Source organism: Perissodus microlepis, chromosome 11 (genome assembly GCF_051167445.1).
Source record: "Perissodus microlepis isolate ML-2025 ecotype Zambia chromosome 11, ASM5116744v1, whole genome shotgun sequence".
Taxonomy (NCBI): domain Eukaryota; kingdom Metazoa; phylum Chordata; class Actinopteri; order Cichliformes; family Cichlidae; genus Perissodus; species Perissodus microlepis.
In genome coordinates, this window is record NC_140471.1 from 25,785,805 (window position 1) to 26,059,463 (window position 273,659).

The 273,659-nt window shown below is 40.1% G+C and overlaps 8 protein-coding genes across 12 annotated transcripts; 3 read left to right on the plus strand and 5 right to left on the minus strand.

Annotated features, from left to right (window-relative positions):
* Positions 1–11,989: 11,989 nt before the first annotated feature.
* On the minus strand, positions 11,990–18,886 carry rps19 (ribosomal protein S19). The gene is made up of 6 exons (XM_084944274.1): positions 18,821–18,886; positions 18,033–18,103; positions 17,722–17,822; positions 17,210–17,393; positions 15,023–15,077; positions 11,990–12,043 (listed from the first exon to the last, which is right to left on the minus strand). Exons 1-6 carry the CDS (start codon positions 18,869–18,871, stop codon positions 12,014–12,016), a joined length of 492 nt encoding a protein of 163 aa, XP_084800400.1. The 5' UTR covers positions 18,872–18,886; the 3' UTR covers positions 11,990–12,013.
* Positions 18,887–20,671: 1,785 nt separating this feature from the next.
* LOC146378023 (adenosine receptor A1) lies at positions 20,672–23,882 on the plus strand. Its single transcript, XM_084943636.1, has 2 exons — positions 20,672–21,559; positions 22,288–23,882. Exons 1-2 carry the CDS (start codon positions 21,192–21,194, stop codon positions 23,135–23,137), a joined length of 1,218 nt encoding a protein of 405 aa, XP_084799762.1. The 5' UTR covers positions 20,672–21,191; the 3' UTR covers positions 23,138–23,882.
* A 1,827-nt stretch (positions 23,883–25,709) lies between these two features.
* On the minus strand, positions 25,710–178,128 carry cadm4 (cell adhesion molecule 4). 4 transcript variants are annotated; one of them, XM_084943640.1, is made up of 9 exons: positions 68,504–70,905; positions 61,195–61,341; positions 54,478–54,765; positions 51,626–51,787; positions 49,151–49,241; positions 44,233–44,405; positions 35,264–35,380; positions 28,875–29,003; positions 25,710–27,671 (listed from the first exon to the last, which is right to left on the minus strand). In XM_084943640.1, the coding sequence occupies exons 1-9, from the start codon at positions 68,598–68,600 to the stop codon at positions 27,562–27,564; spliced, it is 1,314 nt and encodes a 437-aa protein (XP_084799766.1). In that variant the 5' UTR covers positions 68,601–70,905; the 3' UTR covers positions 25,710–27,561. The 4 variants fall into 4 exon arrangements, with proteins under 4 accessions (XP_084799766.1, XP_084799764.1, XP_084799763.1 ...); XM_084943639.1 differs by lacking the exon at positions 35,264–35,380 and adding an exon at positions 27,825–27,903 and having other exon boundaries at positions 27,559–27,671; positions 68,504–70,901; XM_084943638.1 differs by lacking the exons at positions 35,264–35,380; positions 68,504–70,905 and adding an exon at positions 177,754–178,128.
* A 3,021-nt stretch (positions 178,129–181,149) lies between these two features.
* On the minus strand, positions 181,150–191,683 carry LOC146378025 (CD166 antigen). The gene is made up of 7 exons (XM_084943641.1): positions 191,333–191,683; positions 190,587–190,708; positions 189,818–190,016; positions 188,516–188,661; positions 186,367–186,511; positions 182,862–183,006; positions 181,150–181,878 (listed from the first exon to the last, which is right to left on the minus strand). Exons 1-7 carry the CDS (start codon positions 191,382–191,384, stop codon positions 181,791–181,793), a joined length of 897 nt encoding a protein of 298 aa, XP_084799767.1. The 5' UTR covers positions 191,385–191,683; the 3' UTR covers positions 181,150–181,790.
* Positions 191,684–193,993: 2,310 nt separating this feature from the next.
* On the plus strand, positions 193,994–198,717 carry taf12 (TAF12 RNA polymerase II, TATA box binding protein (TBP)-associated factor). Its single transcript, XM_084943680.1, has 6 exons — positions 193,994–194,156; positions 195,310–195,530; positions 195,901–195,978; positions 197,327–197,441; positions 198,153–198,241; positions 198,383–198,717. The coding sequence occupies exons 2-6, from the start codon at positions 195,453–195,455 to the stop codon at positions 198,416–198,418; spliced, it is 396 nt and encodes a 131-aa protein (XP_084799806.1). The 5' UTR covers positions 193,994–194,156; positions 195,310–195,452; the 3' UTR covers positions 198,419–198,717.
* Positions 198,718–199,041: 324 nt separating this feature from the next.
* Positions 199,042–202,979, minus strand: rab42b (RAB42, member RAS oncogene family). The gene is made up of 3 exons (XM_084943679.1): positions 202,178–202,979; positions 201,742–202,029; positions 199,042–201,018 (listed from the first exon to the last, which is right to left on the minus strand). The coding sequence occupies exons 2-3, from the start codon at positions 201,957–201,959 to the stop codon at positions 200,568–200,570; spliced, it is 669 nt and encodes a 222-aa protein (XP_084799805.1). The 5' UTR covers positions 201,960–202,029; positions 202,178–202,979; the 3' UTR covers positions 199,042–200,567.
* Positions 202,980–203,026: 47 nt separating this feature from the next.
* Positions 203,027–214,436, minus strand: LOC146378028 (CTP synthase 1-like). Of its 2 annotated transcripts, none has more exons than XM_084943677.1 (18): positions 214,298–214,436; positions 212,400–212,579; positions 211,170–211,340; positions 210,919–211,019; positions 209,868–209,984; positions 209,538–209,621; positions 208,894–208,974; positions 208,045–208,196; positions 207,278–207,410; positions 207,020–207,108; positions 206,355–206,449; positions 205,813–205,875; positions 205,631–205,674; positions 205,453–205,549; positions 205,317–205,372; positions 204,986–205,082; positions 204,645–204,789; positions 203,027–204,221 (listed from the first exon to the last, which is right to left on the minus strand). In XM_084943677.1, the coding sequence occupies exons 2-18, from the start codon at positions 212,563–212,565 to the stop codon at positions 204,146–204,148; spliced, it is 1,767 nt and encodes a 588-aa protein (XP_084799803.1). In that variant the 5' UTR covers positions 212,566–212,579; positions 214,298–214,436; the 3' UTR covers positions 203,027–204,145. The 2 variants fall into 2 exon arrangements, with proteins under 2 accessions (XP_084799803.1, XP_084799804.1); XM_084943678.1 differs by having other exon boundaries at positions 214,329–214,435.
* Positions 214,437–263,782: 49,346 nt separating this feature from the next.
* On the plus strand, positions 263,783–266,634 carry cited4b (Cbp/p300 interacting transactivator with ED-rich tail 4b). Its single transcript, XM_084943647.1, has 2 exons — positions 263,783–264,033; positions 264,972–266,634. The coding sequence occupies exons 1-2, from the start codon at positions 264,028–264,030 to the stop codon at positions 265,743–265,745; spliced, it is 780 nt and encodes a 259-aa protein (XP_084799773.1). The 5' UTR covers positions 263,783–264,027; the 3' UTR covers positions 265,746–266,634.
* Positions 266,635–273,659: the final 7,025 nt, after the last annotated feature.

A 273,659-nucleotide genomic window follows, 5' to 3' on the forward strand; every position in this document is an offset into this window, starting at 1 on the left:
CTGACAGTAACTCTGTGGGAGGGAAATCTGTTATGCTCACTTTAAACAGGGCCAAGTTCCAGGAAATGATGCCGAACAATATAGTGGTCACATACCCGCCTCTGTGCCTACTGAGCAGGAAACTGCATCATAAAGTTCATCTCTGTGGTCAACTGCTGGCAGCGTCTTTGACAATAAATTGGTCACACAAGAACAAGGAGCAAGGGACAAGGAACAAATGTCCTTTATGATAGCATTCTACAGTACTGTTTTAATGCACAAGGTTGGAATTATACCCCCTACTGCAGCAGCAGAGAGTGATGACGTAATGTACAGTCAAATGTTGGAGCCACTCCATATACAGTCCATCAATTTTCTTCCACTTTTCCCAAGTTGGGCCTGGCGGTATCAGGCTAAAAACTGTAATCCAAGCAGCTTTCTGCTTAGCAATGTTTTCCACTCCTCCCCCTTGTCTTGTCATGGCATGGATTAAACAAGGTGCTGGAAAAATCTCTCAGAGATTTTGGTACATATAGCATCGCAGTTATTGCAGCTTTGTCAGCCGCACAATGATGATCCAAATCTCCAGTTCTACCACATCCCAAATGTGCTCTATTAGAGGTTGTGGAGGCTATTTTCACTGTAATGTTTAAGAAATCAGTTTGAGATGATCTGAGCTTTGTCACATGGTGCATTGTCCTGCTGGAAGCAGCCATCAGAAGATGTCTACACTGTGGTTATAAATGGATGAGCAACAATAGTCAAATATTCTGTGGTGTTTAAATACTGCTCAGTTGCTACTTAGGGGCCTAAAGTATCCCAAGAAAATATCCCCCACTCCATTACACCAACACCACCAACAACAACCTGAGCCATTGATACAAAGCAGGATGGATGCATGCTGTCAAATTGTTTACACCAAATTGTCAAAACAACAACAACAAAAAAAATATAATTAAGACACAAACATCTGTTTTTCAGCTTTCACAGTTATTTTCAACAGAACAATGATAAACATAATGCAATGTATTTAATTCTATACATAATATCATATGAAATTAAACCAATACCTTTTGATCTCCCTGTTATAGCACACACTAATTAATGCACTGTATTTTTGCTCATCACAAAAAGGTTATAAAGCAATAAATAGAAGCTCAGGGTTTTGAAAAGAAATTAAGTCTGGGTGCAGAAAGGATGAACAACAGAATGAACCGAAAAGGTTTTACAAGCAAGACCATATAAATGTGGCTCTACAAAATAATATATTTTTAGGCTTTTCATGCAGCTTAATCTTTTATACTCTTGAACACCATCTTTTTCTGCAATGCATGTAAATGTAGCTTTCAGAGGGAAATTAATTAGGAATCAGCTCTTTTGCCTTCAAAGTCTCTGCATTGCACTTTAAGTTGCTTACAAATACACACTCATAATCCTCCATGCCTGCTGGGCAGCGTGAACTTTATCATGCCTACACCAACTCTGCGTTGGCGTTGTCTCTGCATTCAAACCCTGAAGCTTTGAACATGAATACATAAACCATTTTGAAGAATATTAATCATCCACTCAATGAATTGTGGGCAATTGCAATTTCTCTGTGTCCTCCCCGGGGTTACAACAGCAGTATGAAAGCCTTACCATCCCTGTCAAGCCTAAATGGTGTATTTATGAAGACACTTTATTTGCATCTTTAGCTGTTTTGGTGGTTTTTCCTGATAGGACCCAAAGCATTGTTATCTTGCAATTTAAATGCTATTTTGCTGTGTACATTCCCAAATGAACACACAAGTGTTTGTGCAAACATGCTGTGCTTTGAGCTCAAATCTAGGAGGTATCGCTATCCGAAGTAAGATGCTCAACACTGGAAAAATTTCACCATGACAGAAGTTGATGTTCTATCCATTATGTTATAACTGCCTCTACAGATAATATAAATTATATATATTTCAGCTGTGTTCTATAATTCAGCTGCTTATAAATTCTAAATCACCAAAAGAAGATGTTTGATCAGGGCAAGTTTTCTGATTTAGTATTTGGGGGTTTAGTAGGAACTAGGTGGAATATTGATGCTTTTAACTCCAGAACTTTTGTGTTTACATGGCCTTTTAATTGCAATCTGATGACGAGCTTATGATTAGAAAAAAACTATATCTGACTCCATGTTTCTCTTGTGCTCCTTGATTTTTTTTTTCCACCTACATGTCCATGTGTTTGTTTTCTGTGTTTAAAGGGAGTGGCCCATCTATGTGTGTCCAATGAAGCTTAAGATATTGCATCTCTACTAATGTCACTCTTCACAACAGGGGTGGGACTGTCCCCTGAGACACACCAGCTCCAAGACTGTGTCCATTGTGATTTATCTATTGACCACCATATTAATCCCCAAACGTCTTTCACTGTTTTTCTCACTATTTCTGACACACTCCAGCATTTTCACCCTCACTCATCCCTCCGTTCAGCCGATCTGTACCCCCACCTCCATCTCTCATCACATCGAACCCCCCGTCTCTCCCTGTATCTTTCACTTTGAACATACCTCTCTCTCCATCTCTGTTGCCCGTAATGGGGGGTAATTATGGCATTACTGCCACAAAGACTGTGCAGTGGGGTTGGAGAACCATGACACACGCTCACAGACTGTGGCCAAGTGTTGTCTTCAATACAGACTTCTGTGGCTCCACAGGAGGGCATTAAGGGAGAGGAGAGGTAGGCTAGAAAGGAAAGGAAGGGAAATGATGGTTTGTGGAGAGGTGTTGTAAAGAATTAATTAGTGCAAGGGAACAGGAAAGATGAAGGCAAAAAGAAGCGCGGGAGCAGGTCAGTTAGATCTTTTTAAGGGCAGAGATAGTATGAAAAAAGAGAGAAGATTCAAGACAGCCTGGATCATAAGATATCGACTGAATGAAGGGAAACAGTAGGGGAGAGTTATGTGCTTCAGACTGCATTAAATCAACTTGGGGCAGAAGATGTAGAGAGTGGAAAAGAAGAACAAGAATAGCTGAAAGAGGCTTCTGTCAATAAAAGAAACAGTGAGTGCTTTGCAGGCTGGTAGGTCCCCACTGATCAGCAGTGCAGTTTGTCTAACCTGACTTGCTGTGCTGGGCAGCCCGTTTGGCATGATGAGATTTAATGCAACTCTGTTGTGGGTTGCCAACAGGAATGAGGCTAGTAGCAAGGCTGTATATTACACTGCTGTGACAGAACAAGAGGAGGCAGAATGTATGTGTGTGTGTGTCTGTGTGTGGCAGGGTGTGGGGGTTACTTTCCATTACATTAATTTCTATTTGAATGATGTGCACAGAGAAACAGCATGTCTTTTACATTTTTCTGAATTTAGGAAGTTTTTTTTTTCAGAGATCTTGTAATTCAAGAATATTCAATATGACAATAAAGATTTAATAGCTATATTAAGTGGTCAGTATGTTTTGTCATACCTCATTGCCTTCTTATAACAAAATTACTTCTGCTGCTGAGGCTGCCTGTTCAAATCAATATTTGTTATTTTAATCAACTGACAGCAGATGGTTTTTTACCATAAGTGGGATTCAACTGACATCTGAGTGGCCCTCTGTAAAGCAATTGAGCAGAGTGCATTAGGGGCCCTGTTCCTCAACAATAACATCTATGAGTGTGTATGTGTTTGTATCTGAGCCCTCTACAGTGGGCGATGATGGAAGATCATATGACAGCCAAAAGTTCTCTGTGTGCAGTCAGCCAAAAACAATACTGCACATTCATCATTAATAACTTCACCAACATGACTCGTGTTGTTCTTCTGTTAATTAACCAAAGTCTGATGTCATGGACATGGTCCCGCTTGTTAAGACTCATGCTTAGTGGTGACCTAGTGGTCTTGTGTCATCATTGCCAGGATGTGAGGGATGGTGACACAGCACTCAACTATGCATAGAGATGAGCAAAATTCTCTGATCATGAGGTGTCATATGGTCATGAGGTGTCTATGGTCATAAGGCAGGGGGCATGAAAGTGTATCTTTGTGTTTGGTTTATTGAGTTTTGTGATGTAGTGTGTGAATCAGCTTTGTGTAAATTCTGTAAGAAATCGATTATTCAAAAGAAATCAGTTTGAAGGTTTCTATTCTTGCAGCCTTTCCAGTTACAAAAAACACAGGGAATAATTTAGATTTTCTAAGTCTTAGCTGAAGTAGCAGATCCATAATTAACACAAGGCCATATGGAAACTGTTTTTTTTTTCAATAAAACACAATCCCAGAGACCAACATGTTATTCAAATTTCAAGGTGCACTTTTCTCTTACCTCAAAATATACACCTCTGAATGGTGAATCCTCATTGCTGTTCTCAAAGTAAAAAGACAATCATCTTTTTTTTCTTGTTTTTTTTTTTTTTTTTTGATGGGCTTCACTATTTTGCTTTTTACATTTGATTTTATTCTAACCTAGAGTTTGATGGATGGACTTGATTTTCCTGTCACTTTGTTGTGTTGTTCTTATTTGGAGATGCTGTGACCTGCAAAAACATGTCATCTTCCTCTGTGCATTTCTCTAAGGCTGAATGACAATGAGTTTGAATTGAACGATTTTCCCCCCGTCAGTAACTGTTGCTTTTCTTTATGACTGAATCTTCTAACTTCAGTTGTCCCTCTCTCTCTCTTTATCCACCCCTCCTCCCCCTCATCTCCTGCCCATCTTGTGTCTGAATATACTTTCTGGAAAAAGTCAACTCTTACTCATCTGCATGCAGAGTGCCTTGGTTCCAGCTGTGAACGGAGGATTGAAATGGAAATGGGAATGAGAGAAAAAGCAGATTACGCTCCTCAAATGCATGCACAGCCTCCTGGCTGGCCCACCAGCTGAGTAGAGAGAGTGGGTGGGTGGATAATGGGGGTAAAGGAAACAGAGTTAAACAGCAACAAAGTGAAGGGTGAGGAAATGTTGGGAGAAAGGTGAAAGAGCAAATAAAGATGTTTTGGGGAAATGTAGAAAATTGAGATGGCAGACCTAAAATTGTGTAAAACTCAATCAAGACTATCTCAAAGACACCAAATGTTCCCACACAGACAGGAAAGTGCCCCCACACACAAACTCTAATGGGCGAGACAAGGTTCATGTGAATAAACTCAGACTGGCCTCAGAGATGGCCAGACCTTGAACCTTAGAAGCTGATTTGAAAAATGCAGACAGAGGCAGAAAGGGATGATCAGCTGTGTGTGTGAATGCATGTAAAACGATACACTGTGTTGCAAAGAGAAAAGACGCACGTCTTTCTCTTCTGATAAATATGCAACAACCAGGCTTGTCTAAATGATACACAAAATAAAAAGATGATTTAACTTTCATTTCCCAGATTGGAAAAGGCCAAAAATAAAAGAGAAGCATTCATTGGCAGACACTTTAAATTGCAATCAAAATCTTGAAATGATCTTTAGTTTAACACACACTTTTTAAATGTCAGGGTGCCTGTCAGTTTGATACATTGCTATTCATGAGATTTCCATGTGCCCTGTGTTACAGGACCTTCAGCTGGAACAGTCAGATGGGGGAAAGGGAGAGCAGCAGAGACCAGGAGGGTGAGAAAACCTGCATAATGGAGAGTGAAAAAAATATGAAATAATGAGAAGAGAAATGAGACAGAGAGAAACCAGGAGAACAGTTTCTCTATCAGGGCCCAGAGAAGCGTGACCCTGCCTGCCCATTTTGGGCAAGCCCAGAGGCTAGTGCACGATGTTAACTGAATGTTCTAGCAAACGTCTGCCACAGCAGGACCTGGCTGTCAAATTAAATTCTCTCTCAGAAGATGGGTCCCCGTGGTGTGCCTGAATTTCCACGGAGAAAGAGTACTATTTCGATGATTGTTGTGAGTAGTCTAATGCAGCTTTTGGTATCCGCTTCTTTCTCACCCCGTAGTCATGAATCCAACGGGTCCCAAACGGCACCCAATCTCGTCTCACAAACTAGCAGCTGCAAAAGACTCCCTTCCAGAGTCATTATGTGCTTTTGGAGAAGAATTCAATTTTGTGGAAATGTGCAGAAATATGCCCAATCTGCATCCACAGCTAGTTTCAAAAGAGTAAATGAAGTGCAGAGCCGAGGAGTTTCTCAGGAACTGTTTTGACGAATTAACGAGAGGGGCAGCTCGGTAGTTAATAAGATTTCTGCTAACACAATCGCATGTCTGTCAGTTTTTGCATGCACACATTTACGCAGGCGGTATCCACAGATTTTCACTCACACGGGACCTGCCTAGCCTCTCTTTGACATGCACTTGCACGCGCACAAGAGTCGGCAGCACAATCACAACACATATTTTACATATTTGTTTGTCTGGCCTGAGTTGCAAAAGCAGCCAGAATCAGGTAAGAAAAACCAACACAAAAAAATATGACTGCAAACTATATATTAGGGCACAAGTGCTTGATGGAAAACAATAATATTAGCAGAAAACAGTTTGGAGCAGATACAGGTATGAGGGGAAAAATGTGGGCATGTTGGGATTTGCACAAAGGGAGGCAGAGGACACTGAGACAAGGAGGTCACTGTGTGAAATCGACACACTGGGCATGCAGCAGTGTAACAAAAGTCTGAAACTACAGTTCTCTAACCTCTGCAACCCTCCCTGCACAATATATATTCTCCACTCACATGTGCCCACATAAAGCACACACACAGCACACTGTGTTGGGTGTTGTGAATACATCTGGCAAATGTGTCCATGGACAGTAAGTAAAGTCAGTCCTGGTTAAGGTATTATTGGAAAACTGGTTAATTTTTACAACTGTAGATCTACTTCCCTCACTAACATCACTGCATCATTATTTTCACATTTGAAAATAATGTAAAAGTAAAAGTGTTTCTTAAACAATAGTTTATAGATCTATATACTTGATAAACCACAAGTTTCATAGTAGGAAACACAGTTTTGATGTTCAATAATGTATGTTATTACCACATTTCATTGAACTTTAAACCATATAAAGTGATTTTTTAAAAACATATATATAAATAAATATTATACAACTAAACAAGGCAGTGGTGGAAGAATTATTTAAAACTTAGCTCTAACTAAAAATACTCTGTTACAAGTCAAACTCTTGCAGTATTATCAGAAAAAATGACTTGAAAATAGGAGAAGTAGAACCATGCAACTGGCACCACTAAAAATAAAAACAAAAACATAGCAACAACATAAAACAATGAAAGTACATTTAACAGCTAAAGCAATCTCATTCGCCACTTTCATGAATTCCCTTCTGAGAAACTGTAATTCAGTTTCAAGTTATGTACTCGCAAATTCCCTTAAATTGACAAAATAATTCTGATTCAGATGAAAATTATTTTTCATGATTATTTATTCATTTCTTTTGAAGAGGTGAAGAGACTTTTAGCAAACCTTTTTTTTTTTAAGAAGAGGTAAAGCATGGCACAATGGCAAATCATAAAGCTGGTGAGCTTTCAGTCCTGATAGGGAAGGGGGAACACTGGGGGAAGGGCTAATGGGGCGCTAATGGCACTGAGGGATAAAAGGGAGAAAAGGAAAGAGGATAGCAGAAGGGGAAAACAGCCAAACAATATAAAAAAAAAGTGGAAGATCATTAGAGCAATGAAGAGGTAGCTGGAAGGATTTGTTAAGATTTTAGAGGGAGTAGGAGAAAGGGTGATGATTAAGAGAAAAGAAAGGAAGGAATGAAGGCGAGAAGCCAGAAATGGACTTTGATAAAGTCTCAACTCTTAAATTATTTTAAGAGCTGTGCTTACAACTGATAATTTTTTATTTCTTTTATATAATTTGGATATTTAATACCCATTTATAATCTTTAACAGTTTGCCACAGCTGGGATGTTTCTCCCCATAATTTTCATTGGAAAAATCAGACTGTTTTTCAGTCTAGTCTTCATGTTCACAGTAAAACCAGCATGAAGTAAAAAAAAAAAAAAAAAAGTACAATGGGAGCTCAGCCAATCAGGAGGATCTCAGATATCATCTTATGCATGTCAAAATTCTAATAAACATTTCCACACAGACATATTTTTCAAAAAATATTAATAAATATCTTACAGAGCTGTGTGTGAGAGGAGTGTGGAGTTTTAGATACTGGCCCTGAGAAGCTAGTGGAAGCTGCAGTGTTGGTTGGGTTCTTACATGGTTTGGTCACTTTTGACACCTCTGCTTGGCATTTCTTTGGAGATTTTTCCCTCCCTGCTACACTTAGAAAGATAGTGAGGGAGATAGAGGGATGATGAAGCACAGGACTCCAAACACACACACACCTCGTCCTATCTCAGTCTGTCACTGTGTCAACTATCTCCACAGCCGTTCAGTGTCACACTGGTGTCTAGCTGTCTCCCTCTGTCAGTCTTTTGTTCTGTGCTGAAGAAAGCGCAGGGCCGCAGCATCAAAGTATGAATGACTTGAAAGCTCTGATCTCAATGTGAGCACACACAAGCATGGGCACAGCTTAGAAAATAATATGGTCTGCATACACACATGTACAGAGAGCACACTGTGCAATTCAGTCGGTTCGGCTGGCTTTGTAGACAGCATCTGTTCTGCACCCCGTCATCTTCCCTTTGCACCCCACCCTCTGTGACAGGTGGAAGCGATTCAGACTCAAAAGCTGAGGAGACACACACTAAACTCCACTGACACATGGTTAGTGTTTCGCCTACACACACACACTCATATATACACACCTGCTGTGGTGCAGAGCTACAGTGCCCCATGGTGCCAGGCAGGCTGAGCAGTGCGTCGCGTGTTTATACCACCTGCTCTTAGGCCAAACAGAGGATGAGGGATTAGACCTGACAGCCCACAGAAGAACAGCAACATACAGTAGACAGATGTAGGTCTATATACCACCCTTAAACTACCCAGGAAGTCAACCAGGTCAAACTAATTCTTTCTTCCATACGCACACACAACAAAACAGCAGGGCCATCCATCAATCAGCCGCTCACGCCCACTGGGAGATAAGTTTGTAAACCAGTCTTCTTATAGCTCAGGAGTTTTCTTACTCACGGATTTGTAACACACAGGGCAGCAGCTCATCTCTTCACCAAAACAACACTGACCTTTTGGCCTCAGACTAATTTCTATAAACAAGCTCTTGCAGACGAGGCCTGACCCTCACCACAGCACATGAACACACTCTGCACCCAACCTGCTGTGCTTCTTTAACCAGTGGAATTTATAGTAAGATATAAATCAATCAATAACACAGCATTAAAACATCAAGATGTAAGCAACGAGAATGAAAGAATATCTCAGCTCCCAGAAAATAAATAAATGAAAGTGAAACAACCTCAAACACGCATACAAAGCCTGCATGAGACTGTGAATTTTAACTCCATAAAAACGAATAAATCTGTGTGGTTTATGAGATAAATGGAAAAAAGTTGTTATCTTAACCAATCCAGCAGCATCTGGGTCAACTTTCCCAAGAAAACTATTATGGAGGAGATAGGAATGCTGGGAAAAATTCAGAGGAATGTCTTGTATTCTGGGGAAAACATGCCACAGGGCATAGAGCTGTGCGCTGACAATGTGTGTGTACATGTGTATGTGCAGGAGCTCTCCTGATAGCTGTTCTATTTTGGAAAGACTTGTGCAGAGGATTCATTTCTTAGTTATCGGCTGTTTCCAACCCCGCAGAGGTGAGAGGCAGGTCTGCATCCATTCTCAGTGTGATCAAGCCGAGCTGCCAAAGAATTGGGAGCGCAAGTAGGTGCAGCCACCTCCACACAAACACACACACAAGGCTCAAGAATCCACTTGGTTGTGCATTTGTTAAAATGGTAATTGTTCCACAGCAGTAATTGCCATAGTGAAGCCTGCTGATAATGACATTGCACACAATGAAAAATTGTTGCACAAACAAGTTGACTGACGGCAGCTGAAATTGTTTGGGGAGAGAGGCACACATCGCCAAATGTGGTTGCAGGCACTACACATACACGAACAAGCACGCACACACAGGAACAGTAACAAGTGAACAAACATAAGATGTCCTCAGATAGATTCCATACATTTCTCTCTACCACTCAAGGACATGTTGAGCCTCTCCCATCTTCTAAATTGCAGGGTAGAACAAAAAGCGGGATCATGAAAAGGGGAGGAAGAGATGATGGGTTCAGGTGTTCAGGAACAGCTGGTCTTCAAATAAAAACAGGAGGGAGGGGGTGGACAGGGGACAGGGAGATGGAGGGGATGACAGAGACAGTGGGATAGGTGTATGAAATGATTAATATTTCTCAAGAAAAGCACTGAGTAATTGATGGAGACTGCTTATTATGAATGGCATTATGAAAAGATGAGAAAAACACAGTCGGTTGGATGGAGCGACACACAATGCTTTGTGTGTGCTGCAGTGTGGACAGTACACACAGATACAGTGGATGATAGACTGGCAAACACAGCAGGCTTACTGTCCATGGATCAACAACAAGCTATCTTTCAAACACAGGGCCATCTATAAGCTCACTCAAACACACACAGCAGGCTGTGTACATGAGCTCAGCTGTGCGAGCACACAAAGCCTCCAGTATGTTTTTCCTCCTTTAAATACAGACATAATTGATATGAAATAAATCTATATTCTCAAAAAGAGGACATAGATGTGTACTGCGCTACACCGTGACTAACGACCCACACACTCTTCATTTGGTTGTGCTTGTAATTTTTTGTTGCCCCAAGCCTTGCGGAGACATGAAATGAGATTAAAGCATGAAAATTAAAATGCAGATGCGATGATTTTCAGTTACTTGCCTGAATATTACATCCTGAAGCTGTTGTAATAAACATTTGAGAAGTTTTGTATAACGTTCTAGTTTAATTACTTTGGGGAAACTCGTGGCTGCAGAAAATAACGAACACTAAAAACTAATAAACCAATTTCAAATTTAATAGGATACTGAAATGTAACTATATTACTGCACCTCTGGATCTGAATGAGGCCGTTTTTGTATTTATTTGAAAATAACTAATGCTTTAACACTTAATACTTATAAAAATCACCTCATGGCCTATTAATTCAAACTATATGTATAGACAGATTCTATTGACTTTGGCACCCTCTGCAGGATTTTAGTGTCACTGACAAATTACGCATGTGACCCAGGATGCTGCTGGTCTGCCTTCATTTTTATGCAACAGAACATTCAACTGCAGATGTATTTTGAATACATTTTTCATATATACACACTTATATAACTGCTTTAGATTGGGATTGAGACAATTTGCCTTTTAAAACATCAAGTTAAGCAAGCATGAATTGGTTTACTTAAAATATAGATCACATATCCTTCATATAAATACCTCATGGTTAGTTTTCCCAAGTTTTGCGTCTGGGGTGGCAGTCATATGAAAAACATGTCCGATATTTTCCCCATTCTGCTAAAATTGTCAAGCATTCTTATTAAATTTAGTTTTAATCTGTAGATGGCACTGTGGGCCCTGAATGAGGCTGTTAAACCATGACATCATTCTTTACAACTGAAATGTTAACTAGGTTCCTTATGGAAATGTAATCATCTGCCTTTGTTAAGTGAACCATTTCCAGCGGTTGTCATGGTATCAGTGATCAATTTGTACAAAGCACATCTGATAGATGAACAAAGTGGCAAAAACAAAAGATTAATACGGATGGGAAAAGGGGCAATGTGACAGCAGAGTGTCTGGCCAGTGATGAGAAGCTGTATTGGCTTAGTGATGGATCAGCTCCCCGGAAGCCTTTTCAAACTGCCTGATGAAACAGCACCCAGTCATCAAGCTTTTGGTAGCAAGAGGATATCAGGATCTGAACAGAGCCCACGACCAATGGTCATTCACTGCCCTTTAGACAAAATGGCATTTAGACCAGAGTGCCAGACATCAGCTAGGGATGAATTACTACAAAGACTTCCCTTCTTTTAGAAAGCGTGGTTCATAATATTCAGGGAAACGGGCTTATCAGCAGTTCTCATTCCAGTTCATTAGCTTGAAGACACTGAATGGGTTCAAACTAATTGTTCATGCAAGTCAAAAATCACAAGACACAATTTGACTTTTCCAAAAAAGATTTATTAAACAGATTTCTTGTTTGCAGCTGCAACCTGTGGAGAAAAGAGAGAGAAAACATGAGATATATCCAGGAGTGACATCCTGCATCAAATGAAAATCTCACACCTTTGAAAACATCCCTTCAATTCAGAATAAAATTACCAGCAGTGTTAGTGGGGGGTATTTAATCAATTCATTAGGCTGCCATGGATGAAGAAGATGATCTCAACTATTTAAATTTTATTCTACAGCAATCAAATGAAAATACACATTTAATTCATTTATTTTTAAATGTCACTCCAGTGCGTTAGTCAGTCCACAACTTGAGGGAGCAAGATGCTATCAAAAATGTAATTTCACAGGGACTTGAGAGCAAACACAGTCTGGAAGAGAAACTGTTACTGCTGCTGCCAAAACCCACCATGAATAGTCTGATAATACATGGCAGAAACCTCACTTGCCAGGGAAAAGCCTCTCTCACATAAAAAGTCATCAGAAAGTACAACACACACAAGAGATTCTAGAGGTGGTAGGGGAGCCACACCAACAAGCTTCCTGCCAGTTTTTGTGCAGCAGGCAGGGCCCAGCCCAGGTCTGCTCATCTGCATACTGCTCATTAGCATGGATAAACAAGGAGAAAACTGGTGCCATACGGCGGACTTGCCAAGCATGAAATTCCCTCCTCATGTTTACCCCTTTTACCCTTGGATTATCACAACATTGCTGACTCTCTCTTGATTTTTGACAAGGCCCAAGTGTGATTTGTTTTTTAGCGAAGGCTAACAAACAATTCCAGGAGTGTGCCACACAAGACACATAACTCAACTGGCTGGCAGAGGGAAAAAAAATTTGCCCAAGGACAAGTGCTTTAAAAAAAAAAACCTTGCATGCCAAAGTGATGGGGGCAATGTACTCCCACAACAGACAAGGTGTCGCATCAAAGCAGAGGATGATATTTCTGTGGTGATCACACACTCTTAAGGCACCACCCTGAGTCTGTCAGAACGTCACATAAAATGACAGAGAGCATCATACAATATCAGTCACAGGAAACAACCTTTGCCTGGCCAGCATGAGGTCGTGATGACATTTAACAGCTGGGGAGCCTGGTGGTGGTCCGCTTCTTTTCTACCAATTCCATCAGGCTGGAACTAGAGCTGGCTGACATATCATAGTGTAGCATGTTAGATACCATGTGATTTTAAGCATGGGCTTAATATTGAAGCTTGGTACATAACAGGTTACTATCAAAATGTGTTTTGTGACAAACATTTTACATCTGATTTCAGTACCTACAGATCACTTTCAGATTATACTTCAGTGGCTGCAGCTTTTTACATTTGCAGCTGAGACTCATTCCCTACAAGAGACACCAAAGTTGTCTCAAAGGGGTATGCTCACTAGGCACGCCATTTTCAGACTTGCACATGGTTGACATCTTTCATTATAAAATACACAGTTAAGTGAAATTGATCTCAAGAGTGCAGAATCGTACTTCTATAAATAGCTGCACCTTTGTTTACAAGTGGTCACCCGTAGGTACCTCCGCATAGTCGATTTGGATTTCCTTCCTGAATCAACTCCCAAAGGGATGCGTCTCCCCTCCTTGTCTCAAACTGGGGATTCTTTTGCATGTTACACAAATGTCTCTACAAATAATCAAAACCTACCCATCTCAATTTAGATGCTTTTCTTTGGTTTACTATGTGTAAACATTCTCAACCATTAATGATACTTACTTTCATTGTGTTAAGCCTATTTTACAGTACTACATTTATGTCAATCTGCACAGGTATTTGAAAACTACCTGCCATACTGCAAAAGCCCAATAGCATGGGCCTCAAAATGGATAATCCTCTGAGTAAGGCAAGTGCTGACTGGTTGAGAGTTGGACCAGAAAACGGAAAAGCCATACCACAAATATATATGTGAAAAATCAAAAAAGGAGGATAACAGCAGAAGGTGGCTATGAAAGTGGACACTGGTTCTTGACTCAGTTTCATTTTAACTCTTTATACGTTACAACTGCCCTTCTCTGCGGTTTGCTGCCGAACCAACAGCAGCACAAGAGAGTTGCCCAAAGACCCATTGGTTGTGACACTGCCCCCAGGTGACAGAAAACAGCTACAACAAAACAGCCTGCAAAGCTGTAGCTTCTGCACAAAAGTGTGGACATACAAAAAACAAAACAAAAAGCCATCAGGAGTTCAGCAGGATCTTCTTAAACTGAAAACATCAAGTCGAATACCTATAATAACTGCAGCATTTTAGCAATACTCTCTCACTAGCTGCTGCCACTTAATGTTCAACTTGCAGAGCACCTGAATATATTTAGTAAATGATTTCATCCAGCTGGAAGATGACAATTTGATACACATTCAAGCCAAAAAACACTACATGTATCGTAAAAAAATTAAATAAAAACAATTGAATGCCTGATACAACGCATACAACTGAGTTGAACAGTTTAACAAAACACAGCAAAAAGGTGGCAGAGAAAGGGAGACATGGTCATGGTGTTTAACAGCAGACAGCTTGTCATGTTAAAACATCACAAACACAATAATTGGTGTACTGATTAGTGACAGATACAGTGCAAATTATATTATCTGAGATCATTAAGGACCATTAGTCCATCTCCCAATCTATGTGTACGGTCTTAATTTATTGAGGGGAAATGCTGCACTGGACATTGTAACCAAGAGCATTAATATTACTTAACATTAGCAAATTAGTTTGTCCATTTTAGATACTTAATTGTCCTCAGAATATTTAGCTACAACCCATTTATGCCCCTCTCTAGGTTTTGTGCAGACCTAATGATTTTCCGTTTGCATAGGTTTTAGACCCCTTGAATATGTCAAGCCTCCACTGTACCATATAAGAAGGTAAAGACCACGACGCCATCTCTGAATAAAGTTTTATTAGGATCATTTAAATCAGTTGAGTTATTGTTAAGTGTATGCAAACTTCTTAGCATTTAGACAGTTTGGTGATTTATTTATTTATTTAAAACACAATGAGTTTCTCACCTGGCCAGCAATTCTGTCCAGATCTCTGGTTCCCTGGGAAGTCAGTCTGCGACCACTGATTTTAAAAAAAGAAAGCAAGAAAAAGCAGAAATTAGCTGATACAACAGAATACCATTCACCGCTAGAAAAAATGCTTAACACTACAATAATGAGTTTATGCCACACTAACCACAGCATTACAGTGAAGAAGCCACTGAACAATTTTTCTCCACAGAACTTAATTTTCTTGCTCACTTCTATCCCAAGCCAATCAATTAGCCCTGTTGTTACAGAGCGATTAAATCTTTACTGCAGTCTCAAAAAATGATTTCTACCTTATGCATTTACAGATTTCAGTTATCCACATCACATAAGCTGGCCCATTTCACATCAGCAAAAGCAATAAACAGAAATCTGAGACACTGTTACTAAGTTTTGCAAGAATGAGTAACAGCATGTGTAGAGGCATTGGCGTAGGTGTGTACCACTGTGCCCATGTTACCCATAACATAAAACAAGAAAAAAAAAATCTATTCAAAACAATATTGTGGCATTTTCTTGAGCTCACCAAGTATCAAAATATCAACTGTCAGTTAGCTGGCATCTCCATGTTTTATCAGCAATAGAAAGCTGTGCAAAAGTATGCTACTTGGGGGATTTAAGCTTCATACTCCAATGCTGCAGCCAATTGCTTACTGTGTGTGAGCTGAGGTTTTGTGTGGAGAGCCATGACTCATCTGGTAGCGTTGGTCATCTACCAATCCAAAGGTCATTAGATCAATCCCTGACTCCTCTAGCCATGTGCCAAAGTATACTTAGGCAAACTACTGAGCCCCGAGTTATCCTCAAAGGCATCCATCGCAGTGTGCATGTATCTGCGATGGTTACAAAGCAAATAAATAAAAAGACTGTATGACTGTGTGAATGAGTGCTACGAATAATCAATTAAAGGTGGCGTACAGCTTTGTAAGTCCATTTACCATGACGTCCACTAATATTGGTATGCAGAGTCTAGAGGTACAAATTAATATCTTTTTAATATCCCCAACTAAAGACCAAGTTTTTAGTGGAAATACACATTATGAAACTGTACTGTGGAGTTCAAGTAATGTACTGTGACTAAAAACAAGAAACAATTGTAGAGAATTTAAAAATGTTTAATGACCAAATTACGTTAATACTGAGTCAACATTTTAAATATTTGAACAGAGATGTAGTGTAATATTGGATAATGGTGCTGGGGGTGGGAGTTATTAACTAAAGCAGTTCACTTAAGGTTGGTCAGCATGCTCCATTCCAACCAAACCTTACTGCACAGCATTAAGGGGACACGCTTCATCAATAGCATTGCAGAACTTAACACTTAGGCTACCCAGCAACTCCAAGTAAACATACGTATAATGGACAACTAGAGACACATGCATTTTAAAGCTTTGACAGTTCAAGCTACACTTACACTCACTAACTGAATGCGAGTGCTCTTGAAACCCCTTCTGGACACAACAGAAAAAAGATGATTGACACGGGCACTGTTAGCCTTGCGACTCGATATCTCTTGTCCTGTATCACTAGGCTGAGAGCATGTTCAGGTAAGCCTTGAACTTCCATATTATGTGCATGAAAATAGATCCCTTTCCAAACTTGACTAAAATACTTGAATTTTATTAAGGTTAACTTTAATATCAATATGTATACTGTGTTCATTGACCTAGTGCTCCACCGTGCCCTGGCAGCCAAGTTGGGCCCTTTTCATTCCATCAAAAGCTGATTACAATTTGCAAATAAAATCAGATGTATAAAATATAAAAACTATTCCTCAGTGAGTCAATTATTTCACCCATCTCTAAGCATCATGCACATGCCAACTTATACATGCAATCAGCTTTCTTGACTGGCTCTAAACGTTAGGTGATTTCCACACATGAAAGAAGAGATGCCCCATACCATGCTTTCTTGGTAGGGCAACCAGGAGGCAGGCCATATTATGGTGACTTGCTCACCAAAGGATTCCTTGTGTCACATATATTCAGACATCACACGTACTGGTAAGTCTATCAGACAGCGTTTTTGCATTCACAGCTTTCTGTGTCTAATATTTAGAAAGGTCTGGGGCTGAAGTGTATGAAGAAAAACAAACAAACAAACAAACCAAAAAAAAAAACCGCTTTTAAGTTCCAACCAATAAAAACAGTAAGAACCGGCACTTACCCATTGGGATCCTTCTCAATCATCTTGAGCAACTCAAGAGCCTGCAGCACCTTGCGAGCCACATTCTTTGATCCAACACTATAGTGGGCAGGGCACACGCCGTTCCTCTTGCGACTGCCATAGATCTTGGTCATGGAGCCAACACCAGCACCACCACGGAGGTAAAGGTGGCGAACAGTGGATGCTGCGGAAGCATGAGAGATGACAGTGTTGTCATATAATATTTAAAACGTGAAACACTAAGCATTGTACAATGTGAATATTACGTTTTTGATAAAGTGGGCTTACTGTGTCAATGGTTATAAATTTGGAAACAATTTAAAATGATCAGCATGTATAGTCTGTTGCATTCAAAGACCTTTTACTAATTAAAAGCACATTTGCATGTAAAATTGTCCCATCTCAAAGCACCATTTAAACATGTAAATGGAAACATCTTGTGGTAATACAAGCCTGAAGCTGTAATAAGTCTCGGGAGAACTTTTGAAAACCTTAGTAATTAAAAAACTTACCAGCTCTGATGTAGAACCAGTTCTCATCACTGGGGGCCAGCTCCTTGTGCTTACCCAGCTTGACAAGGTCCACCCAGTCAGGCACCTTCAGTTTTCCTGACCTGGTAACAGAAAAGGTACATCAGTATGAAGTACATCAGAGGACTATATCAATAATTTGTTCGAGTGGGCCATTAGCATCTGTTAAGTTAAACAGCGTCACAAAATTTGATTAAAAATATGTTCAATGAAAAGTAAAGCTACTCAGTGGAGCATACTATATAAAATATATTAACAAGCTTTGAATATGTGAAGGAGAAAATAAAACTCACTTCTTCAGGAAGGCCGCCAGGGCACGGACAAACTCCTGCTGGTTAACGTCTTTCACTGTGACACCTGGCATCTGAATGCGATTAAAATATGAATAAATACACACAAACTAACGTTTATCTACCAAAAAAGCCACACACCAGACAAACATCTCTCATAATTGCTCTAAGAATTCGCTGCTCACCGCCTCAAACCAGGAGAACTCTTAAACATCAATCCCAATTAGCTTCAAAGAATACGGAGCTTAGGTTAATTATTAAAATGCATCAAGAAAACAAATACTAAATAATGCTATGCAGCAAGACAAATTGGACAGGATACATGTGCACGACTCTTGGTAAAATTGCACGTTTCACCCGGTGTTTTAGCTTCATGTGCGCTAACTGACCATACACTCAACCACACTTCGTTTTCAATTGTTATCCTTACGACCTAAAAATCGACAAATAAAAAACATCTGCCCAACCGATACACGATATCACTTCTCGTAATATGAATATTCATATATTATAGCACAGAACACAAAAGCAAATCAGTACAACTAGCCATTCTCAAGCAGGCCTCAACGAGGTAGCATGGGGGCAGCCATTACTAGCAGATATGATATGAGCGCAACATTCAAATAAAATTCTCGCAAAAACTTATTAACACGCCAAAATACCTCGTGTAAAGCCTAACCACTGTAATTATCTGTACTTTATACTTTAACAGACCACGTTTGAAGAACAATTGTTTGAATTTTGAATACATTTATTGCTAAATAAGCGAGGAGTGTAAAATGCGGCGTTACCTTGCTTGTGGACAGCGAAGGGAAGAGGGTGGAACGGGGTTTCCAACCCATGATAGAACGGGCACATCTCGTTTTTTAACGCGAGACCAGCGCGTTGTTTTTTCCAGCGATGCCGCTCATCACAAGTGTCGACCGTCCCAATCTAATCCATCTATCCGTTTTCGACTCTCTTTTGTTCGTCATTTAGGCTATTTTAGTATCATCTACATAAACAGATTAGGGTTAGGGAAATTGCATACTAGTGCTACAAGTTGTACTTTACATAGTATTTAATCGGTTTTTCGTAATTTATTTTCATCTGTTTCTATCAAAAAAAAATCCGCTTGTTTTCATTTTTCTCTCATAGAGATCTCCACTTTCACATTTAACGGCTGCATTTAAAATGGCAGCAGCCAATAGTTAGTATGTTTACATCAGTTATTGATTTGTCAGTAACTGCTCTTCCCGTAATGCTTGGCCCTTTTGAGACAGACAGTTGGAGGGTAAGGACCTAAATGTCAATCTTACAGTTTGATTTCTTGTATTTTGCTTGTTTGTTTGTTTCTAATTATATATATAGGGGCAAGAGAGACTTTCTTAAAGGTGCATATAGACATCAATACACTTCTGCCTGCATATTTGTTTTCGTGTCTATAGATAGATAGTGTAAACTGCTACATCAGAACAGCAAGCTGTTAAGAATTGCATAGTGTTTTACTCTTTATTTTAAAAAATCTGGAGAAAACTACATATATAACATAATAAATGTATATATATGTGTGTGTGTGTGTGTGTGTGTGTATGGGTACCTTATTTACATAGTTCCCTGGCTGGAAGAGAATGTGTTGCCCTTTGCACAAATCAGATGGAAAGGGCAGCCATGCTCCAACATTGACACAATTGATATGTTTGCAGAGACAAGGGAGAGATAGAAGGTAGGTTGATAAGCAGAGGTTTATGAATCAGGTTTATGCTGTCAGTGGGGGCAGACAGTTAGACTGAGAGGTGAGAGGGAGAGATAGAGATCCTTGAGCGGAATAAAAAAGCAAGCCAAGTCATAACCAAAGATAGGTTAGAGCTCATCATCGCAGGGGCTTCACAACAGGTAACTGTACCTTTTTAATCTAATTCACCTCTTTGGCACCCAATGATTTCTCAACTCTGTCAAATTGACTGTGGCCATGATGAAAAGTTTGGCCCTATGTACTTTCAAAGAGCTTAATTGATTAATTAAGGCAATTCATTACGCTGGGAGTGTCCAGCTACCAATTTGAATTGAAAACTCACACAAGGTGGATTTGAACTCCATTAATTACTTCAGTAAATCAATTTTGCTGAGCCCCTTCAAGTAGTAAGACAGGAGACAACTGTGTAAAGTGATTATGAAGTGTTATAAAGAGGTTATTTTAGCCAGTCATGATTATTATGGAAGTGAGGACTAACACCAAATGTTTCAGAAAGGTCAAACTAATTACATAGAATGGACAGGTGGCACATTGAGGCAGCAAATCTGCTATTTCAATATTCATTTACTCTGCTTTCTGGGAGACTATTGTTTGAAAATGCACTAAAATTAGCTGTCAATCATGTCTGAATACATTTGCTGAAAATTACTCATCAGGCACTGGCACTGCACACTTGTGTAACTGAGTGTTGCTGTCTATGTATTTACGCATAAATGTCTAGCACTGTTTGTGTTTCAAGAAGTGTGTGTCTGACTGTGAATGAAATATGGTGGGCCAGAGGGAGAAAAGAGGTGCTTTAAACATTGGAACAAGGTATGAGAAAACATAGCGTGTAACTGTATGTTGCCACCCAGCTTGGTGCTTGTTGTCATGTGTTTGCATGGTGCTCACATCCTACATGGAGAAGTTCTGTCAAGTCTGGTCTGGCCTGACCTTTTCACTCTCCAGACACGTTTACAGCTCTCCAATACCTATCAAAATATCTACTCCCTTTCTGCCTGCTTCTCTGCCCCCTAACACATTCTAAATCCTTCTACAACTGTACTTTTCTCCCTCTGCTGAGTGTTTTTTGTATTCTGACCCACAATCCACTGCTTAACCGTACAATTTCCTCCATCCGTTGTCACTCCTTTCTCATTTATTTTCCCTCTATTCTTTGTCTTTCTCTGTGTGTTTGACCATCACTTTGACAATTCAAGTCAAAGCGATGCTCCAGGAGCCGTCTTGGCTCCAAGAACCACATGGGAACACAGGGCAGAGGTGACAAGTAGAGTAGGAGGTTTTATTTGCATAGAAAGCATCAATATGTATTTTCTTGAATTTATGTTTGCCCACATCATTATCATCAGTGTTTTGTTTTGTTTTCAAAATTGTAAAAAGATAAATTTTTGTCTCTTTGTCTCTTTTCTTAAAAATTGTCCTCAGACATGGAGTTTACGTGGCTGTATTCCCTATGCCAGTGCATGTTATCTTTATCTATAATTGTGGTGAGCATGCGGCTTTGCATGGCAGTCACCAGCAAGGGCACGATGGCTGATGTCCAAGACGGATCCCAGATTGCCAGGCCCCAGCCTAGGAGTGTTTCGTGCTGTCTTCGACTGTGTCTGGGTTGCGTCGGAGCCATAGGAGGTGCAGCGGGAGTCCCTCTGAACGTGTTACTCAACCTGCGAAGCCCCCAGTGTTTGTACACCTGCATAACCCTTGTGTGTTGCCCTTTGATGGTCAGGCAGTTTACAATGTTCCTGTTGGTACTGCTTACCCTGGACACCCACCTATACCATCGTTTGGCAGACAGGTGAGCGTAACAGTTTGATCAGTAGAGGAAAATGGACACAAGTTTTCAATTTCAGTTTCAAAGTTTAAGCAGACACACACACACACACACACACACACACACACACACACACAATTACACAACAAAAAATAGACAAAAGGAGACACTTCTTATATAAGACTCCTTTTCAAAGTAAAATAAAACTTCAAAAATGAAAAGAGTGGTTTAATACATTTTTGTATATGTGTGGGAAAGGGTGAATATGTGGGTGGCAAGAGTCAACCAAGATTTGTAAGTATGCATTTAGCAAAAATGAAAGAAAGAAATCAATATAAGTGCAAAAGGAAAAAAAATAAGTCAAGGCACACCTTTGTATGTAGTAAAACAATCTGTTTGTTCAGTGCTCATAAAGATGTTCTTATTGCGAACTGCTTGTGATGCGATGTGAGTGATGGTGAGTAAATATCAATAGGCTCCAAGGCTCTTAGATGTTTGATTGACAGTGACCCACAAATTCGGACTTGAATGGAAAATCAGAAATTCCTTTTAGACTGAAAATACTTTCTTCAAAGATGTACGGCGTGCCATTTTGTATTTTTGGAGTTGGTGGTAGACAGGTGTCAGTTAGGAACAATCATCTTGGTGATGTCCTAATTTCTTATGATAGCTTCAAGTACTATTGAGTCTCAATATTAACTCCACGCTAATATGTTGTTGTTGTTGTTGTTTTTCATGTCTTTGGATGCCAGATACTCCACAGTGGTCACTCGTCAGCGAACTCTGGGTGTAGTTCTGTTGTGCTGGGTGGCCTCTGTTCTCTCCTCCTTTGCTCAGTTCATTGGCACAGATGTCCTCAACGCCAGCACGAGCAGTACGGACCCAGGCACAGTGGGTCTTGAGTTGGATGGTAACTGGACAACTTCTTTACCCCATCTTACCTCTTCCCCACCCCCTAAGTATGACGTCAAAGTCATTGGGAAGTACCTTCCATACGGAGGCTTCTTGTCAAAATTTTATGTGGAGGACATGAGCAACTTTACCTATGCTGAGATTCACAGCAGCCACTGGACACTCTGTGCTCCTGACACTATTCTCAGTCCCCAATTCTTGGTCTATGTTCACGGGATGACGGCATTTATCCTCCCCTTGCTTTGCCTCCTGGCCATTTACATTGACCTGCTATGCATGAAGCAGAGGAAGACTCCTTTTAGTCATGCAGATCCCCCAAAACATGACTCCTGCTTGGCCCGCTCCCTGGCCCTCTCCCTCTCCCTTTTAGTTCTGCTGTGCCTGCCACTCCACATTATCCACGCTCTCCTGCTTTTTACCCTGAGTACCTATGTTCCTGACTGGGTACGTATATTTGCCTTGTTCCTCTTCCAGCTCTACAGTCTTGTGCCCCAGATCCTTTTCACTCCTCCTAGGAAACACATGGGGGGAGAACAGGCATCATTCCCTCTCACTGTTACCAACCTTCCACCTGCAGTAGCCCAGTCCAGAGGGAAATCTGTATGTATGGCACTGTGTGAGGCGATGCAGGCAGCTCCATGGTCTTCAGCCAAACACTCCCTTAAAGCCAAAGTGTGCCCAGAGGTCTAAATTCTTGGAAGATCTGGGCTATTGTTCACAGCAGATAGAGCAACATTCCCTCCATGTTTCGTGTGCGTAAAAAATAGTTAGTATTGGAAACAAATGACCTGTGGACTGAAGAAATGTGGCATAGTTTGTTGCTGGCTTTTAAGCAATCTGCAACCTTGTACACACACACATAATGCATAACTAGCAAATGATCAGGCCAGTTAATTATCAGGTCCCACACCAAATGTCAGTGAGAAAATTAAGTCTCTAGGTGATAACTACTATCCTGATCACAGATGTCTGTTTTCTTTGACTGCTCTTCCTATGGGTCTTATTCTAAGCCTGCTTTAAATCTCTACTAAGCCAACCACCAGTAATGTAGATATATGAGTGACAGCATTTAATTAAACCTTCAGTAGTGGTCTAGAGAGAAGGTGGCATTGTAAGGAAAACATAATTAACCTGGTTATGACACAATTTTCATGGCTGCTTTGATTAAACTTGTAAATACAATACGATTCTCTCTTGTAATAAAAAGGTCCTTATTCACACTAATTGGATTGTTCATCTTGAAGCATGTTAGTATTAAGAAATCAGTGATGGAGAAAACAGTGGCAATCCATCTCCCTCTGCATAGGACATATGTATGACAATGAACATGCCATTTACATTAGGGTGACCAACCGTCCTCTTTTTTTGCACTTGTTGACTTGTAAAAACCTATATGACATTTTTTTTATTTTACCATTCATTATTAAAGTTCTTCATGGCTGGGCCAAGTGTTCTCTTTTTTGGAAATCAAAATATGGTCACCCTAATTTACATTTCTCCCCTCTTTCTCATGATCATAGACCTGCTCTGTCTCTCCAGCTTTCTATAGATCTTGTGCCTATTTTTTATTCATTTTCTCACTTTTCAAATCCTTCAGCACTTTCAGTTTTATCTCAATGCATTCAGAAAATACACAGACTGGTATGCTTCATATCATTGCAAAAAAAACCTTTTCCATGGAACACATTATTGACAAAGAAATGTAGTAAAGTCTGGGGTAAAAAATATCACTCAATGAAAAAGAAAATTTCTCCAGCTTCCCTGGCACAGGTGCATATTCAATTGTTTTGCCTGCTTGGAAGCTCCCTGCTTCCTGATTATACGCAGCTTGGAAACTTCAGTAACCTGCGCTTCAAGCTACTCTGTCACCTCTTTGCCATGCTAGGGTCGCTGGTGAAACCAAAGAGAAAGGACTGATAAAATCATGCATGTTGGCAGTAAAATAAAATTACTTTTTTTCCTTTTGAACTGAAGTCAAATATTGGCTGCAAATTGTAAAAATGAAATATGACTCTCACAAATGGGAAATTCTCTGATGTGAACCCGTTCCAGGAGATTAATTTGTGAAACCAACGTCAGAGAAAAGCTATATGAGTTATTCATACTTTTTCCTGTCATATTATTAGCCATATTTTGGTACATTCACTGCATGCCATAAATAGAAGAGGATTAAGGACTGATGGCTTGTTACTTTCCACTTTTTTCCTTATGTTTTTCGATTTGATAATCACCCTCCATGATCACAGTGGTGGTCGTATTGCTTTCAGAAATACCATATGAATTGTGTTATAAGTATGTCCAGCCTAGTTTCCCCTAAAGCCTACCCAGCCAACAGTCAATGCTGTGAATTTCAGTGTGATTATGAGGAATCTATAGGGGAACACAAACACAACTGTGAACTAAAAAGTTTACTTTTTGTAGAGTTTTATTTTTTTTTTCTCCCCTCTGTGAGGACGAGCAGAAATATCAGCATCAAACAACCAACAAAGACAACCAGACTGAGTGCTGTGTATCCCACAGGAAAACAAACAGATGAAACCTTTGTTTGAAGGACACACACTTCTGTTTTTAAGACATAAAAAAGGGGCAATATTCTCAGTTTTATTACTCATCGACCACAGTGAGTTTGATAGCAAGCGCTTCCAGTGGTACTGTTGCGTCATCATAAACTCAAGATATGTCTAGTTTCGACTGAATTGTTTGCTGGCCAGAGTGTCAACTCATGCTGGTAGCGCCTGGCAAGTCCATTACTTTGATTGCCGTTTGACAATCTGTCTTTATGACAGGCAACCAAGGAGCTTTGCCATCGATAGAAGAAAACACATCGATCTATCACCCTGCGACCTCCAGCAGCTTTCAAATCTAGCCCTGCACACAGATGGACATGTTGAGTGCTTCCCGACAGAATCGGGTATTGATTGCGTGGAAGTTAATGGCAGAGTCATATTTTTCTGCGTGCGTCTGAATCAACCCTCCTGTCACCTTTTCTTGCCTGCTATCTGCTCTCATGATTCATTAGCACTGCCACACAAGCATCTGTTTTGTTTATTCTGAAAGAGCTGCCAGTTTTAACCGGCTCCGCTGCCTTCATCTTTATCTTCCCACCTATAACGCCACTATTCCCCATTGATCTAATCATATGCTACATCTCCTGTTCTGTATTCACAGGATTTCAAAAACAGTACCAGCTAATTATGCAGTAAACACCCTTTGCCCCCAGCCTCCCCCAAAAAGAAAAAACAAAACAGTCTGATACCCGAGGTTATTTTTGGATTCTTTTTTTATTTTGTCGTGCTTTGTATCTTTCCCCTATAAAGAAATAGTTAGCTATATATCAACAATGACACATGGACGGTAAAATCAACAAGAGTGAAAGACAGGAGAAGAGACAACTAGGCACAGGAGACAAAGAGAGAGAAAGACTGGGAAAGAGAGGAAAGATAAGAGGAAAAGAGTGAAAAATGACAGCAATTTCTCTACAGTAGAACCAAAACAAACCATGGGAAGTGTACATTTCTTTAACATTTACAAGTATAATAATAACAACGGCAATAATAATAACAGTAACAACAATCATAATTGTTCAAATAATAATAATAATTAATAGAAAATCAATAAGACCTCTGGTTTCTCATAAAGACAAATGTTTTTTTTTTATTCTTTTCTTCATTTTCTTTAAAGATCACTGGACAGTAGTTTGTTCGGCTTTGCACCTCTATAGGCTAGTATTCTGTGTTAGTATAGTTGCTCATAATGCGTTTCAGTAGTAAACTGTTTTCTTGTTTCTTAAAAGTTTAATTTAATTTATGTCGAAGTTCTTTTTTATACAAACAAGGAATTCAGAGATATGTATACTGTCAACGTGTTTTACTGTACGTATGAATGTGTGCATGTATCTGCATATGTGTTTGAGCATTCAGGGAAAAAAAGCCTTCCATTTTACTCTCTCGTTCAGTCCTTTCACTCTGATTCTTCTTGGCCCTCTTATTAAGAGTTTTAAACCTTTTTATCCTCTTAATGACATTCTAAAATAATTATACTTTTCTTTAATGCTTTAGCAAGTCATATTCCTTTCTTCTTTCTCAGGAACGCAGCCCAATACTAATCCTTTCATTATTAGGAGCCAACAAAGAAGAAGTGATAGAGGGAGAGACATACAGAGACAAAGAGAGATATATGAGTAAGGGGAGAGGATTGTAACAGGTGAACGCAAATCAAATTAAAAGAGGACCACATTTCCTCCACTGTTGCAGTGAGAGGGGAAAAATAACACTAAAAGATGCTTTTTTTTTTCTTTTTACAAACTGGCAGGCCACCCAACAAGGATAGCAAAACAGGACAGTTAGTTTGTTCATAAAGTATGGATACTTCCTGGGACTCAGTTTAGCTTTGTTAGGGAATTATATATTAGCTAAGCTGTGTAGCCAAGATGGTTTGGCAATTAAAAAAAAAAAAAATCCATTTTCAAGCATCAAGCACTCAGAAGCTCCTGGTCAACGCTCTCTCTCCCCTTTGTCCTCTCTCCCTTCTCACACAGTGCTCCCACTGTCTCCGTCAGTTAAAAAATTTAGCTTTGTGAAATGGATTCTTCTATTCTCCAGGCGGGGAATTATAGCAGTCATCTGCCTCTAATTCCCTTTCCACTTTGGCGGCTGCACAGGCAGAGTGCCGGTTTTCTTTGTGCTCCCCATTTCCCTCTCAATCAAAATAATTATGGCATCATTTCGCTTTTGTCTACATTCACCTCACTCTGTGGCTTCACCCTCTCTCCCTTTCTCACTCCCTATATTTTCCCCAGTTTCTCCAGCTTACAGTATATGGCACAGTCGTTAATGGCTGGTGGGTCTAGAGGCTCTCTTTTCTCAGTCTGTCTCCTAGTTTATGTCTGTTTACAGGATGTATATGGAGTGGACTGGAACAGGATGGATTGGCTGTGTGCGGTATCTGTATACAGTCGTTTTCAGAAGGCTGCCTCTTATGGCGCATTGTATTTTGTGTTTGTGTGTGTGTGTGTGTGTGTGTGTGTGTGTATACTGTATATAAGGTGGGACACAAGGACAGGAAGGGGGAAAGGGTATGAGGTCAGAAGAAAAGGGAATAGGGAAGGAGAAGGGCTACAGTAGGTACTCCTTCTTGCCCTGGCTGGCGTCGTTCCCATTGAGGAAGGCCTCTTGCACTTCACCATGTTCATCCAACCCACTGGCCTCATGGGTAAGATAGGAACCTGAGTGAACAGAAAGAGAGCAGGGGACAGAGAGAGAGAGAGAGGACAAGAGGGAGATTGTAGGGGGAAGGTTAGGCGGCAAAGCGTCATGATCATTGTAGTGCCATGCAGCAAAATCAAACCAGTCAGTGCTAATATTACTCCGTATCATACCTTTGACTGATTAATTCATTAGTTAACTGATTGTTAGGTCAATACCAGGCAAGAATTGGCTCTCGTGTACGGTATGAGCCTACCAGCAGAAATCAGAGTTGGCGAATGGATGCGTGAATAGAAGAGTCACAAGGAGAGGAGGTAATAGAGGGAGGATAATAGAAGATAATAAAGAATAAAAGACAGGGAGGGAAGAGAGATTGGCAGAAAAGGGTGGAGGGAAAGTTAGGTGCAAGAGAACAATGGCACGTTTGCGTCACTCAGAAAACCCATTAAACTCATTTTACCACTCCTCAGGTCTGTATGATTAATGAATCTGTGTAGTACAACTTGTAGAGAGCAAGAACCACTCAAGTCATCTTCATGCTGGAGTGTCCCTTCACTCCACGGGTGACTGACATCCTTATTCGTTGCACCACAGAGGTTGACTGGCATGTTGACAGTCACAAGGGACCAAGACAAAGCCCTAATACCCTGTCTCAACACTGATTGGTTGTAATGGTCCTGTCTTCATGCTGATTGGCGGTCAAGCCATACTGACTGTTGACTGACGGTGTGTCTAGCCATAGGGTAAGTTACCCTGGTCGCAGCCTGCTGCACTATTCCTAGATCATTTCTTGGCAGTTTTAGTGCATAGTACGTGGCTGCCAACAAAGGGCACTTAAAAAGATAGGGAACGCGGCGACTCTGCTTTAATAGATGAGCCTTGATACACTAACATGTAGTCATAAAACACTGGGGACCACACCTACATTTCCCACCCAACCTTTTCTCTTCCAAGGTTGTTTATCACGGACAGTGCCTGGCTGGAGAGGAGCATCCTGTCCTGCATGCTTTCTGCTGACAATTTTACACAGAGTTTCACAGACTCTGAGTGTAACTAGAATCCAATAATATTTTCACAGTGCGTTAAGTCAGAAAGTTGAGAAATGAGAAAACATGCCTGTGGAAATTTGATAAAATACCCCGATTCCCAAAAATGTGAGGTATGCTTGTGAGAGTAACTTTTGTGTCACCTGATATGTGAATTTGAGTGTGTCTGTGGATTACCTTTCTGTCGGACAGAGCACCAAATGGTGACAATGAGGACACAGATGACAGTGAAAACCAGCAGCGCCAGAACACCACCTATCACTGCATAGGGTACTGCACTGTGAGTCTCTACCACTGCACCAGGATCTGAGGAAGAGCAAGAAAGACAAATAGTGTGTGTGGGTAGACTGCATAAAGGGAAATGTTGAGAAAAAGGAAAAGAAAAGTGCTGGCAAAGAAACTGAGGGAAAAAAAGAGAGAAATGGATCAAAAATGAAAGCAGGCGAGATAAAAGAGAAAGAAAGGCAGCACATTCCATCAGCTTGGAAGAGGGAGCAAGACACGAGAAAAGCGAAGTCGATATCTTCAGCCGAACTTGCATTATCACCTTTCATAACCCCCCCACTCACTCCACAGAATGCCAGACAGTCAAAATGAGTGAGAAAAGGGTGAAGAAATGAGGAGACTGAATAAAGGATTAAGTAGCCTATGTCAGCCACTGCAAAACCACTCCATTCAGGAACCTGTCAAGAGTACAATGCATTTTGAATGAGGGAAACTGTGTTTACACCTCAAGCAGTGCAGTCGTCAGAAATGAAACCAAACATTTCACCGCAAAATGAGTGAAGTGAGATCAAAACCTGGAAAAAGACAAATTATGTGAAAATTTGCAGTATAAAATTGCAGTTGTGGTAAGAAATAGTGACGGCTAAAATGAGAAATGATGAAAGTGCATGTTAGTATTGAAAAGATTTGTCATTTGATATCTGATCGGTCAATCAATCAAACAGTCAAATGACAGAAAATGAAAATAGAAGAATTTGTTAAATCACACACACTCTCTCTCTCTCTCTTACACACTCACACACACACACACACACACACACACGATTGGTGCTCTGAGATATAGGAGTCATACTCCCCTTTAAGCAGTTTGTCAAAATTAAGATTACTCAAAAGTCAAAAGCTTTATTGTTAGTTGCACCTGTTGCAGATCATTTAGCTAAACCCAAAGGAAATGATTGTGTTTATGTGTGTCTTTATACAATTTCAGTAGTACAACCTGGCAAAACAACAACAAAAAAAAGACACTCAGGTATTTACATGCACAGATGCAGAGATAGAGAGAATTAAGATAATTGGAATCAGCCTCGTTTCTCCTGAATTTACAGGACAGCTCTAATTATCCACCAGAGAGCTAACTTTAAATGTGTGCTTCTTGCAAGGATGTGAATTGTTCTTCACTGGATGGAGAAAAGGCCCCCTGACTCCCACATTGGCACAAAGAAACATTTTTTAGTTTTGAGCACTAATGAACCTATGTGCTGTTGCATTTTTACAGAACATAATAAAGCAAAATAAGCTAGGGGTGAATTTCAAATGGTGCCATATCAAAGTTCGTCCAGCAGAGCAATTCGAACTCCAGTGTTTACAACAGCATGGTACTGTGTGCAGCACATGTAGCATGCAGCAAAGCTGAGCTGGTCAAGCAATGTCGTCACAGTAAGTTATGTTTTTAAAATATATTGGTGGAAAGTTAATAACCACTTACTCTTTCATTTTTCCCTTTTTAGTACATACATTAATACACCCAACACTTTGTTAGGTACACCTTGCTAGTACTTGGTTGAATTGTTTTGCTTTAAGAACCGTCTTTAATTCTTATGGCATAGATTCAACTGGGTGCTAAAAACTTTCCTTAGAGATTTTGGGTTATGATCTATTGGATTAAGATCCCGTGACTGGGCAGGCTGTTTGAGTACAGTGAACTTAGGGAGATGATTTGAGCTTTGTGACATGGTATGGTGTACTGCTGGATGCATCAGAAACATCAGAAGGTGGTGACACCGTGGTCATAAAGGGATGGAGTTGGTCAGTAACAATACTCAGGTAGGCTTTGGTGTTTAAACATGTTCATTTGGTACTACTGGGCCCAAGTTGTTTTAAAGAAATATTCCACACCCCATTAAACCACTACACCAGGAGACTGAGCCACTGATACGAGACAGGTTGGATCCATGCTTACACCACATTCTGTCGCAGCAGAAATCAAGACTCCACAGACATGCCAAATTGTAGCTGGTAGGAATGGCACCCAGTGGGAACCACTTCTTCTGCTTTAGCCCATCTGCTTCAAGGTTGTATGTGTTGTGCATTCAGAGACGCTCTTCTGCACACCTTCGTTGTAACAGGTAGTTATTTGGGTTACTATTGAGTTCCTGTCCTCTTGATGCACTCTGGCCATTCTCCTTTGACCTCTGGCATCAATAAGGCATTTCCTCAGAAAGATATTTTCTCTTTTTTGGATGATTCTCTGTGAACCCTAGAGATGATTGTGTGTGAAAATCCCAGTCAGTGGTTTCTGAAATACTCAGACCAGCCTATTTGGCACCAGCAACCATGATCAAAGTCACTCAAATCACCTTTCTTCCCCATTTTCATGCTCTCTTTCATTCAGCAGGTTGTCTAGATCATGTCTAGAATGCCTAAATTAATTGTGCTACTGCTGTGTGATTGTCTGTTTAGATATTTGCTAAAACAAGGAGTTGGACAGGTGTACCTAACAAAGTCACCAGTGAATGTATGGATTGATGTCTATGATGAATATCCTCTCATGGGTATACTCTATTTAGTGGTATAAGACTTTTTTAGTTCATAAATATGTACTTGTGTCATATTACCACAACATACCATTACACCATCCACTGGACTCCAAATGCAACTTCTTTTAATCCTGCTGATGCTTTTAGTGGCATATTGCAAATGAATCACAGAAATAGTTTTTGTCTGCTCTTTGACATGGTATTACTAGCATGTATAAAATATAACTCATAAGTGTTGCAGATGAAGCCCATGCATCTCTGTCTGGCAGTGTCTGTGTTGTCTCGTTCTTTGTTGTTGTGACAAAATTAATAAAACATATGTCTTTGAGTCTGGACTTGTGTCTGAGTTGCGGGCGATAACAAAAGCCTTTTGATGGGCTGAGTCAGTGTAAGAGCTGGTAAAGCCAATAGAATGCAAGGACACAGAGTTATTGATGCAGCTCTTGAACCTTGATAGAGCGGAATTAAAACATGAATCATTAATACAGTACTAACAGATAGATCTCAGGAGAAGAAGAGAGACTTGTGGGAGAGGTGAAAGAAAAGAAGAGAAAGGAGAAAACTGAGGATCAATGACTTAAAAAAAAATCCTTTCTCTACATGCATCTCTTGGACAAATGTCTTACTGAGCAACTTGCATCACTTTTCTGGTTTTGTGGATGACAAAGGACTTGCATCTATATTTATTACTTAAATGAATATTAGTTATTTGAGGACACACAGTGAGAATAAGGAATATTTCTTAGGAGCCAAAGAAAAGCAAAACAAAAGAAAAAACAGGTATACTCAAGAGAGCTGTCTTTATCTCCAAAAATATGTTGTAAATCCTCAGTCGCCCAAAGCACCACAGGAAATGACTGACTAAAAAAATAGTTGTTTCCCTAAGGAGTCCTTATGATACACCACATTGACTAAACATCCACAAAACTGTCCAAATAGCAACTTTCTTAAGACCCTTTATGATATCTCCACACATGCCCAGCAGGTGAACAACCTCTACCTGTCACGGATAGTGACAGAGGCAACAGCAGAACAAGAAGAATGCTCCTGTTCTCTTTGCTTCATCTTTCCTTTAAAAAAAAACAAAAACAGAGCAGACAGAGAGGAGCTGAAGGTGTGGAAAGCAGGACGAAAACAGTGAGCATGTGCTTTTGTGAGTGAATGAGATAATTAGATTCTGTAGACGAAAAAAGATACGGCGTACTGAATGAGAGTGTGCAGTTATAAATATGCACACAGCAACCATGCTTATAGCTGCAGCGTAAAACTCATCTGAGCAAATATGATTACAAACACCTGGATCCCTGATCTTTTCTACTTTCATGCTCTCCTTCTCTCTTTTGATGTACATTTGTGAGTCTGTGTGTGTATAAGCAGATAAAGGTTTGTGTAGCACCTTCTGATCCTGCCATAGGCTAACATTAGTCAGCTTAAAACTAGGTGTGTTGCTAACTGTTAATGCAGATTCATTAACGGTTAAAAAACAGCACCATGAAATCCTGCTTAGGCCACACACACACACACATACATGTGTAAAAATGCTGACTGGGCAGTGAGCGTGTGTCGGGGGGGAGCATCAAACAGCTAGTGATGAGAGAAGAGAGAATAGATGGTTGCGCATGGTGTATACCCAAGCGTCTGCAGGCGGGTCGCTCATGTGGATGCAGGGCAAAGGAAGGTTGCAGCAGTAAAGTGTGTGCGACTGCATGTGTGAGTGGAGGGAGGTGGAGTATAGGTAGGGCAGTGGAGGACACCATTGGAGAGAAGGAAATGACAGGGCGAGAGATGCAGCGACTATGACCTGCAAGAGCTGGGTCACAAGAACAACTAGGGAGAAACCCAAGAGAGATTAGGCACTCTGTCTTCTATCTACATTTGTGAATACATTTTATATATATTTATAATGTGTGTACAAACACACACACACACACACACACACACACACACACACACACACACACACACACACATATATATTATATATTGATACACATATACACACATATATATATATATATATATATACACATATATATATATATATACATATATATACACATACATACATATATATACACACACACACACATACATACATATATATACACACACACACACATACATATATATATACACACACACACATACATATATATATACACACACACACACACATATATACACACACACACACACATATATACACACACATATATATATATATATATATATATATATATATATATATATATATACATATATTAGGGGTGCAACGATACTCGTATCGATATTGAACCGTTCGATACAGTGCTTTCAGTTCGGTACGCATATGCATCGAACAATACAAAATTTTTAATTTATTTTATCAACTTTCCTTCTGATGATGCTGTCTGTGTTGAGCGCTCAGTGGATCTGCGCTCGACAGTGCAGCCTAGGCGGAGTAGTCGAACGCCGATTCACTGAGCGCAGGGCAAGCTAGCAAGACAGAAGTTAAGCTCTCCTTGCAACATGGCAAATTGAACCTCCCCCACCGTAATTCAGATGTGGCGTTTGGAACTATTTTGGTTTTCATGTGAAGTATGACCCTGAAGGTAAGCGCGTCATGGACTAAAGTAAAACAGTATGTTGGATGTGCCACGCAATGCTCAATTACATTGGTGGGAACTAGTGTGTTAGCGCAGTTAGCTCGTTAACGTGTTGGCCGTCCAGCCCCACGCACGGGGCGATCCGCGGTAGCTCGTTAACGGAGATTTGCTGTGTTATGGCGTTAACGTCATTTCAACGAGATTAACGCTGACAGCACTAGTGGGAACACAAGGAATATGACTGCACATTTACTCCGACAGCATCCTAGTGCAAAGACAAGTGGAAGCAGACAAAAACAACAAGCACGCATGCTACAAACTTTACCCGAGTCATTTAGACAGCCGTTAGCACATGATTCTCCTTATGGGGACCTGATATGTTTAATATGCTGCTGAGAATATAGCCCAGAAGAAGCGTATAGTATAGCTTTTATTTTGGAAAGAGCCATTTCTCTGTAATAAACTCTTTTTTCCAAAGATGAGTGATTCCTCAATCAGATATATGTATTTTTTTTATTACTTTGTTGTTTCAGCAACATTAAATTTAAAAACTGTACTTTTGAGTTAAAATATATATTTATAATTTTGATAAATGACAAATTAAAAAGGCATGAACATTTTTTTTTTGTATCGAAAAAATATCGAACCGTGACACCAAAGTATCGAACCGAACCAAACCGTGAATTTTGTGTATCGTTGCACCCCTAATATATATATATATATAAAAAATTTATTTTTTGCAGTTTAGCTTAAATTATGGGACAAAAAGAATGGTAACCCGTAACTGTGAAAAGTCTTCAGTGTAATCCATGTAGCACTGCATCACAGTACTATGGGAAATGTGGAGGGACAATGAATAAGGCTGAAATCCTGCAATTAAATGACAATCCACTTGAACACCTTAGTAATGGCCACAATGAAAGACATAGAATGTATAGAAAGCATGAGGCTTTCAGTGGCAACAACAAGTACTGTTACTTTGTTGTGGACAACTGCTCAAAGGGATTATAGTCTACTAATTATGCTGTTCTTTGGCTCCATGTTTAAAAATACAAAAACTTTTCTGTAGTAAATCCATAATAAATTTTAAAAGGTAAGCTAGAAAAAAAACCCCTAAACTTAAGTATAGTGATGTGATCTCTTCCTTGCAGGTCATAGTTATCTGTTTTCCCATTGGGGTGCAGCAAAGCCAGAAAAGAAAGATATGCATGTGTGTTACCTTCTGGATCCAGGGCCAAGGTGGGTGGTAGGAGGGTTGGGGTGGTAGAATGGGAGGTGATTGGTGGGGTGGTAGGAGTAGGAGTGGAAGGGACCATGGTAGTGACAGACACATTATCTACAGGCAGACAGGGAATGGGATAAACACAGACATACAAATACAACACAGAGGGACATTTTAAAAGGTGTTTTGTAGTAAAGTTAGTACTGGATGTAAAACATGACACATGCTTCATTCGTTTCTGTGGCTGCAGTTGTTTCAAACACTAAAATATCAACATTAGTAATCATTTTCCCCCAAAATGTATGCAGATTTCAAAAAGAAATATATTCTGACCCATGAAAAGTGATAAACAAACACATTAGCAATGTTCTTTGGCAGGTTATATACCAGCTAAGGAGGTTAAAGATGCTCACAATGTGAAAAACATGCTTTAAAGTGGCAACTGATGAGAATTACACCTGGCAGACTGGCATTCATCTGTGAAGCAATTGGAATATATAGGAACACATTCTCTATCACTGACACATTTTCTATGGTACAATGGCAGGAGAGACAGAGACATTGTCTGTGACAGATGCATTCCCAATGGAACAGTGCCATGCAGGGACTGTCTCATTCAATGCTGAACAATAGCTTGGATCTTGACACATTCTCCAAATCAATGACTAAGACACAATGGTAGGTAGAGAGGTAGAAAAAGACAAGTTCAGTGCTGTTAAAGATAAAAATAATGGCTGACAAGAACTAAAAGGGAGATGGTGGCGTGAGTGTGTGCGCATCAGCGCTTTCAGAATGAATAATACGCCACTTCATCAGACAATTTATATAAAACTGCAACATGCAAGGAAGTCTATGTACTCAGTGTAGGGCACACACACACACACACACACACACACACACACACGCGCATACAGATGCACACACAGTGAAGTTATTTTGTAATAGAGGAAAATGCACTTGTGCATGAAAACACGCATACTCAGTGTACATGTCCTTACACACAAATGCCTAATTGCACACACACATGCACACATGCTGCCCTTTCTGTTCAGGAGTAATTTATTGGTAAGTATTCCTCTGTCTCTTCTCTCTTTCTCCCACCGGCCCTGAGATCATCAATCTCTTTTTGCACTCCTCTTATGTCAGCACAATACCTCCCCCACTACTGCCTTTTTTCCCTTTCTTCAAGACTAGCCTTGGTGTTCTCTTGTGTACATGACTTACATGATGCATAATGTATTTTGTGCAAAAGATGAAGAGTTATCTGCGGGAAAAATAAAGTAAAATGGAGAGTGGAACAAATCGAATTTGATAGAAAATAGAATTTACTTAAATCTCTCTTTAGTGTATGAGTGCATTGCTGTATGTTATATGCTTTTGTATGTGTGTGTGTGGATGCATGTAGATTTCATTTGAGCCTAAGAGTGGAAGATTAATTGCTGAGGTCACTGCACCAATTAACTGGTGGCTGATTAATTTCTTTTGACTATCATGAAAAAATAAATGTTCCCTGCTCAATATTTTAAACTTTTTTCAGTCTCACTCATCTTTTCTTCTTTCTTTATCAACAAAACTCTTTTTTTCCCTCACCCTCGCTCCCCAACCCATTTTGTCCACTTCTCCACTTCCCTTCATTTGGCTGCCTCAGCTGGCTCTCTGGTTTCATTCCTCTGTGACTGCGTTCCCTCACTGCCTCTCTTCAACTTAATTAAGGAGAATGCCATACAGCTGTCGTTCTCTTGGCCGATAGCGTCCTTTTTCCCCCACATCATATTGTTATTCATTAACACTATACGCCTGCCAATCAGGCACACAGCCCATGTTATTTCGAGGGATGGATGAGGCGGCACTTGCGATAATGACGTTTCTCCTCGTATCTCATTCTCACAGTAGTGCGCCTGAGGATACGGTGCCACCATTTTGGATGAGCCCTGTTATTCTTTCATGTTCAGTGTTCTTTATTTTAAGGGCTTAGCCCAAAGCACTGCTTGTCTAGCCAGTTATCTTTTAGTGCACTGAGTGCTTAGACATTGGTCGAAGGTCCACTACTGTGACCATAAAGGTCGACACCGATTACCTGAAAACTCATAGAAAATTTACTCGGATGTCAGGTGCATTGTCACAAGTGAAAGAAAATAGCACTGAAGCTTTTCTTTTTTAAAACTAAAACGACTCGGCTTTATCTCAGTCTAGCTTCTTCGGCCCCTTGCCTCTAACCTTTTTACACTTTCCTTCTCATTCTATTTTTTTTGAAAGTCTCACTTCATTAAGTGGAGGTCTGGTTTTTTTTTTTTTCATTCCAATTACCCTGACGGCTCATTACAACAGTCGAGGAGACAGACTAATCCCTGGTCACCTAATATCCTTCTCTATCTCACCGTGTACCCACCCTTTCATCTTTTTGTCCCTTGCTTTTGCTTTCCATGCAACTTTCTGTAAATCAGTTTCCAGTTTGCATCCTTCCCACTGTTCACTTCTTTCTTTATTTCACAGAAACGAGCACCCTCACATGCATACACGTGCATGCACATGTGTTAAGTATATGAAAACTATAATACTTATTTCCCCATCTCCATCTCTCTCTTTCTCTCTCTCTCTCTCCATCTTGCACACTCTCTCATGCAATTCAATTCTAATAGGTTTTATTGGCTTGGCGATTCATCTGAGTGCAGCAACTAAGTTCAATTACATAAGGAAGCCCTTTGGGCTTTCACCAGACAATCAACAACATTCTCCTCCCCGTCACAGGCACTCGCATGCTCATGCATCTTTGCGCATACACATAAAAAAAAAATCCAATTTCTACTTAACAATGGTGGCACAGAGATGAAACACCCAACAGAGGCCACATCCTTTTAGGATTTTGCAGATACTCGCTCTGAGACTGTGTGTTTGTGTGCGTGTGCCTTTGCTTTCTCATTCTTTCGAAATTTCTCACATTTACATCAATAGTGGCCTCCTGAATGCTGCAGAAAGTTAATTTCATTGTTTTAATTTGTTCACACACCTACATGCACAGCAACAGGAAATATCTCACTCTCTCTAAATCGAGGCTTCTTAAAGTGTGTCAATTAAGGAAATCAGCATGAATTAAGAGCCATAACAGAAAAATGCAGACATCACACACGGGTAGTTAACGTTTTAATGTGTCTGTTTAGAGGATAGTGGTTTATGTTGGTGATTAATTTCTTCATTTAATTTCAGTAAATCGTTTTTGTGCTGGTTTCTAGCTTTCAAACCAGCACCCTCTGTCCTATTAGGAAGACAGAAATGTGTTTGTGTGTTATGATCACTAGAATAAAAGAGTTAAAACCACCCACAAGCAACATGCTCTCTCAACATTAGCTCTAATACTTGAAATACTCAGTTTGTCTTGGGTAAGGTGCTTCCTTGATCACTGTGGACTCACATGAACTGAGATTTAGTACATATGTGTTCACACCTATTTTGGGTAATATCTATATAAGGTCAGAGATGAAGACCCTGTGTGAAAATAGTCATAAACTGTGGAGGAATGAATGTGCAGCCCATATAATGCTACCTAGCCCTCTGATTGGTCCCCGGGCACTCTGAGAAACCTTGCTCTTAAATCATAAACATGCATGTATACAGGAATAAAAATTCAATAACACACACAGAGTAATATGCGGTAGGAATGTGTGATTCGTCCAATAAAGCTCAGCTTCAATGCATCATGTCTTTGCACAACCAAGGCCCCTTGGAGAGTTTCCCACCTCTCACTCACGATTCTCCTTGGCTAGCATTAAACCTGCCTCTCTTTGTAAAGTGACAGCACTTAAAGCACCTGCGACAAATCTGAAGCCCCTTTTGCCTGAGTTTGAGCTCAGGCTGCAGACCCTGATGGCAGGTAATTCTCGCAGAGGGACGGTTGACACAAAATGAGACATAGAGATGAACAAGTTTCTTTGCACCTGTAACAGAATGGTTTCATTTCTGCTGACTCATACCTTATAACACACATCTTCCATCATCCCCTCTTTTCCTGCACTTCCTCCTCCAGTGCACCCAGGGATTCCCTGTGGGAAGGCTGGGAGCCAGCTAAACTGACAGTTCGTGTATTTGACAAGCCGTGGTACTGAATGTTAACCTGCATTCAACCTCCATCGTCCTTCATCTCCCCCTATTCATTTCTCCATCACACCCCCCCTACCCCCGTTCCCCCAATCCAACTTCTCACTACTTCACACCCAGTTTGCTCCGTGTCGCCTTCTCAGAGAGCAAGGCCTTCTTCTGTAAAGAGACTGAACTGCAGCTGAACCTAGAATAGGGGGCAGACCGGTGGCCAAGTGAGAAACAGTGATGGTGTTTGAAGAGTAGGGACAGGAAAAGGAAGCGGACAGGAGGTGCTAAAAAGGTGAGAACAGTTGAAAGCACAAGGAAAAAATGACATTGAGGAACGGAATACAGCAAGGTATAATGGGAAAAGGTGAATAACAAGAGTGTTTCAAACAGAAAAAAGAAAATAACCTCAGAGAGATTGAAAAGGTAAAGCATGCGACTACATCAATACACCAATAAAACTGCATTTCTTTTGATCTGCATAATGCTTTGGGAAGAAGTGAAGATCCTCGCTACAAAATAAGTTAATCATTATTTGAATGAAAGAAACAGATGATGACACCTACTTAAACAATGTGGGTGCTGGAATGAAAGAAAGCACATGCTACGTAAAATGTTGGAGTTATGATTCATCTTGTGTTTTATAGCATTAAATCCCATCAGTTTTATTATTGATTGGCGACTTTCATCTAGTTTTCAGAAGCTAGCATGTCACCAGCACTATGTTAAATCATCCTTGGTGGTTTATTTACATCCATACAAATGTATAGCAAGGCGTGCATTTAAGTTCTGCGGCATTTACAAAGACACACATATTACCGAAAACATTAGAGCTTGAATTCAATGGATACGTTTGACATTTCTCAAGAAATAATTTTCACCATATTAGCTGGATTATTAGTTATTATTAGGAAAATCAAGTGCGACTTTCAGTTGCCTACAGATTAATATGATGGTTGCATCAACAACTCTGAGCTCTTTGAGATAAGGTTTAAAACAATCTGCCCAGTGGGTGACTACATTTTTTTTTTTTTGAAGTACAGCAACCTACCACTGATACGGGGCACACCGAGAGGACTTAAGAAGCTGATTGCTGAAAATCTATGGTGCAGCACAAAGGAGCTGAAGCTAGGCTTATGTTGTTTATGAGGATTTCCTGTCTTTTATGGATTTTTATTGAGGCCAGATTCCTTGATCTGAAAGTATCATTTTTTTCACAAAACGAAAGGATAAGAAAAAAAAAGCGATATGTCAAATTAACAAGCAGCACAGAGCAACGACATTAAATAAAGAAGATAAATGATGAAATTTGAGGAAAAAATGCCACAGAGGAAAATAAATGGAGACGACTGCTAAGGAAATGGTGAAGTGGAAAAAGACAGAACATTTTCTACAGTGGTGGCAACACACATCAAAGCTCGACATGTCTAACCTTTTTGAATAGAGAAACAGAGAGAACGAAAGAAAGAATAAGTGCGAGAGAAAGGAGAGCTGGTGGTGATGTCATCTTTCATCTTGCCAGTGTTGCCACCCATGATGTCTGCGGAAAGCTGCCATTACGTGTGTCATCTGATTATTGTACAAAAGTGCACTTGGTGTGGAAAAGAAAGCGATGGCTAGTGCAACAGTGAGAAAGATAGATAGACGAGGGTGCGCTAACTAAAAGCAACCTAAGAATGTTACATAAGATATGATGTCTCAGCTCCCTTCATTCTTCCCACTGCTTCTGATCTTCAAACCAGGTGCTAGAATGACATGACAGGAGCTGCCAGTGGGGGAGTGGGGGGTTAGATCAAAAGGGCAAACCTACTGAGTGACAGTGGTGTGCATGTAATTAGGTCAAACCACAAATGCATTGGATATGAATCCATATAAGCCGTTAATGACGAGCTTGCTTTACAATTCAGCCCTACTGCTGCTGTCTTGTTAAAATTTCACAAATCTTGTTTTGTCCTTATTTGATTGCAAGTTTTACAGAGTTCTTACTCTCTTGGATCACACAACTTTAAACATATTCTTTTCAAATGTACTTCTAAGCCAGAGAGAAAGTTTAGCCAATTTGTCATATTTCCTGAAAAGAAGTGGTGCGAGATATTCATGTGATGTTGCAAGCGGCATCGCTAGCATCGCCTTTTATTAATAAGGGATAACTGCTGTGTTCATTTCCACAGTTGTATGATTGAACTCTGCTAGCAACATTTACACATGTAAAAAAAATATGCTTATTTATTTTGAGCCTTGGTGAAGCTGTTTTAATTCCTCTTCGCCACCCTCCCTTCAAGTCACCCTTTCATTTGATCAGCTGCCCCTCACAAACAGAGGTAGGAAAGTGATGTGCTTACACTCAGAGCTGTGGTTACAAATGACCCTAATAAGGATATCAGCTCTCACTGATATGATACAGAGCCACAAGTAGCTGAAACCAAACATTTAGAGCAATCTGATGCCTGAGGTTTCAGCTCAAAGGGATTAATTGGACTTATGCTTACCTCATTATCTGGAAATTTGGCCGTGCTGAACATCTAACAGTGTAATGTGATTTTATATATATATATATATATATATATATATATATATATATATATACATACATACACACATACACACAGTCCTTATTACTGAAAATAAGGACTAGCATAGCAAGTAAGTGGATAAGTAACAAATGTGTTTTTTATAAATTACTTTTCAGAGACAGAGTCACAAAGTGCTGTAAAACAAAATAGAATCAATTACATAAAAACTAGAAATAATCACAAAAAATAACAGAAGTTTTAAATATAGTAAAGAGCAACAAAAACACAGAATAAAACAGAAGAAACAAAAGCTGATAATTAAAGCAAGCATTATCAATAAGATCAAATAAAACAGAAACGCTACATAAACAAATAAGTCTTTAGCTGATTTTTTAAAAGAGTTCCAGTTTAAAAAAAATATAAAATCTTAATTTCATGGTTTTAGTATGTAGTATGTAGGCTTATCAAAGTCAAAGTCTCTTCATTTGTCTCACTTGGGAGACATTTGCTTTGGACATAGGGGTCACATCGCACTCCACAGTCTTCAATCTTGTGCGCAATAGCTAAGAAACTCTGAACCTGCAATCACAGAATGCTAACAGCGCTAACTGGTAAGTGAGCTGTGTTGAGTTTAAAATCAGAGTTTGGGTTTAAAATCTGTGAAAAGAGACGTTTTCACACTGATTCTTATATATACAGCATGTTTTAAGTGCAACATAGATTCTCTCTTTTTTTCATATGTGCAAGTTCTTAAGCCACGCCTTACTAACATCATACATGAAGCCCAGCTGTAAAGTTACAGCAACTCAGGTGCCGCATCGCTTTGTCGCTCGAATGTGCATATATTCAGCTGGTATGCATAAATGTATAAATGTTTGTATACTTGATTCTAATGTACTGTTAAGTCTGTTTTACACTGATGAAACTGCAGCTACCAGAACACAGAAAACACATCAATAGAATGAATTCCACTTTGACCTGTCGATAAACCAAAGCAATTTCCACATCTCCATTATTAGGCTGTGGAATGGTAACCTTTAATATTTTATTGCATCCAGTTTATATTTTCTTGAGCTCTAAAGCGTGGCTGTCACGTTAGAAACATTGAGAGCACACGTGGCGATAAAATAATTAACTTACTCTTTGTTTTTTCACTCTGTGCACTTAATTCCAAGCTTATTGATTTTTCTGCAGCATTAATCTCTTGTTTTATTTGTGACAGTGTTGCGATTGACTGTTAGATTTTTTTATATTGTTTATAGATTTATATCACTGTTTTATCATCATCACCTTATAATATCTCAACTGGAGTAGGAGGCATTCTCAAAGATCACGTTGTGTGGAAGTGGACTCTTGTGACGCGTGAAATGCCCACGCTGTTGTGATACCAGCTCCAACTGCGATTTGGGGTTTTGTTAAGCCAGCCTGGCTTTGTTGAACTTCCTAGTAGTATACATCTCAGCAGTGTGTTAGAGAAGCAGCTGAGATAAACAATCTGGATGTTCTCCATTTAGTGCTTAAAACAAAGTCTAAAATCTACTGGGGGCCATTGTAAGAGTATAGACGGGTATTGTGAGCTTGCTTACTAGAACAGGTTACTACATACACTTTGGGAATGTAGCACCAGTGAATTTATTTGCAGATCGTGATAACAAAAGCCATTTTACCAGCATCTTCCTCTCCTCTAAAACCTCTGTTCATGCAACAAGAAAAGAATTCCAACAGGTTTTTCACTGCACACTGTGTTTCAACTTCTGTCCTTGTCTTGTCCGTGTCATTACGCACTGTGAAATTCATTAGTTGTCAAAATATCTTGTATCTTTAGCTATTGGACTTGAAGATAAGTTATTTTGAATTCCTTGAGGAGAAGATTGGGTCACAGTGGAGATAATAAGCTGCTTCTTTACAAGCGATAGCCAGAATAATAATGTTGGTGACTAGTATCTGTGCATGCAAGTCTCCTCGTGGAATCAATAGCACTGTGAAATCAATTGCACAGCAGGCTTAGCAAAGGTTTCCTGCTGTGTCCGAATCAAAAAAACAAATAAAGCTGAAAGAAAAATGAGACAAGCATCATGCTGTAGTGGATCTGTTGCCCACTGCCAGTATAGCCAGACTCCAGATACTCAGGGAAGATAAAATAATTAATACAATTTAAAAGACTTCTCTAAAATATTATCAAAAAAATAAGAAAAGAAATAAGGAGCTTAACAAAGCAACCACTGAACATAAAATTATTCAGGACCGTTAACTACAGCCTCAGGTACTAAAACTTAAGGGACATAAAAAGAACCACTGGAGCAAACTTTGCAAGCACTTGTCTTAATACTAAGAAAATATACAGTAAATTCACTGTTAGTGATCTTTACTCACCATACACCAACAGCGTGTAATGATCAGCAGCACGACCATAGTCGTTCTGGGCCTGGCACAGGTATGTCCCGTTGTGTGATTGGCTAAGACGGGAAATCTGAAGAGTAGTGCCAGAAATCTCTGCCCTCTCAGGTAAGGTGTCATTAATCTTGGACCACTGAGTGTTTCTGGGCCTGTAAGAAATATGAAACCTTCAATCAGTTATCAAAAGTCAACCGTGTAACATCTAGATAGCAATGGTAGGAGATGACCCAGGGCTAACATATATAAAGAAAACAGAATTGGACCAAGCACTGAGCCCCGGGGGACCCACATGAGCGGTCCTGTTGAGGACATGCAGTTCTGAAGTGCTAGTTAGATACGTGTGATGAGAACCATTTGAGAGCCGTGCTACAGGTACCACCCAGTTCCATAATCTGTCAGTAAAATGACATAATCAGTGCTGTCAAAGACTGTTGATAGTTTAAGGAGAGGGTGGAACCCTGATTCGGGCCAGCATCTTCACATATATGGACATTTAAGAGTCACCAATTAACCTGACATACATGTCTTTGGCCCAGGAAACTGGACTGTCCAAAGGAAATTCATACATGTACTACAAATGCCCTAGCTGACCAGAATGCTGGAATCTTCTAACTTAAATATTATAGGTTTTAGCTTTAGATGTCTAATTTTTGCAGTTTGTTATTATACCTACAAGAAGCAGTGCTATTTGCTATCATGATGGGAGTTTGGTGGAGACCTGAGTGCTAAAGTGAAGCTCTCAATCTACCCTCACCTATGGTCACAAGCTCTGTATTGTGACCGAAAGCATGATATTGCAGATACGTGTGGAAGAAATGAGCTTCCAATGAATGAGGTTTGGGTTCTGCCTTAGAGATGTCATGAGGAGGTTAGTCATTTGAGAGGGGTTGAGGGTAGACCTCTCTCCTCCACATTGAAAGGAACCAGCTGAGGTGGTTCAGTGATCTTACTAGGACGCCTCCTGGGGCCTCCTAGGTGGGGTGTTTCAAGACCCTAGGGTAGACGCAGGACACTCTAGCCTGTGAATGCCCCTGTGTTTCCCCGGATGAACTGGACGAGGTGGCTGGGGAGAACGAGACCTCGGCTTGTCTACTTGCAGTCCCCGTGACACGTGACATGAGCATAGACATGCACGTTTTGAGTAGCTGCATGTCTTTTATCAGTTCAGAAACGTTCTACCTGCGTTCCCTGATCATTGCTCTGTATCTCTGCTGGTATGTGGTTTCAAAATGACAAAGCCAGCTGTATTGTTTGAAAAAAGAGATGTCTTGTGGAAAAAAGATATCTCAAGATAAGCTTACATGCAGTAATCACACACTTTAGTTCATGTTTTCTGAAGAGACGACTAACCCTTAAGTTTTGCCTTGACAGTAGAAGAACGAGGTAAAAGACTGGCCTTAGTTAGCTGTTAGTGGCCACTGTATCTCTAACATGTAACTTGTTGTTTGTCCAAATAAAAATAACTTTATTGTATAATTACTTTATGCTACTATGCTTGTCAAATAAAGAAGACAGGATATAAGGCTGTTCAGGATTTAGATCAGCTCAGAGGCACTTTTGACAGAACTGGTAGTTAGTTAATAAGTAATGTAATTTATAACTTCTTTAATAATCATTGTAGTCATGCTGTTATTAAATTCACAGGATAAAAATATGGGTTATTGAATCAAATATTTCCAAGGACATTGCTTAACACTGTCAGCGAGTACCTCACATAACAATGCAATAGATAGAATACGCATAGTCTGAAAGATATTTAATAAAGCCTGAAGAGCTAAATTATTTTAGAAGCAAAGGAAGTCAGTATCAGATTGACTTTGGCACTACCAGAAGTGGTGGCATGATAAAAAAAAGAGGTGAAGACGGAGGGTAAAGAAGCCCATAGGGTGAGGTTGACATGAGAATGAAAAAAGGGTCTTGGAGGAGAAATCGTGGCAAGTGAGGGATGCATCCCGATAAATAATCATGAGATATGTGGTTAGAGGGCAGCGAGTGCTTGAAAGAACTGGGTAAGAGTGACAAGGGGGCAGATGACAGAGTAAAGGGTTGTCAGGTGTTAAGAGTAGGAAAGAAAACGAGAAGAATGTATTACAGGTAGAGTGAGGGAAAAAATGTGTAGTAGGAGTTGAAGCGCAGAAGCAGGCAGACAAAATGCATTGGTCACGAGGCTGGGAAGGCAGAGCAGATGGGAGGTACAAGGATTACAGACCCCCAAATCTTTGTGTGTGTGTGTGTGTCTGGCAGGGTTTCATGGCTCTTGCCACCCTGGCCAGATTACAATCCTGACTCATCTGGGATCTAATCCCTCAGGAAGTCTAATTAAACCACCTTCTTGGTTCAGCATAGATGCATATACACAGTTTCTCCCTTTCCACACTGATGTTTTAAAACAAAATCTCCAGTTTTTCCTCTCTTGCAATAGCAAACTTGCACTCTTACTCTGAGTAATCCCTTACAAAGATAACACACAAATAATCAGGCTATCAAGCTAAATGAAAAGACATTGTCTGCCTTAATCTCCCCGCCTAGTAACAGACAGACAGTGAGTGTACCCTTCGCCACAAGGAAGTGACATATAATTAGTAATTAATGCTTAACAGGCAGTTAACAGGGCCAGGGAGCAAGCGCGAGGGTGACAAGGGTACTGTAATGTGTGTGTGACTGTGTGTGTGTCTATGAGTGTGCAGTCCAGCATGAGATGAGGGTCATAGTCCAGCGCTGCCTGAAGTCCCATCCCTCACTGTCACATACACACACGCATACACAGTGTCCCCAACCAGCCGTTACAAAGCTTTAGTGGGGCTATAGCCAATACACTTCTCAGCCAGTCCTAACTGTGGGATTTCACTAAATTCATCACACTGACACACACAAAAACACACATGCACACACTTTAGCTGCAATGGGCTTTACTAGGGAGCTTTAGCGGACCCAATGCCCACAGACAGACAGACAATCTAGGGGAGGGTTTAAGAGCTTAGGCCCCAATACCCTTCTAGAAAGTGCCCAAAGGGCTGCCAACACTCTAGAAAAAGGCTTCATTTCAAGGTCGGCTCTTAAAATTGTTGACTGCTGATTGGGTTTGGGTAACCTCACACACAGTGCATACCATGTCCACATTTAGACAGAATTCTTTGTATCCCCTTACACACTTCCAATATCCTATCAGGCACAGTCTAAAGCGCCTCTTCTCTTTGTCCTTCATGCAATAAAATATGGATCAGGTTTTTATCCATCTGTCAAATGGTAAATGTCGGGTGAAACCACTCTTCTGCTTTTCATCAAAGTCAGAAGTACACTGCTACGTTCACACGTCCTTACATAACAAGAAATATATTACGTGGTGTAATATTGTACATTTACACGTGTAATAGAAGATAAATATGGCTTACAGCTCATATTTCAAGTCCATTTCCCAATATTTTCAATAATAAGTATTGATATTTAGATAGTGTTGATTTCTGAGCACAGTACCAAGAAAGTACAACAAATACAAAGATAAGTCTATGCAATATAGTAATTTCACAGACACAAAAAAGATGGCTGAAATTAAAAGTACTTGATAATTGCACTCAGTTTCTGAAGTAGAATCCTGGAAATGAAGGATCACAATGAGAAATTATATAGAAAGAGACGAATGTGAAAAAAGTATTAGACAAAAACAATGAATCTGTTGTAGCTTTCTGGTTAAGAGTGCCTAAGGTCTCGCTGATTTTCTTCTTCCTTTAGAACCAGTAATGCTGGTTAAGCACACATGTTCTCCCTTCTGTGATAATTGCTTTATACTCACACATTTGGGAGCTGTCCAGGAAAACCTGTTTTCTGTTGTGAAAAGCTCCACTGGAGCAGGTAGAAGTTATTCAAGGATGTTTCCACAATAGCAATTAAGAAGGAGATTTTTCTTTAAACGAAAGTGGATAGTAATTACTTGGAAAATAAACAGTAATATATTTCAGAGACGCTCTCTGTTGGATAGTCACAGATCACCTACTGCACCCAATTTACCTCTATAGCCCATAAATGGCAAAAAGGTTTTGGTAGCACCCCTTATCACTTCATTGTTGACATTGTTGACAGCTAACACTTTCTCTGAACCTTCAACAAATCAAAATTTAAGTTTACTCTGTTAGATTTTTTCACATATTTTTGTTCTTTGAAACATATTAAAAGAAAACCAGTAAACAAACAAATACATTTAACTCTAGTGTTACTGGGGCCGCAGTAACTTCAGCTCTTTTGCAGTTCTTTAGGGTTGCTTGTTATTCAATTCCAGCTCGTTCTATATTTAGCTGGTGGGATTTAATTATGATCTATAATTAATGGTCTGGGTAAATGTGTAAAACAGAGTTCTGCTAACAGATTGGCAGAGATAAAGTCAAGCCTTACAAATCTTTAGCAATATTAGAAATGAAATGTCATTCTTGTAGCAGCAGCTCAAAACAATTCCACAAAACTGTGTTAGACACGATTCAATTTTGCTAAATTTTCTATTTGTAAGGATTGATACTGAACTCTGCAAACTCCTGCATGCCCTTGTCAGTCAAATGATGTTTGCGTACCCTTAAACTGATTTGTCAAAACCCGTTGCTTTGTCGAGGCAAACAATTTATAATTTATGATTACTTCATCTGGAATTCATTTTAAAAATTATGGAAAAATCTCTCTCTTATGATAGCCTGCAACACTTTCACAAGTAGCGCCTGAAACCAGATGGCAAACAGAACTTTTACATATCTTGTGAAAAGTAAAACTAAATTCATTTGTCATGAATGTGTTATCTTCGTAATGTGTCCTGGTAAATAATGTGGAAAGCAAGACAATAGCAGCACATTCTTAATGTAAAGCGCACCAATGCCAAGCTGTTTACCACACATACATATACACATAGACTTACAGAGGATTCCCAGTGACAGAGCAGGTGAGGGTGAGCGAGTCGCCCTCTCGCAAAATGCCAGCAGGAGGAACAATTCGAACTGTAGGTGCAACTGTAGAAAAGCAGAAAGGAGGAGGGTGACATGAGTAAGCATTTCAGAGAAAAAAAAAGAAAAAACATTTCTCGATCCGAATGATGCAAGAATCAGACAAGAACAGGAAAAAAAAATCAAGAAAGAAAAAAGAATCCGAAACAAAAGACAGGTAACAGAAAGGGAAAAGTTAGAACATGGAAGGAAAATTGTCTTTGACATCTGTTTCCAAGGCAACCGTGCGACAATCCTATGGTTTAGACACCTGTTATCATAAGCAGCCCACCGCTCCAGCAGCTGCTGTAGTGCACTTGCTTCAGTAACAGAACAATCAGGAGCCAAATCCACACCCGCGGTTGGTCATTATTGCCAGTTTTCTGGCTGGAGGAGCATTCAGGCAGAGATGTTAATGTTTGTTGATAGCTCACCAGTCTGATCTATCAACAAACATTAATATAGAAGTGGCAAATTAATTGAACTCACAAGGCCGATGTAAACATATTCGCTAAATATGAATCATCCATATCTATAAATATTTACATATGCCTGGGAAATGTTTGACTATTCAAAATGATATATTGTTGGATCAAGCAATCACATCAAGCTGTCAGGAACAGTGAAGATAGAACTAATGGAGTTACTGAATATGGTTGACTGCTGAAATTCATCAGATTAATATTGGGGGAGAAGAGAGACTACACTGTATGCACTTTTATCTTGTATTCTCATCACAGTTTATCTGCTTTAATAATGCCTTTTATCAATTGCTGCCCACAAGACAATTCCAGTATGGAAGGAAATAGGGATCCACATGAAAAAACAAAACAAAATGAACTTTGCACAATCTTTGTTTTTCTAAAATATATATATAAAATAAAATAAAATAAAAATGTGCCACGATTTTTGTGCTGGAACATGTTTTTTGTTTTGTTCTGTCCCTGTGTAGTATTTTCTGTGTCTTGTCACCTGTCTTATTAGCCTTTTCCCTGGTGTGTATAGCTTGTGCGTTTTCCCCACAGATTTTGTTATGTTGTTGTTCCCTTACCGTTCTTTTCCTGACCCCTGAAATACATGTGGTACATGCCTTTGATGTCTTGCCTCTGACACACTTTTGCTCCATTATCACAAGACTTCAAGGCGCACCAGTAGCATTTCAGAAATGGAGCGTTTAGTCTGCATGGGTTCTTATATTCTGAAAACTGACCAGATTCTCTATGCCGTCCCCATGTCTAACTTCCTGCCCTCCTCATCTGCTCTGCGCTGCTTGACGTGACTTCCATGAAAAAGTAGAAATTCTGAGGGGAGAGTAATTTTGGGAATTTTTCCAAAGTGTACTCTGGTGGGATTGGAAGCATTGTCATTTGCCTGAGTGGCTGCAATCAGCTCTGGTGGTTAGGTTAACAGAACCACACCCTGTATATTTGAGTGTCCCTTGTTTTGGTCCTGCTGGCACGCTGCTTTTGATTAGTCTCTGTCACTTCTGGATTTTGTTACTGAGACACATTTTCCTGTATTTTCCAAAAAGTGCCTTCTTTTTTTCTAAATTTTAACTATCTTCCAGTCCATTTCAGTTTTTGGTTTCACTTAGGCAGCATGCAAACACAGTAGTACAAATTAATATCTTCAAATCAAAACACTGAGCTGAAAGCAAATATTTGTTCCTCCTCACATCAAAAACAAACATCAAAAACTTGACAAGCTTACATCTGATTTTCTCATTTTATACACTGATTCTACTGAAACAGACTTCAAAAAGAACAAAAAAACCCCAAACAAATGCCGACAATTTAGTGTGGCATAAAATATATAATACAAAAACCCAGGGAGTTATCTCTTTCAGTAGTTTTCCCGCTTTGCCTCCTCTAAGAGGACATTACAATTTAGTGCACACAAATTTGTGCAAAGACACCAGCAACAAAAAGACAAAGTCAATGTAGGGCAGGGATTGTTTCACATACTAATATACTCCACATTTCTTTCACTTGATGTTGTTTAGCTGTTTAAACAACAGGCCAGGAGCCTAACCTGGCCGTGTTCCTATCTCTGGCAGCTCCCTGCATGACAAGATTTGTATGTATTAGGTTTTAATGAGTGCAGGTCTCATACAGGGCAGTTCTGAATATCACTCTGTTAAAATCCTGGACGGTGTATAAATGTAGATCATTCTAAAATGAGATATCACCGTTTGAAAAATGAGGCTGCTAACCTGACAAAATTATTGCTGGCATTAAAGTAAAACACTATAATGAAGAGGCCTGAAGTAGCAATTTCAGTGACAGCAATACAGATGAAATAATGTTTGTTTTGAAATATTTGGCAATGAACATTATGTTACTTAATTTGTCTGAAAGATGGATAGAAATTGTTTGGAAGCACACACACACAAAAGAAGAGAAGGGACTTACAATAGACATCCAGGCGATAATGCCGAATCCTCTTCTGCCCATTAAGTGCAGGGTGGAATGCCTCACAACTCAGAGCTGCCCCATCGTCTTTCCTTTCTACCGGGATGCGGATGGTGCTGGACACACTGAATGTCTTCCCATTGTCCTGCAGGGATACCACACCTGGAGACAGGCAGGAGAAGCAGGGGGGATTGAAAGAATGGAAGTAAATAATACAGGTGAGGTGGCCAAGAAACATTTTAGCAGCCAAAATATGCCTGTTCTTACTTGCTCCCTGCTGAGACATCACACCTATGTTAGGGGACTGTGAGCTGCAGAGAGAAGGCGAGATGGAGGAGAAGAAGGGATTTCACTTTCTTTTTTTGATGAGAAACCAAAGGGGGATAGAAAAGCTGAGCAGAAAGAGAGTAAGAAGTGAGGGATTGATGAATGAGCTTTTTAGAGCATCACCAGGTACCTGTAAAGGGGAGGATGAGTGGTGAGGGAGCAAATAAGAGATAGAGAGGATAGAAAGCAATTTGCATCTATATTTCATGGCAATTATGAGCAGCAGCACAGTTTGTTTTCCGATAGTAAATCAACTGAATGTTTTGTCTGCGTGCGAGTGAAAGAAAGAGAGAGAGATAGAGGAGAGAGAAGGATAAAAGAGAAAATATGCATAACCCAATTGAGATTTTAACTGAGCCAGACATGGAGAGAGAGAAGGATGTCAAAGGAACAGGGTGAGAGAATAAAAGGAAAGGAGAGAGGGACACACAGAGAGAGAACGAGGGCAGCAAAACAAGCATGATTGATGCGTGTGTGTGTGTGTCTGTGTGTGTGTGAGAGGGGTGGGGTGGTGGGGGCAGACATGAAAGAGGATGATAACAGCGCGAGGCAGATGCAGAGTGGAAGAAAGATGCAAGAAGAGAGGAGGAGGAGAGACAGACGGAGGGAGGAGGAATAGTAGCAGCAAACTAACGGGACTTGACATGGTCACGTATTGGGAGTTTGTGCTTGTTTAGGCAGAATACAATATACTTATATTGCACTGAATTTTCAATTATTGCTGGCAAGCAAATGAAAGTGAGCTTAATCGAGGCCTGAGAGGATGCCAGCGTGTGCAGATGAGCAAGAATAAGGGTGCGGCGGGAAGATAGCGTCTTAATTAAAGAGTACTTCTGATATCTGTTGGGATCTGCTTCTAACCTTTGGTGTCACAGTTTGTTTAACTCAGGGCCAAAAGAGATGGGTGGAAGAGAGGAGGCGAGAGAAAAGAAGGGAAGAGAAGAGAGGAGAGAGAAGCATTAGGAAACAAGATAAGACAACTGAGGTAAAAGGACAGTCCCTGTCTGTCTCTTGGACTCTTAAAGTGTTGTGTAGCCAACAACTACGCCGAGGAGCCTCACGTCTTTGTCAGCAGTGAAACTTACAGGAAAAAAGAGACTGCTTTAAAAGAAGGTGAAGAAGTTAAGCATAAGGACATGGAGAAAAAACACAGAATGACGGTGACAGGTGCATTCTGACAGAGAAAAAGAGAAGAGACTGGATGAAAGAGACACCCGGTGTCAGACAAAAATAGAAGGTAAAAGAGATAACAGCTGACATGAAGTTTAAAAGGGCAAAACGCTGCTCGTTGCATGTCCAATAAGCTGCTGACAACAGATTATCGCGCTTTATTTAATCTGGTCCGTGCAGAGCTATCTGAAGTTACAGATAAATGAATGAATTAATAACAATACAAAACACATCTGACACCAGTTTGTACTTTTGAACAATACCGTCTGCATTTATTAAAAACTGGAGATAAAACCAAATAAAAATAATAACAATAAGCCTCAGTCAGAAATGCTTTGCATGACTTAGTCCCCAAGAGCTGTTTTGTTGTTGCTCAGTCAACTGATAAAGTTTTGGAGCAATTTAAATCAAACACAAATGCTGATTTAACAGAAAATTAATAAAAAAAAAATGGATGGGTGTAAAAACAAACAAAAATGATTTCTCAGGGGTTAAATAGGTTGAAGGGCCATGGAAAGATAGTTCTCAGATGTATTATTGAGCGAAGTGCTCCTTTAACTGAGGGAACCCAAAGGAGACAGCGAGTTAGAGACGAAGGATAGATCAGGGTATCTGACTGATGGATGGCTCATAGATTTATCAGCAGCAAAGAAGTAGGGAAAGTCAGAAGATGTTGAATTAAAAACTGTCTTCACGAAGCTGTAAAAGAGATAGCATGGGAAAAGAAGAAAATCAGGAGTGCGTGAGGCTTCTGGCAGTTTAATATAATAGTGCACTTGTCAGATTACGTGCAAGTAAATTCAACTGAAATTAATTTTCATGAGAGATTAGCTTGAGAGAACAGACAAAGTCTATGTATATGTTTTCAGAATGAAAAGATGTTCACTGTAGTGGACACGGAGAGGCAAAAGTGTTACATTATTTAGCCGATGCTGATTTAATGAACACAGATTTACTTCTTCAATTAACTTGAAATAGAAGGAATACTACTGTTCCAGTCTCAAAAGAAGTGCTGTTAATCAGTTGGAACTTTACTGTTGCCTATAAATATTGCACAAAAAAAGTGGATCAAAATGTAGAAAGTGGTTTGGAGAGAAAAAAAACATGGCAGCCCCACAGCCCAGACGCACATTTCCCTGATCACTTATCATTCATCTATTTTTTACCTGCTTCTATCAACACATCCATCTGCTAATCTCCAATCAACCGATCAATCACTCATTCTTTTATTCAGCACTCAATCTGTGATATCACCCAACCATTCTACTTCACCTGCCCTTTATTACCCAATTAACTCCCTCATTTATCTCAAACAATCATTTGAGCATTCATCAGTCCATCTGTCAGCCATGTACCTGCTATCTCCCGTCCTTTACGCATCCATCGCAGGGTGGCGGCCGGCTTGCTGCGTGGTGACACACAGGTGAGTTCCGCCTCGCCGCCCTCCACAGCCTCCTGCTTCACCTCCACTGTGGGTGTCTCTGGGGGAACCAAGACCGAGAGTGTCGCCACCTGGTGGTGCGTGGAATCCGTGTAGAGCTGGCAGAAGTATCCGCCCTCATCGGACACGCTAACGTTGGTCAGTGTGATGCGAACCAGCCGTTGCGTGAAGAGCACCATCTGGAAACGGTCGTCCTTCAAGGCTGGAATTGGGCACAGACAAAGAAGAGAGTAGGAGAGGGAAGAGGGTGGCGCGGAAGTGAAACCGCATGAGTTGGCATTGTTGAGGATACGGAGAAGAGGACCGTGAAAAGGTGGGAAAGAAAGGGAGGGGTGATGAAAATGACATGGAACAAAAATGTGGAATTGGTGAGGAACTCAAGAACAAGATGATGGGTGGTGAGTTCAATAGTCAGCAAACAAATATAAAAAAAAAGACAGTCACAATTTATAATGAAATAAGAAACAAAGCTACTTTTGGCTGCTCCCTTAGTCATGTGGGATCACCACAACAGGTAGCGCTGCAGGTTTTCTTTGGCAGGTTTTAAACCGGATGCCCTTCTTGACACAAAGGAATTTGTGTCTCCTCCCAAGTCAGGCAGAATCAAGCAATCTTACGCTTGTTAAGCAAATGTGCAATCCACTACACTAATATGGAGCCACTGCTAGTTATAATGTAAAGCATTTATTTAAAATCTAACCACTGTGTCATTATTAATTAAAGCCAAAAAACGTATGTAGATCTTTTTACATTCACGCAGACACACAAGCTATGACTGCTAAGGATGCCATATTTTACAAATTTTCTGTTTTCATACATTTTACTTGGCAGGCTTTCATCTTGGTAAATCTGTCAATTTTACATTTTTAAAAGCATATCAGGAAGTCCCCACTAAAGGTAATTTATTCTGCAGGATGCAAATTCTCCACAAGAGGGAGCTAATCAGTTGGTGACAAAGTAGTCCCAACTGGTCAGTTATTAGGATCCTGTATTCTACTTTGATTGGCTACTTTGTTGTGATTGGGACAGCTGATAAAACCTGAAAAGACATTTGACTTCTGAAAGGTTGCGCAACAGGTAAAAGAGCTCGGTGTAGACTTGGCTAAATCAATAAACGGGTCTGGTGATGGGTAGCTTAAATGGCCACAATCTGGCCACAATCAACCTTCCAAAGCTATTAAATATCTAAATTAAAGAGATTTAGATAATTGGGTGCTTGAAAGGAAACACTAGATCAATGAAAAGCTCCATACTTTCTTCATTCTGTGTGTATAAACAATTTTGCCTAATATCTTGAAAAACACAAAAAACCTCTTCATACACTAAATATGGTAAAATCGTAACTTGAAAAATAAGCAACCAAGGGTGTCAGGGAGATGTGGTGAAGCAAAAACCACTGTTATTGTCTGTGAAATATACTGGGTAGAGTATAAAAACAAGTTAAAAAGAAAACTCACTAAAAGACTAGTCGGCTGGAGTTTTATTCAGCAAAATGCAGGTTTTTGCAATGAGAACCAGAGTGAATGAAATTGCAACATAAACTGCGCTTAAAGCGAAAAAATTCTTTTGACAGGACTTTTATGCAGTGACAGTGCTTTTGAGGATCTTCGCCTCGTCTGCTTCTGTACGCCTCAGGTGGTCAGGCAAGTGTTCAGTCAGACATGGCGAACAACATAACAACCTGCTTATTTGCGTCAGTCTTATCTAACCTTGATGCAAGTTTTGGGGTAACTTTCTGTTATTTTTTGGAGGGAGGGGTCAGCACAGACAAAGGACATTACTTTTGCTCAAGAAATAACCATCAGTTCAGGAACTCTACACGTATCTTCTATGTGGGCAGAGATTCAGAGGTCTTGAGACAGGCTAGGATGAACCTGTACAGCAATGCAAAATAAAAGCAATTAGGACGAGTAGTTGGAGGGCCATTGAGGCAGCCTGTTACTGACCAAGCAAGAACAGGTTGCTGGAACTGCATGTAATTTTGTTATAGCTAAGATTAAAATTATAGGTCCAAAGTTACAGGTTGGGGTGGACTTCTGATATGACTCTAGTTGAATCAAATTGGCCAAGTCTGGTTGAAAGTACTTTGCAAATAACACGATTTGCTTTTTTTGTGCATCTTTGAAAATTCAGTGCATTTACATTTTGTTTGCAGTATTTTGAAAGTATCTATCAAACAGCACAAGAGAACTGAAGGCTGCTTCAATAGAGGTACATGACATTTTGATCATTGGAATCAGTTGCTTCGTGGCCTCATGATAGTTTGCTCTGTAATAGCAAACAGTCAGTTATATCTCACCAACCCTGAAACAAGAGTCTTCACCCTCTATTTGCGATGTCACTCCCATGAACAGCTTTGCAGAGGAAAAAAAATGACAAAAGATGGGAGAAACTGTGGCTGCGACAGCACCCCTGTTGATTTGCCGCTCGGGAATTGATAGTGCTGTTAAATCCAAAGCTTGGTTTGATATAGAAAAGTTCATAAACAGTTTTGCAAAGTCAGTCTCGGTGGAGCAGCTCCAGGCTGCACATTGATACAACATAACAGATGTCTTGGTTCACTCATTTCCAGCTTAGATGGAGAGTGTCGTTCATTTCCCCAAGCAATGATTGGACTTTGGTTAACTAGAATGCATTCATTCGCTCTCTTTGTAAGTGCATGCTTTTTCCTCTCTAAGCCCATGCTTAATTAGCGTCTGGCATTTTTATTGTTTGTCTTATTAGATTTTAATCATTATTGTTTTTACTTTCTCTGAAGAACTGAAACACGCTATTTATTTCATTTTTGGAAAGATATTAAATTCAGAGGCGCAAACTTTTGAGTCAGAGATACGTGCTGAATACTACAGTTGTGGATAACATACTGTGTAGGTCAAACAATAGAAAATAACAAAAGGCATCAAAGGCAACAATTTTAAAGCCAATCCCGAATCTCAGACCAATAAGCTACAATTACTAACCATATAATCCAAAAAGGAGAAAAATAAGAAAGGACAGTGACATGAGGGATGAGGAGTAATGAAGATGTAACAACTTTCCCTTTGTTAGCAAAGAAAGAGTACAATCAATGGGGAGAAAAATGCTGATAATGACAAATAACACCAATAACAGTCTGTGGTTGACAGTAGTTTCATGTCCATAGATTCTCATAAATAACTTTGAGACTCACTTTGTATTGACTTGGCTGTGAAACCTCCCTCATGTTCCATCTCTATTTTATTCTGTCCCTCTCTTCTTTCCTTTGTGTTGGATTTGGCCTGGCCATCTCGCAGGACAATTTACAACACAGAACAGACACTACGGTATAGATATTAGCTTTGCGGGAGTGTGTGCATGCTTGTGTGTGTGTGAGTGTGTGAGCGAGAGAGAGCAAATAGGGATGTAGAAAAACTAGAAAAATAGACTACATAATGCAGCAGGCAGGGAAAAATAATATAAAGACAGAAATCCACAGGAGACTAAGAGAGCAGCCTGGGGCAATGGAGTTAGTCCACTTTTCTTGGAGGTACACCACACTAATCTGTCCACCCCACCCCTAAAATTTCCCCTCCATCGGATGGCAATGAGAGCATTGTTAGAGAGCCATTCCCTGCAGACAGGTAAATCTTTTTCCCCCTCTCTGCACTAAATGGCAACTAAATGTCAGACTTCTGTTCAAGTCCAAGTTCACCATGATTGTCCTATCTCATTTGCATGCTGAGGAGAGTTGGCAATAAGATGAGAAAGAGAGATATGGACCACTACGGAGAAAGGGCCCATTTAGTTAGTTCTACTGCTCTATTATAGCTCTCTGTCCCCACAATCTCATAAAAAACACCCCTGACTAGTTGCTCACTAGCAAAACAGGCAGTCTAATTCACTGCACTTAGTGTAGCAGCTCTGTCTGGCCAGCTAGTGTGGAATTCATCAGCAGAGAAAGGTCTTAGTTTCTTAGCCTGTAATCTGGGTGGCAGATGGGCAATAGAGTGGAAGTGATGGAGGAAATGGTGGAGGTGGCGAGAGCCAGAGTGAGGTGCAATTTACACTCCCAGAAAATGTCCACAATGAGGCTTTTTTTGTTCTTACAGGAGCCAAATTAGTTATGGGAAGCCATCAATGCTTTATAGTTTTGCTAGACTTTGGAGCACTTCCTAATGCTGTGTCTTTCTTCAGCAACTGATCCTCCCTTTCCTTATTCTCTCTGTGGCTGTTTTTTTTCTTAACCCTCAGCACCTTTTCTCATTTCCCTCACTCTTTTCTTTCTTTCTCATTTTCTCTTTCATTTGAGCCTTCAAACCGCTTCTTCTTCCTCGTTTTGATTAGACCTCATCATGCTTTCCAAAGGGTGCAAGTCCAAGCCTTGTGGGAGAGCAGACGGAGCGACTCTGTTTAAATACTTAATGGAACTTACCGGCAGCGTGCTGATCTGATAGAATTGGGGGGAGAAGGTTTCCCAAAGCAGCAACCTCAACTACCCAATTATGTCCGCTCCGTGATCGAGGTGACTAACAAGTGAAGGCTAAGTGTGTGGAACAAAAGCACTGGAGTGCTGCACCTGTGAACGGTGAAACTACGCCTGCAACTGTTTTTTGTTTTTACTGATTTTTCTCTCATCTTTGCATTCTGTTCAGAAAACTTTCATTGACTGCTATTTTGCAGACTGTTCCTGTGGGGAGTGTGGGAGTGTTGATTGTCGGATCAATGTAATTACAAGAACTGCAGGTTTTAATGATTAGAAAGTTGAAAATGTGTTCAAGTGCAAATTTTCGCATATATAAATATCACACTAGATGATTGCAATTACAACTTTGAGGTATAAGAGTCTCCTTTTTACTGTGGTCAAAAGCAAAGGGTTTTAAAAAGTCTGAGCATTGTACCTTGTACCACCTCACCAAGAAAATCAGCTCTTGATCTATTGGCCGTTCATTATTTTGACATTAAGCTCCTTTTAGCATTTTACAATTTCTACCTACTTACTGCACACTGAAAAACAAACTATTAAACCTTTAAAGCTGCATGAAACTGCCAGTGGCATTAAAATAACTATTAGGACCTTAGACTATCTAATGCACAAACACAATGTTTTGTAAAAGTCAAATTTTAAGATGCTCAGATAAGAATTCAGAATTATTGACTTAGCAAGAGTTGCAGATTGGAATTAAAATGTTAATGTGTACAATACTCAGGAGCTCAGAAACAGTCATCAAGAGCAGCTTGAATGAAGTTAGCTCAGCAAACAGATTATCTGTCTTATCACCTGTCACGCAATTACAGCAGCGAAAAAATCCTTTTCCAAATAACAAGTAATCAAAACATATTTCTTGGAGTAGCTAGGCACTAGAGAGATGAGTGTTCTGCCACTTGAAGGAAAGAATTGTATCTTGGTATGTAGCTCTTCAATAAAGTAGACACTGTTGAGAAGTTTTCACAATAGAAAGCTCCTTGGATGAAAGATGAGCAAGCGATTTTGCTGGGGGATTTGGGGTTTTCTAGTTGGCTGCTCTTCCAAACAGATAGAGATGATTTTTACGCTTGTTGCAGACTGTGCTTTTGATGTGATTTTGGCGGGGGTGGCGGTGGTGGCAGTGTGGAGACTCCTGTGCATAACAATATCATGTATGCTCAAAACCAAGCATCTGTGAACTAATTTGTGCTGGCCCTTCGTTATTGAGAGATTGCAGCAGCTAGCTGATTAGCTGGTTAATAGGATTTTGTTTTCAAAGTTTGTTTGGTTTTAATATTAAATCCAGCTCACTAAATAAGGGAGTTAAACAGATATTTTCCTCTTTACTGATCAGTGTCTATGTTTTTTGTCCTTGTTTTTTTTTCTCCTTGAGAACTTGTTTGCGTTTGACTTGAAGGAAAGGGGTTCAGCTCAGAGGAGACCAGGCTACTGGTGTCTTATATGCCTGAACTAAGCACATACACCATCCTCCCCTTTACTGTGAACATTTACAAGCCACAGTATGAAACTGTAGCCTTAAGCCCAAACTAATGTCTTATCACATAGATTATGTAGTGCATAAATAACACATTTTTTGGTTCAATTAAGCTGCTACACACAAAATTCAAAGCAATGTTTAATATCCTTGATCGCTGTTCTTTTGCTCAGAGGTTTCCTAGCAGCATTTCTGCTGCAAATCTGGCTAAGGTAGCAACTTCTGCCCTTAATTAGTAAGAAAAAAAAAACAGGTAGAGTTTGCCTACCCCGAGGCCCTCAGTGAATTCTGCCTTCATTAAAATATTGGTTACAATGATAATTTGCCATAAAGCTGTATTTAAAAAAACATGTGATTGTCAAGGCCATGCTCTAATGAGGACTTTAATAAGTTCTGATCTCATCACTGGGGTTAACAGCGGATTATGCAGAAAGCTTCGAACTGTGCTTTTAAAACAGATAAGAAGTCACACTGTTAGGGCACACAGTAAACCCATCTCCTAATTTCACGTGGTGGTTAGCTGACTTTCTAATGTGAAATCACTTCAAAGGCAAAATGAGGACATTTGCAAGAAGAAAAATGTAAAATGAAAGTGTTGGTGAGTCACTGCTAATGTGTCTAAAAGGCTCGCTTTAAATGTCACCAAAGGCAAATACATAGACAAGGATAAATTAGGTTTGTCTGCAGAGACCAGCGTGCACGCAGATACACACCTCGTGTGCCGTTGAAGAAGAGAGTCTGGCGGCGGGGATTCTGGATGACCACGATTGATCCATCGTAGTTCTGCAGGCGGCAGGAGATCTGAGCCGTACCCCCCTCCAAGACTGTTACATTCTCTGCTTGCACTGCCTGACAATGGGCTGAGGGAGAGAAAGAGACATAAACATAGTGATACAGAGGTTGGACAATCCAGAAGAAAGAAGGGGAAAAGAAAAGAAAACAGATTGAGGGAATAGAGAGTTGTTCAATTCTCTTGAGGTTGAATCTTATAAAATATAGTACTTAAAGGATGATTCATTTACTTGTTATTCATCACACAGACACAATAATGAAAAAAATGTTGAAGAGGAGGGGAAAAAAGAGAAAGAGATAAAGTGATAAAGCGATTGAGAGCAAAAGAGAAGCCACCGAAGGACTCAACAGGTAAAAGAAGGTTCTCGAGCACTGCATTCATACGATAATAAGATGGATGATTATAATTACTGCTATTCGTTTCTTTACATGCACAAACACACACATACAACATCCACATTGCTTTGGGCTAGTCTAACAGAATGCATCAACAAACACATTTGAACAGATAACGCTTAAAGTGGCTGTTTGTCTCTTGGGCTTTAGATACATGCTTGAATGGCCATGCATAAGCACAAACCTGGTGGCATACAGCCAAACACATGTGCACACAACTTAAATTCATTCAAACAGATGACCACACTGCTGCCCTCTCACTACTTGTGTATATATGAACAGTTTAAGTTGCAGCAGCATTACTGTACAAGTCTGTAATTGGCCAAAGTGCCGAGCTATGGGAGCTTTAATTGGACTTCACACATCCTTAATGCCATTTCTCTACCAGGTGCATTCTAAACCCACTGATTACACTCCATTATCCAAATGAAATGGTTCTCATAGGGACACTTTCATGTACACGTGGTTGGAAAAGCACGCAATAACAAATGAGCACAGACACAGAAGCACGTGTGCACGGAAAGTGACTTTCACAGTCCCAAAAACTGTCTTACATAGTCTTTCAAACAAACTTGTCTGGCTCCTCCAACTCAATATTTTTAGACAAGGGGGCTGAGAAATAGCAGGGAGCCTCTTTGATGTTGCTGACAGCTCAAGAGTCAGTAATGAGGACGTTGATTATGCTCTGATTGTTGCACCCTCCATGTTTGTGGGTCAGGCTGTTGACACGACTCGGCTGAGTCACACCTCCCGCTGAGCACAATGGACACTGAGAGCCGTCGTTTGAATTCAAATGATTTGCGGAGCAATTAGTCATATGGTTCCAGCCAGGAGTGGAATGTGATTGCCTTGAAGAGAGTACCAGCTTGCTGGGCCTCCAAAACTGGTATTTACCAATTTGCATCTCCATTTGCATTCCCTCTCTCCCTGGCAATGTGTTGGCTGCAGGGAGGATTTAGAGGAAGAACGACACCAATATTGAAACACAGTGATGAAGCAGGCAATGAGAAGAACTGATAAAGATGGCAGTGCTATATACATTTCACTGCTGTGTCTAGCAGTGTCTCTGAGCGTTGTAAAACACCTTCAGAAAGCAAGAAATGTTGTGAGACAAACAGATGGCAGCTGCTGTAGTAGGAGTTGCTGACTTGACTGCTTTGGGCCAAAATAAATGTCTATATCTGCAACAGAGTGTGTGTCCTGAGCAGGTTTTGCATGCATGTCTGTGTGTGCACTGGGTGTGCATATGCAGGTGTTAACATATTGCAATTAAGCTACTTTGACATCATCTGATCCCTGGAACTTCATCCAAATCTAATCCCCCTTTGATTATAATCTTTTTTAATGAAATACTCAAAGCCTACATATTCATCACGTCAGGGGAAACACAGAGACACAGTGGGTATTGAACTGAAGTCAGAAAGAAACCAAGGGGGAATAAAGACAAAGGAGACTCTAATACTTTATGGAATGGAGAAAAAAATCTTGACAATTACCACTAATTGTAGTCATTATTGCTCTCATTCTCTGCATCAATATTGTGATTCATATCGGGGGCCATCAGGGCCTGCCACTGCCATCCCAATTATTTTTCTAATGGCTGTTATTACTCATCACCATAGAAACTGGGCTTGGCCACCATTGTCTTAAACAGATGTAATTGCAAAAGCGCTGCTGCGCATCCTGACAAAAACAGTGCCGGGTCTGCACGTGACTAGTGACCCATCGGAACCAGCACAAAGCGTGCCCTTAAGAGCAAGACAGAAAGTGGTCAAAAGTTTGCTTCTGGGAGGAGGCCAGAGAAACTAATTAGCTGTCCATTTGTACACCCACTTCTCCTGACAGCTGTCACCTCTTCAAAGAAAATTAGCTGTGGTGGGATGGCGGTAAAGCACAAAGAAAAGCGGGAAAGAAAAATAAAAATTAAAACTCATTAGTGGCTTATGCATCAGTGATGACTGACATCCGCAGTTGCTTTCTGAGAGATGCCACCCAGAAACACCTGCTGCATGCTGGTGTATGATCAATCTTAGCAAAGAGAACGAAAGAGCAGAGGGATATAGAGATGGCGGGGAATGAGGGCTCTAACCAGGAAATGATAGCAGGGAGTTAGGAAGTGATGGTTCGGGTATAATAATGCAGCTGGTGGGGGCTGGACGAAATATGCGAGAGATGACGCATATTCTTCAACTCCCGCTCGTAACGCAGCTGGGTACAGCACTTTAGTTTGACTGTAGGTTTTATAGGCTGCCATTCACATCAAGGCCATGAGCCTGTGCCTCTGATCACCAGCATGGTACAATCCACAGAGGGAATGAGAAGGAGGGGGAGGGAATCAACCTCTGTGACAGAGGTATTAATCTCGGCCCCATTAAAATCTGTGCCCATAATAAAATACTCCACAAGCGTCGACTCGTATTAAGAGAGAATGGCGAGTGCAATCGATATCATGGTAGTGCACTGATGGTTATGGCAGTGGATAAATAAAACTGGATGGGGAGCAAAAACAATCACTTCTCTCTCCAACCAAGCGGGGGCAGTATTTTATAGCAGTGAAATTCCTATCATTTCCCATGCCACTGCCCCCGCTGTCACAGCCCTGGAAAAACAAAATAGAGGCCCTTATTTACTATGGCAGGAGACATCCAAGAAGGGCCATCATTTCAAAATACATAAACAAATAAATAAATAATAGGCAGGCAAATTCATAAGACAAGGGACCCGTCCTAATGGTCCCACAATAGGGTGAGTTATTAGCCAAGGGAGCCGGTGGGTAGTGGGACAGAGTGAGGGGATGAAAGGAGGTGTAGAGAGCTAAAAGAAGGGGATTTGGGAGGCAGCCAGGTGGACTGCTGGCTCACCCTTGGTCACGGTAAATTCTAGAAACTGTCTCACTGGTGCAGGGTTAGCAGGCTGAATTACGGCCTTGCTGCGTCTCTCTCACTTGGTATCACTCTCCCCTTAACTCACTCTCTCCATGTCTTTGAAGGTGGAGAAAGGTGAAGATTGAACAGAAAGACAAGCCACATAAGAGATGAACTGTCTCCATTTGCCCCAAACAAGCCCTCATGTATCCTTGAAGAAGTGCAGTCACTGTCTCCCTATTCATTATCTGTCATTATCTTTCAACTGGACGAGGGCCAAGTGCTTGTGTTTTCTTTGCATGCTGGTCACGGATTTACAAGGGAACTGGTGCTGTAGACTACAATGCATAACCCCTGATGTTGTTACTGCTTTAATTAAAACAATAACAGCATCTCATAGTTTCCACTCATAAGGGCTCGTCCTTTGGCAACTTCTCCATCACTTCCCATCTGGATGTACATATTTTTATCTTGCGTTATCCCGTGAGTCTGCGAGGCAAGTCGGTTTCTACGGTATGTATGCAAATGAAGTGTGCAGTGTTTATATGCGTGAGTGTATATTTATGAGCATGTGTGTACGAACACTTGCTCTAGGTTAATCACAGAGTTTTGCAGCGTTCCGACTCTATGAAAAAGCTGACTTTGACGTTCTTCCACTCCAAACCTCCCACTGCAGACCCGCAACTCTCTCCCGTTCCCTCTCCCCTCTTTCTCTTCCCTGTCTAAAATTATCGCTTTATCTCACAGGGAGGCAGAACTCTGCCAATCAAATCCAGTTCCAAGAAAAAAAAGTCTCCCTGTACATAAATAATACATAATCCTTTACAAATCTTGCTGTCGTCTCTCTCATTACCTTTGTTCAGTCCCTTTCTGAAGTCCTCTTTTCCCCTCCTAAGCTCACATTTTCTTCTCAGTTTTTGAGTGTACTACCCTGTCCCCGATTTTTTACTTCGTCCACAGCTCATAATTCTCTCCTCCCGCTGTCTTCTTGTCTAATCTCATTCTCACATCTCCCTCTTTCCTCTTTTTATTTAAACCCAGAGTCTCTCCATCCATCTCCTCCCCACCTTTTGCCTTATCTAATCCCTGATTCCTCGTCATTCAGCGTTCCTTCTCCTTTCGGCCCATCTTCTTTCTCCTTCTCATCTCCCTTATCTTTTATTGCATCGTTCATCATGCATCTTCTTCATTAATGCTGTCCTAAAGGTCCCCTTTCCGCTTCTCTCCTGGGCCTCAGGAGAATTTTTGCAACTTTTTTCTCTTTAAATCTTCCCTGTTATCTCTGGTCTCTAAACTCTTTCTCCCTCTCTCTTTTTCTTTCTTCATGTAGTTTTTTTCCTGGCTTTGCAATAGTTTCATTCTGAACTCCAATATGCTTTCATTCCCCTTGCAATCTCTCTCATTCTTTCTCTTTTTGTGACTCAGTGGGAATCTTTTCCTGCCTCTCTGCTGGTTCCATCTCCACACTCTCCTTCCCTAAATGTGATTTGTTCTGCAGCTCAAGTCTGCAGCATAATCATGCTGTTTTTATAGTGTGCGGGGAGAGGGGAAAAGAAGGAGCAAGGGGAAGACAGAAAAAAGTGAGAGGAGTGAATGGGACAAGAGGGCAAAACAAAAATAAGTGAAGCAAGAGACCGAATGTTTCAGTTTCCCCTCTTTCATCTTCTCTACTTTCTCTTCTCTTAATTACTTGTCATATAGCTCAGCCCTGTCCCTCTATCCTACCCTCTTTTTTCTCTGTGTTTTTCTTAATCTCTCTCTCTTTCTCTCTCTCCAGCAGAAACTTTAGACCTCATTTCATCCATCAACCAATGGTGTACTATTAGAACTGCACTGCTAATCAGCAAATCAGCATAAAATTGTCTCTTTTCACTCTTGACCTCTCATTAGAAACATTTACTTTAATTTATTTACATATTTCAAATCCCGTTTTTAGCATTCTGATTTTGCTCCCTAGTCACACTGCCTCCATCCTCCATTGCACTGAAATCTTATTATTTTACTGCTCTCATCCCCCTTTTTTTCCTCACACCTCCTCTCCTCCTTTCAACACATTTCTCATTTTGACCTTTGCATCTTTAGGTCTCTCTAGCCCTTTAGCGTATTTCAATCATCTCATCCCTGCCTTGCCCCATACCTTCTTCATTCCTCCCCCACTGAATTGTATCTGTCTGAGCCCTCTCTGCTCCCCTTGTCCACCCATCCCATTACTCTTTTTGCTCCCTTATTCACCTCCTCTTATGCTTCACAAATTACCATCTCTTTCTCTCTTTTCTTTCCCCTCCTTTTCCCCACATTTTCTGACAGCCAAAGCTGGTTAGCTCTATCTACTCTGCAGCGTTTTACGGCCCGAGTCTGTCACAGTCCCAACAACCCTGCAACAATGGCCACCACACATACCCCAACAGCAGCTTAAAGGAAATTTACAAGGCTATTACAACCACGGCAACTACACTGGAGATTCAACACAGCCAAAAGCACTGGTTTTAACACCCCTTCAAAATTTTCCTTTGGTGTGTGTATATTGTGCATATCATATGTGTGAAACTCATGGATGTGTATGTGTGGGAAATAGAATGCAATGATATGTGCATGTATTTAAAATCATGTGTGCATACTCCTTTGAAACGGCGCATGCGAGAGAGTGTATGTGAATGCTCATTGAAGGCACAACTCGAAACTGCTTTGCTGGCTTGAAATTTAAACCCCGACTGCCAAAAGCTGACTGCCAACACAAAAACTCCTTCTCCATATAGATTATTCCCCACTTGTTACCCCAACCCAAGACCCCCTCTACATTCCATCATAGTACCATCACTATTAATGTCACTTCAAAAATAATAGAATTTTTAAATGAAGGGAAAAGGATATTGTTTACTAGTGAGTAGCAGGGAAACAACATCTCCTCTGCTTTAAATTCATAATAATAATGACAGGAGGTATTAATAGCACAGCAGCAACTCTACTGCTGATCTCACTCCACTTCATCTACTGCTCTGGTTTGTGTTCAATCAATCATCTCTTGGCTTCAAATCTCGATCTCATGCAACTCTTTTTGAGGTCTTTTAGTGTCTTGTTTCATCTCTGTACCATCCGCTCCATCTCTGTCTTTCTTCCATACACACACAGAGTGCACTGTTCTCCATCTCTGTCTTTCCATTTCACTTTTTCTGCCTCTGCGGCTCCCTGCCTCCCTCACATACAGTACAAGTGTCTGTCTGGCCAAATCGTGTTTTCCTTGTGTCAGTCTGGCTCTCTCTCAATATTTGTCTCTTGCACTTCACTCTTGCACCATTCTCTCATACTCTGTGGGTCTAACGTTCTCACATTAGGTTCTCGAACCACACTCTTGCTTTCTCTACGTTTCATTTGCTTTCCTTAAGTCCTCAAGTTATTCCCTAGTCTCGTCATCTCATGGGGATACATGCTTGTCTTCATTTTGTCTCTCTTTAACCTTAGATGTAATTACCAAACTTAAATTAGGCTGAGCAGCAACATAATCAAAAGCACTGAGAAACCCCGACCCGCAAGACCCAAAGGATCCAATGCTAACACCCACATGACACCTTCTCCATGTCCCAGTGGGTCAGAGTTGTTCTGGAAGCACAATGGGGTCGTACACAATATAGCTGCAATGTTGCATCTGATCAGTATAATTACCAGTACACTGAAAAATGATTTCATTGTGTGTTACTGTCCCTTGGTCAAATCTTGGAATTTTTAGTTTTTTGCACATTTGGACACCAATTACTTATGACTTATTCTTTTTATACAACATTTGGATGAATATCTGCAGGGAGTTAAAATGTAAATTACACTGATGTATACTGTCTATACTAAGAGTGTTTACACGTGAAAATGAAATGCTTGCTTCCTTGACTTACTTAGTGAGTAGCAGTAGAAACAACTGTGCGCATTTCATTTAACCAGTATGTGGGTGTGAGTTCATGTGAATAAGTGCAGGACTTACGAGTGATGCAGAGCAGGACCAGAACTAGGCTGCGCAGAGCAAGAGAGTAAGGAGCAGGAAGGAGGCGGCAGAGGACAGAGCTTCGGACAGGCCTCATTGTGTATTGAGAACTTGTGTTTGTATGTATAAATGCGCGTGTGTGTGTGTGTGTGGCTGTGACTGTTTGATCAATGGCTCCTTTGTGACCCTGCCTGCACTGCTACTGACAAACCAGTCCACACACACACATATATGCACTTGGATTTGTTCTCAAAAACAATGCCAACTAATGCACATGCTAACTGTTGTTGTATGAGGACAAACTGTGCTATACAGCATCCAAGCACATGCAAAGAAACTGCCTTAGCAACAAAGCCACACAAGACTGACTTCTAGCCAGCGTTTGCACGCAACACACAAACGTTTTGCCAGAGCTCAGAGCAATTATAGAGCAAGCGATTTACACACTATATCACAATGCACACAGAGAAAAGCTTACAGCAACAAAGTTCATTTGTTGACTATAGCTCCTTGTGTTCCTTAGACAGAATTTAGAATATGCATTGTTTTAATTCCATGTAATGTGGGAGATTTGCCACTGCAAAGTCATACAGAGGCTCAGTTCAATTTAAAGAAAATGTAATTTTTTATTGTAGCGCTTTAAGTCTCCTGAGACCAAAGTCTGAGATTCTCAAAATCAATAAACTGAGAAAAACAATGCCAAACAGTACCAAACAGACCGTATACTAACAAGAGTATTCAGTAATGGCAGCTATGCAATTAACTGAATGAGGTACAGGTTAATTAATTCTTCAGCTGTATACTACAGCGTCACACTTGGAGCTTATAGCAGGGTCTGAGCAATAATGAGCCACACAGTTAACCACAACAACAAATAGGCAACCTGTCTCCATTGGGTCAAACCACACTTATTTAGGGGAAATAAACCATCAGTATTACAATATTTCAGTCAAATAAAACACAAGAAACTGACATCCAAAGCAGGTCTGATTTTCTCTGCTGGTGTTGACAATATTACAACTTTCAAAATAGAACCATCTCCATTGCTATGCCCTTAAGGACGGAAGAATCTAGGGCAACAACGTTCATCCTCAAACAGATTGTATTTTAATGAGTTAGACAAGGTTTGCAGCACTTCTCACCCAACAAATCAGTAGGCAGAGAAGTCAATGTTCCTTAGAGCTAATACCAAACCATCCAGACCTCTTGAGAGACTGAGACACTATCTTACTGCAACTCATCTAGAGATAGCCAAGGTTAAATAAAATCCATTGAGTTCGAGTGCAGCGCTGAAAAGACAGAGTGAAAGTGCTTGCCCTGTGTAGAAGAACGAACTTGCAAAGCACTGAACAAAACTGTTGTAAGATACTTTACATTCAGATGCTACATATTTTGGTATGCTATATTACCCCGGAGACTTGCACGTGATCCTCACAAGAATTCTACCATTATTCGCTTGGATGCTAGAACTTTGCAGATGAGCTATCATGTACACACTGCAGTGCAAATGGACAGAGATTTTACATGGTAATTTTAGACTTCTCTGAATAATCACAGGCTATCGGACAGTTTAATCATGCAGCATCGGCTTTCCTAACGCTTCCTTTCTAACGTGTTCCACTGGCTGCAGTCGGCGCCTGGGTGCACTCCAGTTACACTCTCGCTCAAACACACTGATCTCAAACCCTGCTGTGTTCAAGGTCTAGACACAGTTTCGCTGATTGTCAGGACCTGATGCCTTGTTGGTCTGTGTAAGTGTGTGGCTCTGGTGTGTTTGTGTGTGTGTAGTTGTGAGTGCTTAATGTGTGTGTGTTTGTAGTGTAGAGACAAAGCGCAGCGAGCTGCACCGCACACCTCACTGAGCACTATCTGATGGAATAAAGTGCGGGTGTCATCCTTAGATTACTACACACTGTCTGCTTTCTCTCTCACTCTCTGTGCTACTGCAAACACAATGAGCTCTAACGGCGATTGCTCTGACACTCCTGGCAAAGCTGAAAGCGGATCATCGCCAATCTTCCCTACAGCGCCGACTTCATTGGTCAACTGGCTGATGCTGAGAAAATTACTCTGTGTTGGTGTACACCAGCAGCTCGGGTCTGGCAGGTCTAAGGCCTGGCAGCACTCAGATGGAAACAAAGTCTATCGACTTGTTAAAACTGATCTCAAATTGTGCTTAGTTTATCCATTCTAGCGCCTGTTCTCTGTCCTCTTCTTTTAATCCTCTGGTCCGCAGAAGCTAGTTAGTTCCCACAACTTGTCCTCGTTTTGCTTCTTTCCTGTTGATCTATGAAAACTGTCATAATCCCAGCGTGCTATCACTGCTGATCAAATCCATCTGTCTGTTTTCTGTCGTTCACTTGCTTATATAAGCCTGGCCTCCCTCTCCTTGCTTAGACTCTGTGTGCGTGTGTCAGTGTGGGATCAGTGTCTGCATATTTGGCATTCTATTTTGTGAAGGTTAGAGATGTCTGTGTGTGGATGGAAGCAGTGACAATGGATGCCTTTCAGGTCAACAAACAGTGGCAGTGTGTGTGCGTGTGTGAACTGTGCTTGACTGTTCAGTGTTGACTGAAGAAGAGTGTACATTTGGTTGACTGTTTAGCCCTTTCACTATCTACTAGCCATTAATTTATCCATGCAGCCACGAACAGAGGCATCATAGTGCCTCTTTATGTTAAATGGGCGTTTTTTATGGCTGCAGCGATGCACATGGCTGTCTGCTGACAAGAAGTGGGTACGTGTTTTTTGTCTTTGTAATTCAAACTGGATGCGGAGAAAGGAAAAATGAACATGACTATGAGTATATATGAGTTACGCTGATGCGAGTTTGGCCCATCAAAAAGTATCGGCTCCATATTTTTATACTGATGAAACAGAAATCATTGCTAACAGCTAGACCAACCTGACAGTAAATTTTGTTTCACCACATCGTGTATAATGAAATTCCTTTGTTCAAGCTCATGTACTATCATTACTGCTATTGGCAATAAAACCTGCAATACAAAGCCAATAGTGGAAGCTAACTGCAGCAGACTCCGCATTTTTGACATTCATTGTCCTGTAAAATGCGAAAGGCAACACAGCTTTGCTTTTATAATAGCACCTCTACTTGTTCTTAATCAACTAATCATAAACTATCAGTCCTAATGTGCCACAAGCTGTATTTACAAACATCTTAATGCATTTAATTTGAAACACGCTGTTCCCTATCATCAAGTCAAATAAAGTCAAATTTATTTATCAAGAGCTTTTATCAAAATAGGGTCATGGCAATGTACTTTATAGATTAACTAAGGACATAATTACAGACAAAAAGAACACATTGCAAATCATACCCACAACTGGTGAGTATGTGCGTATTTGTTAGTCTGCAAAGTCCCTGTGTGGGCAACCCCCTGATGGGTGTATTTGTTTTTGTCGCAGTGTGTGCGGAAGTAATGGCAAATTGTGTCCCCTATCCCCCTTCCTCTTTTTTTCCCTTTTTCCCCCTCTCTCTCATCCAAATCAAATTTTTAATGGGCTTCATTGGTGCCACCGTGGAATAAGTGTTGCCAAAGCACTTAAGGGGCTTAAGTCAGCAGCGTGCTGAAAATATTAAGCACTCAAACAGCCTTACAACTGCCTGCTTAAGTATGCCGAGGAGGTCGTGCCAGCATTTAATACCAATGGTATTAAAGCTCTCCGACAAGGGAGAGGAACAGAAATATAGATATATACAGTATGTACCACACCTGAGAACAGATACAGCCTCACCGGAAGAATGGGAAGAGACTGTGAAGGCATGAGATGGACAAGTCATGAGGAGACAAGAGGGACGTAAAAGGGGAAAGATTAGCAGTGAGGTGAAGAAAACTGAATTTAATGACAAAGCAGGAAGCAGGTAAGTGAAAAGAAGTGGTGAGAAAAGGAAGGGAGAGAAGGAGAGGAAATAAAAAAAAAATCAGTGTAGAGGAGGAGGGATGCAGGGGAATTGTGCCAAGGTGTGGGAGGTAAGGGTTGATGGGATAGCTGTGAACCAGCAGCAGAGGGCTAATGCAGAGATTCTATCGGGAGGCTTATCCAAGATTAAATTTCTCTTTGTCCTTAAGGCGCTTCTTGGGTAAGCGGAAGTGTCGAATTTATTTCTTATGTCTCCCTTGAGGTTGAGGCGAGTGGGTTTGGAACATATGAGTGTATGTGTGCGCCTAAGCACGAGGTGGTGATGTCTTCGTAGAGGTGGAGCATATGTATATGTGTCTATGTAGGCATGAAATTTGTAGGTTTATTAACTGTCAAAGTGAGGAGGAGGGGGTGTATTCCTGAAAGGTAAAATAAGTCAAATTAAGATTCAAGTAGGCTGTTAGTGTGGCAACAACACAGGCACGTGAAGTTGTATGTTAAATTTGCATATTCAGAAACGTGTGAGTTTTCTTTCTTTATAGATTTTGTTTTATGAGCTGCTACAAAGCCCTACACTACGAGAAAGTCACAAAAACAAAATGTTATCTGAACTGTCCTGATTGAGTAATATCCTCTGGGTTTTATTCAGTGTACGCAAAAAAATAAAAAATAAATAAAAAAATCAATTTGCAGCTGCTGTTTGAGATACTACAAAATGAATAGGAATTTACAAGGAGAACATCAGAAATTCTAAATTGCAGGTCATGTATCTGATTTATAAAAAAAGAAAAAAAAAAAACTATTTTGACCGAGCTCTGAGTACATTCATATCGGGCCTGACAAGCTCAATCAGCCTCTCCCTGGCCCTCTGCTCTCTTTCTCCTCTCATCTTTCTGATTTCTTGTTTGGTTGACTTGGTGTTAATAGCTACCCTAGAGCCATGCACTAGCTAATCCAGCTGGGTTTGCTCTGAACTCTAATTAGAAAAGTCACAGCTCCTCAATCTATTTGACACTATCAGTGACTGCATTTTCTGGAGGCACAGCTCAGGTTACTTCCAGCTCACCTCACACTCCTGGGCAAAGGGATCAATATGGCCCGATCATTGGGGTGGCTTTCGAATGACACCAACAGCCTTTCTTTACACAATTTAGGATTACAAAGTTTTGATTTTCTTTATTTTCACTGTTTGTTGACGTTGGTGGCTGGCGAATAAATACAAGTCAATGCTGCTCACAACACGACAGGCTCATAAGAATGCAAAACTGATACTGGGGCTTGAATCACTGGCTGTCTGAAATGACGTAGTTTGCATGGAAATAGGTTATGTGTAAAGACTGTGCATTTTAGTAGATATTTTCTACCTAAAATGATAAATCTCTCTACTTTTAAAAGCATTTATAGAGGCAGTATTCCTTAGGAGCCAATTTCACTGATGTTTCTAAGCACATTTATAGAGGAAGTAGCTTATTCAGATACTTCCTACTTGACACATTTGTCTATTCCGAGTAAATAAATAAAACACTGCTTTGTCGTAGCTTTCTGCTTTGTGTATGTATAGTTAACCCTGAGATTAAACTCACTTTATGGTCGATAACAGTACTGGCAGTCTCTTTTCACTGATTTTATGAGTTGAGGGAAAGACATAACAGGGCTGAGGTAGACATATATAGACATCCTATTGTTATTTCTAGTCCCATTAAGCATTTACAATGCATCAACCGCGCATAAAAAGGGGCAATTTTAACGTACTTTTTTTCCACCACGGCAAATTTTAAGCCACAACACTCTCAAGTGTCACACTGCAAGAAATGAAGATAAAGAATTGTGTTGATGGCCCGGTGCTATTGTAGTGGAACAAGCCAGCTGAATGTTTGATTAGAAATATGCAGCCTTTGGTTAATTCACTGCAATTTATCTCCACAAAAAACTCTGGGGAATCTTGCATTTTAATTCATATTGTGAAGCTTTGCTTTATCATGATCACTGAAAAAATGCATCTTTCCAAGCTTCAAGTTGCTTTTCCACGGTCCTGTTTTGTTGACTTGAATAGTTTGTCAATGTGTTTTTTTAAGTGACAATTCTTTTCCAAACATTTTTCAAGGAAGCATTCCCAGATGACTCTGTAAAACAAATGATGTGGCACATTAGGATACTCTTAAATGATTTGGACAAAAGCTAGAAAACACCTCTCACATCAAGCACTCATACAAATGCTAAAAACTCACTTCTGTTATGACTCACTTCTCAAGGGGTGTCTATACAATAATAATAATAAAAAATGTGTAAAGAAGTGAATGAATTTGCTCTTCCAATTCAAGCACAGGATCAAGTTGAACATCTGAACATCCCCAGAGTCATCAAATGTCTCAGTACAAACAGTATAGTTCTTTCAAGTACTTTTCACATTTTGCAAAGTTACATAGCCTACATGCAAACTTATGTTGCAATAATTAAGTCAATTTATAAAAAGAAGTAAAGAAAATGCACATTCTGAACAAAGCTAAACTGCAAATGCAAAATATTTATATGGCATCATTCAGACCTATACTGTATGTATAAAGTATCACTCTGTTCCTTCTCCTTGTGCCCTATTCATTTTTACATAACAACTAAATCAGTGGTTCTTAACCTGGGTTCGATCGAGCCCTAGGGGTTCGGTGAGTCGGTCTGAGGGGTTTGGCAGAGCCTCTGCCGTGACATGCACGGCTCACCGAGCCCTAGGGGTTTGGTGAGTCGGTCTGAGGGGTTTGGCAGAGCCTCTGCCGTGACATGCACGGCTCATTTTGTGCACCAGTAAAAAACATATCTATGTCTTGAATTTGAAAAAAATCACATTTTATTTTTCGCTAGAGAGGGGTTCAGTGAATGTGCATATGAAACTGGTGGGGTTCGGTACCTCCAACAAGGTTAAGAACCACTGAACTAAATGCTGTTTAAAAACTATTTTATGTTTGTTTTAGACACAAAAAGCACACGAGTAACGGCAGCGTAAAGGCCTTGTTGAAAAAGAATGCAAACCTGCTTCAGATCTATTCTCATTTCTGAAAATATTCAGTTAGTAGTATTCAGTTTAGCAAGCGTGCAGCATAGTTAGAGTTTGCAGGTTTGCTGAAGTGAATTTGGCAAAAATCGTGTATACTGGTGTCCAAGTCCTGTGCTTTGGATAAGAAAAACTTTCTTACACTGAGCTGTAAAAGAAAGTTGGATTTCATCAACTTGAAAGACTGCCAGTAAGCATAATTTCAGCTTCAGTTACTTCTCCTATTAAACATAGCTGGCAAACCAATAATCAGTCCAAATGGTATATTTTAGAAGACCGCATTGCATTGTACCAAAGCATCCCAGTATTTGACAAGACTCTGGATGCCAGGAGTTACAGTGCCTGTAAGTAATGTCTGCAAACCCAATGACATTTAGTAAAGATTAGCTTTAGTTGCACACTTGCAAGTTGTTAACCTGGAATCATGCAGGTCATGTAAGAAGAGCCCATAGACCTTGTTAGTGCAGATAAAATATGTAACACTAGCAGTCAGAAAAAAAAGCATGAGAAATCAAGGTAGCTGCGGGGTTTCTCATTTGCTCAGATAAAGAGAAGGTGTAGAGCAAAGTGTAAAGCATGTTGACCAGGAAGGTTGGGATCTTTTTAATACAAGCCTGACACTTTCTGTAAATCTCCTCCAGACCCTTGCCATCGTCATGCATGTAAAAAGATACACAGTTTAAGTTTAACAAGTCATTACACGCACATTTTATGCATGGCCATAGGAGCCCTACTGTGGCGCTACAGAATGCTAAGCTCAGTTATCTCTCATTGAGTAAGATAAATGCAAACATTGTTACCTGCCAACTCTAAAACGTACTCTCTGAGCTGTTCTCTGAACAAGTGTCGCTATGAGTCACATGCTACGCTGCTACCTGCTGGGAGTAACACTCATTATCCATGTGGCATTGTACCTCCCAGTGACAGGGTACAACTCCCCGCTCACTGTTTTCTCTGCTGCATTGCATGTGTCAGTCTCTTTTCTTTGTGTCCCCACTGCATGTGCTAACATTTGTGCGTTATGTATTTGGAACCCTCCTTTGTTCCCTGATATGTACACGTGTGACATATGGCTGTCAGTGACTGCATGTGCATGCACCAGCTCACTATCTTGCCCTTTACTTTGCAGGTATGTTCATATGATGTGTTACTGATGTTGATATCAGCCTGTCAAGGCTGTTTCATTTTTATGCACTCTGCAGAGGCTTTGTATATATCAGTGTGAATGTGTAGCTGTAAACAGGGTCTGGTACAGGTTAGCTGTGTGCTGTCGTGGCATAGTGTATGTGATTAGAATTGAGCAGCGATGGGCCAGCTCGCTGGGGAGTGCCCTGCCAACAGCTTTGCCCCCATTCCGCCAATTCACTAACGCCTAACAAAGGGATAATTTCTCCCTTGCATGATATAATCTTTCCTTTCACCGCTGCCTCAGTGGAACCATTTGTGGCTTTTTGTCACATTTCTCTTTCTATCCCTTCATTTTCTCGGTGTCTCTTACTGTTGTGTCTGTTGCTTTTTCCACCCGCTCCTCACTCGTATGTCTCTCGCTCCCTCCTTGCTTGCCCTCTCTTCCTCTGTTACGTTTTCCCAATCCTTTTCTTGCTCGACTCTTCTCTCACTATGACCTTACAGCAGGTCTTTGCACTGGAGTCACTCTTACTCTTTCCCCCTTTCGCTCGCTCTCCCTCTTTCTCTTCGTCTCTCTGGAGGAAAATCACAAACTCATCAGTTTGCCGGCTCTGTTCCTGACGAGCAGGCTCGCAAGGAGAATATTAACGAAGCTCCGCAGCCAATTAACACCTAAAGCACATAACAACCTTTTATGCCAGCAGATGCACATGCACGCATGTCCGCACAAACGTACCCACATGCGTGCACACACAAACACATATATTCACGATGCAAGAAGCACACAGTGCTGCATGCAAACAGTAGCAGGAAAATGCATACTCTGGATGCCACACACAATTCTGCCTAAATACAATCATTGCTACCTAAGAGATGCACACAAACACAAAATCAAACCAAGACTTCAAGTCAAAGATACACATGCTCATGCACGCAAACATGCAAGACACTAATAGATTGCGCTGATGAGCGTGGATGTAGACGGAGAGAGACATTTATAGCAGCAAGGGTGAGTAATGCAGTCAGAAAGGATATACAAAAACAAAAACAGAGGGGAAAGAAAGCAGAGAAGGAAATGTGTGTGAGGGAGGAGAAAGACAGAACTGTGGAGTGTGAAAAGAAGGCATAAAAAAGAGGGAAAAATCAGTCATAGAAGGTTAACGTGGCTTGGCTGCTCCTGACATAGTTCATTTGAAGGGTTTAATATTGGGTTGGTGCACAACGCGATGCATAAAACATGGTAGTAGAAGGGGCATTAGCAGTGAACCTTTGCACACACACACAGACTTTCGGACACATGTGGGGCAGTATCCTAGTATGCATAAAACATGGTGAGAGACAGTGGGAGCAGGGGGCGTGTGGGAGATAGGAAGAACAAGTGCGAATGGACAAAAAGCGTATGTTAATGACCCGGATAACGAAAGGCGGCCGCGAGGGGTGGAGAGTCAGAGGGAGAGAGGGCTGAGAGCGAGTTTGATAAAAGTAATGGTGAAGGGAATGGGAGAGCGAGAGAGAGACTTTCCTCACGGCCTGCTGCTTTTGGATCGAACAGCGTGCAAATGAAAAATGGAGATGAAATAATTAGACAGGCTGACTAGAAGCGCTCATCTAAATATGTAAATGCACTTAATTTTACTTTGATTTGCTCTAGTGCTTCCCTATCACTCTCCCACTTTCTTCTTTCCATTCTTTCCCCATCATGCATTTTCATTCCACTCCTTCATGATTTTGCATCTTCTTTCCCAGCCTATCTCTGTCTTTCTGTCACGTTTCCTCTTCTTCCTGGTTTTTCCTTCTTCTCTGTTTTATCTCCCTGCATTAAAGTTATAATATATACAAGTACACACACTGAAACATTCACAGTTTTAGGAACATTCAGCATTGTATTTGTCAGCAAAATTGTCTTTAATTAGTTAATTTATGCCTCTATGCTTCTTTGATGGGGTGTGGATGTGTGTGCATGCTTGTACTTGCAGCATGTTTAATTGTGTCCAAGCATCACTCCTCCAGGGCCATGCTGATATTCCAGATTTTAAGTTTAAAAATTTTTAGTTCACATTTGCACATTTGCCTCTGTCTGGGTTCCCTGTTTGAACTCGGATTTCATCCAGTAATTGTGCTACCTCCAAAATTGAAGTTCTGTCTGACTACAACTTCAGCCAGGAGTGTACTGTTTCACAGTTGCTCAGGAGAGAAGGGATGATTACAGAGATTAACTCCTTCAGCTTACAATATGGGTATCATGTTAAGTCAACCTGAGTGTCTGTATTACAGGAGATTTAAGTCACAATATGGGAGCAAAACGAGCAGCCTAAGAGGCAGATTGCATTTCATTATATCTATTGTATGTTGTTTTGAACCTTCTTTTAAAGCTAGCTATGCAGTTCACATCTGTGTTTTTTGAAGTCCAATAAATACGGCAACATTTCACAGATGCTGTTATAATTAAATACATTGTGCATAATTTCCAATTTGCTTGTAAACAAAAACTTGATAAAAAAAACCCCACAGTAGAATAAAAAAAATCGTCTTTCCTTTCGTATTTGCCAAGAAGTTTAATAATTGCCTTTTTATGTGTATTTTGACTGAGCGCATTATTAAATTAGCATACACTGCTTTTGTGCTGTCACTTGTATTTGCTGAAGTTTGTCTTGAAACAAAGATCTCAGATTAAATGAGACCATGGTACCTGAAAGAAGAAAGGAAAAATTAAAATGTGAGCAAGTTTGTATGTGTGTGTATCTGATGTGTGGATTAAAGATGATAAGAGTCACTACGGAAAAAGCCAGCTGTCCTTCTTAATGACAATCTGTCAGAGCTCTGTCCCAAGTACTCCTCCTCCTTCATCACTCTGTAGTGTATTCCTCCAACCCCTTTCCTCTCCTCTTTGAGCAGGCTTGTACCAAACATCCCTCACTGGGACACTCACTTACTGTTCCTACAAGGTGACTCTGACAGCAGTCCTTCTGGTTTCACTTCTAAGAGTTTCCTTTCCTTCACATTTCTCTCCCTCATACTAATTTTCTTCACACACACTTCTCAAAGTTAGAAAAATGGCATTTGTCATGTTGTGAGATTTGATTTCTGCAAATCAGAATATCTGGTTTGATCTATTATACATAGTGTACGTGTTATAAACAATTAAGAACTGGTGCCACACTGTTGTTTTCTAAAGACTTTTTATGTTTTTGAGAGCCTAAAAATAGGTTTAAATGCAGAAAATTGAATTGAATTGACTGACTCTTTCATGAAAATCACCAAATGACGATTAATGACTCAGTCACACACAAGCAAAAATAGGATGGCAACCTCCTTCTGAATGGGGAAAATTGATGGCTGCCTAGTCATTGCACTGAATTCTTTTGCAATTAGTAAATGATTGCAACTAGCTAGCAGCCTCAACTTTTGAGACCCCCAGAAGTGCAACACTCTGAGCCTCTGGGTGATTACAAGGTGACTGCACAGGTCACCTGCTGGGAATCAATAGTCTCCAAACAGGTCTGACTCAGACAGACTGGCAGAAGTTTTATTCTAATTTATAAATACAGACAGATTGCCCACACACTGCAATCAGTCTGAGTTAGTCTGCGCCAATAAACGAAACTCATCCACAACCTCCTGCAACAGGGGGACTCAACTCATCTCATTGCCAACTGGCTGTATTTTGGTTATATTCGTATGTAAAAGCAAGTTTTCCCAGCACCTTTGTCATTTTGCAGTTAAATTGTGCCCCAGCAGTAACTATGTCACTATTTGTGGAGAGATTTCTGAATTTCTGTTTGAAATCTATGAGGTTCTGGCTGGACTCTGAATGTGAGTAGTTAATGTGAACTTCTGACTATGTAGATGGCAACAGATTTGTAATTTTCACCAATTTATTACAGTTAATCGCTATATTATCACAAACAGATCAGATTTAATTGCCAACTTGAACCCATTCAATCACAAACTGATAGCAGACTGATAGCAGACTGACTCCATCTTAATGCAGTTTTATTGCCGTCTTGATGCACCAAAGTCACTTTGAAGATGGCAGCCCACTGCGAGTAGTCACCACTTGGAAACAGCGATTTCAAAGGCAATGAGATTGCAAGTTCATTGTAACTGCTGTTTTCCCTAGAGTGACAGTAACATAATAGATTTCAACCTGTTTATATGCATTTCATAACTTTTTTCTGCTTCTTTATTACCTTGAACAGCACTTTGGATTGCTTTTGTATGAGGTTTTACATCCTCCCACATTAAACTACCCACAGTTAAATGACTGTGTCAGACAAATGAAGATCAATGCAGACAAATTACTATCTCTCTAATTGTGACACATGACAAGGCTACTAATTGTGTTTTAAGAGCCAATGGTTGATAAATGGATTATAGTAATGATTACTGATGTAAAAATAAAGTATGATTTATTGGAACAGAAATTTATGATGTTTCGACAGACTATAACTTCTTTTCCATTTGCCCATCCACTGTCTGTCTATCTGTCACAGCTGACTCCAGTATAAAACTTGAAAGGCCTTATGGGTTTTGATTTGATTTTCTTTTGGCTTTATGGTTTTGGGTGTTTTTTTGCTTGCTAATATTTTCATGTTTTTGTTTTCTTTTGACGAGAAAATATGGATGGCATTCTTGGTGTTTTTGTCTTTTCTTTTTTTGCTGACATCAGATATCTAAAAGCATCGAATTCATTTTTCTCTTCTCTGTCCCTCCCTCACTAACACTTCACACACTGCCCACGTGCATCTGCGCTGCGTTAAATAGCTAGTTGGCAAGTTCAACAGTACCTATCACTGCCTCCACACAAGTGACCCTGACACAGCACTGTTTTTATTCATCACGCCCTATTCATCTATTCTGCTCTCTTCTTCACGTCCTTCAGCTCTAACTGCCCTCAGGCTCTGTTTATTCATTTATAACTCGCCACTGCTGTTTTTACCTACATAATAAGCTTTATTGCTGTCTTGCAGCCAACTGAGCAGTGAACATACATCTGCAAAAATCTGCACACACCACACACAGATCAACGTCACTGTGCGAGAACTATTAAGTAGACATATTTAAAGTTTATTAATCATACTTTTAATATGCAGAGAGGGCCATAGTAACACCCACACACATACTCACACACTTGCAAAACTTAAAAAGCCTCTCCAATATGCTAATTGTTTTCAAGCTGGACTGCTGACTGATTATTATCAGTTTCAGTTAAAAAAAGGAAATTAATGGAAAGAAATCTGTTAAATTTCCACTTCACCCTCTCTTTCATAAGGGCTGTCAATCACAGACGATGCTTAGTGACTCGCAGCTGGGGCTAAGAAGAGCAAAAGCTAGCTCATCTTCTATCTTTCTTACACCGAGTGGAACAAGAAAATATATCAGTTCATCTTAAGGGCTTTCTTTCCCTCATTTATTGTGCAGAGGGCTGCGAGATGCTGTTTGTCTTCAGCAATCAAATACCTGTTCACGGTCTTTCAGTGAGACGATAGCACCTGTCAGAATACAGGGCACAGTGAATTCAGGACACAAACGTGCACTTCCTTCATTTACTCCTGGACTACTCAAAGTGGAGGGAAAATCTGCCAAGGCTCAGCAGAGGGATCCATTAAATCGGCAGCTCGCAGCAATTAAGCAGACTAAATTTTATATACCTCTCGCCTCGTTTAAAAAAATTCAAGATTTCACTATAAATTCAGCTTGATCAACATCATGCTTGGTTACCTAGCTCAAGGGGACTTGGGGGATTTGAGGCTATTAAAGACTAACCACAGCAGCAGAACAAGAATTAGAGCCCGACTAGTATTACCAACACTTGTAGAACCGCCACTATCAGGCTGGGTTTTATTTGTAAGGCCCCAGTACACCTGTTGATAATTCTAATGAAGAGAATAACACCCCCAGCAGGGGACTAAATTAAGCTGCAGCAGTCACAAACAGGCCTAATAAGGCTCTATGTGGGGCCTGCGCAACAATACATACATTCTAAGCTGTGTGTTTGTGTGTGAAAGCATAACAGATGGAAGCCTTAGAGTTATGCCAAATGACCCTTCATAACTGAAAGCATGTCTGTATATTTATTCTATGTGCGTCCTTTCTAGCCAGCACACATTAAGGCTCACACACACGCACAGTTTTATGATTGCTATGGCTCTGGCAGCAGCTCTCCTTTAAATTCTTTTTAGACTTTAAATGAGGACTTAAGCCCATGGTTTGGTAATGACAGTTATTACACTCCTCTGCCTGCAGGAGGCTATCACACACACATAACCACACACACATACACTCACACACATACACCATTTAATTGATACATGTGCTGTTCAGTGTGAGTTATTTTGGAAAGACACCAACATAGTAAATGATGCAAATGCACAAAAACAGACACAACCCCCACAGAAACTCTGTCTCCTGTACATACACACACACACACACACACACACACGCACACACACACTGAGGCATAGTTACACACAATCATCCATTGCAGCTGGTCTGTTCTCCATACCTAACATCCATTGCCTAGCAACCACCTATCAGGAAACAAGCTCACCTCCGGACCAGAGTAGCCTGCCCCTGAAAGGCAGCCAATCAGGTGAGCTGCTCCCCTGGGACAAACTAGTGTGATCAAGAAAAAAGAGCGGGGAGTTAGTCAATATGGTTTCAATGTCGCCTGCAGAAATCTCCTTTCCTTTTCCACTCTCAAGCTTTTCACTCTGTTTTAATGTTCCTTTGACACAATTATCAATGTCAAAGCACTCGAACCTCATTCTCATCAGCCCTGCGCCTCTCTTTCGCCCGCTCACTGTGTGTAGGCGGCACTTTTTGACTTTAAAACTCAAACCTATTTTGCAAATATACTGCCTCAGACAAAATCATTCTAGACTTCCAGTGCATTTATGTTTTTCTATCAGTATCCTGAAACACAGATCAGGAATAGAGAAACATGGAGTACCACTCACTCATCCAAACAGCACAAATAATGGTTGGATGACATTTGTGCCTCATATCTATTTTGAAATCTACAACCATCTTGGCCAACAAAGATGCCTCAAATACAAAAATATTGCTGTGAGAATATTTAGACTGTGACAGTGTAATGCAACATGTTTGGAGATGGATGATGTCCAAGCAGAGCATTTTTTTTCTAGAAGCTGTGAGGTGACTGACAGTAAGCAGAGCACACTGTAGCACAGTGATATGAAAACACTCATCCTGGGGACTCTGGCACAATGAGATAATGATAAACTAGAACTCTAACAGGACCAAATAACAGTTTCAGGTTTTTTTATTTTTTTGTTGTTGGATGGATTTTCTGTCTTAGGTAATTTTCCCAAGTGTGTGCTACTTGTTTTTCAAGTTGAATAAAAAAAACCAAAAAAACAGCAGAATATTGGCTTGTAGAGCTGGTGTGAAAATGAACGATTTTGTCTCCAACGCTGTTAAAACAACATTAGGAAAATAATGAAGACTATGAAGAAGCATAATATTTGTTTAAGTTTAGGCAAACTTAACTAAACCACAATATTATTTCGTTATTATAAAACCAAAACAATCCTACTTATGCAGACTTACCCCTTACAAAATAATCACAATGAACACAACAATGGAGGCAAAAGATCAGCCTCAGTATGCTCTTCCTCACACCACGCTTTAATAAACTCCGCTTGCCTGACTGGTAACGCACAGTCGTTGGATCAGCCATAACGATCTCTGTGCAGCACAGGATTTTGCCAGGATCTTTGCAAATGTTCAGCGATAATTATTGGACATGTTTGACATTATTGGAGTAGTTCAAATCAATCTACAAGTTCACGGGGTGGCTGAAATTGAATCTTAAAACCTCTCACTCTACCAGATAAATTTAGGTTGACCACTAGTCCTGATCAAGCCTTTGATCCAATTGTCCGTGTGGGCAAATCTGCAGCAAATCAGCCCGATAATCCTCGGGCATACTATCAGCCTCAGTCTTTCTCTGTCTGTGTCTTACACCTTTTTGACTCCCTCTCATTTCACGCTGGTCTCCTTTTTCCTTTATTCTTGCACAGTTTTTGGATCCAAAAGTCCTTTTTATTCTTTTAATATATGCAACCAACATTTTTAGCACTTTAAAAATTAGAGCATTACACTATGTAGGGAAAATCCTCAGAAAGCGGCCATAAAATATAGCTATACCCACTTTTTAAATACTTTTTAAAAATTCTACAGTTACTTGTAATATATGCAGTGAATTTCAGTGAACTCAGTTCAGGAACATTACGGATGCCATTAAAGTATTAAGAGCTTGAATTACTTTAAGGGCTCCATTATCACTCTGGCCACCTCATACTAATAAAAATGTACATGCATAAATCTGGCTGCAACTCTGTCATACTGTTGGTAAAGTACTGTGCCATCATTTCAGGCAGCAGGAAACACTGAAAACCTCCTGTTTTTTGTCTCACTCCATCCCTCCCCGTGCCTTTCTCTGTCACTGTGTCTCTATCTGTCTGTCCCTGTGCCTCAGCTGCGATCCTTCCATCATTTCTATCTCTCCCTGGTGTGCTGTACTTTTTCGCCTCATCGCTTCACCAGCCCCCATTTTCCTCTCGCCTTCTCTCCCTCTCTCCCTCTCCCCATGTTGTTGTTCTCTTGTACCTTACACCCCGTTCCTGCCCCACTACCTCCATCCTGCTACCTCTCCTTGACTCCATCCTTTTTCTTCCACTGCCACTCCCTCCATCACTCCGTCTGTCCTTCTTCCTGTCACCATGCATCATGCTGTTTCTTATCTACTTGTCACATTCTGTGTTTTGCTGGGTACTCAAAATTCGTTACTCTCTCTCTCTCTCATTCTTTATGTCCTGTGTTTCATCTCTTCTACATGATGCCATTATCTAGCTTTCATCGCTGTCCCCGTCTTTCTCTCCATGTGCTGATGCTACAATGTGCATTCGCCTTCAAAGCAATTTCCACATTTAACACATTGGCGTGTCCTACTTGTTGACCCACTCGTTTCCATTTTTAATTTTTGAAGAAAATATTTTTTCCAAAAAATGCAAAATAGTATCTTACAAAAACAAACAAAAAAAGATTCTTATTGTGTTATTGTTAATTACTTCTAAGGCCTCTACGAGGAGTGATCTCGAGTATAATCAGCAGCATAATTTGCATCTCTGTTTCATTTTGTGTCCATCTATTAGCAGAGACATATTTAGCATTATCTTTGCGACAGAAGGAGCACGATTTTCTGTGGCAAACTCAACAACTTTCTGGTGCACGTGAGCATGAAATTTAAGAGAAATCTGGCTTCTGTTGATGAACTATGAGTTTCTTTCTCTTTTTCTTGGTCTTTTTTTTTAAGTGAAAATCGTTAAGAAATTAAACGGATTAACCATATGTGTGTGTCCCTAGAATCTGATTGGAATGGTCTTTTTGTCCGGCAGTTATTGCGGTGAATGTTGGGGCAGAGTTCACAGAGAGGACGGGAGTGGGGTGGAGCTAGATGGGTTGCACACACATGCACACGCACACACAAGTTATGGCTCTCGCACAATACTGGAGAACAGGGGACACACATATTGCAGCCACACAGATTAAATGTGACGTATTGGGGAACATATTCCAGTACGGGGATGTACGGTCACACACGTGCAGGAAACAGTGATATAAATGAAGAGTTATGGCACAGTCACACACATACCCAAGGGTACTGGATTCAGGAGAGCACTTTGATAATGTCACAGCCCTTAGGCCAAACTTGTCCCTTAAGGTTTAACCCCTAGTTGCTCCCAAGGCAGTATCTTGCAATTTGTGCGCATACATGTGAATATGTGTGTTTGTCTATGCGTGTGTGTGCTCCTTTTAGTTCAATGGTGATAAAAGCTGCCTGCGGCGACAAGACAAGCCTCACCGTGACATCGAACACACCCTAGAGGACTCTAGACACCCTGCTAGGAATAGAGGGACAGATGCAGGGAAGAAGAAGAAAAACAAAAAGAGTAAGCTGATGGGACATGGCGACTGTGCTGAGAAGGAGAAACTGAGAGGAGAGGTAATTTGTGATGACAGAATGAGAAAGGGAAAACAAAGAGGTAGCAAAAGAGAGACAGAGAAGAAGGAAGCAACTGAGATATGCCCAGTGATAGATAGATAGATGGAAAACACAGAAACAAGAAAGCTCGAAAGACTTCAGAGAGAGAGATGGGGGGGGGGATCTTAATAAGAGAAGGGGAAGAGGTAAAAAGAGTATTTATCTAAGCCCTGAGGGGAGGAGGGGAGACAGAGTATACAAGAAAGCAAGCAAAAAGGGGAGCGAGGGATGAACATGAGCAATAGCAAAAGCTGAAAAGAAGCTGCCTTTTGAAAGCTATTTGGTCCTGAGCCCCCATTAATTCAGCCCGCATTTAGCTCTCTCTGTGAAGTGCTTTGGTAACAATGGATTCATCAAGCAGACTGCACAATTTGAATTTAACTCCAGGAAGGGAGATGGGGAAAAGGGCTTGAGGGGGGTGGGGTGGGGGGGAGTATGAGAAGTGGCAAAGAAACAGTAAGGAGAAGCAGAGGTGGGACAGGCTGAGTGTGTGATGTTCCTTCACTGTGCTGAGAGCCATTCATTGTGAAGAGATGCTCATGGGAAGGGTGGAATGTCAACTTTTATTGTCACAAAGATGACTTATTGTTTATTCATCAGGGCAGACAAAGGGAGGCAGAGAGGATAGGGGTGGCTTTGTGTGTATGTGCGCACAAGTACATGAGTTTAGATGGTGAGCGTGCGCAAGTGTCAGCATCTATTCCCGCATGTATGCCTATGTGGGCTGAATGAAAGGAGATAAAGTCAAATTCGGTGTGATTACCAGACATGGAAAATCCAAATAATTGCTTGGAATTCATTTGCGAAAGGATCATGCTTAAATGTCATCCCCTGACATATATCTGTGTTCACATGGAGACCAGGCTACCATGGTGCATTTTCAGGAGGCCACACATTTCTGACTTTCCCTATTCCCCGCATAATTATCTGTCCTCCACTCTTCTCCCCATGTCTTCCGTTATTCCCAACTCCCTTGCTTCGCTTGTCTCCCTCTGCTGGGATTGTTTATCATTTACAGAAATCTCTGGCATCATCTGCCACTTCAGTCGCTAGCTCATCTCGCTCACCCTTCCTCCCATCTTGTCTGTCAAACACTGAGGTCATTGTGAGCCGTAAAATAAAAGCAAAGAAAGAAACTTTTCCTTCCTCTGTCGAATTTGTTTTTTTCCAGATACCACATTGTATCCCCTAAAATTCAAAAATTGGTCCTTTGCAATGAAGAGCAAACACTATGGGCCGTATTGAGCCCCCAAAGGGTGAGAAAATAGCACTCAGCTAATATGGTGACCAGTAAACAATGAAGTAAACACTCTGCTGAGGAGTTTGTCCGTATTTACACACAGCGTGTCTATAAACTCACACAGTTTATCCCCTCTGCATTCACACCTAGATGAGAAAGCTGATAAGTCTCATTTTCTTTTGCTTCTACCAGTTTTGTAATATAAATTTCTACAATTTCTCAAAGAAACAGATACTTTTCCATCTAATTTCACCCGTTTTTTATCCTCGCTCATTCAGAAGCATTTTTGTGATCAGTGCTGTTTACAGCCATTTAGACACGTTTGCAAAGAGAAAGCTCAGATAATGATTTAGAGACATAATGACATGAGCTAAATGGGGACAAAATTCAAATGAGCTGCTAATTAAACCCCTTTAAGCTGTAGATGGATTTTGATGATCCCCTGTGTGTTTAAAGATGAAGCTGTCTCTTTCCTCTTTCTAACTCTGCTGGTCAAGCGGCCACACAGGTAGAAACATTTTTTTCTTCTTCTTTCTGTAGCTCATGTTGTGAACCTGCAGAGCAAAAGACCTAACCATCCTACAGGAAATCCGAGGGGACAAATGCATACTAACCCTTTGAAGGTTTCACAATGGTTTCACTCTTTCTCAGACTTCAAAGAGAATATTTGGGGTACTTTTTTCACTTTGTCAAAAGTACTTTCTTGGCATTTCATTTTGCAATTTAAAATCTTGATATCACTTCTCACAGAAGCTTATATGGTTCCCCTGCTCCAACAAGTCTAAAACCGGTCAGCCACAGTCACCCATGCTTCGTCTAAAAAACTTAAAAGAGCAGCTGAGAACAAGAGCAGCAGATTTTATTCTTTCATTTTGAATTTTTTTATTAGCAATTTTTTAATTAGTTTTCACTCTGTTTCTTAATCATCTAAATTGCAGACTCAAAAACACACTAATTCAGAGTCGGTTTTTAATGAACCGAGCAGTAGTGACACATAAAATAAAGGATTTGAAAGGAAAAGTAAGGCAGTGAAAATTACTTAAAATGAAACTGAGGTGGGTGCAGAAAATGACACAAAGCAAAACCAGGTGAGTACGCATGCATATGCAAAAGAATCAGTAGAGCTTTTATCTATTAATTTTACAGTCAGGACGCCCTACTGTTATTCCTTCTTACGTCAGGATGTCATCAGTCTTTGTTGACCCTTACAAACACCAGCAGTGCATGTCTCTGTGACAAACGGAATTCAGAAGACCCAAGAGACAGTGCATGAAAAGGCTCTTCTGCAAATGGCTCTTGTATTCAGTCCATTCCCCCAGTGGATCTGCCCCATATTGACAGAGCAGAATGGTGAAGGCCTTTGTAAAAGTATGAGACAGAACAGTGTGACACAGTTCTCACACTACCTGAATGGCACACCAAATAACGCTACACCATAACCTCCTCTTTAAGGCACAATTTCACTCAGTGGTGGAAATGATCTCATTGCGTACGGGCACAATATGATGCTACATTTGAAACTCTCTGAAGGTGAATATATGGCAGGAAGGAAAGAAACGTCTAGAATATGGATGGAATTTAAAAATAAAATCAATACAGATAACACGGCAAAGCAGAAGAAGCGTGAGGTGTTATTCTTACCTAAACCTTTTATCTAACTTGTCAGCCTTGAGAGGTAGGTATGTAAAATGTGTGTGCATTCTTGTGTGTATTCTCAAATAAATAAAAGTTTGTTTTGTTTGCCTTAGCTATTGGTAAAACCATAATTCAGCAAAATATATTTCATAAAGATGTTTTACATTTACTGTTCTAAGAACAACATAAGGTAAAATGTATTTGTGGAGACTTTTATATAGCTAGAGTCACAAAGTGCCTCAAACCACCTCTTGAGTCAATAAAGTGAAACAAATTACAGACACAGGCATTCTCATACAATAAAACACAGACATCAATAAAGTACTCTTTGTACAACCAGGTACTCAGACATACTTGAAAACAGTATAACCCAACCTACAGGCAATATGACAGATCTGAAACTCCAAATACAGCATAAGCAACGATTCACTCTCTCCTTGTTCTCCCTGTTCCAGACTAACGAAGAGCCAGAAAACAAACAAACAAACAAACAAAAAACTCTTTTCTTATATGTGAGACGAGGGCTAAAAAGTACCAAAATATATGCAGGTGTTTGATTGCAAAGAGACATACAGGTTTTCCAGAAAGAATATTGAAATTGCATTTTACTTGCACTCTGTGACACAAAATCAAAAAAAAACGAGGTGATACGCACCCTGTGGCTAATTCTTCACAAAAAAGCTTTGGCTCTGTGAACCAGCTCTAAATTCTCCGGCACTAACAGCCTGAAGCCTATAGTTCTAGCAGTTATTTTGAAGCACAATAGGCAATCATTTGGAAATATTTCTAGGATAGAAAAAGCAAAAGCAGGACAAAAAAGTAAGTTAGGTTAACTTGTGTGTGTGTTTTTTGTCCCCAGAATCATTTCTTTATTATCAGCTACACTGTTCTCACTGAATATTATAAATAGTACAGCATATAGTCTGATCTGAATATTATTTGTGTGAAAACACTACCAGTTGGTGCCACTTACAAAAACAAAACAATAATAGAATTTTTAGGTGGCTGCGTGAACCATGAAGTTATTATAGTGCATACGACACATATCACTCAAAATAAAGAAACACATGCCACTTTTCATTTATTAAGATATGTTGTTACAGAACTGCTTATGTTTTAATTAAAAATAACAAAGATAAACAAATAAAAGTCAGATTAGATTACATCAAATAGAGTATTTGTTAAGTGTCTTATTATTTCTGTAACGCTAACTTAATCACACTATCTATAATCTATCTATAAACTCTACCATCAACGGATCCATCCATCCATCCATCCATCCAATATATACAGAGGACATCAGGAGAGAGGAAAAATAGTGAGTGGCCACAGCTCCTTCGTGGTTTGGGGGCTGGATTTCAGCCAGTGGTGTTGGAGATCTTGTGAAAACTGATGGAATTATGAGTGTAAAAAAGTAGTCAGATTTTAGTCCACCTTGCTATATCATCTAGAAAGTGTCCGATTTGCAGTGGCTTCATTTAGCTTCAGCTTGACAGTGATCCCAAACAAACTGCCAATGCAGTAAAAGCATACCCTGAGAGAAAAACATTTAAAAATGAACATTATCAGTCATGGATTGGCTTCCGCAAAGCTGGACCTCAACATTATTGAAGCAGTGAGGGATCTTTTTGACTGAGATTGAAACAAAAGGCAGCCAACAGCCAAAGAAGAGCTCTGAATGTCCTTCAAGAAGCCTGGAGAATGATTCCAGAAGACTACTTAAAGAAATTACAAGAAATCTTGCCTAAGACAATAGAAGTTTTATTGGAGTAAATGTGCTCAATTAGAGTTGCACAAACTCTGTTTTTGCCTCATATACTGCATTTGCATACAGTATATGAGGCAGTGACTGAGTTTAATAAATCACTGCTTCTACTTCCCATTTTCCTGTATCAAAATTATAACGAAGACCTTTTTTTTTTCTTTTGGGTGTTTACAGACCACTGTGTCTACACTGTTTATGTCAATAAACACATCCCAGTTTTCAGTTCTGAGTGTTTATTTCTGTGATTTCTCTCTTCGCTATGCCTTCTCATGTCTTAGAACCTCCTACATGGGAGGTAGGCAGGGAAGACAAGGAAGTAAAATGCGAAGAGAGGAGTCGAGGCAACGTGCATGTAACAAAACAAGACAGCCTCGCTTCACAGTGGTCACTTTAAAAAGATTAATTAAATCGGACGCATGGCACAGCTGCATCATCTCCCCACTGTTTTGTTATAGCCTGGATTTTGTGATCTCTGTCAGATGAGCCTAACAGTGTTCATGACAATTGTTAGATTTATATATTTAAATAGCGTGGTTATATTTCATACTGTGGGATAATGTGACAACCATGATGTGGCAGTGTTTGATGAACTTTAATAAAGTATACAAACTTATTTTCATGACTATTTGTTGTTTTTATAGTCCATCTTTATGTCATTCCTATATAATATTAAGCAAGTGCTGAAAAGACCCCTCCTCCTATCCACTCGCATTCTCATAGCTTCTACAAATAGCCTACTTTTTTCTCGCTCTTCTATCCTTGCAATGTGTTTTAGGAATTGAGACATCCTTCAAGATGCCACACAGATATTGACCTTTGGATCACAAACAGGAGAAAGGAGGACAGAGTAGGTGGCACAAAACTGAGAAGGAAGAAAATCAGTTGCCAATCAAACAGTTGCCTAAAATGATCGGCTCTGGTAATAGGCAAATGTTAATGTAGAGATGTATGAGTGAATATAAAGAGGGAGGCCAAAAAATGTTAAAAATACCAATAAAAGCTGCCTAGGAGGGGGACATTTCTCTCATGTTCGGTCTCCTTCCTCGTTTGCTGTTGATGGTCAGAGTGCACAAGAGGAGGGCAGTCAGTCTGTGATATGGGAGGCTGGAAGGACAGTTGTTGGGTATGAAAGGTGGTGCTGTGCTGATGGGACTTTTATGACATCCTGTGTCATTGGAGCGTAGAGTTGGAGGAGACGGGATAACGGCCAATAGAGAAGAATGTCAGCAGGGCCTCTGGAAAGACATGCTCCAGAGAGAGCGCCTGATGGTTATGGAGGGCTTAGAGTGGGGAAGAGACAGAGGCTCTGCCACTTTGTGTGTCTGTTGCTTTTCTCCACTCTGCTGTTATTTCCACAAGACGTACAGAGTGAAAACCTCTGAATTATTTCTTTAAAAGTTTCACTAGTGTTTTGTTTTTGGGTTAAAGTCAAACAAGAACACATAAAGAATTCAGTAAAGTTCTACCTTGAACAGAGGCTGAATATAAGGCAGAATTTTTTTTTTGATTGTTATGTATATTTCTCCTTTAAGAGTCTGGAGATTGTATTTTTTTCAGGAAAACTGTTTACAGACAGAAAAATCTTTTTTATGTAGAGGAGTCACTTAAGTAATGATAGTTTCTCATGTCTTTCTCCTTTAAGGAAGCGGCCATTATTACAATGGTGATAAATTATCTAATCGCACCGTGCAGCAGTCCCTGACACTGCAGCACATTATAAAATTCTGCAAGAGAAGCGCCATCACATATTGGCAACACATTTCTAGAAAGCGACATCATATTGTTACTTTATTTCTTCTCTTCTCTGGTTTAAAAATGATGATGTTTCACTTCAAATGATGTAGTAGACAGTTTAAAAAAAGGTAAGGCATATATCTGATTTACTACAGTACAGTTTCAGGGGATTGGTTTAGATATAATTTGATTTTGAGGTTATGTTTTGGCTAAAATAAGGAGAAAAAATATTTCCATGTGACTTAAAACTAGGCTTACGGTTAAAGGTGTGCTAAGAATTGGAGCTATAAAAGAAATGTCTCTCAGTCACAGCAGTCTGGTGTACGAGAGCTTAGATAGTATGTTTAAGGGGTCACTGAATAAGGGTAATAAATGAGAAGTGCGGATGAGTTCACAGCTACAAAGACGAGCATCTTCTCCAATTTTCCATCAAATCATGTAATCATGTATCTGCAATTTCTGTCTACCTGTATCTGAATCATTGTGTTTGAGTGTGTGTTTGTGTGTGCGTGTGTGTTCATCTGTGCATGCATGATGAAGTGTTTGGAGGTGCCTGAGTACATCTCTCGCTGTGTGCAATCTGCAGCCGCTCTACAGTTGTTGTATCCCCCCCCTCCGCTGGCTCATCTCAAATGGCAATTTGTTAAACATGGCCCTCCGTTAGCCCTCTTCCTCTCCTCAAAGCCATTCCCTGCACGACTGCTCCCCTCCCTCATCTGTCCATCCGCTCTCCCCTTCGCATCACTCGTTTTACTTCCTTTCCTCCCTTTCCCTTCTTTCTCCCTCTCTCTTCTCTCGTTTCCATCATTTTCATACCTCCTGTGCACCCTGCATCTTTTGCTATCTCCACCTCTCTGCCTGTTTATTTCTCCCTCCCTTTCCTCCCCCTCTCTGTTTTTCTCTCATTTAGCCTCACTAGTCCATGTCAGATTTCTTCTTCATTATATCTTTTTTTTCTTTCTGTCCTTCGTTACTCTTGCTCCCTCATTACCTCTGCCATCTCACCATCCTGTACTTAATTTAGGATTTTATAATTTTTTAGGGATCTCAATCAGCGTCCTACACATACAGTAATGAAGAGTTTGTTTCACTGCATATATCACGTATCACATTGATTTACACATAAAGATGCAGTCACTCTTGAAACCCAATTTTAAACGGCATACTTTATGTACTGCTGCTCACTCTGGCTTCATTCCCAAGAGCAAGTGCCTGAGAATGATAAAAGTTTTTGCTGTTACTCGGAGTTAGAGCAACAATCTGCAGGCTGGCTGGTTGACTTATTGTGGTTATAATAGCTTGTCCTCGTTTAAAGAGAACACTCAAAGGAAAAATACTGCTTGTGGGACAGCTGTAAAAGTAACCTGGGACCAAAAAATATCTATGATCTGAGCTGAAAATGAACATCAGCAGGCAGGTGTGTGTTTTACTTAATAGTTACATTAAACAACTGCTATCAAAGAGAATACGCCTTGAAAATTCAGAGGAAAGGTTGATGGGTAACTATGAAAGAAAAAAAATGTAGTATAATGACTGATGCATAAATTTAGAAGAGGATGAAAAACCTGAAGGAAAGAGAAGAAGGAAGTGATGAATAGACGACACAGACAGGCTTTCTTATCTCTGCCTTCCCTCCTCTCCACTTGCCTTGTTCCATTTACCACCAATAACATCAATTGTTTACCTTAGCCTATTATTTACTTCACTTCTATTAAGTTTGTTCTTGGATTCTCCAGTATTTTGCATTAATGGCCAGATCCAGTTTACTGTCCTCTTCTCCAAATTCTCCCCTTTTTAGCTCTGAGGTAAACAGCCTCTCTTTCACCTTCATTACCCGTCAGCCTCCTCCTCTTTTATATCCACCTCTCATCCTTCGATCAATCCATCTATCCAGCCATGTTCCAGCATACAAACACACGCACACACACGTGCTCTTGTGCGTTTGTTTGTGCGTGTGTGTCAGTGTGCATTTCCATGGAAACATCAACATGAAAACTACCCCTCCTCCAGAGGTTCCGCTCATTTACATTTCATTTGTATGTTTCCTCAGAGACCCACGGCATTTGACTTTGACAATGGCGAGGAAACTGGCATGACCCTGTCCGTTTCTCTCTCTCGCTCTTTCTCTCTTTTAGCATGTATGCTTCTCTCGTGTTTTACCCTCTCGCCCAGTGTTTCATCAACTCAACTACTGCTCAACCCTCCTTTTCCCTTTCCTCCATCCCTCCATTCCCATATTAGTCACTTAGAATGGCATTGCTCCTTTTTTCTGTCCTGCTTATTTAGCGGCTGTTTTGGAAACAGATCACTTTCATTCTGCCATAATGTGCTTTTTACCTCCTCCTTTTTGTTTCTCTCATTTGTAAACACTTTTCTTCTATCGTTTTCCATCCGTCTCTATTCCTAACAATCATTTGAAAGAAGCTGCAACTGTAAGTCTTTCACTCCTTCTCTGAATAAGAGTCACACATTACAGCCTATTTGTAATTGGACAAAGAGCTTTCCACCCATTTCCTTTGCAGACAAACACAGCTGCTGGTAAACACGTGTGCACACACACGCGTTGCTGCTGCGTTACACAACACAGGCATACACTTTTATTGACAATCTATAACAAGAAACATACTGTACTAGTCCAAGTGTGGACAAACAGAAACATACATGGACGCACACCCAATAACAATCCACATACAAACACAGACATATACTGTGCATCGGGCGCTGTAAACAGACAAAGAAAAACAGTGAAACACACAACTTGTTCTGTTTGCACTTTTGCACAAACACACACACAAATTCAGAAACACGTTCCCAAGTAGCTGTGAAATTAAACTTCTTTTTTATATCTGACTTGTTGAAAAATCTTTCAAATGGTTAACCAGACACAAAAGCACATGTTTTTCCCCTCCTTTTCTTTTCTTTCCCCCATCATGAGGATTTCCAATTAAACAAATTCTCTTTTACTGAGATTATCATCATCAATTTGTTTTTCACACTCCACAACATACTACTTGCCAGCATATGACAGAGTCACGTCCTATTCCTTGTGCTCCATTGGAGAAATGGTAAAGTTATAATGATGTGAGAGTGTGACAGAACATGGCAGTTGCACGACACTGTTCACATCCTTCACAGTAGAGGATTTAAAAGCCTTGCTCGGGATGCCTGCTGTAATTGGCTGTACCGCTGAAGAGTAGAACTCTTCACAGGCTTCATTACTGGCAAGCCTACATGTGGCAGGGTAAAATTAGACAGAACCAGCAGACACTACACCGTGTATATATGTATATATTGTTTGAGTGTGTTGCTCGGTTTTTGTGAGAGCCAAATGTGTGCATGTGCGCACAAAAAAAGACAGTACTACCTATTAATGTGAGTCACCAAATGTATGTGTGCGGAGGATGTGACAAAGTGCATGCACGTAACTGTGTGTGTCTGTATGCGGAGAAGTGGAGGAAGCATTCATTAATGTTTGAGTGTGGGTGTGTGTCATTACTTGCTTGCATTTGTGTGTTTGTGAAAGACACTGTGTATGTCAAAGGAAAAAAAAAACACTGCTCTTTGGCTCTCATCTGACATTTTAAAAGCCGGCAAGCCGAGGACAGAGAAATTTTTATGAAAACAGACTAAATGTCCAACAGGGATGACAGACAGAGAGACAGCTAGAGAAAGAGTGACAGGGAGATGAAGAAGAAAGTATTGAAAGAGTGAAAGCGAGAGGGAGAAGACACAGCAGGAAGGAAAAGTATTCAGAGGACGGGAGAGAACAGTATTCATCGAGCCAGGGGGAGAGGAAGGGCCTGTGCAGTTTCATTGATTTGAAGCTGTAGGAGGGGACAGAACGGGTAAAGAGGGGAGGCAAGGAGACAGAGTGGCTACTGTAAGAAAATGGCTTTATAATACAGTTAAAAAGCTGCACAGAAGACAGTCGGACAGAAAGGGGGTAAAAGAGGAAAGCATGGAAGACACAGTGTAGAAGAAACAGGCTAAACAGATGGAGAACTTTTTTTTTAACTTGTACAAATACTGAACTTGCACTTGTAACTGTAGTTTTCATCATACTTTACACCTCCCACTCACAACATATATTTAATGTTGTGATTTTCAAGAGCATAATTATTTTATATGCTTGGAATAATCAATAAATCATCACCTCACTGAAGCTCAGTGAACTTAGCTACATAATTGGGTAAACATATGAAAATAATACAGCTCTATAAATACATTTTTTAGATGTGTGTATAAATATTCATATATTTAATATAAAATGCACGTATATTGTATTTGTACTTTGGCAGTGTGTAGATGATATATCACACCAATGAAGGTTTTAAATTGCTTTGAAACAAGGTGTGATGCATAGGACAGAGTAACAAGAGAAAAATGAGATAAGAGAATGTTTTTATAGAGATAAACAAAGTGTTGATTATTTACAGTAATTACTTTCTGCACATGTGTGTGAATGAGAGAGAGAGAGAGCGGCAAGGAACAGAGGTAGTGAAGGTAGATGTTTACAATGCCTGGGGTCAGCCATCCAAAGCAATGGACAGTGTTCAAGAAGAGGGTGCAGGCAGGGTGGAGCGGGTGGAGATGAGTGTCAGGGGTGATTTGTGACAGAAGGAAACCAGCAAGAGCAAAAGACAAGGTTTACAAGGTGGCAGTGAGACCAGCTATGATAAATAGTTTGGAGACGCCGACACTAATGAAAACACAGGAGGCCAAGCTGGAGGTTGCAGAGTTGCAGATGTTAAGATTTTCATTGCGAGCGACCAGTGATGGACAAGATCAGAAATGGGTATATCAGAGGGACAGCTTGAGCGGTTTGGAGACAAAGTCAGAGAGGTAAGGTTGAAATGGTTTGAACATGTGCAGAGGAGGGATGGTGTATATACTGAACAAATAATATTGAAAATGGAGCTGTCGGGCAGGAGGAAAAGAGGAAGACCTCAGAAGAGGTTAATCGATGTAGTGAAGAAAGACTCGCAGGAGGTTTGTATTACAGGGGACGATGCTAAGGACATGGTGACATGAAAGAAGAAGAAGACATTCACTTAACTACAATGAAAAGCACACCAATAGTTATTTCATTCCACTTATTCTTACTCCCTAAGGCAAATAATGCTTTCTCCTGTGTTGCCTATTTTGAATCAAAACTACATATTCTGTTACAGAAATAATCAGTAAAGCTTTTTTTTAGATTCCTTTCCAAATTTTTAAATCCCTTACTGTCCACTGTAAACCATGTGCCTAACCTCAGTAATTACTTTTCATCCCCATCAGTGGCTCCACCTTTAACTCAAGAATATGGAACAAATTAGATGGAAAATTTGAAATATAACTTTAAAACTAAGAAGCATAAACACACATTTGGATTACAAAATGAAGTGACCTTAACTTTCAGTGTATAACATGAATGCAAGTACTGGCCAGTGGATTGACTTTATTTTCCTAATCTAACTGGCCAGTCAATGAATGACGTGCGGTAAAGATGCTGTCTATGACCTAATGCTTTTGTTTCCAATGAAAGAAAGTGTTTCCCCTCATGCTCCTTTATGGGTTAAAAAATGTTCATACTCATACTCTCAAAATTACTTTTGTTAGGTGGAAAAACTAAATTAAACTACTCAAGAGTAACATATTTAAAAAATGAGCTAATTGGAAAAATGAACAAATTAACTTTTTTTTTTTTTAATTAGAGCTTCTTTATTTTTAAAGTGAAGGACTTAAAGTACAGTGTAAGACTTTTACTGGTAGAAGAATATTTGAATGGTGTTGTCACTTTTAATTATGTAAAGGATCTGAATATATCTAGCAGCACTGAATGGAGTAATACAGTCAGAGTGCACAGCTGTTTAAGTTTTCCAAAAAATAAACAATACATGTCCAGCATATTTATACTCAGTAGTAAAGTGGTATAGTAACTATGTGGGAGTGCAAATGAGTGTTCTTTGGAAATGTTTAATCACTGATTAGTTTAATCTAAACTGAGATGCACTTTTCATCTCATTTCCATTTGCATTTTGCTACAGAGTAAAATGTCATCATGCCAATTAATCAGGTGATTGATAAACATTTTGCTGATTGCCTTACTTTGTTGATTTACATGATTTGTATGTACATATTCATCCATGGATGGATGGATAGATGGATTGATATGTAGAGTGTAGAAGAAGGTCATCACACATCCAAATAGAAAGACAGAGCTATAAAGGAATGAGACAGAAAAGTGGAGGGAGAAACAGAAAGGCAGACCGAAAGATGAACAGATGAGCCCAGAGAACCAAGGTGTAAACAAGCCCAAGCTGCACTCTGTCATGACCTATGGACCTTGTGACAATGTGACTAATGGCCTTGAAACATACAAGGACCAGAAGAGCAACCACTGATGGAAACAAACCTTTAGAAAAAAATGTCACACTGTACGTAAGACCGGTGCAATTTGAAAAGAAAACCGAGACAGCCATGGAAGGAGTCGGGGAGAGATGGGGCAGACAGAAGCACTGCAGTGCTAGAAGTTAGATCTACTGCTGAAATCCTGCAGAAGAAAAATGACCAGAAACCTGCCTTTTAATCCATGTTTAGTGTAGTTACATATTTACAACAGACACAAATAACAGGAAAATTAATAGACAGAAAATACGGTAAATCGTTAAGCTTTATATGTATCACATGACTCACATGTCTAATACAATAGTATGATTCACTAATGTGAGTGTTCTCTGCAGAAAATGACAAAGAGGCAACTTTCAAGAGTAAATTACAGAAAGAGGCATACATTACATACGACCATAAGTCCTAGTCCTCTTCTACAGGAGTCTTCCATCACCTTAAATCAGTTATACTCAGAGCCATCAGCCATGATTTTGAAAATCTGCTGCATTTAAGAACATTAGAGAGAACGTGCTTTATAGCACAAAGAGGTATCTGTTGATCCTGAGCAAACTGAGATAAAGCTTTCTGTAATTTTTTACTGTGGCAGGTGGCAGATCACTGCGGTGTACTGAAGAACATAATCCACTTGTATTTTGTTAAATCATATCTAAACATGACAGGTACACCGTATACTTTTATTGTCATTACAAGATATTGTGTAGGAGAGAAGTGGGAGGACGAGAGAGCACAACAACATCTGCAGTCCAAGATTGAACAGAATACAATCAAATACAATAGAACCATTTTTGACCAGCTGCCTTTACCTTTTGCTGTCACTGTGACTTCTTCTAAGGTGTGTTTTTTTTTTCAAGTAAAGTGAAGTATGCTAAGCTACAAACTAAGTAAACTACTAGTCTACTATTAAGTAAACTGAACTGACAGCTACACTGATCAGTTATTTAGTCTTTTCATCCTGAAATAATTGAGAAATCTGTCAGGGAGGTATTCATTTATGGTTTAAGATCCCGTGGTAGCTTCTGCATGCTAAAAGAGGCAGAATAAGCTTTCCTGCAACTTCAAAGCTGTCTTGTTACCTGTACATGTTTAATCATAGTATGTTTGCCATGAGGACTTGACTTCTAAAGTGTAATGTGGAGTTGCAGGGGCAGGACTAGCTGTCGGTAGATGCCACCAACCTTGCATCCACACTCATATATATATATTGCATTTGTTAGCAGAGATAATCAGGGGATAATGTGTATCAATCTTTTTAGCTAAATTTTACAACATTATGCAAACTCAGATGACTAAGAAAAATCAACTTAAATAACTTTGCAGTTCTGTAGTGAGCAGGTTCGTTGGTCTAAGAAATCTCTCTAGGCCTTTGAGCACTTTGAGATCAGGGTGGGTTATGCTCCATTTACAGGGTTGGCAATTTGATCCCTCACTTGATTTGTGATGTGGAAAGTTGTCCTTGACCAAGACAAGACACGTAGTTAACCAGATGCACTTATACATCAACTATGGTATTACCCTGCAGTAAAAAACAAAACAAAACAAAACAATAGCTGGGGCTTAGTGAATATGCCTTTTCTAGTAATTTGTATTCTATAAATATCCCATTATGCCCTATGTGTCTTTTGGGCTTCAAGGCAGACTGAATCACATCACGGTAAAGAGCACCCTACTCACTCAGTGGAATCTAAGAAAACAGAACTCTTTCGACATGGAGAGCTGCCTGTAATGGGTTTGATATCAAAGGCACAAACAACAACAGCTGGAGTGCAGTAGCAGTTTTACAGACACTTGGTTTCATTTTTGGCTTTTATTTTTGTGGCTGATCTTTGTTTCCACTTGTTTTTGTCTATTTGCTTTTTGTTTGTTTTGTTTACTTATCTGCAGAACGGTATGAAGTTGATATCTTGGATGCATTACATCAAAATAATGTGTCTTGTTGATTTGCCGGCTGTTGCGTTCTTATAAATAAGTAATTATCCTATTATGTTGTCGTTAAGGTCAAGCCAATGTATTCTTCCAATAACACACTATTATGTTTTTTTAAACAGTGTGGGAACTAGGAGAGACATCAAACAAAAATGTTGTGTGTTGGGGAGCAGAAGGCAGTGAGTCAAGATTAAATTCATAGAAAGTTGGGTTAAGGTCTGCGATTAACAGAATGACTGATTGCTTTGGCTCAAAGGGGAAAAAAATCCCTCAGAAGTGCCCTTCTTTTCATCATTTTTATTTTTCTCTTGCAATAAATTTCAGGCCTTGTTCTTGTAACCTATATTTCAATCCCTCCATCATTTTGCCACTGGGTCTTCTTGTGTCTTTCTTTGTTTTCTAACTTTGTCACTGTGTCTTTCTGCCTCTCTTCCTGTCTTACTGTAAATCCCTCTTAGTCTTTAAACAGCTTTTCCTCTCTGCACCTCTCTTGGCATCTCTGTCTCTGCCTGTCTTTGTCACGTTGCTCACTCTCTTTGTCACTCAAATTATACAGTATTGCCACTGTCAGTTAGGGATGTTGTGCTTACCGCCCACGCTTGCAAACACACCATTAGCGGATGCAAACCTGTGCGTGCACACACACGCACAAAGGTGATGTCTCGGAGAAGACACTGTGTCAATCACCATCAATACTGATCCGTCACGCTGTCTTGATACACTCTCAAAGACACCTGCATATGCAGAGGGGCACACTGCAAAATAGTCATGTCAAAACATGCCTTTTGAACATGCTCAAGCTGCCAGTAATGCTCCACCCAGTCCACAACTTTTTCCTCTCTGTCTTTCTCACACTTCTCTTTCTTTCCCTCCTCCCCCTTTCCCTTTGTCATCCACCTTTACTCCTGGGAGGCAATTAATGTTTTCCCCTGGACTCAAACTAATTAGCTTAAAAACTCCCACAAATAAATAAAGCATTTGGGGTGTGTGTGTTTGTTTGTGTGTGTGCAGACTGTGCACCTATGTGCTTGCATTTGCGTGTAAATGAGTGGAAAATGAAGCTGAATATATAAATACTAATATGGCACAGATTTAGCCGAGGCTAAAGCCTGTTAGAGTGTGCATCCAAAAAGATGTGGCACTGAAGTAAAAGCCGAAGCACACACATGACCTCAAATGTCAACACACACTTGCAGTGAATCTTGATATTGATCAAGAGTGCGCACAAGGCACACGTGTAAATCTCTGACAGCCTAATTTTGATCAAATGAGAAATATGAAAACAGAGACAAATGTATGCACAGAGAAGTCTGTCTGGCAGCTTATTTTGCTCCAGTTACACGGATGGTAAAATACCAAACCTGCAATGGGAGCCAGCTGTGTTGCAAAGATATTTCTTCTTCCTTCCTTTCAATCTACACTCAAGAAAAAATAATAGAATAAATGGGTATGTAATAGCATTTGCAAATAGCCACACACAAGCACAGGTGCAGGTTGGTCTCTCCAGTAGCAAGCCTAACTTATCATTCAGGAGGCTTTTGTACAAGCTGGTAAATCAAACGCATGTAAGCAGGTAATCACCGTACTTATCTGGGCTGAGGTATGAAAAATTCACAAGAAAAAAATGCAATAAAAAAAGAGTGAATTTCAGACCTGACATACACCAATGAGAGAAAACAAGATTTTCATGGGTTATAATTCTCCTGCAGTTTGAGCTTTTTTCAGAATTCAGCCCACGCATAGGAATAACACATACCACACATTTACACAGACACACACACACACACACACACTGAGAGCAATGCATGTGTGAATAAGCACACCTACAGTTTTAAAGACCCACTTACACACAGGTATACACGTACACACAAAGCGATAGACAAATAATCCCTGATTCATTGATTCCTCCAGAGGAATATGGGGTTACTCTTAGTAATAGCACTGCCAAAATGAACATCAACACAAGCACTTGCACACAAAAATACATGGCACCCTGGTTTAGGGGAGAGCATGTCCCAATTTTTAATAACAAAAAAAGCTCTAGGGAGCCATGTGTGTTGATAGCTAAATGACACTTACAGGTTGATGTGCTGCGGATATGGCAGGAAAAAATAACAGGCTGCCAGGCACAAGGGGAGGGAGGCCAGGCCTACACTGGGAATTCATGCAGCAATGAGGAGCTGATTAAAGTGCCTGGCAGAAAAACTGGCAGAGCTGCAACTAGACACAGTAGATCAGAGCTAGCCAGGGAGCCTCAGTTCACAGAGTAACAATACTAATCCCTGCAGGCACAAATATTGGGTCCTAACAGCCTGCACTTCCCCTGAGGAACAAAAATAACATTTTAACTTCAACAGTTATGGCGCAGTTTGAAATATTACCCATTTAAATATGTGGAAAAGACTTGTTTAACTACCTGATCGTCCTCATCAAAGGCACCACACCTGCTGGAAAAACTACAGTAACTTGCCCACTTCAGGCAATTCCGACTCTAACTGCATATTACTTTTTCAGGAAACATTTACAGGTAAAACCATTATTAGCGGCTGGAAAGGAAAAGTTTTGTGAAGCATAAGAATACATAACTTTAAGAGAATTACCTAATTTTAACTTTGTTATATTATATTATATTATATTATATTATATTATATTATATTATATTATATTCATACTTCACTGAATTATCAACAATCATAGTTATCTAGTTAAGAGTTTATTTTAACCCTGGGCAAGTTCCCACAACATACCCAGCATATTTAATGAGTGATACTATTGTTTAGAGCTCTTACTGTATCTAAATTGATCACAGCAACACGATTCCATCAGATTTCACTCAGCAGATGACAGAGACTGATGACGTTTGAACATGATACACATGCCTTCACATAAGTATTAATAGTGACACATAATAAAAAAAAACAGAACACTGGATTTTTCCTCAGCTAGGAAATGTTGAAGCAGAAACTGTTGAATTTGGTGCACTTGCAAAAGAACACATGCAACCCCTAAGCCAAATACCACACTGACGTTAGTACAGAGCTGAAAGACATTGAGTTTATAACTGCTGGCAATTCACGAGTGGGGTGATCATTTGTTAAGCCTTACTTTATAATAGGACTACATTTCTGCAGGGTAAAAGGCACTTATTAGCTATTAAGTGTATGTGCACGTCCATTATATTCAGTTTCAGTTCATATTTTTGTGTTGTGCAGTAGAACACTTGATAAAAGACCAGTGCAGGATAATCTGCACAATGCTGGTTAAATACATTTTATTGGTGCAGAGAGTAGGATGTGTTACCTATAGAAATGTAGACAGTGTGTACATGTAGACTTTGCCCATGTGTGCAAACACAGTGTATGTGTTGTGACTGTAAAAAGGAAAAAAGGGGGGTGGAGTGTCTTTGCTCAGCAGCGACAATATGTATTACTCACATCTGATTACAAGATGCTGAGGTGGAAGTTAGAGAGATGGGGGGTGAAATGAAGCAGGAAAGAGGGAATACAATGAAAGAATACAGTAAAAAAACACACACACAAGTCAGTGTGTGTGTGTGTGTGTGTGTGTGTGTGCGTGTGTGTGTGTGAAGCCTCTTAGCTCCCTTTTCATTTTCTCCCTTTCCCTCTCCCACTTTCACCCTCACCCCACCATATACATCTCCATGGAGACTGCCGCCTGGCAACAGCTGGAGGAGAGCCAGTTGCCGCGGCGACACTAACGCCCAACAGTAAGGAGCAGTGATGTCACCGGGTGGCCAGAATGGGTAGCCTGATACAGGCAGACAAGGGAATGAGCATTGTGAGAGTTAAACCCTCGTCTTCTTCTTTATCGCTGCCATCTATCAACCATCGCTCCTCTTCAGTGACAGTTTCTCTCTGTTGTTCGTCTTCATTAGAGGTGTTTCTGTGCTGTCTTTGTTCATCTCTCTTTCTCTGCTTCACATTCAGTATCTCTAACTTTGTTTTGCTCGCTTCATTTTTTTTATCATGCTATTCTTCTCTCTACTTTTGTGCAATCCTTCTTTTTTCAGCTAATGGTCTTTTAACATAGATAAAAATGCAAATGCACTGCCAGTGTATATATCTCTATTTACATTAAAACAGACAGGACTACATAAGCCACAGTCAGCATTATGCTAACACATGCAAGTATGATCATCTTTCCTTAACTCTCTCTCTTCATGATGTACTAGCAGATCAGAGCTTAACTACTTTATGCATACTTGCAGCATCCTATGTACTATGCCTAATGCTATATAAGTCAGTAACAATCTTTTTGTATGTAATTCAGCACTAAAAAACAGTCGAGCCAATTTTCCTTTTTTCAATTTCAAATTCAGTTCAGCTCAATTAACTCAATTCAGTTGTATTTATATGGCATCAAATCACAAGAAGCAGGTTTTATGGAGTGATGAAGCCAAATCTGAAATTTTGGGTTCAAATCATCATCAGTCTGTACAGAGGAAGTCTGGAGAAAGGTTCAACAGTGAGTGTCTATGGTCATTTGCAAAACATGATGGAGGCTCTGTCTTGGTTTGCAGCTGCATTTCAGCCAATAGTTCTGGGGTCTTTCAAAAACTGATGGACTCATGAATGCAAAAAGATGCTGTTCCACCAATTCAATTAAATTCAACTTTATTTATAAAGCTCCAAATCACACCAGTTGCCTCAAGATGCTTTATATTGTAAGGTAGACCCTACAATAATACATGCAGAGAAACACCCAACAATGATATGACCCCATGTGCGCAAGCATTTTGACGACAGTAAGAAGGAAAAACTGCTCTAATGGGATGATGATATGGTACTATTTTGTCACCAGACAAAACCATCTGGAAAGCAACTGATTGGTGATGGCTTTATAGCTGAGGATGGCAAGGATCATTAACAAACTGCTAATGCAGTATAAACATACCTACATAGAAAAACACTTGATGGAACACTTGATTGCTCCCCTCCAGAGCAGGGACATTATTGAAGTAGTATAGAAAAACAAGAGGCAAAGAAAGCTTTGAATTTCCTTTAAGAAGCCTGGAGAACTATTCCTGAAAACCACTTAAAGAAATTACACGAAAGCTTGCCTAGAAGAGTCACAACAAATATTGATTTAAAACTCATTAGAACTGTATAAACTGATTTTGCCAAATATACTGTATTTCCATATATGTTTGCACATTTCAGTAAATCGCAACACCTGTTTACCATTTTCTTAGAATATAATCATATTTTTGAAAACATTTTTAAAAAGTATACACAACACATCTGGAAACAAGGCTTTATATGTATTTAAAAAACTAGCTATTTTTTTTTATTTTTTATTTTTAAAGGTAATGGTACTATTTCCCTCTGTAATGTTGTGGTAGTTTGTCTTGCCACTTGTGAATTTTGCATTCAGGAGTGTATTTATCCTGGCAGCTTCCTGGAGCTGTGTGCCACTCTTGTATGTGAAAAGTTGCAGTGACTGTGTCTGTGTGCATTTCATTTCTGAAATGCTCATTTAAATTCAATAATCTGCCACTCTACTTGTTGCAAAGTGGCACTTTATCATGCCACAGAACTTCACTCTAATGCAGTTGTAAATAAAGAGGCACAAGCTTAAAGGAGTTTTCAAGTTATGTACGATTTTTTCCTTGAGTCACAAGTGACACTAAATCAACTACATGGACTCTGTTGTCTTGTATTTCTGACCAATTACGATCACCACTAACAACTCTTGTTTACACCTGTAGAAGACAGTCCTCACACTGCTGTCATCACTGAAGAATACTGAATCCAGTAAGCATTATTTGGAAGTTGTTTCCTTCTTTTTACTGTCTATTCACTTGTTTTTTTTCTTACCACCATCACCTCCAATCTCCTTCCTAAGTTGGACAGGTGTCCTACACTTCTGCCTCAATTTCCCAGCTTCTGCTTTATCATGTTATTCACTCCTCATCTCCTTTCCTCCATTTATCCTCTGCTCTTCCGTAACTTCAATCTAAATTGTGCCATCAGCCAAACAAGATACTTTTCCATTCACATAAGACTACACACACACACACACACACACACACACACACACACACAAAGGAGTAGATAGATAAACCCAACTTGCAGAGGTAAACACTGCAGATAATGGAAGAACCACTATGTGAGCTGTATCCTTACTATTTAACCTTCACTGTTACATGTCTAATCCTAACCAAAAAACAAAACAAAACAAAGAATAAGAGAATAAAGAACAAAATTTGTAACAAAATTGTAAAATCTCAGTTCTCACAAGGATTAAAACATTGCATACATTCAAGATAAAAACACACAGATTTTATTATTATTTATTTCCATTTGGTGTTATGGTTGGTCAGTGACCCCAGGAGAAAATGAAGGCAGAGAAGGCAAGGCTTCAAAAACAGAAAGCTTCAGAAGAGAAACAGGCATGTGATGAGGGAGGTAACAAGGCAAGACAGAGTGGTCCTGCTTCAGTTAGCATGTTAACGTGATCTGAAATGCTCCACACTCAAAACAGACTTAATTAATAGGGCAGTGCATTGCCTATAGCTAAGCTAATGCTAAACACAATGAGGAAAGGAACATGAAGGCTAATGCTAGTGGAAGCATGCAGACAGTGGAATCTGGTTACTGGGGTGGAAGAGATCAGTGCTAAATGGCTTGTGAATTAAGTAATTTGCTCTGGAGTAACTAATGCCCTTGTCTTGGTGCAGCAGTGAAGCTGCTGGGGGATATATCAAGAGATACATTAGTACTACAGAGTAAATAGAAACCAACTCAAATCAACTTGAAAAATGTTTTCCAAGCAAAAATATTCAAATTAATTAAAGGAATATTCTTTATTGCATGAACTGGATGGTTAGATTATTCATATGGTGTAGAATTGGTATGCATAGACATACATAGGCTTATTTTCTGACCTTTACATAAAAGTTAAAAGTAAGTCTTTCATGGATGGACAGAAAATTGGTGCATAGGCATTCTTGCAAAATATTTTAATGTCAAAAATTCCTACCTTCATGCCTTAGGGTTACATTGTTGCATTCACAGGTAATCTATATTTCTGTTCAATTTTGGCCATTGGTATAACAGCAAGCTCCTCCAAAACCCTACAGCATTGCCTACATCTTAACATACCCTGCAACTGTTGTGATTGGTCTGTTCAGTAATGTCGATTCTTCCTGTGCATTTCCATCTATTTTGTCGACTGTTTTCAGTTTTTAAAATATGGGAGAAGAATCTTTTCCTTCAAAACAAAACAAAGCAAAAATAAATAAATAAATAAATAACAACAAATGGTGAAGATCTTGAAGAAGTCAGAAAAATGTATTTGTGTCTGTATGGTTGGCACCACATATGACACACTGGGACATGACAACAAGGTAATTATCACGTAAAACCCCAGGCACAAGAATGAATCTGGTGACGACGTCAGCCACTTACGTAGGTTATGTCGTAGAGCTCTACACAGAAGTCTAAATTAGCTGTTAGCATTACACAACAGCCAGTTGGCTTTAACATTTGTTGCAGTTCAAAAAAGGAATAACTATTGGAGACCCTCTTGTTGCCTGGTGAGGAATATTATTTTTAATTGGTCAGTAGGCAGTGGTTTGTACATGTGGTTTGTACATGCTGATCTCTCATCTCAAAAATGAGAGATGTCAATATCTCAGAGATGAATGGATCCGTCATTCTTCTTCACTCACATTTTTCACATTAATGCATTTAATCATTAGTTATTATTAACCTCCCCTCACCCCCAACCAGGCGCAGCAGATGGCCACTTCTCAATGTGCCTGGTTCTGCCAGAGGTTTCTTCCAGTTAAAAGGGAGTTTTTCTTTCCCACTGTCTCCAGTCTCCAGTCATAGTCAAATAATTGTTGGGGTTTTCTCTGATGTCTCTGTATTATTCTAGGGTCTCTACCATACAGTGTAAAGTGCCTTGAGGCAACTGTTGCTGTAATTTGTTGCTATATAAATAAAATGAAATTGAATGGAATTGAATTGTAGAAACACTACTTGTACTGTATGTGATGGGTAACTTCTAGTGAAGTCAATTTCTGCCTTATCCACCTGTAAGCAGCCTAAGGGTTTAAACACTGACTCATTTTCTTAGGCCTTCTCTGACACTTTCCTCATTTTGTCTTGTCCTCTACCATCTAATCTGTCCCTCTTTCTCTCTGCCACGGGTCTTGTTTTTCCTTCCACTCCATTTGTTTCCTGTCCCTTTCAGTCGGTTCTCCTGTTCGTCTCTCTCTCTCTCTCTCTCTCCTTCTGTCCTCTTCTAGCTGTGTTGTGAATGCAAATAGCCTGACACAAATTAACAGAGAGGACCGCCTACACCCACACCATCACCACCAACACACACATACCCTTTCTCGAGCTTCTGCTCCTAATGGGATAGTTGGACGATTGATTGCTTCCCATCACCAACGTTGTTATATGTAGATAAGAGCGCCCGCATTCAGGTGCAAATACACACAGAAAGGGACACAAACAGGCCTCCCACAGGCACAAATTTCTCCTATTTGTTATAATGCAGAAGACACAAACAGAGAAATCCCACAAATGGCATAAATTTTTGCTTTCTCCTTCTTGTCTTTTCTTCCTGCACTGCCCTTAGACTACATCAATACTAAGCCCACTAAAAAATGAAAATGCATTTTAAATGCGAGCAACAGAACAAAAACTAAATGTTTTCTTCCTCTGCAAATAAAACAGCTGAACCGATTCACCCTGTTTCTTCTGGGCGGTGGCCACCTTAGACACTGTTCTCTGCAGACAAAATTACAATTTAGCCATTTTTATTTATATATTTATCAATTTCTGCTGTCAAATATCTGACAAGCAAAAAAGCAGGCCCATTCTGTGTCGCTCAGAATTGTCAATCAGATCACTATTGTGTGAAGGAGATGGCTTTCAAATAAATACAGTATGTACTTTGTGAGATAGACTTGACATTTAAAGTGAGTGATCACAGAGTGGAATCGGGGGTGACAGAAAGTTTCCTTCCTTACTTTACTGCCACAGAACAAGAGAAAAACTGTCGATTTGATTTTCGCTGTCCAAACCAAAACTTGATGCCAGCAGTGTTTCATTTATCCACTGAAAAACTTTTATTAAAACTTATTTTTGGGTTTTAAACTGCCAGCTTATGATGGAACAAGGCCATAATTTAAGCTGTGTGAGGAAGATTTCCCACAGAGAACGATACTGAGGACCTGAGAGATCAGGGCCAAAGCATCCATCGAGGGTGGCCAAATACAGCGACAGCTAACGGAGGACGAACATAGAGCTCAGCATAAAAAACACATACGCACACAGACTTGGTTATAAAATCGTACATGCAGCCATCAGATTCAAGCCCAATTAAAGTGTAGTTGACACTTCATTGGAGATACAGGGGCATGCTTATCAGACCTGTTGTTAATGTGTGTGTGTTTGTCTGTGTGGGTGAGAGAAGGAGAAAGCGAGAGTCGGGAGGTTTATGTGTGTCGTGTAAGTGTGTGCGTGTCTGCACTTAATCTTTTACCTTGTTAATGTTTGAGTTGGGTGAATACACATGGGAGAGCCAGCCTGTGTGTAGGCAAAGCTTGAAGAGCTCATTACTGCATTTGTGTGAATCCAACTATCTCTAAAAAGGATGTTTGACTCCTGTCTGGCTGGGATTTCTGTGTTTGCGTCAGTGTCTTTGTGTGTCTGCGTTTCATTATTAATAAAGTAATGAATTCTTGTGCCCTCGCACAAGCCCTTGTCTCTCTTTAGGTGTGGATGCGTATCCCATAATTGGGAAATTGATCATGAGTTGGGTTTTTTTTCTCTATCATTGTAAGGACTCCTTCTCATTCCATAAGTGTAGATTGTGTTCATTGTCATGTGGAACAGCACGGGACTAAACATAACGTGTAGCGCCTGAAACAATTCTTTAATTCTCTCCCGGCAACTGCCTTGCTGTCTCTCATTCTCTCTTGTTCTCATCCGTCCTGCTCTCCAGCGCTTTTCACACTCCTCCCTCCTTGGCTTTGCTCTCTGATGGTCTTGACAGGAAGACTGACAGACGAACAATGACAACCCCCTCTGCACATTTCAAAGGACACACGCAGACAGCCTCACACAGACATGACATGTGCATTGACAAATATAGACATGTAAATGCAATATACACACGGGACATTATAAACAAACGAAAAACCAGTTTATGCACTTAAAGGGCACACAGAGGCACACAAGCAGAAAATATAGACGCGAGCATCAGCTCTCACAGACACCATACATAGACACATACCGTGTGGACAGACTGAACAAGAGAAATAAATCTTAGTATTCAGTGTGTGGGCTGGTTGGAGCATCAGAATGTAACAGATTGTAACACATTTATAAACTGACCAACACTTGCTAAAAGCAACCAAATGCTGACCGTCTGTGTGGTTTCACAAGCCCTCTCCTCGCCTGCGTGTCAGACCGCTAAAGGCAAAGACGAAACATAAGAAGGCCCGCTGCAATTATTCATGCTACATTTGTAAAGGTTTTAAGCTTTTACACACATTCCCATGGCTCCACCAATTCTGAAAGCTCAACATCAGCAGTACCAGAGTTAAATGAACACTGATCTGACACCGTGTCGATACAGATTAAACATTACAGGTTGCACAAAAGTAGCATGTTACATGGCCATTGCACCGGGTTACTTATTTTTCAGAGTTTCCATTATAGTTTTTTTTTTTTTTTCACTTGCAGCTCACTTTCCCTGACTTCTCAACACCTCAGCAATCTGTGGTGCATAATATTGCTTTGTATATCACTACTGGCCACCCATCACTCAAATTGTCACATGTAGGGACCTATTGTTTTCTGTTCTGCTTGGTGCATTTGCTGTAGTAAGCGAATGCTACTTTTGGTTCAAATTCAACCCTTGTATTGTGCGTTACACAGTAAACTTTCAGTGCAATTCAGTGTGCTAACATCGCTATAAAGTTTTGCCATGAAGTAACGTCCAGGTAAAATGGAAAACTGGAGTGAAGTAGGGAAGCTGCTTCCAGTTAAATCTCAAAACTTTCAACACATAAAGTTCTGTCTCGTGGACATGTTGCAGAGAGGGCAGAGTTGATCCGGAATCGACTTGTATCATGGGTTCTCACAACAACTCGGCGCTGTTTTTAAGGTCTCTGCATAATACCAGTATGCTAGCAAAAGGAAGTCTATATGTTACATTGATTACCTAACTTGGACATCTCTGCCCTTAGCTCAGTAAAAATTTATGTGGTGATTTATCTGCTGCCTGTTTCTGCAAACACCAACAATGAAATCTGTGGTGGAAATATTGTTTTACAGGTGTTTATGTGGCTGTGTATAACCACGCGAGTGCTACCCCACCATATCTCACCCGTTATATCAACTGCACTGTCTCCTGAATAAGCATAGGTTGTGCTCAAAATATTTCAAGCACTGGCAACATGTTTATTATTCACGTCCCTGACTCTTATATTCATATCAGTGAGACAAAAACTGAGACATACGTTACAAAAAACACAGAACATCTTTTGTGAGTTTTAATTTAATTTAACTGCACTACATGGCCTCCAAACTTAATGCATGCAGTGAGCTCACAGTGTCATTATTGGTCCATGTTGTATTATGTAAGAATCTCATTTACTGTTGTACTTGAGTCTGCCAGTAGTTATTGAGTAGCAAGGTAATTAATGAGGCAGTGCCAGGAGAATCCTTGAGGACACTGACAGCTTCAAGCTATGGCTAATGTTAAGCAGTATGCAAAGTGAAACTGCATATATTTTAATGCCATTGCCATTACCGCAACCATTACCGGCCCTATATTTTATTGAAACGATTCAAAGTGCAGGTGGGGAAAAAAAAGGAAGGCTTTCGTAAAAATAATCTAAAGCTACTCATGTGGAATCACTGCAAACACAGAGTAATCTCCAAACTATTAACACGAGTGATCTAATCAAATTTAGTGTAAAGCTGGGTTTACATAAGTAAACACGACGCTAAATTAGAAAAAAAAAAATCTTGTCAGGAAATGGAAAATGCCCTATTTTCATTTGAGAGCACGATAAGATCAAGGTAGGAGCAATGAGGGCTTAGTCTCCATAATGAGTGGTACATCAGGTGCTCACACGCTCACGCCGTCAATGCTGGGATTGTCAGTGTGTGCCTACATCGAGCTTTATTTGTGAGCTACTCAGTGCTACCTCCCCTCAGAGAAGCACAACGATACTGCAGTCTCTTATTCCCACCAGGACACACGCTGACATGAAAGAAGTGCATGGAAGCAATTGCACACGGGGGCCCACAAACTTATCACAAAAAAGCATATAGCCTCTCTCTCACACACAACAGTGTTGAATCCACCTATATCCTTAGTTTCCCATCGAGATAGAGTAACGCTACAGTAGCCTCAAATTCCATTTACTGTGCTGGCTCTCACTCGACCCCTCCCTCGCTACCTTCCTCCCTGTCCCCGTCTCGCACTCGTTGCCACTTTCTCTCCTCTCCCTCTCTGCGTCTTTTCCTCCACCTTTGTATTCCCCTCTCTCTCTCATCTCATATACGCTACCTCTTATTTTCTTTCTTCGCTCTCAATCTCAGTCTGTTAACAGCTCCCTCGTTGCATTTACTCCCTTTCTCGCTCTCTCCTTTTGTCTTTTTTTCTTTTCCCGTATGGTCCAGTGGGGCCTCTGACAGTAACCACAGTACAGTAGGTTGCAATTAATCTTTTAAATAATTGTCTCTCACCACAGATAGTGGACACGCTTGCGGAGGGGGAGAGAATGAGAGCTAAATGAGAGACGGTGGAAAGCACAGCAGAGATGGAGTGAGACAGAGAGGAAAACAAAAAGAGACACAAGAGACTATTTTATTTTTATGTTACAAATATGATGGAAAAATAAACTTGATGCTCATGTATAACTGCAAGCTCATTCATTCCATTCTCCTTCTGTAACACTCAGACCCCTCCTCGGTGAGGAGGGGTAGAGATGGTGCAGTCCCCGGCTGCCAAATCAGTTTCAACACGTCACACTCTCAGAAAGGATAATTAATCAGATTGATGCATAAAACATGAAGTCCACATTTTTAATATACACTACGCCTTCATTTTGACATTCATTGTTTAATACAGTGGCAGCCAATATATTTTGTTGAGCTGTTGGTGAAATAAGACATTCAAAAATACTTAAGTCTGAAAAGCGATTTCCTGCAGTTGAGACAGGAGTGGCTGATTGACACTGACTCAAGATTTAAAGGAACAAAAGTTCTTCCCTGCCGTAGCTCTCTTTTCAGCACTTTGTATTTTTGAGAGGGAAGTGATCAAAGGTTATTCTACTGTTACACACAATCTACGTTTCTGTGACAGATGTCTAAAGTCGTCTACTTGTACAGCGAGTGAGGCATTTATGCGACACTGCACTTTGCGTGTCAGCTCACAACATTACAGTTTGGAAATATCTATGCAGTGTTACGGAGTAAGACGAGTTCACGCGGGTTACATTTGCATTCCAACTCATTTAAAATAACATGATCCTAAAAGTATGAAATCTGTAATGTTCAAAGTCATTATCGCTCACTCATCACTCACCACAAAGTTCATCTAATTGCTGTTCTGGAGAATACAATCATTTAATGTCAGTGTCAGCAGAAGAATCTATATGGGTAATAACGAAATTCAAACCATCATTTTAATGTCTGCAGGGGGAGAAAAAAGTGAATAGCTGCAAATTCATGACAATTTATCAGAGTCATCTGCTATTGAAGACCGAGCTTTAGTGATCTAATGGAGAAGTTGTTGTTCACCCAAGGCTTTTTTGATAACAAGAAAATGAAAAACACAACACACACTATCACAAACTATACCTGCTTGTAAAATAGCCGTTTTTTAGATATGCTACTCACTAGGAAATTCTATAGATTTTTGTCTTATACTGAACTTGAACCATTAACTAAAATTTGTCAGTGTTGGAAAAAATAAAAAGCTACGTATCAACGTCAATCATACAAACTGCAAACGAACCTGTCAAATGGGTTTTGTGGCGTAGCAAGCTGTGCTAAATTGTGCATGACCTTCTTTCCGTCTTTGCACTGTCTTTTAATTACACTATTTAATTAGTGTTTATCCAGTTAGACATATCGCCCGAGTGTCTTGCAGTTTTGTTATACAAGTGAAGTATGCCCTTGTAACATTAAGTCATTTTCCATGCTTGCCAGTATAGGAAGAGTAATTAGGGCTAATTTTGATTCATTTAAATTTAATTCAAATGGAGAGGTAAACAGACAGCCCAAAATAGATTTGGCAAAGGACAGCATGAGATGAAAGGAAATGAAAGGATCGTGGGACAGCGCCAGGGTCAATAGTGATCAAGCTAACAGGTCAAGATGATCGGATGGTGGGATGAGAGCTCAGAGCTTAGTTTGCTGAAAAACCAGAGATAAAACAATATTGTTTTTTGTATTTTTAAGAGGAGAGATCAAACTGAAACTTAAGGGGATGCAGAATGGAGGAAGAAAGAAAAATATTAGCAAAGACAAGGGTGTGAACAAAGAAAACAACTGTAAGGAATGAGCAGCGCAAGGAGGACTGTGAAGAGAAGCAGGTGTAGATGAGGACAGGGACAGATGAGGGATTACAGAGTGATAGTGTGAGACACAGGGATGCTGCAAGAGGTCACACTTGGCTCTCATTGTCTGTAGAAGACAATCATGGCTCACAGTGAGTCTGTATGTGTGATGGTGTAATGTGCACACATCTGTGTGAATGTGTATGTGTTTGTTGACAGCTCTGTTCTCACCACAAGGAACAGTAGGCATGAAGGGAAAGGCTAAGAAAGCATGACAACAGCCAAGGAAAGGAACAATATGGTGTTGTGCAGCAGCTATAAATCAGAGAAAGAGACATTGTACAGAAGCTGACATTTACATTTTAGGCATCTGATCAAGGCTCTCGTACAGCGTAACTTACAGTGAATATGCCTAGACTGCTAAAAAAGACACATATAATCTGATGGAAGGAAGCCAGCAGAGCGAGGCAGGCACATTGTTTGCTCTTGGCACAACAATTTTTGAAAAAAAAAAAGGGCAAATTTCTTTCACATCAAGTAGGATTTTTGTATGGTGCAATAAAGTGAAAGGGAAGGCAGTGAGTGCCAAGCAGAAAACTTTCCAAGCATCCATAAATTCATCCCTCCAGTTTTTAATACAAAGCAGTAGTTTTCAAACTAGCTTGGCTCGCCAGCAGGGAAGGGGAGAACTGACGTGGGAGAGGGAGAGCTGAGATGGAGAGACGTGAGGAAAAGATGCGGACAGTCGGTGTTCAAAGAACAACAGGAAGTTAGCTCTGATTTGGTCTGCTTATCAATGCTGTCAGCAGTTGGGGCTGCAACTGTAGCTGCGACATAGAGGCAGCTGAATTTCTTTTTGGAGATAAATTATCTGAATTTCAGGAGCAGGACCATACCTCCGAACACGCCCCTTCTGGGTCTTATCTATATATGACCTCCCAGTTCTACAAGCTGTTCATTCTCATTTTCGTGTCCCACACTTCGTCCCCTTTTTTCAATTCTTTCACTTCTTCACAACTACTACTACTACTCTCATTAGTACATGGGGATCTGCCAGGCCCGGGAGTCACCACCAGTCCCCTTTGAGGCCTTTCCCAAACCGCAGCTCAATTCTTGATTAAGCCATTTGCCTTTATCTACCAAAAAATGCTGCCAAAAATAAAATGAGGATGTTGGCCCATCTAGCGAAAAGATCCTCGGAGTGAACTGCAATTTGCATCAAAATTGCTTTCATTCTAGGTGTCATAAGTCAGTCAAATCAGAATACACAGATGCATATGATCAGATTCAGTACACATCAAAAGTTAATATAAGGGTGTTTCACACTGCAGTGCATAAGATGGAAAAAAGCACATCCATACCAAAAAAGGGCAGGCGTTCGACCCAAAAACACATTTACAAAAATCGCTTCCATGCTGCAAAAATCCAGTTTTACCTCTTTATTGCATCTTGGTAGCTGTAACATTTCTAGCACACCTGCTCTTCGTCAAAACTTTCCCATTGTCTGACTTGACAACCTGGTATACACCAGTTGCCAGCTTGGGGCTAATTACTGATTAGGCTTGCAGGACAAAGGCACCAAGAATGAACGAGATAAAGGGGCCCTTACAATACAAGTTGCGTTTTGCGGGTTTTTTTTACCTAGCCACGAGGACCCATTCATTTTGACACTGAGTTAATTTTACCGAGTTGAATTTCCTGGAAAAAGAAGAGTTTTAATGGTTGCTTCTCAAACTGACATGAAAAAAAAGAAATGCGCAATAGACCAAAAATACTAAAGCTGAATTTGAAGTACTTGTACTTAAACTGTCATACAAAAAGACATCATAAAAAAGACATCAACTATTTTCTTATACTTCAGGTTAAAAATTAAGGAAAACTTTCATCATAATTCCTGTGCAGAATCTCATCCAGGTGCGAAAGGGTCAGACCTTGGAAAGTATCAGAAAAAAAAAAAATAATACTGCTGTATTCTTAGAGGAAAGATGAATTATAGAAAAGGTTAAAAAAGGGCATTTTTTTTACAGCGGCAGAGCCACAGACATAGGACTGCGAGACACTGTCGGCAACAGTATGTGGATTGATTAATTAAAGATCTTTATCTTTCATTCTACTGACAAAAACAGAAAGAGCAGGCTGCGCCTCAGAAAAAAGGAAGGGAGAGTGAGAGATGAGGGAAGCTAGAAGGTAAAACCAACAGCGTAATAGAGAGGAAAAAAGATGGCGAGATGGCTATTCTGGAGGGGTAGATAGATGGAAAGATAGAGGCAAAAAAAAGGAATGTGACAATAATGTTGGAGCGAGGAAGGCAGATGTAAGTGGAGGGAGGGGGTAATGTGGCAAGATGAAAGAATGAGGGTGACTGTTTAAAGATGGGATGAAGGTGTTGGTGGGGAGTGGGGTGGGGGCGACATTGGTAAGGAGGTCTTATGGTGTGATATTTTTACCCCTTTCCAATGATGGAGTGATGAGAGGTGGGAGGTGGAGAGGAGAACGGAAGCTGTAATTAATGGAGGAGACATGGAGGCAGGAGGTGGTTTGACGGCTTGCATCGCTAAAAAAAGAAAGTTCAGCTCCTCTTAATGGATTTGTATGGCTTTCTACTTTGTTTGAATTTTAAAAAAATAATACCGCCTTTTTAAGCACCCTACATGTTTGCTTGCATTTACATCATCGTGTAGCAAGGGGTTACAAATTATCCTTAATTTGCACGGCACTTTAATGCAAACAGAATTACAGTGAACACTTAAAGTAAGCCGGTGTTCAGTATGCAGTCAGGTAAACAGCTTCATGGGCACAAACACACCGTATCATTACTACAATTATCCCCTTCATTACACTGTGATATTATTTTATTCTTTTGCTTTGTAGTGTGTACATCTCTCTCAGCTTATTCATAGAAACACATTTTAACTGATGGCTTCTTGTTTTGGCTCACGATCCACAGAGCTTTTATCAGCACTTTACATTTTTGTGTAATAGTAGCATTCTGCTAATTAGTGTATATGAGCTGTAATTTGGCCTAACACCTCCTAATGTCATTATCTAATCCAAGAGATCTGATGACAAAAGTTGAACCGTGCTGGCTTTTGTGCTGCCATCACTCATTACAGATTTTTCTTCACAAATTCTGCACAAACAATTCACAGAGGAATTAGACTGTGAATATGCTTTACCCAGTCTCAGTCAGCATATTTACACGTATATGCATCTCGAGCCCACTGGATTGCCAGACATTTCTAAGCATGAACTTCTTGGATCTCTACAACCACTGGCTGACTGTGCTGGCTCAGGAACGCTCACTCAGCAAATGAAAAAGCACAATTGTACCAACAATCAATGTCTAAACTGATGTTTGACCCCGCTTGCTTGAAAGCGCTCATTCATCAACTCTGTGATTTACAGTAACTCTGCAAACTATAACATCTTTCAACAACTGCTTTGTGTTTTCAGAATGACTTGGCACTGCAATTCTGTATGCTCTACACTAAAGCTCAAAAAATAGAGCTCAGGAAATCAACCGACTCGCCATCACCCCTGAGCTCTCGTCGTGGTTGTTAATGAATGACTTAGAGAGATGGGTCTGAGGTGCTACAAGGTACTTAGGATTCAGGTCAACATCACTTGACCCATGTGGGCAGGCCGGCTGAATAGCACCGATAATAAGACTGGAGGTTGAATGAGAAAAGTCATTATAAAGAAATATAGTAGCAGGCGGAGGGAGATGTTTTGATACTAAGACTCTGAACTTGTTCTCCTCTCACTTTCCCATCTTCCAGCTCCTCCTTCCTTTTTTCCAAAGTCCCGTTCTCTGCCACTTCAGGCATCGCTCAAATCTCTTTCGTTATTTAATCCTTCTTTTCCTTCCCGGCTCTTGTGTCTTTGCTCCAGATCTGTTTAAGCCTTGAAGACAATACTTGTTTACATGCCTCTTCATCTGTATTTTTTTTCTCTCTCTTCATTTAATTTTTTTCCTCATCTGTCTCAATCAGCATCTTGCCTTTAGCCATTTTTTTCCTTCATCTCCCTCATCTGTAACTAGCCTACTGACTTCTTCTCTCCTTTTCTTGTTCCCTCCCTTGCTACTCGTTCCCTGTGATCATAACAGATGAGGATGTTCACACACACAATTGTAAATCAATTTATTTTCATGCCATCACACAGAAAATTAATGCAAAAAAGAGAGAATAATATAACAAAGGTGATTATGGAAAATAACCTTCTTCACATCTCCCTCCGTAATTAACCCCTTTTCCCCACCATCCTACCTCATTTCTATGCCTGCCAAGCTCCTTGCTGCAGGGCAGGTTCCAAGTCTCATTAGAAAGTGCTGGCCAGCATAGCTTTCTAACTGACCTCACCTGCTGTTTCTCTCTCTCTTCTTTGTTGTTCTGTCCTATCCAGACCTCTCACCAGTCACAGCAAGAGAAAACACTGCACACATGACACACGGTACATTGCCCACAAGATAGAACACACAACATCCCCATACCCATGTGTAAAAATCTACACGGTGGTCCCCAAACTCACCAAAACCGCTCATTATTCATCTAAAACTGCTGCTTGAACCTTCAGTTTCACATAACACGCCACATAACCCCGCAGCAGCACCTGCACACACACAAACAATAAACTGCACATCAACTCACCCAAAATCACATGAACACATGTGCAATCTGCTTTGGCACAAACACACACAAAATCTCTCAATAAAACCCCATGAACGCAGGTAATGGTCGACCCCGCAGGCTCAGACAGTGCACCACCAGCAAGCTCATTCTGAAATAGACTCTAGTTCTGTTGCTGCTTCGCTCCTAATACACCTTCACTGTAGGCCACCAACTCAAATTGGAAGCATGCCATTAGCAAGGTCAAGCCGAGTGTAATATACTGTAGCTGTTTTCACACATGCACTGCAACCCTGAACTTTTCTAGACATTACCCTGCGGCGCTATATAAGAACGCAAATGTCTGAATCAGCCGTGCTGGTAATTTTAACCTGCTGTTTCCCTGGTTGAAATCAATATAATTGAGCCCATGTGAGAACAGAACAGATAATCATCCAAAATATTCAGTGAGTGAGGTGTCGTGCTTCCTGCTTCCTCCATGCTCCACCTAGGCACCATCCTTCAGCGAAAATATGAAGGTTAAACAGTGGTGGGAATGCATTTGACATAGATGAGACTCTGCTGACAGCTTCAGGTTTATCTTCACTTTAGGTCTTACTTGTCTTACTTGACAGAGCAGGATTTGTGTTGACACACCAACAGTTTGAAGCCCTTAGGTTGTTTCATTTATGCAGAGAAAGCTGTTGACTTAATTCCCCACATAGACATAGCCCTATTGATATTTGTATGAGCTAAAACCAATTGGAAAGAAAAAAATCACCTTCTATTCACTGCAAATGCAGATTTTATTTTCACAGTCAACACTGACTTCAATACAATGGAAAAATAAACATTTAGATGCTGATATAGTTTCCACAGACTGGAGTGGCCCAGTCAGACCATCCATCCATCCATCCATCCATCCATCCATCCATCCATCCGTCCGTACACCCTCTTCCACTTGTCTGTTCAGTGTTGCGATATAGGAAGACATAAATGTATATATGATATGATTGGCTCACTATTGCATTGTGAACTTACTTGTCTAGACTCCAATCAGCACCATCAACTCACATCAGCATTGTGGCTCTGCACCCTTATCTCAGTAATCTCAGTAGGATAAAAAAGGCCTCCAGAGTGAGAGGTCACAAGTTTTCCTGATGGTGTATTTGAACTCTTTGTGAGTTTTTTACTATTTTCACAAGCAAGATTGTTTCTTTCATTTTGTCTAACTGATAAAAGGGTAATATGTAAGGGTAATACATAATAGTAATAAATAACTATTTGAACGACGTCTTGTTAAACCTCATTTCTAACCAAAACAAGATTTACAAAGTTAGTGTAAAGTTTTGCAGGTACAATTTGTGAACGCCGACCCCACCTGCTCGTTTCAGTAATGACAAGCACAATCTAACAAGCGCAGCACAAATCAGCGCTCTGTCGCAAAGAACCAGACATGATGATTATGAGGCCAATCAACTAACACATAGGCACAGATTGTTACTTGTACTGTGACAAACATATTACAGTGCAGCATATGTTTTATGCAGTGGAGTGTAGACTGAGGACGGGCAAGGGAGAAAAGCAACTTTCCAATAAGTGATGAGGAGACATGTAACAAATACAGTAAAATACTTTGAATGTTCAATCTATATGAATCTGGAGCAATATTGTGAGAAAAATTAATGCGGGGGGGGGGGGGGGTCGTGTTAAACAGATGGAAACGATGACATAATTTAATGACATGTCCAAAAGAAAATGTTTCATTTAATAAAGCCTTGGAGAAGATGCGTCGGGACCCTGCTGAGCAAATATTCTTTTGACGCAGCAGCCTTTCAGTGCAAAGCTCAATGACGCCAGCGTTTCAGGAGAGTTCTGCACAAGGTAAATGATAATGTTGTGCGTAATGGGAAATGCAGCATAAATTGAAGTACACAACAATGCACCTGTTAAGCTCTTAAAGACTCAGATTATTGTTTTAACACCCTCAACAGCTGTCTATTCTCAGAACCAGAGTTTATGCCAGTGATTAACTGGGTCTTGTTGTTTTTCGTGGTTCAAGCCCAAGACTGGAACACACTGTCTCATCCCAGCAACTACTTGTCTGTGACATAGACTTGCAGTGACTTGAAGAACACAATATGCAAACTGTTACAATCACAGCGGCACTGACAAGCCTAGTGTGTGAGCTTGGGCTGATATCAGAATCTGGCAACTTTTTATTTTTTATTTTTGAAGGTTGTATTTTCATAATCTTGTGCACAATTTGGATTAATTGATTCTAACCTGATACTTGGGTTTCATTTGTCTAAATGACACCAGCATGTGCAACTGCACACCAAAAACATTCTTATTTCTGCGTAGCCTCCTTTTATAAATCATTAATCTGCTATATTTGGTTAGTAAAAAAAAATGTTTCAGTTGATTCTTTCTTGCAGAAAGCTTCACATCAGGCAGTAACTCGACTCACCCGTGTTCATTTCATTACCACTGCAAGGATTTTTTTTTCTCCCACGCTAACTTGCCTAACTTCCCGGAAGCAGTTTGGCAGAAAACAGAGGCTAATTTACCCCACTGACATCTCTGTGGGAAATATAACTTCGCTGTCCATGGTACTGAAGCATTCAACATTATCTGAAAACTGAATGTCATTAAGTTAAATCACATGTAGCTTTCTGTATGCTCGACAGAAACAGCAATATGAAAATTTTACCAAAAAAATAAATAATAATCATCATTAATATTCAGTTCCCATGTCTTTTATCCATCTACAGCCTGCATGAGATCAGAAGTGGTTCAAGGGCTAAATCCATCATTGGGCTCTTCCACCATCATAACAGGCATCCCATTGCACAGTGCAATGTGGCAGGCCTTATTGAGGCTGTGGAGAAGTGCCCATCCGGTTCGATTTAGAACAGGGAAACAGACTGAATACATTGATTATGGACTTAATTTCAGTTTGAGGACTGATGTCAGCCTATCATAGCACTCCTCTGATGGTGACGTCGGAGGAGTGACCTCTGGACTGATGTGACTATCAAACCTTAGAAGTGGCTGGCATGGTTACTTCTAAAATAGAGACAGCGAGGCAGTTATCGATGCATTAAAGTTTACCAGCTGTAAGAAAACAAATCGTGAAAATATAAACTTAATCTTCATTCTTTACTTTTTTGAAAAAGGCAGCTATTACAGACAGTAAATGAATCATCGATGGATCATGGGTGTTTAGCCACGACACTGGCAATAAGCGTGGTGGGGTTATGCACTACCCGGATATTTATGCAGTGTGTGTTTGCCTTCTCATGCAGAACACATGCTTGGCTTCAAATGGGGAAATCAACTAAACATGAGTTTCCTAATTGCTCATAGGACATTTGGGAAATCTTCTGTGGCTAAAAACCTCTGCTTCACATTTTGAAGAGCCTCTTGGCTGTTTGGAAATATTATATGTGCTCTTGACATCAGCAACCTGAGGGCCAGGGACAAAAATGTGCACTACACAAACCACAGCAGATAGAAAAGCTTGTCTGGTTGTGGCTTATTTTGTGATTTCGTCTAGTTGAGGTTTCAAGATGATTTTTGATTTTCTCCATAAAATTAAGAAAAACCTGACTGACCAACTGATACGTTGCGATGTCTTTCTCTGGCCTGCCAAATAGATTAACACGAATGGAGAAAACTCTCTCTTTTCTACTTCACACAGTGTTCTCCTCCTAGCTGCTATTATCACAGGCAGGTGAAGTGCAAAACAAGAGATGCTTTTTTTTCCTGTGTTAAATAATGACAGGATTTGAAGCAAATTTCCTTCTGCAAACTTTAGTAAATCACACTGTGTGAGTTATTTAAATACCTTCCTCCCCAAATTCAGCACTCTACAAAGGAAATGCCTGCAAATACTCCTCCAAATATGCAATACACGCACCAAAAATAAATGTCTAAGCATTTCATTCCCAAACTTATCACTTCACCTCCTTTGTAAATCCTCAGTAAATCATTTTTTAATGCCAAAAGAGGGTTTTGCGCTGGCCCAAACCAGAGTAAATGTGACCAGGTGTGTACAACACAGACAGCGTTATAGAATAGGATTTTCATCTAGGGGTGCCACAGTGGTTAGCACTGGTCACTTCACAGCAGGAAGGTCCTGGGTTTAGAGCCAACACCCATTTGGGACTTTTTGTGTGTGTGTGTGTGTGTGTGTGTGTGTGTGTGTGTGTGTGTGTGTGTGTGTGTGTGTGTGTGTGTGTGTGTGTGTGTGTGTGTGGTTCACTCTGGATTTCTCCCACAATTCAAAAACAGGCATGTTAGGTAAATTAGTCAAATTGTAAGTGTGAGTGTGAATGGTCGCCTCCCTCCCAGTGTTAGCCCCTGTGACAGGCTAGTAACCTGTCCTGGGTGCACCCTGCCTGGGATGGGATCCAGCCACTCCCTGTGAACCATAATTGGATAAGTAGAGGGAAATATATGGATATAATTTAATTTTCAAATCCTACAGCTTTTCTATTTTTTATTTCACTTAATTTAATTTATATAGCTTCCAGCATATTTCATTTTATTTAATCTTTATGTAGCAAAGCTTCTGAATCTATATTCTGTGTACGTATCAAAAAAATGGTTTAGATTTCTTTGAAAGATTTATCGCAAAGACCAATAACTCAACAAATGTCAGTGTTTTAGAACGGCTCTAAAAAAATGCATGTGGGACTGGGGTATGAGATCAATAAAAAAAAGTCCTGCTATCAAACAAATGGTGTGACATCATGTGAGATTTTTAGTAATGATAAATACAATTACTTCACAGGATAAATGTTTCCAAAACTACATATTTTTAAATGTTTTCACTGCTTCTCCTTAGGTTCAACCCGGACTGGAATCAAGTGTGTGTGTTTTGTATGTGAACTGTAATGAAATGAAATGAAAAATGTATACATTTATTTCATATGTAAGTGTATTTAATCTAAATGAAATATGAATACCTCAGTCATAAGACAGCCATCAACACAATTAGGATTTATGTTTTAGCCTGCTGACAAGGTCAGTGAAAGAAATTATGAGTGCAATACGTGTTTTTAACCTCCTAACATTTTTTCCTTTCCTTCGTTTTAAGAGGCTTTTGTCATGGACCAAAAAATTCTACATATATTTATTTTTTTAATATTTTAGTTTGTTTTTAACTTTAGGTTTTTCAGTTTTCCATTGTTTTTTTCCTTACTGAGATAACCTTGGTTTGATGATAACATCAGAACTTTTTTTTCCATTTCTAATTACCACCTTTCATGCATTCTTGGTTTTTGACTATGCATAACTTCTCCATTCCAGAAAACAGATTACAGTCCCTGAGCCTTGTGAATGTTGAAAAGAAAAATAAATGAATATTTTTTTCAAAGTAGCAGCGTTGGAGCAGGAGTGATTTCTAGTGTTAATGATAATTACATCTGAAGAAGGAGAAAAAAAGGCCCGAGGCATCAGTGTTAGACTTTTGGGACTTGGTTATAATGTGATCCGGTGCTGGTTAAGCAGATAGGCTGGGTTTGGGTATATGAGCTTGTCTCAGTTCGAGGACTGGGTGGCAGTTCTTTCATGCCGTCCTCTAGCTGTCATCGTTATGCACCCACTCACGCGGAATCCAAATTATAACAGCATGAAGCCATGTGAATGCATGGATTTGTGCTGTGTGTGTTAAAGAGAGAGAGAAACACAGGGTAGGAGAGAGAGAGAGAGTGCCTTTTCAACGAGTGTTTCTATGTACGAGAGAGAGAAAAGTGAGAGAGATGACGAAAGGTTAGGGCTAAACCACATCTCTAAATTTGGCATGAGCTCAGATCAAAGGACTGCAATGTTGGGGGAAAGAAAAGGGAGAAGGCTCTAGAGTCCTCTTCTCCCCTATCTATCTTTACTATCATTTTCTCTCCTTTAAAATTACTTGCCTCCCTCTTTTAGAGTAACCGCTCACTAGACCAAATTTATAAATGCACATTTTCTTTGTTTTGGCCCTGGATCCACAAAAGATTTTTTGAAGAAAAAAAAAGCTAAAAAAATGGACAATCTGACTTTGTTTTCGAAGGGTTCTCTGTGTTCCACATAAGGTAATATACACAAGTCATTTTGCATCCCTGACTTTTGGTCTAGGTTATAAATTTATGAAGAAGAAGAATTTGTGCTTCACTGTGTGTAAGTGGGATTTTTGAGTGGATGAGGATTTTTGTCACAATGACCTAATACATCATTCAAATTTAGCTGGCTCACTTGTTACAGATTATTATTTTTCCTCTTTTTCCCCCCAAATGGTTATGTAATTCATCCCGCTCCTTCTATCTCTCCGTACCCCTTTTTTCTCTCCCTTACTCTCTATCTCTCTCCCTGCCTCTCTCTATAAGAGTGGAACAAATGGAGATCAGTCGGACTAATGCTGAGTTAGGCCCCGTGTTGCTCTCACAAAGCTATAGCATTACCCCTCTCATTTAACCAGCACTCTGAACTACACACACACACACACACACACACACACACACAAACTTGACAGGCTACACTTTATCAAAATTTCTTTCTTTCTCAACACAAAGCGTAGACATCCGCACAATGTTCATGTGCACACATGTCCAGAGCTTTTCATGCATTCTTTTCAAGCATAAGTGACATTTCAGCTTCAGAATAACATCGCCCACAGAGAATCCAGCGCTCGGGTCAGCTTAGGTACTCTTTAACAAATGGCCCTCAGAGTAATTGTGTTAAAAGTCTGTCTGCTGTTTGTCAGCTTTCAGTAAGTCTTGGATCATGTTTTTACAAAACACAAAAACTTGCTCCTTATTTTATATGTTTATTATGGTGTTCTGGTAGTATCTTGGTTTGAAAAAGCTCAGGAAATAAATATTTTAAGCTCTAGCGAACAAAAAAAAAAGATCCAAATATTAAATATAATCTCACGCCAGGCATTGGTTTGTGGACAGGATTTGCTAAAGAGATCAGTTTTCTGCTGCCTTTTGTATGTTTTTTTTTAAACATGAAGTGACTATACTTGAGGCGAGAGCTCTTATGTAAGCATCAAGTAACACTTGCACTGACTGCCTAGCTTCATAAGGCACCAGTCTAATTTAGTGTCATACTGTAAGATGTGCTAATATTGGCTACCAAACAGCAGGCTTAAAACTACATTTCTATCATCCTTAGGATCCATTTTTGTGCAACTTAGAACAAGACAAATTTGCACCCACCTGTAGCTCAAAGTGCCCAACTGTGCATAACTTAAATCTTGAATACAATTTAAACGAATGAGTTATATAAAATTTCATCACCCATTCAGCTGTCAGAAAGAGGTACATTAGCTTTAGAGACCACAGCCATGTTTTGTACTAGGCTGTCAAAATAGTATATTTCTGCTTCAAACGTGTGTATTTTAAGATGAGGTCTCTGTGGACTGAATCACTTTTCGAGCTATTAAATAAAACTGAGTTTTGGGCATTTCCATTTTGGCATCATTTTTTCTCTCTTTAAGGTTGCTGCTTGTTACAGACCTATTTCCCAGTCCTTTTTTCTCTCTTGGACATGGTTTACTCCTCAGCTGGCACACTTGTTTCACATCAACTACAACACCAGCCTACAGTATATAAACACCTTAGCTTTTACGCCCATTCTTTGCCAGATTGTCCATCAACTATTGTGGTAGACAAACCAGGCTCCCCGAGCATTTTCTCTAGCTCTTGTATTTTTGACCTGCCTCTGTTTACCACATTTTCCTCTCTCTGTGCTTCAGACCTCCTTCGTGTGCCAGCTAGACTTTGTGAGACCCTGCCTGCCTGCTTTTTTTTTGCCTACCAGCCCACTCACCAATTCCAGCGTCTCACTCTGACCTGACACACCATCTAGTCCACGTCTCCAGATTCTCTTTGTGTTTTGTTTTCCATGCTGCATTTGAGTTCACTAATTCTTTATTAAACCATAACATTACACCACTTTAGTTATTTGCAGCATCACACCTCATTTTTGCATAGACCCGGATCTCAGATGGTAATTTTGTTGAGAATAATGTCAACATAACCAGCAGAAACTATGACAATAACAGGATTTATCCTTATCATTGCCTCCTGCACTGCTTGTCTTGGTTTAAGCATAAAAACTTGTTCTTTTCTAATAAACACAGGGGGAGGCACCGTCACACGGATAAAAACGTACATTCTCTCACACAGATTACAGCACAATAAAGCATTAGTGGGAGTCTTGTACTTCAATCAGCCAATTAACCTGGAGCAGAGCAGAACAAAACATTTGGCATTTGCCAATAGGGCAGCAACCTTCCAGTGATAATTAGTCTTTGAGAGAGCAAACATACACACAAATACACACACAAACAACAACACCCCCACCCCCCCCCCCACCCCCACCCCCAGTACAGCATCTATCACATGTCAGGTTAGTGACAATAGTGGCTGCACTTCCAGCGTAATCAATTATTAATCCTTGTCCACGTATGAACAATCCCAAATTCATGCTTCCGCATGTAAACACACACAGATATAGAAATGGAGACATTCACGCGACAACAGAATGACTGTTGTTAAAAGTTCACAACAGAGCACAGACGATATGAATGGTGTGCGTCTGAGCGACGCCTCAGGGCATCAGAATACTTCATGAAATAGATGACCTACACACATTCTTCAATAAAGGCAGGGTAACAAACACACACACACACAGTCGAGCACATGAATGAGCCCAACATCATGTGTACAATTGAGACATTTTTCCTGGAGAGAGAGCGCCTTGGTTTTGAAATGTCAAGATAAAATGCTGTGACAGTGGTGGAAGAAAACATCAGAGAATGTTTGAAAGAGAGAGAAAAGAGAGAAAGACAGGGCGTCCTGCAAAAGCCCATGTATATTTGATTGAGAAAGGAAATGCAGGGAGATGAAAAAGGAAAATGAGGAAAAGGGAAAAAAGATGATGGAGAGTTACAGTAAATTGGCAAGGCCGCTTCTGAAAGCACGCTCTAGGGGAGAGAGAGGGAGAAAAATAGGGTGAAAGACAGAATAACACACAGAAGGACTCAGAGAAGTGCAGTAGCAAGAATGGATTGTTAGCTGGTAAACGACTGTCACTTTCTTTAGGGAGATAAACAGATCTGACACCTCCGCATTCTTCCTCTCTCCTCATGTCCCTTCTTTTCTCTCACTCGACATGGCCTGACAACCCTTCAAAAAAAAAATCACTTTCTGACTCTCTCTCTCCTGTTTTTGTTCCCTGCTGTTCTGTACCATCTCTCACTCCTCCGCTGAGCTTTTTTCCCCGACTCTTTTTCTCTCAGATATGTGCGACAAACTCACCCTTCCGGCAAAAGAGGCGGCATATACGAAGAAGAAAGGGTGGAACAACATGAATAAAGACCCCATTTTTCACACGCGCCTTTTCTTTTCCTCACTTGCCAGCGCCTTGTGACGAGATTAGATGAGGAAGGAAGGGGGAAATAAAAATCAAATGAAAGAGATTTCTTTCCCGACATGTAGAAGAGGTACAAAGGGAAAGAGAATAGAGAGGAGAAGAGGAAATGGAGAGTGTAAACGACACAAAGAGGAGGATCAGAGAGAAGGTACGCATGGAGACTCAGAAAAGGGAAATCAGCAGAGAGATAAAGAACAGAAGACTTAAAGGACGACATGCGTTGATGGATCAGTTGTCACTTGGAATTTGTGGGGTGAACATGCATGTGCACCTTGGTACATACATGCTGTTCACAAAAAATATAGACCATAAACATAAAGCTTTGACAGTTTTCACAACTAATCAGCATCAGCACCTTTAGAGCAAAAGATCAGTGTTATGACTGTCAATGACTGGGACAAGCATATGAACATCAATAAGAGGAATAAAGAGGCACTTGTTCTACCAGGAGAAATGAAAGGCAACATGGGACAACGGGGAAGGATAGGCGATATAGAAACAGCTGGTTGAAAAGATGGAACAGCACCAATCATTCGAATAAATGAGAAGGCAAGGGAAGATGGAACAAAGAGGTCTGAATGCATTAGAGCGGTTCGGTTTCTGTGTTTTTTCTCTGTGATGAAGGAAGTTGTTCTGCTGTGATAGTGAGGCCTCTGGAGGAAAGATGGAAAAATCTAAACAATGTGAAAATTAGGCCATGCAAACACTCACACACAGACGCACGAGTACAAGCACATGCACATGTGCTCTTTCACTCTGCACAACACATGTTACCCACTCAAAAGGGGATTGCAAGAAGCACAAAGCAAGCCTCCACTTGTCTCCATGTGTCTGCACTCCCCACAAATAGCCTCACAAACATATGCACATACGCACACACACACACATGCACACACACACACTCTCATTCCGGCTGTTTATGTACGCAGTGGCAGGAATAAATAAAAGGCAAGCATCTAACAAATAAAATGAATTTTTAATCATTGGAGGCATTTGAATTAGCTGTGTCATTAAATAAACAGAAACAAGGCACTGTTTGAAATATTCATGTTGGGTCCTGAATATATTAGACTGCTGGGAGGTGTGCTCCCCACAGGCCCCATTTAGATTTGGGACAAGCCCTAGGGCACAATGATATATTTTTTATATATACACACACAGTATACATACAGTTATAATGGGGAAAGGGTTAGGGTAGAAGTCAGGCAAGAATGAGAAAATAGAAAAAAGAAGCAAAAACTAGTTCTGATAAACTCAGAGGCCTTTTTATGGATTTTTGGGAGAGTGGGTGGTTAACAGGAAGATGAAGGGAAAGCGTAGAAGAAGCCTGAAGAAACTAGAAGAATGACAGAGTGGATAGTGAGGAATTTAAACAGGAAAAGAAACCAGGGGAGGGAAAAAGGGGATTCAAAGATGACAAGAAACAAAGTTAGTTGAAAGGGAGGGGGATGCACAGATGAGGGACAGAGTAAAGCAGAACATGACGATGAGTGCAAAAAAAAAAAATCAAAGTAACAGGTATAAGGGGTAAAAATGAGAAGACAGACAGCCCGAGAAAGAGGGAATTCATAGTGAGATCAAAGGAGGTATGGAAAACCGTGGGAATGCTGCGTTGCGGATTAATCTGTGGAGAATAGTAAAGGATTTACATGTAGCATCCCATGTTATGAAGGCAAGCTGTGTGTCAGCAGGAAAAGGTAGATAACAGAGAAAATAGAGAGATTATAATGTGAGGAGAGGAGCAAAAGAGAGAGAGACAGAAGCATCAGAGAAATAAAAAGTGAAGGTAGACGGAGAGTGAGTGATAGATGCTAGTAAGATCAACCAGATACACCATAGCAATAACAGGGAAGGAGCAAAATATATTAATCTCCTGTATTTCTTACAGCATGTGACAGACAGTAGTGAGGAAGAGTATAGAGAGAAGGAAGGAGGGAGAAGCCACTGGAAAGGAAAAATAAAATGATTCGGAAAAAGGGGGAGCATGGGCGATTGCATAATGACTTTAATGAAAGCGCTCTATCCCCAGCGGACACTTTAGATATGACTACTGGGAACAGACGACGAAAAGAAGAAAAAAAGATGACGACATCAGGAAGGGTAGGAAGAGGAAATGAGGATGATTACAGTTGTGGTAATTCTACTAAATGAACTGTTTTTATATATTTGGTTAACAGTATAAACCATAATCACCTATTTACGCTCACTTTTATGACATCCAAACAGATTCATTTCATCTCTAATCTACACAGCAAAATCTCCAGTGTTAAATTAACACTTTTGACAGTGTTATATGTTTAAAAGTAACCTAGTCAGTTTTGAAGATTAACAATGGCTAACACTGAGCAGTGCTGATTTTCTAACACTGGAATATTTCTAACATTTTGAGTTATTTTCCAGTGTTAGAAAATCAGCACTGCTCAGTGTTAGCCATTGTTAATCTTCAAAACTGACTAGGTTACTTTTAAACATATAACACTGTCAAAAGTGTTAATTTAACACTCAACAGTGTTGTATTTAACACTCAGAGGTGTGGACCCATATAGACACTCTCTAGTGTTAATTTAACACTGGAGATTTTGCTGTGTACGTTCATCAGTTTTCATCATCAGTGGGATACCATCGCAGACTTTGCTGGGGAGTGGATGACCTGCTCTACCTGCCCGCAAAGTAAGGAAGAAGAAAGAAAGAAAGTGTTGTGAAAATCAGGGAAAAATCTGATTCTTTTATGGAATGCAAAACGGAGTGTGTCCGTGTGTGTGTGTGTGTGTGTGTGTGTGTGTGTGTGTGTGTGTGTGGGACTGGTGAATACAACAATTTTAATACGATGAAAGCTCCAGGGGGTTTGGCACTGTGTCTTACAAATAAATCTTCCATCGCTTCAGGCATTTATGGGAGCGTATAGAGTATTTTATTTCGCCTCTGCTTTCATTTCCGAAAAGCAAAAAAAGAAGAAAAAAAAACCTTTGTGTTCCTGTATGTATTTCTATGAGTGCATTTTAGTATTGGAGGGGTGCACAAAAACATCTTGTCATCTTATTTTTAAATATACGACAGCCTGTCCGCTGATTGTTCCATCACCCACAACTATTAAGACTCATTCATAACCATTTCTAGCATCACTTGGCTTCAGCTAAAGCCATGCTAGACACATACTAAGCACTTCATGCAACTTTGTTGAGCTAATAACGACCTCTTACATAAAACTTCATTGTAAAACTAAAGTTAGTGTTTTCTGTATTCTTTGTCAAATCTCGGTACTCACAAAGCAAAATAACCAGTGAGCCTGCTGAGCCACTAATCCTGAGCAAAAGGTAAGAGCGGGCTATAGAAATCTGGAAAGATGACTGGTTTCTGGCACTGCAATGCAAGGTTTTTTGATATTTTTTTGTAGCATTCAGCCTCAATCGCCATCAGCTTCTCTTTGCACACGCAGTACTACTTCTCAAGACTTGTTAACAGGCTCTGATTAGTAACTCTGTGGAGTTGCCCTCTGAAAGAGCAACTCACCAAAATTAGAAAGACATATTTTCTCACTTCTCCTGGTGGCAGACATCCTCAGGTTTACTGGGTTTATGTTGTGAAATATCCATCTGGAAAATTTCTGCCTCAAACCCTTTACGGTGGAGGAGAATTGGATTTCATATGATGTTCACGTCATTGAAATATGACATTTAAAAAATTCAGAAGGTAGAGTGGGCCATCTATTAATCAGTGGATCGGTGCTCCTCTTGGCCATGTTTTGACACTGTAGCTCAGTTGCTTCCAGTCGATGAGTTTCAGGCATTACATGAATGCTCCACGCCGTACATGGGTGGAAAAAAAACAAGAAATATCACAGGGTTCACCTGAGTGTAGAAAAAACACTTTATAATATCTAATTGTATCGATTCATTATTCACAGAACACTCTTTTTTTTTTAACGTAACTTTTACATTTTCAGTACTTCATCACAAAGCGTCCCTGTATTGAAGTGGAGAGCTGAAAATTGACTTTGTATGAAACCATTTTCACTTGCCAGAGACGTCCTTGCTTCCAAGGTTTCGAGCTCAGACTGGTTCACACAAGGATAGCAGCACTGGAACACATACACATTCACACTTGTGCTCAAACCCTTCTGCAACACAATAACTTTGTTTGAAATGGTGTGTCTGTCCCCATCTCTGTCTCTTCTCCCTCCCTTCCCAGCACTGCTTGAGGGAATAAGACAGACCGAGGAAGACAGAAGAAGACTGGGGGTAAGACGGGGGTTAATTTAGTCCTTTAAACAGGGCAACCTATTGGATTACCGGTCCTGCAGACCAGGCAGCCACTCTAAGAATTAAAAAGGACACACCTTAAAAACATGACCAACCTGAATTAGAGTCCCACCGTCTTAGGAGCCAATCACTATGCAGATCATGGAGCCAAGTGTTCGGAGGGGCGCACAGAGAGGCCAAACTGGGTTTGCTTTGTTTTATCAGCCCCCTCCACCTTAAGCAAATACCAAGTGATTTGTTTTTTAAATGGATGGGATTGAGCCTCCCAAAAAGAACAAGGGAAGCACAAAAGAAGGTTGAAAGAACCCCCCACACCACCCCCGAAACACACACACACACACATCACGACAAGATGAAAGGGGGGTGGACGGGACACTGGGAGTGATTGATTTTCATGCAGCTCTAAAGTGGATCCCTCTGGAGGCCTGGATAACGTGAGAGAGAGAGGGAGAGAGACAGAGAGAATAGAGGTAACTGAGAAAGAAAGAAAGAGTAAAAGAATGGCAGCGAACACGAACAAGACAGTTTGCCCTACTCAAGTTTCCAACAAGCCTTTTTTTTTCCTCTTTCACTCATTCAGCCTGCTTGCCTTTCATTTTTCTATTATTCCACTTTTGAATTACACACGGATATCTTTATTTTGACAGGAATCCAAATGGAATCTGAGCACATGCTGAGAGAAAGTAGAGAGCGTAAGAGGAGATAACAGAGACAGACAGGGATTTAAAAGTGGAGGCCATGGATGAAGAGTAAGAGAAGGGGTGCAGAAAAAAATTAAAGGTGAGTTGAGAGCCAAAAGAAAAGTTGGATCTTTATTATCTGAATTAGAGGTATTACAGGTGCTTGGCTTTACCCCTTTGTCAGTGCAATATGTGCGGTGAAGATTTGAGAGGGTGTGCATACAGAGGAGAGACTGGATGCAAGCAAGAGGTAGGAGTAGACGTGGTGCTGTGATAAAAGGCTTTGATGCCATGAATGTCATACTAAAAAAAAATAAATCCAATAGGATATTGAGGTTCACCCTCTGAGGCAAAGAATTACAAGGAAGAAAGAATAAAAGAAAGATAAATAAGAGATAGGGTGAAATCAAAGGGATGCAGAAAGACAGAGGGAGAAAGGAAAAGGCCATCGCTCAGGCTGACACATTCGTGCAGTCACTAAAACTTAGGGCTATTACAGACGACATGGGATGGAGGGCTGCAGAGCAACAAGAAAGGTGTGAGGAATGAATAGAGGAGAAAGGTAAGAAAGAGAAAGCACATGTGGGTGGCCAAGGGGTATAGCGGAGGATAGATGTGGGAAGGGGGTGGTGAAGGAAGCAAAAGAGAAATGAGAGCAAGGCAGAATGTTTGCTGATATCCCATTTTCCACAGAGGAGATGAAAGAGGGAAAGAGGGGATTAGAAAAGAGTGGGCAGAGAAGAGGAATGAGCTGGTGATATGGAAAAAGAGTGGGGGAGAACACCAAAAAGAAAAAGGTGACCAAACGCGAGAACAAGTGAAGGTTAGGGTTGACTCTGAAAGCTACCGTGCAGGAAATGTTTGTGACGTGACAGAGTTATCACTACTGCCATCTAAAAATAACATTGGCAATACCACTGGGATTGGGCGGCTGTGGTCTGAGAAATGGGAAGAAAGGAGAGGGAGACGTAATTACAGCAGCCCTATTAGCATGCAGGCTGCCCTTATTAAACATTCACATAGGAAACTGGGACTGAGAAGTAATGTTTCTGGGCAAATGCCAGACAGACAGCCTGCCAGCAAGCCCTGAAAACTATTTGGACATGCAGACGGCCACAAAGACAGGAAGAGGCTATCTATTCATCTGTCCATCCATCTATTCATCCCCTCAGACCAAACATATACAGAGAGGGAAACGGAGACATGCAATCAAGGTTGCATGAATTTGTTTCTTCCCATCTATCTGCGAACGTATTTAATGCCACTCTTTTTTACATTATTCCAATCAAAGATAACAAAAAACTGCCTATTTTCTTATAGCACAGCTAAATTATAATTTGGAAATGCACATTAGCAATATAAACAAAAGGGCACCAGGGAATTGTTAGGGAACATTAAGTGCAATCAGCTTTAGTAATGCCGTTACAATTATAAAGATGTTGACTGCACTACTGGTCTTTTTCTCTTTTACTCTTTCTGCATTAAGGAACTCCATAGGGAAAATGGAGTCTCTTAACTGTATTGAGGACATTTTCACTTAGACAATTTAAAGCATTCTCAGGCTTTCAAGCACCCACAGATAGTGTGATCCAAGCAAGCATAAAGCCTATTAGCCAAGCAGGGAGACACACAGCCAGACGGAGAGACAGTCTTATGAACAGCAGGGAGACGCATGGCTCTGAGCCTGCTAAAGCAGCCTCATGTCCTACTCTACAGTGTGCATACATGCAACAAGTGAATGACTTAACTTCATGAAAAAAGCCACAAGGCTTAATATAACATTGTTGCCTTACGTACGCACTATAAAATATACTATAAAGGCATTAATCCAAGCAGACATTTGATAAAGCATATCTCTGACACTCAAGACCTAACTTAGTCACCCCAGACATTTGCAAATTTAGTGACATTAATCCTGTTTGACATTTTGACACAAATGTAGAGCAATATAAATAAACACATGTCCACAAGAACTCTCACACGAAAGAGATCACCTCTGGCACTGATACAAGTAGACAGTCTGATACAGAAACCCAAAATTCACTCTTTCATTCACTCCACAAGGAGCACACTTACACACACACACACTGAGCAAGCATGCATACAGCACTGCAAATAAACAGCACTGTCAGGTGTCATGATGTGTTTTCACACTTTCTGTGTAAAAACATAAAGACAATTGGGATTTTATTATTCCAGTGTCCACAGCAAGTCTACTGCTCATTATTATTTAGCCTAGATTTACAATTAACCTCAAATTATCCTTTAAATAATCAGTGAATACATCATTTTGAATCAATGACATGGCAGAAAGATAATAAAAGAAGAAAGAAAAATGAATTCCAGCCACAATTGAGTATGTAATTTCTTTTAAATGGTTTACACCGCTCTGGGTCATTTTCCACCTATCTAAAACAATAATTCAATATATTGTTTGTTAAGCACTATGAACAGAGTTGCAGTGGTTCCCTCCAACACTTTCATGTAAATAAAAACAATAATTGTATAGTTTTATATTAATCATGGAAAAATGGATTATGCTTAATCTATGAAGGGTTGCTCATAGGTGCAATTACACAATATAAGTAACGAGCATTTTTGAGCAGTTTAGCATTTTAGCTCAAAGCGTTTCAGTGTTAAGGTCTGCAGGATTATTGTTTTGGTGCAGTCTTACAGCTAATCATTGTCATTTTCAGACACAACAGGCAAACACTGGCATTCAGTGGAAGCATTTTAGCATTGGTGAGAGCCAATATTTCCTTTGTAAGTTGGTGGAGACTAAAAGCTAAAAAAAAAAAGATCTAAAAATTATGACTATTAAAAGCTTCTTCTCAGATGACCAGTTATATCATGTTGAATATGTGCCACAGCACCAGATTACTAAAGAGGTTTTTCAACTTGTTTCTCTGCACACATCCCCTTTGGGTTAGACTCTGTGGGAGGTATTACCTGTGTGACCTGAGTTCTGCTTCCAATAAGCCCGCTTTTTCTTCAGCTGACATAGAAGTAGCTCATGGGGCATGCGGCTTGGTGGAGTCATACAACTGCTCAGCTTTTTTACCCTGGAGGAAAATGTTTTGTGTCTTGGAAGAATTCAGCAAGAATAATAATTTTTTTTAAAAAAAAAAAAAGAAAAAAAACTGATAAGGAAAAATTACCCCAGCTGTAAACAGTGTTAATTCAACCTCTAAGATGTTCAAAAAATATTAAGCTTTATTAAAGAAACTTTCAAAAAGAAAAAAACCTCTAAAACCAAAAGTAAGTAAAAAAAATTTAATTACTAAGACTGTGTTGTGGATGGAGAAGCAGAGTATGTGGAGTCAACAGCTGTGTGACAACTTGGAGTGGGCGACTGCAGTGCTGCTGAGAGACAGAGGACACCAACAGCCAAGAGAACAGAGGTAACATGAAGCCAGTAACGTCTCTAGCGATCAGTTTGGGGAGTTAATCAGTCATTTGAAATAAGTTTTACTTCATTTATTTATTTGTTTATTTATTGAATATTTATGCATTTATTGGATAGGGATAGTCACAGAGAGACAGGAAGATGGGGAGATTGGGGGGGATGGGGGGGGGGGTCTGACAGGCAGCAGTTGAGCACTAACAGATGGAATTCATTAAAGAAGTGTGTCAAAAAGAAAACAAGAAAATTCATGTTAAAACTTACAGAAACTTAGTGGTATGAGAAGCACATTCCAATTACTGCATCACCCACTTTACTTTATCTCACTGAAACTCTGAGACTTCAATTTCCAACAGCAATTTTCTTTCTAAACGTTTTAGAAAATGGTATTGTTTGTTAAGCACTATGAACAGAGTTGCAGTGGTTCCCTTCAACACTGAAGTGCAGGACACGTGACTCAGAATAACTGACATCCTTTCTTCTGTTCTTTGCCTATTGTCATCTACTCAAAAACGGGGTCGCTAACACAGATAAACACTGGATTTCAGAGCCCATCTAAAATTTTTGTTGATGTGATTTGCTGGTAGCTTCCTTGCAGTCTGCATCACTAAACAGCTAACCCCTGGCTCACCAGGACAATACCTAAACCAATACCACAAAGTAAAGCTGTTTTTTCCCCCTTTTATTAACTAATATCAATAAATCAGTCACTAGAGGCACTATTGGCCTGTGTGGATCTTGGCCTTTATCTCTCCGTCTCTTTCTCTTTATTACAGTTGCACTCCATCCACTGCTTCATAAATGACAGCCACCTTATAACTTCAGCACCATCCTGGTAGTGTATTTAAGCTTTTCATTCGGCCCTCCTCCCTGATCCCTTTAAATGGAACGGTGCAATTATTAATTACTCTACAATAACACGTTAAAAATCCTCCTGTGAAAAAGGCCTACAAAGTATACAGGAATGAGTTACAACATGCTCATTTACCACATCAGTTAGTGTGCGGCAAAAAGCAGAATGAAAATTAGACCCACAGCTAACCTGTCATACCAGGCGAGTGAGGTGTTACATCTTATGATTCTCATTAACCCATGATGAGATTTCAAGCATGTGCAGAAAAGTGCCAGATCTGACAATAAATCATAGACTGTCTTGAATTGTTAAAACTGGGTTAGTCTCCAAAGACTCAGACAGATTGCAAAGACAAGAAAGAATAAAAGGGCACAGTGAGGCCCATGATGTGCAGTTCTGCCAATGCCTCCTCCAACTGCCTCCTTTGAGGAGGCCTGTGGTTGAGATTAAGGCACCTCCATCCTGCAGAGGCTCTACTCCCACAGTCATGAAGGCGTGTGTGATAGCATCATCTAGCCAGTGAGTACAATGCTGTTTTGACAGGACCAAACCTTGTGAATATCTTCTGTAGTGTGCGGACATTTGCTGTATGTGGCTGATATTTAGCCACATACAGCAAAGCATGATGAAACAGAACATACAGTGCGAGGATTCCTCCTACTTCACCGTTACGAAACAAGGGGAAAGGGGTCTCCAGAGAGAGAAGCCTCGGTCTGAAAGAGCTGATCTTACTCTTAGATGTAAAAGAGCAATTTGCCTGTAAAGTAGAAAAAGTCCTGTCTCCCTTGACAGAAAAACAAGATAACGAAAGTGATAACACACAAAAGTCACTCACTCCCTGAAATCGGTTCTAAAGGAGCACTGTTTTTTAGAGACAGCATCTTGGGAAAGATTTCTGCTATCAGCTTGAACAATTGTTTTACCACAGTGTGCAGCATCAGGAGTGAATCCCACTGAGGCGCCAAAGAGCACACAACAGGTCTTATTCGTCTGACTCCTTAAAAAAAAGCACTTAAACAAGGGATATGCAAAAAAGGATATCTTGCCGAAAAACTTGATAACAGATTAGATGGTAGTGACATTCAACATAATGCTAGGCAGAGCTAGTTTCTTATCTACCAATATCAGGAAAAAAGGTAGAGGACACAGTGTGGTATATCCACGCCCATTTGAAGAGACTTGAAAATGCTGTCTATATTAGAAAAATAATCTTGCTCTTTGGATAGTGCATACCAGCCAGGGGAGCAGGTTTAACCTTTTTGGAGCCAGACCCAAAGCCACTGGCCTATCACCAAAGGCTGGACAATAGCACCTTCCAGATGTGACAGTGCATATTTGCACCAAGAAGAGCTGCCAGTGCTTCCCTCCCTTTAGCTCCATAACGGTTGAGAATCATGATGTGCTTGTGTCTTCTCCAGAACTGCTAGATTCTCCTTCTTAATGCGCATGAGTATACATCAGGGGATGTCCAGATGCATATTCACTCCCACTGGAGGGTCATCTCATCTGTTAATGCAATAACACAGCGTAGCTTCTAACGTGAGTGGAACAGATTCACTTCTCCGTTCCCAAATTATTCTCACTACATCTACAATTTCCACTTGTTGTGGACAGAAAATAAAAGTCCCTAGGTATGCCAGGATGATCGTTCTGGTCTGGATGTCTAGCAACTACTTGGGAACACATTTATTGTAATTTTTTGTTTTTACTTGATTGAATTCATATAATACTTCATCTTACACAGCGGGTACTGAGTCAGAAAAACATCAGTTATTGCAGATTTGAATACATGCCAGAGCGACCTACAATATGAGCCCATAAGGCTGTTTGTCAGACACCGAAGGACTGATTGGACTCCTCTGTTGACAGTGTTGCACCTCGTTTAAATCAATCTTTTACACTGTTTCAGCTCAGCGTCTAAACAAAATATATGTGCATCTCTAAGCTTTTTCATCAAGTCAGATACTGCAATTTCACTCCTTAACATTCAGCAGTGGCATACGGAACAATCAAAAGCGTTACACTGCTGCCAAAAGCACACAAGACGTGTTGAAATATATAATTAGGAACAACAGGAATTTATTTGGTAGCCTATGACTGATCACATCATGATCAGTGATGGCGGATGATTTAAATTTCACCCATATTTATTAAATCGTTTTCAAATACAACCAGCTGTGGCATAAACGGAGACAAACATACAGTGCGTAATGACAGAGAAACAGAAACAGGTTGTCAATAACAGAGACAGGCTCACATGCTAAATTACCCAGAGTCACACCTTGGCACACACTCACAGCCTGCTACCCGAAACTAACAAGTACAAACATGACCTAGCCTTGTCCCCAGGAAAAATCACAGTGGCGAGCTGGCATATAGAGAAAGAGCTCTGTGCCAAACATAGACACCCACACACAGTGTACCTGCAGCACAGTGTTACGGACATGCAAATACGTGATTCTGGGAAATGGTGAATCATGGATGTGAATTAGGAAACACTGACAGCAGTTCAGAGTTGAGATAGTAGGTGTGCCTTATCCCATAAAAACATTAAGGCCTCTCAAACACACCCACATGCGGCAGTCATTAGGTGACTGTCTTTTATTGTCATCTCTGTTACAACATCCTTTTGATTTCTTTTTCACCCTCGAGCACTATCCCTGACCTCTAAATGCTTCAGCCAAGCCCTTTCTATTACACTATGTGCACATGCAAGTGGTTTATTCATATGGCTTTATTTGCTTTGATCCGTTTGTGTAGGTTACAGGCAAGCTATACAACTTCAGTCTGACTGAATAACTGCTGTCAGTGCTGTTGAATCTACTGTTACAGAGTGTGCTTTAGTGATACGTTTTTCTTATTCATTACAAGTGCTCAAATTAAACATGTATCATTTCACACATTTGTGGCTTTCACAGCAAGACTTTTAAATGTCATGGTCAGTCATAATATGTGAAGGACTTGGGTAACTCAACACTATGTCAGTTATTGTCATTATCAAAAGATCCTTTTTTTTCTTGTAGTATTTATGTGACTTTTCCTGTTGTCACATACTGAAGGTGAGGCGTAGAGGACCACAGAAATATATAGACTGAGAAAAAAGTTTAATAAATAGGATTTTTGTATGGAAAAGACTTTTATTTTACTAAAATTATGCTAGTTTTGTTTTGGGGGGTTTTTTAGCTCGGGGAGCTAGGGGATTTCTGGCTTCTAAAACAGGATATGCCAGGAAATGTCTGGCACTGATTTAAAAAAAACAACAAAAAAAAACATGAAAGGACATGAAACCTATAAACGACTTTTTCACTCTGCATGGTCCAAAGAAAACAAAAGTGAAAAGAAAGTGAAAACTTAACCTCAAGTACAAAAGGGGACTTTTTCTGATAGAAGCTCAGGAAAAGACAATGGCACATGATATCACTTATGCTCACACTTTCAACCAAGATCAGTCCAATTAGGCTAAAGGAGGTCAGGTCCCACTTCTCACTGCCTTTTCAAAGCTACAATGCAGCTGCAATTCCCAGCGCTGTCGATCCACAGACCGGACAAAGACGGACAGTAGAGCCACAGTCTCAGACTTTGATTACGTAAATCTCCTTACATAAGAATTCTACAAGGATAAGTGTTTATTTGTGTGCCGCTTGAAACTGCAAATGTGTGTTCGCTTGCATTAGGGTCACATTGTGTGAGTTTGTGGGTGTACATTTGGCCACATGTGTTTATGAGTCCATGTGTGGGCATGCATTACAATTTCTTTACAATGTACGGGTCTTGTGGTGCATGTCTGCAGTCTATAAATTCCCACCGATAGACGACATCACTGCCTTGTAACAGAATGACACAAGTATTAAACTGAAGGAATGGGAAAGGTCCCTCGGAATATTTGGAAAATGTTGAAAACAAACAACAAAAGAAGCTCTAAATGAATTTTCATTCTTTGTAGTTCATGAAATCCCATTAAGGAAAAAAAATGCAGTATGTTCTTTCAGTCTACAGAACAACACTCTGGTTTGTTCCCCCAGTTCGTGCAGATGCACGCAATCCCTGACTGATGGTTTGGAAGGACAATGTAATTGGGTTTTGGAATCGTTGCTCTCCTGAGGAATGACTCCATGTTTGCCTCTTTGATATTTGTGACACAGAAAGAGCATCCTGTTGCAAAACCGCTGACATTTAAGATGAGACAAACTACACATACAGCAGATATTCCTAATCAGTGCTGTAGGGTCTTTGTTGACATCTGTAAAGCTAGAGGAGTATTTTACAAAAGAAATTCACAATTTGTTTTTAGGCTTATCTGTGTTTATATTGGCTTTAATTAAAGCCAGTAGAAAACCACAACATAAAATCAGTTATTTTAGGAAAAGGCATACTGGCAAGTGCAGCAGATATGTAACAGGAAAACTAGCTGCATGTGTTTCTAAACATAACTTGTAAAAACTATGGAGCCATGGATTTTCTTTCTCAGTGAAACTCATATTCATTCACATTCACTGTTACACTCAGCCACAGCAGGAAGCTCCCCAGTGAAAACGCGGTCTTCTGGTATTGAACTGCAAGTAGCTCCACTGGTGCGGTTGACACACTGTAACCTTGGAGATGATTTCAGCAGGTCGGGGCAGAATTGTATTGTTTCCCACCTACATTTTCCCTAAAGGTCAGAGTAAAACACGCCACATTGTAAGAAAAGCTGTCAAATGAGCTCAGATTAATGCATAATGTCCCATTAGAGGAAAAATGAATTCGAAATTTGTGGTAACTATTGAAGCAGTACTGCAAATCCTCAACTGCTTGCTCATTTATCCTCTTTGTATACATGAAATATGCCATTTTACAGCCTTAGGTTGAAGAAATCAAAAACTCAAAGCCGCAGGGCTTTTTTAATGGCACAAGAAAGTTCATAAAGCCAGCTACCTGCTGCTCATTAGATAAAGGTTGAACTGCTGTCTATACTAGTGTAATGACAAAATGCTAAAGTTATCATATCTAGTCATACAAAACGCATGGTTGTCGCTTTTAACATTATTTCGATAAAGCTGTGGGGCGTTGCAATGGCCAGAGGTGTGGGCGGAAAGAGAGAACCACGCAAGAGGGGGAAAGAAAAAAAAAGCAGGCAAAGAAAGAGAGAGAAGCCTCCAGATACAGTGAGAAGTGGTTGTGTTTGCACGAGATAAGGCCAAGGAGCTAAATCACATAGTGAGCGAGGTGGTATGCTATTAAGCAGGACAAATATGCCTATTCAAACAGCAACTTTCACAGCCCAAATGAAAATACTTTAGGGCAAGAGACAGAGGAAAGGAAGAGGGAAGAAGGAAGTGACTAGGAAGGAGGGGGAGAGAAACAAGGGGGAGAAGACAGGGAAGGGTAAAAGGGGCGACGAAAGAAGGAGCCAGAGATGGATTATGCCCACCAGAGGGAGAGCAAAGGGAGATAAAACAGGGAAGACGCTATTTCATTTGTCTAATTATATTTATCTATCTCTAGCTCACAAACAAACAAAAGAGACAAATGGTGCTGACTGAATAAACTAAAGCTGAATGGGTACAAACAGGCGCCCAGACACACGAGCACAAACACACATTAACCAAAGGCATGCGGCAAAAACAAGAAAACAAATCCGGAGGAACAAAATACTGAGGCAGAGAAGGCAAAAATATGGGAACTGAGAAAAAAATGGCAAAGAAATGAGAAAAGCTGAGAGTGAGAAAGATAGTACAGAGCTAAGGGCACAAGCCAGATTGACACTGAAAAATTAATGCGCAATTGCAAAGAAGGATGCGTGCAAGCCTGAGATGGAAAGGGAATGTGTGAGTGACACAAGGACAGAGGAAGAGAATATTGGTCTCAGCGCTGACAGATTTAAGGTTATGGTATATACGCGCCTTCTCAGCCACACACCTTTGCTTCTTGCTCTGCTCTCATTTCCTTTTTCAGCTATGACTGCTGTCTGTCTTTTTCTACTTTTCTATTCCCATTTCTCACATCATCTTCTCCTGTCTGCCCAGCGCCCACTTTCTTTATCTGTCCATGTGTGTGGTGATTTGGCTATTTGTCTGCTATATGTCCCACACACATACATGCACATGCTCGCGCACATGGACACACACACATACGCTCCAATGACTGTTCATCTTCGTAGATCTGATTGCGTCAATTTGTCTCAGTGTCACGCCACTCTCCAATTTGCCATCTTCCTGACAGGATCTTATTGATTGGCCCACACACTTGTCATTCTTCCGGTCTCTCACCCTCCTGTCCAATCTCCACATCTCCATTTGAGAATAGTTTTCAGATACCCCTTCCTTCCACCTCCATATATCCATGCTTCCATTCTTTCATTATCACACCTACTCTAACACTTATATCTCTCTGTCTTTCCACCCTTCTCAACACCATTCCCACATCCCACTTCACTTTCTCTTTCATTTCACTCCCCGAGTTTTATAGTATGCACAAATCAGAGCTATGGGCTTTTATGCTGTGATCAGTAACTCAAATGGAAACGCGCGAGTAATAGTGATTACCTGTCATAGCCAGGCTTTGCTTATAAGCAGTGCAGGAGCATCTATCGCCAACTTGAAACAGGAGACTAACAGTCTTAACAGCCTCTGTAATTCAGCTAAGGTTCACGGCAGTCAGAAACCGCGTCGTGTGTGTGTGCGCGTGTCTCTTGTGTGGCTTCGAATGCCCGCAGACAACTTTGGAGTCATTGAAAAGTTTTAAATTCAAAAGATGAACACGAGAGGAAAATGCAACCTGAAGGAAAACAGAGGGGTTATTGAGTTTTCGTTTTCTGTTTATCGCCACCATTTTTCTCGCTGTTGTTTGACCCAACAACGCTGTAATTTGATGCGGTGCAGTTTTAAACTATTCTTTATGTTTTGAAGCATGTTTGTGCAAATCTGTGTGATTCACAGTCTCCTGGGAATACAGAGGAGCTGGAACGCCATCAAACATCCTGCTGACAGACAATCTTGTCAATCTGCAGCTGCAATCCATCAATGGAAATGCGGTGTATTCATTTTATCCAGAGGGATAAAGCTTCCTTTTTCAAATGTTCATTTTGGGCAATAACTCTGATAACTGACAGCACTGAGTTTCCAGATAAGTACAGATTTGAAGAACCGTACAGTTTCTGTTCTTTAAGTCAGACTATCACACTTTATCAATTAAAAAAAAACAAAACAAATTAACACATTTTTAGAATCCATTTAATATTGACGCAATGTTTATCGATGGTGATGATCTATTGATTAGAGAGACTATGTCCTTTAGCAATAATGTACTCTTTCGGTTCAGGCAGCTTTATAGGTGTCGATCAACTGCTGTGTGTATTATTGCTGAATTTTTCCAGTGAGAATCTGAATCAATTATTCAAAAGGGTGTTTTGTAAACATAACAGAGGGTCTGTAAAAAACTGTTTGTTCTCGGTCAGATTTTGTTGTTATTTAGTTTCTCCCTCCCACATTGATAGTGGCTTTGTCTTTTGGCTCTTTTGGTCCATTACTTTTGAAGTTTGTTGTTTTATAAGCCCCTTAACTTTTATTACTTTCCTTTCTTAGTAATGTTACAGCCACAGTTCTGTTACTGCTTTATACAGTGTGCTTTTTATTTGCTGAAATAAAGCATATCTCACTTAAGGTATTTCAAAGAATACTTGGTTTTTAGAACAAAAATCTCCTGACACTTTGCAAGCTCGCGCCTTTTGACTCAGAAAGCACAATGCAGCCACACAGAGGAGACACGGAGTAGGAAATGTGTCTTCATGATCAGTCAGAGCTGAATAAAGCATGCAGGAGGGGAAAAAAATGATGTAGGGCCACATAAGTCTGTGAGTATGGTGTCAGATGCTCTGTTTGCAGTCAGCTCTGAAGCTGTCTCGGGACTTGCACTGACTCATTAACCAACATTTTTTTTTGCCTTCATTTTGACGAGTAATAACTGCTACTGATGAAATCTCTGATATTTGATAATTACATGCTGACATCATGTTTATAATTAAAAAAAGATATTATCTAAAATAATTATATATTTGTTCGTTTTGTAAACTTTCTGCAGTTCTGTTTACAGAGTCTGTCTTCTCTAAATCTGTATTTTGAGAGTAATTCACTTGCAGGAAAACAAAGTGTAAGATTACAGTTACTGACATTAACATTAAAATGCATCATGAAAACAGTGTATTGAAAGTCTGACATTATGAAAACACTAATTCTAATTCTGACAAACTATGTTCTCTCAATTTTCTGTATAAGGAGAAATTCTTTGAATGGATACAAAAGAATATCGAATTATAGGTATTGAAACTGAACGGTTTCAATGAAATAACTAGTTCCTGTTACTTCTACGTACCCTTTGCAAAAAAAAAAAATAAAAATCCTTCCTACATAATGCATTATTTGCCTGTGGATATTACAAGATTGCACCACAGATAGGTTGTCTTTGAACACAGGCTAGACCACCAACTTATACACAGAGTGAATATATGATTTTCTGTCAGTTGGAGCTCCATCTGTAGAACCTGCACTTCGTATGTCAAGTGTGAACTGCATTATGCTGTCTATAGTCTGCCATCCCCTGGTTGTAAATCTTCTTCGCTCAATAGCCGGAGTTTAAAGGCTGAAAAAATTCAGTAAGTCTTTAGATAATAAGTATAATAAAATCATAACATATATTTCTGCAGGGCTTCATAATGGGGTTATTGATCGATACAAAATTTTCAATATTTACCTGACCATTTAGTGAGATGTTTCATTCTCAGAACTCATTTTCTCTGTTTTTAATAATAAATCTCAGCTTTTAATTCCAAAGAAACTACACCAGTAGTTTCTCCTTTCAGTTAAGCAGTTTTTCTGAAAATGTGCTTTTCACTTATGCTTGCTTTTTGGGGTATAACGGGAGCAACGCTGATTTGGGGCTAAAAGGAAAAGATACAGCTGTGCATCTCTGTGCCGATCAGCTGCACATGGTGAACTGCACTTGATTTGAAGTGCAGCGATTGGAGATAATCACACATCCTTCTGTGAAATTAGTGTTAAAAAAAAAGAAAGAAAAAAGCTTCAAACATTTGTGTGGGTGTTGAGGTCAGCAAAGGGGGGAACTTATTTGAAAATGGGAGGGGTGGGGGAGAGTGGGAGGGAAATAAAGATTAACTTCATCATATAATCAATCACACTTGTTCCCTACCATTAATCAGCTCTTCTCCACTCCTCAAGTGCCTCATTTTCCTCCTTCTAAATTCATTTCACAGGCTTTGTTGTGCATGAGCTACTCTGCTTTTTGGTTCGCGCAGATCAAACCTTTTCATTATATTTCATGATCTGCTATATTTCATCACATCCCATAAAAGTAAAAGCTGAAACTAAGAATAGGTAGAAATATAATGAATTGTTTTCTCACAACTGCTGCCAGGATGGATCGGCTGCTTCAATATAGGAACATAGTGAATACACCTGGCAATAATCAAAGCCACTTAACTCAAATGCAGCTCACTGCAGTAACTGCACCTGAAATGCCAGTCTTTGAACTGGATGTCACCCTTTTTGCTAAAAGCAACTATTTAGAAATCATATTTACATGAATGTCCAGCAGCACTGCGATAGCCTTTCACACGATTCCACCTGAAAAAAGTAAGGCTACAATCTAGACCTGCAATTTAAGTACAATAAAGAGTGTGAAGAAGTCTTAGGTAGCACCAAAATATAACATCCACATCAGATATTCAACTTAACTAAACTTTTCTTTTTTCCAGCCTTAGTTATCAATATTAAAATCAAGAAATCTGTAAAACCACCTCTCCTATGAGACCCCTAAAGGTACCTGTTGTCAGATCTGCTGCTTCTTGTTTCTCACAAGACAAACAGGACTTGGCTTGGATAAAATTGGCTTTGAGCTGTTTGCGGCAGAATTCATCTCACCGTTAGTGGAGGGGTTGTTGCCCAAGGCAGGGCAAGTGATCAATATTATCAAGGTGTATCTTCCAATGGAATCAATCACATCTGACGGCTTTCCAATAGAAAGGAAAAAATGAAATGTGCCCTTCTCCTGTGAGGAAGTGATGAGAATCGCAGCGGTCACCACTGAGGCTATGTCCGTTGGTTTTTTCCACCTGAACCATGGTTTTGTTTGACATTATTCACAAAAATAATGGTATATGTCAAAAACTGAAGGTATCACATTGTTTTAGCTGCAGCTGGGTGACGAGGGACAATTAAATACAATCAGACACTCAAGCGAGGAGAAAGGAAAACAAAACACCAGACACAAAAGACAACTCACTACTAAAGCAAAACAGGAAATGAAAGAAACAAAAATGAGAACTTAAGAGAGAGAAAACACTAAATATATGCATACTAAGAACCAATCCAAAAGATGACCTGACGTGCAGAACTCAGATGACAGAATGACATATCCGGAGGACATAAGGGGAGGAGCAATAAATAAAAGGGAACCAAATAATAACTGGGAATCAAAAGTAACAAGAACAAAACTCTATAAAACTTAAAACAAGACAAAGTCTTTAAAAAAATGTGACCAAAAGCTTTATGTGTTTATACACCACGTTGCAGTGTCTTTTTTTTCCTGCCTTCCTGCCCTCACCTCCAACGTCTATGAGCCTGGTGTCACCAGAGGCGTTTTTCCTTCCCACTGTCGCCATGTACTTGCTCATGTGGGGTTGTCTGTTTGTTGGGGTTTTGACTACAATACAAAGTACCTTAAGGCGGCACTATCTAAATAAAATTCAATTAAAATCTAGAACTCTTCATTTGTATGTTGTGCAACACAAAAAGTCATCATTTAGCTTTTAGTATTTACAAGTAAAAATTGTGATTATACTCAACCCACAGTTATTTAAAGCTAATCTTATTCTCCCTGTCGTTTTCTAAACTGCTTTTTGAGTCTTTCAGTACAAAATGTAGATGGAGATCTTTCATTTCATTTCATTTCATTTATTTATTTGGCCACAAAAATATGTTTTGAAAATGAAGGTTCATTGAATGTAATTCACAATTCTATTTTTAAATCTGTGTAAAATGTAAAATGAATGGTGGTTCTATAGAAATAAGGACACAACAGGAGATCTAGCCCACGATCAAGCAAATCACTGCTGCAGCCGTCTCCTTCAAAATATAACCATAGCAACCGTAAACTAAATAAAATGTCATATGAAAAGCTGGATAGCTTAGAAGAAAAACACACTGGTATTTTCTTAAAGAAACAGAAAATAATGATAGTCAGTGGTTATCAACAAACTGACAATGCAAAGAAAGTTGGAATAATAGAGTAAAGTGCTTGTTAGACAGAACCTCAGAGATCTGCAGGTATGTCAAACTAACTATGCAATTCATCTACAGCTTTACTCTGTAGGAATATTTCAGACAAGAAACATAAATTATCATTTAAGATTGTCATGCCTCTTTAACACCCTGAAAAGAATCACCTAAGGGCTTTGATTTTTGTCTGTAATCAGGCCCAATTTTTCTTCATTACTGAGCAAACGTCACACTTGCAGGCTTCTGATGAAACAACAGGCCTTCTAATTTGGCATTTAATGTGCCAGCAGGTGGCAAATGAGTCTCAAAGCCCGGGATGGCAGCTCCACCAGCATGACCACCCACTCTGAAAGAATGACCATCTTTGATTTAGGCTGCCAGAGCCATTGCTATTGACCTGTGCTGTGTGTGGGGTTGCCAAGACTGGCTGGCTCTTGATGGGAGCTTTTTTTGATGACAGCAGCGCCACTAAAAAGGTGCGGCTCCAAATTATGCCTTAACTACTTCTTTTATCATTACCCAACCATCTTTATCCCACTCTTCTCACTTCCCACAGGGTTTTGCAGTGATGAGAAAAGAGCTTGCCCAACTGGGAGACTCAAGCCTGTCTGAACTGCATGTTTTTTTGTGTGTGCACGTGTGTGTGTGTTTGAATGAATGCAGGTGTGCATTTGCACTGAGGATGTTTCCATTCATCACTGAGCTCTGCTCTCAGGGTACTGCTGTAGACACAAGTTGTCTCAGAGGACATTGATTGGGCTCAGCGGGGCACGATGAGCTTGAGGTAGATGAGGTGGAAATGAACTTAAACTGACCTGCCAAGCAAGTTTCACAAGCACACTTACACATAAATATTTGTGTAGATAAAAAGCTTCTTGTATGATATGTTTTGAAATAGCATTTTATTTCAGACACATTAAACGCACAGACATGCTTCATGAGTACATAAATGTAGCTCTGTTTGAAAGCACCATGATTGCTCATCGTGCTCCTGTTTGCGTTCCCTCTGGCCGTATCTGTACCTTTGCCTGTGATGTTCTTACATTCTTTTCTTAATTTTATGCATCCCACTGTGTACATACACATCATCTTCAAAATTTTCTGTGAATTTTCTACTACAGTGGTTTCATGTATATTTGTGCTCAGGAAGTGTTTTATCTTTACATGTCCCACTGTGTGTGTTACCTATTTTAATGCATCAGTGTTTGGGTTGCAGACAGCGGATACCTTTGATGTAAATATATGCACGGACAATATCCATGCAAAAAATAATCCCAACTATGCTTCAGTGTGTTGTACTGTTGTTTTTGTTTGTCTGTTTTTCACCTTGGTATGAAAAATACTTGCAACTTATTTATATTAATTAAATCACCAGGACTAATTATCTGCATGCACAGAATAAATTTGGAAACCTCACAATCACCTCAGAAATGCATAAAAGTCTTATGGCATCAATTTGCTGTGAAACACATATAAACTACATGACAGTTGTAAGTATTTGGAAGTTAAAGCTTGATCATCTGTAGCAGTTACTAAGAGGAGTGGGGGTGAGGGTGAACAGCAAACCACACATTCAAGTCTGAAATCCCTCAGCTTCATATTTCTCATATTTTTGGAAAGCCACTCTTTTCCTGGGAATATAGTTGACAAACGTATTGCATGACATTGGCAAATCCAAACTGTCAAAACATTTTGTCATACTGACTGAAATACACTGTACAGTTTAATAGTTTACCTTTAGGATTGGCAAACTGTGACACTGTCTTACTGTTTTAACTTGCCTTTGTTGCAGAACTTGAATGCAAACCCATCCTTCTTGTTTGGGAAGTACAAATGATACTTCATGTTGACCCCTGCATGACACAGTGAACTCATCCCATGCTTTATGCTGCTACTGCTTAATGTCAGTTATTACAGTCACCCTGCCATCCAGCAACATCAATTATGTCAATAAGACGCCCGTCTGCCAAGAATTCACATGCATTACGAAGTGTTGACACATCAGTTTACACCCTATTGTGACTGTAGCAGGAAAACTGTAGCACTGCTCATTGCACAATGAAGAAATAAAGCAACAAAATGAAGTGAGCACAAGAAGAAGTGATGACAGCTTCATTATTAGTTTTTTTATGATCTGTAATTTGGCATTTTAAAAATAACAATGTGCTTTCCTATTTTTTTCTCCTTTTTTGTAAAACAGTAAATTCTCAGTATCACCAATACACCATAAAACTGTTAATTTAGGGCAGATGTGGCACAAACTTCACACTGGGTGGTTGTCTAAAATTTTTAGACCACAGAACAGGAAAAAATACATCCATCCCGCCCTGCAACAACAGTTCAGGCTGGTAGTGGTGTAATTGTGTGAAAGATATTTCATACCAACTGAACATTGTTGCTGACCATGTCCATTCCGTTATGACCACAGCATTCACTCTACTCGGATAGCCTCCATAGCCATTCAATCTGGTACCAGCAAGATGTACCTATCAAAATGGCCATTTCTCAGTCTGTGACCACAAGTGTGCAGCACTGTAAAAACAGTTTCAAGATAGACAAAGAACTGGACTGTGCAAGTTGAAAAACCAACAACCATCTGTCACTATCAACAACAATGGCCGCCATTGCCTCACACCAATGGCTGTACTGAAGTGCAGAGAAGAAGAGAAGTGCAGTCTAGGTGAAGGTTAAGAGTCAGCTGAAGTACAAACAGTTAGGAGACAGGTGAAAGAAAAGGTACAGTCATTGAAAAGAAAAAGGCAGGGATGGCATGGAAGAAGCAGGTAGTTAACCAACAGAAAGATTTATTTTAATCATTTTAAAGACCAAGACACCACAAGAGGAATGGCGCCACTGTATGAAGGAAGGGTTGAAAAATGATGGGTTGAGACAATGTTCCTCATACCGCAGGCTTAGAAAGGCAGAGAAGAGAGACGCCGTCAGGCACTGAAGGAGAGAGCAATTAGATTTATCTGCTCATTAACAGAAGGGATAATTGACTACAAGAGTCTGCAGCGATACACTAAGAGACAGGGGGAGAAGGAGAAAATGAGCCAGGGAGTGAAATGAGAGCAGGTGGAAGGAGAAAAGACAGGAGGCAGGCAGGGAGGGATTGAGAAGAAAAGGGAACAAGTCAGGAGAAATAAACAGGGGAAAAGAGAAAAATGAAAAGAATGGGGAGAAAGGAGAAAAAGCGATGGAAGTAGAGGGAAAATCAGCCCACAGAGAATGCTGAAAAAAGGATTAGTGACTGGAGAGGCAGTAGGAGGGAAGGCAAGAGGAGTAAATGAGGATAAATGTACGGTGTTTGTGCGGGTGCGTGCTTCACACACATTTTACGTTTCTGTTTTTAGTCACCTGGGAGAGTTCTCACATTTCCTCGTTTATGTCTTATGAGAGTTTGTGATGACACAGAACTGGTTTTAAAGAACTTTTAAGATTGTGGAAAGCCAGACTCACCTTAACATGTGCAAAGGCTTTAAAAAAACCCACTGCAAATCAGAGCCAGCTAAAGCCACCTTATTATCCACCTGCTGATACCATTTTAACAACAGTTGCAATCAAACCCTTGCACACTGCTCAGAAAAGGGGTAGTAGGCTGTGAGTGACATGTGTGTCATTAATGCTTTGTATTTGCCAATCAGTGTCTCACACAGGCATGTATTAGTCACTGAGGTTGGAAGCGAAACTTTGATGATGGATAACACCTCCATTACCCTGTCCAGAAGAACCTTAAACCTTTTTCTTACACACTAAAATATTGACAGATTAAAATGCCATAGCTTTTATTTGCATTTGATTAACTGGACATACTTCGAGCAGTTCAATCACGCAACCTTGAAGAACTCATTTTCTTTGCCGAATGCTTTTTCAAAGTCTGCAAAATTGCCGCGTGGATTACATTCACTGATATTCTAATTTTGTAGGTGTGATGGAGGTCAGGACAGGATTCGGGGTACTGGGTGTACAAGTACAAGCCTTTCATGTTGGGAACCAGACATCACATTGAATTTTTCACCAAGACACAAGACATTACATTAATTTTCTTGAGCAAATTCTTTGAGTTGCAATCACCGGTAACACTTGGTTTTCACTCGCTTGTTTCCAGGAACAGAACACGAACAGATGTAACGATAAATAATCTGATCCCCTTTGATCTAAAACCATACATGCTAATTACTCACAAATATAGTGAATTCTTTAAAGCACAGTTTAATCTTCAATCCTTCTGTGTTTGTCTCTACATTACAACGCACCCTTCAAATTCTACTCCAGCATAAAGCCACCCATGTTCTACTCAAAGCTCAGAAGGATTTAGGATTTAAGAGGCAAAAGCTTCGAACATTTGACTCCGTGAGGCAGCAGCCTGACTCTGAGCCAAACACGCAAGTGTTTCTCGGATCGCAAGCCATGAGATAACCTGTGACGTTCCACTAATGCAACATCATGCCTTTGATCCTACAGAAGTGGACTCAATCTACACAAGGCAGGAGGTAGAGACAAAGCAAGAAAGGGAAGTAAAAAAAATTGTGAGTGGGAGCCAAAGCCACCCTTCGTCACCTCCTTCATCAGACCTTTTTTTTTTTTTCTGTTGATGATTCAATGAATCTCCAAGCAGCTATTGCCCTCAGTTGCATCACAGATACATTAAAGATGAGAAAGAAATAAAACACATGGGAGAAGGTAAAAGCAAGTGAAAGAAAACTCTTCACCACTCCTCAACTTGCACAGCTTAACCCTCCACTTCCACCTGTTGTTTTCACCTCCTTCTTCTGCCTCCTCTCATCCCTCCGGGATTAAAACTGCATTGCACTGTTCTCTATTGTTCGTATGTTCACTCTGAATTTGAAATTTCAACGATGCATTGTTCCACGGCAGAATAAATGTGCTGGGATATCAGTGTTACATGACATTGATTTATTAATGTTACCAATGCAGTTATGCACAATGGTAATCAAGTGTCATGGATGGGGGAATATATCTAGAATTTAATGAAATACATATGGTATTACATTTATGTGTGACCCCCACTTGTACAGATAAATAAACTCCAAAAATCAAATTCAAACCAGCTTCTGTGTTTGGGGCTTTTAAAGCTCACTTGCTGGAAAATAGTTTTTGCATTTTCTTTTCTTTTCTTATTATTGTTATTAAGTTTGTTGAGTATGGTTTTGTAATTCACTCCCATCCATAATAAACAACAAGTCTGGTAACATATTATTCAGTCTATGCAGACAGTCCATTACTTGGCAAGAGACCAGCAATCATGTTTTGCAGAGTTGAATAAAGTATGAGGTTTTAACCTTTTAGAATTTTAACAAGTTACAGCCCACAGATTTGTATTAAAGTGAGCAGTCATGCAGTGTTTAAAAATTGCAAACATTTTCAACTTCCATTTTTCATTTCTCTTTTTGATCCCCCCCCCCCTCCCCCTTTGATGGGACATTTCCGCATTTCCCCAGTTCTTCCAGCAATTTGCGGGTTTTATGGGAGGTGCGATTTTAAAAGTGTAAGTAAGGTCGAGCTTCCAACACTTGGTCTGCTCTCAGCCAATAACATTGTGAAACTGCTTGACAACGTTGCTTTTCATCCAAACACAAGTGCACATCTTAGACGTGCATGCACAAACACATACTAGCACAAACTAGTCTACCTCCATGCTTGACAGGAAAAGGAAATGGCTTTTCTCCATTTGGAGAGCCACAAACAAGAGGTGCTGCTGGCCCATTTCAGATAGCGGTCGTCTTAAAGAGCCCCTCTGTCTATAAATATGGAGATGAGGATTTAGGAAGGAGGGAGAGAAGGAAAAAGAGAAAAATTGAGGGAGGGAGAGATCAGAGGGTGAAAAAAGAGGGAGGAAGAGAGAAATTCTGTGTCTCTGAGGTGCTTTTCCTGCCTGTCCTGTGGCCCTTGGCTGGATTTATGCACTGGATTTAGAAGACTTGGTATGTGTGTGTTTGTGTATGTGTGCGGTGTAAATGACAGGGTCTATGTAAAAAACAAAGCCAGAGGCGACAGGTCAGAAAGTAATCACTCACAAACATGCCTACAGTTAATAGGACAAGGAAACACAAACACTCCTAATCAGGTTCTTCCTCCTCATCTAGTTTCTCTCCATTCAATCCCCTCGTCTTCTACTCACAGTTAAAGAGATCATACACTCACATGCACCGCGTACTGTACACGCATGCATTAGATGAGCGCACAATGCAACACTTCTCCACCTTTTTATCCTTGTGTTCATCGTTCCCTCCATTCACTGCAGAGCCACTATCCATTGCACATTAGATAAGCCTATATGGTTTTCCTTTCTGCCTGCATTCATTTATATGCAACTCTCCAGCAAAACAAACACTCGTCTGTGTGCGGCAGATAGCATCGCAGTATCAGCAGCCACTACACACCACATGAATTATGGATTGTTGTAAGTGTGAGAAGGAGGTCACACGAGAACAACAGAGGGCAATTCCTGAGGTCCTGTTAAATTATTGACGACAGCAAATGTAACAGTTCATTGTCACCATTATTACTGTAAACACTGTGGATCTTTAAAAAAACAAAAAAAAACAAAAAAAAAAACCACCCACCACTACCAGTATTTTAGAAACCTTTGTATATATATAGGTACTGACCCAAAATGCAAATGCACTGAATCTCTTCATGTCATTACAACTGCCCACACGAGTGTAATTCACAAAACTGTGACTGCTCATTACTACAACTATACTGTGGCTTTAAAGAGACTTTGTTTGTTGTTTACATCAAGGCTGTAACTGTAATTTAGCCAATTAGCACATGCATATGTTGTCATATGCGATAATTAATGCTTAAAAAATATTTATATGCTGATGGTTAGCTTGTATTAAATAGATTAATATTATTTTCTATACATATACAAGTGGCTGTGAAAATCTTCCATCATTAAAGAATAAGTGACATCGTAAAAGAAACATTACTGAACAGAAGTTTGAGTTACACAAATCATGTGGTCATCTTTCACAGTTACAGCCTCTTTACTGTAAATTTCCTTCTGGAGAACCCTGGAGGCTTATGGGGTTTAAGGCACTGACCATGAAGTGCAACATCCTTGATTTGAATCTCTCACTCTTCCAGCATCAGCTGCCTAATAAAGAAAAAAACCCGTAAAAATAGCTTCTTTGTCTTGCTATCGCTACACGGGAGAAGGAATGAAACACTGTCCAGTAAAACCCAACTAGCAAATGTACTAAAAAGACTGCAACTTGATTAGTCACTTGATTTGCTCAACTCCAACTGCTGAATCTCAGATTTATCTGAGATTAAGCATCCATTTTAGACAGAAATAGATTTTGTCCCTGTTTTCTTACACTTTAATCACATTATGAAGGGGTCCATTCATTCACAGCATGATAAGGACAAAGAGTGACCCCAACAAATAAGTCTTCCAACCCCCATAATAAAATTAAATTGAGAACAAATGCAACCCTAACCTTTAAAGTACGAGATATTTTTTAAAAATCAACATCCGATATAAAACCACTAAAATAATTTGTTAAATATTTGTTTGTCCCGGCATTTCATATGTGAACAAAATAAAATCAATAGCCCATTTAAGTACTCTATAAAACTACATAAATTGCTTCATCTCGGAGTAATGCACAGTTTGCAGCGAACATAAAGAGCAAGCTGAATTCTCAGACACGTTATAATGTGGAACAGCTATTTTAAATGTAGCTTTTAGCAGATCTAATTATCAGAGCACAGCAGCTCCAGCTCTCTCCAGAAATCCAGAGACTTCAGATGAAGTTAGCACTCTTAACGATCTTAATGTGAGTGTTTCTCTGTACTGTTAGTGTTTACACTGTGATATACCTCTCATCTCTAACCTAATGCATGCTTGGAGTAGCTCCAGCCCTTTTGTGCCCCTACACAGGATACGTGGGTATAGAAATTGGATGGATGGATAATTAGACAAACTGACAGCACTGGCAGCCATGCTACTGTCATCACATTTATCTTAAACCCCAATAATGTAATCACAGTTCCAACCACCATAATCATCATTATATGTGTATCTTATTCACCATCCGCCCAGAAATATGCCATCTTACAGTATCAGCATCATCGTCAGCATCTCAGCACAAGCTGACGTCACTACTGTACCACGTCTGCCCACAGCTTCATCATCCTCTAGTTTCACAGACCTTGTCAGGTCTCATTTCTTAACAGCGGCACCATATAATGAGAGCCATAACCATTATTGTCCAAAGGTCTCCTGTTCCAATCCTTTACTTTACCAAATGACTTTCCCTTGCCCCAACTCTCTCGCCTTCTCTATTTCCCATTCGCCTGCTCTAATTACACACTGTTTGTTTGGCCTTCTGGCTGCCCCCTAATGCAGAGGAGAGGAGTCATTAAAATGATTTACAGAAGTAAACCCAACACACACCCTTACCTCTCTTTCCTCTCCTCACCTCACCTCACTCCACTCCATCCCTGCCCCCCTCTCTCCCTAAATTCCCGACCCCTTGCACCCCTAACATATAACTCAGTCAAATATCGCCGGTGGGATTCAAATCAGATTCGATTAATCCTTTTTGCTCGCTGCCTCTCTCTTTTAGTCCTTTCTCGCTTGCTGCCCTTTCCACCTCTTCCACTTTCTCCAGCACTCCCCAATCACATAACTGCAAACTTCTTAGGTTAAAACTGTTTTTATGAGGTGGCACTTTGTCTCCTTCCTTTCTCCTCACCCTTAGCCTTCTCTCTCCTTCCCTTTTAGACACACAGACAAACATTATTCCCCTCTTGAATTATGTGATGGTAAGAGACCGTAATCATTTTGGTTGCCTGACTCAAATGTTATCTCCTTCCATTTACTCTGCTCCAGACATGAAAAAGCAGGGGATAGACTTTACTTCCTCTTCTTAATATGCCATCATAGGCCTGATGCATTTCACTTTTTCAACTTTTCTTTTTCACCTTACTTGACCTCCTGGAAAAAAGCACAAGAAGGTAAACACCAGCCCGTCCTTTAAAATTAAGTATAAAACGTATACAACAGGTGAACACAAACAACAGGATTAAAATCGCATTCAATTAATCCCTTATTCCCATTGCCACCTACTCAGCAATGCTCCCTTTCTTGCACTTTCCACATCACTAACTTGCTCATTTTATTCCTCAACCTCCATCTTCTTGGGTTAAAATGGGTTTGTGCGCGAGTGTGTGCATGTGTATGTGTAGGCAGGTAAATAATTTTTTATTCAACTCTTTGACTCCATGTTATCTCCAGTACCTGACTTTCCCACACCCTCACTCCGCTTTTAATTAACACTCTTTATTTCACAGCTCTCCCTGCTAATCTCTCCATCAGAGGCCTATAGCGCTAAAGGCTGAGCTTTCACTCCCGCTGTGGGCTCTTTGTACTCTTTCAAAACAGAAAGAGCAACAAACACAAGTCTAGCCATGCACACACAGATAATAAACCACATACACACCCACACACAGGCCTCTTGAAATACATTAATACGCTCAAATGAAAAAGCAAAAGTAAAGATGCACTGGCAGAAATATCTCATCTGATTTATTGCAAAAATCACATAATCTTCCTCCCTTTGTGCTGTGAACTTCAGGTGTCGCATAATGATGGTGTATTAACAGCTCTGTGTGATAACTGATGCATTTTAACTTCTAATAAAATGGGTAATTGGTGAGTCGAATCGTCAAAGTTTGAGATCCACACTGATAAGGACTAGTTTACCAAGAAAAAGGAAGTGGTTATTGTGTCTTCATTGCGTCACTGCGTCTCCATGTAAAATAAACTCTCAGATAGTCCAGTAAATTTAGATTCTTTTATACACATAAATGACAGCATGCTTGTCACAGATAGCAGCCTGTGGAACCACGTGCATAAGGGCTTGTGGGACTGTGGAGGAACTTTGTCAATTCTTAGAAAATTACTCCAGGTGATGCCATAGTGATGCCATAGTGATGCCATCAGGGTTATTGCAGCAAACAGACAGCCTCTGTTACAAACTTGAGTAATTGTCCGTTCATTTCTGCCTCTGTTGCTTTGATTTTTCTTTTATCAGTCTCTTGGGAGTCTTCCAACTTTACAGGAATGAAACACAGGACCACAGTGGTACGCCTATAAAAGTTTAATCAATATCTAAAATGAATGTTGATACATTTTCTATCCATTTCATTTCAACTGACTGTCTCAGTATCCCCCCACCACCACCACCACCACCACCACCCCCCTCACACACACATGCTTAACATCATGCTTGCAAAGACCTTCATGAGTGCATTGAGCTGAGTGTGAAAATGCAATCTAACAAGAGAAAGATAACATCAAAGAGAGAATCTGGGCTTTAGGCGACAATTTATTTGGAGCTCTAATCTTTCCAGCACTTCACGCAGTCGACTATAACAGATTCTCAACAAATCTCTAAGTACCATTAATAGGCGGTTGCACTAACCTGATGTTTTTAATCACTGGCTTACTGGATAGGTTAACTTGCATTATGTCCATGCAAATTATTCAGTAAAGTCACAATAGTATGCGTAAGAACATACAGGATATCATATGAAAGATTAAAATGTCTTTATCGCATTCTCTAGAATTTCAGAAACCCCGACCTCTGACCTTGACGTTGAGGTTGAGGTCACTGATATTCTGAACCATCCAAAATTTCTAGCAGCTACACCTATGGTATCAGTTTGAAACACCTACATCAACTCATTCTCAAGTTATTGCATTCACAAACTTGAGTGTCCAAACCACCCGTCCACCTGACAGGGTGGTGTCCAAAGCACCCTATCAGCTTTTATGGCTGAGGGTTAAAAATGGCTGCTGTAGAGCCGTCATCAGATTGAGAATCAAAATGTTCTGGTTTGAGTCCAAAAAGGAATTTGTTAACATTCATACTTGATAGACAGACATTACAGGTTTGTTTTTGCACCAAACCCCACACTCACTCAGGTTTTGCTTTTATTCAAAGACTTCTGGATTCGACATATCTAGGAAATTAACACTGTGCTCACCTACACCTGTAAACACCTAGAGGCTAATCTATCAGTTCTGACAGGGCTTGCGAGCTTTCTCTAGAAAAGAATACGTGTTTTTATATGGCCTGAGCTGACACTTACATGGGAACAAAAACTATCAAGATATGCTTGATAAAATACTTTTACAACACACTTTTGCATGTCATATGAGATGCTTGAAATGAAAGTTGGAGAACAAAGATTTGTTTTATTATTTTAATGAAACTAAAGTCCAAAAATCTGTCTTACAGAATAGCACCATTTCCCTAGTGTAATCTATCTCCAGCTTGAATGCGACTGTGCAGTGCAGGGTTTCTATTGTTTCAGTTAGCAAAATGGTTTTTAATCAAATGTGACTGAGCTTTTCTGCGAATGTAATGAACGTGTCTGCTGGCTAAAATCTTTTACTAATCACGACTGAGTGATAATTTCAAAACATTTGCGACCTTTTCTGTCGCAAAGCAGCAAATAGTACGTATGTAATTAGTCAAGAAGAATCACGCAAACAACAAAAGGAACAATCAATGAAAGTGTTTAGTTTGTGTTTCTAATTAAAAATTGGACAATAGAAGATTGGGAAAGCATTGCCTAGTCTGATGAGTCTCGATATCTCCATGCACTATTCTCATGCTAAGTTTTGAATTTGGCATAAACAACATAAAAGCATGGATCCATCCTGCCTTATATCAGTGTTTCAGTCTGGTGGGGCTGGTGTTATGGTCGGCTGGATTGTAGATATGCAGCTGGCATATCTACAATCCAGCTGGTGTGAAGCTATCATGTCAATATGGGCCAAAATCTCTGAGAAATGTTTATAGCACCTTGTTGAATCTATGTCAAATGGGAGTCTAACCTTGTACTAGCAAGGTGTAAATACTGAAATAGCTGTTTTTGTATGTGCCATCTCTATATTTTCCTGTCTGAGGAAACATTCACGGTTGTGAATATATCTGCAATAAGCTGTAGGCATATGTAATACCCTGGTCATTTTGCTGGTTTATAGAATAAATGTGCTTCTGTTAAGTCGTATATAAACATTGTAAACATCTTTGAGGAAGATCACCCAGAGTTACAGAGTATATTTTTCTCTGTGTGTAGGTATACAGCTGTTAAGTGAGAGCAGAGGAGAAAAAAATGAAAGAAAAGTTGGTAAGGATAACATGGGCTGAACACCATGCAAGTGATGTTCTTCGACTGCTTTGCTCCATCAATCTCCTTCATCCACCTTTGTCTTTAGATGTCTTTATTACAGTGAATCGCATTATACCGCTGAACCATGTTTACACATGGGAGGCAAATCACATAATTGAAGAGTGTCAGACACTGATCCAGACAATATTTAAATGTAAATATGACATTGCCAAAGTGTCTCTGAAATCCATGCTGTAATCATACCGGTCTATGAATAGCTCTATATTTGCACTGCAGGCTGAGTGCAGCAGTTAAGCAAAGATGATTTCCTAGAACTCTCCTCAACTCCAGTAGCGTAAAAAACAATGTTCTATCACGGCAGCTCTGAGACGGTGTTGAGGGGTAAGCAACGGTGCGAAGAAAATCAGTGGTACCTTTGAGTGAAGACATCAGGTGTGTAATGCCATCACACGCTCGCTCTCTGCCTCCTGTTGAGCTTTTCCACACACTGTTCTGAACAATCGTCCACTCTCTCCAATCAGCCCTTTATTGTCCAATAATGAATACTTTTCCTGTAAGAGGCCGCCGCCCATTTCCTTCTCACAAGTTTACTGTGAGAAGTGATGGGGTGGGTCTGGCCAAGAGGAATGATTTGGGTTTTTTCCCGGTACCTTCATTGTTCACAGTCTTAAATAAAGACGTTTTGGCAGACTTTGGTTTGTATATGGAGCTGCAAATAAGGCTTCAGCGTGCTGGTTGCTGTACGTGCCTGCTTTCTGGCCTGTTAAATAACTCTCATTAAAGGGCAGCAGCAACTAATAACAATGTCTGATCTGAACCGAGCTTGTCCCTGTGCCCCATCCCCTTCTCTCCTTGTTTAATTTCCCTTTAAGGCTGCTTATTGATTCTACCCCTTCCATTCGGTAAGTCTTTTTATTTATAACACAAAGCGTACAAGAGTGTCACAACCTCAAGTTTCGTGCAAGCTATTAATAAGATGAATCTAAAAGCGGCAGATGCATGTTTACGATATACAGTATGGGTCTCTCCTTGACATCAATCTGTTCATACTTTTTTTCACCCTGTCTTCTAGACTTTACCTCCAACTCAAACTTTTGAAAGAAAGGGCAAAGTGAGTGAAAGAAAGAAGATATCAGGACCAAGGATAAGAGCTGACGAAACAGACTATGATGGAAAGAAAGGGAAGCCAGAAGGAGCAAGAGGAAAAAGGCAGAATAAGAGAGATGAGCAGGGCAACCGAAATGGCAGAAGAACTGCCAAAAGGCAGGCCTTGGTGGTAAATCCAGAGACAGACAAGGTGGAGAGAGACTGAGACTGAGGATGAGGCAGGGAGAAATACGGATGTGCTGAGGGGAACAGAAATGAATAAAAGATGGAGGGAGACAGATAGGATCGAAAGGTATCGGAGGTAAGTGAGAAAACTGCTGGAACTGTTAGGATTCTCAGTAGGCAGTTGCTCCCTCTTTCCATCTCAGCTGTAGTTATCAAGTCTAGCTTTGTGCAATGCTGTTAATATAACTACTGAGCTGTCACAGTGTGAAGTGCGCACGAGTTCAAAACAGTGCTTATTTATCAGTTTGCATTTGTGTAAGGTACATGTAAGTAGCACAGATACATAAGCCCATCTGTTGCCTTGAATCTCTATATGTGCGTGGGAATGCAGAGGAGCTGTTTCAGAATTGTGCATGCACAGTACATGTATGTGTGGGAGGGGGTATGGCAGAACATCACTATTTACAAGTATGTGAAAAGTCTGTTGGATTCTCTGAGAGCCACAGTGTGCTTTGTTGGCTCATACAGCCACGTAGTCTAACTGTTTAGCCAGACTGCACTGCAAGCAAATCACAATACCTGCAGGATTTCAATATTTAAAGAGCTTTTCTACATTCTTTGACACTCAGGTAAAAAAAAAAGAGTCAACTGTGCCAGACAGGGTCCCTGTTACAGCTGAGATGGAGTAGAATTTTGTCATCTGTCTAGCTCTTTCTATGTTATTTTTCAGCTAGCCTGCCTGGTGTAACCCACTAACTGTCACTTTGTGAACATGTCCAAGGCTGAAAAAATGATCAGAAATACTAACCCACCAGTCTACCTAACATATATCTGAAACCAGGGACTCATATTCAGAGGATAAATCCAAAGTGAATCTTTTTTTTTATTTTTTTTCTGGCCAAATTCTTTTTGGTAATGATAATTTGGTACTTACCAAGGAGAAACAAACACATGTTACTGGAACATAGAAGCACACAAGCCAACAAGTCAAGCCAAGCTTCATTATTTAGGGAGGAAGTCTAACGTGAGTGCACCTGAAACAATCTGTCAATAAACAGCTGCACACTACAGCTCAACTACATTGGTTGTAGTTATAGATGATGTACGCATGTACTACCACAGTAAGTGCAGTAGGCTGAAGTTGTTCTGCACAAAATTATATCATAGTAGTTATATATATATATATATATATATATATAGTATAGTATATAGTTATATCATATTTTGGGGGTTTCCAACCTGTTTTCCATCTTGCTTTGGTAAAACTGAAGGTTACTTTTTCAAAGCTCTCTTCAATTAAATTATTAAACATGATATTAAAAAATGAGGTAAGAGTATGATCAAGTTGTAAAAGAATTATCTATTGTTCAATATATCAGAAAAAACGTAGTTTACAGCAAGGTCAAAAGCACAGCGGATCTTGAAAATTAAACCCTTTCTTCTGGCTGTCAGTTAGAAAACAATATGAATGAATATATGGCTGCTGTTTCGAAGACTTGTCTTGTTGTAATTATAGTAAGTCATATGTGCAAATTATATTAAACCTCAGCTGTCATTATAGTGGCGGTAAGAGCAGTTATAGAATACCATGAAAGGTGTTTGTTACATCAGCCTCACACAAAACCCACACACACACAAAGGGAAACGAGAACAGATGCAATCTGTGCAAATGATGCATTATTTTGTGTGAATGTGCTGTTAGTCCTCTAGTGTGGGAGGGTGACAAAATCGTGTAGCTAAGCTACAGTACCGGTGATGCTAGGGACTCTGTTTGTTTGTGTGCTTGTGGTAGTGTACATAAACAAGAATATGTGTGTGCATGAGGGCTGAAATGAAGGTAGGATGTTGTTATCATCTCCCACTGCCTCCCACCCTCCATCCATCCCACCTCTCTGTCGTCTCAGCTGCAGGGGCATGTAAGCCGGTTACAGCAACATAATTTTCAGGTGGGTCAGATGGCAGCATTTTGCACCCCCACACCACCTCCCTCTCTCTGACTCCCTCTATCCATCCACCACCTCTGGCCAATGCTAGAACTTTACAACTGGATGAGCAAAGTGGCGGCGGCTACCTACCTGGCTCTGTGATTGACTGCAGTGCCGCTGAGCGAGCTTCACTGTATCTGTGCCATGTTTATAGCTTCTTTCACCTTCGCAGTAATTGAGTCCCTCCCCATGCGAAATATGCACTGCCAGACAGGCAGATGTGTGCGTGGATGAAACCCATCGTGTGTGTATGTTACGTGTGGGAGCTGGGAGTTGACTGACAGGCTACATAACTCAATTCAGAAATTCTGAGGGAACCTGACTGCTGTTTTCCTGTGTGTCTGTGTGCGAGCATCTACTTATGTGTGTCTGTGACTGGACGCAAATATGTGTGCAGCGATTTGAGGGTGAGTGGTATCTTAGTGTAATATATATGTATGTGGCTCCTATATAAGTCGGTGGAGCTTTCCACAGATATCTGAAAGGAAAGTGTGCAGTGAATTAGAAAAAAAACGTACACAAAATAGATTTCTAGGTGCACGTACTTTTTATGCTCATTTTTTCATGTGCCAGGCTCAACCAGTCGGAGGTGTGTTTGGCATGACAAGATTGCTAGGACAATGATGCATGTGTATGTGCCTGCATGTGTGAGCAGAATACCACTTAGCCTCTTTCAGGCAAATACATGCATAAGAGCACACAAAACTGTAAAACGACCACTATGTTAAGAACAGGTCAGGAAAGAGAGGTGAATATGTAATGGATAAGGGCCACATAGGTCAGATAAGACAGATGGACAAAGCAGGGGAGGAAAGACAAAAGTAATGAGGCCTGCATAAAAGTCTACCTGTGAAAGATGGAAATTGGTAGGATGTAGATGAGGGAATTAAATATGAAGGTGCTCGACTCTCTTCTGGTGTTTATGCTTTGGGAGAAATAAAAGAAAGGCCAGAGACAGAGAGAAAGAGAAAGAAAGAAGGGGATTAGCTGAAAACTGTCTTGGGAGGAAGAGAAGGTGGGTGGGAGATGAATGGAGATGGTTGGAGGGACTGCACGGTCTCTGAAGGGCATGTACAAAAATGAGCTTCCACCTTCAGAATACTGCTGTGCAGCGTATAAGTTAAAATGCACACTTCAGCAAGCCCAGAGCAAAAGAGATGGCAAGAGAAGGTAAATCTGGAGATAAGGGGAAAAAGAAAAAAAACTCCAATTGAGTATAAAAAGAAAACATAAAGTTAAAAAAGAAAGGAAGCTGGAATTGAACTTATCAAGAGAAATTGGAACTGAGGGTGAGAAGAGGTGCGGAGAAGTCAAAAATAATATTGGAAATGAATTGATGCAGCGTGTGTAAATGGAAGGCGGGTGAGGAAAAATAAAGAGTCAGATGGAAGGAAAAAACATTTTGTACATGCAAATGAGAATGAGAAAGCAAAAACACAGGCATTTGTGGTGACCACCTGGGCCCTGTCAATCGTGTCTCTCTCTCTCTCTCTCTCTCTCTCCTTTTCCCTTTCACTGTCTATCCCTCCACACCTGGGCTCGCCTGCCCGCGGCTACAGTACAAGAGGTAGATAGCAAGAGGAGGCAGGGATGGGGTGGAAGCAGCAGGGAGGCAGGAGAAACTGCCAAAGTATCCATCAGCAAGCAGTCCTGGCAACAAAAAGTCCCCTTTCCCCTTCACCAAGTCTGTCTTTCCAACTATCATTGAGTCTCCCTCTCACTGCAAACTCTAAGTAACAGTTGGAGCAGATGCATGCGGACACATGCACCTGGATCACAGAACTGGCGGGTGTGTGTGGGCATAGGCATGGGCATTTAAGCATCAACGAGGTTAGGCACAGAACGATAGGAGCACAAGGAGGGATAAAAGAGGTTTTTAGCGATCATGGTGAGTACAAACAAAAAGACAGCAAGTCAGTGTTGAGGCCCTTAAACCAGCTTCACACTGTGGGAGAATTGGGAATGAAGGATAAAAGAAAGGCAGCCAGAAAAAGAAGAACACGGCATGAAAAGGTGGAGAGAGAATAAGTATAGCAATCAAGTGGGAAAAAAACTGGTTTTGCTTGAGAACAAAAGGCAGACAAAAAGTGCTACATGCATAACAACAAAGCTAAAAAGTGAATGTGCATTTAAAACACAATCACCAGGTGTGTCCCTCTATTTGTCTGCAATACTCTAGAAGCTTAGAAAAAGGAGGACAGGAATGGCATTTAAAAAGCACAGCACAAAAAACCCCCACTGCAGTAAGGAAGTCTGAAAACTCCAAAAGCTCTCTGGAGTGCTTGCAATGTTTGTATTTGTGCATATGCAAATTTAGGTGTGTAAATTAGCGCAAGTGCATGAGTCAACTTGCCAACCTGTCTCTCTGCTTTGATTCAAATTTGTGTACATTTCTGTAACTTAACCACTGATTTACAAGTCAGTCATCATTTGGGATCAACCTGCTTTTTAATTACGAGTGGTTTATGTTTGTTTTTCATTTCCCCCATAAGCTCATAAATTGCTTTCCTCACCTCAACTTAAAATCGATCTCCATGATAAATAAGCATCGTTATAATTGCATATACAAGTAGTGCTGTCGCAAACTAAAATTTGTGATTGCATGCACACACACACACACACACACACACACCTTTTGGTGTTTAATTGCTCAGTGGCAAATATATGATAATGGCTGACTTATTATAATGTAAAAATAATACAAATCTAATTAATGTTATAGTCTGTGCCTTAAAGCTAGGGCTTTATGATTGTTTTAAGGGCATAATTTGCTTTTGTGTAACTTCTCTGACTAGCACATAGAATCAGATGGCTGAAATTCATGGCTATTTTTAATTGTTAAAAGATTTAATTAATCTTTAAAGATCAGCACATTGTTGAAATAGAAGGTAGGGTAGTTACGATGTTAGGATTTCAAACTGGATACTGATACCCAGGAAAATACAAAATAACATTTCAAAACCACTAGGGAAAAAAATTACGAAGCAGTGATAGTGAAATTTTGCTGGACAAATTTGCAGCATTTTATATTTATTTTTTCTAACAAAGTTTGATTGTTTGGATTCAACTCAATAGACCTGACCAATCAGACTTCTGCATTTGGCGAAATATAAGCTGATAGTGTAACACATACACCAGCACTAAATGTACGAATAGTAAAAAAAATAAAAAAATGTAAAAACCCACTAGTTTATCTCAGACACACAGCTAGATGCTGCTCCAGGTTAATCAGCTCTCTACAATTATTTCTGTCTTCTCAGATGTGATTCCAAATCTGCCAACAAAAGCTCAAATTTCCCCACTGACATCCTTTAATATGTACAAAAGTGGTCGCAATACAACTTCAACTCCTGGATCAAACTATGAAATTCTCCCTGCTATGTTCCTGTGAGAATTGTAATATTTTCCACAAAAACACAACACATTGGTACATACATTACATGACAAGTTTAGAAAAAAAAAACAGGCAACTAGGCATAATAGGCATGACTAGGCATTTTGACTAGGCAAAAATAACTATAAAGGCAACAATATTTTAACGTTTTCTGAGTTAGTACTGTGCTTCTGGTGAAGTTGTACCATATTTTTGTTGCTGATCAAACAGAGTTGATAAGATAGGCCATCCATGTTTCTGTCTAGTTGATCCAATACTTTTTCCTGCTTCAATCTCAGACTTTAAGAGAAAAATAACACTTTTCTGTCATCAATTATTGTGTTATCCTGTGAAATTAATAAAGTCTATTAATGTTACAGATAGGCAGGACTGATTTTTACTGCCTAACTCCAGCAATAACATTATCTTTTTATTTTTAGCCACAGCCACTAGCTACTACCTTAACAATAACAAAGGCTAATGTGGCTATTAGGTAACTGCTAATAGTTAAAGAGCTAACATTAACATATGTGACAGCCTGTTAACATTTATGATAGCTATGAAATACTTTAACGTGGCTGAAACTGGAGTTTTAATGATCTTACGAAGTTCCTCATATACTGTTGCTCAGTGTTGGTAATGAAAGAAGGGGCTGTGTGAAGCTGCGTGCCACCTTTAGCAGGCGAACACAACAATGTGGGTATCTAAACAAATCAGACAGTCATTTGGTATATATATACACACACACACACACACACACACACACACACACATATATATATATATATATATATGTGTGTGTGTGTGTGTGTGTGTGTGTGTGTGTGTGTGTGTGTGTGTGTGTGTGTGTGTCCATAAAGGTCATTTTGTACTATGTACTGCATAGCAACTGGAATCTTGGACACTAAAGCAGATAAAGCTGCTCTGATAAACGGAGGAGAGATGGTAGACCTCATGGCCTTTGGGAAGAGAAAAAATAATCAAGAATGAAAGCACATTCCTCCCTACAGCTTCCTTTTATTAGTTTCTCAAGCAATAAAGTAAGTTACTGTATATGCAGTCGGGAGGCGACAGTGCCGTACTGTGTGTTCTGTGGTGCCTTCCAGACTGTAGGATCTACGGCATATTGCAGACACAAAAACCTCTTGCTGTTCACGGCTACGTGGATCAAAAGAGCTAAAAATGACTTTGGTACCATCCACAGAACCCCACTGGCCCCTGCAAGCTGCTTCACAGCTCAATTTACCAGTACTGCCCAGTGGGTGGCAGTTGCTATGAACCACTGTTTCTCTGCAACTGCGCCCAATGCCCTAGGCCTGTGTCAAGCTCATTCAGTATCATTGCCTGTAAGCCTGTTTCTCTCTTCCACTTCTGAAATGGCCAGAAAGGAGAGCCATGGTTCTTGTGTGTTCAATGATAAAACTATTCATCAAACAGAAAGAACATGTCTGTGTCAAGTCAAGCACCACCTCAATCTACTGGTGATGCTTAATGGGAGATGAGGGGAGAGGGGTTGTACCTGTTAACAAGCATAAGGTGAATCAGCAGTCATGCACTTAAACGCCCCTTCAGCCGCTCGAGAGGAAATGAATCCTGGGAGAGAATCAACCAGAGCTTTCCTCAAGGTCATTGGTGCCTGGCCACTTTTTAAGTGGCCTTGCCAGCTCTAACAGTCTTTGCAGAAACAATCGTAGCACCAATCCAATTTGGCTCAGTTTCTTTTCTCTTTACTTCAGTGCAGACGGCTGCATTGCCTCACTATTGTTTTGCCCTGCTGAAAGCAGAGCATGAATTGATGACCTTATGAATCTCAAAAGAGCCTGGCAAATCATTGCGGTAAATCAAGCACCAGCACATTAAGCATGACTGCAGGCTCTTTCCCCCTAAGTTTCTTTCTTTTTCTTTCTTCTTTGTGTCCATCTCTTTCATACTCTTTCCTTCCTATGAGCACTTGGGGATAGTGAGAGCAGCCAACTTTTTGAGGATTGTTTTCATGTGCTGCTAATTAATTGCCTCTAATTAATGGTTGTTTACGGGTTGCAAATGAAGGGGATCAAAGCCTACTACTCCTGATGTGGAGGCTCTTGTCTTAGGCTGTAGAAGGAGATGAAGAGAAGAGCAGACAGACAGAGACAAGCAGTGCAGAGAATTGAGGGGTGATTCTGACAGTATAGCGCTAACTACGGTTGAGGCTTTTTTTTTCTTCAGTACCTTTATCAACTATCATTTGGCTTCTGTGCAGAACAGAGCTGAGCAGTCTGACTTTGATCTATCGGCAGCTGCTGTTATCACTGGTGTTATCTTGAATGATAGCATTTGGTTTTTAAAGTGGATAAAGTAAACTGCAATGTGTACTTTTGCAACATTTAGAAAAATACTCTATGAAAACCGTTTGCTTCCTAAATACATTTTTAAAGCAAACACCCCTCTTTCCATACAACTTTTAATGTTTTCAGAAAGCATTAAACATTCATTAACACGATGAAGCTTTGATGATGTTTGAAATAAAGGAACAGAAATGCCACTCCTGAGGTTTCTGTAACCACTGTATCTGACTCTATCACTTTATCTCTGTCAGACATGGTCTTAGCGCGAATGAATTTGCCACTCATGGGAGAGACATTTTGCGAGCTTTCTAAGATAGAAAACTCATCCGAGACCTCTCCAGCATTGTTGTGACCGTCTTCTGAAAATCTCCATCTGATTTCCCAGTAGATAGTGCGCTGCTTGGCAATTTTCAGCATCCGACAATCTCATCAAAGCAAACCTATTAATGGCAATGATATGAAGAAGGATTCTAAATGGCAGACAGATGAATAGCCCTGTGCGTGTGTGGGTGTTTAATTCTCCAAGCCGAAGCGCCATGTAGCTTTGCTGAAAGTGGGAGGACTGTCCACGAGCTGCTGGTAAACAATTTCAATACTTGTTTGCCTACGTTTTTGTGTGCATGTGGGTGTGACAGTGCATGTGCATGCTGTGACCTCATCGATCATGACACTTTGCCTCTCAGGTGTGGTCACCTACACAGTGCCTGCCCGCGCTCGCTTTTCTCGGTATATTACCATCCATCTCTCTGTTTCTCCTCTTCACCCTCCTCCTTCTCCTTCCCCACATCCTCTTCTCATATCAGCACCCTCTACTTTTCTGCTTTGGCCCCACCTACCTAATCTCTCTCTTCCCTCCTTCCTCACTTTTTTGGCCCCATAGATCAGTCATACTGCACCGCAGGGATTGCTTTCTCTCTCTCTCTCCCTTGTTCTTTTTTTTTAAACACGCCCTTCCATTTTAGAGCTGAAATCCTGCAATCATTCACTCGTTTGTTGGACTTCTCTCTGCCTGACTTTCTCCTCTGCTCTGTTCCTCCCTGCTCCAGTGGTCTGTGACGCAAGCCCCTGGCGCTTTCCCTCCCCCTCCTTGCGGTCTTCCTTCGTTCTTTTATACACTGTGCAGCCAGCCATCTCTCCCTCTCTCCCCGTAACCCTTTCACTCTCCCTCTGTGACCCCATCAGTCTCTCAGTGCCCCAGCTAAGGCTGGTCACTCTTCATCAGCTAGCCTCCACTGGACACACAGACCTCCCAAAAGCAAAGGGAAATGGGGTCTTGTTGGCAACATTTGTGCCCAGCCTGACAGTTTCACCTAGGTTTAAGTTCATTTCTGACCCTCCTTACCCCGACGTGAGCACCTAATTACCAGTCATCCTCTCCTCCTCTTGTCTCTACATCAAGTCTTCCAGACGGGATGTGTATTAGCCTCAGCACTGCCAGAGTACACAGTTTCCAACTCTTCAATTTTAGGCACTTGCCCTCTTCAGCTAAATAAGGCTCTCTCATCCAATCACAGCTAGTGAGGGCTCTGTTGCAGTGCCTGAGTGGGGATAATCACCTTGGTTACTGGCATTACCAGAGGCTGCTGTCTGGCCACGTTAGCGCTGCGCCCTGCGGGAGCTGCCGAAACAGGTGTCACAGCAGCAAGGACGGGTGTTAAACAAGCCCAGGGCCAGGCAGGAGGCATAAACGTTTACTCTTAGTCATGGAAACCATGTCACCAATAGCAAGGAATGTTCCCCGGAATGGCATTAGTGGTTCAAAGTTGGGGGGTTTTTTACGTCAGAGGACTGTCTCTTTCAACTTTGTCTCTTTTACCTGTCTGCAATTCAGGGTTAGCTTCCGTTGACATAATCACACCTTGTGCTCAGCAGCTGCCTTTGTCAGTATTCCCTAAAAAGCTACACAAAGACAATCACTTTTTGTGACACAGTCACAGCTTCATGGCAAAGACAAATACACATCGAGAGGGTTCAGCATCTGGAGAAAAGCTGCTGGCTCAGGGGACACGAGGTCGCAGCATGGGCAGCTGGACCCAAAGAGGCGATCTACTTTTGCACTGGGCCAGTCAGTTCAGAGAGAGTTAAGAGTATCAGATTGATTGGCAGGCTTCGAATGCCAGCAAATGGAGGAGACGTCCTTGGCATCCGAGTCAGCATTAAAAACTTCAGCTGCAAAGTTGGTGAAACGCCAGTTGTTCTCAAAGAGCGACACGTAAGGACGACATAGATCACCATTATGATAATCACAAGCTGCACTGTCTGGGGAATAGTAATGGGAAGGAGATGAGGTGGCAGCCATAAAGAGTGTTTCTACATTAGTGCTGGCCTGATTAGATTGACAGAAAGTTTCACTAATGGACGATTAAACAAATGGTCAAATGAGATATAAGGATCCAATTACCAATTGGCGTCTTTGTGTGCCCCTTTCAATCATTGTGCTTCATGTGTTCTGTTTGCATGAACTTGTTCGTGAGGACGCAGCAGAGTGAAAACAAGAGCTGAAAAAAGGCTGAAAAAGGGAACGCTTAGTCATATGATGTGTCCCTGCAGGGGTATAGAGGAACTTGCTCCTTCCTAGGTCCTTTTATTTCTATTCAAGTGAAAACAAAATCCTTTTTGAACCTGGTATATAATACTGGAAGAAGTTACGGAAATGTATTTATTGTGTGAAGCAACCGCAGATCAAAACAAATGAATTATGGATTGCACAGAAGACTGGAGGGCAGATTAGGAGATAATTACTGTAAAATACATCACCTGTACTAAATGGTGAACCTCGAAACCTCTGCTTCTGAGTAATGGACCCATGAAAGCCCAAGGGAGAATAAAAGCAGCCCACACTGAGCTCTGTAACTCTTTTAGTTGTGGCTATCCCAAAAAGCGATACAGTCCAATTTGTTTATGGAGCTTATGTTGAGCCAGTTGTTCAGCTGAGATAGTGGGCCACCCTGTCAGGACCCTTTAAGAATGCCCTGGTTGATCAAACATGGCCACGCGCAGCAACAACAGGCAGCATATTTTTCCTTAAAGAAAAGCTCCTTTCAGTTTCTTCTTTGTTGACAGGCATAGTCTGCCAAGTTCAGGTTGTCCAATTATTTCGACCTACAAAAGGCAGGGAATCTGAGGGGGGAAAGAATTCAACGCTGAAATCTGATTGTGCACTGGGCTTTAGATATTCACCTTGAACCAGCAGATGGCAGGGCAGAGAGCAAAGAAGGGAGGTCTAGGTCTTCATAATTAAATTGCCAAGAAGTTTATCTTATTTACGGGGAGAATTATGCTCCCAGGTTTGGATCAAAGGATAAACCTTGGCTCGTGGTGAAGACATTTTCAGCACATTAAAAAACAAAGATGCTGAAATAGCAAGCCCAATGTAATTTGGAAGAAAGTAAAAAGGCAACGTTAACTCTGGAATGATGTAAATTGTGCCTGACGAGCATCAAAATCTGCACTTGAGTTCAGACAAACTCTTGCATAAGCAGTAATATAACTATGTTCAAAACAGGTAAGCTGTCTATAGGCAAGATGTGTGTGGATGTTTATATGCGTTCCTGCATTTATTTGAGTGATCATATAGTATGTGTCCATATTTTTATTTTTTGTGGGTACTGCATTTCCCTTGATGCTTGTGTTTACACGCCAAACCTCCCTTCTGTGACTCACAGCGACATTGATTTATGCATGGCTTCACTGAGTGTTTGTGTGTGTGTGCATATGCACACGCGCACTTGCACACACCAGCTATAATTGGTATTCAAATCTCCTCCCACAAGTACGTCCAACTGCTGCCGTTTTTCAGCCACCAGAGTCCCAGCCAAGGTCCAAACAGGATGATGGGGAACAAGCTCAAACGGATGGCTCTCATTGCACACATTCAAATAAACAAATGGAGGTGATTTAATGCACACTGCGATAAGGGAGGTGGTAATGGCGGCATAGGAGAGAAATGGGGATGAGTTGTTAGAATGGAAGTGATGGAGGGTAGCGATTAAGGGTGGGCACGAAGCAGAGGTGGAGTTAACAGCATTTGTTACTGTACGTGCTTTGCAAGTTTGGCCTGCAGCTGCTGTTGATCAGACACCTCCACAAAGCCAGGCAATCTGCGCACAAACATACAGCACTGACTGTGTGTGCATGTCCCTCAGGCCTGCCCGTCAGACACACTGTGAAGTCTTTCTGCCTTTCTTCTCTCACTTTTCCTCGCTCCCTCGCTCTTTTCTGCCTTTCTTCCTCTATCCATCTTTCCATCCCTCTGTCTCTCCCTCATCCTTCACAGAAGCGCCAAGTCTTCCAGCCTCACTATCTTCACAGCAACCTCTCAATCTATCTGTCCACTCATCCATCTATCCACCCAGTCTGTCCATATCTATTCTAGCATAATAACAACTGCCAACCCTCTATAGCCTCCCACCTTTCCCTTCTTTCAGATTGGAGGAAGAAAAATAACCAAGACAAGATCTTTATTAAATCTCTTTTTTCCTAATGCAGACACAGCATCGGTGCACATCTGCAAGGGTTTTTAGAAACAGACCATCTTTACTCTACCTCATCTCCCTCCTTTCTCCACCGACCTTATGCCTGTAACACCCCTAAACTCCCCAGCCTCCTGTCTCTCTCAGCCCCTGTCAGAGGCTAGATTAATGACAGTGATCAGTGAGCAGCCCCCAGCTGAGGTTGCCTGCAGCTTAGGCAAAACCCTGCACTGTACGCAGCACGCACGCCCATGCACACACACTAATGTAAAGCACATGTACTTGCAACACACACACATATTCATAGATGGGTGCCCAAACCCACAAACACAAACCCCATACACAGTGAGAATAACATACAAATACCTAGATCTCATGCATACCTTAACCACCCAGTGTTCATTAAACACATACATACACACAAACACACACACTTTCTCCAAAGGAAAAAATCAATATCTATCAATATACTGGCTCTGGTGAGGTCGGTATTAGTGCAGCCACAAAAATGGCTTTGGTAAGGTAGTTCTTCTTGTATACAAGAGACATCAACATAACAGCACTGTCCAGGTTTGAGTGTGTCCATGCCTCACCAAGCACTTAACTATTTCACTGCCTCAGGACAACATAAACAAGGGGTCACAGAGTGCAGCAGCCACAGGACACAAACCAGCGGAGCAACATTTATGTGCACATTGTCATCATCAATCCTCCTTAGTCAAAATCACAGAGGCTTCAGATGGACTTTTCTTTTTGCAAGTTTTATTTCAAATTGCATCCAAACAAATCCCACAAAGATATCCAGCTGAAGTTCTTCAGAGGCTAATCCAAATCCCCATATTTTGCAAATGTGGCACTTAAGAAGCTACTGAGTAACCATAACTAGCCAACTACTGTGTAAAAGAAGTAAAGCAGGACTATCCCAACCTGAAGTGTTCCAGTGATGGTGATAAAAGCAATACAAAACACTACAGGTACTGTTACAAGTTGCTGTAATGCATTGTTAGATGTTATTGTATCTGATAAGGGGGAGGCTCAAAGGTCTTTACAGTCCCTCACCCTTCTCTGGAATATAAAAGCAGTAACAAACACCACTGCCGCTGCTGGTGTGTCTAAGACATGTCTGGTCCACTGCGGGCATTTGTTATGAGCTCTCGTGTGTTCTATGAGAATATTTAATCGGAGCTCTGTGTGTGTCGCTGCATTCACAGGCTGCATAAGTCACAGGCTCCCATTTCCCATTCCGCCACAGACAACAGCTGTAATAAAATGAATCCCAACATCAGGAGAAAATGTAAATTCTGTGACGCACAAGGGTTGAGAGAGCATTGGCTTCTTTCATTAAATATTCATGCATGATCAAAAAAAAGTGGCCACCTTTCACTTTTCTTTTCAACGACTTGACATTTTAGGGTCTTCCCAGCGTAGCAGTTCCGAGATGTGATTAAGACAATGACTCATATCCATGTAACAATACAGCCCCGGCTTCCGCAAAGGGCATCGACTCTAATTACCCACTGAGAAATATTAACACCAGTCCACAAAACAACAGTAAACTGGCACATCTGCACGTGTTTTGCTCCGTGGTGCGCTCCTCCTCCTTCCCGTCCAAGTGCACAGTAAGTCAGAGTGGACCCGGTGCATTTTAAGCGTTATTCAGCTTCTACTTAGAGGACTTAGATAAACTTGCACAGAAAAGCCCAAACACATCGAGACGGCGTGACACTCTTCCCATTCACATCACATTCGTTCACTTTCATTTGAGCCTTACCAGTGTTGAGCAGCCAAGCCACTGTTACGATGGTTAGAGGGACGCGGTAGTTCCACACGGTAGCGAAAGCCATCGCGGGTATTCCCCTCTGATATCTTTCTTAATATTCCTCTTCCTTTGAGAAATCAGAGTGACATGAACCCGCAGGTTCACCCTCCGACAGCGCCTTTAGCGTCTATGTGTGTGTGCGCGCGTGTGTATGTGTGACAGGGCGCGCGCGTGCGACTGTGCGTGAACGAGTGTGTGCTTTGTTAGGCTTTCCGAGCGTAATAGCAGGTCTTTACATAGTAATGCTCCCCTCTCATACACACCCACTTTCTCTCCCTCTGAATCCCCGAATATGACGGCTTGGCCGGTTTTTCTTGGTTACTTTACATTGTAAATATATTGTAAAGCTTGCCAATTGGGCGGTCCTGGATGTCTTTCTAGCCAATTGCAGAGAGCAGGAGCAGGTGGAGGGGTGTGCGGATGTGAGCAAGGGGCTGGGTTTAAAAAAAGAAATGGGCTATCCAGGAGGAGAGCCGGGGAGGCAAGAGGGGCTGCGTCTTCCAGTTAATTGAAATCAATTCGCTCTAAATGTGATTGATAACCAGCATTAATTTTCCGACTCAAATAACCAATTTATTTCAAATTCCACCCCAAGGACTTAAAAGATGCAAGGCACGCTGATTAAGATTACGGAAATGAATGGTTCTTATTGTTCAAATTTAGGGACAAGTGGTGCAAAAAATGTGGCGTTTTCTAAAGTTGACTGTAGGGAGGAAAACGCAGCTTAAGAAACGCGATCATTTGAAAGATGGCACTTCGTTTGAAATTACTGTTTGGCTATTTGGTGGTAGAAACTCAGTGCCAAATCAGTCCAAGCAGTAGCCTCTGGGTAGTTTGAGATTCAATTCTGTTGCAGAGGCTGCTTTGAATCCAATTAATGTGCATAGGACTCATCAAGAAGAACAAGAAACAGACCTGAGTGTAAGCTGTTAAATCACCGTTTACAATGACGGTAATAGCTCGGAACGAAAACTTGGGCTAAGGATGAGCCGGTGTTTCTGATCATCTGTAGTCAGGGCTTATTAGGTCGTGCTAAAGGGGCTCTTTAACTTTACCCTCATGCTGCGGCCACAGTTGGCCCATAATTGTGTTTTCCAGTCAGAGAGCGCTGGTCCATTATGAAAATTGTTTCTCTCTCCACATCTCTTTTTGTCCCCCCTCTAATCTAGTGTTTACTATGGACTTATAGCATCCAAGGCTTGAAGGCATCTTTTTGAAACTGTATCTTTGGTGCCCCTCTCAGGTAACTGCAGGGATGGCACGTCACACGTCTTAAATCTGCTTCCGCCTCTTCTGACAAGTCCTCCAGACACTTTGGTCAGTTTAGTTTGAACAGTCAGGAAAGTTCAAGCAGCCAGAGCACCTGGGCAGTCTGTATTAATATTAATATTTCTACTCTTGACTCCCATAAAGTTGCTTTGAACTCTTACCCCTTAGCTAACCTATACTAATGGATCTGTGTTAGATCTTAAGGTCCCCGCTTCGGGGTCTCTCCACTGAGGGATCTTATTACTTGACACAAGTTTTAACCTTGTTGTTTGGCGAGGATAATATCTGCCCTACTCATTTCCCAATTCCTATCCCATCCCATTTTTCCCTGTCAGCCTCTCTGCGAGTGTTTGTTCCCGGGTTGGCAGGGAGTCTGTGGCAGCAGCTCCCCCGCACCAGATGGGGCATTGTCAGGAAGTAATGAGGGGAAAACACCTGCTTCTCTTGCGAACTCCACTCCTTCATTTTCAGCCATTTGACACAACATATGCAGAATGCACATACAAACCCAAGTGACCATGACGGGAACAGCAGTAGTCAATGACACAGTGTTACAAATGCCTGGCACTGTAAGGCATTAGTCAGTGCGGTGTCACGTTTGGTATAAGTCACCTTTAGATATTGGTTTGCGTGCACTAAGGGCAGCTAGGGTACTAGACAAACTGCGGACATAAGTGAGGAGCTATTTAGCTTTAATGCCACAGTACAGATCTGCATCCTTATCCAGACAGGACCTTGCGTGCACCAGACAAAACACTTTTAGGAAATCTGTATGCACTGCACAGCACCTAAGCTGTTGTCCGGTGCTTTATCCATCGAGACACTGTCAAGGTCAAAATGTCACTGTAAACTTCACTTCCCTCTCTCCCGACCAGAGCATTGTACCTCAGGGAAAGCTCCAGTGTGTGAAATTCCTGACACATAATTTTGTGTCTCTTTTTTTTTTTTTGGCCAGACATCAGAAGCCCCAAGACCAAAATCCACAAGGGAGCACAGAATGATTTACTCATGACTGACTCAAAGGCCAAAACGAAATGGTGCTCACTGGCATTTAACATTCAGGAGAGCATTTTAAATTCATAACATTGTATTTTTTTCTTTCCCCCCCTATGAAGCATGTTTCCTTCACCCCTAAGTCTTTCTGTTTTGGTTATAGTCTCCCTGTCTATTGCTTCCACATTCCTTGGGTTGACCTCAGACATAAAGCAAGCAGAAGTTTGTAGAGTTGGAGAAGAAATACAAGGAGTCTGTAAAATGCTAAACAAAGGAAGGCTGCTGCTGCAGAGCTGAGCTGTACAGGGGGCTTGAATAATCAGTTTAATAACATTATCCTGGCTGTGCTCTGTGGCGCATGCACCCGTTAATGGAGTGTCAGTGTTAAACTGCCGCTTTGCCCATTATTAACAACGGCCTACGGTCAACCACACACGATAATAAAAACCGCATAAAACCCAACATAACTTCAACAGACAAGCGTAATGAAATTCTCAGCATTATGAGCACGGTTATGGTAATAAGCGGTGGTGGTGGTGAGGCACAGCGTTAAGGGTTACAAGGCAACAGAGGAGAAAATTAAAAAGATGAAGTTGTAGTCTGTGATGCTTTTTTTGGGGAGGGGTTGGGTGGGAGACAGAGAAGACTAATCTAGTCTAGTTAAAATAGAACTTACTTGTAATGGCCAACACTGTCTGCCCTTACAACTGACGGGAAAGCTTTCAAGGTTACTTGCCAATGCGATTATTCACATTATGAGAGTTTCTAGTTTGTGAATGCAAGTCCATACACGTGTATACAAACTGACTGAGGGCTGAGTTCTCTGCTTACGGGCAGATGGGAATAGAGGCAAGAATGCACATGCACAGTACTCTGAGTAAAGGTCATCGCTTCAAAGTAAGGTCTTTCAGACCGAAGAGGAAGGTTGGTAAACAAGCTGATGCGAGCTCGAGATGGCATTGGATCGAGAGGATGTGCGGCCAAGCAAGCATGCATGTCCGGCTCTTACCATGTTGTCAATACTCCTCACCCCCTTTAGTGTCTCTTAAATGGAACAAAATCAATGGCACACTGGAGGATGGTAAATAATATTTTCTGAAAGCCATTTAATACCACAGAAAATCCCAACTACATTAAATTAAATATCTGAGTGCAATGTGCTTGAGAGCTGTCACAGTAAAGAGATTACAATAACCTTCTCGAAGACGCTTTGAGCTGGTTCCGCTTTGGAAAACATGAAGGTTGAAAGAGAAACAAATCAACAACATAAAACCTTGTCCTATCACCCAAACGATTCATTCACAATACACAGCTGAGCAATTATGTGTGCAACTGAAAGAAGAAAACTGAATGTAGCATCTTTATAGCGCTGCGAGTAGAATCCTCATCATCATTTTCTAAGAACGTAGCCCGCCATTTTTCACACTACAGTATACATGAAAGGAAAATTTCCCACCTTTCTGTCCAAGATGCAGAACTGCAGCGTGCGCTCACAAGCCAAGCTGCTCAGGCATCTCTAAAGCAATCACTTGCCCTTCAGTTGATTTTTTTTGTTTTGTTTTGTTTTTTTAAATACCCAGCTTGTTGCTGATTTTTATTGTACTCTGCCCTATAATGTCTCCCAATATACCCATTTACTGCTTTATGACATTCTTTATTTTTTATGGACAACAACTCCATCTCTCGCTCCATCCTTTCATCCGTTCTCCTTCCACCTGCCTCTGCAGTTACACCAGAGGTTGATTGTCTCCGCAGGTGGAGGGTAGGGACTCCGAGCTTGCTTTGTAGATCGGCTTTTTCTGAGACCGGTCATCACTGGAGAGAGGAAGAAAGGAGAAGAAAGACGTGCATGATTATCAGTATATCGATCTCTCAGTAGGTGCTCGAAAGGTATAAGTGAGGAAATTATAGACTAGAACCAAGCACTGGAAGCGCACCTGGCTGCTGATATGAAAGTACATTATCCTCTCTTGCACTATCTGTATCTATTTGTACACATGCTTGTATACTCAGCACAGGTTTGTAAAGCTTAGTAGTTGTTTTTAGGCCACTACAAACATGCAGAACTTCTGATTGCTGCAGAATCTTGTGAAAATTCTGCCTTTTGTAACTGGTTTTTTTTAATCTACATGGAAAAGAAGTTAATGGGTAAAGCTACATTGGGTCACGGTGCACATTAAGGCACTGTCAGCTTTCACGATTAATGGGAGTTCCACTAATTTCCTTATAATTGCTGTAGTCTTCTTTATACTTTTACACTAGACAGAGAATTTAACCTACTGTCATAAGCCCGAGCTTTCAGCGAGTAGGAAGTGCGTGGAAACGCATGGGAGCAAAGGGAGGATGAAAAAGATCAAGGATGAGGTCAAGTGGATCAGGGCTTCTGAGATTGAATTTAATATTCATGATGGTAAATGCCTTTTCAAATAGGTGGAAGTCGGCACATATGTAAAGATTTTTTTTTTCCCTCTCTTTTTCTTTTGAGAGAACAGTCAGAGAGTGAAGCATACACCAAGGTGCACACTGCCGCACACACCTACACTTACACAGTGACTGAAATGACTTTGGTTCACATGATATCACACTAGACAGAGTGAAATTTTGTGGAAATTGCTGTAATCATTTAAAAAGCTATCCTCTGGGTAACAGGAGGAGGAGGGTGACTAGATAAACAAGCACAAACATTCTCTTGCACTGAAGACACACAATCCATCAAATTGTAAACACGCTTTAAAAAGATCACATCTAAAAAGTGAAGACTTAAGATGACAAGACACAAACACGCAGTTGTTTCTTACATGGGTCCCTTGCTGGTCTTGGTCTCTTTGGCTCTGCGGCACAGGAATACAATCATCGAGAGGATGAACACCACAAGAGCTACAGCAACTGCCGAGATCATCAGCATGAGACGGCCATCACTTGTCTCATACCAGTGGGCATCCTCTGTGGGACAGACATGAAGGAAAACATGTATCACACGGAATGCGAAATCAGCAAAAGTATTCACATTCTGCCTCCAGGCGAAGCTTCTAAAGGCAACCTTATGCTTGTTTGTGATAGAAAAGACTGTATTCCTCACAGTTCAAACTGTTACAGCCTTATACGCAGCGCTGATCTTCAAGAAGCCTGCTTGTTACAATTTGCAAGGACTGGCTGATCGGCCCTGTTATGTGCACAATTTCCCAATTTAATGGTAATGTTTGGGGAAAAAAAAGAGGGATTTTTCTGAATCCAGCCTTTAGAGCTGCGGATAAAGTAAACACTGAAAAATTAAGATTACGAGTATTGGAGGCAACAACAAATACATGCTGTGTGTGTGTGTGTATATAATATATACATCTTCCTTATGTTAAGAGGATTTTTTTGTCAGCTGAAGCCCTGCGGGTTTGCACGGGGAATGTTTGTTTAGGGTTTGTGTAGCCTTAAAGCAACAGAAGTAGCATGCAGTGTTTTCTCACCCCACTTTCAAGGATGATTAAACATTATTCCAGTATTTTGTTTTATTTTTTTACATTTTAAATTAGTGTGCTTCAGAGAATGTACTTGATGAACTGTGGAGCACAGTGACCAATAAGTCAATTGCAGAAGTGACTTGATAACTCTACCATAAAAATAACATTCATCGGGGACGACCGTGGCTCATGGGGTTGGGAAGCGCATCTGTAACCAGAAGGTCGCCGGTTCGATCCCTGGGCTCTCTGTCCTGGTCGTTGTGTCCTACCGCCTACTGGTGTTGGCCTGAGGGGCTGATGGCGCGATATGGCAGCCTCGCTGGAGTTCACAACCGTAGCTTGCCTCCACCAGTGTGTGAATGCGAGAGTGAATGAATAGTGGCATTGTAAAGCGCTTTGGGTGCCTTGCTATATAAATCCAATCCATTATTATTATTGGCTTAATTGCATTTTTACAGATTGCATAATTTCAACTATTGGAACTATAAGGCTCCTACTGGGTGAGAGAATAGCATTTAAACACTGCAGTGTATTAACAGTTTGTAATCATTCACAGATCAGCAATGAAGACGATGAAGACTGATGAGTTTCTGTTAATTGGATTAGCTATAATGTTGTAATGGAATTACTTCTGTACTTGAAAGCAACCATCATGTTTCATAAGATTAAAAAAAAAAAATCACTTTATCAATCATGCAGATTTTAGACAAAGGCAAAGTGAGACTGTGCAAGCGCCTAAATACCTAAAGCTGAGTACAATGTGAATGCATGCAAGAATGCATTGATTTGCAAATGAAACTAAAGTAAACTGATTTTTTTTTATTGTTTTTATATTTGGAAAAATATAAAATATTTATATCACTTTATTGCTAACAACAACTTCATGTTTATATGCATTGTGTTGGATTACCTTTTCTCTTAACAACACTCTAAAGAGACCAAGTGTTGTTTTTAAAGCAAATGTTTTTTACTTTTTTTCTGGTTATGGGATTTCGGCTGCACAGGGTCTCCCTGAACTGTTGGGCTTTTAATTTAACAATGTTCTAAATGTTTGTTTGTTTTTGTAATGAATAGCAGGTCTGAGATGCAGGCAGGCCAGCTTAACACCTGGGTACTTTTACTACATAGTCATGCTGTTGTAATGTGCAGAATGTGGTTTAGCAGCATCTTTGTTTCCTGAAAAAGTCATCTGGTTGACACCATGTGTTGCTCTAAAACCATTATACACCGGTCAGGCTTCATGGATCTTTACAGACTTTAATGTTACCCATGCGATGTGAACTAATGCTCCACTGTGCACTGATAAAAAGCTGTGGGGAGATAGATCTACCTTTAAGATTAGGCTCTTTTACATGGTTTGTTTTGTCCTCATCTCTCTATACTCTCCCTTTTCCTCCCTCACTTTTCAACCGGTCACAACCTGTTTCTGCCAGAAGTTTCTTCCTTTTAAAAGAGAGTTTATCCTTCCCACTGTCACCAAGTGCTTGCTGATAACAAATACAACTGAATTGAACAAAAGCGAATTCAGTGTTTCCTTCCCATTTGATGTGGTGACCACAATTGTCAAAAATAATTTTTAATTTTGATTCAGTGAACCAGATTTTGGCCCAGAAAATTCTGTATCATTTATGTGCCTCATTTGTAAATTCATTTCTTTGCATGGTAGAGTTTTAACTTGCAAGCTATGTTTACTGATGATGGTTTTTAAAACTCTTCCTGAGCATATGCAATGATTTCTACTACAGAATCATGTCTGGTTTTAGTGCAGCGTGTCTGAGTAAGGACCCTAACTTAATTCAGTATTGGATTTCAGATGATAAACGTCCAAATTATTTGCAATTTTATGTTGACTGCTGAGTTTTATGAATGATGACCCCCTCCCGCATCTCTACTCATGAAAGATTTGGCATCTCTATGATGCTCTTCTTATACTGAATCATTTCATTTTTTTAACTAAACCCAAACTTGAAGCAATTTTCAAACCATTGCCTTAATGTCCTAACTTTTTTGCATACAGAGCTGACAAAATCTTACACTTTCTGATTTGTCAGTTATTGTCATCATATATTATACCGTCATTTATACATTATGTATATGTATGATGTTAGAATAAGGGACTATAGGACTTTAGATGTAACAGTGGGAAAATGGCTCATAATGTCTAAATTTCACAACTCTTCAGTAGAGCTCTTCATTTACACACCATCACTTGATATTTCAGTCAAAAGAAAAAAAAGGAATCAAAGGTCAGGTAAAACCACTGCTTCTTATAATTACCCTCTTATCCTTTAAAGTCGAGGCAGTTGTACTATTACCATTTGTTTATGATATTTAAAATGTATTATATCCTCAGGTATGACCTTCTTACATGTTTGACATTTTAGAGGTAATTTCTTTTGGGACTTTGTTCCCCCTTTTTTTTTTTTTTTTTTTTTTTTTTTTTTTTTTACGTGAGGTGTTTTAATAAATGTCTTTTCCTCTCTTTGTTGGGGCGATGTGGCCTTTTTCATATTTCTTTGTAATTTCTCCTTCAAATACATTAAACCTCAAGCCTGTACTGTACTTCCCATAAATTTAAAACATCAAAGGTTGGAGTCTCGTAGCTGACAACTTCTGCTTACGCTCCTGCTGACGTAAAAGTATCCTAATACCTGACCTTTCTGGTGATATTTGACTGCGAAAAGGAAATGGAACATAATATTCAGTTTTGTTTTCGCTCAGGGGATGTTTAATATTGATGGATGAATTTCCCCTCAGTTACAAGGAAACCTTAGCTAGTTTTCAGAAAGAGGAAATGTAGAAAAATCGTTACAAAGGACAAAAGGCCTCATCCAGGTAAATCTTTTCTTACCTGGCAGTACAGTAATGCTGATAGTGCGTCTCTTGTTGAGGGACTCCACAGATGGATGCCTAGCGGAGCAAGTGTACTGTCCTTCATCCATCGCATTCAATTTTGACAGTTTCAGTGAAGAAGAGGGCAGAACCCAGTCACTTCCCTGAGAGAGAAAGACATACGGTGGAGAAAAACAGAATGAAAAAAGGAGGAAAATATGTCTATTTACCAGACTGTTCGCAGCCTTAGGACAAACAGCTAAACACATACAAATTAAAACTGCACTTAGCTGAGCGCAAAAGATGAAACGGAGAACATATACTGCCATGTGACAAAAAAAGAGAAGAGAAAAAGGGGAATCGTTTTTAGGCAGACTTGTGCAAGGATGGAAAATGAGAGCAAGTGAAATCTAGACTGGAAGAAACAGATGGACTGGTAATGGGACAGAAAGAAATATCAGCGGGTGTTTGATCCTCAGAGAGCAGCCCCCAAAAGTCCCAAATCAAACGTATTTACCTGAGCAATAATCCCAATGAATGAACACACATCGACACAAGTCAATAACCCAGATAACACCATCATCCGCAAAGAATGATGCTGCAACAACACACTGTTAACACAACACATAATGAGATGGCAAGGGAGTAGGATGAATTGTTGACACAGAAATAGCAGCACTATTATGAGATAGAGCCCAACATGGGAGGAAACAAATAATAGGCCAAACACAAGGATTGAAAAACAAATGAACGTGGAGGAGAGTTTAAAAAAAAAAAAAAAAACATTACACCATGCAAATGATTTGGCTCCTGGGAGCTACAGTTCCTGCCAAGAAAGTCCATTTCAATTTGAATGGATCTGAATTAAGAGGATTTCCCATAAAGGCCAGGTCTGGCCAAAGCAGCATTTTGTATGCAAATCCACTGGCTCCCAAAGCAGTGGCCTGTTTCTGCCTCTGTCCTGCTGTCATTACAGGGCCAATGTGCCCACGGCGGCTGTCTGTCAAACTGTACGCCACTTTCTACCCCACATCCATTTCTGTCAAACACACAGTGGGCTTGCAGACACAGACAGAAAAATTCACACACACACACACACACACACACACACACTGTGACATGAACATTTTGTTTGGTCGTATTATTTCCCTGAATGCGTAATTCCTTTTTTTCTAATGGTCTCAAGTGATTTGTGAGCACATACAATACACTGTCACTTCTACTGGTTATAATTATTAGTCTTCATCAAAGTGACAGTGTTGTACATTAAATAACCACAAAAAAACTTGAAGTATTACATATGATCATGTGGAGGACAAACAGTATTAACAGCATAAAATGTCCACTGAATTGGATTTGGACTTGTAAGCTCATTTAAAACCCGGATTAGCAGTGACCCTTTAACAAGCATATTAACCCTAAGCCAACTTATCAAGAGGAATAACAAAAGGGGAAACTTGGCAAGTGTGTCTGCATGTCCCTAGATGTCTTAATAGTTGCATAGCTTCATTACACTTCTTACACAAGTTGCGATTTTGACACCTTGAAAGCATAATATAATTTTCTCACTGTGAAGACTCGGTGTATTTCCTGACTCATCAACTTATTCTTGGACTCCATGCCAGTTGTCAGTTGGCATTTTACACTGCGATGTCTTAATTTCCCTTGGGCAAGAGTTTCTTCACTCAGCAAAGAGCCCAGTTGAATAATTCAATGCCGGTTAACCAAACACTGGAAAAAAAATCATTAGAAATCTATCCGCATAATTGTTTTCAGGTTGACTGGCTCTTGTCTAGACCTCATTAAACTATTAATCCTCTGTAAGTGGGCAAGCTGCAATCCCCAGCGAGTGGTGTGCCCAAGCCAACCGGTCACTTAAATACAGAGCACTTCTCCTGTGAAGGGGATGGAAAGACGGCGGGCAAGGGGAAACAAGTGGCTTGACAAAGTCAGAAAGGGAAACAGAAAAGGAGGAGAGAAAACTAAGAGAGTGCTTGAACAAAGGCAAGAAGCCAGCAGAGACTGGGTGAGAATGGAAGAAGACAGTAAAAAAAAAAAAAAAAAGGTCAAACTGAGAGGGAGGGAGAGAGTGGTGAGAGAGAGAATGACAAGTTTCCAAAAGCATAATGAGGGCACAGCCACTGTGCATGCTCCCGAGGCTTTCTCACCTCTTTGTACCAGAAGTAGCTCGGCTCCTCTGATGAGCTGGCAGAGCATTTCACCACCACGTCGTCTCCGAGTCGCACCTTCAGCTCATGTGGGGTACCCAGGTATCCGGTGTAGCCTTCCCTGGACAGTGACAGCTCCCCCATATCTAAGACGCAGTCGGGAATGAGAAAGTGTGATCGGGCATTAATGAAGCAGGAAATTTCATATAAGCTGAAACAATTTTGTCAAGCGTTCAGGCCGTGACTGAACATATGTTTGCAGTGGCAGCAGCTGGTAAACACTCAGATATTTTAAGTATATTTGAGCATAAATGCTCAAGTTTGATTGCCTCCCTGTGGTAGACTGTACCAAGCGGTCAATAATAATGATACTAGGCTTCATCTTATTGAAGTCTTTAGAGAGGCAATGTTGTGAATAATGGCTCATTTTCTCTTCTATCTCAATAGATGGCCCACGTCCATCTAGCTCTTGGCTTCTTTCCTCCTCTGTCTCCTTCGGTCCTACACTCCATTCTAATCTTTTCCTCATATTGATCACCCCTGTGAGGCTGAGGAGCCTATCAAACAACATTATGGTCGATTCGATAGCCACTGAGAAGATAGAGGGCACTGAAAATCTGACTAGCTATGCCATGAATGACATTTCTTGAAGCTTTGCATTGATAACGGATACCTTAAAGCTGGAGCCGCCCCGCTGAGGACACGGCTCTGTTTATCTGAAGCGAATAAAAAAATAAATAAAACAATTGGGGTCAATCTTTCGTAGGTAAGAGTACATATTTGCATCGGAGCTCTATTTCTTGTTGTTTTTGTTGTGCAACCTCTGCAGTGCCATTGTATAGATATGTCTATTAATATTTAATATGTTTTTCTATCCCTCACTGTGAAGAGAGCTGTGTCCACAGTGTCTGAAAGATTGTCTTTACCTCCTGCTGGGTGGGAAATATGACGGAAATTGGTTTCGCAGTCTATCTGTTCAATCGTTTTAGACTGTTTACCGGTGTATATTTAGGTGTTTTATCCTCGTCCCTTTGTTAGCAATACTAGTAATCTCAAATTGTCCTGCGTTTTCCTTACTGAAAGTGAAATTCAGCAATACCATGCATTATTTTCTACTCACATATTTATCTAGATTTTTGCAGACGCCTATTTGACATGTACAACACACACACACACACACACACACACACACACACACAGACACTATAAAGATCTAAGGTTAATTATTTGTCAAAAGGAAAACACAGCGTCACAGAGTCATTGTTCCTCACAGCTCCCACCCACGCCACCCGACACACTCACAATGCACTTTGAAGGACAGGGGCTGCGAGGAGTTGTCTGGCTCGGTCATGTTTTCGTCATTGGACACACAGCGGTAGAACCCCTCGTAGTACCTTCCTGCGTGGGGAATAGACAGCACTAGCCTGTCTGCGAGCTGCTGGATCTTCAGTGAGTAGAAGCACCAATATCTCTCCATAACGGGACGCCAGCCATGCATGTGCTGTTAAAGAGAAAGAAGGGAATAAAAAGAAAAAGAGAGGTCTTCTTTTATATTTACTTTTCAGTAATGAAAATTCTCTGCTGCATAATACTTCTTTGAGCTTACATAAGCTCAGAGAAAATAAATTAATATGATAGTTATACACATTAGCAGTCTAAGGTTATACAACAGTAATCACATCCCTAGTGATTTAAAAATGATTTAATTAAACATAAAAAATAAAAGTCACGTGTCTTGAATTATTATTTTGCAGCCATCTGATTACATTTGAAATATCATATTCAGGAGGAAAAGTTACATAATCATTGTCATTACTGGGAATTACTGTGGTGGATCATTTTTAGGAGTTACATGTTATGAAGTGATAATGTTTGCTGAGCTTTTGATAGTTATAAGCAAGTTTAATCTTTATTTTGAAAAACGAAATTTAGGAACAGTAATGAATCATAGCAGTGAGCTCCTTCTCAGGTATACAAAATCTCCAACGTTACAAACAGAGCTGTGACATGCACATCGTGATATATTTCAAGTGCACTCTTTCCCTTTTTCACCCATCTTCCTCCAGCTCACCTTGGAGTAGACCTCAAAGTGGACCTGGCTGATGTTCAGGTCGGAGTCTGTGTATAGACACTCCAGCGTGACCGTGTCTCCCTCCAAAACTGGCTCAGTTGGCCCTTTGATGACCAAAGACGCTGCATGTGGACAGACATAACAGATGATTAAGTGAGAGGTTGCGGAGGTGGGTGTACCTCCTGAGCACTGCTTTCAAAACAGCTTTCTTCCCGGAGAACCTTGGAGTACTCATAAAAACACCACAAGCACATGACCAACAGGTTTTTCAACTTGACGGATACTGTTGATAACGGACTGATTCTCTTTCACTTCAGGCAAGAAGTGCTGCATAACATGGTTTACATATTTTTTTTTCACAAGAACTGAATGCGAGGCTGGCCTCTGCACACTCTACATAAAACATTTAGCTGCTCTTATGCGTTAGTCTCTCGATAATTCTAACAACATTTCCTGTTTCACTCTGTGTGTCGCAAGGGAAAACCTATCAGTGTGACAGAAGAGGAAAACAAAGCCTTTCCTCAAGAGAACAGATCAACTAAGAGACACACTGACAAGGAGACAAACAGGCGAGCAGACACCACACGAAGCCCAGGGGCTTCAGCTGTATGAATATATTTATGAAAAAAGGAAGACCAGAACCCCGCTGAAAGATTAAACCAATATCGCATTACAGACGAGCAAATAATATTGAGGTCTTTGAGAGAACCGCATAAAAGTCCGTGAGGAATATGAAAAATATTTACCATAACTGGCATGAATCAGGGAGACCACTGCAGCAAGTAGAAGCGCTTTCATGGCTGTGGAAAACAATATCAACACAAATATCTGAGAACACGTCGTGGGCTCCTGCGCACTTTCTCGAAATGAAAGTTTGCTCAGTATTTATGTATAGGGGGATGTAGGTGTGGCTTTCGTCTTCGTGTGTTTTTCAGGAAGCGCGTTCGAAGAAAAGTTGAAAATCCAGCCAGCATTTAAAAAAGTAAACAACCAGTCAACACCAAACCATAAATACACGACTTACTGAGTCTAGTTACGTATATGTTGTGACTCATTTGTCACATACACAAGAAACACTGTAAAGTAAACGCAGTGTAAACTCAGTAAACGAAACAAGGACCGCTGCTGCTGCTCCAATAATGAAATTCACTTCGTGGTGCGTCACTTGTCTCTTAGGGCGGTGGAGTCCGTCACGTCTGAACTCGTTGAGGTCGGTGTTTTTCTGCACAAGTTCACCGGAATGTGAAAGCACTTGTGACACGTTACCGCAGAGCGTGCTATCTAAAACCGGGGAAGTACAGCGTTTTACGCTTCATTTTCTCTGGCATTTGATTGATTAGCTGTTAACCGGAGCTGAACCGCAGACTCTGTGGGCCTCAAATGCGCTGACCTACACATGTTCGAGTCATCTGAATACGCGCAGACAGCTCGTTAAAAACAATGCAAGACAGCCGAGCAAAGAGACTACCTGTCAAAATCCTATAAAATGTTATTTGCTCTCTTGTGCGGTTATGTCTCCATTTAGTAGAATGAACTGGATAAACATAAAAATCCATTTTCCCTAAAAAGCGCCCTGAGGGAGTGATTGGTAATTCATTATCATTGCCGTTTCACTGCATATGTTGTCAAACACTTCATGGTTTAATGTTTTTATTGCATGTTTTTTATTGTTATTATTAGCGATGGTGGCCTTTACAGACCGTGGTGTAAATGGGCAGTGGACATTCATGGGGTTTGGGGATATTGTGCGCAATATTTTGAGATTACTGTGTATTTGTTCACTGCGGATGAATAAAAACACCAATAAAGTAAAAAGCAACAACAAAGAAATGTTTTGTTAAATTTTTGGCCTTGAAACAACATATTACTTAAAAAAAAGAGAGACTACAGTGTCTTATAAAATTATTGAGCCACTCCTCATTACTTTATATTTTGCTGGGAAAATGGGAAAGAGGTGCAGTTGATTTATTGAAACGTACAAACATACATTAAAATAAAGCAAAAACAGAGTTTTTAAAATTAAACACATTCCTTCTTTATTCTTCAACACAACCTGAACTCTGTTCTTTGTGTTTCTATTATGGTGGGCTTTTCACTGCATTTGGTAGTGTGATTGAGATCAATTGCTAACACTTTCCAGATGGTATTGCATGGTGGATCAAAATCTGTGTTCTACTTTTCTGTGTTCATAATTCCACCAGTTTTCATACAATCCCCAAACGAACTGGCTGAAATGCAGCCCCAAACCGTGACAGAGCATCCACTATGTTTTACAGATGGCTGAGACACTCACTGCTGTATCGCTCTCCTGACCTCCACTGTACATATTGACGAGGAATGAAAATTTTCAGATTCTGATTCATCACTTTATAAGACGTGTTGTCATTGATTTTCAGTATAAATTTTGTGTAATTTGTCATACCTCAGCCTTTTCCCCCTGTTTCACTGAGACCATTTCTGACGAGGCTTCAGTGAACAGTAGATGGTTCAACTGAAGGTCCAGATACATCTTTCCAAACACATCTCTCTTGCTGGACTTCTGTTTCTTGAGGACATGACTTTCAGATACTGTTCATATGCTGTAAGCTTGTTGGACCTACCACCTCTTCTTTTGTCTTCTGCTTGTCCAGTTTCATCTGATATTTTACTTCAATTCAGTTTTATTTCTGCAGGGCCAAATCAAAACAAAAGTTGCCTCAAGGCACTTTGTTTTGTGAGGTAAAGACCCTACAATAATACAGAGAATACAGAGAAAAGCCCAACAATCAGATGACCCCTTATGAACAACCGCTTTGGCCTGGGACAATGGAAAGGAAAAACTCCTTTTTTCTTTCTTTTTTTTTTTTTTGCTTCAATGATAATATCCGTGTTAATAGTTTAAAAGAAAACAAATAAAAACCAAAACAAACACACAAGCACACAATAATCATTTGAAAATGTTCAGGTGCAATGATTGAAGTGAAAACGAATGAGAAAGAACTAAAAAAAAATGAAAATGAGAGAACTATTGCTCGATTAAATTTTAAAGAATTACAAGTAAGCAATTCCTTGAGAACAGAATATAAAATATATAAACATAATGTAATAATGAATAATAAATAGAATAAAAATATGTATTTAAAAATATGGGTGACTCAAGACTTTTGCACTGTATTGTCCAGAAGGGAAAGGAATTAAGTATATAAGTTATGTGATGAAAATATTATTATTATATTATTATATATATTATAACTAACAATTATAACTATTGTTCGAAGCATGTAAACTTTTATTTTTTTAGTAAAATTAGCTCGTGTAGATACTAAAGAAAGCAACGCTTCTTTATTAAAAGATCAATCCGAGTTTTTGTTGTTGTAATTCCACGAAACATCCAGCAGAGGGCAAAGTAGAGGACCCAGGGCTGCGGCGCCCACAGGAAACGGAGATCAACAAAGCGGAAGTACTGAAAGGGAACCTCGGTTATTTTTCCAGCTACCCAAAGGGGAAAGTGAGAGACGATTTTTGTGTCAAACAACAAATTTGGCATCACAGCAACGCCGAAGGATGGACAGATAGTGCTTGTTTAACTGAGTAAGTTGACAATTTGACGCACAGTTTTAAGATTTAGCCTCCATATCGATTCTCCACCGGATTCGGTGCTAACGTTAGCCGCTATTGTTTTTAGCACCAATGTTAGCGCAAACTTCGGTGTGTTTTTTATTGTTTGTTTTATTCGGTGAAACTCCACGGCCATGATTAATCTATGATCTGTTGTTTTTATATTTTGAGTGTCGTATTTTTCACTAACTCGATTAATGTTTTCAGTAAACCCATGCCATTGTTTGTCGGCTAAGTTGCATGGCTTGGGTCTATGCATACTTTCGGTATTGTAAAGGAAGTAGAGTTATTAATAAATGTTGTAAACAATAAATAAAGTCAACTATCGCTAAAAGGCCCTTTATTGTAAATATAAAGCACCGTTTTATGGTAAAACTCCGTGTTACTTTTTACTTTAAAACCAAGAGAGTCTTGAGAGCTTTAATAAAGAAAGCAACTGGACTTCTTTAGGTTTCTGAAGACGTTTAATCCAAGAGGCTTATTCAATTTTAAAAAGCAAAGGTGGGAAATCCAAGGAATTTTCCCCTTTACGTGGTCCTGTGAGTCGTTAACCCACTATTAATAATGTGACTCATCACATGAACCAAGGTGTGAGTAAAGGAGTGGGCCATTATCATCATCATCAGTTTGTTGATACCTGACAATCTAATTATATCAATAATGGTCGTTCACAGTGGGTGTAGATGGTCATAACCTCAATAGGTCACATGATGGAGTGGGCAAGAGTAGTTTTGCCCTTATCCCCCAGTGATGGAAATGACCTACACCTTTTTTTGACACTTTGGCTCATGATCAGTAGTCTGTCAACGACTCTAAGGACCACCTCCAAAGGGGATGATCGCTAGTACGGGTTAAATACCTGGACATCCCACCATTTGTCTTTAGAACTGAAGAAGCCTCTTAAATGGAAGGTCTGGCTTCACAAACCCAAAGACAGTTGGCCCCTTTTTCAAGCTCTGAGAATTGAGAGGCTTCGAAGACATAAACTCTGCATTTTTGAGTGTAATTAGTAAAGAAGACGATGATACAAGTGTTTTTTATGAATGTCCTGACATTCAGCCTAAACAGCTTGATCAGCCTGTGATTAATTTCTGTAGTAACGCTAATTTTTGACTTTTAATTTCAGATTCACGGCTGTGGTCCTGGTAAAGAGGTAATTCATCACATCTGAGTTCAACTTGCTGCTGAGGGTTCGAGAGAGACCTGCCACAACTGTTTTGCCCCGCAGTGACGCTTCAGAGTCTCTCTGCTTTTCCTTTAGCCACCAGCATGGCTAACAGCACTGTGACAGTGGTTAAGGGTCTGCCACCAGGCCCTGCGGGTAGAAGTAGTCCAGAAGGCTCTCAGGTTAGTTAATTTTTTGCTTAGTAGAACCAAAGGCCAGGATCTGTGTAATAACTTACTGACTTCACCTCTTAAAATGCAAAAGATTGAGAGTGTATTTTGTTTTACATGAAGATTCTTTCTTTTTCTATGTTTTGTTTTTTTGGGGTTTTTTTGTTGTTGTTTTTTACTTGAAATATCATGAAAATATCAGTGCAAAACTTATGGCTCCTTGCTTTAAATGTGAGAAAACTGTGTTGTATTGTGTTTTTTCATTTTTTTCATTTTATTTTTCATCTCTTACTATCACTAAGGTATTATGCAGACCACACAACTGCACCCATTAGCTTTTATTAAAGGATGATGGATGCATCTTTTTTTTTTTTTTTCCCAGGTGCTAAGTAAGAAAAAGCTGCAGGACCTGGTGAGAGAGATTGACCCAAATGAGCAGCTGGATGAGGACGTTGAGGAGGTTTGTCAGTAGTTTAAATAAATTGTGCAAGATTTTTTTGATCTTCTCTGTATTGAATAACATTTACATATTTTTTCATCATTTGCAATTAAAACTTGCCTAATGTTTTAGGCCCTATTCTCTTCTCATTGTATTTGCTCCCTCTAGGCGCAATCTTTGAAAAATACAATATCGCCTTCCACTGTTATGCCGATGACATACAGATCTATTTTGAACTTACTGACGACCTTGCTGTGTCCCTGCACTACTTTCAAGAATGCATGCGAGAGGTCAAAGAATGGTTCCTGAGTAATTCCCTCGTTTTAAATGATAAGAAGACTGAGATTGTGGTGTTCAACAGTAAAATCCCTCATGCCCAACTCTGTGCTGCCCTGGGTTCCTTTGCTAGCTTTTCTTGTGATTATGTCAGTAACTTGGGTGTACTGCTGGATAGCTCGCTCAAACTCGATAAGCAAGTGTCTGCTGTAGTGAGATCTAGCTTCCACCAACTGCGCCTTATCTCTAAGGCGAGACATTATGTTCCACATGAGGACCTGGAGAAGCTTATTCACGCTTTTGTGACCTCCAGGTTGGATTATTGTAACTCTTTGTACTACGGTCTTCCCTCTTCTCTTCTTCTTAGACTGCAAACAGTCCAAAATGCAGCAGCCCGCCTCTTGACTGGTACCAGGAAATTTTGCCATATTACTCCTGTCCTAGCTAGCTTGCATTGGCTGCCCATAAAGTACCGTATTCAATTTAAAATATTACTCCTTACTTTCAAAACTATTAATAAATTAGCGCCAAGTTATCTTAGTGAACTTCTCAAATCACATACTCCTGCTAGAACACTCAGATCTGCCACTCAACTACTTCTTACCCAACCCAGATCTCGGCTGACCGTGCGTTTGCTCTGGCTGCCCCGGTACTGTGGAATACCCTTCCTCTCGACCTCCGCGCATCTGATTCCATTGCACTGTTCAAATCACGATTAAAAACCCACTTATTCAATCTTGCCTTTCCCTCTAGTTAATATTTCTTTTATGATTTTATATTATGCACTTTTATGCTCATTTAAATTCTTGTTTGCTCTGTACCTGTTGCTTTCCTATGTATCAGTGACAGCTACCTGCTTGCATACTTAGTACTTGCTTTGGTCCTATTTCTATTATCCTCCTCCTATTCTCTATCTTACTTGTTAAGCACCTTGGCATACCCTTGGTTTTTAAGTGTGTTTTATAAATAAAGATTATTATTATTATTATTAATGCTGTTAACAGCTGAAAATATGATGGTTTTCAAGCTATAGTGAAACAGATGGTTTCTTCAGTTCGCTGTCTGGTTTTCAAAATCCCTGTTTTCTTCTCAGATGCTGCTACAAATTGCGGATGATTTTATAGAGAGTGTAGTGACGGCAGCATGTCAGCTGGCACGCCACCGCAAGTCCAACACCTTGGAGGTGAAAGATGTTCAGTTACATCTAGGTAAGTTGCTTGTGACATTTTTGAATGATTGGGTCATTCTTTATTTTGTCAGGTTGTACTGTGTGCCTTGAGCTCTCACAAAAAACGTAAGAATGTTTATTCTGCAGTTATTGGTTGGCAGCTGTTTACAGAAATATTATCAAGGCTTATATTTAATTCAGTGCTACATGCCTTATGAGAATTTGATTTGAATTATTTATTTGCTGCTATCATTTGTTGGCTATTTATATTCAAATTTTGTTGTTACTTTGAGAGCACAAGGTGATTTAGCAGACTCTATATGCATAAAAAACATCTGGTATGAATAGATTTTTTTATCACTTAAATTATATTAATGATAAGAACTTAATTTAATATTTGTAGATGGTTTCAGATAAATGTTAGGTAAACTGTGCTTTCTGTGATAAGTTTGAATATCACAGAGGGAGTTAAAATTATTTACTGTAAAAGCCTTGAAAGGAAAAAAAAAAAAAAAAATATATATATATATATATATATATATATATATATATATATATATATATATATATATATATATATATATATATAAATAAAAAAAACAATTTTTGAAAATGAGATGGAAATTAGATCTTTCCTTTATAGACTGGGTTATTTGCCAGATATGATCACTTCGATATCAATATCTATTGTAAATCCCGATGAGCCTTTTAAAGTCTGTGGCCTGCTGCCATTGTGCATTGCTTTTCTCAGAGCGCCAGTGGAACATGTGGATTCCTGGTTATGGCTCAGATGAGATCCGGCCGTTCAAGAAGGCTTGTACCACAGAGGCCCACAAACAGGTGAGCGATTGCCTCTGCTGCACATGTTAGATTACTGTAAATGGTAGAATAACTGCTGATCTTATATTTGTCAGTATGGTTAATTTGGTTTGTATTATGATGAACACTGGGCCTAATTGTTTTCATTTATTCTCATTTCAGAGAATGGCGCTGATCCGCAAGACAACCAAAAAGTAGCACGACTAAGATGTACCTATTGTGGTTATTTTTTTTTTCATTCTCTTTTATTTTCCTGTCAACTGGGATGTTTTTTTTGTTTGTTTGTTTATTTTTTTTGACTAAAATAGAGAGGTGGTATTGGTGGATGTATTTTTCTTGACATTAATGTTTCATTGTCATAGCTCTGTAAGTTTTATGTGTTTTGCCAGAGTCATTGCACAATAGTGGTCTTTGTATGTTTGATTCTGTATTGTTGCCATTAAGCTAAACCTGGCAGAACTCCATTGCATCTTTGTCAATAAAAAATGACTCAAATACTTTCTTGGTATCGTTCATTACTTGGTTGTCAGTGTTACCTGACTCACGTGCCTTCCTAAAATACTTGGTTTTACCTTTCTCATTAGAGATTTATCATTAGATTAGATATATTGCAAGTAAAGTAAATGACTGATTGGGACTCCTCTGTTTTTATTGAATCAATTTGTGCAATGATTATCATTATACTTATTTATAGGTTTTTGTAGTTAATTCAGGTGTAAACTACTACACCAACCTTAACACATTTTTTACCATATTGTTTTGGTTTTTAATTTTTCTTTTGTTTACTTTGGAAAATTGCATCCAAATAAGACAAACTTCAGATGGAAGAAATTGCCATTGTAAGAAATTAATGACTGAAATTACCAATCGGAAGGTTGGAGTATGGTGTATGTATTGCCAGACTTAAGTTGGTCAAATTACATGGATATGTTAATTATCTGGGATGCTGTTTCACATTTATTAGTCAGCTACCTAGTAGATGTGAAATTGCCACACTATGTATTACATTAATACACCACAAAGGCTCAGATGTGATTAAATGGACTTCCTGCATACTTGCAGCCAACCAAGGATAAAGAAAGATATTCAGAAACAGCAGATGGCTACCAGCCATCATTTAATGACCTTGTTTTAGTTGCAGAGACACTGGGGGAAAACACCAATTTAATGTATGCACCTGAGAGTTTAATGAATTTCTACAGAAACACCTACAGACAACCAGTTCATCACAGGATGTTTACTAGTCATGTTACAAGACAACTGTTCAGGCTCATAAGAATAACTGAAGAGACAAATGAAGGCTCAAGACAATATTTGTAATCTGAACCAAGGGACCAAGTACCTTAATAGCTGCCAGTTACTGGCAGAACAAACAATATAGGAATATAGAAATTGAAAAGAAAATACAGAATACCTTTGTGGAGCAGTGGCTCCAATCCTATCACTTTTGACCCCTCAAAGTCATAAACCTGCTTGCAAACCGCTTTTTGTAATGTCTTTGTGTGGACACGAGCTGTGCAGACTACCTTGCCTCCTCAACCTTCAAGCCGGTGGAACCACTTTACCAGTGTACGGGTTTCGAGGTAGAGAAATCAATAATTTAGATTTGTTCATTTCTTCTCTCACTTTTGAATAATTGTGACTCTGACACAATTACATCTTTAGCACCCATTAGACAAATTAGAGAAAAGAACAAACAACTTGTCATATTACAGCCTCTGCCCCAGCTGAACTGAGGTTAGCCATGACCTCAGAAGTCCATTAGCGTAATATGCTGTGGAGCTGGCATCTCACTAAAGAGAGAATTACCATATTTCTCTTATAAATACAGAATATAGATTTTTCTATTAAAAGTCCACAGCTTCACTAGCAGCTTTGAGTACTTTGGAAGGCATATTTTGAGCTCAGTGTTACAAGTGACATTGAGCAAACTTAAATTTTAACCTAATGGTGAAGCTATATCAAGATCGGAAAGGTTATTGGGCTTTACAGTGAAAAGTTCAGTCTCATTAAATGATAATCAATACAACAGGAGTCGAGCGCATGACCTGCTGATGGCAAAAAAGCAAAAAGTGTAAAAATATCTGTTACAGAAAAAAATGAAACACTAAACTGACCTATTTCCCCATTTTATTTCACAGAGCCAACACAAAATAAAATACTAGCATCTTATAGTTCTAAAAGATTCATCTTCACAAAAAATGTGCAAAAATACTTTCCATACCAGCGTGTTTTATGATTTTTGTGCCTTACAGTAATATGCCACCACCGATCCAACCTGCTCACAGTTATTTATTGCTTTTACAGTCACGTGAGTTCACATAGATAGGCACCACATGTCCACAGTTTAACCGCAACACTTTTTCTTGTCCTTGGTTGCTGTTCTTGGCTGAGGCATGTTGGCTCGCTGTAACTGTAGCGCCTGTGGGGCAGTGCACTTGACTCCATCCCAGCCCTCTTGCAGCTCTATCTCTCCACTCAATAGTCCCTGGTAGATTCGTCGAGTGAGGAGCTCGAAGCACTCCTTTACATGTTGCCCAGACTTTGCAGAGGCCTCCACGTAGGGCGTTCCTAGCTGCTGGGCCAGCTTCTCTGCCTCTTCTCGGCTCACCGCCCTTTCCCTGTGAGCATCTCGATCATTCTTTTGACCCACCAGGATGAACAGAACCTTATGTGGCTGTACTCGCTCGCACACCTCAGCATGCCAGTCTTTAATATGGTCAAAGGAGGCTCGATGGGTGATGTCAAACACTAGCATGCCTCCAACTGAGTTGCGGTAATAGGAGCGGGTCACTGATCTGAGGAAAGAAGTGAGACAAAGGGGTAAAAAATCTTAAGAGAGATAGAAAAACCCACACTGGCAAACAGAATCAAAATTTATGTCCTGTTCTAATGAGCAGTTAACAGCTGCTGTGTATAACTTCAGCTCTTTTGGACAAGCATTCATACAAACAGTTCCCCCTGATTTATTGAACCAAAGGTCATCTAAACTGTCAGGTGGTGAAAACGACATCTAAACTTTGGTTCACTTAATGGGATTATAGATCCCATCCAGAGTGAAGTTAAATGCAAACAGGCGTAGTTTGCAATTTGTTTCAGTTCATTCAGCTGGAGAACTGGAAAATAAAGGATTTGGAGACAGAATGAAGCATGCTTCTCCTAGTTCTTTCATTAAATACGCCGAGCCTGGAAAATATTACATTTAAAAGAGCTCAATCTTCAATTTAGAAGTATTGCACAAACTGCACTTCTGTACACAGTACACACCTATCTTGTGACACTGACAGGGTGGATACACAATCATAGCAGAAAGTAAACAAAGCAAAACAACTTTACTGTGAACGGAATAGGCCCTAGTTCATTTGTCGCACACAACTAAAGTGTCTCTAATTTTCATTATTTGAACAGGGTCCTTGTAATGTGGCCTAATGCATTAAAAACGACATAAATGTTACCTGGATTCCAACATAAAGCTCATATCATTGTAGACTGCATATATCTTATTCAAAGATCATCCATACCTGAACCTTTCCTGTCCTGCTGTGTCCCAGAACTGCAGCTTTACACGGACCCCCGGTTCCACCTCCAGGAAGTGAACGTAGAAGTCAACACCTACTGTCTCGTTGATTGACTCCATAAACAAGTCCTCTGTGTAGCGTTTCAGTAGGGAGGACTTTCCCACAGCTGAATCGCCCAGCATGATGATCCTGAACTGGTACTGCCACAAAGTCAGGTCCATTGTTGCTGGCAGTTACAAGAGATTAAGACAGGAATGACAGCTTTTGGAGATATGAAGGTGTGCACAAGCTCTGGGAAAGAGAAAAACAGATTGTCACAAAGATTAGAAAAGGTTAAAAGCAAATATAGTGATTGATTACCGAGACTGAAGAGAAAGAAAGAGACATAACTTCATGGAGACTATCTACCACACAAACTTACCACCAGTTGCTTTCTTACCTCTGACAATCCAAATGTTGAGAAACAGGCATTAAGCCACTCCTTATTAATCTCACTACCAATGCAGCAGCCATCCCAAACTTCTTTCCCTTTGTGACTGCAGTACAGCTCTCATTCTCATTCCTATGGTGGCTCTTCAAATCCTCTACGAGGGCAGGTATGTAGAAAAATCTGCCCCACAAAGTGGATCCATTTGAGCTGCTGATCTTAACTAGTACAGTAAGCTTGTACACAATTGTGGCTTTGCAGGGGCGTGTACTTCTAAAGGTTGCTTGTTGATACTTGACTAAAGGAGGGGCAAGAGCACAAGGACAAAGGGAGGGCCAGATGTGGGAAAGGGGGAAGTTTAAGGAAGTAGTGGCTGCATAAAAAAAAACTTATCAGGGGAAACTGTGCAGTTTCCTGTAGTTGAGAGCCAGTAGGGACGTCATCATCAACAAACATACAAAATGAGGGTGACTGTTGGGAACTCTAACAGTTGCCACACTATTTGCAACAGTTTTTATCACTTTATGATCTCGTATGTGCAGCGAAGATCTGAAAAGGGAAGTTGATAACAATGTCGCTTTTTATCCTCTGGGAAAGCCAAACTGGTCTCACAGTTATATGTAAAGTGACTGTGACCTCTTAACATTATGCAGTGATGGAACGGGTTCAAGTTACATGAAGGCACCATGGAGAGCAACAAGCTTCCTCTCCACTGTCCTGGTTAGTAGGATAATGAGTCCATCCTTAGGCAGTTGTAACACCAGCATATTTATGAAAAGTCATTCACACATACTTACAGCTTGTAGGGGTAATATTCTCCAGGACCCCCCCCCAAAAAAAAATACAAATAAACAGACGTGCTGCATAACACATGCATCTAAATTTAATAAATAAAAGGCATTTCAGTACATTTGGGTCACACAATGGGATCTCATGTTACTTAGTAGACTGAAAATGCAAGAGGGACATTTGATAGTGATAACCTACTAGATGCTTTTACTGATTCTTCAAGATCCATTTGAGATCGTAGTTTTAGTTTTATTCTGTTGTTGTCGCAAAGGTTGCTTAAATTTCCCCAGCTGTCAGATGATTGTGCATCAGCATATTTCAATTTAAACAGTTCTTAGTCAGAAATAGCAGTAAAGGGCAATCATGTTTCCTGGTCATAGGCAAAAGTTGTGCAACCTGAACTGGTCAGTTCAGTTTTAGGGCTTCACAAACTAATGGTGTTCCAAAGTGAGCGAGTCTTCAAATGACAGCTTACATGCAGAAATTAAAAGCCTGCATCCATGTGATTGATTCATTCCTAAATCTTTAACATTATCAGAGCAGAATATTTCACATTTTCACCCAAGAGTCACAGCCTCATGTCCAAACAGATTTGGATGTAATACAGAGAAAGACTGTTTAAAACCAAACCAGTATTAAACTATGGGGGAAATACAGATGAAAAAACTGACAAACAATTACAACAATTTAAAAAGGTAAATATATCAGTAATTCCCAATATATATATATAATCCCACCTAACCCTTTCTCAGATGCTACAATTCCAAAAAACTGAGAAAGTCTCTGAAAAATATTTCTCTGAAAAACTCCAAAATACACATCTTCTCAATATTTTACCAGAACATCATTATGATAAAGGCGGTACACTTTATACTGATGGGCTGATATCTTCCCTTTAATCATGTACCTTAGTGTATTCTTTTTTAACAAGTTCCATTACAGCAACATTTTTTTGAGTTCCCTCATAAAACCTTTATTAATACTTGATTTTTGCAGCAACTTTAAAACACTAAAATAAACAGAATTCACTATCTTTAATATTTTGCTGTAGGCAAAATATTTGAAGAACATAAATTATAAATTGTTATTACAATAAAGTATTAACAATTCAAAAATACAGAGTAATACAAAGATTGTTTGTGCAGAGTCAGTCAGGGTATTTCCTGGGTCCAGGATACACAAAAATTATTTCTACAAAGACAGAAACTTCAGCTCACGCATGTCCATGTCGGGAGAGCTGCTACCACTGTGATCACTGTAGGTGTCCCTGAAATGAAAGGTAAATTCATAAGATTATTACATCAGCAAGACATTATAGGGACAGTTTTACTGTAACTGCGGGAATTGTTGTGACATAGCATCAGTTTTAAATGCAGATATAATATGTGTGGGCAAAATGCTTAATGACTGATGTTAAATATTGATCAAGTTGTAGGTTCTTTGTAGGAGTTTTTTCACATGCTTACCACTCAGATTACTTATTAAAAGTGTCATCAAAGCTAAATATGATGAAAAATGAGAGCAAGGTGAAATAACATTCAACTGTTTGGAGGTTGGAGAAACACCGTGATGGAATAAGCGAACTGGGAAGTTATCTTCGAACTTCGAAACTGTTGGACTGTCACCATTGCAGTTTCATTTCCTTTAAATAACTTTTGGATTGGTAAGTGATTGATGTGCTGGTGTTTACCGTGGAGAAAGGCGACAGCCCTTGGCCAGGTAGCTCTGGAGTTTTCCTGCAGAGGCCAGCAGGAGACCAAAGTATGGAGGAGAAGGTTTGATAGGTCTGGAGGTGAACTCTGGATGATACTGCACTCCAACAAAGTAACAGTGGTCTGAAACCAAAAAATTGCGTATTACTGCACATGTTTCTGCTCCCTCAGACTTCATTTAAACAACAAAGATTAAATGTTTGATATCATAACGAAGGACAGTTTGGGATTAAACATGATTTCTCTACATCGTGTTCAAGAATCGTATGTATTAGAAGAAGCCGGTGGGTGCTGGATTTCAAACACGCTTTCCCCATACCCTCTAATTCAATGACTTCCATTCGCTCTCCTTCCACATCCTGACCAACAAACTGAAGTCCTTTTTGTTCAAAGTGATGCTTCAGCTCTGGATTCACCTGAAATACAATAAGATTCTGTGATTCAGGGTTTTATTTTTTGTTTAGTTCTTGCAGTACTTTAGAAGAAAAGCCATGGACCCAACAAAACAAAATAATGCTCAAATCAAATCTCAAAGTTAGATAAGATACTGCACACAATACATTTTTCTTAATAAACTTTGTATTTACAAAATAATTTCCACACTTTTCGCTGTATGATAAAAACCTTTAAACCCTTGTTTGGATCACTACCTCAAATCTGTGTCTGTGCCGTTCGTCAACATATTCCACATCTCCATATAGCTTTCCTGGAAGAATAAAAAATATTTTATCAACAGTAATTAGGTAGAAGAAGTCCAGGTATCATTTGATCCAGGGAGATACATACTCAGCACACTGGTGCTGGATGAGAAAATCGTCCGCCTCTTTCCCAGCCTCATAGTCCCACCCATCTGGCCTGGGTTGTGTTCTGGCATGTCAATTACCTGTAGGGATCAAATCAAGATTATATAACTGATAATGGATGGTACAAATGCATGGTAAAAAAAGCAAAGAAGAAAACATACCACAGGGTGTTTGGATTCTGGATTAAATTCTGTGGAGTTGGCATCTGAAAAACACAAGATGAACTGATCTGAGCACAAATCAGCTTTCCAATAGGTGGAAGCCTTATTCATCATTAAATTAGAAACCACTGGAAGCAAATGTTTCTTAGCTGTGTCCTCAGCAGAACTAAACAATCACGTACCTTCCCATCCAAGAACACTGCGGGCAAACTCACACACTGCCAGCTGCATGCCCAAACAAACGCCTGCAAAGAACAAGGCCAGTGGAATTCTAAATATTAAACAACATCTTTTTATATAATATATAAATCACTGACTATATGTAATGAATTTGGATATTAAGTGCTACCTCATATGATTAATTGTCAGTAAAGAAAAGTGTGCAGTAAATACAGATTACCCTTTCAATATGCACCACAGAGTTTTCAGCAGCCAAAACAAATACAAGACCTTGAAACAAAACCCCAGTAGGTTTTTTTCATTGGTGTAAGCGGTATTTGAAAAATTCATATCATACATAAAATATATGAACAGCATCCCAGCACATCCTCTACACCACCCAGCACTAAGGTGTGTAGGACAGAGTATCTGCTTAGACTCAGTCTATATCTATAATCAACTCAATGTGTTTCCCCCTATTTGTCTTTCAATAACTGCTCAAACTACGTCCAACTGCAATATAATATGATACACAACATACAGCATAGCCTGACATCTCCCTTACCCAGGAATGGCTTATTCTGTTTCCGTGCCCAAGAAATAGCCTCCATCTTGCCTTCTGTCCCTCTTGCACCAAAACCTCCTGGCACCAAGACACCACTGTGGCAAAGAAAGAAAAGACCATCAATGCTCAATTCACTGAGATTTCACAGACACATGTAGAACCACTTAAATCTATTTAAACCTTGTGTCACTCTCTCTGGAAAACTTAAAAAAAGCTAAATGCCAGGCTGGTATTGTACAGCCAATGTAAGATAATTCAGTATCATATGGTTAGTGAACTAAGTAACATAATTAGAAAAGCTTTCGTTTGTGATAGTATCTGATTAAGACACACTAGTGACATTTTTCTTCAAAAAGATGAAGAAGAAAGAAGAAAAAAAAAACACTATCCTAAATTGTGTTTCCTTTATCAAAACAACCCCCTGCGGTAATACAATAATCTTTTTGGCTGTCCCCAACTTGTAGCATACCCTGTTTCTGCTTCTTTTGAAACAGCCACAGACAAGCAGGACTTTTCTTTTAACCCATTTGCAATATTGCTACTACCATAGCTGCACGAACTATAATACTGTATCACCAGAGTGTACATTTTAATATCAACAGCTGCTGATTATCCAAGATTATCCACACTTATTAGCGTGTTTTCACCTTGTTTTGTCTACTCACTGAGCACTGCAGAGTTTCTGCCAGGCCTCGTGATATTTCACTGGATCATCTTGCAGGGTAGTAGTCTCCAAATCTGCAGAGTCTATGTACTGCAATAACAACAAACAGTGTAATCTGGATAGAGATCAGTCAACAACAGGCTGTACAAATACAGAAATATGTGAGGTTTTATTTAAGTATAGCAAGTTTATCTAAAAACAGTCCAAACTGAAAACAGCGATGCAAAATTCAGAAATTAGAAGAGAGTTGTCTCCTTACCTTGACCTCTAGTTTGTGATTAATGGCAAGGGCTGAGTGCTCTAGGGCCTTAATAACAGATGTGTAGGAGTCAGCTAACTTTGTATATTTTCCCACCAGGGCTATGGAAACATGCTCCAAGAGACGGTCAGATCTGAAAAGAGAGGGAGATGATTTATAGTACAGAATCTGGTGCATTTTTTGAATGATTACTTCCTCAGCTACCCGTTTTACCTCAACGCTCAGTATGTTGTACTCACTGGGAAAAGAATAAATAAATAAATCTGCTTCTGGTGTCAGCATTCTTTAGGGAACGTTTTGTGACCAAAATCATAACAAGCATCAATATTGCTGACGTATTAGGAGGTTCTGAAACTTAGATTGAATCTGTCACGCCTACTTGTCTAGTAATGTTATGTTCATGAAGTGAATATAATATTTTTTTTCATTAGCAGTGTAATGGTGACTAAAAGGTCATGCCTGGATGATCTACATTTTTTCCTCCTCCATTCAGTTTCCTCATTAAGGAAAGTCTGACACCAAGTTTTAAATTTAATAAACACACAGAGTCCTTTTTTGTGTTGTATTTGAGGTTATGTCTCAAGCAAGGAGCAAAAACAAACAAACAAACAAAAAAAATAGCATTGTGGATGTTCAAGGCTTCGAAATACACAGTCCAAAACAAATAGCAGCCAAGTCCACCTTTTTGTACCTTAAATGAATGTATCTAGTTTTCCCTGTTCAAGACAAAATTAGAAATAGTTAAAGGCTGAGATACTCTTTCCTACCGGTCAGCCATCTCCTTCCACTTTGTGAACATCTTTCTTGGTCTCATCTCAATGGGCAAGTTCAACCGCTCGCACAAGTACCTCACAACACCCTGATCCTCCAGCAGCAGAGGAACTCTATAAATTGAGGAGACATCGTGGACACAGATCACCTGAAAGGAATTAGAAGACGTGTTATTTGTTGACATCTGCTACTTTTTTTTTTTTTAAACCATTTTAATACACTGACCTGTCACTTTATTAGGTATGCCTTAGCTATCAAAAGGACCAGAGTGTCTCTTGGTATAAAATGTTACAAATCCCCCACATCTTTGCAACATCACCGCTGGTCTGAATTGTTGATACAAAGTAGGATGGATCCACGCTTTCAATTTCTCTACACCACATTCTGACCCCTTCTGAATACCCTGGTTGTAACGAGTGGTTATTTGAGGTACAGCTGCCTTCCTACCAGCTCAAAGCAGTCTGTCTATTCTTCTCCGAACTCTGGAATTAACCTGGAGATGAAAAATCCCAGTAGATCAGCTTTCAAAGTCACATCAACTTTCTTTCCCATTCTGATGCTTGGCTCAAACAAGCACCTGAGCAGGTGTACCTAACAAAGTGGCTGATGAGAGGATATGCTTTCCACATCTGAGGTCAGCATCTATCTAAATCTAATGATATCATAGCAACAAAAAGTAATTACTTAATAATAAAAAATTATTATATAATGTTATATCTACTTATAATATATGACAACATTATCTGAAATAGTAGATGTGAGTAGCGATGAGAACTGTACTAACTCATAACTAACATAAGTAGCCTACCCTACCTACAGTTTTACAGGAAATCACAATATGTCACCTGTGTGGGCTCCACATGACAAAACATGGAGATCTTTTCCTTGACAGATGTTTCTAGAGGAGTTGTACAGCGACAAACAATCTGCCAAAAGAAGGACAAATATATCAGGATAATGTATACAAACAAAATAATGCCAGAGCGCACACTTGAGTGTTTACGATTTAATACACTCCAAATTTTATTTGATTGTGTACATAATGAAATTAACATGTGATTCAAAAGGATGGCTTTATCAGAAGAATGAGGACAAGTTCTGAGAGGTACACTCTCAGTTTAAACCAGCTTCTTTGTGCTAACTGACTTGAGAAAACCTAAAACTGGGCATTTCACATCTCATATGACTCTTCGTCCTCACAAAATGATCCCTGTGAGTTCCCCCCAATCCAGTGACAGACATTATCAGATGATACTGATATAATAGTGGTAAAAAAAAAAATCTGCCAAATCAATCCTACAGAAAACAGTTCATCTATTGATTTAGCACGCAGTTGTAAAATTAATTCAAGTTAGCCATTTTAACGCTTAGTGCAGTCTCGGTGTTGGTGCTCTTTACTTTTTATTAATGCTCACACTAGTTAGCAGATCACCCATAGTACACCCATTTGACTTGCAGATATAAGAATCAGTTTAATCTGACTACCCACCAAATCTGCAGACAATCCCAGCCCTCTGAGTTCCCGGACGCTGTTCTGGGTTGGTTTGGTTTTCTGCTCCCCTGTGGTATTGGGCTTTAGAGAAAAGATACATCCACACAAAACAAAGCATAAATGGCCGTGCAATATAAGTCCGAAGTGATTATCTCCCCCCCCCCGTTCAATACCATGTTCCTTCAATTACCAAAAGAATGAATTTAAGACTAATGAAACAAAAATATTTCAAATTATTCATTAGATCTGGTGATCTTACAGGTAATCAATTTTTCTACAATATCTGTTAACACTACTTGGTTGTGCATGGTCACTAGCAAACCATACCTGTGGTATCAAGCTGACATGGATGTTGCAGAAGTTCTCCCTTTTCACCTTGAACTGGAACTGTCTGAAAGCTTCAATAAAAGGCATGCTCTCGATGTCCCCCACTGTGCCTCCTAGCTGTGGACACAAAACACCAGCTTAAAGCACAGAATTACATGCAAGAATACACAGGCTGAGCCTCAGCACTTTGGAAAGACTTGGGAAATACAGCACACTGTCAGCAGTACCAAGCCCATAATACTGCCAGCGCTGGTTTGAAGTATGCTGTATAGAAAGAACTGCTAGAGGCAGGATAATAATTTAACTTGGTTTATGAGAACTTGACTCTTTTAAGCTGCAAATATATTAAAGACGAAATAATTCTGCAGCACATACTGTAAAATAAACACTTGATTTATAACACAATGATTTAACACTGTTTTTTAAAAATACATAAAACATTTATTTCCCAAGGGTAGAAACAGAGCCAGTGTTTTTACAACCTTTCAACAGCAAATCATTTTTTAAATCCCTCTATTTACCAGTTTTTACTGTTTTTTTTTTTTTTTTGGTGCATCACAGTGACACTCATTTGTTCGGGTTCAGCTATTTCTCAGACCTGCTGCTGAATGGTGCCAATATTTGCTATCGCTTCAGGCAACAAGCTTTTTTTTTTTTTTTCAATCCTTTTGGAAAATGTCGTCTAGTTCTCAAAATCACTAGAAAAACAGAATTGCACAAATGATTAAAGCGGTGGTACTCAGACTGTGAGGTGTGGAGCTACCGCAAGTGGGGCATGGACGACCAGTTGAAAAATGTTAAATGAAACTAAGTTGAATGAAAATGATACATTTTTATGTGAAAAATACATTTGTTGTAGATATTATAATTACTTTATTTCAGAAAAATTCAACAAGGATTCCACTTCTGAAGTGGAGTATTATTTTTTTAAAAGTCTGAGAACTACTAGACTAAAGAATGACCCATGGGAATGTAAATAAGATACTTCCCACTGCAGCATATTTATTTACACTACAGGTCACCTTGGCCAACAACATAAATCCCAGCTTACCTCTATGACACAAACTTGAGGCTCCACACCGTCCTCATCCACTGAAATGGTTGCCTGCTTCATTACCCATTCCTGAATAGCATCTGTGATGTGTGGCACCACTGACAAAGAAAAGAAAAATTTTAGCTATAGTTATCTGTGCATTTGCATTGTATAACTCAACCCTGAGAAATGCATGCACACATGTCAAATCCGCTTTCCTAAGGCCTGTTTTGGCAATAAAAGCAGTTATGTAAACAGTAATATCCAACCTTGTACAGTCTTGCCCAGGTAGTCTCCTTTTCTCTCCTTGTTGATTACCGATTGATAGATCTTTCCAGTTGTGATGTTGTTATCTCTGATAAGGCGGATGTCCAGGAAACGCTCATAGTTACCCAAATCTAGATCCACTTCCCCACCATCATCGAGAACAAACACTTCACCTGGAAAAGACAAACAGTACATCAGTGTTTTCACACAGTTTGTTTCATAGTAGCTTTTCACCTGGTAGAAATCCTTCCTGAGCCCCACTTGAGCCCCGCTTACTAACATAACAAATAGATATATGCTTGACACTTTATTACGTACACCTTGCTCATACTGTGTCGGAACCCCCTTTGCCTTCAGGACTGCCGTAATTCTTAGTGGCACAGATTCATCAATGTGTTGGAAACAGTCCAGAGGTTTTGGTCCATGCTGACATAAAAGCATGACTTACTTTGGTGCAGATTTGTTGACTGCACGTCCAAGATGCAACTTCCCTATTCCACCACATCCCAAAGGTGCTCTATTGGAATGAGATCTGTGATTTTGGCACAGTGAACTAATGTTGTGTTCCATTTGCCTCCAAAGTCAGAGCTATGAATGATGCCATTCCCAAATTTAGTGTGTTCAATAAAAAGTTGGAAAAGCAAGCAGTGCCATTAATGCATCACTAGCAGTACAACCCAATGCTTGCTTTTGCTTAAAAATGCTGCTGCAAGACATTCACAACTGTCGGTGGTCTGTATATGAGGTGTTTGTGGTTGCAAACACACAAATATGCAGGATATCTTCTCTTTTTTGGGAACACCGTATAAAAAATCTCAAGAGATCAACAGTTTTTGAAATCCCAACCCAGATGGCAAAAACAACCATGCCACGTACAAAGTCACTTAATCTACCTTTCCTTCACATTCAGCTGCTTAGTTTGAACTTCTTCAGCTCATCTTGACCCTATCTAAATGCCTAAATGCACTCAGTTGCTGCCACGTGATTGGTTGATTTTACACTTCCATTGGCAATCAGTTAAACAGGTGCACCTCGAAAAATAGTCAGTGACTGTACACTGTATGGAAAAAACCTGAGCCCACACCACTCTACCTTAAAGGCTCTAACGCTCCCACAGCACTTCTTGTCAAATGTTAACCACAGAACTCCATCAAACAATTGAATCAAACTGCTGATGGCAATTGACTGAGGACAAGGACATTGTTAGAAGCAGTAAATTATAAATTACTTACCGTGCTCATAGGGTGAAAAGGTTCCAGCATCAATATTGATATATGGGTCGATTTTGATGGCTGTGACATGAAGACCGCAGGACTTAAGGATTGTTCCCACACTGCTGGCAATGATGCCCTTACCAATACCAGATATAACGCCACCAGTAACCAGGATGTACTTCATAGTGGCATCTAAGACTAAACACAGAAAACAGGAATCCAGTAAATGACTTACAAATGTACTTTACATTTCTAGGACAAGTTCTTAGCAATACTGGCATTTACAAGCTTTATTTACTCAAGTAGACAAATAGTATTAAAAGTCCCAAGGGTCCTTTTCAAGTGGAAAAAAAAGACATTTTATTTTATAATTTTCTATAGTGTTTTTGGGGAAAATAAATAAACACATGTCCCGCTATCCAGCGAGATATTTTAGTTGCTGTATGCTATGCTTGACACGACCCTGTCACCAATACTCCAGAACTTAAATAAGTAGAATTGAATAATGTTGTTTAATACATTTTTGGCCTTCTTTTAAGGTAAGGATAGTCAAACTCATACTGAGCATTTAATTTCAGATAAGACTTAATTTATATGGCTGAATAAATACATTATTTTTATTTGTACATGACGACATAAACACAACAGGGTACCAAATCAGTGCTAGTATTTGTGTTTTCTCAGAAAAAGACCCAAGCTGTGGAATGTATTGGACTATAAAAGTCGAAAATGTAGTTATAAAAATAAAGGAAGTAAACAGAATTGAAAGGAATTTCTTTCTTGGTAATATGTAACAGGCTTCCATCTGTCAGAATGACTGACTTGATCACTCAGTCAAGTCAAACAAGATCGGAAGAAAACAAAACATCTCAAACAGGTTTCAAGGGCTGCACATAAGTTGTGGGACACACCCTTACTGTCCTTTAAATATATTGACGTTAAGTAAATGGTTTAACAGTTAAAAGACATTTCTGTAGCAACAAAAAACAACAACTTATTTTAATTGTTATATTTGTTAAATAATATGTTATATTTATTAATCTAGTTATCTAGAAGTTAGGACAAGAGAAAGATCATTTTGTTTGTGCGTATGTGTGTGTGTTCGTTGGGGGCGGGGTCAGATTCAAGGAAAACCCTGCACAGAATGACTCCTAAACTGTCTATTTTAACAAGGTACTTGCCCTGCACCAACATTTAAATTTCGCTATGTGCTCAGTAAATTTATAGCTATAACACTTAACAGCACAGTCTGTCTGTATCATGGTTTGATTAAACTGACAGCATGATGGTGTTTTTCCTTATAGAGGTGTGGCTAACCCTTTGTTTACATCCATTTGTTTACATTGTTCGGACCTATGCATTACAGTGAGACTGTACGAACACAAGTGGGTAAATCCAAATTGTAAAACCTAAGAATGTGTTAACATGTGATCGAATTACACCGGTGTGAAACACGCAGTGAATCATTAACTTTTGTTATTGTTTTTATTGACAATGTATGAAGTTAAATTGGCGGGGAAAAGAGCTCAAGAGTAACTTCTCCAGAGGGGCTCCTGAGAGCTTTCGCGGGTTACTGAGTTTAGCCGCAGGTAATTTGTCGTTAAAGGATTGCTACATACATATTTCACAGAGGAAAACTGGTCGGTTGATTAGTTTTCTCCTGTCGTAACCCAGCTAACATTATCCATACTGTCTTGTGTGAAGTCCTGGCTTACGGATTTTACTTACAGAGACAAAAAAAATTATTCATTCATTAGCATCCAACAAGAAAAATGTCATATTTATCATGTTATTATATCAGTTAACTGGTTATAACCAATTTTGGGACACCAATAACCAAGTTAGCGGCATTTTCTTCACCTATTAAACGACTTTCCGAGATACAGCGTCAATAAAAAAAATCCATACAAACTCACCAAACGGCTATAGCAAAGTGTCCAGAAATACCTTGATGTAGTGTTTATCTAACGAATTTCTTTCTGTTCGTAAAGAAAGCCCACGTTGTTGCAGTACAGCAAACACGTGTATGACAGGCTGCGCTGACTGGTTGAGCCTCTTCTCCAACAGACAGCTTGCGTCCTTCCGTTTCGTAATGTAAGAAAATTTTCCTTCCTTTTGTTTGCTCAGGCAGACCTTGGGCGCCGCTCACACAGGATTAACCAATGAGAGAGCTGAACTGCGGAGAAACTCTGCCTTACAGATTAAACTACGGTCGAATTTTTATGCCCGAGTCTACACACTGGGGCGAATGTAAAGCATTTCAAGGTCAGTGCAGCTGCACCTTTTTTGAAACTAGAAATTAAAAATCATCAGGAAAATGATTTTGGATTATTAAAGCCTTCTTAATCTTTTTTTGTCTTTGTATAAATTGACAAATTTTCTCCACTACTGTGGTGAGATATTATCATGCTTAGTAGTGATTACTATTTAAAATAAAGCAATAAAAAATATAGCTATTATACTAATTTGAAAGTCAAATATGTGGAGAAGAACTTTATTCTAATTATCATATTTGTCCGACTCACCACTAGATGTCCTCAGTTTTCTATGTTGCATTATTCATCCCCTAAGCAGGCTAAAGCTTGACCTTTCACAAGTATAATAATACTATTAATAAATAATGATCTGGAAGGAAATAAGCCTTACATTTACTAACACAGAAATTCAATGTCCTCATGTATTATTGTTTGGCAAGTGTGGCACAACGAGACAAAGCACTAGTCCCACTTAAAACCCAGTTTACACTCTAACACAACCTCGAAGATATTAAAGTTTTTTGTATTCACTGTTGTGCTGCTCCAGTTTTGCTGTGGGTAATGAGAGTGGTGATTCTAATTCATTTCTGTCCATGATCTAATTAAAGACCTCGTCCCTGCCACCTCATTTTCATAAGCTGTTCCCTTCAATTACATCTGACAAGTGAGCAGAGACACACATTAACCTCGTGCAGGAAGAACTACTGTGCTTTCCTCGTGTCTTTGAAACATTAAAATACAAGAGAGCCATTCAAAGCTAATTCCACCTCTCTCAATCTACCTATTTGCAAAACATATCTGAGGATAAGGCCGCACCCACCACCCCCACAGTCTGATGTAGACTTTCTTTGATGCAAATGACAAGAGAGTGCCATGCAATGTTGTATTTTGCAATGCTTAGTGGTCATGTGTATCACAACATCCAAAGTCACGCTCTATAAATGCAACACTATCAGTGTGTATACCTTTTTCAAACAGCGAGAGAAGCCAAAAGGAAGAAGCTTAAGTTAGAGCGAAACTTGTTGACCTAACTCCCAATAAAATAGACATATTGAAACATATAGCACTGTTTTTGACACTCAAGGTTATTTGTGCACAGACAGATGAGATATGTTTATTTATGAGAACTGAACTTTAGGTGTAAGATAGGATAAGATTTTCATTGGGAGTGACCAGGATGGGAGAGGATTAGAAATGAGTATATCAGACGAACATGCTCAAACTAAGCAGCTTGGAGACAAAGTTAGAGAGGTAAGACTGAGATGGTTTGGACGTGTGCAGAGGAGGGATCGTAGATATATTGGATAAAGGATGTTGAAAATGGACCTGGCAGGCAGGAAGAAAAAAGTAGGATCTCAAAGGAGGTTCATAGATGTAGCGAAGGAGGACATGCAGAGGGTGGGTGTGACAGAGGAGGAGGCTAGGGATAGGGTGAGTTGGAGACAGATTATCTGCTGTGGCAACCCCTAAAGTTAGCAACCAAAAGAAGAAGAAGAAAAAGAAGAAGTGATGTAGTTTATTTTAAACTGCATCGCGCCAGCTGTTGTCTCCTATTATGTGGTTATGTTGTCTTGTTAGAGCATGAGGTTAGTAGCTATGGTTTGAATTAGGCTAACAACAAACACAACAAAGGCAACTTATTGCCAAAACATTTTGTTGGCTAAATGTATTCAGGTCTTAAGGAATCATTGCTTTTCTATATCTTGTAAAAGACTACACGGAATATTTGGAAATGTTAGACTTCCTTAGGATCATTTATGCTAACTGTTGGACTATGATCTTGTAATGAGAATTTTACAATTTTCTGATGTTTAAAAACCAGATGATTAACCAGTCAGCTGGGAAAATTCAGCAGTTAAATCCAGGATGAAAGTATGTGTTAATTTCTGCCTTAATTGTATAATTATCTGTAATTGATTACATTAGTTATAAAAAGCACAATTATCTGATTCCATGAAATCATAAATAAAAGACTGCTTGCTTTTTTTGCTGAAGATTATTTGTGTTTCAATTAAGTGACTCAAAAAAATGACTAATATCATCATAATAAAAACAACCATTTCCTTGTTGTGCAAATAAAGTGAATTATCCACGAGAAAAGAATGATGAGAAATATTCCACCAAAGTCAAACATCAGTTTGTTTTGGCAGGTTTCCCCACCACTCCTCTCTGTAAGCTGCATAGCAGCAGGGTCAGATGTCACAAGCTGCTCTACTCTCCCAGACCTCCAGTGGGCAAGAGAGGGCCAACTCCCAGCTCAAGCAGACACAGAAACAGTAGCCCACACCCCTCATGCCAAACACACATTATTTATGAATAAGAGTGGTGCCTTTCCCTGTCCTCTTGTAGTTTTGGAATTTTAAAGACAGATCGATTTAGGATGGGAACACAGATGGCTCTTAAGGCACAATGCAGTTCAAAACCACTCAGAGGAAGAGTGAGCTCTTGGGCAATTAGTGTCATTATGGCTGCTCATGTGCTTGGTGGGCTGGATAAACAGTGGCTGTGGCTTCTAGGGGTTAGGCATGTGGGTAGCATGGATAATGATGATCGGTGCTGTACTGCAGCAGAGCAGCGCATGCACAAAAACACACATACACACACACAAAACAGCTTTAAATAGATACTGGTCAGAAAGCAAAGGTAAAGAGGAAACAAGAAAGTAAAGGAACTAGAAAAATCAAACCACTTATGATCATAAAACCAAACCAAAACCAAATATATTCTATTTAAAACAACAATATAAAAACTAAGAAAAGCACCACACTGACACATCTGAGACACTGTGTGATTACAAAGTTTTGAATCATTAAAATTTATTTTTTATCACAGTTGTTGACTTGTAATTTCCTGTAAGTCAGCAATTCAGGTAACCACTGATAATGTTACAAATTTATTATTTATTTTTATATATACATATATGATATTTGTGTGATATTATATTTTCGTGTGTACTGGTGTTGTTGTCAGTTTGAGATCTGAGAGGTTAGCACATATATGTACACACACACACACACACACACACACACACACACACACACACACACACACACACACACACACACACACACACACAATCATCTACAGTTATAGTGACAACCACATGTGACAAAAAGGATGTGTGGTTGTAAACAGACCGAAAGTGACCTGTAATTTCTCTGAGAAATGCAGCTCGTAGACCTTGAGGGGAAACTCACGCTGAGTTTGTTGTCATTATCTTTAACCTATTTAATACACATGTGTGCACATGCATCTCTATGGGAGTGTAACACCTACCATTCTCTTTGCCTAAACCACAAGTTATTGAGAAAATAAATGTCAGTTAAAGGGCGTTGTCTGTGGCGTCTGTACTGGTCTCTCCTCCTGCTACTTGGAGCACATCTAATTTGATTATGAGCACCAGTGAGGAAAAGCATTGAGAGTGAGAGTTTATTGGATAACATGGGACCAACGATGACAATAGAGAGATGAGAGGGAGTGAAATGGAGAGAAAGAGAAATAGGAATTAAGTGATTTGTGAGAGAGAAAGGGAGCGAGACACTCCAACAGAGGGAACGAGAGACTCTTCCCATGGGGGGATGAGACTGGATCAGTGCCCGGTATGCCACTGCACTGTCGTCTGTGAGCTGCCTTTGTACATGTATGGAGACCAGCATATCTCATGATCCTCGGCTATTATCCCGACCCAACTCCTAGTATGGGGCCTAGTATTCTCTCCTGCCTATTGCTTCTCTTCCTGCTTACTTTCACCACCTGCCTCTCACCCTTTTTCCTTTTTTCTACTCTATCCTTCCTCTCTTCTCAATCCTTATGACCCCCTACTCCTCCTTATTACACTCTTCCTGTCCATCTCTTCACTCTCCTGGCCAATGCACAGCTAAAGCTGGGCCTCTGCCACCTGAAAACAGATGACAGTTTTGTGCTTTTTCCCCCCTGTTACTGCTACAGACCCCCCTCCAGGAGAGGTCCGTCTGCTTAAGACGAGAGGGGGAAATGAGGATTGATTAATTTAAAAAGCACACTCTCCTCTTTTTTCTTCTCTGAGCCCCCCTTTAGCAGAACATGCCTGCCCAACAGAGAGAGACTGAGAGGAAAATCATGGAGGCTCATTCATCAAGTTCTGTATCCCAGGATAAATAATGTGTGTAAAGTGCAAACAAGCCTGGGAACTAAGGGTTGTGGCCTTTGACCAGCACTGCTATTATGTATGTGCAGTTAAGACTTTTTCAGCGAGGGAACGGTGACAAGATCAATGTGTCAAAGCCAACATGATCCACAGGAGATTCTTGTCTTTAATTTTTCTGTCTTAATTTGAAATAATGTTCAGTATTTCGTATTTTAAGAAAGGGCAAATGTGTATACATCATTAACAATACACCATATAAATGACCAAACAATCATGAATTGTCATTATGTAACATATGTCATTATGTAACAACAATTCAGTTGTGTAACTTTTTTCTCAAAATACAAAATAATTGATTTTACTTTAATCTCTAAGTGTCAAATGGAATTTTGCTTCCTAAAATAATCAATGTGGCAGTCAAATCACCAGTAACATTAAAAAAGTCAGTCTGATAACAGATCATACTCTAGAAGGAGATACGCCCTGATGCCTTGTGACCCTGCACATCAGCACTCCTAGACCACATGTCATTTTCAAGTCAGATGCTAGACTGGGCCGAACAAGCAGTCCTTTTATCACTAACTCAGTTATTCAGTTATTTCAACCTCTTCACGCACTGAAGACTGCTCGACTTGCTTACACCACTTAGCTGTGAATATCCGTCACAGGAAGGAGAGGTGCAACTCGCTGCTGATACTTCTGATGCTATCAAGTTCAAAGTTTGACACCATTTACCATTTAAACATGACTTACCTGAGATATGTCCTTGCTAATTCCTATATTAACGAAACATCTTATTATTGTTGTTTTCAGAGGAAGGTATTTTCTAACTGACCAAAGCAAATTTTAAAGTTCTTTGTGTGACCAGTTTATGTCTTTCTGAAGCTACTCATTAGTGCAGCTTTCAGATTTGATGTACAAATATTTGTATAGTCTGTAACTCATAGGGTTAACACTTGAACACCTCTTTCAACATGTTTAGATTTTTTCAGAGTATTTCATAACCGTGCAACGCTCCCAATTCCACATACATTTTAGTTTGCCAACAATAACCCAGTATCAGTCAAATGTCTCTCTCTATTCCTGTCCCATACCTCATGTGGGCATGCCAGTGCCCACAAAGAAGCTACAGTGTTATACAATGAAGTGTTCTATTTTGGTGTCCTTATCAATAGAGGATCTGTCTCTGTCAGTATCTAAGCCCCCTGCTTAGTCTGTGAGAAGTATTCGTGAAGGAGTGCAAGGACAATAAACGACTTGATAGGAGGACATATCACTTTGGATCACATGTTTAAAAGAATGAAGTAACATGACCCAACCAGAACCAAAGTGGCTGGGTCTATGTGAATTATGACCTGTTTGATAGCAAGTTTGGATTCAGCGCTGATGTGCACAGAGCAAAGGTTCATCAAATCTCACCGAGAGACTGTTTTAGATTTAATACTGTAGAAAAGACATGAGCCACATCTTGTTTCTTTATATTTTGGTTCCAAGGAATGAGACTTTCTTCTAATTTTTAGAATGGTTTACAACAGTAGTTCTCTGGGCTTTCTTTCGGGATTTCTCTCTGGACATTGGCTGGTTTTTCAAAACATTCCTTTTTCAGATGAATGCTTTGTTTGTTTGTTTGTTAAGCAAGTTAACACTGACCATTTAATTTTCCAAGTATAAAAAGGCACCAAAACAAGGAATGAACCGGGGCTGTGTCTACAGATACCAGAAAAATTTGAAAAGAACCAATTTGAAAAATTGATAGTAAGATTTTGTTACTATCAGCCTATTGGAAAAAGACATTTTCAATTTCAATAAACAAAAAATGCCAAAGATGACACAGTTTGCAAACTGATTCCCATACCTATTAGCTGGAAACATGGTATAGCTTACCATGGTTTGCAGTGTGACATTGGAAATATGGGGAAACAGGACAAGTGGAGGACAAAGGAAGGAATGATGGGTCCAAACAGTTATCCACAATATCTAAAAGTAATGTTCTTAAGAAATTGGGAAAAAAATCAAGAAAGATCTGACACAAGACTAGAAACATTATTACAAATATGAATTATTGGGTTCAAATTGTTAACAACATGTATGAAGGAAGTAAAAAGAGAGGTACAACAATGAATGTCTTCAACCATCTGTAAAACACGGTGGAGGCTGTGTCATGGTTTGGGGCTGCATTTCAGACAGCTGATTTGTGGATTTTGTTAGACTGAATCATGAACACAGAAAAAATACTATCAGATTTTGATCCACAATACAATGATATCTGGAAAGTGTTTTCAACACGAAACACTCTACCAATGCTGTAAAGACATGCCCGGTTGGAAAAGAAACATACAATGGAACACTATCAGTCATGTACTGGCCTCTCTGATGTCTGAACCTTTACATTATTGAAGCAGTGTGGGATCATCCTGACAGAGAAAAGAATAAAAGACAGCCAACATATAAAGCAGAGCTTTGAACGTCCTTCAAGAAGCCCAGAGGTCCATTTCTGAAGTCTACCTAAAGAAATGACAATAAAGCTTGTCTAAGAGATCTAAGGCTGTGCTGAAGAGCAAAGGTGACCATACCAAATATTGACTTTCAAACTCAAAGGTATTTCTGTACTGTATTTCTATATATTTTCCATTTTCCTAGCAGCAAAAAAAAAAAAAATTAGGAGAGATTCAAAACTTTTGCACAGTACTGTACACGAAGAAAAATCTGAAACAAAAAACCCCAGAACTTATATTACTGACTGTCAGATCCCCCTCTTAGCACATGTTCTGCTTACATGTTCTCCTATCATTTATAGCACACCTGACAGTATCTATTTAAAATATGATGCTCTTTTCCATTCACTGTATTCTGGACTAGATTTGAGTCCCCTGTGATTCTTTAAAGAGCAAACAGGATCTGAACTGCACACAGTGCCTGCTTATCTTTTGGTCAGTGTTTATCAAAACTCCTCAGTACTCATGCTAAAGTAAGGGTTAAATCTGCAAAGAAGTAATCCACTTAACATTGTTGACTCTAGGGGGTTGTGGTAGCTCAGCAGGTGCTTGTGAGTTAAATTTTGACTCGTGGCTTTTGCAGGATACCTCTATCCCTCTAGTTTCCCTCCCTTATCTTCATTGTAGACCACTGAGTGCAGCAGGGCTGCAATGAAGATAATCATTAAGGAAAAATTATTTCTCTCTCACCTCTCTCTCAATCTCCTTCCATCACTCATTGAGTTTGGAATGCACCAGTGCAATCACCCCCACTGAGAATAACACTCATGTTGGGTAATTTTGTCTTACATAAGGGAGAGTATTGCACACAACAAGACATGTAAAAACAACATCAGGCAAAGCTAGAGGGAGAGAATGCAATCCTCAGCTATTTGTAATGGAGAACAGGGGAGGGGCAGCGGGGTGGAAGATGGATGTGATTTCACATTAATTGTGTGGGTTCACACAAGTGCGTGCATGTGTGTTCAAATGTGTATGTGTGCATGGGGTAGGAGGTGTTAGAGGAATTTCTGAGAGCTATGCTGACTTTACAGGCACAGCAGGATCCGAATGTGTGTGTGTTCATGTAGTGAGCAAGGAGGCACGTGTGAGTAGGTGCCTATGATGTGTGTACTAGGGTACTAGGGAACATGTGATTTTGTGTGTGTGTGTGTGTGTGTGTGTGTGTGTGTGTGTGTGTGTGTGTGTTGTGGGCTGCCACACATGGCTGGGGGAAGAGGGTGGAATCTTCTTAGTGTGATGTTGAATTTGAAGACTGTAGTGCAAGAACCAGGCTAGCAAGAGTTCCAGAAGTCAGCTGTAGAGTGACAATGTTTTTGTTTCTATGAAAAAACAAATACAAGCCAAACAAGTGTAAGCACTACTGTAAAAATTCCTATTTAGTTCTATTGGTTTGTTTGTAGTTTTTCTCTTTATTCTCCACTGTGCATGTGCCATCTTTTCTTGTCATGCAGGCTTCACATAAGGTCCCCTGGTTGGCACTATCAGCACCCTTGATCTAAACAAAACTCATGCCAAATGGGGCATAAATTATTTGAGGTTGAAATAAAGTTCATTTCTGAAGTTGAAGTAATTAAAATGTAACCAATTAATAGTGGGAGCCACAATCCAGTGTACTTCTCGTGCCCCTGCTGGGTGCTGGACACCTAGCTACTGTTTGGTGAAGACAAAAAAAGAGTAGAGGGGGAAGGCATATTCACAGTCAGTGAGAGGGAAGGACAGCTAGAAGTCTGAAGGTGAGAGTAGAGACTTTGAATGTAGGGACTGTGAATGGTAAAGGACCAGAGAGAAGGTTTAAGGATATAGTGAAGGAAGACATGCAGAGAGTTTGTGTGACAGCAGATGATGCAAGGGGTAGTGTGAGACCGAGGCAGACAATCTGCTATAGGGAGACGTAAACGGAGTAGCCAGAAAAAGAAGAGGTGTTTATAAAAGCATCTTTTGTCATCTCTTCAAAAGTCACATGAAGTAATATTCAAGATATAATTTGAAGATCATACTGAAATTTTGTAATAGGAACAAAGAGTGTAGAAGAACACTAACCAGTGGATCAATTTAGAATACCATGGATAGCTTTTATGCAGCTGAAAAGGTTTAGTGCATCCGTTGTGCAAGTTGACTGGCTTCTGGTAACTGAAGCTAATGTATGACATTTTACATGGCTAATCAAAAACCAGATAGTGTTTCATCATGAGGTCAGGTCAGGTAATCTTCAAGACCTGAAAGCATTAGCTGTTTCTTTCAGCCGAATAAAGAGTTTGAGTTCCATTGTCACATCGTGGTTAAAGAAAAGCTAAAAAGAGAATGGCACAGAAAAATATGAAAAAAGGTGAACTAATGACCGTTTCAATTTAAAATTAGTTATTTAAAAAGGTTGCAATGGGATATGTTTGATTGATGTTATAAGATATGGGCAAAGTCATGTTACAGGTGGGCTTATGAAAATAAATTATCTGAACTGTAGGCTGGACATGCCTGCCTGCTGAGACGCCAGATCTAATGGCAATGAGACAAGGAGCACAATGTCAGAATATAAAACTCTAACTTGAATTTTAATAGGACACTCTCACTTATCCACCCACATTAAATTAACATGATTCAGCTTGAAAACAGAGGTGATAGCCCTTTAAATGTCAGATGGGTAAGATGTGACTTTCAGAGTTAGGTTTGTAACTTTTTGGACAATGACACATTTTTATATTTCAGAGAGACAAGCAGAGTTTAGTGGATTGGACACAAAGTTGGTTGAGATGATTAAACAATGGAAGTGCCAGGCAGAAGGAAAAGAAAAAGATCACAGAGAAGATTAACGGATGTAGGGAAGGAGGACATGCAGAGGGTTGGTGTGACAGAAGGGGATGCTCGGGATAGGGTGAGATGTAGGCAAATGATCCGCTGTGGGGAATCCTTTAGTGAGCAGCCAAAAGAAGTCAGGAAGGAGTGCAGAAAGGTGAAGATGTCCATGTAGGGTACAGTCAGAAAACACAAGTAGATCTAAGTCACTAGTGTTTACTGACGATATTATGACTGCAGATATGAGTAAGAGGAAGAACTCTGAAGTGTATGGGACTGAAAAGCAAATGTTGAAAAAAAGTTCAGAGAAGGTTAATAATGACCCAAAGAATACTGCTAAAGCAACCCACTACTTTCTTAAGGCAAAGAAATAGGATATTCTTCAGTAGCCAAGTCCGCCACTTGATCTCAGCCCAGTAGAGCATGCTTTAGAGTTATTCTGGACAAAACTCACTTCAGAAACACTCACAAACAGGCAGCAGCTGAAGGTGGCTTCAGTAAAGGCCTGGTAGAGCATCTCAAGGAAGGAAAAACAGTATTTTCTAACATCTATGGATATTCACTGAAAACAATCTTCATATTTAAAATTAAGGTAGTTTGTTCAATTATTTTAGGCTGTAGCTTGTTTATTTACTAGACTCAGATATTTCTGTGGTCAACTTAGGGTCATCAAGCAGGATCACAGAAAAACAAACATCTGTGTCCAGGATGACCTAGATTCTTCTTGACCCAGTAAACGAACTGTTGACACACTTTCACATTTGGACACCTCTGACTCTGTTCTGACAGATATTTTATTTTTCTGCCAACCAACAAAATGGCTTTTATTGACTCTAAATAGCTCTGTTTAACCCAACTACAGTACACATTTAGTCATCTCTGCAAGTCAACCCAGTGAAATTAGCCTGTTTCTGCTAACGCTTGGTGCTCTTCTGCATCTAAGGCTGAGTTTACTTTTTCAACTTCTGATTCTCAAAAATACCCCTTTCAGCTTTACCTCCTTGATTTCAAAGAGCAGTTTCATTTGGGATCACATTTATCTATCTGGGAATTGAGTAATATTTCAAGCCAAGCATAACCTGTCAGCTCCCCCTTTAAATCTAACTGGCTGTCTCATGAGATGATTGCGACAAAGTTTCAGTCCTGCTCCCTGAGAAATTATGAAAGCCAATTACAATTGATCATGTCACTTTGCAGCTCCTCTCTCATGCTCTCACTCTCCCGCTTTTTCTTTTTTATCCATCTATCACTCAATTGGCCTTTCTCACCCAGTGTTTCATTCTCTCTACAAACCAGAGATAGATCAAAATGTCCAGCCCAGCATGTATAATCCACAACACTGACCTGAATTCCCCTTTTTTTCCTTTGCTTTCTCTGCTCCACTGTTCCCCTGTCACTGCCGCCCCACCCCTTAATCCCCCCCACCCCCCAGCTCTCTCTCCCTCTCTTCTCGCTCTCTTCAGCTGTCCTTCTCCTCAAAGTGAACTCAGCACATAAGGTGGTTTTGTTACTTTTTTCCCGACTGCTTTGTATGTAATAACCATATTCACAGCTCGTCACCTGTTTATCAGGATCTCACTTTGTGAAAACACTTGTACGCAGGATGGGTGTTTCCAAGGTTACCGCAGAGGCACTAAATAACTGTGACAGCTGTAGCTGGGGACTCTAGTCAAGCGAAACGATATTGCCATAGATACATAGTACTAGTAAACAAAGACATTTAATCCCCATACTCTTAAAAACAAACAGAGTCATGATTTCAAACAGGCATAAACACTGCTGATTTCATAAAACAGTAGAAGCTTATGTCATGTGTGAGCAGTGTAACAGGAGGTTGGATATTAGATAGCCAAAATAAACGGCACTGAGGCAGGGTTTTTGAAATGCCAGCCAGTAGTAGTCTATGCCATCTCTTTAGGAAGAGACCCAAAACATAGTCACAGCTAACAGTGATACAAATCTGTGATTATTTTACATCCACTTTACTGAGAGGTTAGAGGCAGTGGAGAATGCCTGGATTGTAATCTCCACAGTAGTGTGTCTGTGGCCATCTGTGCCGCAGTGTTAGTGTGCGCGTCTAGAGGTCTGTGTGACGTCTGTTCTGTGCCCATGCGGTTGGTACTGCATTCATCTTTCAGTCACCCAAAAGCAGATGTCACTGGGACGATGGGGAGCGGCAGATTGCCGTGGCGACCGACCGATGGCAGGTTGAAGGTGTCTCCGCCCTGCGGTGCCCAGCAGATGGAAGCTGAGGTCATTATCTGCTGTTCTGTTCATCTCCTTACCCCCCATACTCCCGTGCCCCCCCCTCTCTTACTGCGTTAGCGTACTGCAAAGATGCATCGGATCAGATACTGTTTGATAGGTATTAAATGTAAACATATTATCAAGTGCTTTACAGCTCCAAAACACATTCTGCAACTTAAGCTGTTTGGACTGCTGATAATTCAAGCTCATTATCACAGTCTTCTCTAAGGACTGTGAAAAACATTTCTTTATACACACAGTTCTGACCTCACAACTGTGATTGTGCCGCTGAGGGAAAATATTAATTGCAGATCCACTGCAATAGGAATAAGTATTCTTTGCCCCAATTGCCAAGCTACCATATTTCTTCATTAACAGGAAACTAAAGAAAAAAACTATGCTACGTGGCCATTCAGAACAAATAATCCAAGTCAACAGCCACAGGCGGAAAGTAGGGCAGCCTGGAAAGAAGCACTGCCACAGCAGGCAGGAATTCCTAGTTTATTATGCTGCTAGATTCCTTCTATAATAAGCTGTGCAAGCATAGAGGACAAGGATAAATCCACGTTTACATGCATCGTGTCATGTCCTTTTTGTGTGTCGTGCATCAGGCAGCTGTCAATAACAGAGGGTTTCCCTGACCACAGCAGCACAGAATGGCCCAAGCTAGGAGTGTCAGCAATTATGCCTCAAACTGCCCCAGGCTACAGTATATTGAGCAAATTTCACTTCCTGTATTCCTGCTGCTTTTGCCACTCAGCAGCTCTGTGCTGTTGGTTTTCTCTCTTTCTAATACGAGACAGACGTGCTCCAGATGTGTGATGTGCATTATTCAGGCCACGGTGTATTTTGTTTGTGTAAACGCAATATGTTTGAAGCTCTGGCGCATGTTCAAAAGTACCAAGTTGTTTTTATTTGCTCTTTCGGTTAAAGCAGTGTTGCAATCTATTTAAACGCATGCACAGCTTCTTCTGCAAGTGAGTGAGTTGGAAGTGTTGGGCACTTTGCAGCCTGTGCACATGCACACATGTGGCACACAGACGTAAAAACCACCTAACTGGGGCGTTGCTGTTCAGCTGTCAGCTTCATTTTATAGAGTTGCTGAAATGATTAAAGTTTAGGCTTCTGTTAGATGGTTTTCATGCACTTTTTTATTGTACAGTGTCATGAAAAAGTGCTTGCCGCTTTCCAGATTTCTTTTTGTTTTTTCAAATTTCTCACGCTTCAGTGGTTCAGATCATCAAATACATCCTAATACTAGATAACCCAATTAACCGGATATAACACAACTAAATACAAAATTAGTTTTCAAATGATGATTCCGTTTATTGAGGGAGAAAAAGTAATTGCCCCTCATACTTACTCATGAGTTAACGGAGATTAACAACATTTTTTTAAAAGCTGAATTCAATTTCATTAGCCACACCTAGGCAACATTAATGCCAGAGCTGTTGAATCACTTAAATAAAAACCTGTCTGACAAAGTGAAGTAGGCTAAAAGATCTCAAAAAGCAACACATAATGCCACAATGTAAAGAAACTCAAAAACACATGAGAAACAAAATCACTGACATCAATCAGTCTGGAAAGGGGTACAAGCCATTTCTAAGGCTTTGGGCAGTCCATGAGCCACAATGAGAGCGAATATTCACAAATGGAGAACACTTAGGACAGTGTTGAACCTTCCCAGGAGTGGACCGCCTACTCAAATTACTTCATCAGTGCACTGACGACTCATGCGGGTCACACAAGCCTCAGTTAAGGTCAGAGTTTATAATTCAACAATAAGAAAGAACTTAGGCAAAAATACCAACAAGGAGAGAATTTCAAGGTGAAAACCACTGCTGACCAAAATGTGTGATGGTCAGGATCTGGACGACAGGAACATGAATTCTGCTCCTTACCTGTTGGTCTGACCATCAGTTTGTGCCCTGAAGCAAACTGGGTTATACAGGAATGATCTGAACCACACCAGCAAGTCCACCTGTGAATGGCTCAAAAAGCAAACAAAAAGGAAAAAAAGAATGTTGTGGAGTAGCCTAGTCAAAGTCAGGACAAATCGCAGTGAGATTCGTTTGCATGATTTTAAATAAGCTGTCCGTGCTGGAATACTCTACCGTGTGGCTAAATTAAAACAATTTTGCAAAGAAGAGTGGTCCAAATCTCCTCCACAGCGTTGTGAAAGACTCACTGCCAGTTATCGCAAATGGTTGATTGCAGTTCTTGCTGCCAAGGGTGACACAACCAGTTATTAGATTTAGGCGGAAATTGTTTTTTCACATAAGGAAAGATTTGGTTTGGGTTGCTTTTTTCTCTTAATAAATGAAATCAGCATTTAAAAACTACATTTTGTATTTGCTCAGGTTATCTTTGTCTAATGTTAAAATTTATTTAGAGGATCTGAAACATTTAACTGTGACAAATATCCAAAAAGTATATTTTCTCTTTATTTTTTATTTAAATTCATTGTTTACAAACTAATTAAATATATGCTGATTTGTTAATTTTAGCTTTTTGGAAGCTTACTAATATTTTTTTCTTCTTTGGTTTATATTTGTTGTAATTTTAATGTTAAGCAGGACATTTATTGATTTTTACATCCACCCATTTTTATCCTCTCAGTTTACAAAATACGACGATACCAAACAATTTCAGTCCTACCGTCATAAAAATATTACTTGGTCCTCTTGCATATAAAGCAATACTACTACTACTACTACTACTACTACTACTACTACTACTACTAATAATAATAATAATAATTAAAATGCAAGTAAAATATATAAAATCAAAGTTTTTTTATTCAAATAATTCAAAATATGCTTGGTATAAACTGAATGCATACAAATCAAGTACATTTTATTTGACTGGACTCCATTAAAATGAATGTTTCACCTTGCACTTATCTAACAAAATCTGGTGGAAGCTGTAATTGCTTAAAGTCAGCATTTTGAGAATAAATATTTTTTGATTGTACATTTTGTTTCTCAGAAAAAGCTGAAGCGTTTGGATCTTGTGTAATATTTAGCGTGATTGCTGCAGGGCATTTCTTCACCTTTCTTCTAGGAAATTGATGGGTGGAGCTAAACTGGTTAGGGATGGACCACACCTGAGCAGGTTAAGCACAAAAGACTATAAAGTGGATAGATCCAATGACATGCAATAAAATGCTGCCAACAGTGAACTGTCCACATATGTGTTACATACAAACTCCAGAACTTCAGCTTAAATCAAGTTCTCTATTGTTGTTGTGGTTGTTGTGCATACTTTTAGCTAAATATAAAACCAACAGCAATCTCATGTTGCAAACTGGCTTTAATGTGACTGGAAACATTTCTTTTCTCCATTACTACTATTTGTCAGTCTTCTCAGGGGATAAACAAAGTGTCATAGTCAGGTTTATTCATTGCACCAACTACATTGTCCCACTGGGTTTTTACAGAGTTTACATGTTGCATGCTCACACAGTGTATCCCTGTATCAGGGGTGAATAACTCTCTTAAGGGTGTTTGGTGTCCAGATCATTACCATAATTCCTGACTCTGAGGCACGCTTCAGTCTGTGGTAAGAACACAGACTGAAGACAGAACATCTCCCCCTCTACCCCTCCAATGGCACATCTCAGGGAAACATTTTTGGCCCCTGTAGCATTTTAGTGAGTAATCATGGGGCTTTGGAGCTCTCAGTCCTCCATTTACATGTCAAAACCTCCCCAGGCCCTGGATGTAAAGGACCCAATTTAGAATGACAAAGCTCTGCCAGAGACAGCTGATCCACAAAGGAAGCCTGGTTAAGTTCTTCCTCCCAGTCACCAGCTGCTCCACTGACCCATAGTACCTCTATTCAGCAAAGAGACAGGGGAATGCTGCCACGCGCACTCACATTTAGCTATTGAATAAAAGAGAATGGTGCTTTATTGTTATAAATCACCAAGTTTGCCAAAATTGATCCAGTATCTGTTCGGAATACTGTGATCCTGTCAACATAACTCTTTCTTTTGTTTTACAGCTTCATTCAAAATCCTCCCCACTATAAAACATCACAACCAGAGATTGTTAAAATCTGCCTTTTTGTATTTTTTAATTCAATTCAATTCAATTCAATTCAATTTTATTTATATAGCGCCAAATCACAACAAACGTCGCCTCAAGGCGCTTCAGACCTCAAACCATAATTTCATTGCAAAAAGAGGTCAGACAAATAAGCTGCATCTTTGAGGTGACATAACTGATTACTGGTGATTTCAGCACACACGGTCTTTTTCTGTTGACCACTTGAGTTTAGGACAAGGATGTTAAAATTATTTTACACTGTGGGCCACATTCAGCCCCATGTTGATCTTCTGTGGGCCAGACCTTTGAAACTTCAATGTCTGTCACTTTAAACAAGTTTAAACTCATGTAATCCCTGAGGTAAGATTTGAATATATGCAATTTCAGAAACCTGTCTTAGTTTAAGGAAAGAAATGCTGTTTGGAGCCTTAAATTCTTAAGAAAAAGGTGTAAAATTACAATTAGAAAATGGAAATTCTGTCAATTTTTTTTGTTCATTTAAAAAAAGAAAAAAAAAAAAGACTTATGTCCAGTATGCTGATTATAAGTGATTTTCCTACATGTAAATTTTCCATGTTATTTTGTTACAAAAGTACAATGGAAAATATAAGATTTAATAGAATGGAATGGCCAAATTTGCTTTACTGGTATACATTCAGTTTATACTAAACACTTAGAAAAAGATTAATTATCTGACTAAATAAACCTTTCTTTTCTATATTTCATTTCATATTTCAGCTGTTATTTACTCAAAATGATTGCTTCATGATTCTTGAGGTTTTGAGTGTGTACTATAAATTGCCATACAGGTTGTCTTTAATAATAGGAAAAGCTGTAAAACTTTTAAAAGTACAATTAAGTCTAACATTTATGCCCTCCGTCACATTTTCCAAAGTTGTCCAGTGGGCCAGATTCTGGCCCCAGGGCCTTATCTTTGACACCCCTGGTTGAGAACAACAAGTGAACAGAACTGTGTGACTTGTTTATTTATTTATTTTTAACACAGTGTGCATGGCATGTGTCAGAAAGAGCTCTGCTCTATTTGTGTTTGTATCTGACACAAAGTCATCTACAGATCTGTCACCTCCCTCCCGTAACTGTGCACTGGAACGGCAGGATACTCGTAGGTCACACCCAGAGTGCTTTTCTTGGAACTGTGTCATCAACCAAATGGAAACACATTGCTCCTTTCACCCATACTCCCACTTTTACCCTCATGCACCTGACCTCCAAGGGTTAAAAATAAATAAATAAATAAAACACAGGGCTGAGTTGGTAAGGGAGTAATAACAGGAAGAGACAACTGCAGGATCAGGCCCAGATGGTAAAGTATGGCCAGCTCCTGTTGATCCGAGGAAGGGATTACATAAGTAGATTTAAACCAGTGAAAAGGGGGACATGTTTCATTAGCGTCACTTGTGCCAGATCTATATTTGGAGCATGAGCCCACAGAAACAGGCATGCAGTGACAAAAATAGCCTTTAATAGCCCAGTTTGGGAGCTTTATTCCATTCCCCTCTCCTGCAACAACGATGGTGACAGAAGGAGAACACTGTGTATGAAGCGGCTCGCTTCACCCACTCAAGGTTCTCCCTCAGGCAGGGTAGGAAGGAGGCAAGTGTGGGAAAAAGGAGAGAGGTGGAGGAGTGGGGGGGTGGAAGTGGACAAGATGTGCTCAATTACCTCGGTACGTTGTGCTTTGTTTGAAAAGCCATTCACAAAATACTACAAAACAGCTGATTACCTCCATATAGTCACATGAATTACCTTTCCACTAAACGCTAATGGATGATACTGAAACAAATGAAGACTTTTTTCTATTTAAATTTCCTCCTTTATCAAAGCTACGCCCAGCTCTGTTTGTACCTAAGGAACAACAGCTAACTTCTTCAGTGTAATATTATTTTACAGAGTCCTGTACAATACAGGTTCTTTACTATTATATTCCAAAAATAAAGTTTCTTGCTACATGTTAGTGCATGTCCAGACTTAAATACAACAACAAGGTTTTGTCATGCCTGAGAGTCTGTAAGTACTGTTGGAAAGAAGGATAGACAGTCAGTGTAGCTACAGATGTGAGGAGAGCAGCGAGGGAGTTGCTAGAAACCCTATCTCCTCATATTGGGTGCCTGTTGCCCCCAGAGAGTAAGCAAGAAACAAGAAGCCCAGCTGTCCTTAACAATAGACCTACCCCTCACCACCCACATCTCAAAAGGCCTCATTCAGTCCCTGGGCTCTCCAGAGGCTGTTTCCAGGTACACTAGCCACAACATGCTTGCTTTCAAAGCAGATGTCTGTCTCCGTCTGCGGTACTTTTGTGTGTTTATGGCATATGTGCAAGCCTTCATATTGTAGCCATCTGTATAGGTTTTTTTGTTTGTTTTTTTAATTTACAGAGTCAAATCAGAAATATTCAAAAGTGAACGTGATGAGCAAGTATTTTTCCTACAGGTGGTGAGTTTTTCACACCCAAAAGATTTTCTCTGGTGGAAAATCATTTGAGCTGGATCCCCTTGACTATTAGACGCTTCCCAGGGACTTGGGCTTCATATTAGCTTCAGGCAGACTACCTAAAGAAATAAATGCATTTGTTTTTGTATCCACTCTTACTTAACCTGCCTCACCTACCACATCTGCACCACCCAAAATTTCCACAATGTGTTTATCTTAAGACTCCATGGAATCCCAGAATCATATTCCAAATAAAATATATGTCCACTCGGTTGTAAAACCCTACGTTTATTTCCCAGTGGTGTGTTGGCCATGTCTCCTGATACATTTATAGAGAGCTGCTGAGGGTTCATGCCTTTGTCATTGCACTGGCAAATAATTCTAAGGGCTATTGGTGTAATTGCGAGGTGTGGCCAGACACATGTGATATCACTGCTTTGCTGGACTGAACAACCAGCCATTTTTTGTTTACTTGCCAAGATGCTCAATGGACTGAGCAGCTGATCAGGCTAGTCACTAAAATGTAGTGCAAAAAGTCAGAGCCAGGTGAATTTTTTGTTACAATGATTCAGAGATGTTTTCTTTTTTTTTTAAACGTGGTTGATGATTGAATCTTGAAAGTAAGCATTGTTTTTAGACATGGAATAAGTTAAGATTCACAAAAGATGAATCTTAACTCCACATGGCCTTATGCTGCCTGCTAGCTCCTTTCTCAGCTAGAAGGGAGTTTAGCTCTGTGTTACTGGTGTTGCGACACGTTTCAGTCATTGCTGGGAAAAATTCTCATTGTACGTCAAAAGTGTCAAAAGGGCTGACATAGTTTGCAGTTAAATCTGCCACTTAATAATGAATGGCTGTGATTGGGTCGCAGCTTTCAAACCATCACTCCCTAGACTGTTGTGATTGATAGGTGTACTAACTTCATTCATTCTGATTTGGATTATGTTAAACATTAACAAAAATGTTACTAGCACCAATCGAGAAAGATTGCTGTTGGAATGAGATTAGCACGTCATTTGGTGTATTTAAAAAAGGAAATAGGTGCTATGTGAGGTATGATAAATAAACCAGCAACAGCTTTGTATTTATTCTCCTCTCAAGCATTTTTAATACACAGGAAGTACTGAAGCGTGTTTGAGGCCATTTAAGCAAAATCATCTGCATTATCTCCAGTACAGACTTCAGCCTTTTTCTCAAATGGGGGAAGGGAACAGTTACTAAATCCACTTATTCAGAGCCCTGCTCCACCCATCCCAATCCAGAAAAACTTAATGTTTTCTATCAAGTCACACTTGTGTCTGTTTTGTAGGTGCAATCATCGCCTGCTTTAAACCAAATTACATCTTACACAGGCGTGTCTAAAAGTTAATTCAGTGACAAGTACGTGTGACAAATTACCTGACACTGTTTATATTGGGAGGATGTCAACTCCACTTCATGGTGTGAAAAATGCTAATAATTCTGCAAATTCTTCATGATCGCATCTGCTCTCTATATTCAAGAAGAGTGTCTCTCACGATCACCCCTTCAGCTGTCACTTTATATTGAGTCCCAGCTCTTCACTGCTGACGTGAATGATGTGTTACTGAGAAGTGTGCTCACGAGTGCGTGGCGTTTGCGGAAATGCATTTGGGAGACATGCGTGAGTCTAAAAGAGGACAACGCTGTGTGTGTGATGGTGTTTTGCGTAGGTGACAGTCTCATGGGTATTCCCAGAGAGCAAAGTCTCTATTCCATGCAGCACAAACACAAACAGCTCTTTAGAGAGGAGAGCACCAGTCAGTCAGTCCCAGGGCTTAAAAGAGAAGGCTTCCCCTCCCCCATCACTAAGACGAGCCTTACACACACACACATGGACAACACGTACACTTAAAGGCGTACAGGAGAAGGCTTTCTCACAGACATGCACAAGGCAGGCGTATTTCTTCTTCACACACTTTGCTGTCCTCAGTGCCCTCCCTGTGTTTATTTATGATGACCCCAGCGCTGATACCATCTCATTCTCTCTCAATTACATCAGCCAACTCCCTATCCTCCTTAGCAGAAACTGTTTTCTTCTACGTTTCAGTTTTTTCCCCGTCTCCTTCAGCTGGTTTTGAAGGTACCTTTTCTTTAGAAATCATTAAATAAATAAACAAACAAGAATGAAAATGTTGTTTCCAGCCAATTGATAGTTTACAACCCAACAGCATTTGTTAATTTATGCCAAATACACAAGAGGCACAAAAACATGTTCCATGGGGAATGAGTGGCTGTTGCATTGAGTTGCATCACTACTCTTGGTAAAAAAAATAAAAATAATAAATAAGCAAGCCATACTGGTCACACATTAAGCATAGCATGATGTAATTTGACACATCAGACAAATGCAACAGTGCTTGTAAGATTTAATTTATCACTTGTACTCTTTTGTTCATGGTTATGTGCAGCTCCTGTAATTACCCCTTTCCTCTTTCCCAGTTTCACAAATGATTTCTAAAGGCAGGGAAAATCCCAATTATTCCTTACCTGCTCAGGTATATCATTCTCTGTGGCAGGAGAGCCGTAACATCGGCGATTAGGATCCTACTGTAGCATAGAACACTTTTACAGAGCTGATTTTTCATTCCCCATAGCAGCAAATATATTTTTTTTCATCCTAACATTGCCCTTTTAAGTCAGATTTACAAGTCACAGGTGTCTCTGTGTTTCAAACAATATCAAACCTTCCAAAGTGTTCTATTATCAACCCTTCTGTGTAGTGTTTCATCACAATTCCAGGGTGAAATATCAGAGAAATAAAGCTTGATGATCCAGATTGTTACATCCTTGCAGCCTTTTATCATAATTCTCTTGATATTTTCCTTGCTCTCTGGTCAAGTCCCTGTATTGTGCACTACTGCACAGCACCATACTTAATCTACTGCCTTTTGAAACTAACCTCTGAAGCATCATCTGTAAATGCATCATACTAAAATTAACTGTGATGATTAAAGCTGCTGTGGGTTGTGCTCAAAAGTGCTTTACTGATTTGCAGCGTTTCTGATGCATAAATGATTAGTCCACTGCTTGCTGAGTGGGGTATTTTGGCAAATTGGCTCAGACTGCACATAATAACTAAGCTGGAGTTACTATGTACAAAGAAAGTGTGCATGTTTTTTGTGGGGGGGGTTGGCCTTTTTCCTCTGAGTTTTTTTTTTCTATTTCCTGAATTTGTTGTAATCTGTGTTTATCTGTTACAAATTGTGAACACAAGCACAGCAGAGAAAAATTGAAAGTATGCTATCGAACTTCTGTAGTGTAGTGACCATCCACTTCCTGCGACACACAATAACAGGAAGTGGTTAACAAGGTCCCAGACAGCCATCCCCATTACTGAAAACGCACACAGTTCCTTCCACAACAGCATATTGTTTTCAGCCTCAGTGTCACAAAGCAAAGGGCCACAAATACAGGATTTTTTTTTTACTCAAAAAAAAAAGAAAAAAAAAAAAGCAGGATACAAACTGTGAACAGCAGGAAAAGGTGAGGTCTCAGTTGGAGCGTTTCACATGTGACCGAGCTCTGTACAAACACATGTAAGGGTGTGTCTGTATGATTTAGTTCACTAGAGGGTGGTTTGCTTAAAACACATTTTCTTATTAAGCCTAGAAAGAAAGTAAACCTGAGGCAGATGGGATTGGCAATAAGGTTTAGGGAAGGGCAGGCATCTTTAAAAATACTTAGTAAGTGACTAAATAAACTGCCTGTCTATCCCTGTGAATCATGGCTAGATTTAAACAATTAGATGAATGAACCAGTATCAGTAGAGCCAGCTGGGAAATCAAACCTTTGCTGAATTTATTATCATTTTGGCAGAAGAGCAAAAGACATCTTATCCATTAAAAACAAAAACTCAGTGCCATGCTTTTCTTTCTTTAAGTGAAAAATACTCACCAGTTCAGACAATAGTTGTTAATAATCTTACTATAGTGACTGTAACATATGTATGCATACATGTCTATATGTACCCATCTCCTCCTTGATTGCTTGTGCCAATCTCTACAAAACCTTGAATGAACATCATCACACATACAGCGATTATTAACATCTTTATCATAAAAAAAAATCTTGTAAATAAAAATTTTTTTGGATACTTTTTTTATATTATATCATCTTGTCCCATTTGAATGCAATGAAATGTTCTTTACTTGTTTTGGTTACATGTGTCACACTCAGTGTATGTTAACCATACATAACTTAATGGTCACTAAAATTTTAATCCCTAATGGAATTTTGTTCAAGTCACCACTAAATATGAAATGAATAATTTGAAACAGTGCAACAAGCCTGGTTTTTGCTAGTATTTCTTTGCCTCTGCCTCTTTAGGAGCTGCCAATCATAGATCTGCTGCCACTACCAAAAGGGAAAGTGTGACAAAGTGGGTGAGAACACCATTTGTCCATATTCATAGTTAACATTCTTGTTTTGATTCAGCCATATCTCATATGTATTCTGTAGTAGGCAAACATGTACTATCCCGGGTTTGTTTATGTTTTGCACTTTCACAGACTATGTAATGTAACATCTTGATTTAAATCAATTCTGAAAAGTTTGTTAAGTTAACATGTTATTTATTTCAACTGTTAATTTGTCTAGTTTGAACTCACATTACCTACCTGTGTTTCAGGATCAAAAGGAGGAAATGGAGCTTCACTTCCTGTATTTATAGTTTCCTGGTTAGTCTGAGGTCACCAGGTGAAGAAGGGGGAGAATCCTTGAAATTTAATAAAGTTGATTTTAGAGTGTGTTTGTAGAGAAATGGATTTAGTGTTGTGATATGTATTGACTACACCTTAGAGTTTTTATTGCTAGGAAAGAGTAGCAGTATAGGATTGAGTAAGGAAATGTTTGTCTTACCTGTGGAATGGAATAGTCCAGTGCTGAGCTTGTTTGGTTAAGTGGACTATTTAAGTAGATGAACGCAGGTGTTTGAGGAGAAAGGACCAGGTCAGTGTAGCTGTGACCTTAATTTCTGTTGATTTAAGTTCAGTTATTTTTATTTCTACTGAGTTAACTATGGAGTTGAGTTTCTTATTTATTTTTGTAAATATTATTTGGTCATAAAAATGGTGAATAAATCACTCGCTACACTGGACAGTATCGGTCTTCTGCCCTTCTTTAGCCGCTTAGGTCAAATTCTATCGCAGACAGGCATTTGGACTAGGTACAGTGTGAGCTGGGAGGCAGGTAAAGGTGGGGAAATCTTTGTGTTAACACCTAGACCCCTAAATTGGGTTTCAGTTGTCCTCACACCTAAAATATGCCCATAGCTGTCAGAATACTAGCTTTTAGCTATTTGCCTATGTAGAACCTATGCAAATATGTATGAAACCCGTGATTTTATGGAATCCTCCAAAAAACAGTGTGATGCTAATGATGCTGCACATTGGTTGAACACTGATTGGTTGAAAACTTGGCTGGAACAGGAAAGGGAGAGACAGCTGAGTCAACCAGAAAAGGCAGAAGCATGAAAAAAATTATAATTTCACTGCCCACTGGCGAAAGTAAACAACTGCAACATGTAGACAGTCAGCAAAGCTGGGTGTGGGCAAATACCCTAGAGGCATCTTTATAGCTTCAGCCCCTGCACATGTATTAGGGTCCACTAGGGTCCCTTTAGCACTATATAAATAAAATTTAATTAATTAAATTGAAAAATTGGGTCCAAGTGACCTAAATTTCATCATCAGACAGTGAGCACCACGGTCCATGCAGATGTCCACATGCCTGCTTATTGTTTTTGACTGTACATCACAACCCATTAACCACATGTGCGCCCCAAGCTTTGGACTTCAAAGGAGTATACCAGGAATAACTGCTCAGCTGTGATGTCTCTAGCTGCCAGTGTCTATATCTGCAACAAAGTATAATCAGGGACTTACAATACAATGCACCAAATACATGTGCACCCTTCAAATGGACTTCAAAGAACTAAAACTGGAATGATTATTCAGCTGCCTTTGTTCATGTCTGCTGTTTGGGAAAACCATGTGGTTCTCTCACAAGTATTTCTTACACACTATGATCTTGCAAATCTTTTGAAAATTCTGCCCGACCAAAAAGTAAAAAAAAAACAAAACACAGGTTCAGTTAAAAAGAAAATAACTAATTTTAATGCTACAATCCAATCCACCTAGTGGATGTTGACAAAGTTTTGGACATCCTGAAAAAAGGCATTTACATTCTTACAAATAATTTCTGCCAACTGCATTTGGAGGGGGTGCACGAAAATCTCCTGGAGCTGAATAGGGTTGATTGTGTGAATACTAACAGCAGAACTCAGCAAAGACCAGGATTAACATCCCAAGAACAATGTTTCTTTGAAATAATGCTCCCAAGTTTCTAAACATAACAGAAGACTTTGCTGCTATGAGCAAATAAAGTGGAAAAAAACTGAGCATACAGTTAATGAACATTTTGCTGTTATGATGTGTTTGCTACCATTATTTCCAAAAACAAAAAAGTTCACGACGTGATCGTACAGAAGATATCACCTATCATCTGTGAAAAGTGATATGTTCAAATTTAGTTCAGAAACATTTTAACATAATCGAACATCCATAATTGTAAAGCTTATATAAGCCATCTGCATCTACCATCCCTTATTTAGCATTCATATGCACAACTACCAGTAAAGTGATGCTACTTCTTTCTCTCTCTCAGTCTGTAATTAATGTTCTTCGGGGGATGTGTAAATATAGTTGCTCAGTCTTTTAGCCAATTACGCAGAACAAAGACGGTGGATGTCAGCAGAATCCTCAGCGCTCTGGGAGCTCCCAGCACAACCAGGACTGACCTTCAGGCTTTCACTTCTTTGCTGCTCCTTATCAGCACACATTACTTTGTTATTGTCATCCTGGCTCACAGCAGTCTTTCAAGGACAGTTTGGGGTGTGAATCAAACCAGAAACAAACTTTAAAGTTTTTCCAGCATAATTAACTTGCCAAATAAAGTCTGCGACCAATCTTATCAACTCAATGAGAGGATGGCATGTTTTTCTGCCTGTACATGGATTTGATGTGCAGTGAGAGATGATTATTATCTGGCTTGTTACCAAGTAAAATTTACTTACTGTATGATTTCTTAATGAGAGAGGTTTACAGTGGTACTCCTTATAGACCCTTAATTTTATGGATGTTATGGTGTGGATGTTTCCACATACATCATTAATAAAATATGCAATTAAAAGTTATTTCAAGCAATTACAGCATATAAACTGAGTGTCTTTCTCTTTTTTTAATCTCTGGTGGTTAATATTTTCTGTTTTCTCTCCTTCTCTTTCCCTTTCTCTGCCTGACCATATTTTTCTTCATATTTTTTTTACTAAATGAATGAAACTTGACATCAATGGCATTATAGTCTCTTCAAGGTTTAGGCAGAAACCCTGAAATTAATTTACACACTAAGCCATTTGATAGATTTCACTTGATTCTGTGTTCATACTTATGATGTCCAGCTTACTCACCATTACCAAAGCCTTGCAAAGGTTCACTATAGCTGCTGGTGTTAGGGCTGCAGAAAGTTGGATAAGTTTGCATTTCTTTTGGAGATGAAAATGCGTATGAGTTAACCATTTCCTTTGAGTCCTAGAAACTCTTAGTTTTAGTTCTTTAACACCATAGCTTGGCCCTTAGTCCAAATGGCTGACTAGGAAAAGCAAACTTCCTTTTTGTTTACTTGCTCAGTCTGTCTCTCCTTGCTTCATGCTACTGTTCTGGTTTCAACTCAAGATTGTTCAAAGGAGACAGCCAATTCTCCAGTATCCATCTGTATTTATCTTCAGTATCTTCCAAATATACAGTTCTAAACTGAGCTGCCACTGGGTTTCTATCAGTATTAGAAGTCTTGTTTTAACTAATTTCTACAGAGTGATTAGTCCTTAATAAAACCTGCAGTCCACACAAGAGTCTGCGAGTTTGTTCTCAGCTGTGTGCAAACAGAATTCTGCTGCATCATCACACAGATCATCTTTCATGTTTTACTTTTAACTTCCCTTTGGTTTCAAGCTCTCTTACATAACATATTCAAATGTCTGTCAATATTAAATAATTAATCAGAAAAATCTGAAGTAACATTAACTTCATGACCATATATATGGATCAGGATTTGACTGGTTCAAGGTTCCTTTATTTGTCATTGTAAAATACAATATACTCTGACTTTGCACTGTTACTTAAAAATGGGAACCGGAACTGGGTTATTCATGTTCTTCTTCATATATACACAGATTTCACACAGATTTTCACAGTGGCCACGCTCGTTACTGCAGTTGTGGTCACCTGGATTGTTTTTTTTTTCTTTTTTTTTTTCTCAAATTTCCCATTCATGAATTTTCCAAGGATGCTCTGCTGGATTGAGATCTGGTGACTGTGGAGACCATTGCAGTACAGTGCCTTCTGTCCTCTAATTTTGGTGAGTCAGTGTGAATGTAGCCTGAGGCTACGTCCACACTAATGCGTTTTCGTTTGAAAACGCATCGTTTTCGCTCCGTTTTGGCCTCCCGTCCACGCATACATTTGAAGACGGTGCTTTCCCGTCGCGAAATGTATGCGAAACGAAAACGGAGACCTTCGAAAACGATGACGCATTTTAGTCATGTGATGCAGTCATGTGACCAATTAAACAAAGATAGGAGAGGGCATTATACAACAGCTGTTTTGTTTGCTCTCAATTTTGACAGCCGTATTGAAGATTAATATCAGTTTGTACATGCTCCAGATAGCTTTTCTTCAAATTATTTAACTCTCACTCTCTTTTGCAACTTTGTACTTTTGTGTTACTGGCAGCAACAACTCCACCTCATTGTTAGTTCGTTTAAAAAACTCGGTGCTTTTCCTCAACATTTTGCCGCACGTTTCAAAGAGCTGGTGTTCTGGGAATCCATCCTACTCTACAAACCATTCCTACCCGTTGTTTCTGGCATGCGCACAACAGTGGCGAACCGTCCTACCTTTGTTAATCTGAGCTGGAAGCATACTTTAACAGCTAAAATTCAGTGGCAAATCATCATACCTTTGTAAATAAGAACTAGAAACATACTCTGATGGGCAAAGTCAAGTGGCAAACCGTCATACCTACTTAAATTTGTGCTGGAATTACTCTGTGACAGCAGAAATGTGCATAAAGTACTTACGGTAGGACGTTTTGCCAAAGTAGGATGGTTTGTCAGAACACCGGTAAGTAAATAAACGGCAGACAGAAACGAGGCAGACCAAATCGTCTTGCGTTTCACGCATGCGCTGTACTGGAACGTAAGCGTTTTCGGCCGTTTCAATGTGGATGCACAACTCTGTGAAAACGACTGAAAACGCTAGTGTGGACGCGGAGCGTTTTTAGACGAGAACGCCGTTTTCAAATCTATCCGGGCTAGTGTGGACGTAGCCTCAGTTTCCTGTTCTTAGCTGACAGGTGTGGCCCTAGTGTGGTCTTCTGTCGCTGTAAGCCCATCTGCTTCAAGGTCAGATGTCTTGTGCTTTCAGAGATGCTCTTATGCTTTCAGAGATGCTCTTATGCATAGTAACACAGAGTTGAAGTGATTGACTATTTATATTTTGACAAATGTGCATAAGGTTTTGAGCGGTTGAGTGTCTTTTGCAGAGGTGATTCTATGTTATGAAAACTGTTTTGATTTTTTTGTTTTTGTTTTGAGATATGCATTAACAGGAGTGATAATTACTTTTCTGTTGTGAGAATTGCGTTGAACCGATTGAGAAAAACTGTAAAAAAGAGAAAAACAAATATTTAGGGAAATTCACAAATAAAAATACACAAAAGAGAAAAAAACATGCAAAAAAGAATTTGCTGGGACACTACAGGTGGGGGAAGTTAGTTTATATGCTGACACAGATAACAATAAGTATACATATGAAATCTAAATGGCTACTTTTGTTTCTTTTCACTTGAAAAAACATTTAAATTTAGTGGATGATAATTATATCTGCTTTGAGGCAGTATTTGGTGGAACTTATTCAAATTGGGTCATTATACAGTCTAGCATGGAGTGCTTCTGTTGTAGCTTTTATTTTAGTTGCATTTTTACATAATTTCTGGGTTCAGAAAATATATATATATATTTTTGCTATCACTCTTTCATTTAATTTGCATAATAAGGATAGCTGTACCATTTTAGTAACTGCAAATTTATCATAGCAACCAAACACAAAGATTAAGTCCACTTACTGTTTCTGTAAATATATATATTTATTAGATATATATCAATATAGACTATCTATATATTCTGTAATATATATATCCATATTAGACATTACAATGTGTGTGTGTGTGTGTGTGTGTGTGTGCATTATGTATCAGCAAGAGCCTACTTGAGAACAACACACTGAAAAGCAAAAAGACACAAGGACCTTGTCTTCTTGCTGTCACTGCTTTACTTTGCTTTGATCCATTTCTAATTTATCTTCACGACTAAAGATGATTCTACCACGGTGACAAAGAGTCAATGAGCACTACAACAGCTGTACTCCACAGGATCCATTAAAAAAAAAGTGCTGTGACTTGTGATAAAAAAAAAAATCAGCCAAGGCGGCTGGAGGTGTGGCTCATTGCCTAGAGGATTTCTGAAAAGTGGGTCACACATGTGGGAGGACTGATCCTTTTGTGCGAGGTAAAGAAAATAAAAGGAATCACACCTGCTACAGTATACACATAGGCCATGATGACTCCCTTACTAATGTTGACATAGCACTGCGGGTTGGTGGCCTTGTTTAATTAGATTTAGTCTTGGTTGCACCTAACATGAGGGGGGAAGGATGGATGGGCTGAGCAAACAAAGTGGACATTCATCAGTGTTGCCAATCACACCGGATGTGATTAAGTTACGCACCCTGTGGCCGCAGCACTGGGGCTAGCATTACACTAGTCACCAAAGCAAACATAACCACTCTGCACTCAGGCTCAAAGGTCAGAAGGTGTTGGATTGTTTTTACATGAATACCCAAAGAGGTCACATTAACATCTAAGTATTACACTTAGGGTAAATTATCATGCCCAAGTGTCATGACCAAGTCTATATTAAATGGTGAAACCATTAGTAGAGCTTCTGAGCAGTCCTCTTTACACAGTTAAGCATTTAAAGAAAATTCAATTCTTTGTATGTTTTGTCTTGAAATAAAACTGTTTCTCATGTAGGAAACTCATTTTCAGCATGGTTATTGAAGTGAGCAAACACTGAGCTGAAGCCTTGTATTACTCTTTACTTAAGAAATGTAATTCCATACAATGTAAATTTCTGTCTACAATTGGATTTAACTACATGCTGAATTCTAGTCAAGCAAGGTTTTATGCATATACTGACATTCAGCAAAACATATATCCTTTTGCTTTAACTTAACACTAATTCATGTAGTGGAACTAATTCATTGTCTTTTTATTATGCAGGTTGCTTTTGGCATATGAGGAAAACTGAAGAGCCAAACCCAAACCAAAAACACTGCTTTTCTTTTCCAGTTGTGTGAAGAGTAAACAGGAAGCATGTGGCATGTCAAAAGAAGGGGAGGGGAGGAAGAAGCTTAGAAAGAAAGAAAGAAGGTATAATCTACACATGGTTTTTTCCACTGAAGAGTTTAGAGAAAAACAACAATAACGATGAAGTTGAAGAAAAAATGACAGACATCAAAACTTCCATGGTCACAGAGTATTTTGACAGGCAGCATTTGGTATTCCCGGATGTTTTAAAAATAGTTCTCCAAAGAGGAAGAGAGAAACATGATGTGCAGCATTTTGTCGCTGATTGGTCTGACACATGACACTGAAACATCAGCTCACTTTGAGCAGTGCACCTAACATTAGAATACTTCAGAAGAGCAGTACTGAAGAAACAAAGGATGTTTTAATAAGCTCCATATGGTTTTTCTAACAATGATAGTTGCAGTGTCATAGATCTGCCTGGTGTCTGTATGCAACTTGTTGGCAGACGCTTAAATGACCAACACATATTTGCAAAGAAAAAACCCCCAAAAAGTGTAAGGAACCCAGGCTGCCAGTCTCTCATCGCTTGGCACAGAAACACCATGCAAATTTCATGACCACAGCATGTTGCCGCTGCCAATTCTTTTGCTTTGAGTTGGATTCACTTGTACATTGACAAAAGCCTAGGGCATTCATCTTTTATAATGCTGTTTGGGGGTTTTTTCGGCCTTTATTTGACGTAGTCAATAAAAGATTTAGGGCATTGGTTAATTCTGTGGGTCTAGTCAGGTAGACAGTGCTACAGCTGCTGTTGTGGTGATGAGACCAGCACTGGAGGGATGGAGGGAGGCAGGGTGCAGACTGACAAGCAGACAGACAACCATGGCTGCTAATATAGCAGAGAGGGAGGTGCTGATGGCCTGTTGCCAAGGTGACACGGGCCAGCCGGGTTCTGTCTCATTTGCAGATGCAAACGAGACCTCGCAGCTCCCACAGACGCTCGCTAAGCCTCCTCTGGAGACGCAAACTGAATCCCCTCCTCCCCAGAGAGCTGCTCCTGCATACACCTGAGCTGAGAAGAGAGGGGAGGCACAACTATTTATTTGCTTTTTGCGTTTGCTTGTGATGTGCGCTTTTGTACCCTGTCTTGCCTCCTTTGGGAAAGAAGAATTGCTCAGAGTTTCTAAGTGTCCAACAACCCCCACAGTGACATCTTCCCTCCTTGTCTCCTCACCCATTCCATTGATTGTCTGTGTTGAATTGGCCTTTTCAGCGAGGGGGATGGATGGCAGCATGCACTGTTGAATAACAGCCCTCAGCCGACGCAGCACTCCACCCCAGCGACAACAAAAAGGCAGACTTCTTTGTTTGGCTGGAGGTAAACAGCTGGGAACAGATGATGCTGGCCCGACTGATTTATGTGGCCACAGCTACTGTGGTGACAAGGTTTTGTTGTGATAGGGACAAATACATGAAGGGAGACAGAGGAGGGATAGGATCCAAGAGAAGTCAAAAAGTCCCTAAATAAATATGTTTTAGAGTATTTTAGACGCTTATTTGTGTGGGATTATTTGGCTTTCTGAGGATGTATTTTAGTTTTAGAACATGTAAAATCTCCTGAATTTATGCCTGGCATCCAAATTACTATCCTATTTTAGGACCGATACAATGGAGACTTTTGGAAATGTTGCTGACCCAGACCTTGTTTGAGAACTCTGTGATTGTGTTTTGTGCTAGGATTTATAGTCCTGCATTGGTGTTCAGTCGTGTAGCTCTTTGGTTACCCAGAGATAGGGATTGTGGGAGTTCAAGCAGTTCTAGAGAGATGTATTTCCGTGCAGTCCTCTAAAAAGCCTGACTACAATGAAGCTATTTGTAGCTAGAATGCTGACCGATTAAAAAATTTTGCTTAACAAAGAAAGCAAACAGTTCACCATGAAGAGGAAGACAACCCCAGAAAACATCAAAGATCAAAAAAGCACACTGAAAGAACAGACAATGGTTGGAGCAGACAGTTTTCATTGTTTGTCACACTCAGTTTCGCTTAACGCCGAAGACATTCTTTACATAATATGACCTCCATCTTCTCCAATGAGTTAAGCTAAAAAACGAACAACATCACTTACATGAACACAGCTCATTGGTTAGCTTTCCCCATAGACTGTATAGAAAAGATTGGCACAGTCACCGAGATGCCACTTTTTGGTCTCTGAAGTAAATTTTGTTGCTTTTTTTTTTTTTGATAAGAGAAGTGATCACATTTGGATGAGAGGGCAGAGAGCAACTAGTATTGGCAAGCTTTGTTAGGAAGCTCTATCCATAAAGTGTCCAATTGCAATACACATAGACACGCATCTGCTAATTAGTGCTAAATAAAAGACTAATAAAATGCTAGATTTTTACACATCAAAACTTAAAGGAAGAGCTTGTTGGACTGCATTTTGGAAACACATTCATGTGGACATAGCACAGCTTGTAACACTGGGTCCTCAACATAACTGACTGGTGTTTCAGACTTGAAAAGGGGTCATTCAAACATATGAACTGTAGCAATTTAAAAAATGAATTAAAAATAAAGTATCCACAAAATATAAATACCACAGTCAAGCTTATTATATCAACTAACAATCAATCGCCAAAACTGCATTATTATGTGCTGCGATTTGATCATTTGGAGGTACAGCATACAAGGCAACCACTGCCACTACAAGTGTGGCTGACACACACTTATGAGAAACACCACATATGCCACGCAGACCAAATCCTGAATGGTTAAATGGTCATGAATAATTAGGGCATTCTCTCACTGAGCAGATGTCTCTTTTTGCAGAGTGCTCCTTACAAGAATGAATGGCAGTGTGAGATAAGCCTGGTGGAGAAACAGAGTGGGGGTCTTATTTGATAGAAGAGGACAAGAGAAGAAGATTGGATCGTGTGGCCTGAAATACAGTATAACACGTGTGCACAATCACACACGTGCATATATAATACCAACTCTCACAATACCCCGTAAGTGCTGATCAATGCCTCAGTCCCACTGACCCTCCCTTAAAATACACAACACCAACAATGACATTATTTGTGAGTGTACTTAAGTGTGGAGGGACTGCGCTGACGAAGGCTTACTTCAGCTACATAGTCAGCATGTCAGTCAACCTGAAATTACCCACGTTGCCCTTCAAATATTGATAGAATAATCACCATCTCTCCAATACACAGGGGCATATCTTCAAAAAATTGTTTTTTTTTTTTTGAAGATTGCATCTCTTTCTGCAATGCTTGTTCTTTAGTACAAAGATACCTTAGTCTATTCATTGGCTGCGCTTGTTTCCTCACATGTTAAGTTGTTGCATCACACCCTGATCACGCTGTGAAAGTTGTGTGGTCGTCTCAAAGAGAGGGGACTATCACAGAACGTGGATAAACCCGTAATTGACAAGGATATTAAGTGAAGTGGATAGAGAGGATATAACAAAAGGGCTGTGTGAAAGCTAAGCCAGGGAATACAGTTTTCATGATGCATTTTTTCCACTTTTTTCCGCTTTTGCTCCTACAATAATCACTCACAATGTTATCAGTGTCTACTTTCCCCCTGTAACCTGGCATCTGGTCGTTTGGCTATTTTAGTGCTCAGCTGATTCTGCTCAAGTCCAGTCCTCCATATCTAGTTTACCCTGAGCTGATTTCACTGATGAATTTTCTCCAGTTTAGAAAAATCTGCTCTGGACATTTAGGACATGTAGCTCACAGCAGGAAATAGGGAGCAACACACATGATATCGCGTCACTACTGGTAACTACACAGGACAGCTACCTAAAGGATTCCCATACTAGTGCAATCTGTCATCACGCAGACTTTTTACTAGGGTGTTGGCAGTTTAAATCTGGCTAATGTATGAGATGACTACACTGGACTGTTGTTGTCTCACCTGTTCCTCTCTCATGTCATGTCTAGAAAAATCCAGAGCTGAAGCAGGCGACTCCCTTGTAGCTAGTCTTACAGTCTAGTCCTGGACACATAGTGTCTCTGGATCAAGTAAAAATAGAACCATGTATTTCACGTTCTTAATCATGGTTGGAAAACTTACAGAACTCTGAAAAAGAGGTGTTGGGAATGCAGTTGCAAAAGCTTAGCTTTGCAGGACTTGTTTTGGATGTGGTCAGAGGAGAAACAGAAATAATCTCTTTATTTCCAAATAGAGCAGGAAAGTCTGATCACATGTGGCTGCCTGGTTATATTGGTCCAGTGTAAGTCCAGTGTGAGAGGTATTATAAAATGCCAAAGCAGAACAATATGGAACAATGACCCAGGCAACTGGGGTTCATGCCCATGCAAAGACAAATTTTAACACTCGTTTACTGTTTTTAGATATACTTGGATTATTTTTTCTTCTTCTTCTATTTTAACACTTTCACAAGTGGTATGTAGGTATGTTTATATGAATGGATTAACCTTCACAACCTAACCACTCTTGATGAAATCTAAGATGACAAGCTTTGAAACTCTTTATATGTGGAGTGTGTTTTAAGCTTACCTGCTTAACATCACAATAGTCTGATTGGTTTGTGAAGTAACATAAATTAAGGGCTTGCAGGAATAACGCCAATGAGGTAAATTAAGAGTGGCAGATTGGTCAACACCTCTTAAATTGATGCTCAATGACCATATGTATTTTTAAAGTCATAGACCAATGGTTTCATAATGGTAAATGCATTACCAACAACTAAAGGTCATGCAATGAAGGGAGTATATTCAGCAGTCTGGCACACTGATTCAGCTCAACTGACTATGCACATAGTCAGTCGTTATAGCTGTCAACAGCCTGAAAAATGACTGTGATGGCCTGAGTACAGGCTCAAGTGATCGCCACCATTCCATCGTAGTTACAGTGTATATTCAGGCTCACACCTATACATGTCTGCTAAGGAAAACAAGTGAGACATCAATAAATAGATTAGTCTCTGTGGAATCAATTAAAAGCTAGGGGGGGCGGGGGGACTGTGTGACTTAAGAAATGGAAACAATACCTGGTTGTTTTGAGGGAGGTGAAATTACGGAGATGGACATTTTACATGATCAATGGTTAACAAACAATTTAGCACTTGAGGTTTATTGATTTCAACAACTTCCTGTGCATGCTGCAGAGATTGTGAAAAGGCTTGAAGGGTCTAGGTATGCCTGTATTATGAACAGAACAAAGAAATGAGTCAGAAGTAGACACTAACAAAGACTCATCAGCTATGCTGTGAGGAGTTTTTTCCCCCTGTGCTGCACTCAGTTGAACCAAGAAAGCTGCTTCCCCATTGCTGCAAAAAACCCCTATAGAAAGTGAATCATGTGCCTATTTTGGAGATGAAATTGTTTGACAGTGAAACAGCTTAATGTCAAAAACATTTGGGTTTGTCATAGTAAAGTTGCTGTCTAGATAAAAGAAAAGTATTTTGTGGCTACAGAATTCATTTTGATTTCTGTCAAATGCTGCTTTCCTGTCATCTCAGTAGTCTATAGAAACTGTCACTCTATCAGTCACATAAAGCCTGATGTCTGAACAAGGGAATAACTCAGACACTCTCTCAAAGCTTCAGCCACATAACAAATAACAGGTAGCCTGTAAATCCAGACAACTATGACTGATTCTGCACTACCTTTTTCGTGTTCATGACTCATATATATCACAAGTCAAACAGTCTTGTGGTCACGCCTTGATAACTGGTGGCAGGGGAGTTATGTTTGTCAGCCTGGTGAAAGCAGAATCCATCAAGCACCACCAAATAGGCAGTCGTATTTGTACATGCGTTGTGTGTGAGGAAATGTGTGTTCTGATCACCACATTGCCAGGAAATCCCAACAGGAGGCAGCCTGTGGCATCTCATCCTATTTCCGAGATACTATCACTGGCTTTTTGGTGAGGTATGAAAATGAGCTACGCTCCTATGGTAGTCAAATGAGGACGTCTCTGTCAAATCTGGATCATTAAACCTATTGTTATATTTTCTCATGTAGGCTAAATATGCAGTGCTGTTGGCATAGTTCCGTGTTTATCAAAATTTAGAAGACAACAGCACTATTGTAGTGGAGCATTTTTTTTTTACCGCTTATCAACAGTGTTGTTTAGTTAGTGTAGGTGTTTCAGTTCCTCGTGGCAAAATGGCACATCGCAGCAGCAGAGTGATCACAGGTTTGTATTCATTTATTTATTTATTTCATACATATAAGAGGCGTTACTAAGGCTGTCTTGGGAATGGCTTCTACTTAGTCTTCCCCTTGGCAGAAATGGCAAACTGACCTCATGTCACTATTTTTGAATAAACCTCACACCTCCCAAAATGCACAGGGAGGTGTGAAGTCATTTCATCTTCTGCTCAGTATTTTTCTTATTTCTCTGAAAGCTGGAACAAACAGTAAAAATGGGAAACTATGAAGTAGAAAGCATTTTTCTTGCATAGCCACTTACTGACTGCTGCCCATTCTGGTTTAGTAAAGATTTCGCTTTCACTTAGGGGTGCTGAGACTTGTAGAATGAGATCTGTCGATTACCTCCAGCAACTAGACTTCAAAGTCTGTTTACAGTTTTTGAAATAGGTTTCAGAAAGTCTTTAAAGTCAGAGTTAGTTGGGGCTCAACTGTACAAGTGCAAAGGTATTTTTAAAGAAAAGTGCACTTACCAGACCTTTATCCTCATCTCTGTTTGATGCTAGATGCTCAAGGCTATTGGTCATTACTACAATAAAACAGCCATACCTCTGGCAAAACTGCTGGAATTCTGTTACAGTGGGTACTACACAGTGAGAACCAGACAATATATCAGCTGGCTTGATTTTTTGGTACCTATTTTTTAATCTGTCCATTGGGATCAAATAGTCTAGTAGTGCTGTGTAAGTGCCAAACCAAACCAGCAGAGTGCTGCTTAAAGATGTCACTATGATTCAACTGATTTGATTTCAGCAACCACAACCAAAACAAGCTTTCACACTTCTCACAGCTACTGGCCGGCTGTGCAGTTTTAAATACTGTAACTATATTTTAATTTCCCTCCTTTGTTAGCTTACTTTTCTTAAAGGGCAACATAACAAATGCCCTTAAGGACTCTCAGAAATTTTGCTTCCCAAGGTGTGCCTTTTTCTGTCCCGGTTCCTTTTCCCAGAAGAAAAAGAGGTTTCATAATGAAGTGTTTGAAGCATCACATTGGATGTTCACTGGAAGTTACCGTATTCTTTCAGTTGATGCACTTGCACATTGCATGGGAGTCTTCTAGCCTTCCTTCTCTCACCCCCAACCGGTCGCAGCAGTTGGCCGCCCCTCCCTGAGCCTGGTTCTGCCAGAAGTTTCTTCCTGTTAAACGGGAGTTTTTCCTTCCCACTGTCGCCAAAGTGCTTGCTCATAGGGGGTCATATGATTGTTGGTTTTTTTTCTCTGTATGTAATATTGTAGGGCCTATCTTACAATATAAAGCACCTTGAGGTGACTGTTGTGATTTGGCGCTATAGAAATGAAATTGAATTGAACTGAACTGAATTGAGAACACTGGGAGTACAAGTCAGAATGTTACATTTCAAAATACTGACAAACCTCACTTGCAAACAAAGCACCGAATGCTCATGACTGAGACATCGATTTTAATAACAAATACAGTACACAAAAGGCTTTAGAATTAACAGCACTTTTTTCATGTTAAACAGTTGTTCATTGTCTGCCTCCCAGGGGAGTGTCATCTGTAAAACCTAATTCATTGGATACCCTTTTGTAATTTAAAAGCAGAAACTATTATGTGATTCTTTCTCCTTTTTTCCCTTTTGTTTGCACATGGTTTTCTGAACATGCCTGACTGACAGGGTGCGATCTTTTTAAAATTGCACAATCCAAAAGTTTTAACTGGAAAGCTCCTGCTTGTGTAATGTGCTCTTTTTTTGGAAAAATGCAAAGTGAAAGCTTTGTGAACTGTGTTTTACTTTGAGAGGAGTGCACTGGAGAATGTTTTTTAACAGTGTTCACTTGTGCTTGCTCGAGTCCCATGCTGTTTTCTTCCCTGACTAACAACATGCAGCAGGGTGGAGGTCAAGACAGAGGCTGTAGATAAGAAGGACAGCAGAGAGGAGGGAGAACGGAGGAGGGAGAGAAGGGCGTACTCCCTGACCGCACAGCACAATGTCTTATCTTGTCCTCTGTCCTCTCTGTCGTTATCTCCTGCACATGGACGTGGAGACTGTACACAGCTGACAACAGAACTGGAAACAAGAATAACAATTTACACAGATAAAAGTGTTGAATCAGTTATACTTAAAAACCCATGTTTCATTTGTAAACGAAATAAATCATACGAAGGTAAACATAAAAATGTGCAACAAATAATTGAGTATGCTGCTGCTAAGTTGTAAGATATTAAGATGTCTCCAATCTTCCCTCTCCCCCACAAAAAATGCATGACACGATTTAGCCAACAGCAAAAATATAGAATGAGTTTTTTCAGAAAGTATTAAAAGTATAAAATATTGTGTAATATCTATAATAGTAAGCAGTCCCAATTACTCAGAGCATGACATTCAGCTTCTATTACATTCAGACATTCAGAACTATTACATGTAAACACACTTGAAACACTTAATTGCAAATTCAGTTCAGACTCTTGTCTTGCTCATGGAGCCATTTCCTGCCCCTTTTTGTGCCACTGATTTTAGTCACGTGACATTCTTGCTGTTAGAACAGGAAATAAACACACTGGCGCGCCGATGTTACTCAATGTCCCAGATTACCCAAATTCACCCTCAATGTTGTTGTGTTGACCTGTGTTGATCCTTACTGGTGATATTTGCTATATACTAAGGATGAAGTCATTTTACCTTATATAAGAATGCAATTAGCTTATTATATGGCACTAGCTTCTTTGAAAGCTTTGAAAAAGCTAACTCAGTACGGTTACTGCTGCAATAGTGAGTTTGTGCTCTTTATTTTGTTTTTGGTTGTTTTTAAAATTGCATCAACCTCCAATGTTTCACATGGCGATTACAGGGAGTATGGGCCTCATTGGAACCCAGCTCACGCTGGTTCAGCATCTGGAGAAGTCCATAGCTCAGTAGATTCTGCTGGGTCTGTTAGTGGTTGATAAGTTATAACTGGACATTTAATAAATAGCCGGTTCCAAGAATGACAGGCCAGCACAAATTCAAATCTACTAAAACTGACCTCAAAAGCCAATTTACTAATCCACTGAGAGATTCACTTGGAATTAAATTATGCATCTTTCTGTTCTGCTTTGACTGTGACTGTATAACTTATACCTAATTTAAAAATGTACAATGCACACTTTACCATTCATAAAAGAAAATGTGTGTCTTACATTGGATGGATGTTATGAATGTTTGAAGGTGGCATTTTGGTTTTTATTGCACATCTTCTGTTTTTGATTCATGGTTTCAAACAGTAATATCCAGGGATGAGCCCAGAGTGGATCTTGGATAAGCCTCTCGCCCTTGGCTTAGGTCCCCACCCCCATCTCACTAGTGCTCTCTCTCTCACTCTCTATCTATCATTCTCTCTCTCTCTCTCTCTCTCTCTCTCTCTCTCTCTCTTTGAAACACACACATGCAAGAACTCCAAAAGCACTACAGACACTCTTTGCCAATTTAATAAAGAGAGACTTTGTCATGCGTATCTCCCCCACAGCTTCCTGGCCAGAGTGACAACAGTGTGGGTGAGTGGAAAAACAGGAAGAGGACAGGCGGACTATAGGCAGCATTAGTGGGCAGAGTACTGGTGTGTGTGTGTGTGTGTGTATCTCTGCTAAAGCTTTGCGCATATGTGTTAACCCACTAAGACATGTGCTCACTAAGACATTGCTCAACATTTCGAGGTAATCATAGTGCACACAGATAGGCTTCTCAATCAGGAAGGAGAACTTGTTGTTTCCTGATGGGGACATCTTGCTGTCAGCGCCCGTGCAGGATAGTGATATGGTTCTACCATTAACAGACCTCATGATGGGAAGACCAATGGACAAAGGCCACGGGGGTGGGGGGGGACTTCAGCCAGGCAGAGAGCTTTTTAGAGAACTCAAAAATGCATCATTTGTGTTTTCTTGGTAGTAAAGCATGACACTTGTCCAGGTCACCCTCGTAAATGAGATTTCAAATCTCAATAGGTCTTTCCTGGTTAAATAAAGTAATCATTTAAACTTGAATGTTACCTCTGGAGGATGCATGTCTCTGAGAATGTACAGATCCCTCAACTATTATCAAATAGACTTTAAGTGCAACACTGTGCCTTTTAGAAATTGGTTGCACTTTTGCCACCACCCCTGAGACTGGAGGTAGTTCATTCTACCTTGTTTTTAGCAGCTAAACAGTGCACCACTGTAATTCTGCAATATGTTTCCTATTCACTTTCCCTCCTAATTATTTTCTGCTGTCAGTGATGTTGTAACCAACTGCTTGAATACTAACTGGGTGTCCAAACAGATTTCTGCTGTGAGTGAGTCATTTGGTAAATATAGGGAATGACAGCACTGACTTTCAATTTGGGCTCAGCTGTTTAGCAGTCTAGTTGGAACACACAAACACATGGACATGATGACAGGCGCACACGCACGCACACAGCTGTCAGTGGTTTGGGTGTTCAGACAAGATATTTGAATTCTGCAGTGCATACATGTAGGAGATGAAATTGCAGCAGGCTAACATGGCGTGACATGGAGCCTTGCTTTGAAAATAGGTCATTTCATAGGTCGTACAGTGTTTGCACTGCCTCAAGTGTTATTGCAGCAATGTATCAGCGGACGAAACCTGCTTTCGCTCGACAGTTATGGAGGCTCCACGGATGGTAAAGAGAAAAATGAAATTATGCCCCAAACAATCCATATTTTTACTGTCCACAAAGGTTAGTGACTAGTGTTTTTGTTTGAGTTGCAGTCAAAACCGTCACATGGCTTGCTGTCATATTTATACCTAGAGATTTATTTTGGAGAAGTGAATAAAGCCCACCTCCAATCCCCCTGTCTGACGTAAATACATGTCTGTTTACTGTGGAGGTGTGTGAGAAAGATACAGACAGAAAGGCCACAAGTATCTGTGCACGCAAGTGTGCACAGTCTTCCCCTGTGTGCGCCTTGTTTGTTTGTGGAGGGGAAAAGTGTCAATGGGTGCTTTAGCCCCACCGCAAACCTGACTCCTCATGACATCTGTGAGTCAATTAGCTGACTGAAGAGAAAACATCCCTGCCCCCTCTATCCCACACCCTCCCTTCCTTCTGTGTATCCCTTCCTCCACCAAAGAACTCTAACCAACCAGCCTTCCAGTGTAGGTAGCATAGCAGCTCCTGTCTGCCCTGGCTGGTGGGAGGCACTGGGGGAGGGGTGCTACTCAGGGCTTGGGTTATGAGGGTGGTGGGGGGTGATGAGGTTGGATGTCAAGAATGTGGCTCATGGTCTGCTCTTTTGTGTGCTTTGTGCAAGATGAATAGGCCTATGGCAGGCTGGGGTACAAGCTAGCCAGAGTTCCCTGTTGGCTTGTGTTTTAGAAAAGCCTGAAGGCCCTGGCCTGGCCTCTTGAAACAAGACAGACAGATAATAAGAGCTGCTGGGTGAACAACTTAAATCCCCACTATTTAGATGTAACTATTTCAAAGTATTTCCTACATGGCTCATTCTTGTCTCAATATTGCATATAGCTTCATTATATCCCTCTCTTCTCCTCTGTGCATGTCTATCTCTCTGGCCATGCCTCCCAGAGCCCCCTATCAGGATAGTTATTGTTTGCTAAGCTGGTGTGGGGCTGTTCTTTTTTGTGCCTGGTGCATCCCATATTCCCGTCCCCACTCGTCCCCAACGCCCTCCACGTCCTCAGGCTACTGCTATGGAAATATGCTTCAGTCACATTGCTAATTATTTAAGAGTCGTCACCTCATTAACAGTGCTGGGAGATAATGAATGATTAATAGGTCATTCTTCACATCATCACTGTGTTCTCCCAGTGTCTCCCACTCCTTTTTCCCCTTCCATAATAGCTATGTGTTTTACAGATTGTGCTGGCTCTTGCTGTTCATTTATCCTCTATCCCTCTACTGTACATGCGCATGTGTATGTTCCTAGAGGTAACTGGAAACGTCAGCAGTGGCTGTGAGGCAGGAAGCGTGGTGAAGAGGACATAATTAGTGTTTGGTACAACAATGATCCCTAAGGCTAGTAAGTACCGAAGAATGATGTAGGCTGGAAATGCAGACAGAGCCGGTGTTGTGGTGATGGCTGTAAATGACTGACATTGCCATTTCCTGGTACCATGAAACTGACTTCCCTCGTATTTGCATAGGTTGTGTGAAGCAATCATTGGAGAGTTTGCTAACATGATTATTAAGCTGGGTATTCTCAACTATAGACATTAAGGTTTTGCAGTGGTACCTTAGATCAATGTTTGACTCAGTGCATTCCAAAGTAGTCGGCCTAGCTTTAATCAAATTAGATTTTTCTGTGACGCAGTAATTGCTGTTTTATTATGTTACTCATGTTACATAATTTCAATTATCTGTACAATGGATAGAAGAATAAAAAAGTAATCAAGCGTGTCCTTTCCCCGTGTATATGCTTTACAGTTAGCTGACTTAATTTCCTGTGGTGGGGGCGGGGAAATACTGAAACTTACTTTTTTTTAATTTGTGGAGATATCAACATAAATGTTTTATTTAATTTTTATTGCAAAAAGCGGGACAATAACATGATATCAGAAACACCTATCTCCTGGTGCTAACACAGAGCACCCGAACAGACAACATAAAGCTAACACACAACTAGTGGCCTGTACAGGAACCCCAGACCTAGAATGATGTAAAGCGTAATACGGGTAATACGTGCAGTGACGCTTGCAACACCAGAGCCTCCATTTCTACTTGTACTCATTTCTACAGTAGAATCTATCCAGCCATGACATTTTTTTCTCTGGTAAGTGTGCTCTGGGGTGGTTTTCACCAACTTTTCTGCCACCTTTTCAATAAATAATAAAAGAAGGATGTTTTGTGCCCTGTTGCAAAATACTGAAAAAGTAATGTGCGATGAAAGGTGTTGTGAATTACTTTCTATGGGGAATAAATAATGCAATATATTTTTTAAAAATACATTACTTATATCTAATATCTTTTTTGGTTTTTACTTTCTCAGTTAGCAGTTTTGCCTGGCCACATCCTGTGTCATAAGGCCACTCTAGGCGTTGTCATATGAATTGTAATTCGACCACATGTAAAAGCGAAAGGAGTCATACCTTTTCCAAATGCTGAAACTTTCAGTGAGCTGTGAAAAGCTTGTTGGCACAGAGAGGAGTGGCATTAGAGATTGGAGGATAATGGCAAATAGGGATAAACATGCACATCTTTGGATGTTCTCTCCTCTAAAGCAAACAAAGTGGTGGATTTGAATTTCATAAAGCTTCGCCTTTTTGTGTGACTGAAATCATGATCAATCATTCTTGCTGGAGGTGCTGGCATGCATGATTTAATCAGGAAAAAGGCACTACTTAGTGATGTCCAGGAATAGAATCTAGACAAACAATGGAAAAAGAAATGTATGCATGATACAGGATGTTTCATTTCCATTTCTTCACCTAGTTATACTGGCATCATTCCTCTTTTTTTTCCATGTTTAACATGTTAACACCCTCATTGGCTAACCAGGCACTCTGTGGTTGGTCATACTGGTCAGAACACCATAAAAATTTCAACATGTTAATCTCTCTGTTGGGATGTTGAGAGCTACCCTAGATACACTGTGAGACAAGATGTGACATAAAAACCACTGTCATGACACCCATTTTTGCCATAATCAGGGTAAACTTCAATTTGAACCCAGTATAGTAGCTGTGTGAGAAATAACAAGGGCTTTCACACATGTTCACACCCCACTTTACTGTCACTCCACTAAAATAAATTCTAAAATAAATGTGGCATGATTTTCTGTTCTAGAAATGAACAATTTCTGGAATCCCCCTTCCTCCTCCACCTTTCTGACTTAAGAGGAGCTGCTTACAACAATTTCTGGAGCTTTCCAAAAACAACACCAACAAGCATGGTTACTTGAAGCAATGATTTTGAAACACTATGAATGCATTCCTGTGGAGACTGTGTGCACCATTAATGTTGAAAGAGGCTCTGAATAGCCTAAAGCATTTTCGCCTTCCAATTTGGCTGGACAGCAGTTGCGTATAGTGTGGAAACCGACTTTGATTATGAGGCCACATAGATGAAATTTGTATTTTCTTAAAGCAATCAGTATGTCACCATGACACAAACAGAGCAGAAAGGAAACCCTGGCTGCTCTGAAATATAATCATTTAACTTCACAGGGAGCAGTTACAAAAGTTGTTGGAAAGCCCCCACCCCCCCTAGCCAAATCCTTACTTTCACTCATGCCTCTCACCCCCACTTGTTGTGACTGCAGGCCCATGAATGCAGTTACCAGTCCCCCCCCCACCGCAAGGTCTCGTATCCACTTCTTCACTATTTGTTTGAGTCCGACCCTCCCCCACTCCTTATCCGTTAGCCTTGACTCAGGCTTATTACCCTCTCTCAGCTGCTTGGCTGAACAGTGACTGTTGATTAGTGGTTGAGATGGAGAAGGAAGCCTTCAGAGTATTTATAGAGACTCACTCATTTACCAGAACAATAACAACCCTCCCCCACAGCAAGTGAAAGAGAGACTGAGAGACAGGGAGAGAGAGCAAGAGAGAAACTGACAAACTGATTTTTGGTTTCACATCTCATGGGAAATAAACATAACAGGACACATTTTGTCCCATTGAATGAAGTGGCAGTGCATTAATGTTATAGAGTTGCGGCCAAGGTATCTATGCCTTGAAACTGTAAGCTAACTGTAGACTGAAATGGGATAATAGAGTGTACACTTCATAGATTATTGATGGCTTTACTCTGAATCTAGAGCAAAAGCTTCTGGGGTGTTTTAAAAGTATAATATCCATTTACATTTTATGTCTTTGGCAATTACGTTAGTCCTGATGCTCTTCAGTGTGCACAACTGTAAATGCTGAAGTCCATATATACAATGTCCTTAAACACCTATGGTAATTGTTTCAATTTAAGTTTTTAGAACACATAAAGTGAATACCTGTTTTATGTCAGGGTTGGACAGTTACAAGACTGTGTACTGTATGACAAGAAGGGTTCCTAAGAAATGTAATGGTGCACATGAAACACGTTTATTTAAAGGATGTGAGAGCATTTCCTGATTGCTCAGTGACATATGGTAGTGTTATGTAAACTACAGATACAAGCCTCTATACAACGCTTAGACAGCCAGTCAATCCTGGCAGAGACACTGCAGGGAGGATTAGTCAGGTAGGCAGGATTGACTCAGCTGGTTTCAGATCTGAAGCTATTACTTGATGGTGACAGAGATTAAAGATGACTTAGGTGAGTGGTTCAGCATCCACTGGCAGATGACTACTGCAGCTTGACGAGAAGGCTCTTCTAGTTCTTCATAAGCCATTACAAGTTACTTATTTAAGCCAGCAAAACCTAAGAAATGTAGCTTCTTTAGAGTCTGTTTCTCTAGTTACCTGTCTGCATTTAAAATGAGTAATATTATGGTTTACTCAGAGGGTGTGGTGTAAAGCATTGCAAGTATACAGTTCTACATTTATTGGGTTTACTATTCAAAATTGAGATACTGCACGCAAACTGTGCAGTCTGCATGCACATCTCACGTTCAGCTGACAAAGATGAAGAACATGTACCATATATTTGTATCCATCTGGATTTCCAGACAACCAGAAAATAACCTTCCTAACCGTAATCAAATGAGTCGGAAATTGTTTGGGGTTAAAGCAATGACAAGGCTCGTGGCAATGGCAAAACCTATTTAGGGACTATCTTGCCTAACAAAAGGATATGCTGAATCACTGTCAGAGGAATATCTTGTCCCATCATTTCCTTGTTCACATGTTGTTGGTGTGGTTTCTTTTTCCACAGAAAGCCTTTAGAACCAAAGATAAAGTTGGTACCCAGTGCAGCACTTAGCAGGAAATTCCTCTGTGTAGCTTTCTCTTCAATTGACTCTAGCGGGTGCCACTGCTTCAAAGACGGTTGGAGCAAAGGCACCCGTGGAGGTTCAGGAGGAATGAACACTGGCTTCTGCAGTCAGTCTGTAGGCTCCCTTGAAGACGCACGGATGGCACGGATATGGCAGCTTTTCTCTCATCTTGCTGGCCAGCTTCATAACAGCTACAAAGTTTGCTTGAATTGGCGCAGTCACGTGAGCCAGTGGAAATTACATGCAGAGTGCCTAGGCAGATGATGCCTAGAAATAGAGCAGAGTCTCTTGGAAGACAGCTTTCCCAAGTCAATAAAGTACCAGCTTTGTGCCACTCAAAAATATGTGACTTTTACATGTTCCTTACAACTTAATTGAGACTAGACAGCACATTTCGAGAAACAGCTGTTTTTTGTTCTCTCTCAAGCTGCATCATGGATTGTTTCACAATTTCATGCTTAGAATTCTTCAACAATGAAACATGTTGCCTATTTTTATAACTGATTATGCACAAGCACTGAACGACTGGACGGTTCTCGTTTAATTACTATGCTCACAAGCAATGCAATACAATGGATGCCGATATTGTCATCAGTACATGTAGAAAGACTGTTTGAAATGCACAGGAAGAATATTAAAAACATATGATTACACCGATATGTTTGTGTGTGTGGGTTTGCTTTCTTTCTTTCTGTCGTACTTTTATCTAAACAAGAAGAAAAAGTTAAAAAGATAAATGTCATCAACGGTGGTAAGGATGAGGAATATAACAAATGGAGTTTGGGTTAAGTGAAGCAGTGAAGTGAAGTTAAGTGAACAGTGACATTTTCATGATTTTGCTTCTGTACACCACTTCCGTTAAAGGGGTTTAACACAGAATACGACAATAACAATTTAGAAATTACAGACTTTTTTGTTGCTTGGTAGCTGTATGGATGATGTCAAGTAAAAAAGATTTATTAGAGAGATGCAGAAACTTGGACAAAGCACCTTTGAAGCATCTAGCTGATTCAAGTAAACTCTTGAGGAGGTGGACATGTCGTTGAAGGAATTTCTTCATAAATGTAATCACAAAGATGCAAACCACCAGTAACAATGAGTGAGATTTCACTAGAAAACCATACCAGCATTGGACAAATTAAGGTGAATAACTGGTACCAGATTGGAAGACAGTAGAGAGAAACAGAAAGAGCTCATATGTACCACATCACCTGGCATGGGTAGCTACCTGCCAATAGAAGTGAGTCACTGTTTATTGATGAAGCAATAGCTGAAAGAAGCAGCAGGATAAATTATGAAGCACACGGGGCTATATTTCTGCTCAGATTCAGTCAATGACCTACAACATATAGAAAAGCATCCCAAAAGCTTCCTAAGGCAAATAAAATGAACGTTACAGTTCGTCAGCCCAACTGGACTTCCTTTTCAATTGCTAAAGCCAAAGTAAAGGCAGAAAACCCCACAAACAAGCAGAAGCTAGATAAGAATATCAATAGAAGAAAGTAGCATTTATTAATGTCCATGAGTTCCGAATTTCAGCCATCACGTACTGCATTTGAGAGCATTTGAATCCATGTATTATGCTATTTTTATATCTTGATATATTGCTTTTTGGGGCAGGAAAAACAGAGTAACTATGTAAAAATGCCTGTGATTCCAAAATTGGTTAGTGCAATATTTCTGAAAGTCTACATTTCACTTACATTTTGAATGCCTCATTTCAGACCCACTACGGTGGTGCACAGAGGTAACATTATGAAAATTGTCTTATTGTCCAAATGGATTCCACCTTACCTCATGAAATATGGTGTACAAAGCAAACATTCAGTTTATTTCACTGCTTCAGACACAGCCAGCCTGTAGACAGTCTATGCAATGTGACTCAACAATGGTAAGGGTCTTAGGTCAACTGCTACAACAAAGCTTGTGTAGGTCAGGCAGAGCTGTGGACAGTCTTCTGACATGTTGAGTCAATGAGGAATGTTGAGGCCATTTGTGGGGGAGCTTATCAAAGCTTGAAGAAGCACATTTTGATTGGTTGAGAATAGGTGAATACACAAATTTCTGTTGAAATATGACTAATTCTCTAACCCGTTTGAGGGTGGAACCTGTGTGTGATCATTTTATCCTGTAACTGCAGCATTTCTAATACATATTTCAGTGTGGGACAGGGGTGTGTCTAACTTACAGCCTATTGCTCATACAAACACAGTCACGTTAACCCTCTCTCTTCCTGTTTTTCACTGAAAGGCAGTCACAGATGTACGCTCGCACGTAAGCATAAAAATTAGAAAGTGGCCTAAGGTAAGGTGTGTCACGGTTCCCTCCCCAAAATCATGAACCAATCAGGAAGATGTACATAAATAAACACACTCAGTATGCAGGAAAAACAGTGTGGAAGGGGCACAATACAAGTAGATCCTCAACATTCTTACAATAACGCAAGCAGCAATCACATAATTACAATGTGTATATCTTCCATTGCAATCCTGGTTGATTGGGATTTCATGCAAATATCTTGAATTTTAAACAGAGGCAGTGATGTGATTGGTGAACTGCAGAGAGTCTGCACACATTATCTGTGCTCTCTAATGCAATTACACCATACTTTCTCTGGGAAAATCACAATAGAAACTTGATTCTTGTGTTGATTCTATACTTTACTCAGATTGGCTGACTGGGTGAGTGAGTTTAACAGAAAGTGCTCACACCTGGGAGTGGTTCATTTACATTAGCTTAAAGTTGCTGGACAATGTCAAACAATGACAAATGCCTTTGCCAGTGGTTGGCCATTTATAGATGAATTCCCTGGACAATGGGTTGGCTCTCCCTCCCAAAGTGGCTGCATTCAAATGTAATTGCAGGAAAGAGTTCGTCGTCCTGGAGTGGCCAGTCAAGAGATGTGTGCATCTAAAGAGTGAATGCACATGCACCCAAACACAAACACGTAGAAATTCCCACACGTGCAGCGCATCGAGCAGTAGTTACGTTGCTGCTACAGCCTGAGAATAGCACACAGTCTACATTCCTCCGCCCTCCCTCACTGAAGCCAACACACAGCAAACTATGGCTCACATGGACCAACAGAGATCTCAGTGATCTTGGAGATGAAGTGTACGTGCAGAAAAGCTGAGTGCATAGTTTTTCCACACCAATGTGATGTCTGACGTACTGCCTTATTGTGTCCATGCTCATGCATTTATGCATAAATACAGACAATATCTATCTATCTATCTATCTATCTATCTATCTATCTATCTATCTATCTATCTATCTATCTATCTATCCCTTGTCACTCTAGTATTTTATTCGCCTTTTGCAAACACAGCAGGAAATTTAAGCCTGCTTTGATGACAAATAAGATGTCTAAATAATCTTTCAAAAAGAAACTGTGGGGAGGAGGGTATTTAAATTGGCTACTGTGTCACAACTCTCCAACTGCCCCCTTTTTTTCTACGCCCATGCACAATTATATTAAGTAGGGCCAATAGGAACAAAGAAGAGGCAGGACCGAGGCTCCACCTCTCCCCGACTGCCTTCCTCTGAGCTTTTTAGATGTACATAATCCCTGAGTTGACCCAGAAAATAGGCAGTCGTTTCAAGATCTGATGCGGCAGTCTTTGTGCACACCGTCCCCGCTTGAGCATGAAGCGTAACCCTGTGGAATACACGCTGTAATTCAGAGGAGCTTCGCTTACAAGAGGAAAACTGTTCAAAAAGCCGGAGCTGAAGAAAAGTCGCGCAACTTTGTGGAAACGTAGCGAATGCGGGTAAGTGATTTTTTTATCGGATTTATTTGTTGGGGAAATTGGGGTTTTAGTCTGTGGTGGTCTTGGGGGCTGCTGCTGCTGCTCCATTGTTTGCATTCCCTTGTTTCAAAGTCGAGATTACGAAAATGGATAACACTAGGCTAGAGTGTGGGGGATATTATCAGAGACTAACATTTAAACAAACGAATCGCCGTAATTGGTGGAAATCGGGAGCCTCTGTTTAATTTTATACCTTGTTAGAATTGTGGTGATTCAGCTGTTGGGGAGATGTTGCATGATGTCAGTGTTCTTTGTTGCAACCTTACGTGCGTAAAATGTAACAGATTTTTCTGCCTCAGCTGTCATGCAACATATATAGGATTTTAAACTGTGCATTACGCGATGCACGCATTTTGCCTCTGTTTTGCCGATCCCGTCATGGATGAATTATCTGGCTTTAAAATGTACCCAAACAGTGTACGTTAACCTGTAATTTCAACCTGGGCGTTCATTCCTTGGCACAAAGAGAGAGCAGGTTTTAGGAAGACTAAACACACCAGTATTTCTCTCAGTATTAGCCAGTGGGCAAAACAACCTTGCAGATTTTTTATTTATTTATTCCACCGGAATCGATTTCGGTGGTTTAACTCGAGGTGGAATCGTGACATTGTAAGGAAGCGTGTATCTTTGTTTCTTTTCAATGAAGGTGAAGAGCGTGGTGACTGTAAAAGAAGTCAGTATTTATATAGAGACTCCGGTTTGGACTACACAGCCAAGTAAAACCTAAAACATGGTGACATTATTTCTGTTGTTGTCTTAACCAGTTTGATACTGGTTTAAATGGGTGGCTAGCTTTGCACATTCCATATTGCTTGGTGTTCTCCTAATTTTTCTTAGTGCTTTGAAACACCTTGCCTGCCCCTTACTTTGTTCTAACAGTGTCTCCTCTCTGTCCATAGACAGGAGGCATGGCAGATCATCTGATGATGCCCATGAATCACAACTCAGCGGGTGCCAGTCTCCACGGTTACAGGATGGGTATGAATAGCGGCCTACAGGCAGGACCCCAGCAGCATGCCAACCAGCAGGGCATGAGGGTGCTGCCCAGTGGCCAGATGATGCACTATGGTGGCACTCAGGCCAACATGGAGACCGCCATGAGGCAGCGACAGGGCATGGTGGCTGGACCCATGAATGGACAGCTGAATGGGGCCCAGATGGGTCACCATCAAATGACCTCTGGTCACATGATGTATAATGGCCAGCCCCAGCAGCAACAACAACATCATCCACAACAGCAGCACCACATGCATCCGCAACAGCACCAACAGCACCAACAGCAGGCCCAGCATATGCAGCAGCAACAGCAACAACAGTTCATGAATGGAGGATTAACTTCTCAGCAGCTAATGGCCAGCATGCAACTGCAGAAACTCAACACCCAGTACCATGGACATCCGCTGGGTCCTATGGGTGGGAACCACATGGGGCCCACGGCCCAGTACCGCATGAGCCCAGCTCAGCTGGCTAACATGCAGCACATGGCTAGCCCGGCACTAGCCTTGAATGGCATGGATGCGGATATGATTGACGAAGATGTCCTGACTTCACTGGTCATGGAGCTGGGCTTGGACCGAGTCCAGGAGCTGCCAGAACTCTTCCTGGGCCAGAATGAATTTGATTTCATCTCGGACTTTGTCAGCAAACAGCAGCCAAGCACTGTTAGTTGCTGAGAGGACATTATTTGCAGTTGCGCAAAAATGGAGACAGAAGAGTGAGAATTGTTCAGAACAGACGAAGAGCGTTCATTTCCTCACTTTTTATTTTGTGAGCACCTCTCCGTACGACTATACCACAATGCTGTGCAGGGTGCACAAAGGAGAACTCTGGGTATTTGCATTGAATGCACAGGGCATGCGTCTTGTGCACTTGTGGCCAGAGGGTGGATGGCTTTAGGGCCCACTTCTCCTATTTCCTGGACATGAATGTAATAAAGAAATGCTGAAGTTCTTAAAAGCCACTCTGAACAATGCTATGACACTATGTAGCCTCCCAAGCCTGGACTCCAAGACAGTTTACCAGTTTAAAAAGTGTATTTATTTATTCCTATCTGAGAAACCTGATATAAAGAACAACCAGCTTCTCCATTTTGGGATTGAAGTGGTTTAATGATCTTTTTCTGAACGTAGGTTGGGGGCGGAAAATAAAATTAGTTTTCTGCTATTTTTTTTCCCAACTCTATGTGGCATAGTCTTGAAATAAGCTCTGATGCCAGTGTCATCTAAAAGAGCATGGGTTTTTATTTTTATTTTTTAAATTACAGAAGTAAAATGTTGTTTCATTACAATGGGAGTTTCATCCAAACTTAAAAATGGTTCACTTTTCATGAAGTGCTGCCTTTTTAGATGTGATGTTCTGAAAAATCTACTGCTTGTACTGTATGAAGCTGTATAACTCCAACATGTCCACACTGTTGTGTTCTATTGGAGATGTAGAACCGCCTTAATCACGCAGATTCTTATTTATTGGTTGTTTATATTGTCCCCTTTTGTGGTCAAGATGGGGGGTGGGATGGTCTTTGTGAAAGGGGTTTCAAGGATCAATAAAAATGGCCTGGATAGATGTGTGGCCTGCTTTTCCATTCATTGCATAGCTCTTCCCTCAGGCAGTGCTGAGGTTAACCTCTGGGTGAAACCTCAGTTTTCTTTCGAATCTGAGAAGGAATATTTTAACAAATACATTATTTGTGCAGTTTGAGGTGGATTGCTAGTCCAGATCTCCTGAGTTTACAGTTTAATTTACCTTTTCATAGCTAAAACTAAGTATCACTGATAAGACCATGATTGACATATGGTGATAACTGCAGTTTTCTGCTGCCTAGCGTGTATTATTCTAATGTACATTTCAATGACCAATGATATTCAGCATTTTTCTCCCCTTGGTGATTAAGTCAAATAAGTGTTTAGATGACATTAAAGGTGTTTGACAACATATCCAGTCATAGGGTGGTGTGCATTCAGCTTACAATGCTGAATCCAATTCTTTCTATTCTTTGTGTAGAGTACTGAAGTTATTTTTGATTGTATTTTAACTGACTTTATGCGCATAAACTGTAATTCAGAAATGGTGCCGTCCATAGAGGGTGGTCAAAGAAACTGACAATTGACTGTAAACAGTAACTAAACAAATTCAAAACAGCCCCTCTCTAGTCAGGGCCACTGCCTGTTGGAGGAGTAAAACAATTTTCCTAATATAATTGCATTCATTATAAAAATGAGGGTAAAGAGATTCTCTGCGGTGTCTGAGTTTGTTGAATTGTTTTGTGCCTCCGGGCTATGAAAATGCTTGATTGAGGTCATGTTGGGAATGTCATCACCACAGTTAGCTCTTCACATTGTCAACAAAGGCATCTTTAGTGGCATCATCAGTAACAAGGATGGGAAATGAGAGCATGGTTGCAAAAATAGTGTTAGCTGATTGCTCTATTTTGAAGTCAGTGCAGCTCTTCAAACAGCCACCTCTGTTCAGTTGTCCAATTGTGTTAAAGGCCAACAAGCTCAATTTGAAGCATGGTATAATGGATGGGCCAAGCTGAAATATCTTGGCCTAAATGCAGGGCATGTTTTAAATAACAAAGACTTGCTTAAGGGTGCATGTGTGTATGTGTAGATTTTCTTGGCTTGACACTAACATGAGAACAGCTCATAAGTAGGCCAACAGCCTTGGCACAGTGCTTAGTAACGGTTGCAGGTCCTTTTGCCCAGTGCATGGGGCATGTTGGCACACTGTCAGAACTCAGAACTGTCTCCTCTTATATCTCATAATTGTACGTTGCACTGTGAGCTTCTTGTTCAGCCCCAATTAAATGCAGAGGGTTTTTTTTTTCTTGATTGCAACTCCATAGACGAGTGGCTAACTACGCAAAACAGCCCTGTTTGCTCTCTGAATCCCTTGTTATGACTGCCGCCTGCCTCACGGAGGCCAGTCTAGACGCAGGCTAAGCAGGGTGGGACACACGGAGACGTTTACTGTTAACTTCTGTTTTTCTTGCTCTCTCGTTTTCAGCCCACCCACAGCAACTGCTTCAGCACAACACAGTCTTCCTGTGGCAGCTTGCTGTTTTCTCAATATAAGTCACAGACCAAAAGCCACATTCTAAGACGTGCAGACAGACAAATTGAAAGAGACAAAAGATAAGAAGAGAGAGAGAAATTGTAAGGATCTCTTGAGTTTACAATTAGAAATTAGGTGGAGGGATTTTTTTGTGTTTTTTGCTTTTGCTCTCGGGGATTTCTTAGCTGGATTTTCCCACATAACTTTTATGATTCCAGTTAAAAGGAATAAACTAAAAAAAAAAAAAAACACACATCATGCGAAATACTTTACGTTCCTCTCTTCAGATCTCCATGTTTGCATTAAGTACTGTCTAGTTTTCTCTTTCCAGGCTGTGGTCCAGCTGGTGCCAAGCCTAAGCTCATGTTAATCTTTGGCCCTAGTGCCAGTGACGGATAGGTGGTCATTTGCTGTTGTCACGCATGGCCAGGTCTTCACATGCACGCACGTGCGCATCATCCGCACACAACCTGATCAAACAGGCTAACAGAGCTACCTACGTATCAGTGTGGAGCAATGGGAAGATAAAGGTTTTATGTCTCATCTCTGGTCATTGTGATCCTTAAAACGTCATCTGTGTTGTCGGATTATGTTGGAGTACTTGTGCAAATGCGGGTAGTGAGAAACATTCATAAAATGTAAAAGCAATGGCAATGGCAAAGCATTTTTCCTCTTCAGTTTTAATTTTGAAATAAAAAGTCGAGTTACTATTTTTCCCACCAGTGCGAGAGATGTGAAAAAATGGCTGAAATGCACATTGAGAGAAACAAAACAGGATATTAACCTGAGATTCCCAGATGAATGGACGAGTTATTTATAATCACTAAGAAGACTGGTTCTGTCTCTGTGAATACTGTGTGATGGTGGCACATGCTTGAACTTGCCTGCTTTAACGAGAGAGTTTGGTGGTGTTTGGCATGCTTTGTGTTAACATTGTGTCTGCGTGCTGGCAGAGGGTAAATAAACAACGGCTCCCTTAGGGCAGGTTTCATACAGTGGCCATGTTGCTCAAGCCAAAGTTCCTGATTTTCTAGCTGAACGGTCACCTTGTGTCGCCACTTGACACGAAGTTTCATTGTGCACTGTTCTTCCCTGTACTTCCCTTGGCACAGCCAAAATATCATAGATACTGCAACGCAAAAGGCCGTCTTAGGGTAGCTGCTAGCTGTTGCGCAATAAAGAAGCAACAAAACCGTTTTCCACATGGGGAGGAAAATCACATTGTCACACTGTTTTCTGGACACAACAGTCTAGCCAGTCAGCTTTCTACATGACTCATACTGACAAAGCTTTTAAAAGAACAGATGGGTAATACATTTAAGCAAAAAAGCAACATAAATTGTCCTAGTAAGGCGTTGATTCAGTATGTGACACTGATCGTACATGTCTCTGAAATTTCACTGGTGTAATGCTGTCCCATTTGTGATTTTGATGATGTTGAAGAGCTGCTTCTAACATGTCAGTCCAGCATCTCTCGCAGGCTTTTAATTGAGTTGAGATGCGCTAGCTGCAAAGGCCACAGTGTACAATTTGTAGTGACCTGTCTTTCTAAGTGAAAAAGTAAATTCAAACCATGTTTCAAAAAAAGAGCCATCGCAGTGTAGGAGTTGATAAATTCGGTTTTAATTTGTCATCTATATGTACCTTTTGTACCCTGTGCATACATCCTTCAGAGGTAAATATCTAATTCTGGCATGTTGGGGCAGGTGAGACAGATGTTGCCTAGTGACTAGCAACTCCTCCTCCGACCCCCACCTCCCCAAATCTGGGGTTGAATGGCTTGCCAGCCCTTTGAAGTCAAAGGAGGGGGTGTAAATAATTTATTTTCCTGCGCGCAGCTGACACTTCTCAGCCAAGCCGACTCAAACACATCAAGGTGTCCCAACAATGTCTAAAGGTGGTAAATATTTAGGGGTTGTGTGATTTACACAGTTGACCCAAACTGAGTAGTTGCTATTTCACAATTTTGTTAGAAAGTTAACTCATGTGTCAGTGTGCATAACGCAAAGAAGAACTTGAAATTTTTGTGCACTCCATTGTTCATTTTTTGTTGTTGTTTGTCTGGTAACTGCACAGATTAGACGTTAGTCAGCTATATGTTTCAAACTCTAAGGTACTAACATTTAGAAGGCGCTGAAATGAAAGATCACAGGGACACTTATGTAGCCTCATCTGAAACAAAGCCTTTATGAGACTGTTAGATATATTGTACAGTGAGCTCTAATAATAGGGACGTAGCGTTGACATTTTAAGCTGCTATTTATTTATCATCAGTGGGTTATATAGTAACTTCTGTATTTGCAGTTTTATTTGACCTGTTTAGTGTCAACTGGGAAATTATTTGGGCCAGTCCAGGAGGGTTACAGATTCATAGGATAGAATGGGTGAATGAGAGGGAAGCAGTCTAGTTCTGTACACAGTGTCTTTGTGAACAGGGCTTTAAGCCTGTGTGCTAATCTGTTGACAGTGGCAAGCACATGCTACCAAAGGCCGAGTAACAAGCCATAGGCTGTGGGTGGAATTACTGCAACAGAACAGTTGTTGTCCAGCCATTCATGTGTTATCCTGCTGGGGGAAATCCTCTGATAAAGTGTTAATTACGCTGAATTTTCACCTAGGCGACTGCTGTATCGATGCTGTTGTGCATTTGTGCTTTCTTTGCGCTCATCAGTAAGGTGATAAACAGATTTTGCCTTTGGATCTTCACCATCACAGGGTTCAGAGTGTATTACCACAGAAGAAAGTCAGCGACCTTGAAGCCACAACCCACCCCCACCCCCGCTCGTACATAGACATTGATGGCAGTAAACAAAAAAAAGGATATATTTTGGAAATATTTCCTGTGAGTCTGAGGTGTGAACCCATTTTCTTCTCTATCCATTATAAACTTGTTATATAATCCACAAGAAATGCTATTGTAAGACCAACCAGTCAAACATGGAAATGTCTAAAATTGCAGAATTTGTGCATTGTTGTGTGAAACCGAGGTGTTATATCCAGGAGTTAAAAGAATCAAAGAAATACAAGTACATTCTTCTAGAACTGAGGTCTTAGGGCTTTGAAGGCACAGCAGAACCCTCACCCTCACTGAAAGCACCTCAACTGACTGCCCAAATGCATGCTGGGAATTCTTATATCAGATGGAGAGAAGGTGGTGGACCGAGCACCTTATTTTTGTTTTGTTTCTCTCCAGCTGTGCCCACACTTTGTTGCAAAGAGCAGCATGCCATGCTTGTTCGACAGAAAAGTTGGCATATCTGTGCCATAACGTGACACTCAAAGCAAAAATCTGAGAAAGCGTTTTTTTTGTTCTCACAGTTATGACTGATCTGCAAGCCCACAAAACTTCCTTTCATGCATACCGAAACTCTCTCACTGCTCAATGGCGTATGACTGTTAGCAATGACAGAAGAGTACTGAGGAGCTCAGCACAGCATTATTGGTAAACATCAACTGCAGGGTTTCCCCAAATACCACTTTAAGTCATACCAAAGAGGCAGCCACAGATGTTGGTTATTCACTATGATATTTAAAGTCTTCTGCCTGCTGCCCTAACAGAAAAACAACAATGGCACCTGAAAAAAAAAATCCCACAGCAGTGTTAAGAAGTAAAGTGAAAACTGACTTCACAGCCTTCATAAACACAACATGCAGCACACGGAGCTGTTATTTCTATAAATAGCGCTGGCTTCACGCACAACATATTGGCTAGTATAGCACACCGACAAGCACAAGCATCAGCCACAAGCTCTGAGCCTGTCACATGTGCCTGAGCATAACACACAAACAGCACAGACTCTGTGTCATATGCTTGCATGCACATGGAAATGTATTTTATCCTTGTTGATGTCACTTACCAGGGTGGGTTTGGTCACTGTTTTCAGTCTTATGTGATTTGCTTTCTTGTCTTTACTGGCAGGATGTGGTGAGACTTTTCTGTGTTCTGCTGTGTTGCTTTGGTAGAAGTAATTTTGTGCCCACGTGCCCATTAATCCAGTCAGTCTGACAGGAACGGTGACAGCAAAATTACCAGAAACAAAATGAACAATAGGTTGAAAAAAATGGATAGATGAATGGATTGATGGATGGTCTTTAAGGTCACCTTTCACTAAAACATAATGTGTTTTGGTTAATGTTACTGATGTTTGACTTAAATTGTGCAGAATGATTTGCAGTCACAGGACAAAATAAAATATGTGTACCACGCTTTTCAGCATATTTAAACAACTAAACAGTTGTGCCTGCAAAAAAGTCATCAAAGAAAAAACTCACAAGCAAAAAATAAAAAATATTTTTTACACTTTCAAATCGTAAATTGGGAGCTCCAGATCGACTCCCAATGAATATATCCTCCTTTGGGGTCGACAGGTGAAAGCTATCTTATTTAAACCCTTTGACATGGAGGGTCTGATGTTTTCTCAGCTATTGTCATGTCTGTCATGACAACTGTCATGCCAAGATCTAAAGAGCTCTCTGGGGCCTTCAGACAAATGGTTGTGGATGTGTGTAGCTCTGGTAAGGGATTTGAAAAGATTTCCACATTTTTGTGAAATAAGTAATTTCTCTGAAACGAACATCTTCTCCAAATAGATCTCAAACAGCTGGCAGAGATTTTGACGTTAAAAGAAGTTTCCAAGAACCCGGCCACAAGATCTTCAATTGCAACTGTAGAAGTCCATGCATGTACTATCAATAATACATGCACATATTTGAGCAGCATGTAAGGCAAACTAAGAAGAAAAAAACCCCTTTGCTTTCCAAAAAGAACCGTATAACAAAGCCATGGTTTGCCAGTGAACATACTGGCAAAAACCAGGCCTATTGGAATAATGTGCTCTGGACAGTCTAATCAAAAGATTTAGCTGTTTGGCCACAGTAAAGGACATATTTGGCAATGACCAAAGACAGCTTCTTTGGAAGAAGCTCCTCATGCCAATTGTGAAACGTGGTGATTGAAAAGTTATGATTTTGGTTTACTCCACAGTCTCTAATACTCGGCAGCTTGCAGTCATTGATTCAACTATGAAATTTGCATCATATCAAAGAGTGAAGCCATCTGTCCCAAAGTTTAAGTTGGAAGTGGACCTTACAACAAGATAACGATCCTTAATACACTGACAAATCTACAAGAGTGGTTCAAAAAAGAAGAAACGGAGGCTTACGGAATGACTTAATTAAAGCCCAGATTTGAATCCAACTGAAATGTTGTTGGGAAATCCAAAACACACAATGCATGTAAGAAAGAATGAAAAAAAAAAAAAAAACATCTTGCAACAGAAGGGAGTTTTGCATGGAAGAGTAAAAAATTGGAATTTGGTGGAATATTATGCAAGGAATCTTGCTACAGCGGACAAGGCAGCAGGATGGTGCAGTGGTTAATACTGTTGACTCACAGCAAGGAGATTCCTGGCTTGAACCCAGCTGGGGTCTGTTCTTATGCATTTGGGGGTTTCCTCCAGGTACCAGGACTTCCTCCCACAGCCCAAACACATATGTTTACATGTAATTGGTGGATTCAAATTGGTTGTGGCTGT

Excerpts from the sequence above, each read along its gene's own strand:
- rps19 (XM_084944274.1), bottom strand. The coding sequence starts at position 18,871 with ATGGGTTGGAAACCCCGTTCCACCCTCTTCCCTTCGCTGTCCACAAGC. Across the intron at positions 18,104-18,820 it reads CTTCGCTGTCCACAAGCAAG|ATGCCAGGTGTCACAGTGAA; the intron begins GTAACGCCGCAT and ends AATCGCATTCAG. Across the intron at positions 12,044-15,022 it reads TGGACAGAATTGCTGGCCAG|GTTGCAGCTGCAAACAAGAA; the intron begins GTGAGAAACTCA and ends TTTTCTCCACAG.
- LOC146378023 (XM_084943636.1), top strand. The coding sequence starts at position 21,192 with ATGGAGTTTACGTGGCTGTATTCCCTATGCCAGTGCATGTTATCTTTA. Across the intron at positions 21,560-22,287 it reads TACCATCGTTTGGCAGACAG|ATACTCCACAGTGGTCACTC; the intron begins GTGAGCGTAACA and ends TTTGGATGCCAG.
- cadm4 (XM_084943640.1), bottom strand. The coding sequence starts at position 68,600 with ATGAGGCCTGTCCGAAGCTCTGTCCTCTGCCGCCTCCTTCCTGCTCCT. Across the intron at positions 49,242-51,625 it reads TTATCGCCTGGATGTCTATT|TTGCACCTACAGTTCGAATT; the intron begins GTAAGTCCCTTC and ends GCTTTTCTACAG. Across the intron at positions 27,672-28,874 it reads GTGCTCTGTCCGACAGAAAG|GTTCCTATCTTACCCATGAG; the intron begins GTAATCCACAGA and ends CTGTTCACTCAG.
- LOC146378025 (XM_084943641.1), bottom strand. The coding sequence starts at position 191,384 with ATGAAAGCGCTTCTACTTGCTGCAGTGGTCTCCCTGATTCATGCCAGT. Across the intron at positions 186,512-188,515 it reads GCTACTTCTGGTACAAAGAG|GGAAGTGACTGGGTTCTGCC; the intron begins GTGAGAAAGCCT and ends TTTCTCTCTCAG. Across the intron at positions 181,879-182,861 it reads AAGACCAGCAAGGGACCCAT|TGATGACCGGTCTCAGAAAA; the intron begins GTAAGAAACAAC and ends TCCTCTCTCCAG.
- taf12 (XM_084943680.1), top strand. The coding sequence starts at position 195,453 with ATGGCTAACAGCACTGTGACAGTGGTTAAGGGTCTGCCACCAGGCCCT. Across the intron at positions 195,979-197,326 it reads TGGATGAGGACGTTGAGGAG|ATGCTGCTACAAATTGCGGA; the intron begins GTTTGTCAGTAG and ends TTTTCTTCTCAG. Across the intron at positions 198,242-198,382 it reads CCACAGAGGCCCACAAACAG|AGAATGGCGCTGATCCGCAA; the intron begins GTGAGCGATTGC and ends TTCTCATTTCAG.
- rab42b (XM_084943679.1), bottom strand. The coding sequence starts at position 201,959 with ATGGACCTGACTTTGTGGCAGTACCAGTTCAGGATCATCATGCTGGGC. Across the intron at positions 201,019-201,741 it reads GCAGGACAGGAAAGGTTCAG|ATCAGTGACCCGCTCCTATT; the intron begins GTATGGATGATC and ends TTCTTTCCTCAG.
- LOC146378028 (XM_084943677.1), bottom strand. The coding sequence starts at position 212,565 with ATGAAGTACATCCTGGTTACTGGTGGCGTTATATCTGGTATTGGTAAG. Across the intron at positions 206,450-207,019 it reads CAGAAACTCTGCAGTGCTCA|TGGTGTCTTGGTGCCAGGAG; the intron begins GTGAGTAGACAA and ends TCTTTGCCACAG. Across the intron at positions 204,222-204,644 it reads GGCTGTCGCCTTTCTCCACG|GGACACCTACAGTGATCACA; the intron begins GTAAACACCAGC and ends CTTTCATTTCAG.